The following is a 288358-nucleotide window of genomic DNA, read 5'->3' on the forward strand; positions in this document are numbered from 1 at the left end:
TTTTGACCCTTGCTTTTTATTTACATAATAATATCTCATGAATATCCATACCAACGAGTTCCCGTCTATAGCATCATTTTAGAGGCTGCACAGAAATCCATTTTACGAGTGGAACATCTCTTATTTATTTATTTGCCTATTTTCGCACCTTTACGGGTGAGGATTTTTTTGTTCTTTTTTGGGTTTTGTTTTAGCGCGGAATCCGGGGCGGGGGGGGGGGGGCTTAGGTTTTTTGTGTTTTGTGGGGTTTTTTGCTATTGTGAACAATACTTGGAAATCATCTTTGCAATTAACTCACTGGCACATCCTTGATTATTTCCTTTGAATAAATTGTAAGAAGTGACATTTCTGGGTCAATTTGTATGCAGGTTGTAAAGCTTTTCATAGGTATTTCCGAATTGTGGGACGTTTTTAAGGTCCAGCTTACATCTGGAAATCACGTCTGTAAAAAGATCACTGTTTACGTATATAGAGAGAAAAGTCAGAAAATAACATGAGCATGGGGCACCTGGGTGGCTCAGTCGGTTAAGCGGCCGACTTCGGCTCAGGTCATGAGCTCGCGGTCCGTGAGTTCGAGCCCCGCGTCGGGCTCTGGGCTGATGGCTCAGAGCCTGGAGTCTGTTTCGGATTCTGTGTCTCCCTCTCTCTCTGACCCTCCCCCGTTCATGCTCTGTCTCTCTCTGTCTCAACAATAAATTAAAAAAAAAAAAGTTAAAAAAAAAAGAAAATAACATGAGCAGAAATATGAATGTCAAAATCACGCGTGGTCTTACCACCCAGACGTAGCCTCTGTTACTGTTTCGGGACCCACCACCTCTCTGTCTCCCTCCCTCTGTCTTGCTCTCAGTCTCTGTCTCTCTGCCTCTCTGCCTCTGTCTCAGTCTCTCCTAGGTCTCTGTCAAGCCCTCTGTCCCTCCCTCTTTCTCTCCCAAATTTCTCCCTCCCTCTCTCTCTCTCCCCCTTCCTCGCCCCCCTTCTCTCTTTCTCTCTCTCTCTCTCCCTCCCTGTCCTCTGTCTCCCTTTCTTGCCCTCTGTCTCTCTCTGTCTCCTGGGTCTCTCTCCTGTCTCTGTTCTGTGTCTCTCTGTCTCTGTCTCTCTCTTTTTCTCTCTCTCAACGGACCTGGGAGTGTGCCTCACACAGTCTTGTAGCCTGGGAGGCTCTATTAATTCCTCGCGCTGGCGAAGCATTTTCACATGCTATTATCACCCTCTTCCAGGTGAGACCCGGAGGCTCAGAGCGCCCGTCTTCCTTGCCCAAGACCCGGGCTCTGGAGTGTCTGTGCGGCAGGCCTTCGAGGCTCTCTGCTGTCCCTGTGACTGTGCGGGACCACACATGTGCCACCAACACGCACACACCCGCCTGTGCTGTCCCCCTTGGCGATGTCTGGCCGCAGGGTCACGCAGCTACACTAACATGGGGGGGGGGGGGTGCTGGGCTGTCGCCAGGAGGTGCAGGGTCCCCCCGCCCCCCAAGAAAGAAGCTAGAAACCACACGGTCGCTCCTCCCTCCACCTGCAGGCCAGTCTGCCTCTTCCATCACCCTGCAGTCAGGCCCCCTCCCCTGTAAACCTCCCCCCCCCCCGCCATCCTTCTCCCCTGCTCTCCTCCCTTCCCCTCTTCCCTTCTCCCCTCCCTTTCCCCCTCCCCTCCCTTTCCCTCCTCTCCCTACTTCTCTTTTCCTCCCTCCCCCTTCCCTCCTCCCACACCCCTCCAGCTTCTCCCCTCCTGCCTCCCCTCTCCTCTCCCCCTGCCCATCTCTGTCTACCCCTTCTCCTTCTTTGGTCTCATGAGCCCCAAGGCTGTATACGTCCCGTCTACCCTCTCAGCTCCCACGCTTATGTCTGCATCCCAGACCCCTCCCCAGAACTCCACACCTCAGTATCTCACGCGTAACACATCCCATCGCGAGGTCTGGGCTTTCTCCCCCAAAAGCCAGCCGTTCGGCATGGCACCCCCCTCCCCCAGTCTCGCCCTGGGGTGCCACATCTCAGGGAGCGACGTCATCATCGTCCACGCGGTCACTGTGGGCAGGAATTAAGAGGCACCCTTCGTTCCTTCCTGTTCTGCATTTCCTATTTCCATCAACCCCTTCTGTCCATTTCCGTCCAAACTCTGTCAAACTCAGCAGCCCCTGCCTATCGACGGCCAGCGCCGCAGCCCAGGTGCCACCGTCTCTAACCTGGACACCTGCGCCGTCCTCCTGGCCTCCTCTCTTGCCCCCTCCTACCCACTCACCACACCGCAGCCACCAGGAGCGGCATGGCCTCGGTCAGGGTCCTGCACCTCCTTTACCTCAGTGTTTTAATTGGGAATAAGAATCCCGCCTCGGAGTTGTGAGGAGTAGATGAGATCGTGCAACTGCACTTCTCGGCACAACAAATGCATTAACACACAGTAAATAAATAAGTGCTTGATAGATGCAGGGGTTTTTAGCACATGTTTTGGATGAATAAGCCGCCTATTTAAGGGTGTATTCAGGGGCACCTGGGTGGCTCAGTCGGTTAAACTGAGCCCGACTTTGGCTCTGGGCAGGATCTCATGGTTTGTGAGTTCGAGCTCCGAGTTGGGCTCAGCACTGTCAGAACAGAGCCTGCTTCGGATTCTCTCTCTCTCTCTCTGTCCCTCTGCCATTCTCCCCACCCCACCCCTGACTCTCCCTCTCTCTCAAAATAAATAAGCTTAAAAAATTAAATAAAGCGTGTATTCAGAGACGTCGAATCCAAGACTCAGAGAGGGAGTGACTTCTTCAAGGTCACATGGCTAATAGGTGTGGAGTTTAGGGTCTCCTAACAGGTCTAGCCAAGCAAATGCATCAACAGTGTGTTGATTTTCCAAAATGAGGTACGTGGGGCGTGGTGGACAGAAGGTAGGTTACCTAGACCAGAACTCAGAGACCAGCAGGGCCAGGAGAGAAACATGACGAAGAGAGCTCAACCCTGGGAGTGAGACAGACCAGGATGCAGGGACAGAACGGGCAGGACATCAAGCAGTGGCCACATAAAGACTGGCCCCTAGTTTGTCTAAATATACAAATTATTTGGGAATAATTGCCCAGGGAATTTGGGTCTCCATGCCCTGAGTTTAATGTGGGATCCTGGAGCCACCCGACAGACCCTGCATGCTAGAATTACCACCTCTCTGACCTTGGGGACTCTCCCGCCTCTGCCAAGGTGGAAGGGGCAGCAGAGTGGCACCATGACCCCCTGGACATCTCCTCGGGATGCTGAGGCCGTGCATCAGCAGGTGGGCTGGGGTCCAGGTCCATCTTGGGCTGTGAGTTTCCATGGAGCCCGTCGCCATGGTAACCAAACCTCAGCGGCAGGACTCCAGCAGCGCGGGGGAAAGACAAGCTCCTTTCTTGTCCATATCCCAGGAGCCTAACAGGAGGGGGTGAAGGGAAGTGGGGACAATCAGGCTTTCTGAGCCAGGATGGGGGTGGGGGCAGGGAGAAGTGGAGGTTGTCTTCCTGCTCGGTGGGCCAGCCACAAACCACCAAAACGTGGCACCGTATTTCACGCCTCCATGCCTTTGCTGACACTCTTCCGTCCTGTGGAATGCCCCCACCTCCACCCCCTGGAGTGCTCCCAAATGACATCTGTGCCTCGCTTTCTACTTGCCGACCCTTCCCGTCTGGCTCAGCCCCTCCCTCCCCTGGCCACCCAAATTCCTCCTCTCTCACGTATCCCCAGGATGTCTTGGCTTACTCAAGAGCTTGGGAAGGGTAGTGGTGGTTGAGAGCACGGCCTCTGAAATCAGGGCGACCCCAGTTCAAATTGTCGCCCTGCCATTAACGTGTCGGGTGACTCACAGCAGCCACGCATCCTCTCTGAGCCTCAGCCTCCTCATCTGTCATCTTCTTGCTGTGTGATCCTGCATGCACACGTGTGCGGGCCTGTTGGGCGGGAAGGGGGAGGGGGAGGGGAGGGAGGGGGAGAGTGGCTGGCAGCAAATGTTTGAACACACACACCCTCACAAATTCTTTCGCGCGCACACACCCACCACACAAACCTGATGGCGGAAGGTGCAAGGACATCCCTGGTCACTCTGGTCAGTGTCCCAGAGAGCCCCTCCCCCCATGACCCTATTTCTCCCCAGACTGCTCCCTGTGGAGTCCAAGCCCAGGCTCTCCGCAGTTGAGAAGTGAAGCTGGGACCCTTCCTGGGCTCATCTACCGGTGACTCAGTCTGCGGAAGTCCAAAGGCCAGGTGACCAGCCACTGTCTACCTGAACGCAGGTCCCTCTACCTTTAGAAACACCTGCCACCAGGGATGGTGCAGCAGCAGCGGCCCTGCTGAAGTGGGCACAGCTGGGGACTATCTCCACTGTCCCCCTTCTTGTGGCCACTGCCCTGAGTGCCCTGGCCAAGCCTTGGGTCTCCAAGCACAGCCCCTCTGTTCCATCCTGGGCATCGGAGTTCACAAGACAAGGCCATATCCCCCGTCTCCCTGATGTCCTTCCATAACCATCCTGAGAAGCGGGCAGGGCGCACGGTCACCTCCCCGAGCCACAAAGCTGACAAATGTCAGCTAACGCTGATGGAGCAGTTATTTTCCACCAGGCACCTTACTCAGCACTTCACCTGTATAACCCCTTGATTATCGCGATATCCCTATAAGGGAGGCAATCGTATAATCCCCACCTTATAGATGGGGAGACTGAGGCGCAGACAGGTTAAGGAACTCAGCTAAGAGGGGCGCCCGGGTGGCTCAGTAGGCTGAGCATCCAACTCTTGATTTCGGCTCAGGTCATGATCTCACGGTTCGTGGGTTCAAGCCCCGCGTCGGGCTCTGGGCTGACAGCTCGGAGCCTGGAGCCTGCTTCAGATTCTGGGTCTCCCTCTCTCTCTGCCCCTCCTCTGCTCATGTTCTGTCTCTCTCTATCTCTCCCTCTCAAAAATAAATAAAAACATCAATCTTCAAAAAATAAAAAAATAAATTAAAAAAAACCCCAAGAGGGTGATACTTGAGTTAAGACCTGAAGAGAGTAAGTAAGGCCATGTACTCATGGGGAAAAAACATTTCAGGTTGAGAGAACAGCATGTGCAAAGGCCCTCTGGCAGGAGTGTGGCTGGGTAGTCTGGAATCAGCATGATCAGTGTAATCAGAGCGAAGTGACAGGAAGGAAAAAAGTTGGACAAGGCCACTGATAAATGGATAAAGAGGCACACAATGGAATACTACTCAGCCATAAAAAAGAATGAGATCTTGCCATTTGCCACATGAATGGGCCTGGAGGGCGTTATATTAAGTGAAATAAATCAAAGACAAATACCCTATGATTTCATTCATATGTAGAATCTAAAACACAAAACGGGGGCCTGGGTGGCTCAGTCGGTTAATTGTCCTACTCTTGACTTCAACTCAGGTCATGATCTCACGGTTTGTGAGACCGAGCCCCGCTGTCAGCACAGAGCCTGCTTAGGATTCTCTCTGTCTCTCTCTGCCCCTCCTCCGCTCATGTGTGTGTGCACTCTCTCTCTCCTCTCTCTCAAAAATAAGGATGAAAAAAATTTTTTTATTTTTATTTATTTTTTTATTTATTTTTTTTGGGACAGAGAGAGACAAAGCATGAACGGGGGAGGGGCAGAGAGAGAGGGAGACACAGAATCGGAAACAGGCTCCAGGCTCTAAGCCATCAGCCCAGAGCCCGACGTGGGGCTCGAACTCACAGACCGCGAGATCGTGACCTGGCTGAAGTCGGACGCTTAACCGCCACCCAGGCGCCCCGAAAAAAAATTTTTAATAAACAAAAAATAAAACACAAAACAAGCAAACAAACAAAAAGGAAACAGACTCATACATCCGAGAACAAACTGGTGGTTGCCCGGGGAGGGGGAGGTGGGAATGGGAAAAATATGTGAAGGGGATTAAGAGGTATGAACTTCCAGTTATAAAATAAATAAGCCACACAGATGAAAAGTACGGCACAGGGAATATAGTCAATAATATTGTGATAACGTTGCACAGTAACAGGAATACGCTTACCCTTGAATAGTTGCGTAATGTATAGAATTGTTGAATCACTATGTTAAACACCTGAAACACACTTCAATTTTAAAAAAAAGTTGTTTTTTAAATGTTTATTTATTTTTGAGAGACAGAGCGCAAGCAGGGGAGGGGCAGAGAGAGAGGGAGACGCAGAATTCAAAGCAGGCTCCAGGCTCCGAGGTCTCAGCCCAGAGCCCGACGCGGGGCTCGAACTCACGAACCGTGAGATCATGACCTGAGCCGAAGTCGGACGCTTAACCGACCGAGCCACACAGGTGCCACACAGGAACTTTGGGTGTGTCGTGTGTCCTGCCCGGGCAGGGCTTGCCCCGCCCTGGGTCCCAGCGCACAGGTCAGTGGCAGCCCAGAGGAGGTACTTGGCCATTCACTGAAGGCAAGCATGTGCCAGGCCCGTGCCAAGTGCTCTATAGGCAATATCTCCCTCACATTCCAGCCTTTGAACCGGCGACTCTCAAGATATTTCTGGGGATCATCTGAGGACCAATGATCTCACAACTCCTGGACGACAGAGGAACAGTTGGGCCCTCGGCTGATAAGAGCCAAGGCTCAAGGTCTGGAACGGAGCCTCAAACCCTTCTCATACAAGGCCAAAGCTCGGAGGGGCCTGGCCCTAGGTGTCCTTGGGAAGCCCCTTAACTAACTGTGAGGCTCTGGGTCAGGTCACAGGAAGGAGTCCCTGGAGCCTCAAGTTCCTCGCCTGGAAAACGGAGGTGAGGTTATGGGTAGCAGGTGCTCTGAGAACCCGCTGTTTCCTGCGTCCTGTGTCCATGGCAAACGGTATGGTGCTTCTTAGTGGGTGGGGACCGGTCCCTATTCCAGCCCAACTGGGAACAGGATGCCGCGTACTGCAGTGGCTTTCACAAACAATTGCTTGCACTTTTTCAGCCTCCAGATCAGTGGTTCTCAACCTTGAACTGCCCCGAATCTCCAGGAGGGCTTGTGAAAATATAGACTGCCCTGGCCCACCCCTAGAGGTTCTCGTTCCTCAGGAGAGCTGGGGTGGGGTGGGGGCTGAGAATCTGCATTCTAACAAGTTCCCAGGGACCAGGTGATGCTGACGCTGCTGATCCAGGGTCCAGGCCTTGAGGACCACTGCTGTCATTCTCCACCCCGGCTGCACATCAGCAATGATCTGAGAAGGCACCGGGGCCTGGGTGGCATCCCCAGACATCCCCATGTAATTGCTCGAAGGCATAGCCTGGCACTGGGAGTTTTAAAGCACCCCCCCCCACACCCACCGCCAAGGTGATTCTTTTTTAAAAAAATTTTTTTAATGTTTATTTATTACTGAGAGACAGAGAGAGACAGAGCATGAGCAGGGGAGGGGCAGAGAGAGAGGGAGACACAGAATCCGAAGCAGGCTCCAGGCTCCGAGCTCTCAGCACAGAGCCTGATGCGGGGCTCGAACTCACAAACCGCGAGATCATGACCTGAGCCGAAGTCGATTAACCGACTGAGCCACCCAGGCACCCCAATCCCCGCCCCCCCCCCCCAGGTGATTCTAAAGTGGAAACCAAAATTGAGAACCACTGCCCAAGAGCACAGGGAGGAGCCCTAAACTCCGGCACCCACCCCAACTGCTAAGAGAGGTCAGGTCAGCTGCGGGGGTGGGGGGGTGGGGGGTGGCCAAGAGCTCTATCTTTGCTAACAATGACAGCTAACGTTCCTGCGCAGGCGTGCACACGCACACACACACGCACACACACACACACACACACGCCAGGCACTGTCCTAAACAGTGTACATCTAGTGAGTCATTAAATCCTCATAACAACCCCATGAGGTGGGTAATTACGTGAAGTTTACACTGGAGTCTGATCCACAAAGCCACTCCTTGAGACTCAAACAGAAAACGGAGCCGGATTTGAACCAGGTTGCCCACCTCAACGTTCCTGCTCTTTGCCACTGGGCCAAGCAGAATGTATTCACGATTGATTCTTGTGAAACAAAGACTTTTCAGGATCCGGGGGGAAGGAATCCCATTTTTATGTCTTTTTTTTTTTTTTTTTTGCTCCGGATGCCTTTCTGGGGTGTGGGGCCAAAGGCCATACGATGCAGACTTGTAAATATTTGCTGATGTACCTTTTCCAAAGCACATTTGCAGGCACTGTCTTCTTTTGAAGGCCCCAGTGGCAGGCGCCCTCCCTACAACCCTTCCCCCAAGCCACACTCCGGCCAAATGAGCTACTTTGCAATTTAATTCAATTAAGCCAACATTTATTAAACGCATACCTTGGGCCAGTCGCCAGGCTACAGCCTGAGGACATTAGAGATGCTGAGACTCTGAGGTCTCAGAAAGGAGGCAACCTGCCCAAGGGCAAGTTAAAGGCAAAGCCAAGGCCCAACTCTGTCTTAGATGGGCAGGAGAACAGGTGTTGAGGCTGGAGCGGCCACTGCCACTGTGGAAACCCGCAGGCCAGGGACCCGCACGGACACTAGGCAGGAACTGGGGAGTGGCATGAACGCCCAGGCTTGGGGCAAGTAGGGGCTCAGACTAGGCCTTGGCTCAGCCCCTCCCCATCCCCAACCGGGCACCTTTAAAAGGGGCGATTACGCCAGGCCACCGGCAAGGCCATAAGTCCCTCCCAACACCACTCTGATCTGGGCTTTTATATCCAAATGAGATCAGACACGCCCTCCCTGTATCTTTGTTCATAACGTTAATTTGTAAATGTGAGCCAAGTAAACAGCCACCATGTTTGCTCCCCTGGTTTTGGCACATCTTAATTTTTGTCTTTAACCGTATCCAGAAGACTTAAAATATAGATATGAAATAAAATTTAAAAAAGAGGCCCAAGCCTCTCTGCACCTCTAAGAGGCTGTGGTGACAGATCAGAAGACAGCAGCCCGGAGAGGGAGAGTGACTTACTTGCTCAAGGCCACACAGCAAGCCAGTGTCAGAGTCCAGATCACAACCCAGGACCCCTGACCCCTAACCAGGTCCCAGTCCTTAAGTGGCCTCAGTAGCCACCTTTATGCTGGTCACCCCAGCCCAGACCTTCCCCCAGACCGCCCCACCTGGACACCCCACAAGCATCTGAGGCTCTGCAGGTCTGACTCTAAATGAGTCACCTTTCCCCTGAAATCTGCTCCCATCCGTCTTCCCTCTCCCCCTTCCCCTGTCCCATGCTCAGCTGCTCAAGCCAAAAACACAGCGTTCCCCAGGGCACCTCCCTCTCCCTCACCCCACACGGATGCCCGCCACACCATGTCGCCGCTCAATCTCTCAGACAACCTCTCCCCCCAGGGTCACGCTTGCCTTCAATGAATGCCCAAGTACCTCCTCTGGGCTGCCACTGACCCGTGCGCTGGGACCCAGGGCCGGGCAAGACACGCGAGCCCCGCTGCCAGTGAGACTGCACGAAACCCCCATCTGACCATATGCCTCCCCACTTCAGATCTCTCCCGCGGCTCCCCATCACCCTGGCATGGAGGGCAGACCCTCCATCCAGGGATTCACATTCCTGGATCCTCTACCTCCCCCCCTCCCCCCCACCATGCATCCCTCCAGACTGCCCTAACGTTCAGCCCCACCTAGGCTGAGCCAGACAAGCTATTGGCCTTCTCCCAAGCAAGGTCACCGCCTCCACGAAGCTGCCCTGGGAGCTGAGTTTTTCCCTCTCCCGGAATCCCAACCAAACCCAGGATCTGTGCGTCTGCCTCCCTGACTGGGCTGCGGCTCCTAGAGCCCAAGGGACGCAGAGCCTGGCCCTCAGAGGAACCGATACGCTGCCCTGATGATGGACCAAGAGACAGGAGAGTAGGGCAGAAATTCACGCACTCACTCCAATGGTGCCTACGCATTGGTCGTTTCCTGGAAGCTCCTCCAGTTGCCTAACCTAACCCCCTCTGCTGTAATTACTGAAGTTTACGCCTGTCCTCAATGCCCCTCCTTGCCCCAAAGCACAGACCGGCCGGCCTTGCCCTTAACCGGGTGACAAGTCAACGAAAACGAATGTCTGGCGAGACACGCCAGATAAAGGCCCAGCCGGCCTCACCAAGGCCTCCAGACCTGGGTCCGGGGTGCCGGAGGTTTCCGACAAGCTCGGGAAGAAGAAGGGCCTCGGAGCCTAGCGAGGCAGAGCTTGCAGTTTGCAACAGTGGAGTCACCTTCTGGCTGCCAGTCAAGGAGCCCTCACTGAGCCCTTGTTTGGAGAAGCGCCGGCCAGCGAGGCTGGAGCGAGAGATGGACGGGCGGCAGAGATGCAAGGAGACAGGGAGACGCACGCGGAGACATAGAGACACTCCGCCCCGGGGCGGAGACACAGGGTCGAGAAGGAGGAGTCACCAAGCCCCCAAGGGGGACAGACGCAGACAGAAGGACCGAGACAGACGGAGACAGGACGGACGCGCAAAGAGAGACGAGCAGGGGAGACGGCGCGCACAGGGAGAGCGAGCGAGGGCGGGCCGCGGCGCACGGCAGCGGGGAGCTCGGCGCACCCACCCCGCCGCCCGGGCCCCCGCGCCGCCTCTCCCACCAGCGGCGCGGCCGGCCAATGAGCTGCGAGATCTGGGCATTACCTCACCACGTCCGGCTGCCATTGGCTGGCCCAGCCGCCGGGGCGGGCTGTTGCTATGGCAGCGCAGGCCGGCTCCGGGCAGGAAGAAGAGGAGGCCCTGGGGGGGAGAGCCGTGTCGCACCTCCTTCCAGCCTGTAGCGGGGCCCGGGGACCCCCGCTCAGCCCCACGCACCCCACCTGCTCTAAAGGTTCCCATTCACCCCTCCGGCCGCAGCCCGGCCCCGCCCCGCCCCCAGCCCCAGAACGAACACCCATCCATCCCCTCCTCCTGCAAGCAGTGAGCGCCATCCACAAGACAGGGAGCTGAGAACACCTCCATCCCTCCCTCAAGGAGCCGCTAGTCTGAGCAGCACGCAGTCCCTCGGAAAATCACACGGCAGAGTGTTAAGGACTGAAAGACAGGCAGGCACAAGGCCTGTGGAAACACAGAGGAGGGGTCCCCAAAAGCTTCCAGGAGAAAGAGATGCCCAGCGGGGACCTGAAGGAGTTAGCAGATGAGGAAGGGTGGGGAAGAGAATTCGCGGCAGAAGGAACAGCCTTTGCAAAGAGAGGAGGCAAGAGAAAGCAAGGTGCACTTGCAGGCTTGGAGGGCTCTGGCAGGAAATTAGATGGGGGGAGGGGGTTGACAAGGAGAAGGAGCTCAGGGGAAAGCTGAAAAGGGAAGCGGGAATAAGATTCCACAGGGCTCGAAAGTCATGCCAAGGGATCTTGGACCATAGTCCAGGCAAGTGGAGGGATTTCAGGGGAGGGGCTAGGGTTAGGTTTGCATTTCTGGAAGGTCTTCACTCTTGCTGCTGCGTGGAGGATGGGCTGGAGCAGGGCTGGGAGACCAATGATGGCAGGGACTGCTGACAGGTGGGGGGAGGCAACTAAGGCCCCTCGAGTGGAGATGGGGAGAGCCGAAGTCAGGAGGGGGTATAAACATGCTGGAGGAGATGTCACCACCTCACCCGGGATGCTGTGAGGGCCTTCGTGGCCTCCAGATAGGATCATTGCTCCCCTATCTGTACAACATCCACATCTTGTGTAGGCAACTTCTGTGTTGAGAGGCATGCTGCACTGAGAAAATGTCTGTTTCCACATCTATACACACACACACACACACACACACACACACACACACACACACAGTTCATCTCCCAGCACAGGGCACAGCGCCTCTCCCAAGGACAGGGATGAACCCCCATTATCTCCCACCCCATGACCAGCCCCTGGCTCCCGCCCACATCCATCCTTCCTCTCCCTGAGCCCCTCTCCCCTCTCAGAGAGTCGCCCTCAGAGAGCCCCACCCAGAAGGCGGGGCTGGCCCCTGCCCCCATCAAGCCCCTTCCTCCTCTCACCCCCAGGCAGAGAGGGAAACTTGCCTATCTGTTGGGTCGGATGTCAGAAGACTCCATGGGGCCCGTTTTCCGGTTAGCAGAGCCATTATAATACAGTCATAGAGTTGTTACTGAGAATTAAAGTTTGTGGCCTGGCACACAGTAACTATCCAATCAATCAGTTCTAGTGGTGACATTACTCTTACGGAGTGTTAGAGGGGGAGGCAAGGCTGGCCAGGCCGCTAACATGACACAGCTCTGTGCCGAGATATAAGCCGTTCACTTAGCTGTCACAGAGTGGTGTTTTGACTTGCCATTCGTCACACGTGCTTATCACACACTCCCCGGGGGGAAAACAAAAGATGAAATATGATGGCGAGACAAGACTTGTAGATTTTGGTCATAATGCCATAGTAACACCATCAAACCCTCACCTAGATGGGGGCGCCGGGGTGGCTCAGTTCGTTAATCGTCCGACTTTGGCTCAGGTCATGATCTCGCGGTCCGTGAGTTCGAGCCCCGCATCGGGCTCTGTGCTGAGAGCTCGGAGCCTGGAGCCTGCTTCAGATTCTGTGTCTCCCTCTCTCTCTGCCCCTCCCCTGCTCATGCTCTGTCTCTCTCTGTCTCTCAGGAATAAATAAATGTTAAAAAAAAAATTTTTTTTTTTTTAAAAACCCTCACCTAGATCTCTGATACAATGCTTACAGATGTCCTCTCTCAAGGAACACGGTGAAACACCCTGGCAGCTTCTTAAATGTCAAGAGAATCGATCCAGATGTTATAATGAAGGGATCTTCAGGAATTGGGAGTTGAATCCTTTTATTCAACCATTGGTTTCACAGATGAGGAAACTAAGGGCCAGAGAAGGGAAATGACGTGCCAAGTCCCCCAGTTAGTTGCATGGCAGAACCAGGAGACTTTATCAGGTGCTCCCACCTCCAAATCCACCGTAATTTTCCAACTCCGGTCTGCCTTGCAATTGAACAGCGGCCGAGAACTCCTTCAGCCCAGGGCATACTTCTTCACACACGTGACAGCCCTGCAAGGTAGGCATCATTATTCCCAGTTGAAAGGCCCAGAGAGATCAAGTGACTCACCTAAGACTGCACAGCCTTCCTCGATCGAACACAGGTCTGTCAGCTTCCAAAACCCACGTCCTTGGCATGACAGCCAGTTGACCCTAGGACCACTCAGTGTGGTTTGTTTGGGGACTTGGGGGCTTCAGGGAGAGTTGCCAACGTAATCACTGAAGGAAGAGAGGTGGCCAAAGACAAAAGGGGCCCTAGAATCTCTTGCACGTTTGTGTTTCACACGCCTACCCTGTTCTGAAAACACTCCTCCAAATAATATGACTTGAAGAGTTACGGGTCTATTAGGGGACCACCCGGGAGGCTGATTCGGAGACTTGGGCACATTTTCAGAGTGAGATGCCACCCCCCACACTCTCTGGCCCACAGAGCAACACACAGGAGAGTTAACTTTTAAGGAGACCTTGGCATGAGTCTGTGGGTCTTGAAGTGATCATGCGTCCAGGGGATCCTGGGGGAAGGGCCAAGATGGCGTCTACGAGACAGTCCCAGGGACAAATGCGACTCTGTTAACTTTGTGTCTTTGGAGGCTCCCACGACACAGTAGCCCACAGCCTCTTCCGTGCCAGCCGTGCCCCTCAGTCCGCAAGGGATGTCATTCTTGACTCACAGGAACTAGAAGGTTCTCTGTCTTCAAGAGGTTCTATCTCTAGCTCTAGAAAACACCTTGACTGTGGATCAGGAAAAAGAAATGCCATGTCTGGCTCTGGAAATAATCTCTGTGCCTGTGGAAAATATTCATGGGCTATTTATAGCACCACAACATTGTTGACTGTAGGAAACACTCCATGGCTCCAGAAGATTTTCAGCTCCTGGTTCTGGAATTCTCCAGCCTGTCTTTGGTGGACCCTTCCTCCTTGATTTTGCCCTGCACCGCCTTCCTGGCTCCGTCAGATTATCCAATCCCAGCTCTGGAAAATGGTCCAACTGTGCAGCCAAAGGACTCTTCATCCCTGGCTTTAGAGGGCTGACCCTCCACGGATCTGGAGGCCACCACGACTGGCCTGGAACACTGTCCCTACTCTTCGTCTAGGATCTGGACTCAGCCCCCCTGGCTCAATGGGGTTGGCCGTCCAGGAATGTGGAGGGTCCAGCAATGCTAAATCTGAGTCTGTGCCCCTGGACTTGAGACGCTTCTTCATTTCTCGCCTCTGGAATAGGAGGAGGAGGGGTGTTGGATGGGTCAGGGGGGTGGGAAGATAGGAAAAATGGAGAGGTTGCTGTGGTCTCTGCTCAGCAACCTGGCCTAGGTTTGAGCTCCCGTGATCAAAGTGTAGAGGCCCAGAGTTGTTCAGATTTCATTTACATGGGCAGCATGGTGGGGTCTGAGCATGACAAGCAGAACTACTTTGGGAACCTGCAATGCATGTGGCCGGGAGACAGGGAGGAAGCTGTTCTCGCCGTGGCTCGTGACCCCAGCAGAGCCCAGGGAATCTGAAGGTGAGGTACGTGGGAACATCCACAAACGGCAGCTACGGGGAACACACGAGAGTTTCCAAGATCGGCAGAAGCAGCGATGGGCCCTGGCCAAGCCTCCCCGTGGACAGCAGGCCCAGATAAGCGGAACAGGGCAGAAAAGGAAGGACGTACCAGAAGTCCCGTGGAGCTTGTATTTGGCCATTCGAAGGTCTTTCTCACCGTGCCACACTGCCCTGACCCTCTCCTGCCTTCTGTATTCTTCCTGGAATAGCCAGGGCCAGAAGTTTCCAGCTTACATTTCCCAGACAGCCTCAGAGCTGGGTTCCCGTTGGGTTCTGACATTGGGGGGGGGGGTGGGAGGGGGGTATCCGGGTGAGATTAGGTGGCAGGAAGGAGATTAGGCTTCTGGAAGAAGCATCAGTGGGAGTGCAAAAGCTCCTATCTCCTGAGTGACGGCAGTGACAACAGTCCGGCTGCATCGGCGGTGACTGTACCCCCCTATTTCCTCCACTGACCCTTCTGATGTATTTGCAACCGATTCCCGAATTAAACCGCTGAATTGAACAGCGGTACCCACAGTGCTGTCTGTTTTCTTGACTGCAGCCTGAGGGATACACTCGCCAAGGACCGATGAGGGCCCACTACGTGCCAGGTGTCGTTCTGAGAACTAGGAATGCGACAGTGAGCGAGACCAGCATATTCCAGAGCAGGGGACACGATGACAGACACATCCACGCGTAGGACTATTTCAGGAACATGTGCATGCTTTGAAAATAAATGAGTATCGTGATGCGGCAGAGAGTGAGTAAATAAGGATCCTCAGTGCTGCAGAAGGTGTAGGATCAGGGGCCACAGCCTGAGCAAGGAAGGTCAGGGAGGCCCCCGCGGAGGACACCGGATGTGGGACCTGAATAAGAAGGAAGGAGTCGTGTGAAGGTCTGGAGAGAGTATTCCAAATCCCTCTGTATATATAAAGACTCTAGGGGCACCTGGGTGGCTCAGTCGGTTAAGCGTCCGACTTCGGCTCAGGCCATAATCTCACAGTTCGTAGGTTCGAGCCCCGCGTCAAGCTCTGCACTGACAGCTCAGAGCCTGGAGCCTGCTTCGGCTTCTTTGTCTCCCTCTCTCTCTGCCCCTCCCCTGCTCATGCTCTGTCTCTCAAAAATAAATACATGTTAAAAAGAAATTTAAATATAAAGGCTCTAAGGCAGGAGAGAGTGCACCCCACCAAGGAAGAGGGGGAGGCCAGTGTGGCCAAAGCACAATGCACGGGAAAGGGTGGAGGGGTCGCAGAGGTGGGCGCGGCCAAAGCCACACAGGGCGCGTGAAGCCATAGGAAAGAGTTTGGGTTGCAGTCTGATTTCAGTGCCAAGAGCATCATATGCAGGGGAAGGGAGGGATGGGATTTGTGGCTTGGAAAGATCGTCCTCACAGCTGGACTCTGGCGGGCCCAAAGAGGGACAGGGAGAGGGTTGGGCTATTGGAGAGACTCAGGCTACAGACCGCGGAGACTTAAAGTGAGCGAGGGGGCGGAGTAATTTCAACATTTGCTAGATCCTGATGAAGGCAAGACACTGCGTAATGACGCCCGGATAGGGGAGAGGCAGGACTGTCATTAGGCACAGCTCTGAAGGAGAAAAGGCTGCTACTCAGGGCCACACGGGGATGGGGGTGGGCACCGGGCAAAGGTAGCAGCAAGCCGGAAGTAGCAGCGTGAGGTTAGGAGGTTTCAGCCTCCTGTGGCTGGAGTATTATGAATGAGTCCAAGGGCCCAAGGAAGAAAGGGTGATCCCTAGATGTTTGGCTTCAGGGAGTTGCCACCCAGGGGAGTCAGAGTCAGATGAAGGGAAGAGGTTGGGATGTAGTTTTAGCAAAATGCCCGCAGAGAGGAATTACGCATGTTCAGCCAGGCTCCCCAAACTGGGTCAAGACAGCACTCAAGAAATGTCATATTAGGGGCGCCTGGGTGGCTCAGTCAGTTAAGTGTCTGACTCTTGATTTCGGCTCAGGTCATGATCTCACGGTTGGAGGGTTTGAGCCCCACGTTGGCTGCGGGCTCTCACTGAGAGTGCAGTTTGTTTGGGATTCTCTCTCTCCCTCTCTCTCCGCCCCTCCCTGGCTCACCCGCATGCACTCTCTCTCTCTCTCTCTCTGTCTCAAATAAGTAAACTTAAAAAAAAAAAAAGAAATATCATATCAGAGGTTGACATCCAGGGGTTGGGGTCCATTTTGGAAGCATAGCTGAGGGGCGTATGAATGGACGCACTTGAGGGAGAAGAAACTTGAAGGACCATGGACTTCCAGAAACCGATGCCTTGGTTTTCAAGACCAGCCGTCCCCTTAGAAACAAACAAAGATGCTAGATAAAATTTTAAAAGCTTCTTCTTCAGAACAAAGAGCTGACGGGATCCTAAGACATGACCAGGGCAGGTTGGGAGGAAATATAAGAACCCAAAGAGGAAAGTGATCATGGAAACCACTTTTGTCCTGAGGACGTGGAGAAAAATACAGCGCAGACACAAACAAACAATGTCAAAAATAAAAGGAAGGAGGGGTGTCACTGAAGATGCTACAGACATCCAGAAGAAGAAGAAAACACGACGAAAATTCCATGCCCAATAAATTTGGAAGTTTAGGCGAAGTGGACAAATCCCTAGAAAAATATGGCTTACCAAAACTGACTCGAGAAAAAAAAAATGTTACAACCACTTTGGAAAAAGAGCTTGGCTTTTTCTGGGAAAGTTGAAAATAGATATACCCTGTGACCAGCAATTATAGTTCTAGGAATACACTTTAAACAAATTCATGCATTTGTGTATCATAAGAATGCACAAGAATATTTTTAGAAGCATTGTTCACACCAGCTAAAAATTGGAAACAATGCAGATATCCATCAAGGGTTGACTATGGCTTGTACCTTATAGCGTATACATTATAGCAGAATAATAAACAACGATGAAAATGCACGGGCTACAGGTACAGGCAACAATAGTGTGAGTGTTACAGACACAATGTTACAAAGACATCAAAAGATGCATTTAGTGTGACTCCATTATATAAAGTCCAAACATAGGCAAAACTAAAAAATATATACTCTAATAAATAGATATTTAGATATAAATTATACTATACATTATAATATATAGTTTACTATAAATCTTATAGTATATATTATAATATGTATTTTTTAGAGATTTATAAGAAACTTTCGAACATTGGCAGTGTTATTTACTTCTTGGCTTGTAGGGTAGTTACACGGATGTTTGCTTTATTTGTTAAATATGCATTGAGTTTTTATGTACTTTCTGTATGTAATTTTTCTCTCACAATATAAAAAGGAGTTCAAAAGAATGGGGCCAGGCAACTGGATGAATAATGGTGCCAACTTCTGATTTGGAGAGGAGGTGAGAAGAGAGAAGATAGAGTCCAGAAATAAGAGATCCATTTTTGCCATATAAAGTTTGACACATCCATTGGACACTCAAGAGATCTTGAGGACGCAATCAAGTACCAAGAGACCCAGACTCTTGATCTCAGCTTAGCGGAAGAAGATATTTACAGCAGACACATCTGGTAAAGAACTCACATCCGGCATATCTAAAGGACTCTTACAAATGAATAAGAAAAAGACAACCTTGTAGAACAAATGGGCAAGAGACTTGAGCGTGCTAGGTTTTCATGTAGGCAATTACACAACTGGGTCAACTAAGGGGAATGAAGAAGAATCCAATGGCATGGATTCCCCTCCTTGATTTAAGAGACTGGTTGTTTCCAGGAAAAACCTAAGAGGCCAAAAATTGAAACATATACTCTACTGGTTAAGTTCTAGCCAAAGGACAAGAGTTTAGAAAGTGCTGATGACATGGCCAACAGAACCCTACCTCAAGAGGGAGGCCAACCCATCAGATGTCTGGAAAGTCCACTCGTGATTGGGCTTCGGGTGGTCTGGAGCATCTTTGGTGTCTCATGGCCTTGTCCAGGGTTCAGCCAAAGCCTCTCCTCCGATGTCATGGACCTGAGCCTTCTCCCAAGTAACCTGGATGGTTTGTGTTTATTTATTTTGAGAGAGACAGAGAGAGAGGGCATGAGCAGGGGAGGAGTAGAGAGAGAGAGGGAGAGAGAGAATCCCAAGCAGGCTTCGCACCTTCAGCACAGAGCCCGACCTGGGGCTCGATCCCACGAACCGTAAGATCATGACCTGAGCCAAAATCAAGAGTCAGGCAGCCCCCAAGTAACCCAATTTTTAATGCAAGACAGAAATGTAGTTCACCTTGACGAGGGTGAAAAATGCATAGGTTGACTCACACATATTTCTTTTAACATGAAAAGACAATAAAGAAATAAATCATAATACTGAACATTTTATATAAATTGTGTTTACATTTGTAGTAAGAAATTTTATAATCATTGTTTTGTTTTATGCATGTTCTCCTTGTTTTTTATGTTTGACACAAAATCTGAGCAACTAATTTTATGTCGGATTTGATTTACGAAAGTTATTTAAGTGCTTGGGAATAATTTCTTCATCAGATTTGTAAATCTCCCTTGTCAGGTGTTTGAAGGGTTTAAATCAGATAAATTGAATGTGTAATTGTAGTTTGAGATATCTAAAGGAATTTGCTTAATTCAACGTGTAAACGGTGCTAAAAGTTTGTGGGAATTTAATCTTTCAAATGTATGAGTTAATTGAATCTGGATCAATAAACAAGTAAATGTGATCTTACTTTTTACATGAAAATTACTAAATTCATAAAAAAAATATCAAGATCCATAAGCTGGAAGCAACAGCGAAAGTTAGCTTCTAAAATCTGTAACTTTAATAAATTAAATATTGACTGAAATTAAACAATTGTAACTTTATCCCTTACTAGCTGAATTCTCACATCTGCATGGCTTACTAAAAAAAAGAAAAGAAAAGAAAAGAAAAATTGAGGTCCGGAGCACAGGAAACAAACAAAGATGTGCGGTAATTAACACGTGCGGGATCTTCACTGCCGGAAGCACTCACGCTGCACGCAGGCACAGGCGGCAGAAGGTAGTAAGTGCAGCAGGTGATTCTCGGCGGTTCTCCCATAGGGATCCGGGGGTTTGGCTTGATTATTTTCCATACGTTTTCCTTGCTTCTGCCAGACACCTGAGGGCACTGCCAGCCCGGGTCCAGAGCAGCCGGGCTCTAGCGTCTTTAACCCGCCCATCTACTGGTTATTTACAATACAGCACGTGTCCATTGTGATGCAAAAAGAACACCCCGTTCACACCCTCCCCTCTATGTATCCCGGTACACCAACCTGCCCAAGGCTCATCCATACAGGGCTAAATAATCGGGTGATTTTAAAATCAGAATAATAATTTAAAAAAACAATAGTTTTTTTTTTTTTATTGATTTCAATTTAAAAGGCTTTATTTGGGGCAGACCTCCTTGAAAGGTTGTCGTATTCGTGTCCAACAGGGTTTCTGAGACATTTGTGTTCACTGACGGGGAGTGTGATGGGCCAGGAAGGCCGTATGGTCTCCAAAGTCTCGCTTTGCAATACATCTTCAGGAACAGATTCGGCTCACGTGATGAGAAATGCTGTCCTTCCCTTCTGGGCAGGGAGCCCTTCTTGGGGACAGAAGGCAGATTTCCCTTCGCTCTTGGCACGGGAATGCTTTGGTTTCCCATTTGCTGTTCATCTTTGCACGTATAGGTGGCCGAGAAGTCTTGAGAAGGAGGACTGATTAGCCACAAGGGGACCTCCACTCCTGGGTCCTTGGCCGAGTCACCACATTTGCACCTTCGGGACCTCACCCAACCCTCCAACAGGATGCTGACGGATGTCATTGCAGACACTGAGACATGACTCCGCTCTCCCTGCTCAAAGGACAGACTTTTGGGCAGCTTCTGAAGGCCAGGGTTCAGGTCCTAGAGAGCTAGTGCACGTCGGAGCTGGTGTGGATATTAGGTGGCGTCATCTCTCTTCATCCTTGATTTTGTGGTGTGGAAACGAGGGTCAGAAGAGGAAGGAGGTCTGCCAGGACACCCCATTAAGGACCGTCGGACCCCCGGACAGGCCAGTATACGTTTCTCCTCACTGCCTATATTGTATCTAGGCATCTATATTTACTAGATCTATATTTACTAGAATATCTATATTTACTAGAAGGCTGTATCTACATTTGCTAGAAGGCTGCTACCTCCGAGATACCGCGCAGGGGGCCTCACACCCAGGACAGGCTCTGAGGTCCTTTATATCAGCAGGGTTAACCCAGAGAACTTGCTTTTCGATTTCTCAAGAAAACTCTCAATCCCCAGCTCTGGAAAATTCCGTACTTAGGAGTGGGAAAACTTCTGTCCACGGCTCTGGGAAAAACTCCATCCCTGGATCTGGAAAACACTCCTTGAGCACAGGGGAACAGCTCACTGCACACCCTGGAAAACATTTGTTCTGCCCGTAGCGATCACTCTATGTTGTTAGCTCTGGAAAACACTCCATCCTAAGCTCCAGGAAATACCCCCCTTCGTGACTATGATCTGTACTGCACGGGGCTCCAGAAAATACGATATCCAAAAATCTAGAAAATAGTTTCATCACAAGACCCAGAAAGTCCGCCCCTAAACCTGGAGGACTTTCTGCTCTGAGTCTGGAGGTCTCTGAGTGGGGTGCTGGTGAATTTTAACAACAGGCCCTCAATGGGGGAGGGGCGCCGCTGACGGGTAGTGTTTGCCGATTTCCATGGTGGTTGGAACACCCCACCGTGGCTGAGTTCAAGTTATTAACGTGACGTCATTGAAAGCAGATCTGGGAGGAGATGTGTTGAGTCACCTCATACAATCGCCACTACGAGCTGGCTCCATCACCCTGCCATTTAAGCCCCCAAGAATGGAGACCTAATATCTTCGAAGGTCGTGGGCTCTGAGCCTCTGAGTGGGGAAGACTCTGGATCTGGCGTAATCATAGCTCCAGCGTCTGAAGGGCCCCTGGTCTCTGGGTATGGGGGATTCCAAGCCACACATGTCGCTAACCCCTGTCCTTGATGTCTGGCACCCACTCTAAACCAAGAGTGGACACGGTTGAGAGGACACGGAAGGCAAGAATGTTCTGAAAACCTGGCATTCCTAATGTCTTCATGTGTCCTGCCATTATCCTAATGACCTTAAGAATACATACATAATTCAAGGTATTTCTTCTCATCTGGAAGGCCTAGAATTTGATCACCTGGGAGGCGAGGCCCATTTTCTAGCTGACACATGAGTGGAAGTAATTGTTCTTACAGCGACACTGCCCTCCATCCCTGGGTCTGAGTAGAGAGGGACCCAGGAGGTAGAACGTGGGATGATGAGGGTCAGTGGGCCATCAGGTAGATTTGGAGATCCTGAGATGTTGCACAGACCGGTAACAGGCTCTGAGTGTCCTGGGAGGTGAAGGGTGAGGAGGCAAGTGAGCCTGACCAAAACGGAGGCATTCGTGTCAAAGGCCAAGTTACATTTACCAACCCCACCGCCCCTAGAGGGCTGGGGGACACTGCCTGGCTTCTCAGAGGGAAGATCTGCACCTCCCCTTGGGGCTAGGAGAGATGCCCACTTTGTAATGGAAAGTACGATTCCGTCATACCTGGCCCAGAAGACACCCTGGGACAGGGTGACACCCAGAAGACATAACCTGTGGACGCAGAAACCCCACCCTAGCCCTGAACAACGCTGACTTCCAGCCCTAAAAAATGCTGTCTGTTTAGTTCTAGAAAGGCCCTGACCTGTCTCTGGAAAACACTTTCTCCCTCACCCCAGGGGAAGCCCACCCCGTCAACAACCCTGACCCCAGGAGACTCCCCGCCCTTGGCTCTGAAGAAGGCCTGAGGGACGCTTCATTCTTGCCTCCAAAATACATTTGGTCTCTGACTTTGGAGCGCTCTCCCTGACAAATGCAGGAAAAAGCACTTTGTAAAACTAAAAAGCTGTGCCTGGCTGTGGCAGATGCTTAATAAACGTGTGTGGAATGAAGAAGTGGTCCTGGGAGGTCTTCGCAAACTGCAACGCACAGCACGATCTCCAGATATGATTCTTACTGGGACTTAAATAAAGCAGTTATCAGAGGTGTGATGGGAAACTCCATATTTCTCCCTAACGAGATCTTTTTCTTGTGAGTTCCCATCAGATGAGGAGCAGAGGGCCTGGCTCTCAGTGGGCATCAATAAACGTTTGATAGATGAATGGACGCATGGATGGATAAATGGGGGATATATGGATGAATCGCTGTGCAGATGATGAGCGAATGGGAAGATGGATGGAGTGGCTGACACATTTGCCTACTCATCAACTACCTCCCTCTTCCCTTCCTTCCTCTTTGCTAAATGAATCCCAATTCCCCTAGAGTCTCTGGAAGCCTATACAAGGAGATCTGAGCCCCTCCCCGCCCGCCAGTGACACATCTTGTTTAGTTTACGGCCATCGTGGGGATACCTTTCACCTTGCCAGAGAGCTGTTTTGGAAGAGCCATGTGATGCAATTGTGACCCAGGAGACATGAGAGGAAGTCTCCCGGGGATCCCTCAGGAAAGTTTTCCTCATTAAAGAAACACAGAGAGGGGATGTTCTCTCTTCTGGCTTCTGAACACTGATGTGTGAGGAGAGACGCTCAGAGATCCTGCGGTCATGAGGAGCAAAGATGGGGACAAATGCCTGATGTTCTGAGGACCACGGAGCAAAAATATAGAAAGACCCTGGGTTCTCACAGTTCCTCATTAAAACACTAAATTAACCAATGTGTGTGTGGTGGGGGGGGGTGGAAGGATGCATGGATGGATGGATGAGTAGATGGATGGGTGGGTGGATGGATGGGACAATGGGTAGATGGATGGATAAATGGCTGGATGGATGGGGGAATAGGTAGATGAATGGATGGGTAGATGGATGGATGGGTGTATGTATGTATGGGTGGATAGATGGATGGAAGAATGGGTAGATGGATGGATGGATGGATGGATTGATGGATAGATGGGAGAATGGGTGGATGGATGGATGGATGGATGGATGGATGGATGCATTCATGGATGGGTGAGTAGATGGATCGATGGGAGGATGGATGGATAAATGGCTGGATGGATGGGAGAATGGGTGGATGGATGGATGGATGGATGGATGAGTAGATGGATGGGTGGATGGATGGATGGATGGATGGATGGAAGGATGGGTAGATGGATGGATGGATGGATGGTTGGGAGAATGGGTAGATGGATGGATGGATGGGTAGATGGATGGATGGGTGGATGGATGGATGGATGGATGGATGGATGGATGGATGAGTAGATGGATGGGTGGATGGATGGATGGGAGGATGGATGGATGGATGGATGGATGAATGGATGGATGAGTGGATGGATGGATGGATGGATGGATGGATGGATGGATGAGTAGATGGATGGGTGGATGGATGGATGGATGGATGGGAGGATGGATGGGAGAATGGGTAAATGGATGGATGGGTGGATGGATGGATGGATGAGTGGATGGATGATGGATAGATGGGTGGGAGGTTGGATGGATGAATGGCTGGATGGATGGATTGGAGAATGGGTAGATGGATGGATGGATGGATGGATGGATGAATAGATGGATGGATGGGTGATTGGATGGATGGGAGGATGGATGGATAAGTGGCTGGATGGATGGGAGAATGGCTGGATGGATAGATGGGTGGATGGATGGATGAGTAGATGGATGGATGGGTGGATGATGAATGGATGGATGGATGAATGGCTGGATGGCTGGATGGGAGAATGGGTGGATGGATGGGTGGATGGATGGATGGATGGATGGATAGATGGATGGATGGATGGGAGGATGGGTGGATGGATGGATGGACATGGAGATGGAGAGTTGGATGAGTACATGTATGGATATACAGTGTATTAAAATATAAAGGACCATCAGCAGTGTTATTGTCTTCCTATGAAGGGCCACTCAAGGCACTCAAAGTCAGAATTAGCTGAGGAGAACTGAACTTTTCCAGCACTTTCCCCCAGGCCCTCATGCCCACTCCTTATTTCACACACCCTGGACCTACCGGTAGGACCAACATTTGCCTTTAGTTGCTTGGCTGGTCTTGACATAGTGGACCAAGACAATCTTGGTCCAAACGTTGGCCCCGCTTCCTAACCCCCCTGAGCATTTGCCTTCTCATCTACAAAATGGGGATAACAGCGCCACCTCTAGGCTGCAATGAGGAGTCGGTGAGAAGACCATGTGTGAAAGACCCCAGGACTGTGTGTAGCTCCTAGTCCGTCCTCTACAAATGCCAGCCCCCCTCGGTTCTTGCCCACTCGGCCACAGCTGGGCATGCACGGGCTGTGGCCAGGCAGCAGCCAACACACGGATACAAAAGGAGCCCCAGGTCGGAAAAGCCCGTCTGTGGCCCGCCATCCATCCTGCTGTGCAAAGCTATCTTGAGCCATTGCTCCTTGGAGCCAGCACAGGGATTACGGACGGACCACAGGAAACTGAGCAAACTAAGATTGCTTCCTCCTCCTCTCTCGTGCCACGGGAGCTGGCAGGGTGTGGCAGCAGCCGGGGGCCTCCGGAGTCTGCAAGTTCAGAGTGGATGGCTGGCCCAGCAGGCAGGGCCGGGGCCAGCCCAGGGTCACCACTTCCCATCCCACAGCTTCCGGTGCCCACCTGCACACAGACAGGTCAGCCCGGCAGGGTCAACCTTTTCACCCCCAGGGCCTTTGCACAGGCTTTTCTCCTTGGCTTATCTATCCCATCCCTCCCTCATCCTTTGAGACTGCTCCCAAATGTCAAACACTCCAGGAAATTCTTCCTGGCCCCCACCCTGGTCCAACCACCTGCGGGACCCGGACATTCTGCATTTACCGCACATGTCACACTGCCTTGCCAGCTCTGTCTCCCCACTAGACTGTTTCTTGAAATTAGAGATGGTGTTTCACGGACACCTGCAGCACTGGTGCATAAAACAGCGCCTGGCATATAATCAGTTCGTTCATTCTTTTCTTTCTGAACGTTTATTCTGATGCATCCAAGTGGTCCTCGGTCTATTGTGGGTGTGTGACCATGCAATGATAAACCAACGTCTTCGGCTTATCCTTGGTCCTGTGTTTCAAAGCACTTGAACTCCACTCGGTCAAACACACTGACTTGTGGCTCTGAGAATTATTGACTGTGTGTCCTCGGGTAAATTACTGAACCCTCATGAGCCTAAGTCGCCTTACCTGTCACCCACCGATTCAACAAACGTTTATGGAAAATCTGCTGGAGGTCTGTCCCAGATGCTGCGGGAAGGGACAAAGTCCCCTGCAATCCGGTGGCACAGCGGGAGCCAGAACTCACCTTGCTCATCTACCTGGCTTCCTCCATGGGGAGGCCGTCCGCAGGTGCCGCCGTGGCTGTCCTTCCTCCCCCGCAGCGGCTGGGACGCCAGGCAGGGCCTGGACCATCCCCAACTCTGCACTCTTCTCCTGAGACACTTCATAATCACACTTCATTCTGAGTTTGATAAATAAAGGTAATTGTGGGACAATTAGACTCTCTTCTCTTCCAACATCTTAATTGGAGCAAGACGCATGAGTCTTTCTTGTACATCATTTTGCCAGGCGCATCTGGGCCTCCTCATCCACCGTAGGAAGAGTGATGGCTCAGAACCCACTGCCGTGACACGCCTGGAAGCCAGCAAGCAGCTCCTGTGCGGCCCCCGACTAATCGCTGTGGATGTCTCCTGTCACATGCCAGGAGGGTCCCCCAAGTAGATCATGGCCTTGTAATCACCGTCATCAATCACGTGGCGGTGGTGATCTCCACAGCACCTGTGCGAGTGAGAAGCACGTGACTTCAGGAATCTGAAGATCCAAGTGCAAATCCCAGCTCCGTCGCCAATTTGCTTTGTGACCCCGGACAAACTGCTTAACCTCTCTGAGCTTCAGTTGCCCCCGAGAGGGACGATCATCCTTAAGACTATCAAGTAAGGCAACGATTCCTAAAAGACGGGGCAGGTAGCACCTGTGTAGCCATCTACCCACCCCCACCCCCACCCCTTCCCCTCCCCGCCAGCCTCCATCTGCAAAAACTGGCCAAGGAAAACCTGAGCAAAGAGAGGGAAGGACAAACATGAGGCCTTTCCCTCGGGACCGGCAGCTCAAAACCGCACGCTATTGTTCAGATGCACAAAGGAAAAGTAAATACAGCTTCCTTCTAGCTCTCACAAATGATCTCATCTCACGCTCATCTACTCATCCCACTGATGGTAGAGGCGGGGTGGAGGGCTCTTAATTGGCAAATTCATTACCGATGAGATCCGAGTCTGTCCCTCTTCAGTTGAACATGGTCTCTCTGGGGTTAACTCTGTTGCCTTGGGGTGAACGCTCAACGTTTCAAGGTTTCCCCCTTTCCCACTTCTCCTTCCAAATACGGCGACAGGGGCTAGAGGTGGGTGGGGAGAATCCGACCGAGCTTCCTGGAAGCAGTGGGGTGAGGTCTCCCGTCTGTGCGTGGCCCGCCCAGTCCACACACGGGCAATCCATTCAAAGCACCTCGTCCTACAAGAGAGCGTCCTACGCTCTCTTGATCCTCATGGGGCAGGCTGGAATTCTAGACCTCCTGGTGACGCAGGCAGGTGGCGGGCCCCAGCAAGGTCAGACACCCCTCCTGCCGGCATCCTGTTCCCACGCCCACACCCTACCTCCTTCCCCACGTTGCATAAGTGGCAGAGTTGGATCATCGGCACTGATGCCCTAGGACCCCGTGTAGGGTTTGGGGGATCTGTGGTCTCATCCCCACCAGAAGCTGATGCCCAGGAGGGAGGGCCCCTGGGTGTCTCCGTAGGCCCCAGGCCATGTCCTCCTCCTGGTTCCTGCTGGCCAGAATCCCTGCTTTGCCCCCCCCCCCCGCCCCCCCACCGAGGTGGCTGAGCCTCCCCGTCCTCTGCCTGTCTGGCCAGAATTTCCCTCTTCCTCTCCTTCCATCTCCCTGCGCTCCTCCTGTGATCACCCAGACAGCCAGGCTGGGCTCTTGATATGCAAAGAGGACTTTAGGGACTTACAAAGCCTTCCCCTCTCTCAACAAAGCCCGGCTTTCAAGACCATTATCTGGCTGAAGACTGCAGGATCCTATTCAGTCAAAAGCCGAACATCAATTCTCCTCTTTTGTGCTCCCGATCCTCAATCCCATTCCTAAAACCCTGGACGCCTCTGGCTGAAAAGGAAGAAAGTCACATGAAAGCAGTTAAGAAACACACCGGTACATTCAAAACCGGTATCATTCCTGTTACACCACATTTCCCGGGTGTCAGAGCAAAAAGAGCCCTGGGGAGAGCTTCCCCCACCCACAGAGAGACCCAGAGAGGGGCCAAGGCTTGCCTCAGGCCGCACAGCAGGGCCCCAGCAGGGCAGAGGCTCCGTTAGGCAAAGGGTGCTGGGACTTTCCTCTCTTGGGCACCCTGTGCCTCAGCCCTTTTCAGCCTGCCCCGCTCACCAAGACACCCCCACCCCCGGCCCAGGGTTCAGACGCACCGGCTGGGACCTGTCCTCCCACATCACACTGGAACCACCCTGGGTCACAGCGATGCTCGGCCTTCTGACCCTGTCCAGTCCCCGTGCGTCCCCCTACCTGGGCCCGGCTCCCCCTGCCCGCACCTGCGCTCTGGGTTGCTTGCTACCTGTGGCGGGGTCCCTCTGTGGCTGCCGGCCTCCTCCTCCGCGCAAGGCACTGTGGGGCCTCTTTATCCTCAACGTGAAGCCACCACCTTGTCGCTGAGCCTCAGTTTCCCCACCTTTACATAGAATGTGATGAAACAGTGGCTTTTACACCATTTTAGCAATGGACAAACATCTGTTCTCTTTTAAGCAGGGAGATGGGGTCCTCCTCCCACAGGGCCTGGAAATTTGAGGGTTATGTATGTATAAATATACATAAATACACACACACACACACACACACACACACACACACACTCAATTGATGCTAGCAGGCCAGGCCCAGAGACCCAGAGGGGGTCCCACAGGACCAGCCAAGAGGGCCGTCAGCTTCACACAGGATGGAGTGGCTCAAATGTGAGCCAGCAGGAGGTGAAAGCAGAGTTTACTGGAGAGAGAGAGAGAGAGAGAGAGAGAGAGAGAGAAGATACAGAGGGACTGAGTGTCCAGGAGACTCAGAAAGGAGAGAAGAGAGCTTCGTCTTTGCTTGGCATCTGGGGTTTTTATTGACGATTGTGGTCTGGTGCACGTGTCCTGTGGGGCATCCAGGAAGTGGGCCGATCAAGGGCCGGGGTCCGAGTGTCCTTCACTGAAGCCCTGAAGCCCAGGGTCTTGGCGTCAGGGTGTCTGGAGTCAGTGGTCTTGGAGAATGTTTAGGACGACCCTGCCCGGTCACCCCTTAGATTATCTGTGGTGCTGGAAGTGTCCAAAGGAATCATTAACTCCTTGACCTTTACGAGGAGGACAGGCATTAAGGTGTGTGTAAGGCAGGCGTGCAGGTCCCAGCAAGAACGGAAGTGGGAAAAGAAGCAAAGGCAAAAAACAAAACAAAACCAAACAAAACCACGGCTTTTCTCCACAGGGTCCCTCCAGTTTTCCTGCCTCCCACGGGTTTTGCAGGTGTCCCAGAGCCTAGATGCAACACAAAACTTGAACATCACTGAACTGGATATTTCTTCAGCGTCCTTTCACCTCTAGACACAAGTCAGGACTACGCTGAGCTGCGAGGAACAGAATCAAAAAGCAAAACAAGACAAAACACTGGGCTGGGGCTTCAATCACAGAGGGATTGTCCTCCTCCCCTACCAGGAAGACCGGACCCTCATGATCACAAAATGGCTGCTTCCACTCCGGCATCCTGTCTGTGCTCCGAGCAGGAAGAGAGGGACTGGCAAAGAGCTAGAAGCCCATACCAGTTGGGTGACCTGCCTTTAAAGACTCTGCTGGAAGCCTCACCCCGTGAATCTGCTTATATTTCATGGGCCAGAATGGGTCACGCAGCATCCCAACGCACCAGGGAGAATGGGAAAAATAGTTTTGGGTTTTTTAATCTGGGCCCGTCGCCACCGTGAAGAAAGCCTGGGTCCGATGAGTAAAGCTGATGAAGAGGGTGGTGGGCAACTATAAAGGTGTCAGCCAGTCCCAGCCTGCCATTAACATGCGTGCTCTGGGACACACTCCCTCTCGGCCCCAGGCCTCAGTGTCCCCACTTCAAAACTGGGAGAATTGGGCCCAGATGCTATCGGGCCGTCTCCAGCTCTGATTGCTTGGGTGTAAATCCTGCCTCCACTACCTCCTGGCTGTGTGACCTGGGGCAGGACATCTGACAGCTCTGTTTCTCGGGTGCGCTATAAAATACGAACAATCGTGGCATCTAGTTCATAGGGTTGTGAGGACCGAACGAGTTCTGTGGAGGTGGCAATCCGACAGGAAGCCAGAGAAAACACTCATTATATAACACTGACGCGGCTGCTGCTGAGCTCCCAGGAGTTCTACCCCTGCTTAGCCCTGGGTGCTGTGTGACCTAGAGCAGGCCCCTTTCCCTCTCTGAGCCTCAGCCGCTCATCTCATGAAAGGAGAGGCCAGATGCTGTTTGGGGCCCTAGCGGCTCTGAGAGTTGCTCTCAGAAGCCGGGCCGGGCTGTTGACAGGACAGCAGCTCTCTTCCTGGGCTTGAGGGCAGGCAAGGTGGGGGGCGGGGGTGTTGGAGAGGAAGGGGTCAGCTGGTTTCCTGTGGCCGGGGCGGTGACCTGGGCAGCACGGACTTCCTGTTTCCCAGGGGGAATCCGGGGCTGCTGTAGTCCAAAACCGTCGCTGGGGCAACCTTCCCTGCGTCATCTCCCCGGTCAGCGTGTGCTTGAGGGAGGCGCTCGCAACAATGGCCCTTTGTGTCCACAGCTCTGCTGGCCCCGGCCCGAGGAGTCTCGTGCCCGCCCATTTTCCAGATAAGAAAGCTGTGGCATAGGTAGGTAAAGTCACTTGCCCACAGTCACAAGGCTGGTGAGAATTAAGGCAGGAATTGGGACCTGAGTCTTCTGAAAACATCCACGACCCTTAGCACCAGACTGTCCTTTGGGGCCCCCCGGACCCCGAAAGAGCCTAGAGTTTGACCCTCCAGTGGCCCGAGGACCTAGGATGTGACCCTCAAGAGGAGCGGATAGGGGCGCCTGGGTGGCTCAGTCGGTTGAGCGTCTGACTTCAGCTCAGGCCGCGATCTCGCAGCGCATGAGTTCGAGCCCCGCATCGGGTTCGCTGCTGTCAGCCCGCTTTGGATCCTCTGTCCCCCTCTCTCTGCCCCTCCCCTGCTTGCGCTCTCCCCAAAATAAATAAATATTACCAAAAAAAAAAAAAAAAAAGAGAGAGAGAGAGAGAGAGAGAGGAGGGGTTAGGCGTGGAAGTGACCCGAGACAAAGCTGTTAAGACAAGGGAGTCCTGCCCCCACCCCTGGCCTGAACCAAGCTTCCAGAACAGGACAGGTAATAGTAACGGATAAAAGCGCGCCTACTGAGCAGTTCCAATGCGCCAGGTGCCTTCGGTGTGGATTAATCTGTTTGCTCTGACAAGCAACCCGAAGAGGCGAGTATGGTTATTATCCCCATTTCATAGATCAGAAAACTGAGGTTGCTGAGACTTATCTGCCAAGTGCGGGAGCTGGGCTGGGAACACACACCTAGGTCCAGAACAATCCCCGTGCACCCGGGAGGGGCTGAGGGAGCCCCAGCGCTGGACAGCTCGGGATCTGTGACATCCGAGGGCTGACCTCGAAGGCCACTCAGGCAGGAGGGCATCTCAACGGAGCCAGTGTGGGGTAGCCACAGCCCAGAGGGCAGGCCCTCAGCCCCAGTTCCTGGCACCAGGCCTGCCCTTTCTCCCCAACCTGGACACATTCCCAGTTAGGGGGTCCCCAAATGACTGAGGTTCCTGTCCTGCTACCCTCAGTGAAAAGAAGTCAGTGACAAAAAAGAAAGTTACACTTCTTATAAACTAGCTCTGTGACTCCATATCTGATACTCTCTCATCAAACCCATTACACAGATGCGCAAACTGAGACTTTAGATAAGTAATAAAGATGTGCATTCCAGCCAATGAGCTCACAGGCTCCTTGGGTCAGTTTGGGCAGACCTGGATGGACAGTGGGACAAGCTGGGGCTGGAGACTCTGACAGTTCCTAGGTTCAAATCCTATCTCTGCCACATGGTTGCTGTGCGACCTTAAGCAAACGGCCTCTCTGACATCAGTTTGATAATAGCCTCCTTCATTAATTTGTGCCACATACACTTATTGAGTACCTACTATGTGCCAGCCGCTGTGCTAAGAACCAGGGATTCAGAGCGAATGCACCTTTTAAGGGGACGTCAGGATCCACCTGACAAGTGGTGGACCGGTCCCCTTTCCTTCCCCACCCCTGAGTGTACCCCATAGCACCTGACTCAGGGCCCTGCCTCTGCATGTACAACGACATAAATATCTCTCACGGTGGTTCACAGATGCTCTCTCTCACTGGAGTCTGAGGTGGGTGGTGCCCGAGACAGCTGGGCGAGAATCCCTCTTCCGAGGCCCCATTATTACCTTTGTGTTTTCCAGAACTATTGACTTTGCACGGCCACCTGCTGTCCTGCCGGCAGAGGTGTGGCCACATGGCTGGGAATGGAAGTCGCTGGGTGGGGCTGGCTCTCAGCCACTGCTCGGGCATAAGAAAACACTCCCATCTGGGGAGGGGAAGCCCCTGGAATCCATTCCAGCCAGGCTGCCCCGGGGCCGCGGGCTCCCAGCCTTCCTTCCGGAGGGTAGCCCCACGCAGAGCCAGCCCTGGGCGGCAGGGTCACGGGAGGGCTCCAGATAGGTGTGTGTATGCATGTGTGTGTGTGTGTGTGTGTGTGTGTGTGTGTGTGTGTAACTGCGTGTCTATGTCTGTATGTATCTGAACCTCTGTGTGGGTCTGTGTGCATGTGTCTGTGTGTGTATATCTCAAGGTTACCAAGCCCCAGAGGGGAATAGTGCCCCGAGACCATCCCAAATGCACTGAGGCAGACACACAAAACCTCTACACAGACCCATTACACGCCCACAGTCTTATACACACATAGGTGTACATAAACACATGGGCACACACCCATAACCACAGACACACACAAACATTTCTTCACCCAGGGACAAATACAAAGACACATTCGGACACCCAAGGGCTGGCCGGACCAAAGCCTAGGGGAGAGTGCTAACGCAGAGAGGACAGAGACGGGCCTTCAAAAGGCTCACGGCTAAGGGGACCCTGTGGGTCCCTCCCCGGAGCACAGGGTAAGCCGGGGCGGGGAGAGCACGGGGCCCGGAGGAGAGAAGGCCCAGCTCTGTAGACTGGAGTGCAGTCAAGGAGGGCTTCTCGGAGGAAGTGACAGAGCGAGCTTTGGAAAGAGTAGCCTGGCATCCCTCGGTCCGTCCATTCTCAGAGGAATCGGTGTGGTGTGCTCTTTCCTAACAATTAAATAAGACACCGGGAGTCCAGAAGCTGGAAGGGGGGCTTGGCGGTGCATTTTGGGGTGTACTTATTGCTGGGTGAGAGGCGCAGGAAGATCTTACCTCAAACATCCATCAGCCTCTCCTCCGGCTAGGCCTCCCCCCTCCCCTGCCACCAGTCATTGTCCTACCTCCTCCCAGAGGTCTCCTTCCCCCCCCCCACCCCCCATGTCTGGGGCTATCACTGTCCACCCACAGATCGTGTCCCTGGCCTCCAGGTAACAGAAAAACGCTTTCCTCCTTAGGGGAGTTTCCTCTTCTTTACTCCATGTGGGGGGGCACAATCCCAAGGACCCATCCCCTTGGCTCCAGGCTACATGAAAGACCCAGACCTGGCCGTTAAGCACCACATCTCCTGGCCAGTGATTGGCCGCAGATGGTCAGGTGACCCTGGCCCAGCCAATCAGTCTCCTTCCCTGGGATTTTTGTGTGACCGCTGGAAAGGAGATGCTCTCAGTCTCCTTCCTGCCTCACAACCTAAAAGGCTGTGACTCCCAGCTACCTGTGGGAGTCACAGTGTGCTGTGTGGAGGAAAGCTATCTGGAATGGAAAAGAATGAGCCCAGCAGGACCAGGCAGAGTGGAGAGAAGGACGGCCCCCACCACTTTGTCAGAGTCTGATCCAGGAGCGTCCTGCTCAGCGATGACAGCCAACAAAGCCCCTTATTCTGGGTTCTGACTGGGTGTCTGCTCCCTGCAGGGAGAGGAGCCCAAGTAGCCCAGCTACCCTTCTCTTCCTTTCTGTCATCTGTCCTCACCCCCTGTTGCCATCTCCCACACATTCACATAGACATGGCCCCACCCACCTCCCCCTCCTCCCCAAATCCATCATCTCAAGCCCCCTGCCTCCCACCCTCAGCCTTGCATTGCTGACCCTCCCCAGAGGGGGCTGCCCTGGGGCTCCCACGGCCAGATCTTGCAGGATTGATGTTCCAAGCCCCGGGTGAGCAACCCGGCCCTCCCTGTTAGCAGGGCCCGTAGAGCAGACCTGCCCCTGGTCAGGCCTGGGTATCTCTGCCCTCTTCTAAGGCATCAACACCCTCTCTGATCTTCAGGCCTCCCATCTCTCTCTCTCCCCTCCAACCCACCATGCACTCTGCAGCCAGATTTCCCAAAAATGCAAATCTGACAATGTCACTCCCCATCCGACAGAACTCTGGCCACTGTCTGTGCCCTCAGGGGTGACAGCCGTTAGCCTGCCTATCAGCTAGGTTACGGGTTTAGCCTCTCGGACACCGAAGAACACTAAATAAGAAAGAAGTTTATCTGACCCTCATAGAAGAATTCACACATAAAAGCATCCAGTGGCTGGCGCCTCTCGGCATCAGGCACACACATTCCTTCTGTCTTGTTCCATCATTCCTGGGCTGTTTTCCATGATCACCTTCCGGCCAATGGAATAGGGGAGCAGGTAGAGGAGAGGGCACACCACCGCCCTTTACAGGAACCTCCCTGAACCCGCTATACTTTTGCTCGCACCCTATTGGCCACATTAGTCACATGACCCCCAGACAGAAGGGAGGCTGGGAAATGTAGTCTGTATTCCAAGCCGCCGTGTGGTTACTGTGGGAGGGAGAGTGGATATCGGGGGTCGGCCACCGCCGCAGCCTGGCATTCAGGGCCCTTCTTGGCCAGCCTCGTCCTGGGGATGCGCACTTTTGCGCATGCTCTGCCTTCGCCCGCCTCCTCTTTTCTGCCTCCAGCTCCGAAAAGCCTTCCCGGACCAGCGCTGCTACGGCCCCGGATGAAGCGTGTCCGTGCCCACTGTTGACACGGTGCTGTGTGGGGGCGTCCGTCTCCCGCCCCAGGCTGGGAGCAAGTCCAGGGCGGGGACCACAACTGACTCCATTCTGTATCCCCACACCAAACCTGCAACCGGCTGGGCAGAGGGGAACACGGAATGAGGGCCCGACTGAGCAAGGGAACTGTCGAAATCGGAAATTCTCAGCTGGGGCATGACCATTGACTGAACGATGGCGGGCCCTGAATGTGACTGAGCTGATCAGGCAGGCGAGACATCTCTGGGGACCCCGCCTCCGTCGGTGCCGTTCCCCGCCCCCCAGTAGCTGGCCTGTGCCATCAGATGCGTAAACCTGACCCCCGGGGACTGTGTCTAAAGGCGCTGACGTTTTGGTCCCAAGGAGGGTGGGGACAATGTTGGTGCATGGGGGGGGGGGGGGGGGGGTCGCGGCCTCCGCTCTGTATGATATGTGGCATGAAGAGCCTGTGCCCAGGGGTAAGCCTGACCGAGGGGCCTGTGGCGATGACGCGTCAGGAGAAAACTACCCACAAGCCCCCACTCACAGAGCCCTCGGCCGGGTGGGCTACAGAAAGAACAACAAAAGGTTTGGGAACTACACCTTCATCCTGACCCCTGGGACGAGAGGGGCCCACTGGAGGCAGAAGACATTGTGACATGGACGGCACGTTACTTCAAGTGCTCTGTGCCTCAGTTTCCCCCCTGCAGAGGGGATAACAGCAGTGCCTTCCTTATGGGGTCATAGTGAAGATTAAGGGGTTAATCCGCGCACGGCGCCACCCCAGGGCTCGTCCGTTCTAAGTGCCCACAGAGAGCGCAGAGGGGCGATGAAAATACACCGGCTCTGGGCTCAGACCGGCCTGAGAGGGCGTCCCAGTTCCCCTCGCTGAGCCTCAGTTTTCTCATCTGTGAAGTGGGGGTGCCGACACCGCCGGACCTCGGGGGGTCCGGAGAGCTTCACTGAGACAAGGGTGTGGCGGGCTTGGTACCGGGGAGCCCTCTCTTCATCCCCCAAGACCGGGGCGGGAGGGACGGGGCAGAGATGCCTCCCAGCTCCCCCTGCTGTAGACACAGCCTGGGGATGGGGAGGCCGCCTGGCGAATAATCTTGTTAATGGTAATCATCACCCTGATGCTCGTTAATGTGATAACACTGGGCTCCCAGCCGCTGCCTGGCTCAGTGCTGCTCCGCGCGCCTCCTCTCCGCCTGGCAGGGGCTCCGTAAACACTCATTACGCTCCGTCCCCGGGGGAGGCCGCCAGGAGAAGCCGCTATTCCGGGCACACAGACCAACTCCGGGCCTCCGGCTCTGCTGGTAACCGGCATCCCCACACTCGCTCCCGCACGTGCGCGTGCGCACACCCTCGCAGTCACGGACACACTCATCCACCCTGTCACGCACACCGAGGGCACACGCTCACACACTCAGACATGCACACGCATGGGGGCCGCACGCGTAGGCGCGCGCACACACACCGGGGACATACACATTCACATGCACGCAGGCGCGCGCACACTCACGCACTGGGGCCACACACACACACACACACGCAGTCACACACAGCTGTGCAGCACTTTCCAGTCTCCTCGCTGACCACGGCTAATTGCTCACGATGATGGAGGCTTACTGTCCTGCCCATCTTGCAGCTGAGGAAACGGAGGCACCCAGGGGGTTATAGTCACCAGCCCATCAAGCGGGGACCGCTGGGTCCTGAGTGCAGGGGAGCCTGCATGTGACCCTAACCCGCCTCAGAGGATATCAGCTCATTCAGTCCCCATGGCAGTTCTGGGTCTTGTTGTCCCCATCGCACTCATGAGGAAATGGGCTCAGAGAAGTTGTATCATCTGCCTAGGAACACACAGCCAGGATCCATGCGCTACCTGACTTCAGAGCCTTCCCCCTCCCCTTAAAGGGGAAGAAACTGGGGCCCCGGGAGATTAAACCACCCCGGGGATCGACACTGAGAGCCAGGGCCAACTCAAAGGCCTGCAGTCCAGGGCACCCGCCTCCCGCCCTCCCCCGAACAATGACCCTCTTAGAGACCTTCTTTCGGAGCCAGAACCAGCCGCTGGGCTGGGCCGCAGGGGGATTCAGCATCACCGTGTTTCAGCCTCCCCCTCCAGCCCCAGGGTTCCTCCAGGCCGCTGCAATTCTGTGTTGCCAGCCCTGGCTGCTTGTCCCTGGGCCAGTCGCATCCCATCACCTCTCCGGGCCTGAGCTTCCTCAAGACAAAGACCACAGCTGACACTCGGGGGCGTTCATGACATCCCAGGATTGTTCTATGAGCTTCCATGTAAGGGTTCACTTTACCCTCATTCTTGCCCTGAAAGGAAGGTAGGAAAAGAGTCTCTGGCTTTTAAGATTCTGTTATTCTGGGGCGCCTGGGTGGCGCAGTCGGTTAAGCGCCCGACTTCAGCCAGGTCACGATCTCGCGGTCCGTGGGTTCGAGCCCCGCGTCAGGCTCTGGGCTGATGGCTTGGAGCCTGGAGCCTGTTTCCGATTCTGTGTCTCCCTCTCTCTCTGCCCCTCCCCTGTTCATGCTCTGTCTCTCTCTGTCCCAAAAATAAATAAAAACGTTGAAAAAAAAAATTAAAAAAAAAAAAAAAAGATTCTGTTATTCTACGGGATTCTATGATTCCCACGGGGTCTGTTGTGAAAGATCCTAAAAAGACTCCATTATTCTGGGAGACTCAGGTGCTGGAAGGTTTCATCCACTGGCCTGAGGATCACAGAGTTAAAGGATGTCATGAATTGGTGATTCGTGGAGCCCCACGAGCCTCAAGGGCAAGAGGCAATTTGTTAGCCCTCAGCCAGCCTCGAAGGCCACCGTGTGTCCACCCCCTTACCCCGCCCCCTCCCTCAGCTATGACATCGGAGCCACAGCCAAGGCAGAACAGCCTGTCTCTATGACATGGCTCTGAGGCCAGGGCCAGCGAGGACTGTGGGGGCCGCCGGAGTGCGGGGCGGATCACTTGCACACAAAGGGCTCCATGGACCCGCCTCCGCTGCCCTGGCCGAGCCTCACACACAATGGAAGGACCTTTCGAGGCCGCACCGAGCCTGCCCCCTCTCTCAGCCAGAGACACCCAGAAATGCTGCTGAGTTCAGTCCCAGAGCAGGCCGCCTCCCTGCTCAGAAGGGCCCCTGCCAGGAAGCGGGGAGGACAGAGAAGAGAAAAGCAGGTGCCTCTTCCCTCTTCTTAGCCGTTCTGACCTCTCTACCTGTGCTCCTACAGTTCCCCTGCCTGGCACGCCCCTCTCCCCTCCCGCTCTCTCTGTAAATCCTTCCAGGCCCAGCTCAGGTCCCACCTCCTCCAGGAAAACCTGCCTGGTTACTCTAACCCTCACAAATTTCCTCCCTCACCTAAGTCGTGTGTGTTACATGACGTTGGGTGCTAACGTGTGGCCCCAACATTCCAGAGTTACCCTCCTTGCTATCACCAGAGCAATTTTTCTGGACCACAAAGGTGACCTTGTCCCTCTCTTTCTGTGGATCTTGACTCTCCAGCGTGGTATTCAAACCCATTCCCAACTCTAAACCCATCCTTTTTATCTGTCTTTATTTCCTGCCTTGGATCCATGCACTAAGCCTTGGCCAGATGAAGTAAGGATCCACCTCCCAGACTACGCAGTCACAGGGGAAGCCTTTCTAAGGCTGGGGCAGCTGGGACCCTGCCTCGATGCCAAGAAACAGATGTTGAGGGTCCCCTCCCCTCCCTCATCCTACACATACACATACGCACGCGCACACACACGCATGCATTCACGCACGCACGAACACATGCACACACCAAGCTGCCCCCAGGGACCCCCCTGGGATTTGCAGCCTTAGAGTGTGTGTTAGTACCACGGACAGCACCGGAAAGGGGTTCGGGGTGACGGGCACTGGGTGCTACTAAAATCCACCCATATACACACGTCCTGGGACGTTCATGGATTTCATACAGCAGGCATTTGTTGAACACCATCCTCGTGCCCCACCCCTGCGAGGTGTTATGGAAAATACCAGAAGGAAAGACATTGACTGTCACTGTCCCCAAGGGACTCACAATCTGGTTGGGGAATTGACTGTCTTGCCAGCAATTTCCCACCCACCTGCCCCTAAGCTACCAAAGCCATGTTTACAAAACTGTAAATCTGACCATATATCGCTCCCTAAAAAGTTGCACAGCAACCCCCCACATTGCTTATACGAGAAACCCTCACCACCCCCCATGAACCCAACACTCCAGACCCACTTGATTTCCACCAGTCCCCAAATAACCTGGGGTGCCTTTTGCACCCTTTCCTCCTCGTTTAAGGATTGTTTCCCCTCTTCTTTTCACAGGGAACTCCTACACAGCCTTCAAAACTCAAATATTTTCTTCTGGAAGCCCCAAAGTTAATTGTCCCCTCCTCTGTACTCCCAGAGGCTTGGTGCATATCCATATCAGCAGGCGGCATTGAACTCTGACTTGGCGTGTGCCCGTCTCACACAGAAGCTAGCTACCTTTGTCTGGGCCGGTGAGAACAGGCGCGGCGATTGCCAGAAGGGCGGGGGCTTTCTAAGAACCTCAGTTGATCAACCACGGCTCCAACAGTGCTCATATTTGACAACTTCAGATTTACTGGGAAGCCTAAAAATAATGCCAAAGCTGTGCCTTTTATATCCCTCTTTCACTGAAGAAACCTGCCTGCCTTGTCTTTGGGAAGAGGGAGCCTTAATTATTATATAGACCATATGCCCAATAACTGATAGAATATGGTTAAATAAAACATAGCCTCTAATGGATCGAATGCAGACGTGAGGCTCAGCCCCGTCCCTCCCACATCGTAGGGATTCTCAGGCATCTGATTCCAGGTCTAGCTTCTCTACCTCAGCCTGTGAGTCTCCCAAGGGCCAGGACTGTGGGTATTTTAATTCCGTATCCCTGGTACCCAGCACAGTGGCTGGGACACAGTAGGCATCTCCCAATATTGGGTGAATGACTAACAGACTGGAACAAGTCACGTGGGCTCCAGGTCAGATGTCCTAGGTTCAAATCAAATCTTCATTTCACCATGTATTAGCTGTGTAATTTCAGACACATTTTTTCAAAAAAAATTTTTTAATGTTTTTATTTATTTTTGAGACAGAGAGAGACAGAGCATGAGCAGGGGAGAGGCAGAGAGGGGGAGACACAGAATCTGAGGCAGGCTTCAGGCTCTGAGCTGTCAGCACAGAGCCTGATGCGGGGCTTGAACTCACGGAGTGTGAGATCATGACCTGAGCTGAAGTCAGACGCTTAACTGACTGAGCCACCCAGGTGCCCCACACATTTTTTTTTTTAAGTTTATTTATTTTGAGAAGAGAGGGTGGAGGAAGAGAGAGAGAGAGAGAGAGAATCCCAAGCAGGCTCTGCACTGTTAGCATGGAGCCCGACGCAGAACTCGATCTCACAAACCATGAGATCATGACCTGAGCTGAGATCAAGAGTCAGAAGCTCAACCACCTGAACCACCCAAGAGCCCCTGAGACACATGTTAAAGGGGTCTCGGTGTTCTCATCTGTAAAATGGGCATATTAACAGTATATACCTCATGGGGTTATTTCTGACATCTAAATGAAACACTATAGAAAGGAACAGGCTGGCTAATTGTAAGTGTCCAATAAAGGGTCATTGTTTTTATCACTACCGTTGTGTTAAATTGTGTGGTTTCTACATACGCCCATTGGAATTCCGAGAAAAGAGAGAGCACCGTGCCGTGGAGAAATTCAAGATGACTACTGGCTAATATCCATGAAGCATTCTCTACGTACCGTGCATCAACTTAACTAAACCTCAGGACCCTTCTATGAGGTGGGTACTGTGATTATCCCTATTTTATCCCCATAAGGAAACTGAGGCACAAGAGATTAAATAACTTGCCTGAGATTACTTAGCCAATAAGTTGAGGAGGCAGGACTCAAACCAGGGCAGTGAGGCCCCAGTCTGTTAACCTCAAGAAAGCTGGGGGCTGGGCTGGGCCTTGAAGGTCAAGCCGTGAGGCAGAGCCACCTATGGTGGGAAGAAGGACCGAGAACTTTTCTGTTCACACCCTTGCCAACAGCCAACCCACAGGCTCTCCCTCGAGCCTGGGTCCCTCCCCTTCGTTCACCGACGGCCTCCCTCAGGCCTTCCCTGCTCTCCATCCTCTTCTCTTCCAGGCCTATTTCCTCCTGGCCTCCTGGCCTCCTATTCTTACCAGTCCCAACGACTAATGCTGCCTGGGGGTTCCTGGGAAGGCGTCGTGGAGCAGGGCTTTGAAGGACCCATAGGAGTTTGCCGGGAGAGCGGGGGAGTCAAGGTCGCCTGTACAGTTTTATTACCTACGCCCTCAGTCTTCTTGGAGTCTATAGGCCTCAGTTTCCCCATCTGTAAGCATGAAAGTAACGAATACCTACCACGTCTCATGATTTTTGTAAAGATTAAATGTATCACTCCGCTGAGGCTGCCATAATGAAATCTGACAGACTGGGTTTACTGTCTTAGACAAGGGACGTTTGTTCCCTCGGAGTCCGGGGGGCTGGCAGTCTGAGAGGCGGGTGGCCACACGGCCGGCTTCTACTGAGAGCCCTCTTCCTGCCTTGCTGTGTCCTCACATGGCCTTCCTCTGTGCTCACACAGAGAGAGTGCTCAAACGCTCTCATGTCTCTTACAAGGTAAAGACACTAATCCTATTGGGTAAGTGTCCCAGGGCCCCAGACTTAGGACCTCACTTAACCTTTATTACTTCCTTAGTAGCACTGTCTCTAAGTACAGTCACATCGGGGGTTAAGGCTTCAAAATATGGATTGTGGGGGAGACGATTCAGTCCATAGCAGAAAATGGGCTCATATGTCAAAAACGATGCTATTTTAAATAAACACCTATATAGCACTGACCACGTGCCGGGCCCTGTTCTAAATGCACGCGTATTAAAAAGCACTTAGGGGGCGCCTGGGTGGCTCAGTCGGCTGTCTGGCTCTTGATTTCAACTCAGGTCGTGATCTCAGGGTCGTGGGATCGAGCCCTGCGTCAGGCTCTGCACAGATCATGGAACCTGCTTAAGATTCTCTCTCTCTCTCCCTCTGTCCTTCTCCCCCACTCACACTCTCTCTAAAAATAAAAATAAAAAAAAAATTTTTTTTTGCAATTTTAAAGCACTTAGGATGTTGTGAGTGCGGTCCATGCAGTCCGTAGTGAGTGCTGTTCCTGGGAAGACCACCCCTGTTGCTGTTGGGCACCTGCTGTGTGCTGGGCATCATGCTGGGCACATGGCTCTGCCTTGCCTCCGGATCCCCACAAACCCCTTTAGTGGTCCCCACTGTGCCCATTATACAGAGGAGGAAGCCAAAGTCAGGGGGCAAAGTGGCTTGCCCCAGGACGGCCCGGGAAGAACTGGCCGAGGCCGGGGGATGACCCCCAGCCGTTCATGCCAAAGCCTGTGCCTTGACCTTGCAGCCTACTCAGAGCCTACTTCAGTATTCCCAGCAAGACGTGACAAAGGTCTAGACTTGGCCAGAGCCTTGTAGATGGAGAGAAATGACCCAACCCAATGTCCTTCAAAGTGGGAGGGGTAACCCCCAGCCAGCCCACCTCACGGGACTGGCGTGAACAGCGAACAAGGCCAAAGATCCCCCGGAAAGCCGTGACCCGCCGCCCGCGTGGGAAGGGCGGTGTCTGTTCCTCCTTCTGGCAAGAGGCTGACACCTCTAGAGGAGGGTAGGCCACCGCCACGTCCGTCGTCACTATTCCATGGGAGTTCTTCCATCAGAGAAGTTCGCGGGAGTCAGCGTCCGTGGCAGGGGAGGGGACGAGGCCGGTGAAGGTGCTGGCCCCCTGGAAGTGGACCACACAAAGCAGGGGAGATGTGACATTGCAGAAGCCCCCGGTCGGGGCGGGGGACGCGGAGGGGGTGTAGGGCAGGCAGGGGCCCGGGGCACAGAGTCAGAAGACCTAGTTTTGCCTTTGCTGGCGTGAGACCCCGGCAAGACCTCATGCCCCCGGCGATCAATTTCTTTTTCTTTTCTTTCTTTTTTTTTTTTTTTAACATCTTTGAATGAAGAATTCAAAATTTAAACTTCAGGTCGATAGAATAATTTAATGAACCCCCATGTGCCCATCCTTCAGCCTCTCCAATTACCAGCCTAAATCTCACGTCGCCCCCTCTGCTTGCCCACCCGCGCACTCCTCCCTGGGCTTGCCGTGAGCCCGTCACAAGCATCCTATCGTTTTATCTGCAAATATTCCAGTCTACATAAGGATAAGGATGCTTTAAAGAAGAAACACACATATGGGGCGCCTGGGTGGCGCAGTCGGTTAAGCGTCCGACTTCAGCCAGGTCACGATCTCGCGGTCCGGGAGTTCGAGCCCCGCGTCGGGCTCTGGGCTGATGGCTCAGAGCCCGGAGCCTGTTTCCGATTCTGTGTCTCCCTCTCTCTCTGCTCCTCCCTCGTTCATGCTCTGTCTCTCTCTGTCCCAAAAATAAATAAACGTTGAAAAAAAAAAAAAAATTTTAAAAGTGACCTCACTGGGGCGCCTGGGTGGCGCAGTCGGTTAAGCGTCCGACTTCAGCCAGGTCACGATCTCGCGCTCCGTGAGTTCGAGCCCCGCGTCGGGCTCTGGGCTGATGGCTCGGAGCCCGGAGCCTGTTTCCGATTCTGTGTCTCCCTCTCTCTCTGCCCCTCCCCCGTTCATGCTCTGTCTCTCTCTGTCCCAAAAATAAATAAAAACGTTGGAAAAAAAAATTAAAAAAAAAAAAAAATTAAAAAAAAAAAAAAAAAGAAGAAACACACATAATTATAGGACCACTGTCACATCTAGGAACACGGACAATGATCCTTTTACAACTATTCATTCATAGGTCAGATTTCCACCTGCCTCATAATTAGCTTGGAGTTTTGGTGTTTTTTTTTTGTTTTGTTTTTGTTGTTTGTTTTTTTAGAATCTGAATCGGGATCTGAATCAAGTTCCCGCGTTGATTAGCTAACAAGCCTTTTAAGCTTACCTGTAAATTACCTCTTCATCTTGCAAGAATGTGTGAGAACTTAATTGAAGAAACTGGGTCATCTGTCCTTTAGAAGTGCCCCCGCAGTGTGGGGCTTTGCTCACAGGCTCGCTGTCTCTATCTGTGAGGGGTGGGGGGCAATCGGGGTCTCCCAGGATGAAAGCAGGGAGCGTCTGTGAATGGGCACTGACCACGAGAAAGCGCCCAGCAAATATGTCCTGCGTTAACATATCTTTTGAGTCTGTCCCTACGCCCGTGGCCTCTGTTTCTCTGACGGCCTCGCTGAGGTTCAGAGAAGCTTAGGAACCTGTCCGTGCTCGCACAGCGGCTATCAGTAGAGGAAGGAAATGAAAGGGTAAAACTGAATTTTGACACCAGGAGGAGACCCAGGTTTGGCTCCCACTCCACTCTTTCATAGCTCTCTGGCCTCAGGTTTCTCGAACTCTCTGAGCCTCAATTTCCACCGACCAGGAGGCCAGACCTGCCCGAGGCTGTAATGAGGTGATGGGAGAAGTGCCCACCGCCCTCCCCCCATCAGGGCACCCCGCACGGTGTCTCACCCCAGCGCTTTGGCAATCTGCTCCCTGGCCCTAATCCCCTCCCCCGCTCGCACGCCAGGTCCAGCCTCTGTCCTCCCCAAGTGCAGAGAAGGCTAGAAGGCTCGAAGCTCTGGGGGCCGTAAGCCTGGCCCCTCCGTCTGCCCCCCTGCGGGTCGGCAGAGACAGGGTGGGCGGCCTGGAAGCCGAGCTTCCTCCTCCTTCCCCCTCTGCCTGTCGCCCATCCCTGAGCCAAGGGGCCCGGAGAGAAACGCGACACCTCCCAGCAGCGCCTGTGTGCCCACGCGCCCATCTGCGAGGCCCCTGTGTATGACTTCCGGGCACCGACCCTGGGCGTCGCCGGCCCCAGCCCAAGCCATCGTTCACACCAGCGCTGACGCTGACGTTTGGATTTCTACCCAGGTTCTGGGTCATTTCCTCATTCAGTAGGCAGCATGCTGGGCCCTGCAAATCATAACAACGATAATATGACAGCAACAGGGCGAGAAAACAGCCCCCAGCTGTAGAGCCCCTGCCCTAAGCCAGGCACGGTTCAAAGCACCGGACGCATAGGGCAGGTACCACTATTGTCCCCATTTTATAGGCGAGGAAACTAAGCCCTGGGTTTGAATAAGCCGCCCGAGGTCGCACAGCTAGTCAGCGAGCAGAGCTGGGATTGGCATAAAGGTTTGCCTGTAAAAGACCGAAGCCACAGGGGCGTCTGGGTGACTCAGTCGTTTGAGCCTCTGACTCTTGATTTCGGCTCAGATCATGGTGTCACCCGTTGTGAGATCAAGCCCCGTGTCGGGCTCCAAGGATTCTCTCTCTTCCTCTCCCTCTGCCCCTCCCCTGCTTGTACTCTCTGTCTCTCTCTCTCTCAGAATAAAAATAAGTAAACATTTAAAGTAAGTGAAAGACCAAAGCCACAGAAGGGCTGGAACTCAGCTGTCATGCTAATTGTTTTCTTTTTTTAATTTTTTAAACGTTTCTATTTATTTTTGAGAGAGACAGAGCATGAGTGGGGGGGGGGAGAGAGAGAGAGAGAGAGAGAGAGAGAAAATCCCAAGCAGGCTCCAGGCTCCGAGCTGTCAGCATAGAACCCAACACGGGGCTTGAACTCATGGACCGTGAGATCGTGCCCTGAGCCAAAATCACTTAACCGACCGAGTCATCCAGGAGCCCCTCATTGTTTTCTATATATTACCTGTTAATCTCCACCATAGTCTCCAAATACCCGCCTTATCGCCCACACTTGCATGTGAATAAACAGGCTCTGAGAGGGAGAACATTGTGCCCAAGTGCGCAGCTGGGGCCACTTGACCCCAGAAGCATGTTGTCCCCACGCCTCCGGCTGAGGATACCAGAGGGATGTACGGCACGAGAATTCAGAGAAGGTGAAGGGGGCCCTGCAGGTGGGGAGACAGCTCTAGGCTGTAGGGATTCAGAAAGAGGATGCAAAGACCTTCCAGAAGCTTCCTGGAGGAGAGGCCGTGTCAAGAGCTGGGCCTTGAGTGGTGGCAGGCCAACCCCTTACGTCCCAGCAGGCTCTGAACTGGGGTCCGGTTCTGTCATAAACCTCGACGTAGCGCCGGACTGGTCCCTTCTCCCCTTTTATAGCTGTGTGGTCCAGGGCTGTCAGGGGACCAGTGGCCTGAGGTCCCACAGCGAGGACCCAGGCCCGGGAGCTCCGTCCCAGAACTGTCTGGCAGGGAGGTGGGTGGGGGTGGAGGGGGTGGCTGAGGAGGAAAGACACCCCCACCCCCAGGCTGGAGTCATTACACGGTCACGGGCCTCTGGTTATGGCCTGTCTCCCCAGGAGACTGTACGCGCCCCGTGGGGCAGGGGCTGGGTCTGTGCTGGTGACACCTCGTCCCCCAGTTTCAGAGCAGGCACTTAAGAAACTTCAGTGAAGACAGGGAAGAAGGAACGGATCCGCAGGCCTTAGACGGCAACCCACCCCGGAAACACGGAGACCCGGTGTGAGTATCACGTCTTAAGAGAAATAAATTCCTGCAGGAAATGCTTGCCGGACACGTGAAGAGGCTTCCCTTGGAGGAGGGAAGTTCACGACGGTGACACTCACGCCTAGGGGCCATCCCGGGGCAAGAGGGCAGAGCCTGGTGTGCCCGCAGAGAAGAGAAACACTGGAGAGGCCAATTTTGGCTAAAAACGAAAGGATTTCTCAACAGGTAGAGTGACCTACTGGTCCCCAGGATACACCAAAGCCCTGTCACAAGAGGTACGCCGGCAGGGGTAGGCACAAGGTCTTCTGCACCAAAGGGCCCGGGGCTGGGGGCTGGCCCGAGGCCCTCCCAGCTCTATGACCCTGTGACCCTAGGGGTCAGTCTGTGGTGCCAGGTCAGGGAAAACCGCTTCTCCTGAGGTTCTGCTCTGTTCTAGCACGGAGCACTATTCTTCCTCGTGGAATCCTTACCACATTCCATTTAGCGGGCGGTCACTGTCATCCCGTTTCGCAGGTGAGAAAATCGAGGCTCCGCGAGCTCAGAAGTGGCCTCTCCAGACTCACAGCTGGGAAATGTCACCTGGGCTTGAAATCAGGCCTCCCGACCCCAAAGCCGTCCGGCCTTAGTCAATCTGATTCTGATGTCCTGTGGTCCCAACATTCTCCCTTTGTGGCCTGAAACCAGTTCTTTCCCCCTGGGCGGGGGGGGGGGGACCACAGGGCCCCCAACGCCACCACAGACTGGCCCCGGCCCAACCGCAGCCCCCAGGCGGCCTTACCACAGTCAGCTTCGTGGTTTCCTGAACATTCTCAACCAACGGTCGCTTTTACCATAATGGTTCCCGCGAGAGGCTGCCGGTCAATTTTCCTTGCTTGGTTCTCAATTTCTTCTGAAGGGTAAAGTGGCTGACGGGGGGGGGGGGGGGGGACCACGAGCCGCCCCTCCCCCAAAGCCTCCTTGTTTATCTCACACTCAGGCCACACTGTATCATTTCAGCTTAATTTTATTTCCTCTTATAAATGGGCACAGCACGGGAAGTGTTAAAAAAAAAAAAAAAAGAAAGAACAACCAAACAGAAAACAAAAACAAAACAACCAAACAGCTCCTTCACAAGGCTGGGACAGGTGAGTACCCCCAGTGGCGGGAGGGGGGGGGGGGGCAGGCACCTGGGTCTCTTTTTCCAGTCTTTTCCCTCCGCTTTTCCTTATTTAGAGATTTGGCCGTGAACTCAGGACAGGTATGGTTAATAAACAGGTTATGGGGGGGGTGGGAGAGAAAGGGCAGGGAAGGCTTGGGGGAGGGAAGGACAAACTCCCACCCACCCCAGGCCGGGTACGCGAAGGGTTCTGTACAGGAGAAAGGACGCACGGGAGGGACACTGTCTTCAGGGGGCTCTCTGGAGCCACACTGCCTACGAAAAGTATTTACACGTATTTGCCACGCTGTGCACTAAGCTGCCGGGTGGGCACCGGGGGGGGGGGGGATGCTGGACCCATCAGCCCTTAGATGGCAACTCCAGGACCCAGTCTTGGCATCTCCGTAAATCTGTACAGTTCGTGGGCTTCTATTTACAGGCAGGAGGCCTGAGGAAGCAAGTCCAGGGTGGTGGCTGTCAGGAGAAATCCGGGAGAGCCCAGGAGGTGGTGGCCACTCCCGCCCCACCGGAGAGGCCAAGATAGGTTTGCTTCCTGCGCCCGGGGCCCCAGCCTGGAGGCCCGGACAGATGGCTTTGCCAGCCCCGGCGGGGATCTGGCCTGAGCACCCCAAGCCACGGACCACAGACCTGCCTCACCCAGCCCTGGTTGCCACCCAGCCCCCTCCAGGGCTGAAGGGGACGCACCTTTCAGGAGAGGTATGCCCCTGTGGCCCCTTAGGGAGACAGAACCTGGGTTCTAGAAGTCACAGCTGGAGCGAGGGCCCGAACCCCACCTCCCGAGGCCCCAGCCACCCTCCCTGGCAGCTGAGGCCCCAGGGAGGTTCTCGGGCCACACAAGCCCCCTCCCCTTTGGAATCGGCCCGGCTTCTAGGAAATGCCAGGGCCTTGCGGGACACCCTCCCTAAGCACACTGGTGTGTCTGGGGACCCATCTGCCCAGGCCCTGCTTGCATCACACCTCGTGCCCAGGCAGAGTGAGAGCCCCGCACCCACATTGCACCGAGGAGAGCCCCAGCTCATCCTTTTAACCGACCTCTCTCCTGGACTGCCCTGCCCCAGCCGGGCTGGCCGGAATGAACTTGGGCCAGTCAGACTGTGTTGTTCCACGAGGATAAAGCCCGGGCCTTGGGCTCAGGTCCAGGGCTCCATGAACGAGGCCCTTGGCCCCTTCTCTCAAACGCTAAGGACAGAGACAAGAGGCCCGTGTGCCAGGAGGCAAAGCCCCAAGTCCCAAGTTAGAAGCCAGCCCTATGTGGGGAGTCAGGCCTGCTGGGACCAGACTGGACCCCTGCAGGGGGCCACTCCAAGCCCACTCCAGCCAGACCAAGCCCAGCTCCTCCGTCCTTGCCAGGCCCCGCCCCACCATGGGCTACATGTGGCCCATGCAGGGGTCTCCTACCCCAGGCCCACCATCCCTGGGCTCACGTCCCCTCTCCTCCATGCTCTCTGGCTTCTCAGCCTTGGCCTGCCCAGACCTGGTCACCAGAGCTGCTGGCCCCCCACAGCAGCCTACCAGGGAGCTGCTGGGACATCAGTCCCTCCTCCCCTCGCCCTTCCACACTCCAGGGATGACTGAGGCCAGGTTGCCTCACCTTCAACAAATCATGGGCCCAGGGTGCCTCCCCTCACTCCTGCCCATCACAAAGTTTGGGACCGGCTGGGCTCCTCACAGGCCTCCAGGCCCTGCCCGGGGGGACACGGAGTCCGAAAGACAAAGCCCCAGCCCGGAAGCAGGATGGTGGAAAAGACAGGGTGTGGAAGTTCCCTGGACCCTTGCTCTCAATGCATCGGGCACCCCCCACCCCCCTCACCCTGCAGAAATCTGCTGCCAGGGAGTCTAGAAAAGGGAACAGAAATAAAAGCTGGGATCCTGACTTTAATCTGGGCTGAAGGTTGGGGGGGGGGGTGAGCACCAGCCAACCCCAACTCAGACCACATCCCGTGTCCTCAAGAGCCCCCACCAAGCACACCCTCCTCCCCCAAGGAGATTTGTGACCCCACATTTAAAATATCTACAGAAGCGGCCCCCTCGCAAGGGTAACACAGAAGGGGGAGGTGGGCCGGGGCCTGGGACGCCCCCCCCCCCCCCAGCCCCACCTGCTCTCAGCTCCCGGCCTGGGGCAGTGTGTCTGGCTGGGCTGCTTCAAGAACCATCAGCTTGTCTGGCCAGCGAGCGGGCAGGTGTCCACGGGGAGGGCCCCAGGGCGGGACCGAGGTGGGCCTGGTGAGGCCGCGGGGAGGGTGCAGGAGGCCCAGGCGACAGGGCCCACCCTCGCAGGCACTTTGGAGACTTGTGTCCTGGGAGGCAGAGTCAGCCCCTAGCTCAGAGCAGGAGAGGGTACAGGGAGGCCGGGAGCCAGGCCGCACACCCCTCCCCGCCCAGGCCTTGTGGTCCTGGGTGACCCAAACCCCCTCCACGTTTCCAGGAACCAGCCTGCCTTCCTCAGCAAGGCTCCTAGCTAGCCGGGGACTGGCCCCGAACTCACTCCTCGGCGAGCTACAGAGGGGAGGGGAGGGGAGCAGGCCCCACCGATGTGCAATGCCCTGGGGGGGGGGGTTGTGGCAGCATCCCCCCCCCCACTCTATTTCAGGAGAGGCAAGCAAGTGCCCGCCGGTTCCCCTGCAGCACAAGCGCGGGGCTGTGCAGGGGGGAGACTGTACCTCCACGTGGGATCGTATCTGACATGCTGGGGGCGGCGGCCGCGTGGTTGGTGCTGGCGTCGTGGTGAGGGGCTGAGTGTGGCAGGGCAACTCTGGGGACCCAATATGGGCTGACTGTTCCAGCCTGACTCCACCCTCTCCGGTGAGCCCGGGAGCTGGGGACAGCCTGCCTGGTGCCACAGTGTGCGTGGGGGGAGGGGGACAGAGGGAGGGGCAGGCCACACTGTCACCACCATCAGGGGACGACGACTAGTGCCTTGCATTGTTGTGAGCATTGGGGGGCGGGGGGGGGGGGGGCGCGGGGTGAGAAACACGTGAGAATAAGCATCTTTGGAAGCATGTCTGTGACAGGTCTGCACCGGCTGGGTGAGCGGGACCACGCAAGGTTTTGTCGTTGCGCATCGTCGCCTTCGTGTGTGACGTCATGCGTGACCGTGTGGGAGATGGTGTCTGTGCAGAGTCCGCCTGCGAGAGGGAGGGAGGCCCAGGCAGCCCAGCCCCTCCTCACCAGTGGCCGCCAGAGCACTCTTAGCAAGTCGATTCCTTAGGGGCACGCTGGGATGAGGTGAGGCCTGTGGTAGGTGGGCACTGGGCAGGGGCCAGGGGAGAATGGCCCCACCACCCCAGAGAGGCCAGGGCAAAACAGGCTGGTAACGAGAGGAACCGTCTCTCCCGGGCAGAGAGGGGCCCCGGGACGGTCGCGAGAGGCCGCAGTGTCTCGATGATGTCGAGGGCTGAGCTGGCCAAACGCTCGTCCTGGAAACCAGCCTGCGTGCCTCTCCGCCTCCGAAACGAGACTTCAGCTGGCCCTGGGGGGGGGGGGGGGGGGCCAGGTTGGGGCCTGGAGCCCATCTCAAGCCCCACCCTTTCTTCTCCCAGCCAATCCGGAGCTTCCTTCCTCCTGTCCGGCCGACACGAGGTCCTGAAGCCCCAGGCTGATTGTGGGGAGGGCGGGGGGACAAGAGATGAGCTGGTAAGGGCACAGTCTAGGGCAGATGGCAGTGCCCCCTGTCCCTCAGGTAAGATCTGCGTGAGGCTGGCTGTCTGGGCAGACCCTGGGAGGGCGGGCAGAGATGAACCGCGGCCAGACTCCCTCCCAGGCCCAGTCCCAGGCCAGGGCTGGTGGGGCCGGGCCGGGGGCTAGGCGGAGGGGTGACGCTGAGGCTACGGGAGGCACTGTGGCTCCACTAGGCTCCGCTAGGCGTAGAATTCCTCCTGCTTGTCAGGCTTCTGGTACGTGACGCTGGCCTGCTTGGGCTCCTCCAGTGTGTAGCTGCCCTCATCCTTCTTCTTCATGCGGTAGATGAGCAGCGTGACCAGGAAGGCCGCGAACAGGGCGCCCACCACCCCGCCTACGATCACAGCTGCGGAGAAAGAAGGCAGAGGTCAAGGGCTAAAGACAAGCTGGGGACAAGCTCAGAACCTGGGGAGAGGGCAGAGGGCCCCGGGCGGGGAGGGGGCTCAGAGCCTTGAATCTGAGGCGCGGGGTGGCCAATTCTCACACGGGCAGCGCTGGCTGGCCTTCACAGACCTCGCCGGAAGGAGGATATGGAGGCAGGGTCAGACCCTGGGACAGGGGAAGGTCAGAGGAGGAAACAAAAGGAGGGTCTGGGGGTTGAGTCCCCAGCTTTCCCTTCCTAGGAGACTAGGCTCCTAGAAACCCCACGCCCTGACCTCTTCTCGGGTCCCTAGACATCCAAACCGAGGCCCGACCAGCTGCCTCGCTCTGGGCTCCTCCCAGACCCCAAGCCTCACCTACGAGCACCTCCTTCCGCTCTAGGATGCTCTTCTGAGGCAGCTGAGCAGCTGAGCTGCCTGGGTCGATGGCATTGTCCAGGAGGCTGGGGCCTGGGCCAGCACCCTTGGGCAGCGTCCCAGGTGGAGGTGACGGCTTGGCTGCAGCCCCGCCCACAGCCACCACCTCATTGGCTGTGTCTGGCTGTGTGGTCTCTTCCTCCGGCAGCTCAAAGTCCCCGCTGGGCCCCCCGCTCACGGGCACCTCTGGCTCATCCCGGATCGTGGTCAGGACGGACTCCGGAGTTGGGGTCTGGAGGGAGGGAGGCATGAGCCTAGGAGCCAGGCCTCAGCCCCTCCTGCCATGGGGCACCCCCCCCCCCACCTCTGCCCAAACCACCCCGCATTCCCAGTGGGTCTGACACTTACTTAACTAAGCACTCACTATGTGCCAGGCACTGTGCTAAACACGTTATGGGCGTTTTGCCCTCACAACACCCCCATGAAGGAGGTACTGTTACCCCTGAAATAGGGCTGGAAATAGGTTCAGAGAAGTTAAGTGACTTGCCAAGGACATACAGCTAGTAAAGCAGTAGAAGCAGAACTAAAATCCAGATCCACCCAATTCCAACGTCTCGGGTTCGTAACCACCCCACACCGCCTCTGTTCTCACCTGGCCACATCCTATCCCCACCCCATCTGTCACCTCCCCCTCTAGCCGCCTCTTGGTAATAACGATCGTTGGGAGATCGCTGTGGAATTGCTGTTTGGGGACTGCTAGGTGCTGCCTGGTCCCCAGGCCACGTACCTGGGGCAGGGGTGCGGCCCTCAGCCCGGGGGTCAGTTCAAGTGTACAAATGCAGAGTGTGATGCCCCTTGGAGGCAAGCGTCCAGGAAACCAGCCCGGCGGCTCCCACCAGGGGGAAGCAGGACCAGGGCTGGGTTTGGGGCAAGGATGTAGGTGCCTGGGGGTGAGCAGGGCGAGGTGGGCCTGGTGCCCCGCCCTCCATCCCCTGTCACTGTTTCCCCTTCCTGCTTGGCCAGCGTCTGGGAAGTACCAGGCTGCCCCAGCTGCTCAGAGGAGCTGAGGGCGGGGTCTGCATCTGGCCGGGGCTGGGGAGTCAGAGGCGCTGAGGGGGACCTGAAGGCACCTCTCCCACCTGAGGGCCCTCCTCCCTCCGTGAGGCCGGCTGCAAAGGGCTTTTGTACCCCAATCAGTGCGACCTCCTCCCCCTCCTAGCCCAGCCCACCCAGCAGGGACCAGGCTACTGCTTCCGCTTCCTTGAGCCCATGCACCCCCACAGTCCTGACGTCCGCATCCTCCCCCCTTCAACCCTCCACCCCTCACCCCTAACACCCCCCCACACACACACACACACATGCCCTGGCCTCTCTCTAGAGCCAACTGCGGGGCTCAGCTGCTGACTCTGCCATCGCGGGTGAGGCCTGGTCTGCAGCAGGAGGAAGGCGCAGTGCCGCCCACAGCGTGGATGCCAGGGTGAGGGAGGGCACGGGGACGCTCAGCTCTGAGCCGGCCACCCGGGCAGCACACGGCACACGCGAGCTGAGGGCTCTCCTCTCCCTCGGCCTCCCCCCGCCCCCCCAGTCACCCTCAGACTAACGACGACGGCGATGACGGTGACCGTGACGATACCGAAGCCTCTGTCCGGTTTACCATTGCCAGGCCCCGTTTTAGGCGCTTTGGATGATTCCGCAGCACTAGGGTCCGCGTCCTATTATTTCCTCCTTCTCACAGGTGAGGAAGTGGACGTACAGAAAGAATCGACAACTTCCTGAGCTCACTCCAGGATGCCTGCCCCCTGGCCCTGCACAGGCCCCTTGCCCCGCCCCCCCCCCCCAAACCACGCTCTACCCGATTCTTTCCCCATCCCTATCTTGTCCCAACATCCTAAGCCCCAGGGCCAGTCTCCCTTCCATCCCCATCCACCTCGACCTCTGTCCCCATCCTGTGTTTCACGCCCCCAGCCTTGGCCCTCTGGCCTCACCCTCTCTAGCCATGTCTGGCCCATCTCCAGACCCTCCTGGTCCCCGCCCCACCCAGCTGCAACCTCCCCTGCCCAGGCCCGACCCACCCGCCTCTGCTCTCGCTCCCTGTCCTCCCCCAAACTGCTCACCTGAGCCACTTCCGTGGGTCCAGGGGCCGTGGTCCCCAGGGGCAGGGTGCTCTTCTCAGGGCTGTCAGGCTCCTGGGTGGTAGCTGGCCTGGGAAGGGCCCTTGGCCTGGAGGTAGCTGTGCTGACCAACCTGGGTGTCGGGGCCTCTGTGTCCAAGACAGCCACCGTGGTGGGAGGCGAGGGCGCCGCTGGGGTGGTGGCCCGGGCCGTGGCCGCCGTGGTCAGCGGAAGAGGCAGAAGCCTCTGTGCACCGGTGGTCCTTATGACAGAGGTGATGGCCGTGGAAGGGGGTGCCGCGGGGATGCTGGGGGCGGCGGTGGCCACCGTGGCGGGCACCGTGGCCACGGTCAGGGCCCCCGCGGTCGTGGCAGCAGTGGTAGCCGTGGGCATGGAGACGGTGGTGGCTCTCTGGCTGGGCTCTTCCGGGACCTCTGTCACCACCGGGGGGCTGGTGGCTGGCTCCGGGGTGGGGTGCTCGGAGGGGAGCTCTTCAAACGGGGTGCCCACGGGCTGGATGTCCATGGTGGGCGGCACCGCGGGTGTGGTGGACACTGCCGTGGCCACATCTGGGCTGAACCGCATGGCTGTCTCAATGCCCGACTCCTGCTCGAAGTCTGAGGGGGTGGGGAAGAGGAGAGAGCTAGGGAGCTGGCTGATCGTGAGGGCAGGAGGGTCCCAGGTAAGCAATGGCCACCAAGATGGGGCGGATCCCAGCCCTCACTCCACGCAAGTTCCCCGGGACAAGATGAGGGAAAGACGTAAGGCACAGCCTGCCCACAGGTCAACAGCTGGTCGGCGGCTGGTGCATGTTCCCTAAGCCTTCCCTGCCTAGCCAAAAATTCCTCGGGGGGTGGGGGCAGGGGAGGGAGGGCACCTCTTCCAGGAAGTCTTCTCTGATTTTTCCAGACCCCCCCGGCCTGGACCTAGTGGCAGTCTAAAAGCCCTACGGGCTGCAGATCTTGCTAAAAGCTGGGGGGAAGCAGGGGAGTGGCATTCTGGGAAAAGCCAGGCCTAGATAAACCCCCGCCATGAGCATGAGGCGCTTAAGGGCTTCTCCGGAGGCACAGGCCACAGGAAGACAGCAAGGAGGAGAAGGAGCCCTTCCTACAGGGAAATGCTTGAGCAGTCTGGCGGACTCTGAGCCAGGACAAGGGAAGGGGCCCGGGAGGAAATAGGGGACAGAGAGAGAGAGAGAGAGAAGGTGCAGCCCACTCCCTGGGCCCCTGATCAGGCAGAGGAGGGGTGGAGAGCAGCCAGAGAGGTTCAGGAGTAGAGACATGACCCAGCAGAGATGGATTTTATGAAGATTAAGTTGCAAGAGGCTTACATGGAGTAGGGCTAAAGCGGGGAGACTAGAGGTAGAGGACTGTGGGTGGCCAGGCCCATAGCACAGAGACCTCCTACCATCCCATCAGACCGCCTTGTCCTCTCACAGGGCCCAATCTCAGCACATACCCCTTTTTAAAAAAAAAAAAAAAAAAGAAAAGTCATCTTGGGGCACCTGGGTGGCTCAGTCGGTTAAATGTCCGACTTCGGCTCAGGTCATGATCTTGAAGTTCGTGAGTTCGGGCCCCGCCACGGGCTCTGCGCTGACAGTGTGGAGCCTGCTGGGGATTTTCTCTCACTCGCTCTCTCTCTGCCCCTACCCCCCCTGCGCTCTCTCGCTCTCTCAAAATAAATAAATGAATTAAAGAAAAAAAAAAGTAATCTCAACACCCAAAGCGGGGCTCCGACTCAAGACCCCGAGATCAAGAGTCACAGCTCTTCCGACTGAGCCAGCCAGGTGCCCCGAACACACACCCCTTTTTTCTACCATTTTTAGAACTCCTCCCCTGTTCCAGACCCTGACATCTTACGCCGAAGCCTTCCAGAGGCTCTGAGAAGAAGGCACAGCTCTTCTATCATTCCCAGGTGAGAACACAGGGACTCAGAGGGGGAGAGTGGCTGAAGGTAGCACAGGTTTTAAGCGCCGAAGCTGGGATTCAAACCATGGGTGCGGGGGCAACCTCCCTCACCTCACACTACTCTCCTGGCCTTTCCCAGGCCACAGAACTGGGCTGTCCCAGGCACCGGTGGAGGCGTCTGCCCCTTTCCACCGCTCCCTGAACTCTACCCTGGGCCACAGCTGACTGGACAGGAAGGGGGCCACCTGACCTAAGCGGAGTCAGTCAAATGGTTTCTGCTGAGGACGCGCCCCTGCAGATCCAAGAAGTGACTACTAAGTTCCTCCAAGAGGTCAGGGCAGTACTGAAAACTGGGTTACTGAGGGGCGTCCGTGCTCCCCAGCAGAGGCGGGAGGTCTTCAGGGAGACGCAAACAGTGCAGAGAGAACCGCGGGGAGCGGCGAGCCCCGAGCTCTGAGGTCTCAAAGCCCTGGCGACAGCCCCGGGAGGACGGGCTGCCCTTCCCCGTGCTTGCGGCCCAGAAGCTTCCCCTGCCTGACCACCCCACCCCCCACCCCGGCCCCTCACCCCCACCATGGAAACCAGCCTGCATGGGCCCCTGTTCCCAGTGATCCCAGAGCCTTGGGTGGGGCACCGGAGGCAGACGGCACTGCCCAGGCACAGGGCAAGGGGTTGGGCGGGGGAGGCGGGTACTTACAGCCCGAGCCGGACCCCGAGTAGAGGTCGTCCAGCTCGTCATCGGGGAAGGAGTCGTCATCCCCAGAGCCCTCCAGGTCCACGGGCCTCTCGAAGTTCTCACTGCGCCAGCGCTGAGCCTGAGGAAGGCAGAGGCGGGCACAGAGCTCAGCACCTGCAGCCCAGACGTGCCCAGAGGGACAGCAGACACATCTGTGGGCCAAGCGACTGAGGAACAGCGTCAGGCGTGGCCACCACACGGGCCAACGGGGCCAGGGCGGGCCTGAATACCACCTCCTGGTACCCCCCAGAGGCTAGGACAGCAGCCCCACCTTCCTGCCCCCACCGGGGACCCGGACCACTCCCAGACGCCCTGATCAGAACGCTGGATGAGTCCCGCCTTCATCACTTGCTACACGTGCGACCGCTCTGTACTCATTACCCACAGTGCCTGCCTCACTGGTGCCGCGAGCACACGGCGTGCGGATGTGTGTGTGGTGCCCGGGACGCCTGGCGGGACTCTTGGCGTGGCCACAGTCATCAGCCCCGTTCTGCAGAGGAGGCAGCTGAGGCCCACCCAGCTGCCCGAGGTCACCAGAGAGCACGTGACACGACGAGATTCAGACTCTGCTGGGGACCCAAGCGAAGTCTCAGAGGCAATGCGATTAGTCGGACACGGGGTTTAGGGAGACGAGGGGCTTTGGGAGGGGGGTACTTTGGGTAAGAGTGGGGAGGTGGAGGGAGAGAAGGGAGTGTAGGCTCCAGCCCTGCTCCTTGCAGGTTCCCCAGACTCCTCCCAGTGTCAGAAGCTGGGGAGGCCCGGGGCTGGGGCCGTCCCTCCCCACTGCAACCCTGGAGGACGGCCAGCACAAGGGGCAAGCAAGGCAGGAGTCCCTCCCCCTCCAAGGGGGCAGCCGGGGCCCCATCCCCTGCTACACTTCTGACCCTGGCTCCAAGCCAAGTCAAGCCACAGTCCCTGCCCCTGAGGGCTTTCCCCAGGAAAGTGAGACGGATCTGGAGGGATCAGCGCTTGGGGCTGAAACAACGGAACAAGAGAGAAAGGCATCTCCAGCAGAGGGAAGAGAAAGAAATACGCCAAGTCTCCAAGTCTCCGAGGTGGGGAAGTGCAGCCGGTGTTCCCCGGGCTGGCCACGCCCGCCCTCCAGCCTCATCCGGGGTCCCTCTGCACCCCTCCGACTGCTGGATTCCAGCCACGCTGGCAGCTCTCTATTCCCGGAATGTGCCTGGTCTCTCCTGTCCACTCATGCTGTTCCCTCCGCCCAGAACACTCTTCCTTCCCATCCCCTCATCGTCCAATGTCTGGCCAGCGAACCTCCACTCTACTTCCTTCGAGAAGCCCCACCCTATTCTGATCTTTCCGCGGATCCTATGGTCCTGAATTCACGCCTATCACCACTTGTGAGCTGGGTCTGCTTGGGTGACAGCCCGCCCTACAGAACTACATCTCGATGCATGGAGGCGGGAGGGACCTTGCTCGGCACATAGTAGGTATTCAGGAAATGCCTGTTAAGAAACGGGGTTGAGCTGGGAGATGGGACTAGTGCCCGGGGCAGGGGCGGGCTGGAGCTGCAGCTGGGGAAGCCCCATCACAGGGGGCTTTCAGCGACCAACTGACAACTCCATCCTGGAAACCGGTTCCTTTCCATCCTGACCGCACGTCAGAATATCGTGAACACTGAACTCGGTGGTTCAGCAGATCTGAGGGACAGTCTGAGCATTCGCACCGTCTGACCGACGTGGGAACCACGAAAGGAGTGTGGAGCAGGAAGGGGACCGGGCCAGCGCCGCGAGCCGGTCCTCAGCCCCCTGATGGGCCCCCTTCTGGGGTTTGCACACAGCTAGAGAGAGGACCCCAACCCTGGCTTCCTGCCCCAGCCTCGACCACCTGCTCCGCAGCCCTCCCCAGGCCAGCCGGGGCAAGAGGCCAGGGCAGCAAGCCAGGAGACGCCCTCCATCCTGCCACCCCACCCCTGTTACCACACACACACACACACACACACACACACACACACACACACACACGCAAAGTAATGAATTAATCAGTATTTACTTGCTACCAATGAGTCATGGAGTGGAACAATTAGTGTAATTGCTCCCGTGACTAATTGCTGGGTCTTTCTCGCTTTCAGACATTCCAGGAGCTCAGAGCAGCTATCATCCGACTTGCCCCAGCTCCCATCTCTGCCCCCGCTGCCCAAAAGAACGAACCCCCCAGGACCCCCGGTGAGGGAAACAGAAGGCTCCCTGCACCACCAGCCTCTTCAAGCTGGGCCAGCCAAGCTGGAGTCCCTTGGAGACGTTCTGCCTAATTCTTAGGCAAGCAGCCAGGAGCCAGAGATGTGCAATTCCTGTTCAGGGCCACACAGCAGGACAGCGCGCTTGGGAGTGGAGCTGTCTTCACTGTCTTTCCATCCTTCCAGGAAAGGCCAGGGAGGAGCCGGGAGGAAGGGTTCTAAGAAGGCTGAGGTCCCCGGGGGGGTGCCCAAACTGGAGTCAACATGGGAGCCAAAATAGGGAGTCCTCATGATTCTTGGGTGACCAATGCCATGCAATAGCCCCTAACAATCTGCTCCCGGAAGGGCCTGCCCAAATCCAAAGACTCGCCCCAAAGCCACACAGACTCTTGAAATGATACTCCCAGAGACAGAGAGAGAACATATACAGACACACCCTGATGCACACACCCTTAGGCAGCCTCAGAGAGGCACCTTGCATTGGCACGCCTTTGGGTACAAAGAGGGCCACGCATCGGGGGCAGGCACTGGGCGGGGGGCACACGGTGCAGCTCTGAGGCCCCGAGACAAGCATAGAGCCTCTTGTGAACCCATCAGCCTCCACTCAGGTAGCTCTCACCTAGATACTATTCATCCCTAGCTCAGTAGCCATCGACATGACAACCGTTACCATGGCGACCATCTCCTCCATGCTAAGGACCAGGAGCTCCAGCTTCCCACAGAGATGGAGGGGGGCAGGAGAGGGAAAGATAGTGGAAGAACAGAGAGGATGACGGGGAGGGGGGAGGGGGGAGGCGCAGGGCAGAGGGAAGCCAGGGGTCAGAGGGGCACAGGGGGGGAGGCGGAGGGGGCAGTGCAGGGAGGACGCGGTGAGCGGGCGAGTGAGAGAGAAAGCAGGAGGGCGAGAGTGGCAGGCGAGGGGAGCGAATTCTCTCACATCTTAATTTAGCCTCGCGCGCAATCAGACAGAGCTGGGGAAGGGGCCACTTCAGTGATTTTCCAAACCCGCATCCAAGAGAACATCCTTTCTGCATAGTAAGTGGCCCCCAGACGAGGTGGAAGGAGGGGTGGCCAACAGCCCGGTCACCCCTGAACTCGTCCTGGGAAGCTGAATGCAAGGGACACCTGTGGGGGTGGGGGTAGGGGGAATGCAGGAGGCCATCTTGCCCAGCCCCCTCCCCCCGCCCCAGCCAGCTGAATGCCAGCCTGACCCCTCCCTGGGCCAGCTGGAGGGGCCGGAACTCAGCGGGTGCCCCCCAGAAACACTGCAGGGGTGCTGGTGGCTGCAGCTCCCAGGGGACCAGGAGGAGGAGGGAGGAAAGGGATGGGGGCTGGGAGCTGAGCCTGGGAGGCAGCAGGGAAAGACTCAGAAGTCACAAAGTGCCAGGGGAGAATGGTGACAACAGCCTCCGACCCCCAAACGACCTCTCCATTTGCATAATTCCATGCATAATTAGCATACTTATCCATGCCATCCCCTGAAAGGAGAACTGAATCCGAAGGCCCCAGGACCCTGTGGCCTGCCCCTGCCCCCCACTGCGCCCCACCTCTGGGTAAACCCCCCCTCATGCTTGATAAACGCATCCACGCGCCTAACACACCCACACACTGCAGCCAGCAGGCAATCCCACACCCTCATGCACATGCGCGCGCGCACGCACACACACACACACACACACACACACACACACACACGCACACCATGCAGGCTTCCTTTCTGGGTACAAACAAGCATACACAACGCTGGGGTGAGCCCTTCCCAAGGGGCTGCCACCTGGGGGAGGGGGGGGACGGACCCAAATCAGGTGGACCTCAGGTATGTCTCCTCCCCTCTGAGTGCAGGGGTGCATTCAGGGAGAAAGCCAGGGAGCTTCCCTCTGCCCCCAGCCTCCTTCCCAGACTCGAAGTCTGGGGTCTCTCGGGCCCAGCCCCTATCACCTGCCCTCCCCCATCAAGAGCATTCCCTGAGAAACAGGAAAGCACAGAGGTGAAGCCGGAATGGACCGGCCGCTCCCCCACTACCCGTGGGACATCAGGCAAGCCTCTGAGTCTCTCAGCACCTCAGCCTTCTCATCTGTAAAATGGGGATGCCGCTAATAGTGCGTTGCTCCTCTAGCTGCTCTGGGAATCAAATACTATCACGCAGGTAACGGGTTGAGCACAGGACCCAACATCCAGAGTTGGATAAATGGCCGTAGTTGCAGCTAGTGTCCCTTATGCGCTCAGCGTTCCGTGATCCTTTCCGAAGATTTTCCTTCATTCAAGCCTCGCCATCCTCGTGGTGGGAAATAGAATCGGGACGGTCACACCCAGGCTGTGGATGCCCAGAGAGGTCAAGAGGCCCTGCCAAGGCCACACAGCAGGGGAGGGTGCAGAGAGAAGAAAAAGAGAGGCTGGATGAGCGGGGAGAAAGGGTAAGGTACAGAAACAGACGCAGACACACAAATTAGGTCAGCTGGCAGGGGGCCAGGAGCCCAGCACCCCTGAGCACTGCTAATCGTGCCGCAAAAGCTAAGAATAAAATCAAGTATAATTAATTCTGCCCAAGCTTCCTGCCCTGCATGAGCCAGACTCAGGCGCCCCGCTCTCGGTGACTAGAGGCGTGTGAGCAGGAGTTGGGAGCCCAGCTCTAGATTCAGACAGCCCTGGGTTCAAGTCCAGCCCGGCTTACTTGCTGGCTGACTCTGGGCAAGTTACTTAACCTCTCTGAGCCTCTCTTCGGTCACACAGGGACACTAGTAACACAGGTGGCACAGAATAATTGGTGGTCAGCCTTACCACAGCACGTTTCCCACCTCGGTCCACACCTCAAGGCCAAACTAGGCCTCAGTGATCACGGGGTTCTACCCTTTCTTCTTAAAGATGTGAACACTGAGGCTCAGAGAGGGGAAGGGCTTGCATCACCCCAGTCCCTGCTAAGAGGGGTGGGGGTGGGGACCGAGCCTGCCAAGCGGCACTCAGGAAAGTCAAGGGATCCGTCCAGGGACACGCAGTGACGTAACCACTAGCTGGTGGGAGCAGGGTGGTCTCGGCAGAGCCCCCTGGATCCCCACAGGCTCTGTCCCCACCAGTCCCTGTCCCCAGAAGGCCCTCCGTCCTGTGAGAACTCAGTGCCCCTCACGCTCACCAGCTCCAACCCGGAGACCCAGAGCGTCACGGCAGGAATGTGGGCCGGGGCCAGGCTCTGGGCAGCAGGACAGCTGAGGGGGGCTCACAATGGAGAGCCGGGACCAGGAAGGGGGACGCCTCGGTCCCCACCCCCTTGCCAGTCCACAGCTGCCCTGGCTGGGAACCCAGCACCCGCCACCTTCGCTTGCTGCTGGAGGGGTGAGGGGCATGAAGGTGGCACCTGCTGGGGAAGGGGCCACAGAGCCCAAGGGCCAGAGAGAAGGGCGTGGGGGAGGGGCAGGGGGGAGGGGCAGAGAAGGCCCAGGCTAAACTTGACAGACCCCCCCACCCCCACCCCGCCACACACACACACACACACACACACACACACACACACACCCCAAACAGTCAGCAAAGCACAGAGGCGTACCCTGTCCCACCGCCCTTATTCCAGAAGCCTACTTCCAATCTCCCACCAGGGCAGCTCAGGGAGTGGGAAAACACCCCTGTGCCCCCCCCCCCCACCTCCCCGGAATCCCCCTTCCCCTGGGCAGCACTACCTCTGCCCACACCCCCCCAGGGCGCCCCGGAGAGCAAGCAACTCCCAGCGCCGGAGGCCACAGCCTCTGAGCCCCAGACCAGCCCCCTTCTCCGTACTTCCCGATGCCTCACTCACTCGGTGCTCTAAGGGCCTTTCTGACTCTGACACTCTGGGCAGTCGGGAACCCAGTCCTCCAGTTCAAGAGACCCGGGGAAATGTTACCGATGACAAGTGGAAACAACCGACCTTCCCAACAGAGGACTAGTTAAATAAATGAAGGCATAACCATAACATGGAATATTATGTAGCTATCAATAATTGAGTTTTCATAAGCCCGCGCTGTCTTTTCTCAGGCCATTAAAAAGGCATGAATGGGGAACAGAAGGTTTTTGTTTTTTACTTGCTTCAAAGAATATTTAAGGACAGGGGAAAATGCACGCGTTGGTTGTCAGGAGGCAATGCGGCTCGGCTATTGATGGGATCGTACAGATGGTTCTGTCTCTCAATACCTGGGTGACCTTGGGCAGGCATTTAACTCTCTCGGCCCGGTTTTCCTGGTAAACAAAGATAATAACCCACTCCGGGTGCACAGGAGACTCTGACACATTAACGAATCGCTCAGTGAACGCTGCCTATGAATACTATTATCATCGTTAAGTTTAGGAAACAAGTTAGAAAAAACTAGACAACACGATCCTGCTTTAAAGAACGCCCTACCAAAGTGGATTTCTAAACACCGAATCGTACTAAGGCTTTCCAGAAACTCTCTGGGTGCTGGGATGACAGGCAGTGTTTCATTTTTTCCCCTCAGGACCTGTCTGTATTTTCCAAATGTTCTATGATAAACTCAGAGTCCTTTGATTATTAGAAACAGCATGTTCTTGGGGCGCCTGGGCGGCTCAGTCGGTTTAAGCATCTGACTCTTGATTTCGACTCAGGCCAAGATCTCACGGTCTGTGGGATCGAGCCCCGCATCGGGCTCTGTGCTGACAGCATGGGGCCTGCTTGGGATTCTCTCTCTCCCTCTCGTCTCTCTCTGCCCCTCCCCTGCTTACACGTGTGTGTGCTCTCCCTCTCTCTCAAAATAAATAAATAAAGAGCACATTCTTTCTGTGTCCCCATCCCTGCTGCTCTCCAGTCTGGCAATTCCTGGGCCCCTTCATCCTGCAGAGACCCCACCAGTAAGCTCGTCCCAGAGGACGCTCATGGGCAGACAGAAGGACACGCGGGACAGAAGGGAAGGACACAAGAGCCCGGTGGAGCCGGCACAGCCTGGGCAGCACGTCTCAGCACCGACGGGATGGCTTGGCGGGGCCCGCTCCCTCCCCAGGCCTGGAAACGTCTGGGGGCAGGCTGGCCCGGACACCCACTCACCCTCCGTCTCCCGCCAGCCCAGCTCCTGGCCCTGTCATCCCCGTCGGTCCCGGCTGGGGGTGCAGGCTGGCCACCGTTCAGCTGCCCACCATGCAGCCTCCGTCCAGACCCTGGACAAAGCGGCCCCCCTCCCCAACCCCGGGCTGGGACGCCCCGTCATCGCTCCGCCAGCCCCAGCCACCTGCCTTGTCCAGTGCCACCCTCTTGGCCATCCTGACTCACACTGCTCGCTTGTTCCTGTCCCCAAGCTGGTGCCTGAAAGCAGGGCCACCCGCTGAGGCCTCCTCCCCCAGCTGCCTACCCCTCTTGTTCCCCCCACCTAAACCCTTCAAGGTGCCGGGGATGGCGGGACACTCTCAGGCTAGCAGGGGCACAGCAGGACTTGAACCCCAGCCTCACTGACACCAGATCCTGGGCTCAGGGAATTCCTGACCCCCGGAGCAGGCGCGCAGATTATCCCAGTTTGTCACGTGATACACATTTCCCCGGGCATTTTTCCAGACGAGGCCTGGGCCTTTCCGTTCCCTTACCATGGACAAGAGTTGGCGGCCACGGAGGGAGCACTCAGTACGTGCCAGACTCTCTCTATGCACCTCACCTCGGCTCTCTTCCCAGACAGCTTCCCGGCGAAGGGTTATTATCCCCAGTTCACGGGTGCGCATCCCAAAGCTCAGAGAGGTAAAGCAACTGACTTGAGGTCACACGGCAGCGGCGGGGGCCAGATTTGAACCCAGGATTAGCCGAACCGCGAAGACCACATTCTTTGTACTACAGCATAGACCTACTCCCTGCCCCACCAGGAAGTTCCTCAGGGGTGGGACCACACCACCACCAGTCCCCCCACCTCCGCACAGCACCCTGTACAGGCACCGACAGACAGACTGGACGTCTGGGGATGAACAGACATGAAGGGTAAGTCCTCCCCGGACAGACGGCGCGGCTCAGGTGAGCAGCCCCACCCGTCACCCATGACTCACCAGCAGTTGCCTCTCGGACGGAGTCCCCAGCCTCTGCAAAAATCCCCGCCAACAATCAAGGGGACTGGGCCTGCCTGCCCACTCCTGAGGCCCACACGCCTCCAAGGAACAAGCCAGCATGGGGGTCAGATGTTCCAGTCCGGGCTCCCAGAGAGCCCCGGTCAAGCGCTCTCACCTCACTGGGCCTCAGTTTGCCCTCGACCAGGTCTGGCAAGGCCACTCCCGTGTTCCCAGGGCCCGGGGTATTTCTGGAACACAGCCAGCTTCCATCAATACTTGTTCAATGGATCCCGTAAACGGGATCACCCTCAACAGACCCACGCCACCCACGTCCCGCCCCCAATCACTATGTGATCCTGCGTGGGGCCCTGTCCTCTGGCCTCAGTCTCCCCACACCTAAAACCAGGGGGCGGGACAAAGGTTCTCCCTGGTCCCTGCAAAAGCCAACCGGGAGGACTCCAACTGAGCTGGGAGGAGGGACGAGAAACAGACTCATCCCGGCATTTTTTCTTTGCATAAAATCACTATGCAAATTATATGCAAAACCCTGCAGATTAGCAGGCTCCCAGTGGAACCTGCGATTTCAGCTGCTTTACAACCGGGCCCCGGGCTTGGGGGGGGAAGCAGCATTTACTGAGCATCTGCTAAATGCCAGGCTCCTTACACGGAGTCAGGCGCAAAGGTCCTCCTTACTTCCTAGACAGGTCAGACAGGTTACTTGCTGGAGGTCACAGAGAACTCAGGCGATGAGTCAGAATGGTGGGGGGTGGGGGGGGCGGCCAAGGCAGGTGGAAGTGAGGCCTGGGGGTGGGGAAGGCGCCGGGCGAGCACATAGAGGTCCCAGGGCCACGTGTCTGGTTCTCATGCCCACAGAACCTGAAAGAAGTCCAGCCCAACGGGCAGGATCCTCAGCCCCATCTTGGGGGCCACCTGAAGCCAGGTGACCCCCAGCCCTCCCCCGAGAAACTGAACAGACCCTGGAGGCAGCCCAAGGCAGGCCCAGCCCTTCCAGCTGTCCTGGGAAACCTCATACCTCTGCCATCCTCCCCGGAACCTCTCAGGCACGTGCCAGCATGCACCCTGAGGACACACGGTGCACACACACACCCGCAAAGTGTCCCCATCTGTGTGTGTCCAAGCCCAGCCTCCTCGCGGACCCGGGCTATGGACCCCCTCACCATCCCATCTGCTGTGTTATTTATAACTCACACATGGTGGAGACGCCACGCCCCCCGCCCCCCAGCCCTGAGCTGTCCCACTGGCTTCTGAGCTGTTCCGCTCCAAGGGATGGAATGAGCCAGACTCAGGTAGTGAGCCATACGGGTCCACCATGGCCACTGCCCAGATGGGAGAGTGGGGTGCAAAGAATCAAGACCAAAAGAACGGGGCGGGCAGGGGGGCATGGCAGGGCCCCAGCCCGAGATGACCCTCTGTGCGGCACTATGGGTTTGACCGGGAAAGGGGAGGAGCAGACAGGTGCCCAGGCTCTCCGCCCCCCCCCCCATCTCCTGAGTCCCAGGACACCAGGCAGGGCCTTGCAATGAGCAGGAGTCCTGAAGCTAGATTGCTCGGATCCAAATCCCAGCACCGGCCCCTGGGGAGCTGTGTGATCCTGCGCAAATAAGCCCACCTCTCTGAGCCCCGTTGCTTCTCCTACTAAATGGGCATAAGAATAGAACCAACCTCAAAGCATTGGGAGGATTAAGTGAGATTATCCAAACAGGTTCTTGGCCCAAAGCCCTGCTACTTCTCAGCTCGGTGACCTTGGGGCAAGCTGCCTGGCCCTGAAGCTCAGTTTTCCCGTCTGCAAATGAGACCATACAGCGCAGAGGGTCGTGAGGACTGAAGCAATGGCAGTGACACACGGGAGGTCATCAGCACACACAGATTCTCTTTTCCTCTACTCTCAGGGGCCCCCGTGATTCCTGACCACCCCCAGGTTCCACCCCGGATCGTCTTTATCGCCCGCCCCCAGGCACACAGAGGTTTTTGGAGATACTGTGCCACTGAATCCAAACAGCTCCTCAAGGGGCAAGTCCTCCCCCTAACTCTGCAGCGAGCACCCCGCCTCGTCAAATATAGATGCTCCATAAATACCCGAGGGACGGACGGATGCGAGAGTGAAGGTGACCAGAAAGCCGGGAAATAACAAGGGCTGGCGAGGCGACTGGAGCCTCACGCACCGGCGGGGATCAACACCAGAGTGGCCGCTTTGCAAAAATGGTCTGGCAGCTTCTCAACACGTGAAACGGAGAGTTACAGATGAGCCAGTAATTCGACGCCTGGGGTGTGTATCCAAGGGAAGCGAAAGCATATGTCCACATACATTAAGATATATATATATGTATATATATGTATATATGGGGCGCCTGGGTGGCTCAGTTGGTTGGGCGTCTGACTATGGCTCGGGTCATGATCTCGTGCGGTCTGTGAGTTCGAGCCCCGCGTCAGGCTCTGTGCAGCTCGGAGCCTGGCGCCCACTTCCAGTTCTGTGTCTCCCTCTCTGCCCCTCCCCCGCTCGCGCTCTGTCTCTCTCTCTCTCTCTCTCTCTCTCTCGATGATAAATAAACATTAAAAAAAAAATAGCAGCATTATTCATAATAGGCAGACAGCGGCCAAACCCAGGTGCCCATTAACTGATAGATAAATAAAACATGGCACGTCCACACGGCGGGACATTGCTCCACAGAGAAGGGAGCGAGGTTCTGGTGCACGCTCCCGCGCGGGCGGACCTGAACTACGTGACGACAAGTCAAGGAAGCCAGTCACAAAAGACCACATGTTGTGCGATTGCACTCGTACGAAACGTCCAAGGAAGGCAAATCCGTAGAAGCGAAAGCAGAAGTGACTGCTTAGGGCCGGTGGACTGGGGACAAATGGGGAGTGACTGCTAAACGGTACAGGCTTTCTTTGGGGGCTGCTAAAAATATATAAAGTCGGTGACGGCTGTGTAACCCTGTACTCAAAACCACTGAACTGGATGCTTTGGATGGGTGAATTGTATGGCAGGGGAGTTCAATCTCAATAAAGCTGTTGTTTGTCGGGGCTGGGGGGGGGGGGGGAGAATGAATGGGAGATTGAGGCTCAGGGAGGGTAAGAAACTTGCCCAGGGTCACACAGCAGAGCCTAAACTCAAATACTCAGAAGGGAAAGGAGGTGAGCAGGGGCAAAGCTCACCTCCTCTGCCACCTGAGTATCCCCCAACTAAGCCCCGGGTGAAGCCTCCCGAGCCCTCACCCCCAGGAGGGCACACACTGACTCTGCCGACTGCAGTGGGACAGGCCCAGCGTGGCAGCTACCTCCTCTGCTCTTGTCAAAGGCCGCTTTGCAGGTGGGACCACAGGGAGGGGGCAGGCCTGGCCCAGAGTGACCCAGGAGAAGGGAGGCAGCTCCAAAGTCAGGCTGGCTGCCCCCCTCCCCCCCCGCCCAGACCCCAGTGCCCCACCTCCAGCCCTCCGCGGTTCTGGGGTGCCGTATGTCCGTGCCCAGACCCCTGGTTGCCCTCAGGGAGGGGCATAAGGATGCGGCCCTGCCAGGAAAGGGGGCAGGGCCCCAGAGGTAAAGCACACCCGGATGTGAAGACGAGCCCATCGGTCCCCTGCCCCCTGTGGCCGTCTAAGCAATGTTGAGGGCAGACACGTCTCCAGGACCCATCCCTCACCCCGTGTCCCGCTCCACGTGGCTCCCCGGTACCAGTCCCCGCCCATCTCAGCTGGCGGCCACCATCACCCACCCACCCACCCCCCAGGCTGGTGTCCACTCTCTGTTCTCCACACAGCCGCCCATCTGTCCCGAGGGCCGGGCCTGTGTCTGGCAGGTGCCCCGTGTCCCCCAGACACCCCTACCAGGGTGAACTCAGGCACGACGCTTGCACCCGCATAGTCCACTGCTTCCGGTCCACTGCCGCACCAAGCTTCCCTGTCCCTGGCTCCGGACCCCCCATCTGGTCCCTAAGAGGGGAAGGGGTGACCTACCTCACAGAGCCTTGCGGAGCAGGGGCCACCAAGGATCCCGAGGAGGGGAAGCCAAAACCTCCGCCAGGACGCCCTGGCCCTCCGTCCCAACCGTGGCGCAGAGGGTTCCAGAGACAACCCCAGGGCTCCACGTGCCCTGCCCTGACATCATCCGCTGGCCTCCCGTGGGTCCGGCACATCCCTGTGTCCAGCCAGCCCGTCTTCAGTCCACCGCCAAAAGGCAGAACCCTCTACCCCCCCGCGCTCAGAGGGAGTCCAGATGCCCACTAGGGATTTAGGGACCCTGAGCACCCTGGCCCCCGCATGCCCTGCAGCCCAAGGATGAGACGGGCCCTCCGCTCCTCACGTGTCACTTGAACACGGCTTCCCTGACCAAAAGCGCCTTCGGGTCTCACCTGGCCCATCACCTGACCCCCCCGCCCCCCGCAGGCAGGTCAGAGGCTCCAGCCCCAGTCCCACCGGCCTGGCCCCGCTCCCCGCAGGGCGCTCCGCCGGGGCCAGCCCAACCCCAGGCCAGGGCAGCACCCCTCCAGAAGGCTGGACGGATGCGTCCCAGGGGCCCGGCCCAGGGACTGGAGCGGTCAGCGCCTACAGGAGAAGGGCCCGGACTGGGAAAGCGGGGCTCCAAGTTAGATGGCACGCGAGGACTGTTCCTGGGACCCAGTCTTGTTCCCCCGTGGGCTGTCCTCCCACCCCCCCCAGTGGGCCAGGGACAGTGTCACTCGAGCGTGGTCCACACCGACCCCCCACCAGAAGCATCCTCACCACATCTCATGACCTAACGGCATCTCTCAGCAGGAACATTACTGCCACCTGGGCAGGACGGTCCTTTGGACGGGACACGGCCACCACTTAGCAGCCCCGACCACTCCCCTCCCCTCCGGAAATGCCAGCAGCATCCCGTTACTGTGACAACCAAAAGTGTCCCCGTGCACTTCCAAAAGCCCAGGCGCTGGCACCTTCAATGCCCGGCTCGGGCCTCGCTTCCTCCTGGAAGCTTCCCTACCCCCATCCCGGCTCAGGGCCCCAAGTTCGGCATCTCGCGGCTGGGCCTCATCTTTGCACTTGGGTCCGGAAATGCTCTGGCCAGAAACAGGGTTCCCAGAGACGCTGAAGATTTTGACTCAGGGTCCACGTCGGGTAAGCGGTTAAATGAAGGGACCACCTCGCCTGGCCTCCCTGACCCCAGGTGTCCCTTTCCTCAGGGACACACAACCACACCCATCTCCCTCCGCCCCAGGATGTCCGTTTCCGGGGCCCCGTGAAGGACATATAACCGAATCTCTGAAGGAACCCGAGTTTTGAGCGTGTGGTGTCCTGGAGGTCAGGCAGAAGACGGATCTCTGCGTCCCTGTGCACCCTGCCCCCGCCCTTGCCTTAATCACCGCTAAGGAGGCCAGATGACCAGCTGCCCCTCCGGCCTGGGCTCCCTAGACTCTGGGATTAAGAGTTGGGATTAAGGGCGGACACATTCCCGGTATCTCAAGAGCCCCAGCAACGTGCGTGCGTGCGTGCGCGTGTGCACACGCGGGCACGTTCAGGGCTGTTTCCGGGCGTGCTGCGGGCACATTTGTGTGTGCACACCTGTGCTGGTCTCAGATGGGCTCAGATGCCCCCCCGTGGGTCTGGCTGTGCTCGCGTGAGTGGGACGCGTGCACGGAGGTGGCAGGGAGAGCGTGTGTGTCCCTGTCTGTGTGTGCCCGGGCGGGTTTGGGTCCGCACGCTCCGTCACATACGCAAATGCGTCCGCGCGTGTTCACGTTTCTAGGTGTGCATCGACCTTCCCACGCCGGGGAGAGCGTCTCCCAATTCTCCCAGCATTCTCCCGGCAGCTGCTAATATCCACGGCCAGCCAAGGTGTTGGGGGGCAGGCTCCCCACAGCCAAGAGGCGGAGAGACAGCAGTCTGGGTTCTCCCGATTCTCCGGGCCTGGCCACACCTGAGCCGCTGGAACAGGGGCGTGGGCCACAATGTCCTTCCCCGCACGGACGCGAGAGCCCCACGCGTCGGCACAGACACGCGGCAACACGCGTGGACACAAACCCAGCCCCTCGTCCAAACCTGAACTGAACCGTGGTCTCAGCTCCACGGGGGGAAAAGGATCACCCCGGGCTCAACCACCATCTCGCAGACCGTCCCTTGAACACAGAGCCGGAACGGAACCCCTCCTTCTGGATCGGAGACCGGCCTCCAGCAAGCCTCGCAGCTCCCCGGCCTCGCGCAAGAACAGGACCCAGCCGAGCCAGGGCTCGGCTCCGTAGAGGTCCCCAAGGAGCCACTGCCCTGGGGGAGCTGTCCTAGCTTCACCGGGCCAGGGGTCCTCATGTGTACAGCAAGGTGGGAGGCTGATTTCCTGTAGCCCTCTGCCCTTGAAACTACCTTTCTGGAGGGATCAATGGAGATGCGGGGGTGGGAGGGGGACATCTGGGCCCAGGAGGGTGAAGAGTAGAGTCTGACCCTAACCACCCCCTCGGCCCTCAAGACTCCTGTCCCCCAGGGGACTCCAGAAGTCCTAGCCCCACTGAGTGGCAGCCAGGCAGAAGAGAGGTTCCAACCGGCAAGAGAGGGAGTGACGCAGGGGCATCTGAGAGGAGGGTGGGTGGCAGAGAGGAAAGGGGGGGAGCAGTGGGCAGAGGAGGAGGAGGAGGTGGGCAGGGGGGTTGCTGGGGGAGGCCGGGGTGACGGGGAAGATCTCTGGTAACCAAGCCTGAGCCTCTGGAAGCCCACCGTGTGTCCACCTTCCAGAAAGCTGGAGGCCGAAAGGACCCAGTCCGCCCCCCTCCCCCAGCTGAAGGAGGCAGGAAGGCTACATCGCTCGTACCCGCTGCTCCCTGGGGTCACGTCTCCAATTCTGGGGATCAGAGGACAAGGTGTGACCATGGGGGGCGGGGGGGGGGGGACTCCAAGTAAAACAGACTGAGGATGTGTGAAGGTGGAAAAAAGGAAACAGTGTAGCCATGCCAGGACTTGGGGAGATGAAACCGAGTAGCCCTTGGGAGGGCCCGACAGGGAGATGATGTAATGACAGAGTTGCTGCGACAACGTATCCAAGTGAGAGCTCCAGGGAGGTAAGGATGCAACCCTGTGGGGAAATCAGAAGCTATGAAAAAACTGTGGGGCCCAGCAAAGAATCCTAACGTGTAGAGGAGGGGCACGGTCTAGAAATCTAGAAGAAGGGAGGAGAGAAGGGGCTGAAGAAAGGCGCTCTGTGCTTGAGAGCTGGGAGGAGAGGTCGGTAAAGGACTCCCAGAGGAGGGCACACCTGTGCGGGGTTTTGCAGGATGAGGAGGAGTTCACCGGAGAAGGGGCCAAGTCCACGGAGAGTGCACAGCACGCAGGCAGACGTGAAGGCGAGAGAAATGAGGTTGTACTCTGCGCCCAGGGAACAGAGTGGTAGCAGTGAGGGGTGAACAGGGCCAAGGGATGAAACTGGGGAGAAATACACCGAATGCACTGATAGGAATCAATCTGGCATAGAGTCTTGGGGCTGAGGGCAGCGGGGCTTGGGTTAGGGGTGGCTTCCTGGGGGAGAAGGGTGGGGGGAGCTGGCCTTGCAGTTGTGGCACAACAGAGACAGGTACAGAGGAGAAACGGTACAGGAGCTGGTGTCGGGGAGTCGGGAGACCTTTGTCCTTTGTCCCAGCTCAGCGGCCAACGTGCTGTGTTACTTTGGGCCAGCCACTATTCCTCTTTCTGCCTCAGCTTCCCCATATGTAAAATAAGAAGGCTAAACCACCAGACCTCAGAAGATCCCTGCTGTGACTAGAGATCACTCCTCTGGCCTCCATCCCCCCTTCAGGACAATGAACAAGTTGCACAAGAGTTGCGTCCAAGGGCCCTTCCGGCTGAAAGACTCTTTGGCCCTCTGATCTTCCCCCAGCCTAGGATGGCCTCAGCCCCTGGCCCACCCTAGACAGAAACCAGGCAGCAGAGAAAAGAGCCGTGTGGAAGCCAGGAGCCCCCAGGGCCGGGTCGGGGCCTCTCCCCCAGCAGCCACACGGATTCAGGTGCCTTAGCGACACGTGACTGGCCCCAGATTCATCCTCTCAGGGCATCACACTTTACAGTTTGCAAAGCGCGAGGTATAGCAGGAGGCAGCACTTGTACACCAGGGAGCATTCTAGATGGCCTGGGTTCAAATCCTAGCAGGCACGCCACTCTGTTGACCTTGGACAAGTTACTTAACCTCTCTGTGCTTCAACTTCCTCTTTTGTAAAAGCAAGATAATAACGGTCCCCCCCTTCCCAGGGTTGTTGTAAGGACTCAGCGGGTTTCCGTAGAGAAGACGTTTGGCCGACTGGCTTGCACGGGGCAGGCCCTCAACAGGCAGGATTCAATACGAATAGGTCACATCTGTGGTCTTGTTGGCATCTCATGCCAGCCCCTCAGGGCAGCGTGGCTGCGCCCACTTCAAGACCCACACCCCCCACCTGCAGAATGGAACCCAGATGCCTTGGTTGGGAGTCAAAGCCCACCTCGTGAGCCACTGGCGTCTCGCAAGCCGAGGCCCTGTGACGTTCACCCATCCGGGCCCAGATCACCGCATGGCACAGGGCCAGGTACCCAGGAGGTGCCCAGTGAACGTATTAAGTGCAAGAAACAACACACTCTCATTAGAAACAGCGACGCCCCACAGGTAGCTCTGTCCCCACCTCCCCCAGCTGGGAATTGCCGCTTTTAACCACACCCCAATCGACTGTGACCTTTCCCACCTCTGAGCCTCCATCCACCCTGGCCTATCCATGTGCTGCCATCCTTCAAGGCCTGGTACAAATCACACCTCCTCCACGGAGCCCGCCCTGATTCTCCAGAGCCAGAACCAACCTCTCCTCCCCCCTGACTCACTACCTTTGGCCTCTCACGTGCGCTGGCTCCATCCTCTAACTGGGAGCTTCCTGAGACCAGGGACCAGGTTGAGCTTCCTCGGGTTCCAAGTGCTCGGCACAGGCCAGACACAGAGGGGGCAGCAGCAAATAGTGGCTGAAGCGACTGGCAGGTCAGCAGCAGAGTAGGGACAAGGACCCGGTTACTGGGCTCACAGCCCAGCCCCCAGGCCGCCTGGATTTGACCGATCATGTCCCCAGGAAGCGGTGCTCAGCGCGATGGGTGAGGCAAGGGGTCCGGCCCACCCGGGCCAAAGAGGAACCACACGCAGTCCACGTGTGGGAACCAGGCCTCCCCGCCCCCCAGCCAGCTCCCTCTTCCCAAAGGGGTCCCCCCACCCCCACCCCGGGCCAGGCCCTGGCCTCACATCTCTCGGACAGCTCCTCAAATGTGAAGACCTGAAGGGGTCCCTGGGTCACCCCGTCCCATTCCCCCACTTCACAGATGTGGAAGTGGAGGCTGAGAGCGGGAAGGGGCTGTGCCCGTGGTCACGTGACCAGCCCGGTAGCAGCCTCCCTTCTGAAACGGGACGGAGGATCTCGAGGAAAGCATCACCGCAGCCTGGAGGGCGAGGCGTCACCGGCCCACGGATCAGCGGAGATGATGCGGGCTGAACCAAGGAGCCGCTGGTCCGCCGCAGAGCCCCGGACGCCCGGTGCGGGCACAACCCAGCGCCTGCCGCCAACACACAGCCCGCCCGAGAGCCCCGCACACCCCCAGCCCCTGGCACAGGGCCCAGCACACGGCAGGTGCTCAACGACGTCTGCGGAACGAGCCAGTCGGGCAAGCAAAAGACGCCCCCGCGCATGCGCACAGCAGCCCACGCGGCCGGCCCCTGGCATCACGGCCTCTCGGAAGCACAGACTCCAGCTGCTCGCGGACCGCCTCACCTTGGGCCTCTGGGTCCCCATCTGCACAGTGGGATAGCAACCCCGGCTCGCAGGGTCATGGTAAGAACGGAGACGAAGCGTGGTGAGCACGCACTGGCCGTTACCACTGCCCTGCTGTCACCGTCCGTGTCCGTCTTCCCAGCAGACGCCCTCACCTTGAGGGCAGGCGCCAGAATTCAGCCGCAGACACCCCCACCCCGGCCCCCAGGGCAGCCTGGCCCTAAGAGGGTGGCAGTCAACAGGCGGCGGGTCAGCGAAGGGCAGACAGGAAACAAGGTCACCCACCCCCCAGCTGGGGGCCCCGCGGAGGATGCCAGCCCATGGGTTGTGCCTGGCACGCTGACAGAGACCCCCCTGCTCCCAGTGTAACAACCCCCAGCTCTCTAGGAACCTTGTCGGCTCAGCCCTCCTAAGCCCACACGTGGCTCCCCCACACCCCAGCCCAAGGAGGGACCCAGGGAGCCGCCCACAGGCCCCTGGTGCCTGCCATGGCATTGGCAATCAGCTTGCTGCAGTTAGATTTCCCAGATCCCACTGCTGACGGATTCCAAACTACCCTTAGTAAAGTCTGGGCTGGCGAGCAGAGCTGGTGGAGGGGGGGGGCAGGATGGGGGGTGCCGGCCGGCTGTATAGGGGGCACAGTGAGCTCTAAGAGAGTTTGGGCTGAAGCAAGCCCCCTACCCATCGCGGAAGCAGGATGAAGCATTACCCCCCCACCCCATCCCGCCCCGTCTCAGAAAACCCCGGCCCCCTCTGGAGGGGGTGTGATGACAGGTCAGCAAAGGGACAGAGAACTCCAGAGTAGGTGAAAGGGCAACTGGACAGCTGGTTCCACCAGGACCCGGCTGTGTGAGCTTTGGCAAGTGGCTTGACACCTCTGAGCCTTCTAGAGGACGGCAATGCCACCGCCTCTGAGAGTGTGGAAGGCTCAGTGAGCCCACCTCAGGCTGGATACCAAGGCCCAACCCTTGGCCAAGGCCCCGGGCCGTCTCTGGGTCTCTGGACTCCCACTAGGAGATGGCAGACCATGGGGCTGGTCATCCCCTTCGGGCTCTCCCACCTCTGACGTCCTGTACAAACGACGGTCACCCAGTCTGGGCCAGGGGCCACAGCCAAGGTGTCCCTCAGCTGGGAGGAAAGGGGGAAGAACCCAGCGTCACCACGTCCTGAGCTAAAGCTGCAAACAGCAAGGTCTCCCGGGAGTTCTAGGACCAGAAGGGCCCGAAGAGCCATTGAGGCCAATCCTCCGCTTCCAGACCGGACTGCAAACTCCCAGTAGCCTCAGAGAACCAAACTGCCCTTGAACTCGGCACCACGAGGCACTGGGAAGTCCCTCTTCTAATCCGGCTCAAGTTCTCCCTTCCAGGGTAGACCCCACCCTTCAGGGTTCTACTTTGGGTCATCCATGATCATTCAAACTCGGTTCCTGCTCTCCAAGGGAAAGCCTTGTTCCCACCCCCCCACCCCCCCCCCCCAAACCAACTCCTCAGATGAGGCCAAGAGTGGGACAGGAAAAGAGCAAAGCCGAAGCAGGTAAATGGAAGAAATCAGTATTTACGGGAGACCCACCCCTTACCCGGCACTTTATTACTTCGTGTTGTTCATTCTCCAGCAACTCTGGAGACAGAGGTACTCTGAGCTCCACCGAGACAAGAGAACAAGGCTCAGAGAGGTTAAGCAAACTTGCCAAGCTCACACAGCCAAGAAACTGGCGGAACCAGGATTTCAACCCGGTTGGCTGTTCCACTACCTCCAGCTGCCCCCCCCCCGGTTTGGAGACCCCAAAACAGATGGCACCAAGGCCCAGGTTGGGGCCCAGGGGTGGAAAGAAGGCAGCAGACCTTGGCCAGCTGGGTCACAGAGGTTGTGGAACCCTGTCCATCTGGTATAAAAGGCCAGCACAGACATTCCCTGCCCTCCACCCTCAGCAGCCAGGTAGGGAAGAGGCCAGATCATTTGTCAGGGGCCACCCCCACCCCCATCCTGCAGCTGGGCCCTCAGCCACTGCTGCCCAGACTCCCCCCTGTAATCACGGCTTCCTGTTTGGCGTGGAGACTAGGCCTGGTCAGTGGGGGGAGGGGAGCAGCCACCCCTCTGGCCGGGGCCTACTCTGAAGGGAGGGGGGCCGGAAGTAAAGGCTACCCAGCCTCCTGGAATCTTGGAAGGCTGGGAGCCAAAGCAGGGGGGCGGCCCCCAAGGAGGCCAGTCAACAAATATTTACCCAGTCCTGGCCTGATGTTCCCAGGATGTGGCGGACCGTTAGTGGGGACAGCAAGACGAGCCAGGTGGTCCGAGACCAGCCCAGACCCCACCCCCTGCTGGGATGGGGACGGGGGGGGGGGGGGGGGGGGGGGGGGAGGGGGGGCAGGAGCAAGGGGCTGGGCCCTAGGACGGCTCCTGGCACCCTGCCTCCCTGCCCCAGACACCAAATCACAGCCTTCCGAGCAGCTGAGCTGGAGCCCAGAGCCACAGTGCCCCTGTCCCACCCAGATGCGGTGGCCGCACCCTGGCACTCAGACCTCAGGCCCGCTCCATGCGGCCCCCAGGCACCTCCTAGCCCACGGGCACACGCTTGGGCCCAGCAGGATTCCGCCAGTCTCGCTGTCCCTCACTGTCCCCTCAACCCACCTCCGAAGGAGAGAACACAAAGCCCCCCCCTGGGCTCCAAAGCTCAGAGTCCTGGTTTCCTTCCTTCCTTCCTTCACTCATTCCCTCATTCAGACTGTTCAATTCTGGGCAAGGAGCAAAGCTGGCCTTGGGGTACCGCAGGGATATAGACTTGGGCTCCACACGTGACAGCTTTCTGAGGGGCAGAAGGGATTCCACGCAGGCCTCATCACCGATGCAGCGTGAGCCCCAACACTGAGGGCAACCAGCGTGAGCCAGGGGGCGTGGGGCTGGGTGGGGGGCAGGTTAGACCCCTCACGTCCTGAAGTTCTAAGTATTTCCCCTCTCCTGGGCCCTGACCAGAGACGAGCCCCACCCCTCATCCTGCACAGTTTACAAAGCTCTCCCTCAATCCAAACCCATGACCCTCAAAGAAGCCCATTTTACAGATGACAAAGCCTTGTGAGGTGGCCGAGGAGCAAGGGCTCCAGGCTCAAGCACTGGGTAAGCGCCGCCCGTCTCCCCTCCGCCACCCGCAACACGTAATTAGTGCCACCCACCTCCAAGGCCCGGGGGAGCATTAGATGAAAAGAGATGGGGGACGTGCCTGGCCCAGAGCCTGGCAGAGAGCAAGCCCTTAGGGGACAGTAGGTAATGTGGGATTCGTCTGGGGGGGGGGGGGGGGTGGTAAGGAAGCCCCAGGGAGAAGTAGCTTGCCCAAGATCACAGAGCAAGAGGAGATAAAATTCGGACTGCGGCCCAGTCCTCTTGGCCTGCCAGGCCCTGGCTCCATCCGGCTCTGCTACTTTCTAGCTGTGGGACCGTGGGCAAGTCATTTAACCTCCCGGTGCCTCCGTAAAATGGAGGTTCTAACAATTCCCACCTCCAAAGACGATCAAGTGCCTGGTGGGCGGGGCTCCAGTGAGCCTTAGTTTGCTGTTTCTGTCATTAAGCCCGGGGGTGTGCGCCCCGCCTCCCAGATCCTGCCCACAGTCCCCGTGGGGGGAGGTGGGGAGGGATGACAAAGACAGATGGAGACTTGACGGCCTCCCATCCCCATCCCCACCCCCAGCTGCCTCAGTCTGCTCCAGCCCTCCGCAATCCTACTGCAGCCCCTTCTAGAATGACCCATCCCTCTCCTCCAAGCAGCCAGGCTGGGGGCGGGGGGGGGGGGGGGGGGGGCTTCCAGCTCCAATGGGAGTGTCTGGAGGCAGGCCTGGCTTCTCGGGGAAGGGGGGGGACTCTGTCTCCACCTCTTTCTTCCCTTCAGGAGGACCCCTCTCCCCCACCCCACTGATGCCCCAGCACTTTCCAGAGCCCAAGCCCAGAACTGCCCTGCCCCAGTGCTGCCCCGGGGCCCCCCAGAGACCCCTTGTCCCGTTCCATGAGGTGGGAGGAGTCATCTGTTTTCAAAAGGCCAAAGGGCTTTTTTTCTACAGTAGAACCCCCAACACGAGGGAACAAGTAACACACTGAACTGGCAGCTGAAGGCACTGGGTTGCTCCCTAGGGTGTAGAAGGCGCCAGGTCCCCATCCCAACTCTGCCACGAGGATGTTGCAACCCCCAGAAGCAGTCCTAGAAGTCAAGTATCTGTCTCCAGTTGACAAGTAAGAAAGCCTGGGGTTATGGCAGGCTACAGCTTGCTCCATGCCACGTGGTGACCGCTTTTATTGCAGAATTCAAAACCTCCTCCTCCAGGAAGCCCTCCCTGACCTCTCCGGGCTCCCTCCTGCAAAGACCCTTTCTGCTGAGAGCTCCCGACATGGCAGGCTGTGCTCAAGTCTACCCCAGGGGTTCATTTTCTCATCGCCACATCCCTGGGAGGTTGGCATGGTTATAGTCCCCATTTTACAGATGAGGAAGTTGAAACAGAGAAATCCCTCACTCAAAGTCACACAGCAGGTGTCTGTCTTTGGAGCCCCTGCCACCTTGGGAGCTAACAGAGAGCAGACCCCTGTGGTGTCCCTGGGTCGGGGCCTGACCTCCAACAGCCCCAGGGTCCCCAGCTTTTAATTTTTATAGTGAGGACAATCTTGCTCTGACAACTCATCATTCAGTCACAGGGTGGCTGGAGGAGTACAGAGCTCCAGGACTGGAAATGGGGGGGGGGGGAGGGGGCAGGAAACACCAGGCCTGGGGGTGGGGCTTCAAAAGAATTCCTTGTGACTCAATTGGTTAAGCTTCTGACTTCAGCTCAGGTCATGATCTTATGGTTCATGAGTTTGAGCCCCCGCCGGTCGGGTTCTGTGCTGACAGCTCAGAGCCTGGAGCTTGCTTCAGATTCTGTGTCTCCCTCTGTCTCTCTGCCCCTCCCCAATTCGTGCTCGCGCGCACGCTCTCTCTCTCTCTCTCTCTCTCTCTCTCTCTCAAAAATAAGTAAATGTTTCAAAAAACAAAAACAAAACAGAATTCCTTGATTGATTTCACCTCCCAGTGGTCCCCAGCCACAGAGTAACAACCTTACAAAAGAACATGAAATCAACATTTGTTGGGTGTTTACTATGTGCCAGGCACTGTACTAGAAGCTTTCCAAGGTAACCTCTTTGGTTTTTGTTAGTCTACCAGTTCTACAGAGGTGGAAACGCGGCACAGAGAGGTTAGCTAACTTTCACAAGGTCACACAGCCCCAAAGGAGTGATCTCCCATCACGGGGAATATTCCAACACGACGAGGTGACACCCAAAATCCCTTCCAGCCCTGAGCTTCTAAGAAAACATGTTTCGAAGCTAAAACTTCCAGAAGCTCCACACTCCGAGCTTTTCTGGGTAGGGACTGAGGTGGCCCTGAAGGCAGCTGTCCTTCAGAATCCCAGACACCTGGTGTCTCAGGAGAGAGGACTCCCCAAAGCAGATGCCCGAAGACACACACACACCCACCCACGCACCATCTGCGGCATGACTGGGACCTGCTATCCCCACAGGCCACCCTGGAAGCCCCACCCCCCACCCCGACCACACACACTCCCTTTCAAGCTGGTGGGCAAACCCAGGGGTCATCTTGTCCCTCCCCTGCCCTAAGCCAGCCACTGCCCATCCGAGCGATGTCCTCAGAGGACCCTGCCACGGAGGCCACTCCTGAAGCCAACCTGGGTGGGGCTCTTCTGGTCCAACCTCGGTCCCTCCTGCCACAGGCATCACCCTCTCCCTCTGTTAGGGCACCTGGGCAGCCGGGCACCATTCATTTACCCTTCGCCTCCGGGGCCAGATGAGACGATGCTCCTCCTGGACAGCCTCCCCCCTGGGAAGATGTGAGGCGTGGAGAGGGGCTCCCCCTCTCCCCTCACCATCTGGAGCCCCTCCCAGTCAAGCCCACCATCTTGCCTTTATCTGCCACTCAGCTTTGGGTCTGAACCACACCCAATCTACCTCACCCTCAGGTTCAGGGAGACCCTACTCACCTCGGACGCCTTCCTTCCCTCCACCCCCTTATGGGGCATGAATTAGATTAGCCTTGTTCCGATCCTGAGGAACAGTGGTTCAGCAGAGGATGGGACTTGCCCAGGGGCATACAGCGAATTCCCCCCCGCCCCTTCCCCTCTGGGCTTCCAAATGCAAAGCATTCTGTCCCACGCCCCTTTTCATTCATCTGTACATCACGCATTTACTCCTGGCTAGGACTCCAGATACCATCTCATTCCTGAGAAAGGCGGTACACCAGCCCCATTTCACAGAGGGGGAAACAGAGGCTCAGGGAGAGGAGCCAGCATGCCCAAGGTCATACCACGAGTCAGTGGGGGTAGCAGGGGTCGAGCCCAAGGCTGTGTTATTTCCACGCCTTTGATTTCAAAATTGGTCTTCCTAAACGGAGCTGAGAAAGTGACCCAGCTGCTAGGATGGGCTGGGTCCCAGTCCCTCCCAGGGACTTCTGCTCACCCCTCCTGGGGGTGGGGGTGGGGGACACATAGGGAGGAGGCATCCAGCCTACCAGACACTATACTCGCCTTGGCATTCAACACTCTCTCTCCCCTCAGTTCAGCCCCCAGATGGGGAAAGCTGATGAGTAGCCTGTCTGTCCAAGAAGCAACCTCTGAGCCTGTCCTTCCCCCCCCTTTTACAGACTGGCCAACTGAGGCCCAAACAGACACACAGGGGCAGAGTCGGCACCTGGCGGTTGCCTGAGAGACCTGGGGAATGAGGGCCAGGCATAGCTCCTAGAGCCAACCAAGGAAACGGGGTCTAGAACCCAGACCAGGCTCCAGACACGTGCCCATGGGGGAACTCACTTGGGACCCAGGTCCCTCAAAGTGGGGAGGAGTCGCCCTTCTTCCCTATACCTCCTTCTGCTCCCCCTAATGGAATTGGGACGGAGCTCAACCCCACAGCTGTGTGGTCACTCAAACGGACACTCAAGGGGTCACTGCCTACATATATACTCGCCTCAACCTGCACCCACTCTGCCCCCCCCTCAAGGGTACATGCCCCCCTGCACAGGGTCATCCACGCCGCCCGGAGCACACACATGCACACACACATTCCGGTGGGGCCAAGCACACACCCACCGCACACGTCCCTCCCAGACACACACTCACCCCCCCAGGCACACACAGCCTCGGCCAACAGTTGCCCAGCCCCGTCCCTGGTACACACCTCCAGCACAATAGGTCACCCCCACAGGATCACCGCACGTTCAGGTAAGGCACGGTGGCACCCCGCCATGTGGCGGACTGCTTCTCATCCTTCACCCGCACACAGCCCACGGGTCCCAACAGCCTTCACAGAGGTGGTCATACACACAGGGTCACCCTCACTCAGCCCCTCAGGTCACCTTCACACAAGTCACCCTCCTCCCCCTCTCCGCCCACCCCCCCCCCCGCCCTCCCCACAGCGACCCTCGGAGGAACCAAACGCACCCCCCCACCGCCGTGCCCCAGGGGGAATCGACCCAATTCCCTAAAAGTGGCCGCGGTCTGGGCACACCCACGAAGCAAAAGCCACGTTCGCTCAAGACCCGCGACACACCCAGCCTGGGCCCCGCGCCCGGAGACCCCTCGCCCGCAGTCGGGCCCGCCCCGCGCCTCTCCACCGGGGCAGGGGACCCCGCACCGCCCGCGGGGCCACTGGGGAGGGGCGCGGGGTCCACGACCCGCGCTCCGGTTCCCGCAGGGCCGCCTGCCGGGGAGGGGTCCCGAGAGCAAGGAGGAGCGAGCCCCCAAAGGCGGGCGGCGGCGGGGACGGCCCCCCCCCTCCAGGCCAGCCTGGAGCTGGGGGGCGGGGGTCGCCCGGGGGAAAAGGGGGGTTGGGGGCATGCGGAGGTCGAGGGGTGCGGGGGCGGGGTGCCGAGTGCAGGGTGGGGGGAACCCGGGACCGGGGGGCGCGAGGTGCCGAGTGCGGGGACCGGGGGCGCGGAGACAGGGGCGCGCGGGGGCTCGGGGGCTCGGGGACCGGGGAGCGCGGGGGACCGGAGGGCGCGGGGACCGGGGCGCGCGGGGGATCGGAGACCGGGGAGCGCGGGGGCCGGGGGCGCGGGGACAGGGGCGCGCGGGGCATCGGGGACCGGGGACCCGGCAGCGCGGGGCCCGGCGCGCGTCACTCACCCCCGCGGCGCGCCCGGCCAGCAGCAGCAGCAGCAGCGGCGGCAGGAGCAGCCCGCGGGCCCCGGGCCCTGCCGCGGCCCCGCTCCCGGCGCCTGCCCCGTGGGCGGCCCCGGCGCGGTGCGGCGGCCCCGGCTTCATGGCGGCGGCGGCGGCGGCGGGCGCCTTTGTTCCCGAGGCGCGGCGCGCGGGGCGGCTGCTCGGCGGCGGCGCGGCCCGCAGGCTGGACCGACGCGCTCCCGGCTCGCGGCTCCCGGCTCGGCGGCCCGGCTCCGCCTCGCAGCTCCGCGCCCACAGCAGCCGCGCCCGCAGGAAGCGTGCGCCGCCGCCGCCGCCGCCGCCGCTGCCGCCGCCGCCGCCGCCGGGCCGCCCCCAGCGCGGGCGGAGCGGGAGGAGGGGCGGGGGGCGGGGCGGGCCGGAGCGCGCCCCCACCCCCCCCCACCCGGACCCCCGCCGCCCTTGCCCCGGACCCCGGCACTCCGTCGGCCCCCGTCACCATCACCCCGCCCCGCCGCCCCCTGCCCGGGCCCTGCGCCCCCCTGCCCGCCCCTTCCCCTTCCCCCCCCCGCCCCCCCCCCCCCGCGCCCCGGCCTTCGCCAGCCCCGCCGCTGTGGCTGCTGCGCGACCTGGGACTAGTGGGCCGCCTTGCTGAGCCGCGGTCGGGAGGAGCACGGGGATCCCGCAGAACGCGCCTCCGAGGGCGGTGGTGAGCGCCGGAAGGAAAGGATCCGCGTGGGAATGCAGGAGGACGGGCCTGGCTCGTTTGAGGGTCTGAGTAGATGGGTGGCATTTGTGTGCTCATTAGCGGCTTCCCCCTAAGGGGGCCGTTCACGTGGCTCTTCCGGGACCCATCACCACCACCGGCCCCAAGCCGGTGGACACAGAGGGCCAGAGGTCACCCAAGTCCAGGGGCTTTGATATCCTCAGGACACCTGCTACCAGGCCTGGACCTCTCTGGGCCTCAGTGCCCCCTCTGCACCCACGAGAGTTGTGGACTTCCGCCCCTGTCACTGGATCCGCCTAGGAAAAGCGGGACAGGCCCGCGGCGGCGCTGCTCCCCCCCCCCCCCCCCCCCCCCCCCCCCCCCCCCGGCAGCTGTGAGGCCCCGGCTCTCTGACCCTCATTTATTTCATGCCTGAGAACCGAGGACCCCCTCCTCCAGTGCGGGTGGTGTAGACGTATGTCCCTGAGTGACAGTGCCTTGCCTGGCCTGTCTCTACTGCCCTCACCTCCTCGGACATTCTATGCACTTTACTTCTTCTTCAAGTCCCCACCACCCAGCACAGGAGCTCCAGGAGGGCAGGGTCTGGGTCATCCAGTTCACTGCTGTATCCCCAGCACTAGCCCAGGACCTGGCACATAGTGGGAGCTCAATGCAAATGTGTTGATTCAATGAATGTGTTTCCCATCCACCTGAGCTCATCCGGCCCCAGGTGTTGGGGGGGGGGGGGGGCACATATTTGTGAAGCCCTGGTCACATGCCAGCATGGCCCCAAGTATTGTACATGGTTGTCTCGTTTCACCCTCTCTCAGCAGCCCCATAAAGCAGGTGTCGTCTGTATCTCCAGTACCTCGATGGGAAGCTGAGGCCCAGAGAGGTGAGGTTATTTGCTAACGATGGCAATCTGCCCCTGTGTCCGGTACCCTGTCCAGGGCGCCTGCTATCAGGAAATGGGAACCAAACTGAGCTGAAACTGGGACAGTTCCCCCAAGAAAAAAAGGAACTAAAACCAGGACAAATGGAGCCAGTAGGGGAGAGGATGAGGATGGGGAGTTGAGCCCAGAGGAAAAGAGTCTGGGGTGCCGGCCATAATCTGGGGTGTTGCGGGGGGAGATGGGACTTGTCCTTCAGGGCCCTGGGGAGCAGGTCCAGAGGACAAACATCAGCTCGGCGTTAGGTTGAGCTGAATTAGAAGTGTGCCCTCAGAGGGAGCGGGAGCCCAGTCCCCAAGGGGTATGTAAGGCCAGGCTAGCTGCCCTTTGGCAGAGATCCTGGACAGGAAGGGAGGGAAGCTTTCCAACTCGGAGATGCGAACATCCCTAGGAATTCTCGAGTCCCAGCCTCTGGAAATCATATCCCCAATTCTGACCCATGGGCACCTTGGGGAGGTGGGTAGAGAGGGGCCGGCGGGGCCCGGGAGGGCAAGAAGGGGTTCCGGTTGAGACGGCACAGCTTGGATTTGAAGACCACTGGCTCTTGGGCGGATCCCAGCCCTGCCGGTTACAAGAAGTGTGACCCTGGAGGACTAGCTTTACCTTTCTGAGCGTTAGCTTCCCAACTATAATATGGAAATAATGACCAGACAGCGTTCGTTCGTTCATTCGTTCGTTCGTTCGTTCTCCAGATATAAATCGAGTGCCCTCGCGTGTCAGGCTCAGGGGCAGGTGTCAGTTCGTGATTACACGTGCTCGGGGTCCGGTAGAGGTGGCCGGGTTGTCAGGGACCTGGTTCCCGGGCTAGTCACCTCCCAGAAGGGCTGCAGACCAGGCCAGGGAACAGACTGGCTCTGAGGAGCTTCCAAAGGGGCAGAGCCAGCAAGGCTGGGGGCGGGGGGAGGACAGTATGAGAAGCCACTGGTCAGGTCAGCTCGGTGTGAGGTGGGACGTGTGAAAATTGCGGCCGGCCACAGATGGCTACTCTTGAGAGGTAGTGAACGCTCTGTCTTGGGAGGTATGCAAGGCTCCGAAAACTAGCTATCGGGGAGGCCATTAGGACAATCTTCCTGCACGGCGTGGGCAGTGGGCATGGCTCATCTTCAGAGGTTCCTGCCGGTTCTGAGACTTCTGGAAGCAGCAGCCCCTCGCCCGTGACTTCCCGAAGAGGTGGGGAGAGGGAGGATCTGGGGGCTGGGCAGGCTAGGAGCGCCACCTGCTGCTGCCAGAGATACGGGTCGCGGGTCGCGGCCGGAAGGGAGTGGGTCTGGGCCCCTGAGGGGCTCACCCTGCTCCTGCTCCCCCCAGGGCTCCCAGATGCTCCCATCCGTCCGCCCTTGGGCACACAGGCCACCCTGCAACCACCTGCCCCACCCCCACCTGTGCCTTCGAGCTGCGTCCCAGAACCTCGGGGTCGCCCTTCACCCACCACCGTCACGATCCACACGGGGAGCCGGCCCACTCGGGCCCCCTGGGCGGCCTCGCTGACCCCCCTCGGGGCGGAGACGGGCAAGCCCCATCTTTGCGCTCCCCAACTTGCCTCGCCGTCTCCCCCGGAAGCGGGAGCACCCCGGAACCCCCGGTGGACGATAGTCACAGAGCTCCGGCAGAGCTGACGACATGCCCGGCGCCGCTCTGAGAAGGGCACCCTGACGACATCCCCACAGAGAGGGCAGGACAGCCGCCCGAGGTCACACAGCTGGGGAATCCTGACCCAGGCTCTGAACAGCCACACAGTAGTGCTGAGTTTGGAGGTATGTCAGGAAGCGTATGGGGAGTGACGGAGTCCCTGAGGGGATTCATACTGTCACATGGACGGACATGACCAAGTCGGAGACGTACGCAGGTGAGCCTGGAGCACCGGGGCCCTGACAGGCGCGCCTAACAGCCATGCGTCACCGCCCCGTCCGCTCAGACCTTTCTCTGCTCTTGGCCTCGACTCTGGGCTCCCGACGGGACAGCCGAGACAGCCGAGGGGACGTGGCAGGCCTCAGCGACGTCCATGACCTCGGCGCCTGAGCCACCTCGTTGACAGCCGCGTCCCCGAGCCCTGGCATATGGTTAGGTGCTCGGTCACGGTCGCCTGACTCTACCGGCCACCCCCCCCCCCCCCCGAGGTCTGGTGACACAGACTGGCTCCTTGTCACCCAACCTTGCTGTGGAGCTGTGATCCACTGAGGACTCACTGCTCGCCAGGCACTGTTCTGAGCCCTTGCCGGCAAAGCTCTCATTGACTTGTCCCCACAGCCCCTGTGACTTGGGGACAACAAACACACTTGCCTCCCAGGGCGCTCACCACGAGGACAGGAGGAGCTGACATTTGGGAGCCCCTTCCATCAACGCCTGCCCCCCACCCCCCGCCGTGAGCGAGCACGACCAATACATTGGCTGTTCACGTTGTCCCCCTTTGACAGTTGGGGAAACGCGGGGGACAGTTGAGAAGCGGGGGACAGGCCCCACAGGACAGAAGAGGGCACGCCGTGCCGTCCCCTGTGGGCCCAGGGCATCTCGTGATGGCTGTCCGCTCCAAGCAGTCCTAGGCCCTGGGGGAGACGTCCCTGTGTCCCCTGGGCCGCCCCTCCTCCCCTGCTGCCTCCCCACCCGCCTTCCTCGCCACCACGTCCAGTCTTGGCGGGATTCAAGATGGAGGCAGGGGCCCAGGCTGGCTTCCGAGAAAGTCCAAGTGGCGGCAGTGCTAAAGTGAGTGACCCCCAAATCAGGAACTGAAACAGGAATCTGGCACAGAGAGAGCTTGGGAGGCTCGCAGTCGGCTGTGTCAGCAAGTAAGAGCCCCACGGGGTGAGCCTCAGCTTCTGGGGGAGTCCTCGGGGCCTGTGGAGGGGCCAGAGCAAGCAGGCAGAGAGGCCTGTGTCCATGAGGGCCTTCATCTGGGTGGGGGGAGCCCCTGCCCCTCTGAGGGCCCTGGCTGCGTGAGGGACGGGCCCGTGCCGTGAGCTTGCCCTGAGTCCTGTGTGTGCTAGGCAAGTCCTTTCAAGATGAGGGGTGGGCGATGCCCCCTGGGCACACAGCTGCCCAGAAGGGGGCAGGATTTGAACTCAGGCCTCTTCTACATCTGTGAGCCGGGAGTTCACAAACTGTGGAGTCCAGAAGGCTCCCCGGAGGCCCGTCAGGGCAGGTGTGGGGGTAAGGGGAGGACTGAGGCAGACGTTGTTTGAGCGGGGCTGACCTTGAAGGTGGGGTGAGTAAAGACGCAGAGACCCTGAGCAGAAACCCTTGTCTGTCCAGGCCTGGCCCAGGTGGCAGGGGTCGGGGGTGGGGGGTGGGGGGTGGGGGGGGTGCTGCTTGAGGGAAGAGAAGGGCTCTGGGGCCTCAAGCTGAGTAGGGAGAAAAATACAGGGTGAGTCCCAGCTCTGTGGGCCTGAAGCCCACACAGTGTGAGGGGATCACAAATACAAAATTTGGAACAAGACTTTGGAGGGGGATATGCAGGCCGGGGGCCCTGATGCTTAAGCTTCATTAAGTTTACAACAAATTTGCCTCTAAATTTGCATGAGTGAGCGGGATCCTGGTCAGGGAGGGGTTAACACCACGCTGAGGGTTTAGGTGTCATGGAGGGAATCTGGGAAGGCCTCATAGTGGTGGTGATGGCAGCAGAGGCTGAGCCCTGCCCAAGAGAATGGCCTCTGAGGGCTTGAGCTCCAGCTCCAGGTGTGCGTGGATGAGGAAGAACATTCTAGAAGCTTGTTCACTGTAACCCAGAAAGAACCGAGCATGCGGGGCCTTGTGTTGTTCTCCCCTACTGCACCTCCCTTCACCTGCCTCTTGTATAAGTGAGAAAACTGAGGCCCAAAGAGGAAGTGACTGGCCCAGGGTCACAGGTTCAGTCTGTGGCAGAACCCCAGGCTGCTTCACTCCCTGCCCTGGGGACTTTCTCTCCCCTACTCCATTGCCCTTGACCAGATGTCCTATTTGCAAAACCTCTCAGCGTGAGACCTATCACCCCACAACCAAGGCCCTCATTCGAGCCCTTCCTTCCATGGGGTGGCCCAGTCCTGGGAGGTCAAGGTCACAGGACTAGGAAATGGCTGGGGATGGCGGGGAGGGGGCTGGCCCAGGGGTGGGTGTTCACACACCGGCCCTCTTCCCAAGGAGGGGAGGGAGAAGACAGGACTGCAGGGATGTGGAGAAAGAGGAGAGAGCAGGAGGGTGGGGGCAGGGAGGAGGGCACTGCCTTTCCAGAAGCCATCCCACGAACACACCCCCGTTCCTGGGAATAAATTGCACATTTGGAGGCATTTTCCTGGAAGAAGAAGAAGGAAAAAAAAAAAAAAAAGCCTCTCTAAAAATATTTTTTCTTTCTCACCTCCTCCTGGGGCTACAGCAGCCCGGCTGGGTGACAGCCAAAGACTGGGGTGCAGGAGACCAACCTGGAGCAGGGCCTCGGGAAGAACTGAAGGGGGGCCAGGAGGCCCCCCTCCCCCTGAGGCCGTGGAATCTGAGCGAGCACGACTGTCACTGAGATATTTGATGTGTCTTGTGTTTCTTGGAGGTTTCGAGGCTCACGGAGACTAGGACCCACACCTCAGCCTCTAGTTCTGGAGTCCCTGAGCAGCCAGGCAGGCTTGGATTGGGAGCTGAAGTTGCCGCCATCCCAGGGCCCGCATTAAGTGTGACACGGGTCCCTGCTCTGTCCCTCACCGTCTGTGTGGCCCTGAGCAGGTCACTTCCGGTCCCCCCCCCCCCCCCCCCCCGGTCCTGGGCCCCAGTCTCCTCCCGCATAGATGGAGCAGGTCTGGGAGGCCAACCTTCATTCCCAGCACCCTGCAGGTGGCCCTGGGGGTGGCCCTGGGATGGGGCCTGGCAGAGGGCAGGTGTGGGGAGGGGCTGAGCACCACCAGCCCGGAGGGGAGGCCTGGGGACTTTGGGGTCAGATCCTGGGTCTGCCACTCCCTGGCCGGTGACCTGGGGCTTCTCTCCTACCCTGGAAGGTACAGTGAGTGACTGTCCCTCTCCAGGGTTTGGGGGAGATGAACAGGGCAGTGCAAGGCAGCACCCGGCTCAGGGCCACACCCACAGCCCCAGCTCAACTGGCCACGGTCTTCCAGTCCTTCCCCACATGGGGCACTCGTGAGGTCAGCGGGCCAGGGGGACCCTCCACTGGGACTGAGAGACAGAGGCTGAGCCCCCTCGGGAACAGGATAGCGGTGGCCTCCCGTGAATCTGTGGTCCCGCCCCCTCCAGAGACACGCATCTCCAGCCTGGGTTCCGAGGAGCCCCGAGAAGTTTCCTGGAGTCCTGGGGAGGGTGGTTCTGTTTCGGGGTCTCTCTCTGCGGTCTTGGAAGTCTCAATGGGGGCTGGGGGCGCTGCTCACAAGGCGGCGAGCGACGGCTAACAGCAGGAGACGCCGGTCCCTCCACCACGGAGACCTCGGCCCGTAGAGCGACTTACGCAGCATGCAGTCCTCGAGAGAGAGCCAGCTGGGGCTGCAAGTGTCCCTGGTGGCCTGGCCTGGAAGTCACCCCCCCCACCCCCACCCTTCCACGGTTTCCTCTCGCGTCCATGCAGCCCTGTCCCACCGGGCAGAGAAGGCGGGAGGGTGAGAACACCAGGAGGCGGGGCCACCTTGCACGCTAACTACCGAGCGCTTCTGCCTTCGCGCTTGAAAGCATCTCAGTTTGGAGGCTAAATTAAATAGCCGCCCTCGCGAAAACCGGAGGCAATAAGAATAATTAATAACAACTCCTATTTATGGCTTACTCTGAGCCCAGCCCTGTACTGCCAACGTAGCCTGTGAAGTAGGCATCGTCCCCATTTTCCAGATGAGAAAAGGGAGGGAGAAGATTCGCAGAGGTCGCACGGGGCCAGAGGACCTGGGGTTCGAAGCAGCGATGAAAAGGTCATGAAAAGGTCATGAAAAGTCTTTAGGGGTTTCAGTTGTCTGAAGGCTTGGTGCATAAGCCAGGGATGTGGTCCCACAGGGAGGCACCAGGGCCTTGGGTCACCTTAACAGAGGCATGCGCTGCCCTCCTCAGGCCCAGCCATCTGACCGCATACCATCCCCGTGAGGGTGGCAGGGCTGGGTTGCCACTCCAGTGACGGTTGGCTCAGAGAAAGTCAGGGACTTGGCAGATATATCCCAGTGAGTCGGAGGCAGAGCTGGGGCCTGTGAGCCAGATTCGCCTGACCATCCCCTGCCATCCCAAGCCAGAGTGAGGGACTAGCTCAAAGCCAGGAGGAGCTGCGGATGGAGGGAAGAAGAGGGGATGCCAGGCCTCTGGTCCCTGGGAGATACTCCACTCCTGAGGCCCTCAAGCCAGGGGAAACCCATCCCAGCCCTGACCTTGGGAGCCTGGAGCCCTTTGGCCTCTCTACTGCTTTCTTTGGGCAGCAGCGCCCTCGTGTGGCTGCAGCTGGTAACTACATGAAGTTCCAGGTTTCCTCGCCCACAACGCTTCCCCTCTCCGGGGCCTCACCTTTCTGCAACCCACCCCCTCGACAGAAGACAGCTATTCCTGGGGCTAACCAAAGGTGGCGTGAACAAGAAGCCATGGATAGAGCCCTGGGCTTGAGGTCAGGAAGCTTCAGATAAAATCCTTATTTGGTTATTGACCGATTCGTCGTAGGGCTGGCGTCTCAAACTCCTCATCCGTTTAATGGGCTGATAATGTCTCCCCAAACTTACCCTCCAAGGCTTTCATGAGGATTGAGGAATCACAAATCTGAATAGACTCTGTGAACCGTAAAGCGTAAAGCGCTGCGACCAGGTGAAAAGATCACTATCTACACTGTGTTGGGAGAGACCAAGGTCGCTGATGGCTGGCTGGTGGCAGCCTGGGGACGTCACATCCTTGCGCAGAAATTGGGAGGCGGCCAATGAGGAGGTGAATGTTGAGCCCAGGATTGAAACTCGGGCCTGCAGAGGAAGGGGTCTGCCCCGGGCCCACCCCCTTCACGATGCACCAAAGGAAGTACCCTCGGGCCCTGCATCAGATCCCAGACCTGTCCAAACCCATTCCTTGCAGGACCCGTGTGAGGAACGTAAGAACCATCTCTGGTGCAGACAGAGCTGGTTCACAGCCAATGGCTTTATCATGTAAACTTCTTCACGGGGCGGACAAGGGCGGTTGGCGTCACCCGAACCTGTGCGCAGACGCCGGAGGAGTGGGGTCAAAGGCAAAAAGGTGACAGATACCGTTCGTTACACCAACGTGCTGGGCATGATGCCAAACGACATCGTTTCACTCCGTCCTCCCAATCAACCTTTGACGTCGCTTCTGCTTGTTCCCTCCTTTCGCGCGGAAGGACCCGGGGCCTCAAGAGAGGACACCGGTGACCCACACGCAGTTGGGATGAACCCCCCGTGTTTGTCTGACTTTCTGGAAGCCCCCTCCCCCCGCCCCCCAGGCCTCAGAGACACAGGCTTGGACAAGAGGTGCTGGGGAGGAGAGCCAGTCATGCTTCCAACCGAGTCCTTGGCTTTGCCACCACGAAGAAACACCGAGGCAAGACGTCTCGCTAAATGCTAAGAGGAAAAGCGGGAGGAAAACCCTGGCCGAGTACAAAGGATACACGATCCAGGTGGAAAGGACGACAACCAGCATTAGGCGAGCGAATGCCCAGACGTGCCAGGCACCAGACGCAGGGTCATCGGCGGTTCCAGGTCACACACCTCCAGGTGTTCCTCCAATCTGTTTTTTATAATAAGAGCTTTTTTACTATTTTTTAATTTTTTCAAGTTATTTGAGACAGCGACAAACAGCAGGAGAGCGCGCACAAACGGGGGAGGGGCAGAAAAGAGAGAGAGAGAGGATCCCAGGCAGGCTCGGCACCGTCAGCACAGAGCCCGGTGCGGGGTTCAAACTCACCTGAGAGGAGAGAAGAGTAGGATGCTCAACAGACTGAGCCACCCAGGCGCCCCTCCTCCCATCTTCTAGAAGAGGAAACGGGGCCGGGGCGCAGACAGATGATGTTACTCGCCTCAGGTCACAAAGATGGCGGCCAAATGGGAGAAATCCACACCTCCCACCTGGCCGGCTTTGCACACTGCCTCCGCGAGGGTCTAGTGAAACCCGAACCACTGAACAGCCCTGACTTTCCAAGCCGTGAAGGGAGAACCACAAATTCTTCTCACCACCTTCGATGGCCAGGGAGGAATTCGGTGAGAAGCGAAGCGACACCCACAGGCACAGCGGAGGGGACCCAGACTTGAGCCTGGTCTGTCCGACTCCGGAACCGGGACATTCAGAGTCACACACGCAGTGACGGCTGGCAATGCCTCTAGAGCGTGGTCTCTGGTGGGCCGCTGAGGACCATCAGTGGGAGAAGCCCCGGGAAGGACCCGATTTCAGCCGCTGATACACCACCAGGTCCTGGACTAAACCCGCCTTAGCTCAGCTTCCTTTCCCTCCCTTTATTCCCAGGACCGCAGAGCCTGCTAGTGACAGTCCCTTACCTTTGGGAAGGGATCGTGCAGTTTCTTCTGCAACCAGCCCGGGGCTCCACTTGCAGACATGAGGTAGGACAGGCTCCCACCTGGCCCCTGGCTGAGCTACCCTGTAATTGCCAGCACTGGCCAGTCTAAGTGGCAGCAAAGTTGGTGAGAGGAGGGGCATCCTCAGACGCAGGTGGTGGGCACCTCTGTGAGCTACAGCCTCCTGTACTGAAAGCCGGGAGGGGTCCCCGATCTGAGGGGGACAAGCAAGATGAGCAAGCTAGGCCCCTGGGCCAGCCTGGGCCGGCCTCCGAGTGTGAACACAGGCGGGCGGGATGCGGGCAGGAGCCGCCCAGAGAAAAGGGAAGGGGACCTCAGGAGGGGAGGCCAGACAGACTGGACATCGGTCTGAGATGCCTTAGCTGTCGCCCACGTCACAGGATTCGATGCCCCGTCACAGGATTCGTAGCTGGGAGACCTTTGTGATGGACTGGATTCAAATGCAGACCCTAGGTGCACAATGCTGCAAAGGCCAGAGAGAGCAAACAAAGAACACAGTAACTGGGTCAAACCGCAGGGCACAGGCTTCTTGAGGATGTTCCCTGTGACCAACGGCAGACCCCGGGCCCAGGAAACCAGGCACCTGATTTTTCAAGAGAAGCTGTGAATCCGGACTAATGTGTAAAGTCTTAATTTTGAAAGCACTAGGCAGGCTAAACCCAGCATCTTTGGGTCAAGATGGGCTCAAGGGCTATCGGCCCTATCCCAACGCAAACCCCACCCTCCCCTCCGACAAACAGAAACAAAACAAGCAGAACAAAGGACACAAAGAAGGAAAGGGCTGTCCTGGGGCACTAATACTAAGGGGGGAAGGGAGGGTTGTAAAACAGAAACACAGACTCAGATTCCAAAGTTCTGTATTTTTCAAAATAAAGATCACACATTGTTTAGAGACAATCTACACAAGAGTTACAAAAAATAGTTGCCCAGGCATAAGCATACACAGGTTTGTTAATTATACACATATGGTTACAAGTGTGCTTGCAAAAAAGTTCATTGGAAATATACACAAGGCTCTGGAAATGTACACCGTGTAGTGTTACAATTCTATATTCAAACAAGGAAAATTGACAGTATGTTACATTCACTTACAAGTAGACAAAATGCAAAATACAGTTCATCTTCTGTACAAAAAGGAAGGGCAATTCACACTTTACAAGGCGAGAGGGGCTCTGATTGTGAGGAAAGCTAGGGCAGGGCTGAACTTTGCACGTCCTTACGACTGTCACAAAATAAGCAAAACATTACTTTTTTAGGGTTAAAAAAAACACTAGTGTGAACTGAATCATCTTGAGTAACATTTAGAAAGGATCTTGCTACTGTGGGACTAGGTGGCAAATAAAACCAAGCTATTTTTTTCCTTTTTAAACATTTAACTAGGCTGTATAAAGAACATTTATTCCTTCAAAAGAAAAAAAATTTACTTCTGGTTGAAATTACAATTTACAATATACAACACTATATGCTACGACCATAAAAGGTGTGAATATACACTGAATGCACAGGGCTGGCTAATTCTCTTTTCTTCCCAAAAAACGTGTTTATGTTGATTCAAACTTCTCCACATTTACATTACAGGTATACAAATGTACAATTGTACAATCAAAAGTATGTTCGACTACTAGGGTACATTATAGATACAGATTAGACATCAAAACAAGAAAATACTACAAATTTGTATATATGCAAAGTCTACACCAAGTATACACTATATATTTATAGAAGCAAGACCAAAAGCAGAGTTGGATTTTTTTTTTTTTTTCTCATGCTAAATAATCAGATTTTGCCTTTCAATGTTAACAGAAAAAAAAATCCAGTAGGCAGTAAACAAGTTACACCCGCCCGGCCTTGAAAGACATCCTAGGAGCTCACATCTCCTCCTCACAAAACACACTACACATCTTCTTCAGCATAATAGTCTCCAAAAAAGGCAATTTTTTGAAGTTTCATAAACTTAATGTCATTAACTGAAGCTTTAGCAACTCTAAAACAATTTTCATTATATATATATATGTATATATATATATATATATGTTTTATAAACAGTGTTAAATGCCAGTTTGGGGTCATTTAACAAAATTCAAATTTCTCAGGTTTTTTTGTTTGTTTTTGTTTTTTACTAAAATGAGGAGGTGGGGAAGAGCTATTTGCAAAACTTGCCAGCAAGGCAAAATGGATTAAAAACATTTTTTTCTTTTTTTTTTTTTAACTTTTTTTTGTTAAACCAACCACCCTGAAAGTTTCCACACGTGTAATATAGATACAACATTGAACAAAATATGTGGCCTCCCATGTACATTGGTTACCTATGTACAAGTATCCTATACACCAGTAAAACAACAGGGCAATTAGTCAATTAAAAAAAATAATTAGTACATGTTATGCGTAATAAAATTAAACAAATTTACAAAGGCTTTTCCACTTGTGGATTTGATTCCTTTTTTTTTGGAGGAGCGGGTAATCCTGGAGCAACCATTTACCCATGTCGGCTTCCATACTAGAACATTTCTGGTTGCTGGCTGGATTCGCCTGTGGGCCAGTGAGGTCAGTGAACGAGGGGACAGGGTGACACTGCCTCAGATGATACCATTCGGGGGGCCACAGATGGGCCCTAAGTCAACGCCATTCTTCATGTAGTACTTCTCCAGCTTGGCCAAGATGTGCTTGCCGTAGGTGTACTTGCGGAGAGTGGCGATGTGGGGCCGGATCTGGGGAGGAAGCACAGGCTGTGTTACTCTGGCCTGCACATGGACCTGGGCGGGCTCCCGCTGTGCTCCCAGGGGGCTCCCGCTGTGCTCTGGGCACCGAAGTGCTCACTCTAAGAGCCCACGAGGCAACACCTTCCCCTGGTTCAGTCAAAGCGCCGTGATTCTAGAGCTATGGTGGGTGACCCATCCGAGCAGGCGACCGGAGGAGCCCCTATCCTGAGCACTGGCATAGGACACGAGGGTTCTGGGGGCGGCTGGTTGCGGACCACTTCCGGGTCAGTGCACGGAACACGTGCATCCTGACCAACAGCCACAGTGCCGCTGCACAGCACCTTCCGAGGCTGCTTTCAGCCTCTGCCCCCACTCAAGGCGCCTCCTCGGCTCCCCTCAGCTGTGAGAGTTTCTTTCTGGGCACCACGAACCCTGAGCTGAGCTTATCACCTGATCCTGCCTCTAGTTCACAGAGGATCACAGAAAACTTCTAACGACAACAATAAAAATGACTAGTGTTGGCCGGGCATTGTTCATTTCCGCCTCACGAGGCAGCTGTGATTATCCCCGTTCACGGTGCCTGAGTCACACACCCAAGGTCAAATGGCTCCCAAGGCACAGGTGTTTGGTCTCGCAGCAGTGGGAGGGGGACGGGGTCCCTCCCGGCTCTGCACCCACAGCACCACCCACCGCGCTGGGCTCTTGCAGCACCCAGGTCCGGCTCATTGTCCTCTGTTCTCCATCCCAGACACAAGAGGTGCTTCCTTGCCGGGAGCTCCTGGAGCTTTCTACACGGCCTGGCTACGGCACAGAGCACAGTGCGTTCACAATCGCCGGTTTAGCCACTGCTGGTGCCACAGGGACAGTGAATGACCGCGTTTACCGGGCTGCTTCCCCATCCTGAGGCGCACCCGCACACTCACACCGGACGCCCACACCAGGGTGGATGGACACGCTCTACTTCGAGAGCTCCACGTAGGCCACGTGGCGACTCCGTCTGCTCAGCCACGTCCTGGAGTGTCGAGGACACCGGAAACCGCTTCTGCACCACAGGGTGCGGACCCAGCAGCTACGACACCCTCATCTACAAGCCCGCGTGGGGAACCATTAATAGCCCCGGGCCCAATCCTGAGCTGTGTGACCCACACCATTCGCCTCAACTCCTCTGGAGAGAGGACGTGAGACAATGCTACGCTTGCACTTGGGATGTAGCGAGGCCCCAGACACGTCTTGGTCATCAGAACGTGAGGTTCAAGACCCCCTTGCTTTTTGGCGGCTCTCCTTTCAGAAACATTAGTGACATTCAATTCTTTCACCCGCCCTGTCCCTAGGACCGGCGACTGAGCAGTCCAGCCACCGGCGAACCTTTACCCTTCGCCCTTTCCATCGTGCACGCGCACATACACCGTTGTCGAGCTCCGCTGTTCACCTGATCCGGGGGGAGGTGGGAAGTAATGACCTGCTCTACCGTCTCCTCTTGCTCAAGAGGACTCTGTCTCGGAGAAGGCTGCAGAGCTCTTCGTGCTGGGATTCGTGGGACTCTTCTTCATCTTTCGGCTCCCTCAATCAGCCAACTGCCGCACCCCGTCTGTCCCCTGTCTTCAATCCCAAAGCCACCGCCGTCTCTTGGCTCTGCCGCCTCCTCACTGCCCCTTCTCCTACCGCCTCCCCACCTCTACGTCACTCGTCAGCTGGGACAATCACGTGAAACGCAAACGTGACCCGGCAACCACGGGCCTGCCCTACCAAACTCGCTTTGCTTCTTCAAATACCCAGTCTGTCCCCTGCTCTTCCAGGAGAGGTTCAGGGCTTTATCAAATGTCACTCTCTGGGGGAGCATTCTCTGTACCTCCACATTACAACAGACCCTGCCACATGCTCGCACAGCCCTCCCAACACTTCCCAGGCACCACCGCGGCTATCTGTGCACAGTACCGCTGTATTCAGATCCAGGAGCCCCGCCGAAAGGGGGGCTTGCTGTAAGTACACACACGAGTATTTGTCATGGACGTGCTTCTAACTCCCGTGTGTCCCCAACATCCCCTCTGCCTTCACCAGCGTCTCAACACACCTCTCCCTGAGCCTCCCAACTTGAAGGACTCCGGACGCCCCCAGCCTTCGACCGCCATCGCCAACACCACCGCGATGCCCCGTCGCGTTGCGTCCTGTTGCGAACTGGAGGCGGTGGGCGCCTCGCCTGGCTCAGAACGTGAGTCCTTAACAAAGATTCTCATTACCGAACTTTGTCCTCAGCGAGGGCAAGTGGCTCATCACTGCCAGACCGAGGCCAACACCTTCCCCTCAGATAGGGCAGAGGGAGTTCAGAGCCCAAAGGCTGAGGGTTCGCATCAGACGCACCCCGGGGCTCGCGGCACCGCCCAGCACAGACACAGCTGCGGCTCACCTGCTGGCTGGGCCTGCCCTGCGACTGTTCCTCCAGCCACGCACGGGCTGCTTCTGGGGCTTTCGGCGTCGCTCCCCCCCACACAGCACCTTGACATTTCAGATTTCCGTCCCTTTTCTCCTCGCTCCTCCCTAGCCTGGACTTGCCCTGCCGCCGAGCCTCGGGCACGTGCTCTTGCATGCCCCCCTGTCCCCCCACCCCCGGCCCAGCTTTCCACGGCTCTTCCCCACGCTGCGCTCTGTGGGCAGGGACCAGTCTTCGTCCTCCCCGCGCTGGCGCCTGGCACAGAGCGGGCACCAGGTCAGTGTGCCAGGCCAGGCACTTGCTCAGTAAAAGGTGGTGGGATGAACAAAAGGGAAGAAGGAGAAAAGGCAATAAGACAATCAGGTTGATCTGTGGGACTGAGAAGCTTGGGGACGGGGGGGTGGGGGGGCAGTGGGAGCAGAGGACGAGACACACGGCCTGAGGATCAGGGAGGGAAAACCCTCACAAAGATGGAGTTTAAGACTCTTTCACACCAGTGAACTATGAACCACGGAGACAATGGCCACTCTAGATAAAAGGAAAACAAACATATTGAGACACGGTCCAGTGACAAACTGCACTAAAAGAAGCCAGATGCCCACCTTCATCCGCATTTCAGAAACGTGAATTAGTGCGGGCCTTGCATGCTTTCTCTGAGTGTGACCTGTCCAGCCTGGCCTACCTTATGCATGACGATCTTCCGCTGTGCTGGCTCTGCCACATCGATCATCTTCTGGACCACGTAGTTGGCATACTGGTCCTTCATCATGGTGTATAAGGCACTGTGGGGACCGTCATTCATGGTGCATACCTCATCGATAAGCACAGCACGCTCCGTACGGGACGCATGAGTGACGCACTTCTCCACGACATTGCTATAATAAGACAAATCCAGGGACAACCCTTAGAACAAACCTTGTGAGGCTGTGCTTGTCCGGCCTCTGCCCCGACCTCACTGTCAGCAGCAGAAGAGAGCCTGACATTTTTGGAAGATGAATTCATCAACTGTCTGACTCTATGAGCCTCCACCTTGGAGTCATCTGTGGCTTCCAATGTGACCCATGGCTGGGACCAGGTGTCGGGCGAATACGAGCCCTAACCCGCTAACTGGGTGAGGGTAATGAGCCCAGGTGAGTGAGGGGACTTACATAAAGGCTCACATGACTGGCTAAAAGCTGAACTTGTTGATGATTATAATTTCAACACATAACCAAAATCAATGAATTCCCTCCTCTTCTGAGTGTACTAAGGGTCAGGAACAAGCCTTACTTACTGCCTGTATTTCTAGTGCCTACCACAGAGCACGGCACTTGAGAGAGAGGCCTTGCAGACTTGAGTCAGGAGTGTACGAGGAGGAACCACAGCACTCACTCAATGACCTCAGGTTGCCTCTTAAGAGTCTAGGGACAAGAACCACCTTACAGGTCTGTCAGCATTTCTAAACACTTCAGAAATACATCATCTTGGGAAAGGAAAACAGGAATGTGGCTACACTAAATCCAGAGGGGCCAGAGAGGGTGATTAAATTACATACAGCTGTGCCAATGCGTATTTCTCATCAAGGAGGGACTGATTCACTCATTAATGTTTGTTTCTAAAAATCAGCACTACTCTGCATCTTGTGGGTCTGTGGGTCTGAGGAAGTTGGGTGATGTCAAAGAATACACACCACCTGAATGTGGATTGCTGGAGCCAATACCTGGGAAAGAGGACGTCTGGTGGGCCGATGGGCAGTTGAAGGCTTTGTAAAGGGTCCATGACTGGGGGAAGGGCTGCTCTGGGTCACAGAACACTCAGAGAGAGTAGGGACTTAAATGACCAGACCTAGCTAATGTAGAAAGCCCCTGGGCACCTTGGTGGCTCAGCTGTTAAGCATCTGACTTCAGCTCAGATCACTCTCTCATGGTTCACAAGTTTAAAGCCCCACTTTGGGTGAACATGAGCCTTGCTCTGGGTGAGCCCCGCTTCTCTCTCTTTCTGTGCCTCTCTCTGCCCCTTGCTCACTTGTGCCCCCCCTCAAAAAATACATACATACACACAAAGTATATTTAAAAAAAAATAAAGCTCTTCTGTGACAATCCTGAAAGATGGCCATTTAGCCTCTGCTTGGGAATTTCTAATAATTTGGAAGCATTACTTTCTAGGGCAACCTACCATGGGGGTGAATGGCTCTGTTAAACATTCTTCATTTGTCTTACTTTTGCCTTCAGGGACTGAAAAAGGACAAATATACCGACTTCACGAGGCACCTTAGAGCAGGTACTCTGTGTCTTACTCCTTCCAGAGGCCAGACCTGTGGATATCTCAGTAGTTAAGTAACTATCACCAGGATAATCCCCTACTCCACAAGTTTTTACACCATAAGAGGGTGCTGCTCCAAGGAGCTCCCAGTGTTCTATCATTTTGAACACAGAGCTTATATATATTGCTTTCATTTAGAAAAGCAAATTCCCAAGCTAAACTGTCAAGAACTACCAACCTACTGGGCATTTCTTAAGATATGCAGTGTAGATCAAGTCTGGTGAGCTAATCGGTCAAGTCTAATTAAGACAAGAGCCTCTCCTTCTGACACCACACCATAGAAAACCTTCTCTTCCCACTTTCCTCCCATAGCACTAAACATACAACTAACATACAGTTCTATTCTAGTGTGAGCTTAAGGTGTGGCACCGTGGAAGTGAATCTCCTAATAACCACTGGCTTCTCCTCAGCAGAAAAGGGAGTTAAGATATTACTGAGCTGGTTCAGAGAGCACAAAGCCAGTCATGATCTCCAAATGTTCAGGCAAAGAATTCATCACCTGTCAGGACCGCTCGGCTAGACTGTATGTACCTTTGTCCACTCCAGGCCTCATTCCATAACAAATCAGTCCGCGTCAGAACAGAACTTCCTAACTGGATTGGGGACAGGACACTCACTCATCTGGATACAGGACTCAAGCCTCAACAGTGACCTGTCTTCCAAGGAAGCAAGCAGGTCAATCAGCTACCACCATGGGATCCCACTTGGCCAAAGGCTTCTACCCTCATGCATGACCGATGGTGCTGCAGTCTTTTAAGCTTATTGTAGTGTTTCTAAAACCGGAGCTCCCAGCCCATTTGTGGGCAGGGAGATCATCTTAGTGATTTGGGACCAGCTGCTGCTGCTTTTTAATGCAACAATTAATCATGGACAACACAGTTGTTCAGTTACACGTGTATGCATGTGCCTGTGCATGCAAAGTCAATGAAAATGTTACTTTTTATTCTGGGTCACTGCCAAAAACGTCAGAAAGTCACTCATCTATTTTATTGTTTTGTTTCTATTGATCTATTTCCAAGTATATCAGCTCTTTCTTCTGTTCTCTCTAATCTGCTGATACTAAAGCCACACAGTGAATTCTATTTCAGATGATTTATTTTCCTATTCTAGAATTTCCACTTTGTTCTTTTCACAGTAAAGCTTCTAATTCTCTACTAGCATATCTTTTCGTTCATTACAACCGTATCTTCCTTTACATCTTTGACTATAACTGAAATAGCTGCTTTATAATCATTCTCTGCTAACTCTAATGTCAGGGTGGTGTGGAACTAGCTGCAGTTTTCCATTCTCCTATTTTTTCTTTTTTCTTGATTATGGCCAACAGCACATTTTCCTGTTTTCTAGACATAATGAATGATACACCGTAGAAACAGTTCTGTTATGTTCTTCCAAGAAGGTGACATCTGTTCCTTTTTTCAGTGTAGTTAACTTCGCTGAGCTCAAACTGCAAGCCTGTCCCAGGCCGCAGGGATCCCAGTGCAGCACTTCCATCCTTAGCTAGGCTGCCTCAGGTTCAGCCCATGCAAACCAACGTGATTCAGGAGTCAACCACGTATTTGGGAAGTTTAAATGCGAGCCTCCCCGTCCCTGGTTCTCTTCCTTTCCAGGATTTCTCCCCTGTCACTTTGTCACTCTCATTGCCACGGTTGTCCCAAACTCTGCCTTATGGGACACTGGAGATTTCTGATCCCAACTTTAGAAGCCCAGCATGGAGCAGAATGAGAAGCACCTATAGGCTACAAGCCATTAAAGCTGGGAAATTCCCTTGGGGTGCCTGGGTGGCTCAGTTGGTTAGGCGTCAGACTTCGGCTCAGGTCATGATCTCAAGGTCTGTGAGTTCCAGCCCCCGCGTCAGGCTCTGTGCTGACAGCTCAGAGCCTGAAGCCTGCTTCGGATTCTGTGTCTCCTTCTCTCTCTCTGCCCCTCCCCCACGTGTGCTCTGTCTCTCAAAAATAAATGTAAAAAATTTTTTTTAAAAACTGGGAAATTTCCTGATTATAGTCAACAACACTGCACTATAAAAATGCTAAGTTGCTAAGAGACTAGATCTGAATGGTGTTCTTAACACAAAAAAAGAAATGGTAATTGGGGCACCTGGGTGGCTCAGTTAAGCGTCTGACTGAATTTGGGCTCACGTTATGATCTCACAGTTTGGGAGTATGAGCCCTAAGCTGGGTTCTGTGCTACACGGAACCTACTTAGGATTCTCTCTCTGTCCCTCCCCAGGGCCTGTGTGTGCACGCATCTGCTCTCTCTCAAATAAACTTTTAAAAAAATGAAAGAAAGAAAGAAAGAAAGAAAGAAAGAAAGAAAGAAAGAAAGAAAGAAAGAAAGGAAAGAAGGAAGGAAGGAAGGAAGGAAGGAAGGAAGGAAGGAAGGAAGAAATAATTGTATGTATGACATGATAAAGGTGTTAGCTGATGTTGCTGTGGTAATCATACTGTAATACAGAAATACATCAAACCAACATGCTGCATACCTCAAACTTACACAGTGCTGTCAATTATATCTCGATACAACTCGATACAAAAAGAAAACTCTGGAGTGCCTGGGTGGTTCCCTTGGTTAAGCATCCGACTCTTGATTTTAGCTCGGGCTACGATCTCATGGTCCGATCTCATGATTCGTGGGTTTTCCCCCCACATCTGGCTCCACACTGACAGTGTGGAGCCTGCTTGGAATTCTCTCTCTCTTGCACATGCTCTCTCTCTCTCCCCCTCCCTCCCTCAAAATAAAAAAAGAAAAAAAGAAAAATCTAAAGGGGCAGGCGGGAATTTCCCCAGTGCAATTACCTCCTTCCCAGTATCAATAAGCCTCCCTTTCCCCAACCCCTTCTGGTAACCACCTGCTCTTGGCCACACTGTAACGCCTAATGCCTTCAGCAAAATTTTTGGCATTTTGTCCACAATTTACAGTTGTCTGTTATCTGTGGGAGGATTGGGCCCAAAGTAGCTTTTCAGTCATTACCAGACCACAAGTCTATTGTAGCATTAATACTTACACTTAAGAGTGAGATATTAAATGCACTGAAAAACAAGAGGAGACAGTGACCCAAGGAAGAGTTCTAAGAGATTCTGCCCCTGCTTCCCTGGTCCTGGCAAATGTCCAAAAAATAAAAAATAAAATAAAATAAAATAAAAAAATAAAAAAAATAAAAAGGCAATACAAGGTCTAAGAGACCCTGATATGGTTAGGCTGCTAAGACACTGGATCTAGGAGCGCGTTTATTCCTTTTCTCTATTTTCCATGCTGCCATCTCATAAAATTTAAAAACTTAGAGATGAACAATTTAAAAACAAGGTTGTAGAATCACAACTGCTTTGGAATTTATCCTAAGAGTCAGAGAAAAATATTCCCAAAGTACAAATGACTATATTTGTACACCCATTCCACTCAGAAGACCATACCACTAATCCCTTGGAAGGGCCATCAATTTCTTCTCCAACCACTGCTGATTGTAAGTCACCTAAAACATCTTTCACAACCTGAGAATAACTAGTGCGTTTTATTCTTGATCTGCCACAACATGAAGACTGGAAAAGAGACTCAAAGAGTACTAATGCCTATACATCAACATGATACACTACGTCTGAATTCTGGCACCAGAGAGGAAACTGAGTGAAGAACAAGAACAAGTAAGCTAACAAAATGCCCAGTTCACCAAAGTACAAGATTTAAGCTCTTCAGAAACATAATCCCTGTATTTCAAAGTGGGTGACTGGGGGCGGGAAGAGCCACTAAGGGACCTGCTTTGTTTTATACTCTATGATAGTAGAACCATTTGACGTTTTAAGCTGTATATACCTTGAGAAAAACATTTTTGAAAGAAGAGAATGAAAATTCATTCTTTCTCCCTCGACTTGAAATACAATGTAATAATTCCTTCTGGAAAACAGAGTCTGTATGAATGCAAAGCTCGTACCTTGCGAATTTGTGCTGACTCAATACAAGTACATTGCCTCGGATTTCTGCTACAATTTTACTTTTATCCTCAGGACGACCATGCTCCAATACGTGCTGGATTACATAGTTTCCATACTGATCCTGTTGGAGAAACAACAGAAATAGAATTGATGTAAAAATTAGTTCTGTGGGTTACCTAAATCCTTACATCTAATCAACACCTGCCTACCTTCCTGTAGCACCATGACGGCCGGCCTGAATACCAACAAACACTTAAGAATTTTTAAAATGGATAGGGAGTGACGATTTTTCTCTATCATTACAAAACAGAAACGTATTACCAGACAATGGAATATTCCTCTATATTTATGCCCAAGGATCCTAGTTTGGTTCTTCAAAAGTACTAGACGCCAAAAAGTAGGCCTCTTCTTGTTTAAAAAAGGAAGGGGGGGGGGAGGGAGGGAGGCTGTGTAGGTAGGAATAAAGAGCTATTTTTCTCTCAAACAGAAATTTATCTCGTAAGAAAAATGGGAAACAATGCTTATGTCCAACAAAACAGACAATACCTAATTAAACAACATCACAAGCATACAATGGATGTACTCACTCATCTACAGGTAAAGATACTTTTAAGAGAATAAATGTGTGTAAGTAAGGAATTTCAGTGGCAAAAAGATTTGCAAGAGGCAAAAATTTAAGTGTACAAATAATACTTCTAAAAAAAAGTGCCAAGACCAAATGTGCTTGCTTCCGTGTGGCAGGATTATGGATGCTTTCTTTAGTTTTACTGCTACTTCCTGCACCTCCAATGTTTCCTCTTTTCGTTTTTTAAGTAGGTTTCGCGCCCAGCATGGAGCCCAGTGCAGGGCTTGAACTCTCGACCTTCAGATCCAGAACTGAGCTAAGATCAAGAGATGCTTAACCACAGGCGCCCCTACCATTTTTTTCTACAGTGAGTATTTAATACCTGACACCAAAACAAGCCACAAACACCAACAAAAATGCTGCTTCAGCACAATAATCCGACTTGTAGAAAGTGTTCTACTGGTTACTGCGATGTGGGAGAAATGTTTAGTGGCAGAAGCAAAAGAAAGTATCAAAGCAAAAAAGAAGTCCCCTGATCCACTCAGTTCATTTGAAATGATGAAGTTAAGACCCACAGAGATTAAACGACCCGCCTAAGGTGGCACCGCAAGCCGGTCCACGACAGGCGGCCGGCAGGCAGCGCCCTTCATGCCTAAGCCGGGGCTCTCTTCATCACCCATATTCACAAAACAAAAACCAGGATGGTATAAATGAAAACCTGCCCCAAAGCTTCAATGGGCATTTTAAACACGTGAACACGAACTCTTCTGGAACGGATACCTGTGCTGAGAAAACACACAAGCTGTGGGCCTGCACGAGCCCACAGGTGTTTGCAGTTACTCTACCGGCAACTCCACTACCTGTACAAGCTGCTCTGTGTGCTGGTGAAGCTCCTCTAAAATGGGGAGAGTCTGGTCAGGGAGACAGTGCTCCAGGATCCTCTGAATCACTCGGCAGCCGTAAGGATGCGTGGACAAAGCAAATACCTAGGGCAGATGAGCAAATAAAGCCAAAAAAGACAGTTGCCACTTTCAACGCTTCAGTGTTGTTCACATACACATTATTCTGTTAATCTTTGCAAAGACTCTGACAGAGAGAGCGAGAATTATTCTTACCTTACAAATGAGATAACTGAAGCTTCTAGAAGTTTACATAATGTGCTTGCAGCCATACAGATAGTAACTGACAGAGCCGGGGTACTACGTCCTAGTCTTGACTCAAAAGCCCCAATTATACATAGGACACATTTGAGTTCTCTCTACAAATAGTAGGGTGTATATGTGTGCGTGTGTGTGTGCGCGCGTGTGTGTGTGTGTAAACCCATTTACCTATTCTAGGGATTCACAAATGTACATAAATTCAGAGCTGAAAAGGACTTCTCTAAGAAGCCTAGAAAGGAACAGAGAATTAGTCGAGGTCATAAAAAACAATTAAGAGTCCATAGTGTCAAAAGACAGGGTTAAAAACAGAAAAAGAAAGGGCTAGGATCATAAATGCTTTCACCTAACCAACGCTGCAATCTTCTACATTTAATTAGGGTGTTTTTCCAGCAATGAGCAAGAAAAGCTTCCTCCTTTGTTGCGTCTGGAAGAAGACAGGCACCTGGGCTTCGGCTCCAGATCACTCAGTCTCGATTCTGTCCTTCCTAGTGTGAATAGTGTGAATGACCTGGAGCAACCCGCATCCCCTCTCTGCCCCCCGCTCTGTTACCAGGAATAATCACAGGAATAATAAGCACAGAAACAACAGCTCACACTTCGTAGATGTTGACCAAGTGTCAATGCACTAAGGGCTTTTTATGTGGGTTTTTTAGACGTAGCTGTATATGCACAACTGTGTACCTCAACAGTATAAAGCACAGTTCTGCTTGAGTCTATAAAAAAGGTTAAAAACTCACAGTCTGTAACAAATGAACTTATTTCACTCAACATTATGTTTCAGGTATTTACTTATTATACTGTGAAGTTTCTGCTGGGCAAGTATTTGAGTTTGTTATTTTAATTTCTGTCCAACCCTCTGCTGATTGATAGACATCTAGATTCTTTAGTCTTTTCTAGAAGAACAATGCTGCTTTCAACATGTCTAAATATGTCTCGTAGTATCCACATGTAGACATTCCCCCAGCTACACACCTAGGCTACGAATGCCAGCATAGGAAATACAAATGTTGAACCTTGACGGTGATACAAAAGTATTTTCCTAATGGCTGTGCTAATATCTATTCCCACCACCAGTGATCAGGTCCCACATTCCTGCCAGGACACCGCGACTGATGGGCAAACAATGCCTATCCTCTGTGTCCTTATTTTGCGTTTTCCTGACTAACAGAATTATGTTTTCATAGATGGACTGGCAATTTGTGTTTCTTTTGTCTGTTAATGCCTTTGGCCCGTTTTCACACTAATTTGTACTGTACTCTTTTGATTACAGGAGTTCTTTATATATATTCCAGTTATTAATTCTTTGACAGTTTCATCTTGAAAATATTCTCTCCCATTTGGTAGCTTAATCTACTTTTACTTTCTTTGCTGTCAATTTCAATAAATTGTAAAATGTTAAACAGATCTTTTTTCATTAACTCAGAAAATCCAAACAACCCCGAGTTAAAGCCTGCAATCTCCTTACCGGTGCTATAATTGAGCAAACCGCAAAACCTAACAACTCTAAAATCCCACTTCAATCTAGGCTCAGCAGTACACATGACTGCACCTGAAAATCTACTTGGTATTTACCATTTTTTTCCCTTTAAAGACAAAAACAAAAAACCAATTTCACAGACCCAAGGAGGAGATGCGTTTTACTCTCTTTGTTCCGCGTAGCTTAGGAGAGTGTGAGGATGATGCTTCAGGAAAAAGAAATGAATGACAACAGCCAATCAAGGGGCAATTCTGGAAAAATCACAGTATAAAAAAAAGAAAACAAAAAACCATCTGCCTGGAAGCTGGTGCTAAGATCATAGGGGCTCTTATGACACACAGGTAAATAGGAGAAACTAGAAGCTATCTCTGGTGGGGTGGCCACTTAGGGACACCCCACAAATGCTACCCTGTTCTCTGCTCACAATGGAAACACCCATCAACTTGTTTCCTTCATTTCTTTCCTAAGTCACTTACCTGCCCCTTAAACGCATCGATGATGAACTGCAAAGACTGGGGCTGTACGCATTCAATGCATTTCTGAACCACGTGATTACCATTCTGGTCTTTCACACACTTCAGGACGTGGCCGTCTAGCTCCCGAACCATCTCATTCTATTAGAGGAGACAAGGAAAGAAAGCACCACCAGAATCACAGCAAGCAAACTCCTGGACAATCAACAGTCTCCCTGCGAAACACAAAGCACCAGGCACAGTCTGTGACGAAGCAGCGGGACAGCACAGCTGTGGCACTGTGACAGCACACCGGCACCAAGTGAAGGCCGCAGTTTTTGCATGTTAGCAAACTTCCTGTAATAGGAGCCTGTCTTCAAAAAAGTTCTCTAACTCGCAAAAGGCCTCAGAGACTTTATAAAAACGTAGACATCTCTAGAAAAGAACGTGTACAAAGCACACTGTCGTCGAGAACTTCACATCTAATTTATCACATTCTTAACATGACAACCCTGTAAGGTACATATTATTAATAATGAGAAGAGCAGGGGCCCTGGGTGGCTCGGTCCGTTAAGCGTATGACTCCAGCTCAGGTCATGACCTCGTGGTTCCTGGGTTCAAATCCTGCGTCAGGCTCTGTGCTGACAGCTCAGAGCCTAGAGCCTGCTTTGGATTCTGTGTCTCCCTTGCTCTCTGTCCCTTTCCCCGCTCTCCCTCAAAAACAAATAAACATTAAAAAAATTAATAATAAGAAGAAGAATCAATCTATAGCTTACAGTATGCTAGACATATCTCTTAAGTGCTTAACACTCTTTGACCCAATGAATCCTCCTAATAATCCTGTGTACTGGACACTATTACAGATGAGGAAACCAGAGCACAAATTATTTGACTTGTTAAAATCACAGACCTAGGGGCGCCTGGGTGGCGCAGTCGGTTAAGCGTCCGACTTCAGCCAGATCACGATCTCGCGGTCCGTGAGTTCGAGCCCCGCGTCAGGCTCTGGGCTGATGGCTCAGAGCCTGGAGCCTGTTTCCGATTCTGTGTCTCCCTCTCTCTCTGCCCCTCCCCCGTTCGTGCTCTGTCTCTCTCTGTCCCAAAAATAAATAAACGTTGGGAAAAAAATTAAAAAAAAAAAAAAAAATCACAGACCTACACTGCCAAGATTCAAACCCAAGCAATCTGGCGCCTATGTGGTAAAACAATGTGGGTCAGTAATTACCTGTTGTCAGTTACATATGATACTGCACACACCCTCTGCCCACACCTAAGAAGGAGGGGACTCTGAGAGGGTTAAGTACCAGAATTCTGGTTACAGGTCTGTAACTCCCAACATGATCTTTCCACAGGGCCAAGGACTGAAGGACAGCAGGGAGAGCACTCTCAGAGAATACAGAAGACCAGATATTGAGTTATGTGAGTGCGTGACGTGTGTGTTTGTGTGTGTGTGTGTGTGTGTGTGTGTGTGTGTGTGTGTGTGTGTGTGTATGAGAAACTCCGGAAGTACAGGAGAAGACAAGACACCGGAGTTGTAAGCGTGGGAGCAAGCATGCGTGCACATGTGTAGGGAATGAGTGGAAGCGACAAGAAAAAGGTGTTGAGATTCTCACTGGATCCCTTTCTTGATGCTGAATACCTGCACCATGGCTGGGCCCTAGTATGTGCTGCCCAATCTCCTTGCTCGATCCAATCTCTGTCTACTCACTCCCCTGTGCTGAACATGTATTTATAGTGGGAACTACAAACCAGTCAAAATGGTGATGTTTGTGAATACAAGGTCTCAGATCTCTGAGTTGCTCAATATGTCAAAGCAGCTAAGAGTTATCCCATTTATACTGGGGAGGGGGGGAGAAATCCAAGATTGCAATGCCAGGGACCAAACCAGCCAAAGGCAATAGACTGAGGAAAGTTTCCTAAAGCAATTAATCAAATGCCAGGGAAAACAAATTTCTTCTGGAAATATAATTATGGGAATGGTAAATGGAGAATGATAGCTATATACAAAGACAAGGAACACTTTTAATCAAAATAAAGGGGAGATGGCTTCCTTGTATATTTTCTGGAGCCCATAAAAACTCCACTGGAGAGAAGTTAATTTCATGTAAAATAATAAACTTGCATCCAAATAACAGTAAACTATCCATACCAGGAAGAGTCCTACCAGGTCCACAACAAGGTACACAAAGAAACCAGACCAGAAAAAAAAAAAAAACACAGAAATATAGAGTAGAAAGAACAACTCAAGGGGAGAGTGAAAAGCAACTACAGTGTAGCCATCCAATCAGAAAAAAAAACAAACAGTAAACTCTGAAAAGATGGAGACAAAATCAACAATTTAGGGGCACTTGGGTGGCTCAGTTGGTTGAGCATCCGACTCTTGATTTCCGCTGTCGTGATCTTATGGTCGTGAGATGGAGCCCCGTGTTGGGGCTCTGTGCTGAGCGTGAAATCTGCTTAAGAGTCTTTTTCTCTCTCCCTGTCCCTCTCCCCAACCCACTCATGCTCTCTCTCAAAAAATTAAATAAATAGATAGATATCAACAGTTTATCACAATCCTGAGAGAGGGCAAAGATGGGGGACATTCCTGGGAAACTATAATACTCCTCCTTTCTCTGAGCTCGTGAGAATTATAGTCAAAGAGTAAGAAACTTCCATGTTCCAAAGAAACGAGAAAATTTAAGAAGAAAGATTCACTCATGAAGTTTTCATCCATGAAAATCCCAGGGAAAACTGAAACTGATAATGATTCTGATCATTAGAAGAAAAAAAGTAGTAGCTGAGTCCCTGCTTCTAATTCCCGACATACACACCACTTTACCACCGCTACGTCTCCGGACAGAGCGCTGAGCGAACCCCAACCCTGCCCGTGTGTCCCCAACATCCCCTCTGCCTTCACCAGCGTCTCAACACACCTCTCCCTGAGCCTCCCAACTTGAAGGACTCCGGACGCCCCCAGCCTTCGACCGCCATCGCCAACACCACCGCGATGCCCCGTCGCGTCGCGTCCTGTTGCGAACTGGAGGCGGTGGGCGCCTCGCCTGGCTCAGAACGTGAGTCCTTAACAAAGATTCTCATTACCGAACTTTGTTCTCAGCGAGGGCAAGTGGCTCATCACTGCCAGACCGAGGCCAACACCTTCCCCTCAGGGCAGAGGGAGTTCAGAGCCCAAAGGCTGAGGGTTCGCATCAACGCACCCCGGGGCTCGCGGCACCGCCCAGCACAGACACAGCTGCGGCTCACCTGCTGGCTGGGCCTGCCCTGCAACTGTTCCTCCAGCCACGCACGGGCTGCTTCTGGGGCTTTCGGCGTCGCTCCCCCCCCACACAGCACCTTGACATTTCAGATTTCCGTCCCTTTTCTCCTCGCTCCTCCCTAGCCTGGACTTGCCCTCCCGCCAAGCCTCGGGCACGTGCTCTCGCATGCCCCCCCCCGGCCCCCCCCCCCCCCCCCCGGCCCAGCTTTCCACGGCTCTTCCCCATGCTGCGCTCTGTGGGCAGGGACCAGTCTTCGTCCTCCCCGTGCTGGCGCCTGGCACAGAGCGGGCACCAGGTCAGTGTGCCAGGCCAGGCACTCGCTCAGTAAAAGGTGGTGGAATGAATGAATAAGAAGTGAAGGAAAATGGAAGGTGGGCTGGATAATCCAAGTTTGATTGGCCGGAGTGGTTAGTTCAAGTTGAACACAACAACAACTTACTAGTATTTTACTGGCTTTCTTATCAAACAAAACTGTCTCTTGTAAAATTACACCTACTGAAGCCTGGTTGATGAAAAGAGTGTTTGAAACCAACAGCCTTATTAACAAAACACACTTGATCTACTATAAATTTACAAAATTAATCACACAGCTCATGCTTGCCATGCACAGAAAGGCAGCCACAAGCACCAAAGGAAACCGTAAAAGAAAACTAAAGACTGACAAATGTACAGGATTCACTACCACACGTGCCACGGAGAAACATCGAACACCAAGAGAAAAGTTAAAGGGGAAACTTACAATTACCTGCTGGTCTGAGGGAATAAATTCAAGAGCTTTCTGGATAACACGGCAGCCATACATCTGCAGTGCCAATGACAGGACGTGGCCTCGAATGCGTTCTGCCAACGCCAGCTTCTGTTCAAGGCTGCCAAACTAGACATAATGTGTGGGTGAACACCATTACTTAGGTAGAAGGAAAGAAACCAGAGAAGGCAAAGCATCCATTATTCTGTATCAACCACTGGCATAACCTCTTTTAGCTCTGTCACTAGGATTAATGAACTAAACCTTTTTGTTCAAAAAAAAAAAATCTTTGTTTCTTCAAGGCAAGAGTTCTCAGCCTCTGACTGCAAGGAACCCTCTTCAATGTTGAAAAGCTTCTCACATACCCAACAACAGCAGTTTCACTACTAATACCTGCTAAACAAATATGGAATTCCTCAAAGCTGCCATTAATCCACTATTAAGTGAATTTATACTCCTATTAATTATAAGAGCATTTATACCTATTTACTCTAAAAATAGTAATACACGTGGGAAACACTGTTTATTGGAACTTTCGACAGTGTATGGGAAAGACTCAAGCACTTCTTGGAGCAAAGCTATGGCACTCAGGTGTCCAAGGCCCATGGATTAGAAAGTTCCTCTTTCATCTACTGGAAACTTAACATAGGGACATCCTGTTTTGAAGTAGGGTTCTACATCACTCTAAGAACTGAAATGTTCTATTTACACAAGGCAACGGAGTCTGGGGGCACATTAGTTGAAGCAAGAGGTCAGGCTGCACAAGTGCCAAAACTCTTCCTAGAATGATCTCCCATTGCTGGCCTTTTATTTTCATCTGAACGGCATAATCATGTGAGTGAAGGAGACTTTATATATAATCAGCTTCCCAAACCCACTCATTCCCCACACAAGGGAACTACGGACCAGGGACGTTGTCTGAGCCAGGACGTTCTCTAGCTCGTCCCAAGTCATACAGCTATAATCCACTGTTCATTCGGCCACCTCTACCTGCATATTAACCTCTAGAGGTGGAGAGCTCTACATTTTTAGATCTGTGACAAAAGGGTCACAGAGTGAAAGCTATTCTAAAATCAATAATGTAAGTCATTTTAAGTGGATTCCTTAGTGTATTGCTAACGAATCACTAACAAAAAAACTTAAGTCTTTATGAGAAAAGTTGGGAAGACAAAGGCCATGAGCCATTTTTTTTTTAATCTTCATACAAACTGCATAAAACAAGATGCATAAAATTTACAAATTTCTTTTGATTGGGGAAGGTAATGTCCACTTCCGGCATTTTTCTCTGTACCAGACTCTTCTCAATGTTTCATTCCCTTCTGGATTTAGGACTTGGAATTGTTGATATCAGTGTACCTGCCTTTCTGACACCAGTTTAGTGGTGGAAACAGACTTTAATCCAAAACTCTATTAATCCTTTCCAAAAACAACGGTAACAAGAGTGGATGTTATTCACAACAATAGAAGTAAATAAGAAACCAAAGCTGAAGGATCAGCTAAAAAGAAGCGTTTAATAATCTTTAGAACTATAGTTTAAAATAAAAAAACACTACAGTTGACATTCAAAGATAACTCTCTAGGAATTCTAAAAACAAAAATTCATTTTTGGAGCACGTGAATGGCTCAGTCAGTTAAGTGTCCAACTCCTGATTTCGGCTCAGGTCATGGATCTCACGATTCGTGGGTTCGAGCCCCACATCGGGTTCCGTGCCAACAACATGGAGCCTGCTTGGGATTCTCTCTCTCCCTCTCTCTCTGCCCCTCCCCTGCTCATGTTCTTGTTCTCTGTCTTTCAAAATTAAATAATTTTTTTCATCTTTTAGAACACTTTATCATGATCCTACTAAAATATCTTACAAAGATTATTTCCTCTAAAAATGACACGTTTAGCGAAATGATTATAACAATCAGAAGTAACGTGCTAGTTTCTAAATGGGGACAGCAGTTCTCCAAACACATTTTTAAAACAGACTGGCACATCTGTTTGGGTATTTAAATGATATACTGCTGCCGTATCGTTTAAATGGAGAAACATTTAAAAGCTCTTCAAAAAGATCACACACGCTTCATTCTGAGGACTGGAATGGGATTGCCATTCTAAAAAGAGCTAATGAAAATCAAAATGCTCTGGAGATTCTCTAACGTCAAAGGATAGAAGGAACAAAGGCTTACTTCAAAGAACTTCTGAATGACGTAATTTCCGAACACATCCACCATTAGCTGGTAAGCGGCCTGGAGGATTTCATTGAAGACAAGCTGGCGTTCAGCTGGTGTGGCTCGCTCTAGTTTTAGCTGAATGAATCTGAAGTACAAAAGAAATGGCAATCCTAGCATCTCAGGAAGACTTGGGGAAATAAGGATTAGCTCAATTTATATAATGTATCGGTTCTGAAACTGTGTGTGTGTGCATACATGGGCACACACACACAAGTGTCATTTAAATGAATTACTTGAAGGGCGCCTGGGTGGCTCAGTTGGTTAAGTGTCTGACTCTTGATTTCGGCTCAGGTCATGATCTCACGGTTCTTGGGTTCGAGGCCCAACAGCGTGCTCCTTGCTGACAGTAGGGGGAGCCTGCTTGGGATTCTCTCTCTCCCCACCCCCCTTCCTCTGCCCCTCGCTCTCTCCCTCTCAAAATAAACTGAAACAAGGAGGGGGTCAGGAAAAGAGAGGGGGTTGAAGGTGGACAGAACACAGGGAGAACCCTACCTGACTTTTTCCTTTAGAAACGAGTCCCACATCAATAAACTGAGAGCTTACAGCCCTTACTGTCTTCTTTAAACTCATGCTAACACAAAGCAGTAGTCAGTCATGACGCGGAAGAGTTGTTATTTATGCCTGCAAATGTCTTCTGAAGTAGTAACTACTCAGTTTTCATTTTTCAGGTTCAGGTGACTATGTAAGAAAAACCATGTTGTCTCTCAACCTGGTCTATAGGATCCAAATACAAGAAATCGCCCAGTCGCAAGATGGCAGAACTCAAAAAGGAGGTGGATTCTTTAGAAGCTGTTTCAGTGGGCACAGAGAGCAAGAAAGAGACATGGAGACAAACGGGAAGGAAGGACGGATGATGTCACCATAATTAGGCTTTTTCCCCAGGACCAGGGTGGTCCCTTTCTGTGAAGCCCACTGGAACAGCCAAACAGGGAGAAGCAAACTCTGTGTTTTACACGGCAGCTTCCTTCTTCCCTCTCACCTCTATGCAGACTCTCTCACATCTACAGAGCGGAACAACAAAGAAAAATGGTGGAGCTATCTTACTCCTGAGCAGGAGAAATCCAAACTTCTATGTGAATAATGTCTCTTTAAGAACTAGACTCTTGGGGCGCCTGGGTGGCGCAGTCAGTTAAGCGTCCGACTTCAGCCAGGTCACGATCTCGCGGTCTGTGAGTTCGAGCCCCGCGTCAGGCTCGCATCAGGCTCTGGGCTGATGGCTCAGAGTCTGGAGCCTGTTTCTGATTCTGTGTCTCCTTCTCTCTCTGCCCCTCCCCCGTTCATGCTCTGTCTCTCTCTGTCCCAAAAATAAATAAACGTTGAAAAAAAAAAAATTTTAAGAACTAGACTCTTAATAGTGATTAAAATCACAAAAGTGTGGGGACGCCAAGTGTCCAGCTCTTGATTTCAATTCAGGTCACGATCTCATGGTTCATGAGTTCAAGCCCTGCATCGGGCTCCACCCTCACAGCTCAGAGCCTGCTTAGGATTCTTTCTCTCCCTCTCGCTCTGCCCCTCCCCCATGCACTTCCTCTCAAAATATATAAACTTAAAAAAACAAACAGTAGCAAAAGCATGCATATATCTTTGTGTTAGTGTTTCTGTTCCCTAAATTACAGATCATCTGTGAGGTTCCCATGAATTCGGAACACCACAATAAGGTAAAAAGGTTTGTATTCAGCATGTGATCCAGATTACTAAACGGCTCTTTTCAATCACCCGGATATCTAGTGATTCTCACATCTACCTCCCTCTGAAATACATAATGGGAAGCACGCAAAAAGGCAAACTTTCGATTGCTTTATGGCAATTTACTAGTGTCTACCTTATCTGAGGCACGGAATTTAAGGCATTAAAATTTCAGTTACCTTAAGTGCCAAAGCCAAGTCCTCACCTGGACCCATGCTGGTCTTGGGAAAACTCCATTATATGCCCAGCAATCTCCCGCAGTTGTAAATTGGGGTACCGGTTATTTCGAAAATCTTCCAGAAGCCTGCTCCTGCCAGAGGGCATGACATCAGACATTCCATATCGCAACCGGGAGGAAGAAAACAGGGTGCTGCTGGGGCTGAAGAGACTGGAGGCACTGCTCGCGCTGCGGTACTTGGCTTCAGCGCCTGGAGCAGCAGAGATGTATCTTCCACTGCCATTTGTGAGTCCTCCTGTTGGTTACAGAACAGGAGAACTCAAGACTCGCTCTTAAGGAATTTTGTTTATGAGAGGAAAAAGCATCCCACACATGAAAGCCTGCATCATTTCTGATTTTGCTTCAATTCTGTTGCTTTCATGTTAAGATTCAATTCCATTCATGCCACAGTTTTTATAAGGCCAACTCACCAAAGTAGAAAGAAATTTCTACTCAGTACAAAGACTGAGAGGGGGACGCTTTTGTCCACCGACAGGGCACTCCTAACGATAGACAGTGCAGCCCCTCGTAAGTAAAACGACCGGGGAAGTGCCTGCCCTGTGAACCAGCACCTGAGCACCAGAAATCCGAAAACACAACGCACAGAGACCTCAGTGGTTTTCTGCTCTGAGTTCTGGGGAGACTCCTGCCATCAGTGGAATGATCCCACTCCCACCGGAAACCCTTCCTCTAAAAAGGAAAAGGAAAAAAGAAAACAAACCAGAGTACCCAGACTGGTCTGTTTTATATAAGGAGCCTCCCGAAAAGCTTTCAAAGAATGGTTTTGCCACTAAACAGAAATCTGAAAATCACTAAGGCACCCCAGGCCAAGGAGGAGACACAAGGAGTCGGAAAAAAGGACATATGCTTCGCAATGGAAGGTTTTCAAGTTCTGCATCCGGAATGGGCAGCTCTTAGCACCTTCCAGTGGGGCACAGGCTGAAATGACTGTGACAGCGACAACTCTCCTGCCGCTGATACTGTGGTTTGAACTGGCAACACGGGAATAATAACTGTGAAGCCCTAGAGATAAAATAAAGACCAAAGGCTTATCAAAATGTAAAGCAAACTAATAAATTATTATGAGTAAAATAATAGAAAATAAATAAATAAATAAATAAATAATTATGAGTACATTTTTTTCAATATTCTTACTGGTTGTTTCTTAACTTTAGACTACACTATAAAAAAAGATGGGTTAAAAAAAAAAAAAGCCCTTTTTGTGTGTCATTTTACCTCACTCCTTTCAAACCAAAAGGCAAAGTAGGTAAGAAACACCATAAAAGTCACAAAGAACACAGAGGAAAAACAACTCAGGATCCGTGAGAAAAGTCATGCAGCGTGAACTGTCCATTAACATCTTCATGAGATGTTAAGGAACGTCTGCTCTGGAGTTTAATGGCAGCTACAAAAAGATAACCAGCTTGGATTTCCCCACAGAATTCCAGGGCTCGGCTTCAAAGGCCTGGATCCCACAGAAAGTAACAGGACCAAAAGGAAAAGGCTTGATGTTACAATCTGTGAAACATTTACTGAGTATCTGTCCGATGCTAGGCACTACGCTAGAAGTGTTTCATACACACTTTCCACTGAATTCTCACTGTTATTTTCGACAAGGAGTTTTAAACTACCATGTATGTACCAGATGACTAAGGTGAAATGCTCACCCAAAGATACAAAACCCAAGATGATCATGGCTAGAATGTTACAGAACTCGACTCTAGAATAAGTGCCCTTGCAGCCATGTGACACTCATTTTCAGACTCAGTTATATCAAGTTTTCTTGTTCTAAAGGACTCTTTAAGGAAAGAAAAGAGAGAAGGTTTATAAGAATAGAGAAGGGTAAGGAGCCACACATGGCTGTTCTTTATTCCATTTCGGAAACAATTCTTTCTTCCCTGTCCTGAGACTGGGGAGAAATGGGCAAAGAGGTGAAAATCAAGTTAAGTCAGTGGCAGTCCTACAGAGTGTGGGAACAGCAAGGAACATGCTTCAGAAGAAAGAATGGCATACACAGAATTCTGAAAATAATTTAAAGATATTTTAGGAACCTGGTCACTAACAAAGGTACTTAGGGGAAAATAGTAAGTCAACAGAGAAACAGAACCAATCTCCTAAAAAAGCCATCCAGATATGGACGACAAGTATAAGGAAACCTGAACAGTAACTGGCAAATTGCAATTAACGCAGAGTGGATAGCCTCCAGAGTTAAAACTGGAAGAGGACCCAGTCAGAGGGGAACCCCACAGATCTTCGATCTCTGAGAGGCCAACCAGGTTCCACAATAAATATGAGGGAAAAATGTTCTCAGGCTTAATTAAGTAAAGGGAAAAGAAACAATTTTGAAATAGGCCAGAGCACTCTGTTCTTAAGCAGGCCTGACCTCTGGGGAAACTGGCTAACCAGAGCATAATATGCTGGGTTATCAGAGAACGACTGACCTAAGAAAGAGAAATATACAACTCCAGCTTATTCAAACCATCCTGTCCTACCAAAAAGGGGAGAAAAAAACTGAGAAGCCCTTGTGAAGTTGGAGATCATTAAAAGAGCCCCAACCACAGGACTACAGAACACTCCCCTCCCCCAACAGCTCACAACATTACCAAAAGCCTATTTATAGCAGTCCTGTTTACCTAGCACATCACACCCAGCTCTCAAGAAAAAATTACAAGACATACAAAAAGTCAAACAACACAATGTAAAGAGAAAGAGTAGGCATCAGAGACATACAAGGCAGGGATACTAAAGTTACCAGACTGGGAATTTTTTTTTCCCCCAGAATGGGAATTTAAAACAACCACAATGAATCTGCCATGGGCTCTAACAGATAAAGTAGGCAGCATCCACGAACAGATGGGCAACGCAAGCAGAGATGGAAATCCTAAGAACCAAAAAGAGATGTTAGCAATAAAAAATGCTGTGACCAAAATGAAGAATTCTTTGATGGGCTTGTTAGTAGACGAGGCACAGATGAGGGAAGAATCTCTGGGCTAGAGGAAGTATCAACAGAATCCCCAAAAACCTAAAAGTAAAGAGAATAAAGACTCAGAAAACCAGAATCAAATTATCTGAGGACAATTACGAAAGGTGTAACATACACATAATGGGAAGATCAGAAGGAGAAGAAAAAGAAACAGAAAAAATATCAGGAACAACAACCACCAAGAATTTCTCCAAATTAACGTCAGACACCAAGCCACGGATCCAGGAACTTGGCAAACACTAAACAGGATAAATGCCCCCAAAACTACACCTCCACACATCATCTTCAAGTTATAGAAAATCAAAGATAAAGGGGGGGAAACACTGAAAGAAGCCAGAGTGGGGGGAAACACCTTACCTAAAAAGGAACAGAGATAATTACATCTCACTCCGCCTCAAAAAGCACACATGCAAGAACAGAGTGGAGTAAAATATGTAAAGTTCTGAGAGAAGAAAAGCCACAAATCTAGAAGTCCATATCCTGCAAAATTGTGCTTCACAAGAGCAAAGGAGAAATAGACTTTCTCGGGCAAACAAACACTGAGGGAATTGGCTGCCAGTAAATCTACCTTGCAAGAAATCTTTAAAAAAAAAAAAAAAAAAGGTTCTTTGGAGAAGAGTAAAAATAAGTTCTTTGGAGAGAAGTAAAAAATAATATAGGTCAGAAACTGATCTATATAAAGAAAGGAAGAGCATCAAAAAAGGAATAGGTGAAGGTAACAAAAACTTTCATTTCTATTCTTAGTTGATAACAGCCTGTTCAAAATAATAACAGGGACAATGCATTCCGTGAACGCTTATGCTTAGATACGGGAAATGCTGGGTATGCTCATATGTAAGTGAAATGAGTAACAGCACTGAAACAAGGGACAGAAGAAAGGAACTGGGATTGTATTATTGTAAGGTATTCACAGTACAAGTCAAGTGGTATACCCTTATTTGAAAGTGAGCCTGCATCAGTTATAAATGACAGAAAAAGAGTGGAAGACAACACAGGAACAAAGAACAAAGGCAACAAATAGAAAACAGAAACAAATATCGGAGATATTGATCCAACTGTATCAATAATCCCTTTGAATGTCAAAGGTCTAATTGCAGCAATTAAGATTGTCAGAGTAGGTCAAAAAAGCATGACCCAACTAGATGTCGTCTACAAGAAATCGACTTTAAAAATGAAGACGCATACAGATAAAAAGTAAAGGGATGGAAAAACTAGATTGCGCTAAACTAAATTAGTACGTACTTCCGTTGTTTTCTACAAGTATATGAAAAGGTTTTCTGCCAGCAGCCATCTAGTTTTCCACCCTCTTGCTATCTGGAATGTTCTCTTTCATTTGCTTTTTGTACTCACACATCTAATACTGTGATCTAATCTACTGTGATCTAATTCTACTGGGTAAAACCCCGCCTTCTTCACGTTTAAAGAAAAATTCCCAAGGCCCCCAACATCTAGCTCTGGGTTTAATACAGGCAAGGCAACACCACTCACCAAAATGTTTATAAGTTCTCCCCAACCAAACCACTCCCTAATACTAACACCACAGCCAGCTAGCCCTAAATTAAAATAAGCCTAAAATGAATTATCTTCAGTGCATATGACTGAGTCCAAAATAAGTTAATTTTCACATGGTTAATTTTACAGAAAACAAGTCACTTTCAAAGAACTAAGTGAGCAATCACAAAACACTCCATTACCTTTTAGAATGGAGAAGCATGAAAAGGCACACCCATGACTAGTAAACAATCTGAAATTAGTACGAGTGACTGAACAATAAATTAGAAACGTCTCTTGCAGTTCAGGCCGGGACAGAGAAAACCATCTTGTGTTTGAACTTTGCTTTTCGTAAAGGACTAAGTACCTACAACCCTGAATTTAAAGAATAGCAAGAATTCATTTTAAGAAGATAGGAATTCTATCATGACATAATACTAAACGCTTGTATTTTTTTGCCCTGGACAGATAGATCATGAACTTTTGAGCTCACTTTTGCTGCATCTCAACACTGTGGGAATCAACAAGCACAGTACTCCTCTTCCAGGGCACCTGAAAAGGCTGGGAGTTGTCAACCGTGTACATTATAATAAATTACATCTGCTACTTCTCGATGCCTAGAGTTTAAAAGTGGCACAATCTGGGATTATGGAGAAAACCGTAAGCATGAAGAAGCAGCTTAGGAAATGCAGAGACGGGTGTAGAATGGAGAGGTCTACGGGTAGGCAGGACATGAAACTATTTAGGTAAGAATCAGACCTTTGCGGCACTCATCTCCACATGCCTTACTTTTTCTCGCTGAGGTAGAGATGAAATTTATCAGAGATGAATGCTTTAGGTACCAGCGAGAGCCTAAAGGCTTCATCTTACCCACATGGAAGCCACAAATGAGGATTGTAAGTCTAACTGTTAAAATATTATCAAAAGCAATATTAATAATTACAAAAGCAGTATTTTAAAATTGAGAAATATAACACATGCTAAGACAAACTAAATATTTTCAACATCTGACTTGCTCGGGGTCATAAAAAACTTATTTGCATTACTAAACACACATATACACCTATGCACATTTATGGATGGGAGAGATGGGAGGGAGAGACAGAGAGAAACGGGTGGGAGATTTTACTTAAGACATTTCCACCCTATGCCAACAAATTTGACAACTCAGGTGGAACAAATTCCTAGAAAGTCACAAATTACCAAAACTGACTCAAGAAGAAATGGAAAGTCTGACCCTGTAAGACCTAAATAGAAACTGAGCTAGTAAGCTAGTAATAGAGCTCCTTCCCACAAGTACAAGTAAACACCCAGGCCAGGATGGTTTCAGTGTTGACTTTTATCAAAAGTTTAAAGAAATAATATCAGTACTCCACAAATTCTTCCAGACCTTCTTCCAGAGGGGGGTGGTACATTTTCTTACCTATGTTATAAGGTCAATACCACCATGATAACAAGTCAAACAAAGAAAGGAAAATGACAGATATCCTTCATGAATATAGATGCAAAACTCCTCAACAAAAATATTAACCAACTCCAACATGACCAAGTGGAGTTTATCCCTGCAATGCCAGCGTGGATTAACATCCAAAAATTATTAATGTGGCATACAGTATTCACAGAATAAAAGATAAAAACCACATAATCATCAATAAACATAGAAAAAGCATTTAACAAAACTCAAAACCCATTCATAGCAGAACTCTTAAACTCAGAACAGAAGTTAACCTGATAAGGGGCATCTATGGAAAACATACAATGATCATACTTAAGAGGAAAAGAGTAACACTTCATCCTCACGATCAGGAACAAGGCAAGGATGTGTGCTCTCATCTACTGTATTTAACACAGCGCTGGAGGTTCTAGACGATCACACAAGAAAAGGAAATAAAAGGCATCCAGACTGGAAAACTCTTGTTTGTTTGTCTGTTTATTGGGAAACTCTTTATTCACAAGTGACATGACCCTATATATAGAGTATTGTAAGGAATCCATCCAAATCTATTATGGCTAATTAATAAATATAGCAAGTGCGCAGAATACAAGATCAATATACAAAAATCAACTGCATTTCTATAAACAAGCGGCAAACAATCCAAAACCAAACCTAGAATACAATTCCATTCACAATACCGTAAGAAAAATAGAATCTGTAGAAACAAATTTAACAAAAGACACGTAAGACCTGTTCACTGAAAACTTCAAAACTTTACTGGGGAAACTGGTGCACGCAAAAAGATGAACTTCCACCTCGGGCAATATCACAAAATTAACTCAAAATGGATGACAGACTTAACTGTAAGAGCTGAAACAATAACATTTTTAGAACAAAAAAGGAGAAAATCTTTAAGACCCTGAGCTGGGCAAAGATTTCTTCTGAACCAGAAAGCATGAAAAACTGGACCTCATCGAAATTAAATACTGCACTTCAAAAGAGACTATTTAAAAAATGAAAAGACAAGGGGACCTGATTGGCTCAGTCGTTTAAGCCTCCGACTTCGGCTCAGGTCATGATCTCACGGTTCCTGAGTTCGAGCCCTGCATCGGGCTCTGTGCTGACAGCTAGGAGCCTGGGGCCTGCTTCGGATTCTGTGTCTCCCTCTCTCTATTCCCCTCCCCTGCTCGCAACCTGTCTCTCTCTTCTCTCTCAAAAATAAATAAACATTAAAGAAACAATTTTTTTTTTAATGAAAAGACAAGCAAGAAACCAGAGGAAACTACATGCAAGGCAGGTATCTAATGAGGGACTTCTATCCAGGAATATAAAAAGGAATTTCTACAGGAATTCCAGGAATTCCTACAACTCAATAAGAAGACAAACAATCCAAATTTTTTTTTTTTTAATTTTTTTTTTCAACGTTTATTTATTTTGGGGACAGAGAGAGACAGAGCATGAACGGGGGAGGGGCAGAGAGAGAAAGGGAGACACAGAATCGGAAACAGGCTCCAGGCTCTGAGCCATCAGCCCAGAGCCCGACGCGGGGCTCGAACTCACGGACCGCGAGATCGTGACCTGGCTGAAGTCGGACGCTTAACCGACTGCGCCACCCAGGCGCCCCCAAATTTTTAAAAATATGAGCAGACATTACACCAAAGATATAGGCATAGTTAATAAACACATGAAATGACGCTCAACATGACTGGTCATAAGGGAAACGGAAATTAAAACCACAATGGCATACTGTTTCAAGTCCACCAGAAGAGCTTTTTAAATAAGAAAAGCACAACATTGGTGAGGATATAGAGAAACTGGAGCCCTCACACGCTGCTGATGGGAATGTAAAATGTGTACCAACTTGGAAAACAATCTGGCACTTTCTCAAAAGGTTTAACATAAAACTGAAGCACAATTCAGCAATTCTACTAGGAGAGAAATAAAAACATGTGACCAAAGAGAGACCTGCATGCAAACATTCACAGCAGAATAATCTCCAGAAGCCAAAACCTGTAACCAACAAAATCCTTCAACTGTGAATGGTTAGACAAAATGTGGCATATCCATAAAAAAGAAGACAATTTGGCAGTAAAATGAAACAAACGACTGACACACACAAGATCATGGATTAAATCTCAAAAACATGAGAAGGAGTAGGAGGGACGACCCACCGTGAGAAGGGAAGAAGCCAAACAAAAGAGATCACATACTGTACAGTTCCATTTATACAAAATGTTCAGAAAAGGCAAATTTAAAAACAGAAAGTAGACCAGTGGTTGACAGGGGCTAAGGGTGTGAATGCTAACAGATTGACTGTAATTGGTCTTGAGAAATCTTACCGAGGGGATGACAATGTTCTAAAATCGATTTATGGTGATGGTTGCACAATTCAGAAACTTACTAAAAATCAATGAATTATACACCTGAAATGGGTGAATTCTATGATATGTAAAATATAACTCAATAAAGTTGTGTCCTTAAGAAAAGAATATTGGTCTTTAAACAATGGGTAATGGAAAAAAGCATTTAAGAGTCTCATGTAGGGGAACCTGGGTGGCTCAATAGGTTGAGAGTCCAACTTCAGCTCGGGTCATGATCTCATGGTGCTTGAGTTCGAGCCCCACGTTGGGCTATGCTGCTGTCAGGTGGGAGCCTGCCTTGGTTCCTCTGTCCCTGCCCTCTCTCTGCCCCTCCCCCACTCATGCTCTCAGGCGTGCGTGCGCTCGCTCTCTCAAAAATAAACATTAAAAAAAAAAAAAAAGAGTCTTGGTGGAGCCTGGGTGCCTCAGTTGGTTAAGCAGCTGACTTCAGCTCAGGTCATGATCTCACAGCTTGTGAGTTCGAGCCTTGCATCAGGGCTCTGAGCTGTCACCACAGAGCCTGAAGCCTCCTTTGGATCCTGTGTCTCCCCCTCTCTCTTCCCCTCCTCCACTTGCTCTCTCTCTCTCTCTCAAAAATAAATAAACATTAAAAAAAATTTTTTAGGAGTCTTACGTTAGTTAGTCTTACTAACAAATGATTATTGCATAAATAATGAGGAAAAAAAACTAAGTAAACTAAGCAGGTCATTGATCATTTTGATAGTATCCTAACACACGTGGCTTCAGGGAAGAAGTATGAAAATATCATGGAGAAAAGACCCACAGTGGGAAAACAAGAGATATACAGGCTGGCATGCACATTCAAACACTTGCTAGCTGTGTGTTATTATGAAAGTCACCAGACAGTGCTGAGTTTAATTTTCCCTGTGTGTAACAGAGTTACGTGAGCATTTAACACAATGGATGCAAATGCACAGCACGGCAGTTAGTGACCCAAGAACTAATGGCCGGTGTCAGCAGGGCAGCGGTGTCAGTAGAAACTCTACTAGGTGTGGTCCAACATGTATTTGGTAAAGAAATGTCAAGTTTCCGGCACCAAAATGTCTTTAAGGACCTCTGTATGGACACTGTTAGAACCCAGTGCCTAACACTGTTAGGGCACCTGGATGGCTCAGTCAGTTAAGTGAACGTCTGACTTTGGCTCAGGTCAGGATCTCGCAGTTTTGGAGTTGGATCCCCACATCAGGCTCTGCACTGACCATGCAGAGCCTGCTTGGGATATATTCTCTCTTTCTGCCCTTCCCCCACTTGGGCACTCTTTCTCTCTCAAAATGAACAAATAAACAGGAAAGGAAAGGAGAGGAGAGGAGGGGAGGGGAGGGGAGGGGAGGGGAGGGGAGGGGAGGGGAGGGGAGGGGAGGGCAGGGGGGAAGGGGGGAAGGGGGGAAGGGGGGAAGGGAAGGGAAGGGAAGGGAAGGGAAGGGAAGGGAAGGGAAGGGAAGGGAAGGGAAGGGAAGGGAAGGAAAAAAGAAAAGAGAAAAGAAAAGAAAAGAAAAGAAAAGAAAAGAAAAGAAAAGAAAAGAAAAGAAAAGAAAAGAAAAGAAAAGAAAAGAAAAAGCAATTCCCACACCCCTGTTTTGTCTAGGTTAGGACTAAAGCATAGGACAACCCTTCTGTCAAGCAAACAGACCGAGCAGAGGCAAAGCTCTACCGATCAAGACACAAAGTTCCTCAGGAATGACATGTATGGTTTACACAGCACGCATAGCAATGGAAGTCCAATGCGAACACATACAACTAAGTTGCTTAAATGAGGTAAACTGTTTCAAAAGGGAAGATACGTTTAAAAATAAAGCCAGGTGGGCAGCAGGAGTCCTTAAAATGAGAAATGACTCACACCAACAGTTATTGCCTACCTCACAGGGGGAACATAATTAAGAAGGATTTAATTGCAGATGTACTGGAAAGAGGAAAGGCACCATGCACCCAAGTATTGTTTCCAGCCCCATTTTCAAACACCAAGAACCACAGCACCTAGTTCAGAGGCTGACAGAGCCAACCTGTAGCTAAAGCCCACAGGACAAATCTGGCCTGCCACCTATTTTTATAAATAAAGTTTGACTGCGTGAGAGCTACACATTCATTTACATTTTGTTTGTGGCCAATTTTGTACCTCACAACAGAGTTGAATACTTACTACAGAGGCCACCTGACCTGCAAGCCTACAATATTTACCATCTGTCTCTTAACCAAAAAAACTGTTAAATTAAAAAAAAAAAAAAAAAAATTGGGGCATCTGGGTGGCTCCATCGGTGAAGCGTCCAACTTCGACTCGGGTCATGATCTCACAGTTCATGGGTTCAAGCCCCACATCAGGCTCTCCACCGTCAGCCCGGAGCCTGCTGTGGATCCTCTGTCTCCCTCTCTCCCTGCCCCTCCCCCACTCCCTCACTCTCTCTCAAAAATAAACAAACGTTGAAAACAATTTTTTTTTTTAGTAAAGTAAAAATGTTTGTAGATTTAGTTTCTTTACTACAAATGTCAGATTATTAGCTGACACGGTTCAAATGTTTAACTCGAGGAATTAAAAAGAGAGACTTTCTGGACGTGATGAAAACACTGGTTTAAAAGATACCCTGGGTATGTCATGGGCCAGGACATGCACACTGACAGTGCAGGCTTCAGGGCCGAAGAGGTTTGACACTAAATCTCTTCAGAGAATGCGAAGACCTAGGCAAGATATTTAAGGCAGTTTCCTCACTTTGTATCATGGGCAAAATACCTAATCCCTGCCTGAGTCATATGTACAGCACCCAAAACCATTAATAGCAGCCAATAATAACCACTAAGCGTTAGCTCCTTCCATGTATATACTAAACTGGGACTTTCGTTTACCCCTAATGATCTGCATTAACCCTCAGTCTTTAAAGGGAAGCATTCTGTCACTAGGAAACCCTGTCGTGCGACGGACCCCACTGCCTTCTCTGTCCAACACGTATTTACCCATCTGGAATGTCCCCACCACTTTTCTAAAGTAACGTCCATATGGAACCTGAGCCCATGAGTTCTACAAGAACAGCTCTGACCTCGGAGATCGCAGGACACAAACACACTCACACAAATGCATATGTGCGTACACAGCTTTGCCTGAAAACCCACCACTCCAACCCAGCGACCGCACTTTCCAGTCCCAGAATAAGAACTCTATTATCCTATCCCCTTCGAGACTTTTTTGATTTCTAAAGATCACTTTGCGGTCTTTGTCTTCCCAAATGAAAGCATACTATTTGTTTGTAGTCAGTTCTCATTTCAGAGCCCGTAAAGCCACTTCTAACCTTGCTGGTGAAAACTGAACACAGTCCACGTAAACTACAAGCTCTGGATGACAACGATGTTAATGAGGTCACTGTTGCAAAGGTCCCAGTCTGCCGGGGGACACCGATAATGGAGGAGTGTGCACGAGCACAAGGCAGAGGGTGTGGGGGCAATCCCTGTACTTTCCCCTCCATCTTGCTACGGATCTAAAACTGCTCCTGAAAAAATGTCTTTTTTTAAAAAATAATAACAATAATAAATAGAGGATTAAAAAACAAAAAAACAAAAACCAGAACACGATGATTTTTCCCAGGACACTGCCAGTTTAGGTCTATCATCAGAGTAATTATTAACAGCACTCCCATCCACTCTCAAACATGCCCTGGGCTGCACGATAAATTATATGGTCACTCTACTCCAAAGCCTCAACTTCCCCCACCTAAAGAATAAATCAGTGCTTCAGAATCCACACCCAATAAATAACCAAGGGAAGGAAGTATGCACCGTCTTCCACCTCTTCCAAGATTTAGGCATTTGCCACCCAAAGTGTTAATATAAAGTTTCTTTTCATTCTTACAGTCTGCTGTTTACAATCCTCTTTTCTTTCCTCATTTTAGGATCTAGATGGTAACATTTTTTAAATCCCCATACACAGTAACAACCTGAACATATAGTTGAGAAATACACTTCTATACTCATTAGCATACTAGGTAGTTTATATAAAAAATTTGTAAGAATCTGGCAAATTTTGTACATAGTGTTTTCTGTGGAAAAGATATTAAGCGTAAACATGGGGGGGGAGGGAGTCTGAAAAATAAGGCAAAATATTAATTGTGATATTTCGGTGGTGACACTAGGTGAACACATTCTTTGTCTGTGTCTCTGTGTTTTCCAGCTTTACTGAAAATGAATCTGTACTGGGTTTCTCATGAAAGACTCACGTGTAGACCAAGAACAAGATGTTCAGACGGAAGCTGAAGTGAATATACAGGGGACGCACCCAAACTTGAATAAACCCGAAACTGCTATGCTATCTAGGTACAGCCTGTATAACATGAGGCACTTAAGGAAGGCACAGAACACCCAGGGCGCTCCTGGGATAAAGGGACTGTCCTTTGCGTACGCAAAGTACTTGTAATGTCATCAGTGGCAAGAGGTTTCTAGAGTTCAAGGTGGTGTTAGAGTAATGGTTCTTACCCAGGTTTAAGCTTGAAGAGGATCCATGTGAAGAGAGGGAAGGAGGTGGTGTCTGTGAATGTCCTGGTCCCTGACTAGGGAGAGGCATGCCCACGGGTCCAGGAGAGGAGGAAAAGCTAAGGCCGTTATAAAAACTGTGTCCAATGGGGGTCAAGCTGCTCGATGTCCTCTTATAAAGGTCACTGCTGCCAGTCAGGGAGTCACGGCGGGAGCCACTGCCAGTGTTGGAGTTTGCAACTAAAATGGAATTAAAACAATGCAGATAAGAAAAGGCCTGTTCTTTGAAGAACAAGCCCAGTGACCTGTTCCTAACACTTTGATCCAGACTCCTTACCACCGCAAATCTGTCAGCAGAGACAGCCTAACTGTTCATGTGGCAGTTCTAGGGGCAGGTAAAGTAATAAAGAGGACATGGCTCGGTTTAACATGAAACTTTTGTTCAAACCATCACACGAATGCTAAATTTACCTTCCTTTGGTGTCACATATTATGGGGTGGGGATGGGTTAAAAAGCTCTGACGGCCACATAAGCTATGGAAAAGGTGAAAGAAAATGGGCTAGAAAGAATGCCTTTCATCAACCCAAAGGTTCTAGTAGAAAAATGGAGTACAGAAAAAAAAAGATTTGTAAATGGGGTATCGTCCCCCTACACAAGACTTACATATGAAAGCCTGTTTTCTCAATGGGTTCGATCAAGAGTTACTGCTAGCCCCCAATTCCAATTGAAGATTCTCACTCTCAAACATGCCCTGCTCTTCGGAGATCACATGGTTTTACAAACACTGCAATTATCCCACTGTTTCCCTTACTCCTTCCCTGCTTTTCTCTCCCATCAAAACATTAAAAATATCTTGGTCTAATTTCCGCCTTCCCACTTTGCCATAATATCCACCTTAATTCTTCTCAGAAGACTGGAGAAAATTCCTGACTCTTCAAGGCCTGCAGACTGTGGGGTACGCTACCCTGTGGTCTTTGGTAAGTCCTCCTCCCTCAGTTTTTAGTGTCCACATTTCTACGCTTCCCTCCACGTTCTTCCCAATGCCTGAAAAAAATCGCCCCTGGTTTTCCGATCCCTGAAACAAATCGACTCTGAGAGTATAAATAAGTAGCAACATAAGCATAAAACTGAAATCGGCCCCAACCCTAAAAACTTGATTTTAACAGTCCATCATCTCAGATATGTGGGACGGCCGGCTTCCCACAGGGGTCGGTCCAGATCTGCCTGGGGCATCTGTCCAGGATTCCATGCACTGTCAGTGTTCCATAAAGATTGTAAAAATAATTACAATTCAGTTTTAACAGCACATAAAGTCTGATTTCTACCTGCGGTTCCAAACCCTCCAAGGGCTGATCCCAGGGTGGCGCCGAGAGAACTGCTACTTCCAAATCCCAAGGACGTGTTGGCAGGCTGGGCTGAGCCCTGGGAGAAGAGGGAGCTGCTCTGTGAGTTGCTGCTCAGAGAGTTGTTGCCATAGAAAGAGCTGGACGCCAGGCTGTTACTGGGCTGCTGCTGGGGCTGGGGCTGGGGCTGCTGGGTTCCTAAAGGGCGAAACGGTCCATTTGTTGTTCCAGCAAGACCACCGGCTGCTCCATTTGCTGAAGCTGCGGCCGCTGCAACAGCTACGAAGAAGAAAGCAAACCATTGGGCTATGAAAGGGACTGGCCGCATTCCCCCAGCCACGGTGTCATCCTTCCGAAAACCCCGTAACGCCGTCCTATCTCTTCGAAGTGGACGTGAGCCTCGTACACAACTACGCAAATCTGCCTTCGATCCCTTCATCTGAAGCTTCTATTTTCTATTTCTGCTTCCAATGTGAAGTCAAAATACCACCGAAGCCAAATTCACTATGGTGGCAGCTTTAAGGAGTCTGCAGTTTAAAACAGGTACAGATGTCAAACGTAGCTGTTTTAACTACAACTACTTCCTCAAATCTCAAGTTCCACAAATATCATCGTTGAGGACTTTTCCAGAACCACTGTCATCAATATACTCAAGTCCCTCGAATTCCTAAACATGTTGCTCTCTTCTAGATGTTTCCGCCGTTGCTCCTAATTTACATTCCTAATATATATACACACACACACACAAAGCCTAAAACAAAAACCTATGTATCGTTTATCCCCCATCAAAATGTATTGCTCTGCCACTTCTCACTACTCCCTCCGTCCCGCCTCCACCCCGAAAAACAAAAACAACATATTTAAAAAAAAAACATTATCTGAAAATAATGAAAATAAGGACATGGATTTCTGTGAAATCAGCCTTGGACTGCTGCCAACGGTGCCGTTGTGCGTGAGTAATCCAACTTCCTATGTTCACGGTGGAGCAGGTCCTTGCTGCTAACCAGCTGGCACATGGCTGTCAACAGAATCTATCGAGGTCACTTGCTGCTTCTGCTTTTTCTCTTTGAAATATTACAGGGCAGAATTGCTATATCGAGAACTGTCAAATGAAGTACATTTCAACAGACTGTAAGAACATCGTCCGTCGCCCATTTTGGATCTCTGACAGGAGTTCACGGAGCGGGAAGCTCACCTGCTTGAGCGGCTGAGGAACTGATGATGACTGGGGCGGGAGCGACCAGCCGCACAGGAGCCCCGAGACCGTTTCTCGCCCCTGCGTTCACCACGAGGGCACCCGTTTGGTCATAGTAAGCAGCAGGAGCCAAGACCGGATAACCTGGGAATGTCAAGCCACATGTGAGTAGACAGGAAGCTACCAGGGCCTCCTGGGCGCTAGCAGACTGTAAACAGTCACAGATTTGACCGTGGGGACCGACAGACGCAGATTTCTATCCTGGCTTCACTACCTGGACAGCGGTATGACCCTGAATCTCTGCACATCCCATTTCCCCAGTGACGATGATAAGACTACCTGCCTCATAAAAGTCTTGAGACGATCAGAGGAGGAATGCGAAAGATCTCGCATGGTGTCTGGCACAGAATGGTACAGTATTATTCATCATCCGCTAAGTGTCAGAAAGGGAATTCGGCGGGCCAGGGAAACCTGCGCTCTTCCAAGTGCCAACCAAGGTTACCACCAGAAATCATACCCTGACAATTTTTTTTACAGTTTCCTCGACTACGAAAATAACAGAGAGTATCAACGATTACAACGTAGTACTTCCATACCTTGTAACAGTCTAAGCACAAATACCCTGCACGTTACCAGGTAAAACCTAGACACACTTCAAATAATAGGATCTTTCAGCACCTCATGGAATCTCCAAATGCTATTGAGCCACAGGAGAAATTACAGGTGACCTCCCAATAAAAGCTGAATGCTTAGTAACTCGTACAACAAATGATGCAGGTTAAAGTTACTCGGTGAATTCCTAAGTAGTTCAGTTAATGTGGCTACGCTCCATGATCAGTAAGAATCCATAAATTTATGCTGAGGTCTCACAAGGACCTGTTTCAAAGGAAGAAGCACAAATTACTTCCAACCTGTGCAAAGAACAGGACCAGGTGACAGTGAGCCAAGAATAACCTCTGCTCGAGGTGAAGATCAACCACAGGTAGGGAACCACAAAGCACCTCTGCTGTCGGCTCAGGAGAAATCCCAGAAACGTAAGGGATGGCCCCATCGAGGAACACTAGGAACTTCTTCCGTGATACTGTTCAAAGACATCAGCACAAAGACTAAAACCTGGGAGTGATGCTAAAGTAGCCTGCCCACTCCTTCCATCATCCCCAGTCCCAAGGGACAGAACAGATCACCACCAAAGGACAACGGCATACTCCAAGCAGTGTGTGGAGAGACACATGTAAGATTAAGACTGGCTCAGAACAATCAGGTGCTCTCGTCAACGACGATGGTCTCAGTGAGGGCAAGTGTATGTCATCCCCGCCAGTCCCCAAATCGTGACAAGTCTGCTACGCAAGCTGAAAGCACCGCCTGTTTTCCTCTCAGTCTCCCCCAACAAGCAGACTGTTTTTTCCCTCAAAGCATGAGGAACAACAATGCAGCCTCACCTGGCATGCCTGCAGCCAGTCCTTGTCCAAAAGCAAGGGCAGAATTCACTGCTGCAGCTGCCACCAGTGGATCTGTTTGCTGTCCCTGCTGGTTCTGATTTGGGGTCAAAGGACGCTGGCTGGCTCCTCCACGGAGAACCTGGGAGACAGAAATAAATCAACCACTTTCTTCTCATTGGAAATACCTAAGACCCACCGTGTGCTTAAGTTGGGTCAACTTTTTTAAATTGGTAGTTGTAAACCATTTCTCCTATAATGTTTTATATGGCATGGCTGTTAGGATAAAAGTTCAATTAACAACATTTCATTGAATGAAATCTCATTCTACCACTCTTAAACATTATTACCTTTACAAGCAGCCAAAAGCCTATAAAAGTGAGGATTCATTAATCAAATACTTCATGCCGTCCATCTGGCAGGTACTAGAGACAAGGCAACGAACAAGACAAACAAAGCCCCTGCCCTCTTAAAGCTTTCATTCCAGTGAACGAAGACAGATAACTAAGTCTAAACACGGTGTCAGTGCTCTGACAAAAAGTACGTCAAGGAGGAGGAGGAGGATGGAGTGGGAAGGGGAGTTTAGATAGGTAAACAGAGGTAATGTACCCACATAATTAGACTAAAATAGCTGTGTCTAAAGGGGAACACACACACACACACACACACACACACACACCCCAAAAAGTCTGTATTTCCTTTATAGAATATAAGAACATCTTCTCTACCCTATAACACTATTGGTATTCAACAAGGCCCAAATGGTCCCGAATGAGCTCACCAGGACTGGATTTAGGAGGCCTCTGAGCTGTTTCTATTTCTCCTCTCATAAATTTCACAACAGACGGCAATCTAAATGGAGAGGTGTCAAGAGCACTGTCATTTCAGTACAGAACACCAGTTCTGCCACTGTGATGAAGGATCTACTTTTTATTAATGAAACATGGGCACCAAAATGCTGGTAATCATTCTTTTTCTGAATGCTCTGAAGAATCTACTCCACGTGATCTATATGCTCCAGTAAGTAAAAATGCAAAACACACAGACCGAGGCTAAAATTATAAAATGCGTTTTGCAATGTTTTCCAAAGGCAAAGTTCTTCTCGGATCACTTTCACTATCACTTTGCTATTTATAAAAGTTAGACATATGGTCAGGAACCTGGGTACAGATTATTCTTGGTACCACTGGGTAAACAATATAAAAGAGAAACACCACTAGCTATTTATTAAATGAGCATAAGAGAAACAACACCATCCACACTGGCAAGAAGAGATGTGTAGACAATTTACTCCCAGTCTCTTATTTCCTTCTCTGTAAAATTAGTTAAGGGTAACAGCTGATCCTGCAAATATGTTGGGAGCATTCGAATTAATTTCTGCAAGGCACAATACCTGGTACCCAGGAGATAATCAATAACCAATAGCTAATTACTATCAAAATATTTATTTGTGACCTAAGGAATCTAACAGACTTTCCAAGAGAAAGAGTGCTTTAATCCACACAGAAGAGTCAAAGGAGGTTGCCCAGGGGAGTGTTTGCACCAAGATCCAAAAGAGCTCTCACTCTAGGAAAAGTAAACAGCATGTACACATATATGGCAAATACTAATAGTTCAAGAACTAATACAACATCAATGAAACCATCATTATCATTGGGCATTATGAACTAGGCTTATGTGTGGTTAGGAGTTGTAGGAAAGGCCAGGGGACAGGGGAATGGACGATGTGCCTGAAAAAAGAGGGAGTCCAGACTACTGAGCCCCGTTTTAATGAGAGAAACGTTGTTTCCTTTATGTCCAGTCTCTAGAAAACTGTGTGGGACCCTGATGACTAATCAAAGTTCTTAGGTCCACTGCCAATATGTATATATTTTAATTTCATCAGTAGCTATCAAGTCTGGATTTTATGGAAACACATGTATAAAATTTGTAAGTAACATTTTAACATCTAACAAAATCACAAAAATTACTTTGTAAAACACTATCCTTGGAGTTAGCTTACTATCTCTCTTTATGATGTAAAAGCTGTTAAATTCAAATTTCTTTTAAAAGGTACCAATTTAAATACAGCATTTGAGATCTACCAATACCTAATACTCAAGGAGATGCTCAATGGAGATATCTTTATTAATAATCATTCATCCTTCTATAGTTCACCGTGCTCGGTAAAATTATCGTCTACAGAGTCTCCTCCATTCTAGAAAGTTCAGAAGCCATTCTAAATGCTTCTCTCTAGTGGCGCCTGGGTGGCTCAGTTGGTTAAGCATCTGACTTCGGCTCAGGTCATGATCTCACGGTCCGTGAGTTCAAGCCCTGCGTCGCCCTCTGTGCTGACAGCTCAGAGCCTGGAGCCTGCTTCGGATTCTGAGTCTCCCTCTCTCTCTGCCCCTCCCCTACTCACACTCTGTCTCCCTCTCCCTCAAAATAAATAAACATTAAAAAAATTTTTTTTTTAAATCTCAACGCTTCTCTCTCAAAATGCAGTATCTAACACCAAATCACTGCCAGGTTTGCCAACACGTCCTTGGCTTCAACCCAACACACAAGGAGTTTTTCTTTAGCAAACGCTTAAAATAGAAAAGAACAAAAATTTTATCAGGTGTCAAAGGAACCTTCAAAAAGGATGAAAAAGGAATCAGAAGTATGATGGAGTAGCTGGAATGTCACTGCCTGTGCAGAAAGTTCCAGCAATTAGGTGTGGAACAGTTACCACGCCTAGAACACAACAAATGCTTTCTGATTAAAACATAAAGGCCAAAAAGGTCAAAAGCAAAGTTTAAAAAGGGCCTCTCATTTCAAGGACTACGACAAAGGACTTCACCAATAAAACTGTTTTTTCCTAAAATGACTGAAACAGAAACTGACAAAAATAACTTTGGAACTGAACTATGGCTGCTTATTAAAAAGTAAAAAGCAATGTGAATAATCTTTCCTCGGTAGGGTCTGCAACTGTGGGTGACAGAAATCCCTGAAATGCAAATGACTGCCATGCCCATTTGACAGCTCAGGAGACAGACTCTCTGCATACAGAACAGCTGTGCTCCTTGACCTCTAGGTGCAACCAGGCCACAGGACAACAAAGGCCAGGCCTCAGGTTTTCCGGAACTCTGAATATCACAACACAGTCAGAAAATAACACAAGTTGTGAATTATAGATTTGTGTTCAAATCTCAACAATATATGTGTGACCCTGGCCACACAAGTTCCATTTCCTCAATCTTATGTAGGGAAATCATATAATCTATCAGAATTAGAATAAGCAAAAGAAATCCTATGTGGAACACTCAGCTTTATTCTTTTAAGCACTTAACTTTAAGCAAAAAGCTTTCAACAAGTAGTTCCTACTATTTTTCTTGCACACTCTGCTAGAACTACTTTGAAAACGTAGCAGCAATTACTTCTGTCTTCCAAATCCACGATTATTTGGCAGCCATTTAAACATAAAGATCATCATACAAATAAGTACTGACTATCCACAAAGAGTAAGCTATGAGGCTTATTAATAGGGATTACCCATTATGTCAACAAATTATCTGTTAAATTCCCTTACATATCCTGGTACAAGAATTGTACCTTTGCAAAGAAAATCGTGCGTCAGCTTCCAAAAATTTATCTTACGGTAAAATGACTGATCTTACTGGAAAATGATGAATTGGCTAGAATTTTAAGATCTGAGTTTTTCTGTAACTTTACGGAATCTAAAATATTAAATACATACTCTCTTAGTGAGACTAGTAAAAACCATTCTTGTTTGCATCGTATCACATATGGTGTTTTGCCTCAAAAGACGGCTTTGACAATGTGTATCAAAGCCTAACTGTTCATTTTATTTGCACAGGAAAAAAAAAAAAAAAACTCCATTTCTAGGAATTTACTCCATGGAAATAATCAGACACTTATACAAAGGATATCAGTCCATCTTTTTTATAACATCAAAGTACTGCTAAGCTAAATATCAAATAATAGTAATAAACTGGCGAAAACATGGGACGCCTGGGTGGCTCAGTTGGTTAAGCGTCCGACTTTGGCTCAGGTCATGATCTCACAATCTGTGAGTTCGAGCCCCGCGTTGGGCTCTGTGCTGACAGCTCAGAGCCTGGAGCCTGTTTCAGATTCTGTGTCTCCCTCTCTCTCTGGCCCTCCCCTGTTCATGCTCTGTGTCCCTCTGTCTCAAAAATAAATAAAAACGTTAAACTGGTGAGAACAAAAGACTGGAATACTCTGAGACATTTAAATATAGCTAGCAAATATTTCTAAAAAGCATTAAATAATATGGAAAAGTGTAAAAACTCAAAACTGTGTGGAGAGCATAACCCTGACTTTATCAGAAGTTAAATAATAAAACTAGAATGACAAATACCAAACATTAATATTGTTTTTTTCCTCACAAGAAGCATTTTTTTCTTCGAGTTTTCTAATTTACCACAATTTTCAGCAATAAACAGGTGTTTTTCTAGTAAGCAGGAGAAAATGGCCTATTCAAAACGAAAGGGCATACTCAGTTTCTTTCCCAACTCATTAAAAAGCTCTTCTTACTCTGAGTTAAAAGGTACAATAGGGTCACAGATTTCTATCCAATTCAGCTGGTGTTCTCAACAGGCAGTCCGGAGAACGAGCACGTCCCCTTTGGTGGCAAGCTGCCCGCGGGCAGGCAGAAGAACTCTGAGAATGGCGTCTAGAAGCAGACTCCGTGTGGCGGAAAGCAGTACTCGCTTTGCCACTTGCTAAGCGCGGACCCTCAACCGCACGATTCTCTACAGTCTGTTCGTGCCCAATCTCATGATCTTACCTAGTCACACAGGCCAAGAACCTGCGAATACAAGGCATTCGGTGAGCCCTGCTGAGTCTGAGCCTGAACCCAGGTAACATGCACAGGAGGGCACTCACCCATTCACAGCATTTCTCTAGCAGGAGTATCATTACATGTTAATGATAGCCAAGGACTCAAATGCACACTTAGATGGGTAAATTCTCTCTACGCTTACCTGCTGCTGTCCTTGCTGAGCCTGTGGGGTAGTCTGCTGATTTGCAGAATTAGTTGCAGCCGCGGCAGCAGCCGCTTGCTGCTGGAAAAGACTGGCAGGGTAGACTCCCCAGGGAGTGACTCCATAATACTGGTGAGGGACCACAGCCGGGCCTAAAAATATCAAGAGAAAGGTAAGGAAGTTCAGACCAGTCAGAATCCACTCAGGGTTTCCAAACGCCAAGTCAGACTCAACAGATCCTACCGTAAAATATTAAGAATATATGGATTCAGGGGCACCTGGGTGGCTCAGCCGGTTAAGCATCCAACTTCGGCTCAGGTCATGATCTCATGGTTCATGAGTTCGAGCCCCACAATGGGTTCTGTGCTCAGAGCCTGAAGCCTGCTTCGGATTCCGTCTCTTTCCCTCTCTCTCTCTCTCTCTCTCTCTCTCTCTGCCCCTCCCCCACTCACGCTCTGTCTCCCTCTCTCAAAAAATAAACGTTAAAAAAAATTAAAAGAAAAAAAACATACAGATTCATTCTAGCTGATCGTGGATTGTTTTTTAAAAAACAGAAAATGTTTTTATATTTTTATAAAAGTCTTCTAAAGCCTGTAATATACTCCAGGCCAAGAGGAAGAAGCTAATGAAGGACAAAACATTTTAAAAAGGGAGAATAACTGATCAAAGTCAGAAAGGTTGGGTTTAAGAACAGAGGAACTGGTGCTGGGTCAGGAAGAAGACAAAAAGGCCTATGCTTCCCTGAGAAAGAAAGGACACGGGATAGACAGAGACAAAGTTTGTTATTTGAAGGGAAATAAATGGAGAGTCTGTGTGCATCAAGTGAAGGAAGAGAACAAAAAATTAAGGGTACCCTGCTCTCAATGGTAAGGATGGCACCCAAGGTGACAGCCAGGGACAGGGGCCACGCTGCTCCATTAACTCCCGAGGCAGGAAAATCCACCAGTCTCTGACAACGTGACCCAGACACGCCACTGAACCTCCACCGCTCAATTTCTAAGAGGCTTGGTTCTCCCATTCCTGTTTTGGAAGTCAGTCAACACAACTACATTCAGACACTGACATATGAAATTTTGAACCTAAGTCACCGTTGAAAAGAAACAGAAACAAAACCTTGAGTTCTTACAGACCTGCTGAGTATCCTAAACAAAACTAAGCATTCTGCTTCAATCTAAATGATCTGTTCACCTTCTCTGGGGGAGGCAACAGAGGTAACAGAGCTAGCAGACAGCAGCCTGGGTGGGGCAGGTGTCTAAACCACAGACTCCCCGAAGATGGCAGCAAGAAACACCAAAGCTGCATTGTGCCAACAAGACAAGGGCTCGGAGCCAGCTTCTCACATCTGCTGAAACACATCTCCAGTGAGAAGTTTCTTAAAGCACAGAACTTAAAATACTTGCAACCTGACTGAATAACAACAGTGCCTTTAGACAGAGTTCCAAAGAGCTATTTCAAATGTATCCATTCTGACACAGTAGCTAATCCTGTAGAAACATATATTTCATTAAATCAAAATAAATTGGAACGTGTGTTTTGTTTCCCAGTTTTAAGCTTCTAAAATACAAATAAGTCAAATTACATCCCTGCCCAACACTGCTTTGACATTTCTAATTTGGCATTTTCTGTACCTGTGGGCTTAGCCAAAAAGCAGCTCTGTTTATAAGGCTGCCCACTGTGAAATATGACATCTGGGCGCAAAATAAAGATGCTGCTGCTTAGAAAAGCTAGGTTACAGTATGAGCAACTTTTTTATAATAAGCAAAAGGGTAATAAAAACCTTTTAACGCCTCAGAACCTGCATAGTCTGAAACACCATACCCAAACTCATCTGACTAGCGTTTACAAAATGGGGTGGTCTTGCACATTTACCGAAAAGAACGAAAGAGAAAACAACAGCGAGACCTTACCTATGCCTTAGTTTCCTCACCTACGAATGGCTATCATAAGGGTGAGGGTGTTGCCACATCCATGGCGAAAGGCTGGACTGCAACCTGCGATGACAGTCTCCACCAAAAGTCAACAAAACCACCTTCAGCTGTGCGCAAACTGCTGCTACCATCAACTTTCATATGATCCTCTAAGTTCTCTCAACTAGCATTTCTACTGCTGCCCCTGGTCACATGGCCTCTGACTGCATTTAGGAAAATACCCCCAGGGTGCATCATCAATTGAGCTGGGCTCATCAGGATGCCTGCTCCAATTCCCGTGTGACGAACACCACCCCACACGCGGATGCAGTTTCATAGTTTAGGTGGTTAACATTTCTGGTTCTGTGTGAAAGAGCTCAAGTATTTTTCAGTCTGGCTTAGGGATGACTACAACGATCAAGACCCTCATCACAAAACTATGATCTCAGTGAGGCCAAGCATGTCTTCCCTAAAACTAGTTCTTAGTTTCAAATAACATATAGTAAATTAGCAAAGGAAAGAAAGTACAGAGAAAGCAATTCAAGATAGCATGGGCACTGGACACGACAGTAAAGTGCATGCATGGATTCTGAGTTAGGCCTGCTTCAAACCCCAACTGTGTGATATTTAAATAGTGTGACCTTTGAAAAAGGGAGCTCTCTGAGCCCTAAATTCCTAATCTGTAAAATCATCCTCCAACAACTCGTATGAAACAAAAGCGCTCAGCACAATGTCTGGCGAACGGTTAATAAGGGCTGAATAAAAATTAATGATGGTTACGTAGATCGTTCTGCTAGAAAGACACTTGTACTGCCCCAAAGGTGAGGGGGACAGAGGAACTATACTACATACATATCCATCAAAACACATGCTATTTGCAACAACATGGATGGCACTGGAGGGTATTACGCTAAGTGAAGTAAGTTGGTCACAGAAAGACAGATATCACACATTTTCACTCATGTGTGGAATTTGAGAAACTTAACAGAAGACCATAGGGGAAGGGAAGGAAAAGTAAGTTACACACAGAGAGGGAGGCAAACCATGAGAGACTCCTAAGTACAGAGAACAAACTGAGGGGGGACGGTGGTGGGAGCTTGGGGGGGTGAGGAAAAGGGGCGATGGCATCGCAGAGGGCACTTGTTGAGATGAACAGTGGGTGTTGTGTGGAGATGATGAATCACGGGACTCTACTCCCGAAGCCGAGACTACACTGTGTGTTAGCTAACTTGACAATAAATGATAAAAATAAAAAAGAAAATAAAATCAAGATTTGCTCCTGTCTTTCAAACACAACAAAACCACGCTAAAATGTGAATACTAAAAAAAATAAATAAATTCTATACTGTCCATTTGAGTTCATAATGGCAAACTGCATGCTAGATAAAAAGTAGAATCTTACAATAATATTTAGTCACAATTAACATGACTTGGAGGGATTTGGAAGACGTTTACTTCGTCCTGACACTGAATCCAATCTACCATACACGTGTGACCCCATTATGGTGCCAGCAACTGTGCTACAGAGATAAGTAACAGAAAGGCCTGCTTTTGAAAGAGTTCAATCTTAAGGGGGTTTTAAAACCACTCACTCAAACATCCACCAGCAATGAACACAAAGTAATAAGAAGTAACAGAGAAAAAAATGGGGGAGGGGGTGGTAGCAAAGGAAGGCTTTCTAGGGGGTAACAATGCCAGCCAATGAGATTCCCAAAGAATGGGAGGAGTTTACTATAGAGGACTAAGGAAACCACAGTAGGCAAAGACACAGAGACCTAAACCAGCGTGGTGTCTGCAGCAAGCTAAAATTCATTTAGTACAGCGAGAATGTGTGGTATGAGCCAGTAAGAGCTGATCCGGAGAGGGGAAGAAAGTGGTATGCGTGTAGAGATATCTACACACAAGTCATGGCGAGAGAGATCAGATCCCTATACACAGTGGGCTCCAGTCTTCACTAATCCTCAGAATGCCGTGGCAGCTCCTTAAAAATGGTGATTCCAAGGAATAGCACACCACCACCACCACCACCCAGTTAGGCTGGAATAATCAGCCATGTTTAACAGCTGAGGTGTGCTGTTAGGCTGGATAAGACGGAAATCGGTGACGGGTTGCTTAAAGATAATACAGCACGAGAAAAAGAAAAATCAAATCAGTGATGGGTTAAAACTGAAAGGTGAGAAGTTAAAATCGATGTTTAAGATAGTTTTCTAGAACAATCAGGGGGGTGGGGGTGGGAGAGGACATTAGCAATATGTAAGAACAGCTGCTAAAGTCTAGATAAAGAGTATAAGGACCTGGACTATGGCAGACTACAGGTAGTAGGAAGACCTAGGAAAGGGGAGAAATTCCCAAAATACCTACAAGCAAGTGGTGTCTCCATGGATCACAAATGCCTATACAGGAGGCAGCTCATTAACTTGCCTTTGGATTATGCTCGAGTCTGAGGTTACAGCTAAGGAGAGCTATCCAGCTGGCAGGGAAAGAACACCGGAAACCAGGAGAGAAATCTCCACCGGAGACTTGGATTTGGGACCCAGTACAAAGAATGCATGCGGGCCAACACGACTTTTCAGCAGGGGATAAAATCCCACATGCAGCAGAACACCTCACCTAGTGTCGCCGCTGCAGCCAGTCCAGCCGTGTAGGGGTCCGTCCCCGGGGGAGCAGCGCTGATGATGTAGGGATTGGGGACAAACGCAGCGGGCGCTAAACCTGCTGAAAACACACCTGTCAGTAAAAACAAACCCGACTAAAACCGCAACCCTAGCAAATACCCACACAGTTTGGCTACTCAACTCCAGGCTGCAGGTGAGAAAAAGAAAAAAGGACAGATTGAAAGGAAAGAGGGCTCTGAAAAGATGAAATAATCCCTACCCTAAAGATTAGGGTGATGTTTATCTACCGTCTTTTTTTATTTTTATTTTTTACTTTTGCTAACAATTTAAACTGTTACGCAGTTGTAAATCCAGCACAATTTCTCAGACTATTAAAATTATAACAGGCTAAAATAAAGCAATTTAAAAGACTTTGTCATGAGATAGAAGGAATCATTTATTTCCATTTAAAACAATTTTCCAGGGGCCCCTGGGTGGCTCAGTTGGTTGAGTGTCTGACTTCAGCTCAGGTCATGATCTTCCAGTCGGGCTCACTGCTGTCGGCATAGAGCCTGCCCCTCCCCCACTCACGCTCTCGCTTGCTTGCTCTCTCTCAAAAATAAAGAAACGCTTATAAATAGATAGATAGATAGATAGATAGATAGATAGATAGATAGATAGAGGCATCTGGGTGGCTCAGTCAGTTAAGCGTCTGACTCTTGGATTTTGGTTCTGGTCATGATCTCAAGGTTTGTGACTTTGAGACCCACATCAGGCTCTGTGCTAATAGTATGGATGGAGCCTGCTTGGGGAACCTCTCTCTCCTTCTTTCTCTGCCCTTCCCCTGCTTGTGAGTTCTCTCTCTCTCTCTCTCTCTAGCAAAATAAATAAATTTATTTATTTATTTTAAATATTTTTATTTATTTTTGAGACAGAGCATGAGCAGGGGGAGGGGCAGAGAGAGAGGGAGACACAGAATCTGAGGCAGGCTCCAGGCTCTGAGCTGTCAGCACAGAGCCCGATGCGGGGCTTGAACTCACAGACCGGGAGATCATGACCTGAGCCGAAGTCGGACGCTCAACCGACTGAGCCACCCAGGCGCCCCATAAATTTTTTTTTAAAGTATTTACAAAAAGAAATAAACAAAAATAAAACAATTTCCCAGGGATGCTTAGAGCATTCCACTCTTGATTTTGGCTCAGGTCATGACCCCAGGGTCATGGGATCGAGCCCCACATTGGGCTCCACACTGAGTATGGAGCGTGCTTAAGCTAAGATTGTCTCTTTCCCTCTGTCCGTCTCCCCTACTCGTACTCTCTCTCTAAATTAAAAAAAAAAAAATTCTGGACAGCTTTTCTCAGAGAAAAATGTATGGGTATTTATTAAGACTAGCATCTACAACTGTAAGTTAAACCAGACCCAGACAAAGGCCGTTACGCCTAGCCTTAAGACATTTAGGCTGGAAGCAAGTCTTTCCTTCCACAGCATACCTCAACCCATGATTTCCTTCTATTCTACCATGTCCTTTTGACGCATTAAAAAAAAAAAATTGTACATGTACTTGTTTACACATATAGCACTTTGTTTCAAAGAGACCTTAAGAAGGTCTGGGTGGGGGGGAGTCTAGGCAATAAAAATATGTACATCAGAACATTAACCAGTGTTACTGGAAAAGGGAAAACCTACTTTAAAAACCAGTCATTAAATGAAAATACTTTTCACGACCATCAATACACGCTGCTTGGAAAATGGCCTTATGCGTACTCCCTGCTACTTAAGAAGATGAGAAGTCGATATTTTCACAGTCTAGACGACCCTAACAAGAACAGAACTGTTGTTACGTCACGGATTTCATCCAGTCTTAACCAACAGAGTCCATGCTGGTCACAACTGTCGTTTAGGACTGACCCTGAGTCCTCCGACAGCACAGCGGAGGCAGACCACTCCCTGGACACCAGGCAAGCTTACAAGCTGAAGTCTAGAAGGCTGCCAAAAATCAAGCAGGTGGCTCAAAGACAGGCGGACAAGAGGACGAACGAGGCCATCTACTCCGAGAGCCCTGTCTGTGCTTTGTCCTACCCGGCCTACGCCGCCGGGGCTCCTGGAGCGGGGGCCACGCGTAGGCACGGGAGCCGCACCCAGGGACCTACCGATGTGAGGCTGGTGAGCCGCCGCCAGTGCGTACTGCTGCTGCTGCGCGGCCGTCAACTGCTGGACGGCGAGCGCGTTAGGTCTTTGGAACAGCTGAAGAAAGAAAAGGATGCGGTGAGGTTAGAGAAACGGTCTCGCGAGACAACTTTAAACCTTCTCTGAATAAAAACTTCGACAAGCCCTTGTTCAGGAACGGCATTTGAAACAAAAACGTTCTTGTGTTCGATTCCATTCCCACTCCGATGGTATCGTGATGCTTCAGAGTTCTACTTCCCGGGTCTTTCTTTACCTCCATTCGGTGCACCCAGTTCCCACTTCCCGGGCGAGGTGTCCCCAGAGCACAAACATACGTACAAACGACCTAATGGCCGCCAACAGGCCAAGGGTCCTGCCTGATCCCAGACACACTCACACATTAAAGCTACCACAAAACGACCCACCACACTGCCCCTCGTGCTGTTACCTCTCCTCAGGTCTTCTGAGAACCCCACAGACACTCTGAATTACTCCTCACCTACTCACATTTTGGAAAGGAAAATGAGAAGTGTTCATTTCATCCCTGGCTGCCTCTTCCCAGGGAAATGATATTTACTGGATACCTTTCTCAACTAGTGGCTTATCATAATGATGAAATCGGACAGCTGCCAACTTCTGGGAGCCCTCCAGTTTCCTATTCTTTATGTGTAGGAAATCAAACAACAGAAATACAGCTGCTACTAACAAAGCTTGGATTATGAGCTCAGACCTAGCACACTTCTTAAATTTTTTTTTTATGTTTGTTTATTTTTGAGAGAGAGAGAGGGAAAGAGAGCATGTGTGTGTGCATGAACAGGGGAGGGGCACAGAGACAGGTAGACACAGAATCCGAAGCAGGCTCCAAGCTCCGAGCTCTGAGCGGTCAGCACAGAGCCCAGCGCGGGGCTCGAACTCACAGACCGCGAGATCGTGACCTGAGCCAAAGTCAGACACTTAACCGACCGAGCCACCCAGGCGTCCCAGACCTAGCACACTTCTTCATTCCCAAGAAAAGGAAAGGAGTACAAAGACCCTGACACCAAGAATATCCCAAAGTTCAACCTTAATACAAGGCCAATCATTCACTCATTCATTCCACAAACATCAGGAGACAAATAATACCTGCTAGGCACTGTGCGAGGAACTAAGGATACAACACTGACTAAAATGGTCATACGTTTCAGTATGAATAGCACTGGTACAAAGAAAGAATTCTGGATTGCCTCGATGTGCCTCCTTCCAAGGAGTCACACTGAAAACCTTTATTCACTGAAATCAGAGTGCTTATTGAAAGTACCTCCCTACAAAGGAACTTCCCCCTAGCTACCTGCTCTTTCTATAGGAGTTTTCAACAACTCAGGTGATATCACTGGATGATATAGAACTGACACCATGGATCCTGAATAACAGATTTCCTCATAAAGAGACCTGTTTCAGACATTAAAAGATAATGTCATCCCACCAACTCAGCTTAATTATCGTCAGAATTGGACTTGTAATGTTATCTTAGGTGGTGAAGAGACTTCTATGAGTAGACAATTTTAAATAAAAAGAAAACAAAAGGGGTCCTCTGGGTGGCTCAGTTGGTTAAAGGTCTGACTTTGGTGCTCTCTCTCTCTCAAAATAAATAAACTTAAAAAAAAAGGGGGGGTGAATATTTTGAACATACTGACCAACTTCACCTGTTACCTCTCTTTGTAAAATATTCATCTTTCTAAAGACCAGAGTAAAATTAGCCTTTGTCTTTATAGTATGAAAGTAAATCAAAAGTAACTATGTACAGATTTCAAAAGTAATTGTTTTATTTTCAAAAGTTCAAGAAAAAAGAAATTTCATTATGATGCTGGTAAAAAGACAAGCACGACTTTAACAGGCACTGATTAAATCTCAAGTCTTCAAAAGAAATACTGGAATTTATAGACCAACCTATCAAAAGACCTGATCCCTCCAGGAAGGCAGCCAATCAGTACTATCTGGTAACTGGGATCTTGTGATTTTTGCCAGGTTGTTTTTCACATGACTGTCTACCTAAGGATAGTGCCCCAGAGTATTCCTACCAACAGGAGGCAGTTCACCTCAGAGGGGAAGCCAGGAGGGAGAAAACATAATAGCAAAATAGTGCAAAGTTGTTTTTCAATTTTTTACAAGGCTGTAAAAATACCTTATAGCTTCACTTAAAGATCTGTGTCTTCAGTGGGTCTCTGGAATCTTCCTAGCCTCAAACCTTTTGAAATATTTAACATCTCAGGCACTGTTCATGCTAGTCTCTTCTGTCTACACTTCTCTGCCCTGCTGCAAACAAAATCATTCATTCAAGAAACATTTTTTGAGCACCCGTTATTAGCGAGGCACCATAACATGGGGAGCTAGGGAGATAAAGACAGTGTGCTCAGAACAGAACTCTTGAAGTTCTCTTATTAACCAAAAACAGTACTCACTGACATTCCATCTGACTTCTCCTCGCTTCATGTTTTTAACATGACATGTAACTCATTCAATGCTCATGTACCGTATCCATAAATATCCAGCATGTGTAAATACCAACCATTCTGCATGACATTAGTTTGTGATTCTCACCACCATGCAGCCATACTTTGAGGAGGAGAAACTACCACTTGTAACTAAAAACATCCAGACCCTTCAAGAGCTCCCACATACCCTGTGTTTGAGAGTTGATTGATATCTCAGTGATTATGGTGAATAGAGAAGGAATTGTTTTCTTGAGTGCATTTTGCAGTAAACAATTAACAGAAATTATCATCTACAGCAAGCAGATTTTATTATAGCATAGATTACAGCAATTCTGGCACATTCTCTTTATGTAAATGCCCCAATATTAACTGGAAATACAGGGTATTCAAAACAAAATTGGGTAATTGGCAAGTAATGGATTCCAAAGGAACCTGAAAAACTCATACAAATGCCATCTGCTGGGCAAACCACTGAGCTCTGTTAACATTTTCATCATTTTCAGAAAGGAAGCCAATGGTAACTGAGAAACACAATACTGTGAGATTTGGAGAGAATGCTTGTTTTAAGGTTGGTATAATGATAAATGTGCCACTACCGATTACAATTTACTTGGGTAGAATTCTTAAGTTGTTCAAGAGACTAAATGCAAGGGAAAATACATCAAGTATTTCAAGCTCATCAAGGTTCCTAGTAAGAAATATTGAAGGCATAATTTGGGAACCACACGAGCAAGCTGATTTGACTCCCGTCTCTGTCACTACATGACCTTACAAAAGATACCCTGCAGAGTTTTTATTCCAGAAAGGGGCAGTCAGAAACACCCAGCATAGTGTTAAGTGATCAAAGATAGCTATTACTGTCATTATGTTGTTATCAATAACACTTGTTGGCATGAAAACACTGTTACTAGGCTTTCAGAATGCGGAGGAGTAATACCTCAATATCGAGTTGGTGTCTGCAAGATTATCCCTCTGCCCCTCGCAACTAAAAAGCCCTGGCTTTTGGCCAGTTTAAGGCCAAAGCCACAGTGGACAGGGGATAAGAGCGGAGACTCTGGGGCCAGAAAGCCTGGATTTATAGCTCGGCGTCAACACAGACTACGCGACACAGGGCAAGAGAACCTCTCTCTGACTCACTCTCCTCTCAAACAGGGACAACGAAGACACATCGAAATCATAAGGTTGCTGCAAGTATTAAAATTAACACGTGTAACGCACTTGGAACAGTCCTTGATGTATGTTCTCTCTGACGAATGGCAAGAGCACCCCCACACAGACACCCCTTCTGTGAGGCACCTCGTACAGCTCCTCCTCCCGACAGGGCAGCCCAGGACGAGGAAAGCAGAGGTCAAGACTCTTCAGAGTGAATGCAAAAGTCAAAATCCCACTGAGCTCATGAGCACCAACTGCTGTCAACAGCTCACAAAGGTGACGGGGATGGAAGAAAAACCTTTTTTGCCTTGTTGTCGAAGAATACGTTAGCATAGACTCCATGCAGAGAAAACCACGAATGCACAGAATGGGAAGGTGAGGCAAGCCCACGGGTCAAAAGGCTTTGCGTTTCCAGTACTGGATCCAGGAACGACACAGCCCAGAGCTACACACCAGGACAGAGATGTTCGCATGGCTTGTGGTCTCATGACCTTCAGCAACTCAGCCTCGTGAGGTCTTAATTTTCTTCCCTGTAAAAACCTAATGCTTGCTCTACCCCATGGGGCGGTTGTAAGCGTTCACAGAGAAAGGAGATTCCAAACACTGAAGCTGTTACATCAACGGTGGGACTATTTCTCTTTTAAGAAAAGAGGTTTATCACGGGAGCCAGGCTGTAGTACATAAAACATGTGAAAGTCTGCTACCGTCCGAAGCTTGCAGATCAGAGCCCATTTTCAACCAGGTTATCTGAACAACAACGATGATCGACAATGACTTCTGGTTAAACAACTACATATGCTGCTGAATTTTTTAAGAAAACCTTCTTCACATTTCCTTAGCAGATGAAAAATCCGAGTCCAAAATAATCTCTAAACAAGGTGGAAAAAACAAAACGTCCTTCCACCAAGTCAGTAAGTATCTTTCGAGAAAACTCATATAAAATTTCAGCAAAGAATAAAGGCAAGCTTCAACTGGTCAGCCTGCCAGCGAAAGGCAGTGTTTACCAGGGACTACACACAACAATGAAAAATAGTCTTCCTCACTTGTGAACTGAAAGGGAAGCTGAGAATATTAAAGACCTGTATGAAAACTATGCACAAACTTGGCTTCAGAAGATGACATCTAATCACTATGGCACTTTTAAAAGCAATGCGTGCCAGCTTCCTCCCCCTTGCGCCTAGGGCCGTGAAGGAACAAATCTGTACTTCAATTATGATTTTCAGAGTATGGTTTCTTTGCTGAAATTCATGCTTACCAGGAAGCAAACCACAAGAGACTCTTCATGATAGAAAACAAACTGGAGGTTGCTGGAGGGAAGGGGGTGGGGGGTGGGCTAAATGGGTGATGAGTATTAAGGAGGGCGACGTATGGAGCACTGGGTGTTCTAAGGAAGTGATGACTCACCAAATTTTACTCCTGAACCCAATACTGCACTGTATGTCAACTCACTAGAAATTTAAATACACATTTGGACAGAAATTAAACACTTTTAAAGTAAAATTCATGCTTAACAGGTTAAGGGTTTTAGCACATCAGTATACAATTTTGTAAAACATACTGCATTAGGCTATTTTTAGATTAACTGAATTCTAAATAAAGAACATCAGCAATTAATCTGGTTGATCTATAATGATGTGATCCTGGCTTTGGTTTCTGCTACACAGCATTAAAATATAATGAAACCTAGCAGTAAGTTTCTAAAATATACTTAGGGAAATATAAATACTTGTATGGCTCTTCGTTAAAATAAACAAGTTCGCTCAAGTATCATAACACAAAATGGTACGAACACATTATAATTAACTGGTCACTGGTTATAATGTTGATTGTTCACATAGGATTAAAGAGAAGACAATGAGGGAAAAGTGAGGGGAAAAAGGGAGAATATTCCAGAGATATCAATGAACATTTCAAACCACCCTACATTAGGGGTACTTAAATCCCAGATCTCTGTACTTGGGATAGGTAAAATTATCCTCATGTTCATGAAATTTACCATGTCCTTCAATTATGACCACAGGCAACAAACCATATTAACATGAGCAATACACTTGTGTGACTTCATCATCAACAGAAGTCAAATACGTTTCATGCTCCTTTACAACCACTAGATATCTCACAGCTGCGTTCACGCTCATCATGAAAACTAGTACATATTTCTGCCGCATGCACCGTATGATAAAGCAGATACATCTTGAATTTGTTAAATATTTCTGTAACTATTTCTGTATCACTGGTTCCTTTGTAAACCTATCTATACTACATATCACTCACACAATTCAGCCCACAGATCTCATCTAACCGCTAAGGGGTTCATGGCACAAAAAAAGGAATACTTGCTCTGAATAAACCTCAGGTTAAGTTTATGATTTACAATGACTAGACAAGTAACTTAACTATCCAAAACCCAAAGTACCCCTAAGTACCATTAAGTGTGTAATGAACTGAACGAAAATTACCTTTCCTATATCTTCAGGCTGTTCTCTACTATGTATCTCCATAGAAGCTGATACTAACAGTTTTATGAAACCAATTTACACACCAAATCCAAGTCGGGAATAAAAGAAAATAGGACACAAGAAGGAATTGTTTATTTTGTCAATTTCCAAGCCAGATCCCATCACAAAATCACAAATAAAGGAACTCAAAACTAAAGACAGCCTGTGATCCGCATTTAAGGAAGCCAACATAAAAGAGCAGAATGTGTGGAAAAACATGTATTACAGCAGATCTCTGGTTCAACCCTCACAATCATCAATACTGTCTGGGACTCAGGCCTGGTCCTCAAGGCCTCTGAGACCTGGACTCGCCAAACGAACCACCCATCTGCTGTTCCCCGTAAGTATACCTTCTCCCATCAGCAGCCTATGACCACACCACACCCATCTCGTCCCCATACCTCTGCTCTTTTAATTACGGCAATACACACCGCACCTTTCAAGTTAGGGGTACACAACCTTGATCTCCATGGAGCCCCCCCCCCCCCCGGTCTGACAGCATTCCTGACCAACCAATTTAGCATGTACACTTCCTCAACTGCCGCACATGGTTCCACGTATCATGGTCTTACTATGAGCACCAGCTCTGTTCACTACAAGCAGAACCCAGCTTCCTAGAAGGACACAATCGTCAATAATTAAGGTTAATACGGGTAAAAGAAGGTCTAAAACTGCTACTGAACCAACACTCAACACAAAAAACTAAACTGTGATAATTAAGTCATTCCTTCTTAGAAATGTCTTGTCGTCAATAAGGCAGCACAGCAAAGCAGGTAAGAGGACACAACACTATGCAATCTCACAAGTCACTTTTTTTCAACTTCACCCACCTCCTTGGATGACTACATTATCTACTAAACATGTACCTGTTAATTTCTAGTATTAAGCCTTTATGTTTTACTATTTCCTCCCATGGAATTTTCATTCTTTTCCTGATATAAACAAGTCTTGCAAGGTACAGCTCAAGATCTACCTCTTCCATAAGTCCTTCCCTCCCCAGAATAGAGTATGCTCTCCCTTGTCTAAGCTTCTAGGACATGGGCATGACCTACACTTGTCATCGAGTACTTCCCTGCACTATTTAAACGACCGAATGAGTCACAACAACTAAATGGAGAGCTGTGGGTGGGGGGAGCCCATCTCATTCATGAAAGATACGCTCCACTACAAGCGAGAACAAAAAAACGAGAAAAGAAAGTCATAATCCACAATCCACAAATCTGTGATCTCCCTGAAGTTATCCACAAAACTAGACTGCAGAAGAATTACGTACGTTTTCTGATCAGATGGCAACAGAGGGCTGTGACCCTAAAAAGGAGGTAATTTCCTAGGTATGATACAGGTCTAGTTACATACATGAGGCACAAGCTTAGTGGGCTAGATCTAAAGGACTCGCTTATTAGAATACAAGCAGGGCCTCAAAGAGGGGCCTCCAGATCTCTGAGAAGGCTAGTTCCAGATTTTAGTTTGGGGAAGTATATTTAATATGGGGGATATTCTGAGACACTATAATCGGGATATGAGAGAAGTTTCCTGAAAACCTGGTCTGCTAAAGCCAATCAGAAGACACAGAAGAACAAGACCCAGGGCTTATCTTCAAGGAGTTTACAACCTAGCAAGGACTATGAAACAAGAAATCATAACACAAGGCAGAACATCGTGATTCTTTTTCTTCAGAGAAGCACAGAGCACCACGGAGTTCAAAGGAGACAGACAATACAACTTACTGATCTGGAAACCAAGAAAGTTAGCAGCACTGGACCTTCAAAAATGACAACAATTTAAATTAGTGGAGGGGCGCCTGGGAGGCTCAGTCAGTTGAGCCTCCAACTTTGGTTCAGGTCATGATCTTACAGTTTGTGGGTTCAAGCCCCACAGTGGGCTTTGCACTCACAGCTCAGAGCCACCTTCAGATTCTGTGTCTCCCTCTCTCCCTCTCTCTCTCTGCCCCTCCTCTGCTTGTTCTCTAACAAAAATAAATAAACATTAACAATTTTTAAGAATAAATAAAAATAAATTAGCAGAAAGGGAAACAGGAATGAAATGTAATGGAAAGTAAGAGTAAGAAATATTCGGGGTGCCTGGGTGGCTCAGTCGGTTAAGCATCTGACTTCAGCTCAGGTCATGATCTCACGGTTCGTGGGTTCGAGCCCCGCATCGGGCTCTGTGCTGACAGCTCGGAGCCTGGAGCCTGCTTCAGATTCAGTGTCTCTCTCTCTCTCTCTCTCTCTGCCCCTCCCCTGCTCACTCTGTCTCTCAAAAATAAATAAATGTTAAAAAATTAAAAAAAGAAATATTGGAGGGATAAAACAGAAGATCAAACACCAATTTCTAGCAGAAAAGAGATCCTATCTTCTTAACAGCTCCTCCTGCCTCTATGCAGGAGACATTTGGAGGAGGGTAAGGGTCTTGAAAATAGAGGAGTCCTGGCCCAACAGTTCCAGGGCATGCTATTAGGGCGCCCGCTACAAGGCTGTGTAAAAGAATCTATGCAGAAAAGTAGGAACTGTGGGCCCGTGGGATAAAACAACCATGACCACATCACATGATGGTGGTTCACCTATGGAACAATGCCTCTATGTTGCCTCAACCAAGACGTGCACGGGAAGCCAAAAGCCAACAACAGTTTCCTTTTCAAAACAGTAATGTTCACTTTCAAAATTACTGAAATGGGAAGTGTAAAGGCATCCCAGGTTTCATAAATCTGAGTGGGTGCTATCTTTAATGGAATCATGTTAACTGCTTAGAAGTTTGCAAACGGACATCATCTATTCAAGTTCTAATAATTATCCAGCCTCTTAAAACGTCAGTCAAATTAGTTCGAAACCAGAGATCAATACATTGAAAGAGAATCCCAACTCTGATTATGACGCAAAAAACAATTAAATCAAAGAGCATCAGATTTTCCTTCACAAGCAGAGGGTCAGACTGAATTAGATGGGGAATGGGAAGCTAAGCACCAAAACTGGCCAGAGTTGTAACGGTTGCTGGGGAAGTTCAGACCAAAGAAGACAAGAGTAAAAGGAAGATTCAGATAAAACTTCTTAACATAACAAGTTAAAGAACTCTGATTAGAAGCAGCTTACACTCACAAACCTCAATTTAGACACGGAACTACCACACTCCTCTCCTAAGCTGAGCCAGCTGAGGTCTATGTGGTAGCAGTGTCCCCCTACATTTGCTGATGTGGCACAGATTTTAAGTCTAATCTGCCTTCAGCACCTGAATTTAGCAATTTCTGGCTTCACTCAAAACGGCTGTTTTGAGGAGCCACTGTGAAAGGGTCAAAGAGTGAAAGAAGAGAAAAAGCACAAAAAGTCATTCTTACGAAGAGGTGGCGTATTTATTGGGAACCACAGGGAGAGTGGTGGACACTTAACAGCTCACTCTGTCCGGAAAAAAGTGTGTGTTAATTAAACCCAATAGTTCCATCTGATACGAGCAGAGCGCATGTATCACATCATCCCTTAAAGGGATTTCCTTTTGTAAACTTCATATGGTTAACTTTATTATCCAGTTGTCTATCAATCAAAATTCATTTAAAATCAACTATTTGTGACAATAACAAAGGGACAGTATGATACACTGATCTCCAAAGACCACATACATAAGCCAATTTCCCCTACAGATGTAGAATTACTAAACTTGGAAATGAAAATTTAACCTTTCAAGCCTAGAGGTTTGTATTTATGCTCCAGTCCAAAACTAATGAATATCAGAAATTCATGGCCCGTCAAAGTGCTTCCAGCCACAAGAGAGAACTTGTGGTACCTGACAAGATGGGGAAGCCACGCACCCCCTTTTATAATTTAGACAGTTAGTGGCTTTTTGTTTTTGAATTGAACAGAAGAATCAGTAAACCCCAGAGTTAGTCACACCGTGCGTTCAAACCCACAAGGCACACATACAGTATTTTCTAAGGAATTATGAAGAAAAGAAAGAGCCAAGTCATTTCACTGTAGATTTTACATTGAGTGATTTGTGTTTTCCCCCAATCCTATTTTAAACTCTGGTGAACGGCAGCAGGTATGTCTGTCATCTATAGTTGCTCACTTAATTAAAAGACATGACTAATAAGATGACCTGGCACTGGACTCCTGCCAGCAGCAGGTAACAGAGTTTACTATTTTAAAAACAAAACAAACCAACGGCATCACAGTTACATTAATCTTCAGAGAGACTAGTTTCAGCATCCGAGAGGGTTGTGTCACGAGAGGCGCCACTACCTCACCCACTCGCCGGGCCTTGGTGGGACAGAGGAGCCAAAGGAAGGACATTTGGAGCAGAATGATCTCTCGCCAATAATCTCAGCATGGGAATTGGCTTCTTGCGGGGAAGATACAGAGGCTTTTGTGCGCCCACGTCACCGTCGGGGTAAGGAGTGCTGCCTATCGGTAGCCTGAAATAATGCCACCCTCCTCCCACCACCCCCCCCCCCCCGCCCCATTCTTAAGTCACGTGAATCACGCGCTGGCTGGAGGGGAGTAGAGAGAGTGACAGAGACACACACAGTACCTGTTGTTGAGAATTGTAGTCAAAAAGTCCCACAGTTGCTGCTGCTGAGTCCACAGGTACCTGCGTGCCTGAATAATCAAACTGCAGAGGCTCCATGCCCACATGTTCCATGGGGTCCAAAGGGACACTCTGGGACTCCATGTTGGAGAAATCCTCCACAGGCTTGGCACCATTGGTGCTGGTCAGCTGGGCTAAGCCCTCAGAACCATTCTGGTTTGGACCCAGAAGATCCACTTCATTAGCAGAGTTCTGGCAATTACCAGGGGTACGGCTAAACAGAGAAAGTAAAGGGCATTAAACCTTATTTTGAGCGGGGAGGGACACTACAGCAACCCAAGTTTAAGGACAAGGTCCTTGAGCAGTTTACTGTCAATAGCACTTAACACTATTTCTACAAAACAACCAGAGACACTTTATGGTATTTACGTGTCATATCCCATAAAACGACCCTTCTATTCCTTGTCTCTTCCCACCACAACCCACCCCGTAAATCCACATTAACCACTAAGAATTTACAATCCCTTTAACCAAAGGGCCCAGATTTGAGGAATAATGAATGAACTGGAAAAAAACGCTACCTGTGGCATCCATGAAAACAAGATCCAAAATGTGGGTAGTAAACCATGCCCCCCCAAAACAACACCTACTCTTTCTTTAAACAGAGACCCAACGGAAAAAGTAGCTTCTAGGGGGAAATTCCATAAATGAGAACGATTCTATTAAAAAAAACTTTTTTATAGGTGAAAAAAAATTTTAAGCATTATCTGGGTACTACTCATCAGTGCTAAGACTGTCTCCCATTTTCCCCTTCTAAGCAACCAGAAGAAGCAAACCATTACAAAACAGTACACGATAAATTCATTATCTAGGATATGCCCCTGCTGAGGAGACAATTCTAAGAATTATAAGTAATATGAGGGTATAATTTATCATCCAAACCAGGATACTCCTAAGAGCAAGAAAAGGGTACTATTAGTAAATATTCCAGACATGGTATAAACGAGTCGTGTCTTGGGTGGCCCAGGATACATGATCTCCCTATAGAAGAGGAGTGAGGACTGTGTTATTCCGAATCAGACTAATATAAAACAATATTACATTCTAGGTAAGGGGAGCATAGCCAGTGAGTACATTCTGTGCCCTTCATCCCTAAAAGAAACCCTATAGCTAGTACGAATTAAAGCTACTGTGTATTCCCTCTCACGCACATGCCCTACCACCACCCGGCCAGAAGTCAACTATACCAAACCTTGCTACAGGCTGCCTGAGAATCAGGAGAGAAAGGCTATCCACTTCACCCGAAAGACCTTAGGTAAGTGGTTATTACTCTGTGCCTCAAATTTCCTCCAAAGACTGTAATTCTTTACACTCGCAAGATTAAAAAATTAGATTAGGAATACTAAACAACTGAATTGTGTTCTACAAACGATGGTCCAAAATGAATTTTAATTCTGGCTGTGGTAGAAATTACGATCACAGATAGATGTGTGTGTATTTAGACACACATACATTGGCTTTAGACTAACATTAAAATTATTCAAAATTAAATTCTCTACCTGTACATCAATCACTAAGGATTTTGAAAATGATACACCACCACTAAAGGTTACCTATGTAAGTGAAGAATACTGCCAAATGTACAAGACAGATACACAATATTATCTGAATAGCGTGTACATTAAATTACAGGGCAAAACCTACAAATCAGTCATGACCAGAGATGGAATGAGAGGCATCCATGGAAGGGATACAATTAAGAACAAGTCATATAAGCTACATCTCTGGGTCTTCAAAATGAGGGAGATGATACTGACCCACCTACCTCAAAGGGAGCTTATGAGTCCCAAATGATCTAATGCCTAAGTTCTCAACTGCTTCCCTCCACACTAACAAGCCAGAGAGCTAGGACACACTTCCATCAGTGACCACGGTTACTCCCAAGATAGTGATTTGGGAGAAACTTGGGGAAAGTCCCAAGGAACCCGCCACCAACCCCCCCCCCCCCCCCCGCCCAGGTGATTTTGTTATTTGTGAACCACTGCAATGATAAGTATAGAATCATTCTGCAAATAATAGAGTCCTATGCGAATGCAAAACATCTGTTCTGGCAAAGCACCAGGCATTGACAGCTCTTAAAATTTCCACTTTACCAGTAAATTTAGAATCTTTGTGGTATGGCCTACACTAGACCCAATTCTCAAAAAGGACAGTTAAGGAAGGAAAAAGAAAACTAAAATCAAAATAAAGCTAATCAAAACAAAAGCCCACAGCCCCCATTCAAAAATCAGAAGTGTAAAACATACAAACCTAAAATCTTTGACGTCTGCGTCAATCCCATTCTGCACTGGTAAACCATTGGTCTTGTCCATCACATCACCCTCCTCCTTCAAATCTCCTAGCTTATCTCCATCAAAGGTACCCTTGTTCTTCTTTTCACCTTTGTCGTTTTCATCACTGTCTGCATCCCTTGGGCCCTGTTTAAAAAATAGCTTCAGCTTCACTAATCATCATCAACTAATAATAGCGGGCAACCACTGTGGACACCAGACTACACTAGATGCTAATTACAACAGGATAGTGTCCGGGCCCTTTCAAGACAGTACAATCTAATTAACAGACAACATAGAGGCAGGAACACTGCAGAAAGTCTTGCCAAATGGGGGAGACAGACATACAATTATGTTACAGAGTTTAGAACGGTCTTACCATGCCCAGTGCCCCACCATCCCGTTTTCTCTTTTCTACCCAAAGCCCAGCCACAATTTTACATCTCTTGGTCCCACTTCTCAACTTCCAATTCTAATTCCATATAACAGGATGACTCCTAACAAGCCCCAGGTGTGGCAGCTCACAGTCTAGTTAGAAGGTGTTGAGCCTACGAAAAGAATTTCCTGCTATGCCATTGCCTGTGTAAACTCCCTCGCTTCTGAATACTGTGCTAAGTGTGGTCTGACATCAGTCCAATTCAATCACCTTACCCTTTAACTCGAGACATGTGCCCTGCCAATCAATGTGCACCACTACCCCCTCCACTCCACAATAGTTCTCAGGGCTTACTGCATCGATAACTCACCAATCATCCTTCACTTCATTTTTTTGTTTTAATCCTTCAAAACATGTTCAATCTAAGTGTGAAAGTCTTTCACCAAAATAAAGTACTCTGAGAAGTGCTCATCTGTTGTCTCACCCTCTGCCTGTCCCATAGCAGATTATGAGACTATGAGGGAGCACCTTCAGCTGGATCGCTGGTGCAGCACACTTGACCTCTGAAGTGTTTCAAGCTACAAAGACTGAAAGACTGGACCTAAAAGAACTGTCTTGGTGCCACGCACACCGATGCCCCCTTCTTCTAAGGGAATTAAGTCTGTCTCCTCTTATCAACAATCCTAAATTAAGACCAGGACATAGAAAGCAAATGCGCCTTGATTTCCAAAAGGAAATGAAGATTTGGTAGAGTGACTTGACATGGTTCACAGAGCTTTGCAGAATCTTACCGAATGGTAAGTAACCTTTACTTTTATAAAACTGGAGAGGCAACCTTGCTTGTTGTCCTCACCACCGACTTCTAGTCAAAGGAAGAAACAAATACACCTGGCCCAAATTAAAGCTCCTGGCAAAAGGCAAGAGCCAATGAGAAAAAGAGGAGCTGCTTTACAGCATTTCCAGTCATCACAACCACATTTTGGGGGTGGGGGTGTGTCAATAATGGAGGCCGGAGCAGCAGACGCTCCGTTGTGAACAGGCAAGACCCACGAATGCAAAATACACACACGCTCTCAGGCGAGTTCCTGGAGAACTCTGGCCCAGAGAGGATAACGCACGAATCCCGACATTCTTAGAGCTTTCACCTGCCAGTCAGAGCCCATTTTACTTTCAAATTCATTCTCGGTTCAAGACACAGAAAAACAGTTCACGGCTAATATGAACCAAGGAACACAAGAAGGAACATAGAAAGGATATACAACTTCATACTCATGTGGCATCAAGACGGTAAACTACAGTTTTGGCAGCCACCGAGATGGGACTTTCACAGGAGAATCTTCGAAGTGCAAGACTGTTACAGGTTCAAAAGGAGCGAACGAACAACAGCCAATTAAGTGCCACAGGGAGATCCCAAAGCAGGGATGGGAATACGATAGGATTCTAAAGACACATCTTCCAAAATGTCCAGAAACAACACCTCCCTCCTACTGCAAAGGTCAAACCGACAGAAACCATGTATTCATTTTCCTATCCCCAGTACTGAATACAGTGCCTGGCAGAAGTTAAAAAAAGTATGACGAAGGAAACTGAAATGACCAAAAAGTCCTGCAAAACTGAACTACTACTACCGTAAGAAGGACCTTCCCACTGTCTTTATCATAAGAGTCCAGGAGACAGTGACACGGTCTGGATAACAAACTCTACCTGTATGTGACACCATTAATGTCCAATAACAAGAGTATTAGAAGGATGATCCCACTAACACAACTAAGTAATCTTCCAGAAATCTACAAATCAAGTTCCTGGCTCAGAAGGAACAGTTCGGCTCCAATGTCTCACAAGCAGCTCAAAGGTCTGGTGGCCAAATAGGAAGAAAATGGGATAAAGAAGTAGTGGCAAGTTTCACCAACAAGCAAGAAACCTGGTGACGAGAGATTCGCCCTCACCAAATCAACTCTGCATTTTCTTTCCTCGGTGACACTTCAGAAGGGCCTGCTGAGAAGCTGTTGGGCCTGTCTCTAAGCCAACTGCCAGGGCCTGAAAACAGTCACTGATACTAAACTTACTCAATTATATTGCCAAGGGCTAGATTTTCAAAGGAATCCCTAGAATGGGCCATTTCTCAACAATATTGTACAGTCTATTCATATAAATTATAGATACCTGGTTTTCTGCTCTGATTAGGCTATTAATTCCTCAGAATAGTAGGTTCCTTCAATTTGAAGGTGGGGGACCCAAGAGAGGCTTCTATTCCTTGATCTGGATGGTCACTGGGTGTATTCGTTTTATAGAAACACATAAAGATGAACATATATGACTTATATGCTTTTTAGCACTTGGGTCACATTTCAGTAAAAAGTTTACTCAAGGAACACCTGGGTGGCTCAGTCAGTTAAGCGTCCAACTCTTGGTTTCGGCTCAGCTCATGATCTTGGGTTCAAGCCCCACATCAGGCTCCACGTTGACAGCGAGGGGGCTGCTTGGGATTCTTTCTCTCTCCCTCTCCCTCTGCCCCTCCCCTGCTCGTGTTCTCTCTCAAAACATATAAATGAACTTAAAAAAAAAAAAAAGTTTACTCAAGAGAAAAAGTTCAGTAAATCAACAATAGCCCTAAATAAAAATGGCTCACAAGTCTGATTTCTGAATGATACCAAGAGCACAAGTGGGAAGACTTTTTGTCAAAAGTCTGCTATTAAAAGAGAATACAGGGTTCAGGATCATAAAAATGTTCTCTTAGGAATATAAACACTCTAGAGAGAGAAAAACAGGGGTAGAAATGGGATGGTACATTTTATGAGATTTTTAATTAATATTTAAGATAAGGGTACATTCATAGCTATATGGTCTTTAAGAAAGACCTAATCCAGGAGCACCTGGAAGGCTCAGTAGGTTGAATGTCCTCAGTAGGTTGATTTCGGCTCAGGTCATGGTCCAGGGTCGTGGGATCAAGTCCCACAATGGGCTCTGTGCTGAGTGTGGAGCCTACTTAAGATTCTTTCTCTCTCTGCCCCTCTCCTCAGCTTGCAAGGCCCTCTCTCAGGAAAGGATGGGGAAGGGGATGGGGAAGGGGAAGAGAAGGAAGAAGTAATGCAGAGGAAGGAAGGAAAGAAGGAAGGAAGGAAGGACGGAAGGAAGGAAGGAAGCAAGGAAGGACTAATCCAGATTGCACAAAACCTACATTCTATCTCGACTGCTAACACTTAACTGGTCACAGGACTTTGGACAGGTCATGAAAACCGAGTCTTCATTTTCTCATCTACAGAACAGGGATAATTTTATTATAACAGAGCAGTTATAAAATGATGCATATGCAAAAGGTCTGTGAAGTATAAATCATTTTACACTACAGTACTATGATAATTAGTAAAAGCTATTCACTGGGATGGTATTTCTTAAGTAACATTATTCATGATATCAAGATTAAAACTCTTAAATGCCCCAATTAAGCGGTTTAACTCTAATATAAGTATATAGCCAATCTAGCCCTCTCAGGGACACTCATTTTCACAGTGCAGTGGCTGTATGCTTAGTGTTGAACATCACAATCTTTTTAAAATTTACAAGTGTCTGGGCTCTCACCCAGAGACTCTGATTTAATTGGTCTGCAGAAGCTCCCACAAGTATTATAAAAAGCTTCTCCTCCAGCAACTCTAATAAGCACTCACAAATGAGAACCACTGTAATTAAGTCCAACATAAGCATCATAAAGGCAGGGTTTTTGTTTGGCTTTTTTGGTCACATAATAGTACCGAAAAAGTCTATTATCTAAATAAACGAAAAAACAAAGAAGGATTAATAGCATCCTTTTATTGTGGGCTTCCTTTAAATGAATGTTAACTTAAACCTGTAGTATTCAAATATAGGATTCAATGAGTGCTCAAAATGCACGTAGTCAAGCCCAATCAAAATCTCAAGAGTGCGGCCAAGAAGGGTTCTGAGAGATCCCCCGCCCACACAGAGGCGGAAGACTGTGTTCCACTCGTAGATAAAGAATTGACAGAAGAGCAGGCAAAAAGAAGAACTTTATATCGTGCAGATCAGAATCCATCCATTTATGGCTCAGCTTTGTCAAAAGACTCACATAACAGGAGGAATATTTCAGGAGAATACCTATTAATTCTGAATGAGTCAGAGAAATGAGAATTTAATTTCTTCTCTTACTGCAGTGATCGTACCACAACGCTCCATGGGGCAAGTCACATTCAATGAGATTAGTAATGTTCCGCCCTTCTTTCCAAAAAAGAGCATTCTGCATATCCGAAATTAGAACAAAGTTTGAATCCAGGCCCTACTACTTTCCTTCTAAGCCTCATTTTTTGCATCTATAAACTCACAGGGACAACAGTATCTACCTCAAATGGTTGTTTCAATGATTAAATAAGGCAATACATAAAAGTGCAACTCTTTCAAAAAAAAATTCTTCAAAGTACTTTATTCCATTTTCACATCTTTTTCCCAATGCCTTTTTCAGACACATCCACCCCCACCTCCCAAAGCTTCAAAAGTCCTAGATATCTTATGTCTCCCCATCCCCTGGGAAAAAACTTATGGCTCTAATCATTAGACCCTTTGTACCACGGATTTTCTTGAGATATGTATGCAGAATTGAGCCACCACCAACTACTACGTTTCATCAAATCAATTATAAAACATACCATCATTTTATGTGCTAACAAGGAAATACGGGCAATTAAACTGTGATATACTATCATTTTCAGGTTGCATTCCAATTTCAAAATGAATAACGTGGGGAGGTGTACACTTTAGAAACAGTGGAACACAGAATATACACTGCGCATGTGATCACCTAATTCCTGGTGTGCCAAAAGGTAAGAAGAGTGTTCTCTGCGTAGTAGCCACCAGATCCAGGAGGGGGGAAAAAACATATATCTTGACCATGCAGAATGGTATTTGTTGTTATTACAGAGATGAAACACAACAAAACCATTTTCTAAAAGGTGGTTGTTGGTTTTTTAACTTTTTATCTAGTCCGTATTTAAAAGCTTGACATTGATAGTAGAGCATGCAGATTTCCTGTTCAAGAGAAGTTCAAATCTAAAGGGGCTCCACCAGGGGCGCCTGGGTGGCTCAGTCGGTTAAGCATCCGACTTCGGCTCAGGTCATGATCTCGCTGTTCATGGGTTTGAGCCCCGCGTTGGGCTCTGTGCTGACAGCTTAGAGCCCAGAGCCTGCTTCAGATTCTGTGTCTGCCTTTCTGGATTTGATCCATGGCCTCCTGGTAATTTAATCCTCCAAGAAAATTACGCATTTGTCAAACTTTAGTGTGCATGCAAACCACCTGAGGATCCTGTCAATTAGTAAGCAGGTTTTGATTCAATAGGTCTGGGGTAGGTCTGGGGTAAGTTCCCAGGTCGTGAGAATGCTACTGGCCCGTGGACTTGGTGGAGCAAGATTCTGTAAGGTTTACAAAGCATCTTCATATACATTACACATCCATACAAATGAGACTTTGTGGGTTTTTAATTACTCCATTTTGCAGATGAGAAAATTAAGGTTCAGCTGAAATTCAAATCCCTGACTTCTAACTGCATTTACACTACACACAATTTTTAAACAAAATCAATTAAGTAGCACTGGTTACCTAAAACAAATGCAGCAAAGACTAGAAAAGCCAGTTATAAGTTTTGTGACCCAAAGGAACTGCCATGAGTGTGCACACGTCCTCCTGGTCAGAAAGCCGCCAGTCTCTACACACAAGTAGAAAGGCCGGCCCAAGGTATTTTTTCCTAAAGATCTTTCTTCTGCAAGGTTGAGGTGGTCTTCACCTCAACTGAAGTTTAAGTAGTCTTCTCATTTCCCTAGGCACCATAAACCAGAAATGTAGAAATTATAACCCACTCTGCTGACTAGCTAGGCTTCAATCTATTTGAAGATCAGCTGGTATTTCAAAGGCCAACAGCGAGGTCCTTTGATGGGATATTTCACACAGTAGCCTCACAATACGGTAGTCACGTATGATTTTGTAACCACTCTGAACCATGCTTTTGGGGGGACGCAGGGGAGGAAGGCCGTCTCATTCCAGGGGTAAATAAAATAAAGGATACGAAAAGACTCATCTCTGACTTAACTGGTATTCTGAGTTTCCCTATTATCCTGAAACCTGCTACCCTGGTTTTTGATTCATATGTGGAATACTACCAAAATTTTACAGTGGGTGCTAAGAATAAAATACTGCTGTGGGATTCTTACCGTCACCCTGAAAGTACAGAAGCCAAAACTACTCAACTGAGTCCATCTGTACAATCAAGATGAACTTCAGAAAGCTCAGGCAAGTTAGACAAAGAGTTAAATACCTTCATTCAAGCTGTAACCAAGAAACAAACTTACTGAAAGTGGAAAACCACTGTAGAATGAGTAGATTACTTTAGTTCTAAACTACCCTTAGCAAAAAGTTAGTCAGAGTCTGGGTTATCTGTTGTCAGTATCCAGAAATAGCCCCTTGGTACCTGCTTTGAGGTCTACATTTATTATGCCATCGAAGATGAGGTTTTCAGCTCTTAGAATTAAAATGGAGTCTCCCCACGGCCTACTGGAGGTCCGGTCACCCAAAAAGTAAAAATATCTGAGCGCTCTGACCCATAAGCCACCAACTACCACTCAGAATAATTGTCTACAAAGCAGCTCTTCTCTGAACTCAACACTTTCAATGACAGACTAAATTAAAAAAAAAGAAGAAGAAGAAGAAGAAGAAGAAGAAGAAGAAAAGAAAAAAGAAAAAAGGTTCACCTTTTTGCATGCATTCTATGACAACCAAAAAGTGACTCAGGTTTCCATTACCAAGAGCTTTGGTTAAATGTCATCTAACAAACAGGCAGAGCAAAGCCAGGTCATGAAGTTGATAAAAGTAGTTCACTGCTTCTCAGGCCTCCATTCACCAAGAGATTGGATATACAATGTGGTAGCCTGATGTCACTGATCAGTCCTCTGTATCACCCTTGACTCAAGTCAAATATGGGATAGTATTTCATTACCCACAATAAGTTTTTTCTGAGAAGAAGTTGAAACACATCTGGAGAAGTTTTATTTATCTTTATGCAAATCTCAGAGGCTCAGTAAATTATCTGAGAGTTCAATTTTCTGACCTCTATATCCTGAGGTCTTAAACTCCTCTGGTGACAATACTGTACAATGGTTGAAAATTACCAATCTCTCAAGACAACTCAGACGGAAGCCACCTTCACAAAATCCAACACAAGACAATGATGCAGAAGATACTGCTTTGTCATAAGATTAGTGGAGGGAATAAATGCTTAAAAGAGAGAAGCAGGCAAAAATCGCAGTAATTCAGTCCCAGTGTTTTATCTGTCTCCTGATTCCAATTATTTTTCTACCTGCTTCCAAACTTTACAGTAACCCAGGCATGTGCCTCCTGGCTAATACCCAAGAATCAGAAACTGGGCACACACATGATAGAGAATTTATGGCAGGAGGCATACAGGATCCAGTTCACCACACTAACAATTTATCTATGCACAATACCAACCTTTCTCCTACGATAAATAACTAAATAAAAGTTATACACAGAAATTAGCAGGCAACACTTCCTGGGAAATCTGTGCTCGTGAGACAGGGAAAGTGTGAGGGCAGAAGAAGAGGTGAACCGGGGATAGGTGAAAGAAGAGAAGAAGTAACACCATCCTTCCCACGGGACAAGAAGGAAACAATCATTTTGCCCAAACCCATTCCTCACATCCAAGGGTAGATCTTATTTTTCCCAAGTAGTCTCTTGGGAAGGTTCAAATAAAGAAGGCTTTTCCTACCTGATCCACAAGCCACTAAACCTGACCTATGTCTTTGCAAGGTCAAAAGACCCAAAAGCGATCAGGTCAGCTTTGGAATGACCAGGAGTCAAGACTCAAGACAAAAGCCGCAGTTTAGTCCCTTCATCATCCTAAGGGTTTTTATAAAAATAAAAGATCCTCTTCTGGCTAAATTCCTCACATCAAATTTCTAGGTGTGAAGCTGGGAGAAATCCAGAACATCCTCTTACAGGAGTTCATTTTTTCTGGGTTTTCTGTAGAATTAAGAGCTCCAGCCACATGGCAAGTGTCAATGTTAGCTGAAGCATCGTCTTTGACATGCCTAGAATAAAGCTAACTCCACGTGGATTCTGGGTACTTTAAATGTCACCTGTTCTCTTCACACCAACCACGTCAACAATCATTCATTTCATGTCCACTAACATACTGAAGAATTGCACTTGACACATAAGGAAGCTTCACCAAAAATGATACCCTACTACTCTAAAGAAGTTTCAAGTGGAATGAGGAAAAGAGGACCAAGCCTCTGATACCCAGCAACAGATATATGGCAAGAAAAATACTGATCATAAATGCTGTAAGGTAAAGTGAGATCGTTATGGAGGCAAAATTATTAACAGGATTTGGGGAAAAGAAGGTCTTTTATAAGACTGCCAAAAACAATATTAGCCAAAAAAGACTTCACAGAGAAAGGATTCTGAAAACATACAAAGCAAGTCGAGTCAGAAGGAAAGGAGGGAAGACAGATTCAGGCTGCCTTTCATGACCTTCCTGGCTGTGACACGGAATATAAAACCAGTCACAGAACACATTTGAGGACGACTCAAATGGAAATTCAAGGTAAGACTTCTTAGATCTAGAAAGTTGATGACAAGAAAGAACCAGTTTTGAGAAAGAAAGGCTACCAAAGATGCTTGAGAAAGACTGCCTAAGACGTAAAGGGGAAGAGGCTATAGACAGAGGAACTGCTTTGGCAACAACTGAGCATCACAGAGGTCAAACGATGATCAATCCCCTCCCCCCACCCCTGCCCCCACAAAAGTGTGCAGATCTGGAACTAACAGACATTCTAATTTCCTGACAGGCAAGGTACAAGAGGCAAAGCTGTTCAAAGAGGGCCAAAGACCATACCATAATTAAAGCCTAGCTAGCAAAATAAGAATGGTCCTACATATCTGGTCCACTTTAAAGATTTCTGGGTTTTGGCAAATCGCTGCTCTCGGATCTATTCCCAGCTTCAGCTTTCTTATTTTAATTCCTTCTGTTTTTACTTTGTTTGTTTGTTTGTTTGTCTGTCTGTCTGTCTGTTTGTTTTAAACCAAAAATGTCTTCTGATAGACCAAGGAACTGAGAACTAGATTTCGGTTCTACCTCACATTATCATCAACGTATCCCCCAAAAAAACATCATGTCTCTGTTTTTAAAAAGTTCAGTATACATCTCCTACTGTGTTTGCAGACATCGAATTGCAATAAAAGTGTTTTAAAATACACTGTAATTAGTGCTGTGAATATCTAAGGAAACTAAACAGGCATGTTTTGCTTTAGGGGGGGGGAAAAAGAGAGATATAGGAACAAGTTCCTCAAGCCAACTTACAAATCCTCCTTTTCTTAGACAGGAATCGCCCGGGGATGAGCTCAACACATACTCCACCATGCTAACGCCTAGTCCCCCACTCTCCGACCGTGGGGACAGTACAGAATTGACCTCACTGTTCACATGGAAACTCTGACCAGGTCTTCTCTGCACCATGATTGGCTGGGAAACTGAATGATCTACAAAAAAGATACACAAGCATGATACAGTGCAGCCAGAGGCTCAAACAAATTATGAGTGATGTCTCATGGATAAACCAATGACTGGGAATCAGGAAGCCTGCCATGGTCAGGTGAGCCAAAACCTCCTATTGTGTTTTTCCCTAAGTATAAATTCTACATAAACTAAGGAAAACGGAACACACTCCTCATATATCCAGGACAGCAGAACAATACAGCAGTTCACATAACTGGTTTACCTAGGTATAGTGGATAAATTGTTTACCCCTTTCAAGTAGCAGAATTTCTTTTTAATATATTTTATTAGTAATATTACTGAAACAAAATGTGATTTTACTGCCCTTTTTAAAACCAACAACATAATTTGATATTTTCTGATGACTCACTGTCATCCGAGGTTCCATTTTTACATTGCGCTGTAACACAGCACGTTGGCTTTTTGGGATTTTCATCTCCTTCCTCCCTATCCTCTGTTATTTCTTTCTGCTGTCAGTGTGTGCCTCTACAGGTCCTCCCCATCCCTCTTCAGGGGTAGTCTGTCAGAAGAGCATCCGTGCCCAGTAACTTGATTTGGCCCCAACCACATTTACAAATAGATCATCCCATACACAGTACACAGGGGGGCAAGGGGAGGAAAAAGAAACATGAACTTCAAATGGCAGGCATGGATTTTCTAATTCCGAGTATGTTGACAGCAGTACAGAACAAGAAGTTATAGCTGAAATTACGGTCATTTCAAACAGACCACTCCCCTGTGGCTAGCACTTCAATAAAATATTGAAGATTTGATTTTGCGTTAATTATGTTTTAATAAATTACATCATATAAGCTCCTTCATGGCAATTATACTAAAGGACAGCACATTGCTTGACATGCTTATGTCACTGATGTGAAATTCATGACTTGCCAATTGCTGAGGAAAGGAGCTCTAAGACAGGCATAAATCACAGTACAGATGCTAGATCTAGATTACCTGATGTTCCCCAGGCACTGTCTCGCCATTGATCACCCAGGAATATTCCTTTTGGTCCATCTTTGCTGGATTCATCTGTTTCCCAAAACTTTTTACCTGGCAAGAGCTGCTGCAAATTAAAAATAATAGATGCTTTTAAAGAATTCATAAAGGATGAAAGTACAGCAGTCAACACTTTCTTTCAGACAAGGTACTGCAGATGCTCATGTGCTCTGGAGGGCTTTAATCGCAGTGTTCTGACTACACAGACTGTGGTCAGAGCACTACTGCATATTCGGTACAAGTCACAGAGAGGCCTAAGGCAAGGAGGGGCCACAGATCAACCCACCACAATAGAGGCTCAGCTTAAATATCTAGAATTATCCATTTAACCTATGCCAAGATTTTACGGGGGGCAGGGGAAAGGGGAGTAATATTAGACCTATTAGTTAAATACTTGCTGAGAAGACTCCCTTTTAAAAAGAATGTACCTACAACTACTAACACACTACTTCTGCCTACATGTGTACTAACTGGCCATACAAAGTTACTCAAGCTGGGGCATGAACTCAGACCCCAGCCATGGAATGCCAGAGGCAAAACTCACCTCCTTCGCACAGAAGACTGTGTTAACCAAAACATTTTCATCACCAGAAAGAAAAAACAAGCAAAATCTTCCCAACCACAACATTAACCTATTCCAAGATCTTGGGAAGACAGAACAGCCAATTTCCCCATTACCGGAAGGGAAATAAAACCTCCTATCCTCAGTTGATTTTAACAAAACTTAATAATACCATTAAAGTGACTTCACAAAACACTCCATGCTTCACAGAAATGTATACATCACTGGCCCTAAACCAATATGAGAACTTTAAACTGGCTGTGACCAAAGAAATGCAAAGTACCATTTAAGCAAAACCAGTACAGTTTTGCCCAAGATCAAAGCATTAGCGACCAGGGTCAGTTACAAAGTGAAATTCCACTGGAATTCCATCATTCTTCATTTTGGTCATCAGCTTTACTCACTAAAACGTCCCCCTTATTTCCTCTAAGTATGTTTTCATTTCAGCTACTACTAGTCAGACAAGAAAGACAGAAGTTTGAGACAGTAATCGCTGCTTTTGAGCATAAAAGAAGCACCTGGAGAGTTGAAGTTCTCAGAGGAACAGAATCAAAAATCAGAAAGCAAAATATTTGCTCTCCTCCTTGATAATAAAGGTTTGCCTTTCCAATTTATAACCCATACGGCAGCGATAATGGGGAGAATAACTCAACTTTGCCGTCACTGAAATCAATCTCGGCTTTCCAAATCTGGATTCTGGGTTTCTCAGCGTAATTTCAGTTCTGTCTCTATACATCTGCCTGGCAGACCTGGGTTACAACCTGGTCAAAGCAGTTTCCCACACACTTTTCTCTTCAGGCCCCAATCTGTTATTTTCTAATCTAGCAAAAGACACATTTTGGTCTGGCATTCAGTAAGCTTACGTTTACTTGAAGATGAACAGTTATAAGCAGTCGGTGCCTAGAATGCCTCGTGGCTTCATTCTCTGAGGGAAACAAGGACAGACAGAGCTCGTCTGTTAATCTGAGATGGGGGCAGGGGTGGGGGGAACGGCGGGTGGGCAGAAGGGAGAGCTAAGCAGTGGGGTCAGAAGCAGTGGCGTCAGGAAGTCACGGACTAGACAACTTTGATGTGTCCTGGGACAAACTGAACTGCCCTAGGCCTCATTCTTTCTGTACTGATGATGGAAATAATTTTCAGGTTGTGATGATTAGAGATGTTGTTGAGGAGTGCCTAGCACAATGCCCACCACACAGCAGGTTTTCAATAAATGTATTCAGTGTTAGCATGCCAGGGCAAAATAGCTGTAAATCACAGAAAGGACACTGAAAATTAACGTGAACTACTCAAGCACAATTCAAGAATTCTTGTTTTTAAACTTATTTTTCTTCTTTTAGTCTCAAAAATGGCCTCTCACAAGATTACAAATATTTCCCTATTGGTTGTATCTTTTCCAACTAAAATTGTGATTTTTCTCCTGCATTTTGTAGGTGGTGTGAAAAAACAGGAGTCTACGTCAACGTCAACTTCTCTTTTGCGTACAAGAATGAAAGCAGAAGGGACACCTCACTTACTGGTTAATTTCCATATAATAGTGGATGTTTTCCACATAATGATGGAAAGAGAGCAAAGGTCATCAAAAAAAAAAAAAAAAAAAGGCCAAGGGGCACCTGAGTGGCTCAGTTGGTTAAGCATCTGACTTCTGCTCATGTCACGATCTTGTGGTTCATGAGTTCAAGCCCCACATCTGGCTCTGGGCTGACAGCTCAGAGCCTGGAGCCTGTTTTGGATTCTGTGTCTCCCTCGCTCTCTGCCCCTCCCCCCCTCGTGCGCACGCGCACATGCGCGCGCGCGCTCTCTCTCTCTCTCTCTCCCTCTCTCTCTCTCTCCCTCTCTCAAAAATAAACATAATTTGTTTTTTAAAGAGTCAAAATGGCGCTCATCACTCTCCACACAAATATGGAAATCTTTACTGAGAACTCAAGGAAAAGCTTCTTTGAATATCAGCCTCCGTATGCAAATACAGTCCGTCGGTAATTTGTCAAACTGCTGACAAAGCAGCAGCCCTTGAACTCAAGGCTTCAAAAATGACTTCTGGAATCCTGTCATCTTTCACTGTAGCTTGCCAGGCTGTCATAACATAACATACAAAGCCAGCAAAAGCAGGTGAACATGTAAGCAAGGCTGGTTCCAGGCCAAGTTCTCTCAAAAGGAAACAACACAACAGACACGGAGAAAGGTGCTAAAAAGTGGAGATTTTACTTCAAAGTAGTAACAGATGCAACAAGTCTCAAAGGAACGAATACACACCAAAACCCCCAAGACCCTTGTCAGGTACTAAGAGGCAACCATTTCTCCATTAGCAATCGGTGTAAATGTAAATCCTACATAGAGACTAGGAACAGCGCAAGAAGTACTAGAACTCCACGTGCTCTGGCAAAGTAGTAGCGAGGAGGTCAACGAACCATTATCAATGCAAACAGCTTGGACTGAAAGGGCAAGTCTGTAAGAGATCATGAAAAAAGGGGTGGGAGAAGAAGGTGCTAGCACACCGATTCTGGGAGGGAAAGAGATGGAGCCAAGTTGTCAGAGTGCTCTCCAAATGGGAAGAAAGTTAAAATACCACACCAAGCACAACGTGGGCAAAGACAGAAGCAAACTCAGCAAAGCTCTTCAGAGTCTCGGGTCTGGCACGGAACCTAGCCTTTCTCACTTTCCTCCGCAACATACCCATCCCCACCCCTCACTTGTGTGCTCATCAGCATCAGACTGGGACCTCTGCCCCCCCTGGTACTCATGGCGCTGTGTGATCCCCTCCCCTTGACTGTGGGCCGGACCTAGTGACTTGCTCCTGAGGAACAACACACGGTAAGAGCAATGGCGTGTCAGCTTCAAAATTACCTTACAAACACGGACGACCCCTCCTGCTTGCTCTCCCGCTTGCTCACTTTGAGGAAGCTAGCTGCTACGCCGTGACCTGCCCTGCAGAGAGGCCCCACGTGGCAAAACCCAAGAGAGGCCAGGGGCCATCAATTCATTAGGAACTCAGGCCCTCCGAACGACAACCTGTTAGGAACTTAATCCCGACATCAATCTCCCGAGTGAGCTTAAAAGCAGACCCGTCCCCCGTTGAACTCTGAGATGGCCGCAGCCCCCACTGCAATCCTGAGTGCAGCTTGGGAGGGGCCCCGAAAGAGAGGGCTTTCAAAGCCATGAGTGGGTTCCCGCTCACAGAAACTGTGAGGTGTAAACAACTCTGTTGTTTTAGGCCTTGAGATTTTGAGGTAACGTGTCAGGTGGCAAGAGGAACTCGTACAGTTGTGAATGTATTTGAATACAGCTGTTCTGAGATTCAAAACCTTTCTTAAGTCTGATTTCAATAGGGGCGCCCGCCTGCGTGGCTCAGTCGGTTGAGCCGACTCTTGATCTGGGCTCAGGTCACGATCCCAGGGTCGTGGGATGGAGCCCCAGACGGGGCTCTGAGCTGAGTGGGGAGCCTGCTTAACATACTCTCTCGCTTGCTGGCTTGCTCTCTCTCTCCCTGCCCTCCCCCAATCGCGCTTTCTAAATAAAGTAAGTAAGTAAGGCGCCTGGGTGGCTTGGTCAGCTAAGTGTCCGACTCTTAATTTTGGCTCCGTTCATGATCTCACGGTTCATGGGTTAGAGCCCACGCTGCATCAGGCTCTGTACTGACAGTGCGGAGCCTACTTGGGATTCTCTCTCTCCCTCTCTCTCTCTCTCTCTCAAAAATAAATAAATTTTAAAAATAAATAAATAATTCAAAATCTGCTTAAAAATAAATAAAAGTTTGTTTTCAAGAAGCACTTCTCATTCCTTTTCTAGTATCTACAGTCCAAGGACTTTTGACTTTGGAAAAAATAACATGCTTTTCATTTCCCATTTTCCCCTACTTTGTCTCATAGCCCTTCTGCATTAAAAAAAAAAAAAAAAAAAGTACTAACTTCTGCAAAATTAGATGGGCTTAAATATATAAAGCTTACCGAAAACTAGTAGCAGTCAGATATTCGAGTCAACTAAAATAACGACATTCACCATTCAAATCTGATCAGAGTTAAAGAAACTATAATCTATTGAATTATAAAATAAAACAAAGTGACGATGAGTATCTGTTATTTCAAATGCAACAGCAACCCCTCTGGAGGTATCATCTACAGTATTGGCTAAAACAGACTGACTGGCTCACCAACCCCCTGGCATAAACACCAGGAGTTGCCAAACCTTCATTTAAGCCACACCTAAATCCAACACCAAAAATTTAAAACCAACCATTGTATGAAAAGTGAATTACTGCTTACCCCATAAAAAACTTGGAAATAAAATTGTTCTTTGACAGGAAAAAAAAAAAAAAGGAACAGATCACAGCAGAGGTTTACAAAATTTACTTTAAAGAAAGATTAGGCAATAAGAGGATTAAAAGATTTGACAATTCTAAAGGAAGATAACTGGAATTAGGAATTGGTCTAACAAAAGCAAAAGAGACCCAGGGAGTCAGATGTAGGCAGTATTACCCAGGTGGCAAATTTAGGGAGAGGGCATATGATGCACAGTCTATCCTCATAAAAGCAATGAGTGCATCAAGCTAGATAGCAGCCTGATTACAGTAGCCACTAAAAACATCTAAGTAACCTCCCTGGCTCAGACTCTTGCTGAGCAAGCAAACTTCATATGAGAACTTGGCTCCCTCCTGTAGCCAGGCATGCTGATCACTGAACACAATTATCCTGCCCACTTGAGAGTTATTATTTCTCCTTATAAATCAGTAAACTGTATTTTGGTTTTCATATAGAAGTCTCTTGTGGTTCTGGTTAGTATATGTCAATCCCATAATCCAATCACCTCTGAATTAGTGATCAAAATCCCTTTCAAGATCTACTAACTGAGAACCAGGACTTGGGAGGTCCCAGCATCCTCCCCAGCCAACAACAGACTTTGTACTCTTCCCTGTATCGTCCCATTAAATGGGATTCCTAGTTGCCCCAAACCCCCCAATATGTGAGTTCTCAAATCTTTGAGGGAAAAAAAAAAAAAAAACACTGTTTATCCCAGTTTGAACCACAGGTTTATAAAAGAAAAGACACAGAAAGTAAAGAAATCAGTAAGCATACTCATGAGGCTTCTGGAGAACAAAAGAGAAACCAAGCACTGGTTTACAAGCAATGTTAGCCATTCGGAAAATCTCTGAATTTTGTTTGGAAACACCTTTTTTCTTTTACCATCTAGCAAAAGAGACAATACACAAAGCCACACTTGCACAATCAATCACAACATTAGCCCCCACTAAGAGCCCTGTAAACAGAGGTGGAGACAATAAAGTGCTGATAATATCAAGCACCTCCAGCCTTCTTATTTTAAGCAATAATACAATAGTAAAGCCTGCATGGGTGCTCTGAAGTCACTTTTAAAAACCGACCTGCTTGGGGCGCCTGGGTGGCGCAGTCGGTTCAGCGTCCGACTTCAGCCAGGTCACGATCTCGCGGTCCGTGAGTTCGAGCCCCGCGTCAGGCTCTGGGCTGATGGCTCGGAGCCTGGAGCCTGTTTCCGATTCTGTGTCTCCCTCTCTCTCTGCCCCTCCCCCGTTCATGCTCTGTCTCTCTCTGTCCCAAAAATAAATAAACGTTGAAAAAAATAAAAAAAAAAATAAAAACCGACCTGCTTCTGAATCCCAACTCTGTGAATTTAACCCCTCTCGGCCTCAGGTTTCTCACCTATAAAATGAACTATCGCGAACATCAAATGAGATCTGTGCAAAAAAGTAGTACAATGCTGAACTCTGAGCAAGCACTCAAAAAATCGGCTGCCACTGTGACTGAAGAACAAAGTGGTAACCAACAGACCTCACACTACGAATGGCTAGCCAAATGAAATGCTCCTGGGGTACTCAACTAGCAGGTGTGAGCCCAGCATCAACCAGCCCGTGTGTGTGTAAATTCCATAAAATTAAGAGCCCTAACAAACCACCACAAGAAGAGCCATCATTACATCTCTGCAGAAACTAAGAGGCATGATCACTGTTAAGGACTGGGTATGTCTGACCACACCACCACGAACATTTGCACAGGGAAGTATCAGTGAGGTTTTCTGATGGTCTCAATACTCAATGCACACTCCGACAGGCACTCTGTTCTCAAAAGGAATAAAATATCAGGTAACTGCTTACAGGACTCAACACTGTCTGCCTCTCAGAGCAGAAATTAGGCTTCTTAAGGAGGAGCATTCACAGGGCGCACGCTACAGCCCTACAGGCATGCTCAGGTTTGATCATGTTATCTGGCAACGCAAACTTCCAACACAAGCTGAGTTTCATCACTGGAATGTAACCAGTGCAGGAGTCAAATACCTGATGTTTTAAACAGGTGGTAAGGTACAGGACGCCGCCCCCAATTTTTTAATCTCTTAGTACATATTCCCATTACATTCTCATGGCGTTAAAAGAATTCGACATCAACTCAGAGAAAGGACCGCTCAGAACTGACTAAAATAAAGAAGTATAATTGGTAACCACTGACAGTCACAGGCTCTAGGCAGAGTTCTGATGTGTGAACATCATATAATTTTCAGAAAGCCCTTCTCAAAATCTTAATGCCCTACCTTACCCATGCCCTTCGGACCATACAGGGTTGTAGCCACATCAAGGAAGACAGGACATCAAGTGCTTTCATAGTAAATACTATGAACTACACCCAGAAGTCATTTAAAAAGCTTTAACAAGAAACAGTTTAAATATAAAATTACATGTCAATATACTTTATTTTATTTTTTTTTTTAAGGGTATATCCATTCATTCACTGTTAGGATCATTCTTTCGGAAAGGGTAAAGAAAATATATATACATCAAGAGTCATGTTCATTCCTGAGAATATATCTCAACAACAACAAAAGACTGGAATTCAAAAGAAAAGGAAAACAAAAAACAAAAAAAACACCTCTACATTCAAAATACAAGACCAAAACAATCAGGAGCAAGGTAGCTGTGCTACCACAATGGAAGCTCACCCAAAACAGCCATAAAGACTCTAGGTAATGTTTACAAAATTAAAAGTAAAAGACAAAACTGCACAGGTAAAGACCCCTTCTCCTGGCGCACCCTTCCCTTCTGGATCAAGACTTGGAAAGAAAAATAAAAACTGAAATCGGTGCTTGCTGGGGTGGTGACATTATGAATGACTTACTACAAAATCAACGTTTATGATGCTTTAGAACTGATTTTCTAACAAATAGAAATTGAGATTACAGGGGTATGGAATTCACTACAAACAAGGCATTTTCTTTTAAGCATACACACTTCACTTCAACATAATCTCACAGTAACAAAAGTTAGTGGCAACTTTAAGGAGTGTCCACACTGTATGTTTCAAGTATTTTTAAGCAAGCACATAACATCTAATCCACTTTGAAACCTGTACCCTAAATAAGGAATGTCGAACGAGTTCAATGGTGTTATCACAGCCAGTTACTCTTTTCAATAGACAATAAGTATAACGAAGGTGGTGTTTTCCTCTTCATTTTCCCTTCTAGTTTAAGGAGTAGGACCTTCTCAATTCACGCCTCCTGTTGGTCTAGCTACTAATTAAGGAAGTGTCCTCCATTCTCTTTAACCTGTTGTTCAATACTTACACGTAAAGATCACTTTTCAGTGCTAAAACGTTTCTGACTGCTTCATTTCATTCAGATCACAAAAAAACTAAGCATCAACATCTGCTATAATTTTTTCACATCTCTCTACCAGGCAGATTCGAAACCTGGCACCTAGTAATTACTGCCTAAAACTGTCCATCTATGCGTCGAGATGCTTACCACTGAAAACTGATTTCCACATGAACGGTCTCTTAAGTAAGTATCTCTTTTGGTTGAAATCTAGTGTACTCCTTTTAAAAAAGAGGAATTTTTTGCATAATTATAATCCTGCAGTATATAAAATTAACAGGTTTTTTGAAAAATATTTTCCAGCTATTAAGCACTTTTCATAAGTAATGTCAATAGTTACGCTGAATGTCCTTTAGAAACTCTTCTGCCCCTAGAGAAATGACACAAGCCACTGAGGCCTGGCCAATGAGAGAAAATTTGCTCTCTCCCACATCTGGAAAACCGCTACTGCTCTTCTGGCTACTGAAAAATTTCAAAGCTTTCAGCATCTGAAGTACTGATGTCAAAAAGTAAAGTATTACTTGACTAGGCCCTGAAACGCACAGCCTGTAGAAGCCACTACTGGAAACAGAAGTAATGAAAGACACTCTTCACCCTAAAGAAGAAAAACCTATCAGGAATCAAAGTGATACAGCTACCAGGCCTTCATTTTAAGATAAGCACACTTACGGTGTACTTCAGACTGTTGAACTTCACAACCTCCTACAGATGAAGAAAGGAGCACTACCCTGTGACAGGACTGGTCAGGACTCCCGTACGGGAGAGCGAGAAGACAGTGGGAAGGACTCTCGAACAAGAGCAAAGACAGAAAGGAAAGCACACGGGCAGGTGCCCACCAAGAAGAAAGGCATCTGGCCAGCGACAGAGGGAAGCAGTAAGGACTAGGCCAACTAGCCCAACTAGTCCAGCGACCAGTGACGCTCTAAGCCAACAGGCAGTACAGGAAGGAACGTCATAAAAATTAAGTTCAGAAAATTAATCTGACATTCCTCCATAAAATGGGGGAAGGGGAAGGGGAAGTTAAATGGACGTCAGGAGGCAATAATTAGGCACGAAAGGGTAAGAGAGGGGACCTGTGGAAATCGGGCAAGGAAGATACGAACTGCCATGCAGATGCTTCTCTCGGCTTTCAAAGCATTAAAAAAATAATAATAACAACCAACAAACAAAAAAACCTATGTAATTTCAAAAGTGAGGATCCATAGCCCATTATGACAAGCAAGAATGAAGTCACTAAGTACACATAAGCCAGTCTATCACTGAAATTCTTTTAAGGAGAAGTCTATTCTGTAGAGTTGTGCAACAGAACCCAAGTATGTACCAATACGGTGTTCCAAGTTTAAGTTCACAAGTCCAATGGGTAAAGTTTTCAGGTTGTCCTGAAGATCCATGGTTGGTTGCTTCCTAGGGAACAGTACGAACAAAAAGACGAATCAAGCAGACAGAAGAATTTGGTAGCTCTTAAATTTTAGGACAACCACGAGTTAGTCAGAAGTGCATTCAGTTCTTCAGCTGATGGCTGCCAAACTCCACAGTGTGCACTCTAAAGGAGCACAGCGGTTCCTTACCACACAAAGAGCACAATCACTGTTAACTTCATTCGTGAAATGAAAGAATACTTTCATAAAAAAATTCAGAGATACTGTTAGCACATCAATCTCCATGTGCTTTTGTGATAAATTACCCTGGGGCAAGCTCCACACTAATCCTTTCTCCACTGCACCCTCCCCACCTCCCAAATCCATTGAAAGTAAAATTCTTTACACCTTCCCCCTTCAAATTATTGGAACAGAACCAAATGAAACTTCTTTTCCCTGCTATCTTCATAAAACTTGATAGACTGACAGTAAACTGTGTTCAGAAAATGAAGAAATGTCCAAGGTGAACTAGGCTTTTCTGCAGGATAAAGGAACGGCATGTAAGGAAACAGGATTATATTATCTAGGTCAAACAAGGTCATTTGTTTTTGCACATGTATAAGCTACATGGTTTGTCCTATAACATAATCATATACATGTTACACTAGGTCTAGACTTAATAATTATCTAGGTGATTTCCTGCAGTAATACCCAAGAGCCCAATGTGCAAAAGATAAGCCTCCAGATCACATAGGAAACCTGTTAAGTTCATGAATAAAACCATGAAAACATCTAGTTTGCTTCATGACCTACCCACCTCATATCCCCAAAGCAGGAAACAGCTCAACTAAGAGAAGAGAAAGAGTCCTTTGCCTCAAGATGGGAGCAAGTACTTAAAGCCACCCACATGCCCAGTCAGCCTCAGGGCATTTTTAATTATTAAATTGACAAGACAAAGACCTCAGTGTGCCAGGTATGGACAAGTTCCCTTTTTCATGCACTCCAGGAGATGAAAATTTCATAGATATGGCTATTATGTATACCAGGAAGACCAATACGGAAAATAAATTCTTTCCTCTACATGCTTTGCTATAATGAGAATCACAGAATGCATTGATTAATCAAGAAACAATGGATTAACTCTGGTTAATTCTGGTTCCTCGTCAGTAAAGTAACAGTAAAGAAGAGAGAATTACACACAATATTGTTTAATACACACTCGAACAAGAAATATAACAAAAGTAATTCCTGTTTTCTAAATACAATTATGTCTGGTTGTGTATATGTAATGAGGGTATTTCCACGCCCCCGCAGATAACCCAGAGAAAGTGTCCCATTGATCGAGTTACAACTATATTAAACAAAAGACCCTTTATAATAAACCCCTTATATCGGATTCAACTTGGATGATAATAGCGTTGCTGATTTACTATTCATCTTATGTACTACTCTTTGCAAAATAATCAAATAGTTTGAAAATGTAAAAATATGCAGAGAAGGATGAATGAATAGAGGCTTTTTTAGTTCTGGCAGTTCCTCATCCTCCCCCCTTCACAACCCCACATCCCTTAGGATAGAAAAGTAATCTGAATAAAGAATACAGGCAATAAATATTTACGGAATTGAACTAAGGTCCCGTGCGGGAGGACAGTATCAACTTCTGGATAAAAGAGAAAATAAAGAGGAAGCCATGCTTAGGAAAAAAATATTTATTTTGTAAGATTCATTCAACACAGCATATGGGCAGATGCTATTTACAAAGTATGTTATTAAGCTGAAGCCCCTGCCCTGAACAAACTTATGTGCGGGGAAACAGAAAACATTTACACAAATCACTACATATGAAATAAATCAGAGCCATAAGAATGACACAAATAACTTGCTACTTGAATTCCTCTCCATAGATTCTGGTTGGTAAGAGCAAGAAAAGTTTTATAAAGGGGAGCTGATAAGTGAAGTTAAATAACAGACTCTGGACATGAAGAAACGAACAGGAGAAAAACCCAGTAAGATCTGGATTGACAGAGATGTGTATTCAAATAGCTGGTTCATGATCATGTTAACCTCTCAAGTCTCTTTTTGCCTGGTCTATAAAAGGGCATCACAATATTGTAGGACCACTGTGAAGACTGTAACGTACACAAAGTAGTTGGCATAGTACCTGGAAAATTATATACGGTAATGTGCTGCAGCTATTATTATTATTCCTGAGCCTACTGAAATAGAACTTATTTGGCATTCAAATCCACATCTTAATACTCATCACCTTAGCTGGAATCACTTGGCCTTAGGACTCATTTTCCTCATGTAAAAAAAAAATGGTATTAATATCTCCCAAAAATCTATTCAGAGATTCACATAAGCAATGAAATCAATGCCAAAGTATCTTGAAAAGTGTTAATGCATTACTGTAGCGATTTAGTTGGCCTGCCCTCAAATAAAGCACAGTGATGTGGATGAAAAGAATGAAAACATTTCAACCAATGGAGGATAAAGGGGGAGAAATTTAACAAACACAGACTAAGCAGTATGTGGATAAGCTACATCCTGCTGCAAAGGATATACAGTGGTAGGTCTATCTATTCTTCCCAATACAGGAGAGAAGGCAGATATTGGAACGAGTGAGGTTCCCAACAGGTCTCAAAGTGGTGGGACAGAATTGAGAACCAGGTTCCAAATGTCAGATGCACCCACATTCTCAAGGTTAGAAGACCCCTCTTTCTTTTTCTTTTTTTTAATATAAAATTTATTGTCAAATTGGTTTCCATACAACACCCAGTGCTCATCCCAACAGGTGCCCTCCTCAATACAGAAGACCCCTTTTTCTACCTTTTTCTTCAAAATGCCCAGTCCCAAAACTATTACGAGATCTCAGGAACTTCCCCAAACAATACCTTAAAGAGGTCACTTACTTCATCTCTAACCCATAGTCACTAACCTAATACAGGAAAGTCATGAACTAAGATCTCATACCTCCAGGTCACTTGGTCTGGCTAACTATGGATGTTTTCTCTTAAGGAAACATTCTAATAGCAAGATGCCAAAAATGCCCAACAACCAAATGGTATTAAGACAAGGCTAAAGGAACTAGGCAGTTTTACCATTCCTGTCTGTACTCAAAAGCTATATTTTGGGGGAAAAGGGATTCACTGCATTATTTGGTCAGATGTTTTTATATTAATACACCAAAGACTTTATTAATTCATCTTCCTTCTGCAAGAAAGGGTGCATGATTTTGCTGGCACACAATATATCTCCTGTCTAAATTCTGTCAATATTGGAGTCAACCGAGTTACTCTTATGGGACTCGAATTGCAAGAAACTGCCAGTGTTAGGTAGCCATTCTTGGGCTGTGAATCCTAAAAGTACTTTTAGCTACTCAAAAAAAAGCCTCCAGTTCTATGAGCCATTCTGTTTGCCATGATGGAAAGATGTAGAAAAGAATTTAACAGACTTGGTATCCACATCAGGCTTCCACTTGCCTTGATTTCAGAATTGCCACCCATGAGCCCTTAGGAACAGATACGTCAACGCCTTAGACAACTGCAGACTGGTGGATGAGTCACTTAGAAAACCCAATGAAAAGTTACAGAACCTCTACATCACAAGGGGGAAGTCACTCTAAAAAGACATCTTTTAGATGCCCTCTGGCATATCCTAGAAAAAGGAGAACTATCCCTCTTTTCTATCTTTTTAAAGATATAGAAATAAGGGCAAACTCCAAAATCTTAGACTTGAAAGGGTCCTGGGAAACCAGTCCAACATCTTTGTCTTACAGATGAAAAAAAGCCAAAGTCCAAAGAAGATGAACGTCTGAGCCAAGGCTGGACTGTGGCTTCAGGGTTCTGGTCTAGAGCGTGCTCTCTCCCACCAAGTTACACCTTTCTTTGGGTGAACTGTTCTTTAGCTCTCTAAATCACTACCAAATTCCTCCCTTTACTAGCCATTTTGCTATTTTACACTTACAGATAGAATTCCTACATAATGTCCAATAAGAATCTGCAGCTATATTTTAGGGGTGCCTGGGTGGCTCAGTCACTTAAGCGACTTCGGATCAGGTCATGATCTCACGGCTCATGAGTTCAAGTCCCATATCGGGCTCTGTGCTAACAGTGCAGACCTGCTTTGGATCCTGTCTCCCTCTCTCTGCCCCTCCCCAGCTTGTGTGCTCGCTCGCTCTCGCTCTCTCTCTCTCTCTCTCTCCTTCAAAATTAAACATTTAAAAACATTTTTAAGAAAAAAAAAAAAGATTGGGGCGCCTGGGTAGCTCAGTCGGTTGGGCGTCTGACTTCGGCCCAGGTCATGATCTCACGGTTCATGGGTTCGAGGCCTGTGTCGGGCTCTGTGCTGACAGCTCAGAGCCTGGAGCCTGCTTTGAATTCTGTGTCTCCCTCTGGCTCTGCCCCTTCCCTACTCACACTCTGTCACTCTCTGTCTCTCAAAAATAAACATTGAAAAAAAAAAAGAATCTACAGCTGTATTTTAACCCTATCTCACCTTATTCTACTTCCAAGGAACATGACAGGATTCTCATTAGGACTCCACACACACGAGCACCTCCCAGATCTGCTTCCTCAGGTTTACAAACTTGTCTATGCTTCAGCTTTCTAAAACAAAGATGAAGGGCCACGTATCTAAATACATCCCATTTATTCCAGAAATAATCACTACTATCTCAACGTCCCTGAAAATGATCAAGTTTTCTGCACATAAAACAGTAAGGAATCTTAAACAGAAAAAAAGTCCTCAGTTTTTAGAAAACCAATTATGCAAAAAAAACAAGGTGCCTTTTCTATCAACAGCTCTCCCCTTGGCAAATCCATCCTTTTTTAAGACACAAAAAGTAGGAACACTGCTGTCCTCTTACAGGTGAAGCAAGTAAATTATACAAAATCAGAAACCAAACCAATGTAGAAACCAAGCCCAGTTACCCAAGGTTAGTGAGCCTTTCCTCAGTACTACAAAGATCTACTCCTGATTACTCAACCGCTTAATCTTCTCATGTGTAAATTTAAGAAGCTGCTCCAATATGCGCCTTTCAACTTTTCAGGACTATACCTTTAAGTTGAATGGAAATGACCGGCAAGGAGAGTAGATGACATATTTGAAAATAATTTGTGGCCTAACCCTAAGACATTTATTTTACTATCGTCCTTTTTATGTTGATTTTCTAGAATAAGAGGTAGGTAAAGCACTTGTATTGTGATCCTTCAGCTAAGAACAACGGTACCTCGGACAGCCAACAAGGTCTGAGGTGATGGTTCAAGTAGCCACTTCTTAGCAAGAGTTCTAAGAAATGCTCTACATTTTGCAGAGCCTAGTGTTGGCTTTGACGGAAAAAATGTTAACAAGAGCCAAGAAGCATTAACTTTACTAGAGCTCAATTACTCTTAATGGAACCAATTCTCTTCCAATTCTAACGATTCATAACGTTCTTAACAGAAGGAACTAGGACTCATTTTCGTTTACCAAAACGAGGTATCTATCGTTTACTGTAATGAGGACTCACACAAGTGCAAGCGCGTGCGCACACACACACACAAATACACACAAAATAAGTGAAACAAAAATACACTGTGCCTGGCTGAAAAATCAAAGCAATTTACTTGAAATTTTAGCGTATATAGGGGTAAAGACTACATTTATACACAGCCCCTCTCTTTCATTGCTTAAAGGGAAGGAAATTTAATGAGGTTAAACTAATTAGAAGCCGTAGCTTTATTTTATAATAAAAGCTTATTAATTCTTCGTTTCTCTTTTGCCAACTTCCCTTGTAACACTGCAGAAAACATTCTCCCATCTTGCACCTATCCAGACCCCAACTAAATAAACCAGAAAACAATTCCCAAGTCTTCCACTCTTCCATTACAGTAATCACAAACTGTCCGAGCGATACCGACCACTCCCTTCTCTCTAAACCCGAAACATATATAGGCAACACTGGGCCTTCTTTCTGTTGTCAAGTGTACTCTCTGCTTCCTCAAGTAGCTAAAGAGCTCCTTGGGTACAGAAACCTCATTCTCTATACTTAGTCTGTCCACACCGTGCCTAGCCAGTGGGTTATGCTTTCAAAAACCAGGGGCACCTGGCTGGTAGAGCTTACAACTCTCGATCTTGGGGTCATGAGTTTGAGCTCCACGTTGAGGGCAGACTCTACTTTTAAAAAACTACCTCAGTATCTGTATTTTGGGAGGAACATATATTAAGCATTTGTTTTAATCCTCCCCCAAAATATCAATTTTTATACAGCTTACTAAAATGAGATTTTCATTTACTCTAAGGGAACATGCTTTGAAGAGGAAGCCAGGTCAGAATCCCAGTTTCATCACTTACTAGATATGTGGCCCTGGGCAAATTAATTCATCTCTCTCAGCCTCTTTCTTTATCTGGATAAGAGATCCGTCCTGATAGAGTTACTGATGAGACAAACTCCTTAGCACCTGTGTAATACATTGTCAGCAAATGGTAGTTATTATTACTCTCTGAATACGTAATGAGGAAAGAAGAAGAGTGACAGCCCATAACTGCTGGAGTACATTTTGGTTATCTACATATGCCCACAACTAGGTGTGAGTATACAGATACCAAAAAAATACTATTTCCTAACACAAATAAGAAAGGTGAGGTTTGGAAGCCTTGGGTAGGGGGAAAGGTATTTTTGGAAGGAAAAAACTATTCAAAAAATATTTTTGTCAGGGTGTCTGAGTGGCTGCCAGTTGAGCATCTGACTCTTGATTGTGGCTCAGGTCATGAACTCATGGGGTTCATGAGTACAAGCCCCACATCAGGTTCTGCACTGACAGTGTGGAGCCTGCTTGAAATTCTCTCTCTCTCTCCTCTCTCTCTCTCTCTCAAAATAAAAAAGTGTGTGCATTTGTGTGTGTGTCTGTGTGTGTGTGTGTGTGTGTGTGTGTGTGTGTAGTTTTGTCATCATTTAAATAAAATTCACTTTCTATTCGATTCTGTTCACTATTTCTTCAGTTAAACAGACTTTAAGCCTTTAGAGATTATATAGTGTACACAACAGCAAAAGGCATTATTTTATTTTGAATAATTAACTTTAAGAACTGGCACTGATGTCTGGTAGAGTGGACCAGGCTAAAATCACAGGAGTGGGGAACAAGAGAAACACGGTTTTCCCATCTACACTTAATATCTGATTCATCTGTTTAACTTTCTGTTCAAATTTTGCTCCAAAAGCTGAGAAAAATCTCTTCCCCATTAACCATAGAGGATTTATTAATGTGCACTGTTTTAATATTAGGCAGGCACGGGAGACATAATGCCACCTATCTAACTTCTCTTAAAGCTCTAGGAGAAAAACCCATGAACAGGCCCAAAACCCATGAACCCAAGATGATAGGACACTGGAACTCTGATCACAGGATGACAAGGAAAAGTTGGAAACGAAATCTCAAAACACAGGAAGCAAGACCCTCAGAACCAAAACACCAGAAGAGTTTAACTAATGCCTAACCACAACGGCAGTCAATGAATATTTGCTATACATCAGGAGAAGAATTACCTTAATCCTGAACCCTCAGAACCCAGCACAGTGCCTGGATCAAAGGATTATTTGCTAAATCAAAGAACAAGTGTGTTTAATGAATGATATAAAAGAGAATCCAGAATACAGCTATTTTCCCTCCTTTAAAACATTAAAACAGATGTGGGAGCTTTTAAATATTAGATATGCAAAAAATAAAACAGAAGGAAAAAACCTAAGGTTAAGCTCCAGAACAAGAGAACCACAAGCAAATGCCCCCAGCTTGAGAACCTGTTACACCTTTGGCTCTTAATCCAAACTATATGTTCTACCTTATCACCAATACATTCTAACTGTCAACCACAAGAATGGCCAGAAGTCAGCTGTGCTTTATACTCCCATTTCTTCTAGAATTACGGCAACCCTCCCTATCAATGTGCAGATGACAGGAATTTGTTTTTGCAAATTTTAAACATTATAAACAAACCAAACTTCTTGTTCCTGAATTCTGTATATTCTGACTGACACCTCTACCCTCTGGAATCATTTCACCAGAAATCTAACAACTTCCTCTCCACAATGGAGCTCCAAACAACCTCCTCAACCTACTCTAAAAACAGGTTATCAACATGTTCTGATCAGCAGCCAGTCTAAGACCCCCTTCCGCTGCAAAAAGAACCTAGCAAGTGGAAAATGAGGCAAAAGTAAGGATATGTGATGATATAAAATTATCTTGTGAAACTTTAAAGCCTCGACTTACAACTGACTGGCTAATATAACCATCAATAATTTGTGCTCATGTTTTGGCTGCTTTGTTTTATTTTTAAGACATTAGGCTAAGGCTAACGTTCTTCTTATAATGAAATCATTTTGGCAAAATTCAGCAATATCCCATTCCTATCATGAGGATGGCAACAAGGAAAAGCAAGCACATACTTCTGGAGACTAGATTCGGACACATTTGATGAAAGACAGCTCCAAACTTCCCTTAAAAACAGGCCCACTTTTCTGACACACCAGTTCACTTACCTCTCCCATCGCTCTTCCCTCCAGAGCAAGTGCTTGAAAATCATGATTCAGTTCATCCATAGAACGCACCTATCGTTCAAAATAGAGAAGGAAAAAGTTTCGAGTTAGCATCTTGAATTGTACGCTCACATTAAACACAACGGTTTACCTTCAGATACTGACAAAGACATAACAAGAAGCAAGTGACTGAAATTAAACATTCACTTACCTTCAATCAGCAGGGTTCAGAGCCAATGACCCCTGTTTTCTCCCCTCCCATTCCTTTTTTTTCCACAACATGAAAAATACATAATCCAGAAAAAGCATATTCCATCAAATGAGCATTATGTTAGCTATTTTTCATATATTTTAAATGTATAAGACCAACATGCTGAAGGGCAATGACCTATGATTATGTGACCTGAACATGGCTCTGGACTCAAAAGCCACAGTGCTTGCCCCCAACTGTGACAAGCAAGTAGAAACAAGGGGACTCATTTGACCCAACCCAGTTATTTCTTGGATAAACCTCAGGGAAAGGCACTGCAAACTGTATAGTGGGGTGTCCGAACATTTCTCCATGTTGGAAGATCTCTGCAGAGGGGCTCTTGGGATCTCAACTCCAGGAGGAAAAACCAGCACTCATCACAAGAATCCCTTCAAACCTCACCTATCATTAAACTACTGCCCACATCGGAACAATCTTTTCAGGCTTCAATGAACTCCTATCTAAGGTCATCTCTACAAGATAAGGTTAAGATCAAGGAAGAAGGGTGCGATCGTTTATTCGAAACAGTAACCCAAAAAACCTTGTGTTGTCTAATATCCTGTAGGTCCTCTCAGTTATGAGCAGCAAGCCATCTCTGCTGCCTGAGGCGAGAGGACCGTCCCTTGTTTATTCACAAGGAAGGCTCTTCGACCGCTGGAGAAAGACAGCAGAGGGCCTGAAGCAGGACTCTCACAAACCCCTCATCTGACCATCACTACCTCCCAATGTAGGTGTACAATCGCCAGCAGTGGGTACACACAAAGGTCAGGCTGAGGTCAGGCAGGCAGAGGGAAGAGTACGGAGAACACGGGCCAGAATACAGCTAGGAGAACCAACCCAAGGATTTTATTAACAGGGCTGCCTGTTTATCACCCAGCAATCTTAACTTGACTGAACCGACACCACATAAAAATATAGCTACACCGCCGTTCGGAGTCACATACCTTCAAAACCCAGAGCTGATATACGCTACAAAATGACAACGTGTCACTAAGACAAAGCAGCTTTGGGATGCCTGCTAAAAATGGAAATTTATAAAATTCAAAATGAAGCTAAAATTCAGCCCAATGAGAACAAAGAGACACAGACAGAGACCAAGCTTTTGACTGTGGTTAAAATACTTTCAAAGGGCCTGGAAACAAGCTGTGAACACATTACAAAGTGTTTCCATTATTTAGGTAAACACACTGAGTAAGCTTCTAAGCTATAGGGAGTAAAGATAAAGGCCGGACCGTGGGGGGAGGAGAGAATGAGGACAAGATGCTAACTGGAAAACTACAAATGTCAGATGAAATCATTTTGAACCTTCAGGCCAGAGTGAACATTTACAAAGCATGTAAATCAAATGCATAAAGCTCTATATCTAGCTCTTTCTGTGGAATCCAATCATACATTTGACTAGAGCTAGGCATTTCTTGAAAATCCAATCTACAAATAGTTTTAACCAAGAATGTTGGAAATCCTATTTATATTTCCCAAGGAGGGAAATATAAAGAGAGTAGTAAGGCAAGGTACAGAACATGCAGTACACATATTTATGCCATCGTCACAACAAAGTCACAGCGATTGTTTCCATTTAAAAGATGAGAACACCGAACCTCTGAGAAATGCCCTTCCCAACTGTTGTTAAGAGGGCAGAGCCCTTAAATGGCACTGCCAGGATTTGAATCCGGGGCTTCCAACTCAAAATGCAACGTCCTTCCTATGTGACCACGCTGCCTCCAAGGCAGCCACAGGAAGTTTCGCCCCCTCAGATAACAGTGCCTTCTGTTTCTGCCTGGGCTTTGAGGAGTGTGCTTTCTTGGCGTGTTTGCCTTTGCTTTCCACTGTCTCCTCCCCCGCACCTTCAAAGCCAGCCCACCCTGCCCTTGGAGCCATTTCCATTCCCTTCTATACGATCTATCTTCCCATCCATCCCTCACTCACTCACTCACTCATTCATTCATTCTCTCTCTCTCTCTCTCTCTCTCTCCCCTCCCCCCCCCCTTCCCTCTTTCCCTCTCTCTCTGTTCTTATTTGCTAGCTCTCTCAGGTCTTCTCTCTCCCTCTCTTCAGTTCCCTCTTCACCTCCTCCAGCCCTCCCTCTTTCCGGGTGTCTCCCTCTGTTCCCCTCCCCCCCGACCCAGAGGATGAACCACTCTTCCTCCTACCTCTGCGCACTACCCTCCTAATTCTTGTTGGTCGTTCTCCTCACACAGGTGAGAAGGAGCCTCACTTTCCAAAGTTTGCCATGCTAGTCCAGAAACTCCATTATAAACCATTTGCCCACAGGTGACTAGACCAGACAAATCAAATCATTCTCACAAAAAAACGTTTTTAACTAGTCAGGAACGTACTGTTTATAGTAGAAGCTATACCTGGTATGGTCATGGACACCAGGCAGACTCTCCACACAAATTCTTCCTAGGAAACAAAACTAATGATCAGAAGAAGATGCTCGGGAATCAAGAGAAATCAAAGAATGAAGAAATATTTTAGGCAGGTAACAAAGAAGCTCCTTCTATCATAAAAGAGAAGAGCTGGCTGCAAATTATAATCAGAGTAAATTCTCCCATCAGGACAGAACAGTCTTGTCCAGTCCTGGTGCTCTACTGCTTTCTCTAGGTTTGAGTGCCGGGTGAGTGTTAATTTCTAGCACGACTTACTAATTTCTTCTCCATTTTTGCTAAACGTCTAGAAGACGTCCTTCCTTTCACTAACTGCTCTTACCTATCTGCTTTGGTTTCACAAATCTATTTCCTGTTTTCCGTCTTTGGGCTACTTGCCAGTAACACGGAACTTTCTCATAACCATCCAGGACTTGCTCTACCACTGCCCCTCCCCATGAAGGCATCTGCCAGTCCCTTTACTGAAGACGCGAGCAAGAGAAGTGCTTTAGTGCCTGACCTACGTCTATGTTCCTCTCTTCATCCCACCACAAATACCATCCATACACAGGTCCTATGCTTCTGAGTTTCCCTTCCATTTCCCAGTTCCCAGAACTTTCTTCCGTAAACTCAACAGCTATCTCTCCTTCTAGCAGGGATCCTGTCCTCACTAGATCCTGTTGCCTAATTTGGCAAACTAAGTTGCATGTTTTACCACACGGAAGTTATAAAATAAAAACAAATAGACCCAGAATTACAGATCACACTTGGAAAATTAAAAATTAAGCAAAAGTATCACTTTACAAATCTTTTAACATAATCAAATTCTCTTTAAGATAATCACATGGAAAGGGTGCCTGCCCTTTCCATCACCCCTTGAGAAACCCTACTTACCATACCCAACGGTCCATACACTTATCAGAATCATCAATGAATGATACACGTCACTACTGCCTCATCTGTAAAACTGAGGTAACACCAACTCTTTTACAAGTTTGTTGTAATAGTTAAATGAGACAAAATGGCCAATACTTAGGAGGCACTTATTCAACTGTACCCACCTCACAGGTTATTCTGTTTCAAGTACCTGAAATGTCTCCTTCACCCATTCATCCCTTCTTTCCCCACCGCCCCCCCCACCCCCAGGGTTAAGATTTTGGCCATTCCTTGTTGGGAGGGTGGGGTGGGTGTCTCTCCAGTTCAGCATTTCCATAATCAACGTATTAAAAGTACCTAGATCATGCAAACATCTAAATTACTTTCTAAAACTTAGCATCTCAAAGTACATCCATCTCTCTGTCTCAATTCCCAGCTAAATCATCAATTCAAAGAAACTTCAACACTCACTCTCCATCCTCATCCATTCAGAAACTTCCAAAAGGGAAACAAAAAAACAAAAAAAACAACATCATCGCTGGCTCAACCTCATGTTCTTTCAGTTCTCATTTCTTAAAACACTCAGTAAAACCACTTTATAAAATTCCTTCATTCCTGAACTTCCCATGCCACTATGGTCTCCTGATTCTCCTCCTACCTCACTATTCAGATGTTTGCCAACCAACATTGCCAACCAACATTGTAGTCAAAGGGGGGAAAAAAGAACAAACTCAGGCACAGACATCCAAATGTAAACAGTTCGTGATCCAAATATTTAATCAATTACAATTAATCCATTTTTCAAGCAGGTGTTATTGAACATTATACCTCAAAGAATGGAATGAAGCAAATAATCACGGGAGACCACACAGTCTGGAATAAAAGCCCTAAGAAAGAAACAAGTTTTGACAGCGCTGTGGTCAGGTTCTTGGCCCTACTCTGCTAGCATTCCTCTTAACTGCCCAGTGTGTCTTTACAAAGAATGTCCCTCTACTTGAGCCAGCTTGACCAGCTCTCCATGGCTTGTACAGAAGAACCAAACTCGGACACAAAGATATCACTGACTTGGTATTTTTTTTTTATTTTTTTTTTAACGTTTTATTTATTTTTGAGACAGAGAGAGACAGAGCATGAACGGGGCAGGGGCAGAGAGAGAGGGAGACACAGAGTCAGAAGCAGGCTCCAGGCTCTGAGCCATCAGGCCAGAGCCCGACGCGGGGCTCGAACTCACAGACCGCGAGATCGTGACCTGAGCTGAAGTCGGACGCCCAACCGACTGAGCCACCCAGGCGCCCCGACTTGGTATTTATTAAATCACACTGAAAGTCTTTATTTTTTTTTTAACGTTTATTTATTTTGAGAGAGACAGACACAGCACGAGCTGGGGGGGGGGGATGGGGGGCAGAGGGAGAGAGGGAGAGAGAGAATCCCAAGCAGGCTCCACACTGTCAATACAGAGCCCAATGGGGGGCTCAGTCTCTTGAACCGTAAGATCATGACTTCAGCCAAAATCAAGAGTCGGATGCTTAACCAACTGAGCCACCCAGGCACCCTAATATAGTATTTTAAAAAAGAGTAACTCAGAGCTATATAGTGTGCTTAGAAAAATAAAATTCAACAAATCAATACTTTCTGAATATTCTCTGTAATGGACATGTTTCAAGACACCTGCTTAGAAAGGACAAGTTCATGATTCCTATCATCTCTGGCCACAAGCACCTACTGCAAAAGTATTCCCCTAAATGGCCAAATCCCTGGTACCTGGTAAGAAATGATAAACTGACCTAATCAGGTTCTTCTCTTACCATGTGAGCCTGACGGGTATGGAGAGATAAAATGAAGGTTCCTAAAGATCTGGCAGTTGGGGCTATCATTTTTGATTCAAGTATCAGCTGGTGAATAAGCAGAAGACAAGCAACGTAGAGAAAGAAACGTGCTGGAAACAGAAAGCCACCTAGTGCCAAGGGGGCCCACGTTTACATTTCTACTCAGGGGTGGTCAGAGAGAATCCCTGGCATTCTTTCATTAAAGCCCTGAATTTTTGCTAGTTAAAACATATTTCTACCCCTTGAGACTAAAATTGCCTTTACTAGAATAGGTGCTTCCTCAACCACTGAATCTAAGTTGTCAGAGGAGCTTTTCTCCTCCACAACTACCTTTGTTCTCCTGGAGGATTTTCTGCACAGGCAAGCCTAGATCACGTTAGCTCTGTTTCACTAGCACAGATCCAGAACAATATAAGCAGGGGAGCTGGTGCCAAGAACCATTACAGGAAGGAGACACCAGTGAGAAAAAGCCAAGCAAAAGCCAGAGAAACTTGAGCAGTGCCTGGCTGGCTCAGATGGCAGAGCATGAGACTCTGGATCTCGGGGCTGGTCTGTTTGAGCCCCATGTTGGGCGTAGAGATTAGTTAAAAAAATAAGACCCTAAAAAAAAAAGGCAGTAGAAACTGGAGCGATAAAATATGGAAAGGGAACAAGAGAATTAACTACTAAGTCTGTTCTACAGCAGCTCTTGTACCACTACGTATCAGTATCATAAACAATAACTGATACTTACTAAGTCTTACTTTGTGCCAGACCCTATCCTATAAATACTTTGTATGTTTTAACAATCATAAATACTTGTATGTTTTAACAATCATAATTTGAAAATGCAGGTACTCTTACAAAAGCACCCACTTTGTAAGAAAAGCAAAAACTGATTACGGTCCTCAAATAAAATTTAAATAAATCAGCATCCTTCTTGGCGGGGAGGGGATGGGTGGCATTGACAAAAAAACCCACTCTTTCGGCCTAAGTGGCTGCAAACCCTACTACTTGATCTTACTCATGAAGGTTTCCATTCTTTTTCACTGTCAGTGACAACACTAAACACCAGCATTTGCTGAGTTTCAAGACACTGTACTACAAAAATAGATATTATTCCACTTTATACACAAGGAAACCAAGGTTTAGTGAAGTAATTTGTGCAAAGTCATATAGCAGATAGAGTGGAATTCAAATTTAAGTCTCTACCCTTTACTACCTTCTCTGTTCTCGTCAAAGTCACACAAAAGCACACCTGGGTTCAACAGCTGTTCCAGCAACAAATTACTACACTATTTTGATACTGTCTTCTATGATACACAATGAGGAAAATGAAGTCACCACAGCCAGGATTAGAGAGAACGTCCACTTCATGTTTTTTTATTTTTTTAATGTTTATTTATTTTTGAGAGAGAGAGAGAGCGAGAGAGAGCGAGAGCGTGAGTGGGGAAGGGGGCAGAAAGAGAGGGAGACACAGAATCCGAAGCAGGCTCCAGGCTCTGAGCTGTCAGCACAGAGCCTGACGTGGGGCTCAAATTCACAGAACCTGAGCTGAAGTCAGATGCTTAACCGACTGAGCCACCCAGGCGCCCCCATCCACTTCTTTATTATCTATCATTAAACACTGCTACTACTTTTACTAATTAAGGTAAATATATTAGAATTACAGATTTCCTAATATGCTGGTGGCATTCTGCTAGGGTGATTAACAGACCCACATAATAAACTACTAGAACTAAGTTACCAAAACTGTTTTGCTACCAGACTACCAGAATATATACATCTCACGTAAATGTCAGCACTTCCTAAACATAAAAGAAAACAATTTTGAAAGTAAAAGGAATTAATACACATTTTCAAAATCATTTAATGATACTAGTGACCTTTAAACACAAAAAAACCTCACAACTGCTGGTTCTGCCAGTCTTTTTCTTAATTTCACCAATCATGTTCAAACTGAAATCAATAATGAAGGCAAGGCCATTTTAACTGCAAAAAGAAACGGTTTAATTGTTATGGAAGAACCTAATAAAAAGTGTAAAACTTAAGACAATGATCGGGGCGCCTGGGTGACTCAGTTGGTAGAGCAGCAACTCTTGGTCTGAGTTCAAGCCCCTCACTGGATGCAGAGATTACTTAAAAATAAAACACCTTAAAAACTTCAGATAATGATCAATCGTCTCTCTTCTTGTCTGGAAACTACTATCTGTAGCCAGAGAGCTGACTGGCATATTGCTAACCACCAAAAAAACCCAAAATTCAGAAACATAAAAGAGACTCCTATACCACTATAGAGATTACATTTACATAAAAAAAATGTTTATTTACAAATGGGGAACACACCAGAAAGCGTTCATTAGCAGTAAAAAACTTCATTCTGAAATACCAATCTCAAGAGAGAACATATGGAAAAAATAAAAAAAGATAAATGAAGAATACTCATCCAAAAGTTCCTAAATCAGGTTGTGGCAAATCTGTATCAGGCTCTTTTCAAAAAATGAAACAAAATTTAAAGGCACCACTGACCTCACTGGAATCAGGAACAATCTTACTGGCAGAGTATTAGAGTCTATGTGAAAGTAGCAAATATTTACCCACCAAAAAGGCATAGAAGTGGATTTTCCAAAGTCTTGCTAACATCAAATTTTCTGAGATTCACTTTGTCATCCCTGGGGCTCACTAACAGACATGTAAGAATTCCTACCATAAGAAGGGTTTGTCAGAGAAAACAACTTAAGGGCCTACACAGTCACTGATAAGAATTTTCCACAAATTACAAGACAGTGACTATTTTTAACAAATGTACAATTAAGACCACCAGTGGAAACTACCAATTTTGGAAAATAAGCTAGGAGGAGAAACTATCAGCCGCAAGGTACGCCTACAGTGTCAGTCTCCAGGTGGGAGAGGTCCTTACGCAAAGACTACTTCTCTAGTTATTTGCTCTCCCTTGTTGGCAAACCAGAAGTTGGATGCAAACAAAAGTTCAAAGACCATGGCACACAGGTCCTACTGCTCTCTTAACTGCTGTCATAACCACTAAGTAGCAAAACTGCACTTTATCAATAGTGCCATGGCAGTTCGTCTTCTCTCTCTAAAAGTCACCCCCACAGTATTAAAAACATGACGGGCAGTACACACGAATATCTGTAATGTGAGAAATTACCCTTGGTCTCAGGAGTGATAAAAATAGCAGAAATAGGACTTCCAGTGCCAGCTTCTTTAAAATGGTTCTTATCCATGGGGCGCCTGGGTGGCGCAGTCGGTTAAGCGTCCGACTTCAGCCAGGTCACGATCTCGCGGTCCGTGAGTTCGAGCCCCGCGTCAGGCTCTGGGCTGATGGCTCGGAGCCTGGAGCCTGTTTCCGATTCTGTGTCTCCCTCTCTCTCTGCCCCTCCCCCGTTCATGCTCTGTCTCTCTCTGTCCCAAAAATAAATAAAAACATTGGAAAAAAAAAAAAAATTAATAAAAAAAAAAAAAATAAATAAAATGGTTCTTATCCTGTTTAAAAGAATACTTTGTCATGTTTTTCTACAGCTTTTCAAGAAAGAAATCTGATGGGGCACCTGTGTGGCTCAGTCGGTTAAGCATCCAATTTCGGCTCAGGTTATGATCTCAGGTCATGAGTTTGAGCCCTGCATTGGGCTGTCTGCTCTCAGCACAGAGCCTGCTTTGGACCCTCTGTCGTCCTCTCTCTCTGCCCCTCCCTTTCTCCTTCTCTCTCTCTCTCCCTCTCTCTCTAAACTAAACAATTAAAAAAAAATTTTTTTAAGAAATTTGACAATATGCATCAAGTTTTACAAATGTTCATTGCCTCTGTTCTAGTAACTCCACTTCTAGGATTTTAGCCAAAGCAAATAATCAGAAATACGATCAAAGAGTGTTAACAAAGATCTTCAACCTGGCAATGTGATGGCAAAAGTGGTAAAAAGTTAAACTACAGCAGGAATCATTAAGTGTAGTATATATTCACTTACAGAATTTTATGCAGCTATTTAAAACATCTTTAAAATTGTTCGAGAAAAATGTGTATGTGTAAGGATTCTAAAGACAACAAATCTGCATATATAAAAAGATACAAATACATTTCCATACAGAGACATAAACAAAGTAAGACTAGAAGGTTAAAAAAAAGACTAAGGTAATATACTCAAATGTTAAAATTTCTTCAGTAGTTTCTGTATTTTGTGTAATGCCTATGAAAAAAATCAGAATCTTCTAAAAACAAATTTGACAATATTTATGTCTTTAAAATATTAGTAACTTTCAAACCAATAATCCTCTTTCTAAAAACATCTTAAATAACCACAATGAGGAATAAGTTCTATAAGCCAAGGTGCTCACTGTGTAGTTACTTTTAACAATAAGAAAAAAACAGTTAAGAAATACTTTCAACAGGGGCACCTGCATGGCTCAGTCGATTAAGCGTTCAACTGCTGATTTCAGCTCAGGTCATGATCTCACTCACAGTTTGAGAGTTTGAGCCCCCATCAGGCTCCGAGCTGGCAGGGCAGAGCCTATTTGAGATTCTCTCTCCCTCTCTCTCTGCCCCTCCCTGCTTGCTTGCTCGTTCTCTCTCTCAAAATAAACAAGCTTAAAAAATTTAAAGAAAGAAAGAAAAAATTTTTCAACAAAAAGTTGGGGGTAGGATAGCCAACAGTAAATAAAAATTAGGTTAGTTATGGTACATTCAGAAGCAGTTTCTACAGGGAAACACTGTGAAAAAGAACAGAAATAGGATGGGCCTTTTATGACTGTCAGAATAGTTCGTACTTACTGACTATGTTCTAGGTAGCAGTATGTATTATTTAATTCTCAAATTATGAAATAATTCCTAATTATCCTCCATTTCCCATTTTTTTAATGGAGGAGGAAACTGAGGTAGAGAAAGGTTAAAAACTCGCCCAAAGTTACCCAGGCAGGCTGACTCCCGTGTCTCTTTCCGGTGTCCTATATTGGGGGATCAAAATGTGTCTGGGGTACTCCAACTGTTTAAATGGGCAATAAAGACAAAAGGGCCCATCCAGATCCAACAAAGCTGCACCAGACAAAAGCCTGCTAGAAACCCAAAAGTGGAGAAGGAGCTGTGCACACTACTCTGCCGCCCAACTGTGTATCTGAAGATGTAACAGCCACCCACACAGCCCATCTGTGGCCAGAACTCTCTCCGTTAATTCAAGGATGATCAAAAGGAAGCAAGTCATCATGAGGCCACAGGGAGTAAACTACTTAATGAGGAAAAAGAAGTCACATCCTGAAGATATAAAAGAGAAGATTTCTGAAAATGATTTACCTATTGGAAGAAAGAATATAGATCTACAGACAAAAATTCATAGCAAAATTCAAATCCACAAGGCAGTAAGTCAACTGCTGAATGTGTAAAATTTATATAGTATATCATACAAAGGAGTATTATTTGGCCACAAAAAGGAATGAAGCACTGATACATAAACATGCATGAACCCTAAAAACATTAGGTAAGTGAAAGAAGCCAGACACAAAAAGCCATATATTTATATGATCCCATTTATATAACATATCCACAATAAACAAATCTACAGAAACAAGAATAGACTTGGGTTTGCCAGGGACTTGGAAAAGGAGAAAATAGGCAATGACTACTAATGAGTACAAAGTTTCTTCTGGAAGTGCTAAAAATGTCTACAGTTACATAGCTGATAAGTTGCATAATACTGTGGATGTACTAAAAACCACTGAATTACAAATTTAAGGACAAATTTTAAGGTATGTGAAAAATAGCTCAATAAAGCTGTTATTTAAAAAACAGAACTTGGCACACTTTTTCTGTAACAGGCCAAAGAATATAGGCTTTGTGGGCTACACAGGGTCTTTATCATATCTTTCTTTGGTTTGGTTTGTTTTGATTTGGTTCAACTATTTAAAAAGGTAAAAAACCATTCTTAGCTCAAGGGCCATACATAAACAGGCGGCAAGCCAGATTTGGCACAGAGGCCACAGTTTGCCAAATCTAGTTTAAAAATAAATCATTCTTAAATTTTTCCAAGTGAATACATGCTAAGTTAATGCTGATCTATAAATTAAGTAAAAGATCTTTTATCAAACTTATAAATAGAGTTCCACAAATGTTATTGGATAAAGGGACCAGGGAAAATGTATCAAACAGAATTTAACATTTTTATCAATAATTAAGATCATATAAATAATAAGAATAAAACCCACATTAAAAAATAAAGATAACTGCTCACGTGAAAAGATGCTGAACATCATTAGCCATCACGGGAATATAGATTCAAACCACAATGAGATACCATCACGTACCTATCAGAATGGCTAAGATAAAAAAACGTAACACCACCACATGCTGGTAAGGGTTCAGAAAAATTAGACCAAACATGGCTGGTAAGAATGCAAAATGGCACAGCCAACTCTGGAAAACGATTTGGCAGTTTCTTCAAAAACTGAACATGCAACTATCCTATGATCGACCCAGCACCTGCACTCCTAAAGCAGTTATCCCAGAGAAATGACAACTTATGGTTACAGAAACACCTGAATATGAATGCTCACGGCAGCTTTATTTCCAGCAACTAAAAACCAGAATCTGCCCAGGTGCCCTTCCACAGGTGAAACAAACTGTGGTACATCTACAAAATAGCACAGTGTGCAGCAACAAGATGGAATGAACTACTATATGCAACAACTTGCTAAAAGTCTCCAGGACCTTCTGCAGAGCAAGAAAAGGCCAATCCCCAAAGGTAATACGATGATTCCATTCAGAATAGTTTGGAAAAGACAAAATTGCAAAACTGGAGAATAAGAAATTAGAGTTTGGGGGGAGCTCCCCTATCCCCTACCCCTCAAGGGGAAGGTGGATGTGGTTATAAAAAGAGCTACTCAGAGGCACCTGGGTGGCTTAGTTGGGCAAGCTTCCGACTTCAGCTCAGGTCATGATTCCACAGTTCGTGGGTTCAAGCCCTGCATCGGGCTCCACACTGAGCATGGAACCTGCTTAAGATTTTCTTTTTTTCTCTGCCCCGCACTCCACCCCACCCCTCTGCCCCCTGCCCCATTCGCTCTCTCTAAAATAACAAAGAAAGAAAGAAAGAGGAGAGGCCCTTTATCTTAATAAAACTCCCATACCACATTTAAAATACACACACACACACACAAATGAGATCAAAACCGGAGAAATCAGAGGTGCCTGGGTGGCTCAGTCGGTTAAGCATCTGACTTCGGCTTGGGTCATGATCTCACCATTCATGGGTTCGAGCCCCCATAGGGCTCTGTGCTGACAGCTCTGAGCCTGGAGCCTGCTTTGGATTCTGTGTCTCCCTCTCTCTGCTCCTCCCCTGCTTACACTCTCTCTCTCTGTCTCTCAAAAATAAATAAATAAATGTTAAAAAAAATTTTAATTAAAAACAAAACTGGAAAAACTCAGTAAGATTGGATGGATTTTTATCAATGTCAGCATCTTAGTTGTAATGTCATATTACACAACATTACCTACAAAATGTTATCTACAAATGTTATACTGTAAAATGTTACCCCTGGGGAGAAATTTGGCAAAGTGTATAAAGGATTGTACACTGTATTATTATACTCTGTATTATTTCTTAAAATAGTATGTGAGTTGACAATAACTAAATCAAAATTTTAAATTAAAAAAAGACAAGTGTGGGGTGCTTGTGGCTCAATTGGTTAAGTGCCCAACTTCAGCTCAGATCCTGATCTCACAGTTGTTAAGTTCGAACCCCACATTGGGCTCTCCACTGTCACCATGGAGCCTGCTTAGGATTCTCTGTCCCCCTCTCTCTTTGCCCCTCTCCCACTCGCTCACTCTCTTTAAAAAATAAAATAGGAAAGAAGAAAGCAAGGAAGGAAGGAAGGGAGGGAGGGAGGGGGACAGGCAGATGGGCGGCTGAGTCGGATAAATGTCTGACTCTTGATTTTGGCTCAGGTCATGATCCCAGGGTTATGGACTTGAACCGTGCACATCAGGCTCCATGTGTGGAACCTGCTGGGATTCTCTTTTTCTCCCAATCTCTCTGTCCCTTACCTGCTTATTCTCTCTCTCTCTCTCTCTCTCCCTCAAAATAAATAAACATTAAAAAAGAAAAGGCCACTATAAAGAAATAATGAAGATATGGCTTAAAAATATGGAGAATAAACAGAGGGTTGCTGGAGAGGTGGGGGGGGGGGGGAGATGAGCTAAATGGGTAAGGGGCATTAAGGAATCTACTCCAAAAATCATTGTTTCACTATATGCTAACTTGAATGTAAATTAAAAAAATAAAGAAAAAAAATAAATTTCTTTAAAAATGAGAGTTCCATAAAAAAGATAGTCCTGAGCAAAAAAAAAAAACCCTAAAATAAGCAAATATATAACCAAAAGAACCTTTTTCTCAAGCTACAAAAAAAAAACCAATGCAGATCAAAAGGTTTCACTCAAATAGCACATAAAAATCACATCCTGAACAAACTATCCTAAAGTTGGAGTATTCCTTAAGTATTCCGGGGGGGGGGGGGGGGGGGACGGTTTACTCTTGGTTCTCTAAAATACTACATGCCAGGGCGCCTGGGTGGCTCAGTCGGTTAAGCGGCCGACTTCGGCTCAGGTCATGATCTCCCAGTCCGTGAGTTCGAGCCCCGTGTCGGGCTCTGTGCTGACAGCTCAGAGCCTGGAGCCTGTTTCAGATTCTGTGTCTCCCTCTCTCTGACCCTCCCCTATTCATGCTCTGTCTCTCCCTGTCTCAAAAATAAATAAAACGTTAAAAAAAATTTTTTTAAATAAAGAAAGAAAATAAAATACTACATGCCAAAGACAATAAAACATACAAACTATGGCCAAAGATTTGGTCTTGATACAACTGTCTTTCACATATAAAGGCTACAGAAACACAATATAGAAAAATAACAAAAATATGCCACCCACATTCCATCTTTCAAGTAATGAGTGTACCAAGCATTCCAGCTGAGAGAATTAAAATTAAGCACACAAAATGGATAACAGTCACAAAACCATTTAATGGAACACTACTGAGCAATAAAAAGGACAATAAACAATAAACAACAACAATAAGCAATAAACAACAACATAGATTCTCAAATGCATTACGCTAAGTGGAAAAAAAACAGATTCAAAACTACATACATTTACAGTATATGACATTTTGGAAAAGGCAAAACTAAAGGGGCAAAAAACAGATTCATGGTTACCAGCGGCTGGGAACAGAGTTAAGAAGTGACTATGAAGGGGCTCCATGGAATGTGGGGATGGGTCAAACTGATCTTGATCATGGTAGTTACAAGAATATCTGCATTTGTCAAAACCTATAAAAGTGCATACTAAAATAACATATTTTACTATACACAAATTGTATCTTAAAAAGGGGGAAAAATAATTACACAAGAGGTAGAATAGCTTTATGAACATCTAGCAGTATTTTTCCCATTCTAAGACCTAAGAAAATAATTCAAACTGCAAATATTGATGAACAAAATATTCATTACAGAACCACCTACAATGGTAAAAATTTAGAAGCCTAAATGACTAATATCAGGAAATAATACAGAAAAGAATGAGACCATTAAATATAATGAAATATTATAAAACCTTAAAATTATCTACGGAAATATTCTGTCATAGGGTATTTTGATATGTTAGACCAAAAAAAAAAAAAAAAAAAGACAGAAAACTATAATCACAGAAATGTTTTTATTTTACCTGAACTTGTTCCAAAAAGGATTCAGAGTGACTTACAAAATCTAGTAAATTCAACTAATGAGAAAATTAAGGCAAAGGGAAAATGAGAAGAGCCTTGTTTATAAAATGTATGTAATTGGGTCCAATATACTTGCTAGAAATGAACCATAAATTTATCTCTAACTTCTCCAGTGGTTAACCAAAACAGAAAAATAATTAGTAAAAATTCATACTGCCCATAAGATAAAAAAAAAAAAAAAAAGGCAAAACTCAAGAAGCAATCGTTCTTGTTATTAGCACCAAAGAGATTTTCCTGTCTATAAATATATAATTATTTACATTTTTAAAATTTTTTAATAAAAAACCAGATAGACCTATCATAAAAGGTTATAGAAGACCGAATTACAGTTAGTTGGTTGGTTTCCTGCATGTTTTTATAATTTTGTAATTGGATGTACTTTCCAAAATATTTACAATGAGCATTTATTGATTTTAGAAATCAAAAGTACCTACAAGTTATTTTTAATGGGAGGGAAAAACATTTTATTTGATTTTTAAATCCCTGTTTATGAGGATACACAGAATGGCATTGAACCATGGAAAGAGTCCTTAGTTGGCCCATAATGAAAACAAAATTACATTCACTGTCAATAAAAATGACCCTTGTTTTAACATATCTGCATATATACGTATTTTTTTAAGTAATCTCTACACCCAATGTGGGGCTCAAACTCACATCCCCAGTATCAAGAGTTGCACGTTCAACCGACCGACCGAGCCATCCAGGCCAGGCAGCATAAAGGGAATAAACACTGGTGCGATAAGGTTTATTGAGTTAAACACTTCATTATTATTGTTACAGTTACAAACCACTGGCACAAGAAACAGATTGTCTATCAAGTCTTCAACCAGGAGGCCTACAAAATGTCTTCCTCCATTTAGTGGCCTTGTCACAAACCCTTCCTACTCCCTTGTTTCAACATTCTATTGTAGTATGTAAGGGAATAAGGAATTCTCACTGAGTAAATCTATCCAGATAAATCACAGCAACATAATTAAGAAGGCAGCTACCAAGCACATCAAATAGCTCATTCTGGACTTTATGATCCTAAAAGAGTACATAATACATAAATCCAAAACTGTATCTGTGGGAGAATATATTTCAGAGTTTTATCTCCTCTGAATTTAAAAAAGTGGTGGTGGGGGGTGCACCTGGGTGGCTCAGTCAATTAGGTGCTCAGACTCTCGGTCATGATCTCACAGTTTGTGGGTTCAAACCCTGCATCAGACTCAGTGCTGGCAGCGCGGGGTCTGCTTAGGATTCTCTCTCTCTGCCCCTCCCCTGCTTGTGCTCTCTCTCTCATAATAAATAAACTTAAAAAAAAAAAAAAAAAGAAGTCCTAATCAAAATAATCTCTTAAGCACTGGCAGGTATTAATTTATGTGGCTTAATTCTTTATAGAATTCCACCTGATGTTATGCAAACAGTAAACCTTCATTTGCTCCTTTTTTGAGCACAGTTACTACCTTTAGTTCCTTACCCTTAATACAGTTTGTATTACTGTGAGGTCATGAAGCATGCAAGTTTCCCTCTTGTGGTTGAGAAGAACTTCAGCTATAGCAAATTTATCAGGTTTTAAACTTGTTTATTTATGGGTGTCGTGAGTGCCATGGAATAATGTTTGAAACTGGATTTAAAAACCAAAACACATAGGAGTTTTTTCCTCCCATTAAAAATAATGTGTTTAAGGTAATTTTGAATTCTAAAAACAATAAACCCTCACTGCAAACATTTTGGAAAGTACAGAAAACTACAAAATGGTATAAAGACCACTGAGAAAAAGCAGGGAAGGGGGACAGAACTATAATTTAAACAGTATTCATGGAAGGCCTCAATGAAAAAGTAACATTTAAACAAAGGACTTGGAAGGAGGTGAGGGAGCAACTTTTACAGCCATCTATGGAGGAGCATTCATCCCTTAGGGCATGGGGTATACCTGTGATTCTAGAAATAACAAGAGTTGTTTTAATGTCATTCCAAATGCCATTAAAATACAGTAATTAAAGTCTAGGCCTAGGCAGAAAGCAAATCAGCAGTTGCTGCTGGGGAATTAAAAGTGGCCCATGAAACTTTTGGAGAGATGGGAACTGTCATTATGATTAGAGTGATCCTGTCATGGGTGAATACTCTGTGTCAAAACTATCATATTATACATCTAAAATGTGTGCATTTTATTATGTACTTATACTTCAATAAAGGTAATTTTAAAAAGAAAAATTCTAGCCTTAGAGCCCTAGCCCTCACGGTTGGTGAGTTCGAGACCCACATTGGGTGAGCACCAGCCCCACTTCAGGTGAGCCCTGCTTCTCTCTGTCTCTCTGTCTCTCCTGGGATTTTCTGTCTCTGCCTGTCACTCACTTGTGCCCTCTTTCTCTCTCTCAAAAAAAAAAAAAAAAAAAAAAATATATATATATATATATGAAAATAATATATATACCAACAGAGAAAATAAATACTCGTATAATGTTGGTAAAACTTTAAATTCGTAGAACAACGTGGAAATCTGGAGAAAAATATGGAAATATGTATCAAAATCTTAAATACATTCTTTTCCTTGATCTGTCAATTTCACCTCTGTAAATACAGTCTAAAGAAATGATAGCAGAGGGGCGTCTGGGTGGCTCAGCTGGTTAAGTGCCCAACTTTGGCTCAGGTCATGATCACTCAGTTCGTGAGTTGGAGCTCTGCACCAGGCTCACAGAGCCCACTTCAGATCTTCTACCCTCCTCTCTCTGTCCCTCCCCCACTCATTCATTTCTCTCTCTCTCTCTCTCTCTCTCTCCCCCTCCCTCCCTCAAAATATATAAAAACTTAAAAAAAAAAGAAAAGAAATGACCGCAGAATACAAAAATAAAACTACCTATTGTTACTATAGCATTGTTTAGAAGGTCAAAAGCTGAAAATACTCTGAAAGTTCACTAATGTGAGATAAGTCAGTCAAAATAAATCACTGTAGCTCCATGCACTAAAGCCCTTAAAGAAGAATCAAACGTTATTGACCTGAAAGGATGGCCACAATGTATTAAGGGCAAAAAGGCACCTGTGTACATGTGTAATATACTCAGAACGTTCCCACTTGGCTTAAAACTAAAACACATGAATCTGTGTTTGTACATATACACACAGAAAACATCTAGAAAGAAAATGACCTGTGCTGTTAGAAGTATTTTACTTTGAAAAAGTTAATGAAAATTTTTAGATCATAAAAAAATTCCATTTTAGACAGAAAGTAGATTAGTGGTTGCTAAAGGAATGAGGGAAGTGGACAGTGACTGGTAATGGGTACACGGTTTCTTTTGGGCATAATAAAAATGTTCTAAAATTTTATTGTAGTGATGGTTGCACAACTCTGTGAATACTAACAACCACTGAACAGTGCATTTTATTTTTTGAGAGAGAAAAAGAGAAAGCGAGCAAGAGCAGGGTAGAGGGGCAGAAGGAAAGAAAGAGAAAGAATCTTAAGTAGGCTCCTCACTCAGTGTGCAGCCCAACAGGGCTCAATCCCACAACCCTGGGATCATGACCTGAGCTAGAATTAAAAATCAGACACTCAGCTGATTGAACCACCCAGGCACCCCTGAATAGTACACTTTAAATGGGTGAATTGTGGGGCACCTGAGTGGCTCAATCGGTTAAGCATCTGACTTCAGCTCAGGTCATGATATTGCAATTCTTGAGTTTGAGCCCCATACTGGGCTCTGTGCTGACAGCTCAGAGGCTTGAACCTGTTTCAGATTCTGTGTCTCCCTCTCTCTCTGCCCCTCCTCCACTCATGCTCTGTGTTTCTCTCTCAAAAATAAATAAATATTAAAAAAAATTTTTAAGTAAACAAATGGGTGAATTGTATGGTATGTGAACTACATCACAAAACCTTTTAAAAATCACAGTTTGGGGGCACCTGGCTGGCTCAGTCAACAGAGTATACAACTCTTGATCTCGGGGTCATGAGTTCAAGCCCCATGCTAGGTGTAGAGATCACTTAACAAATAAATAAATAAATAAATAAATAAATAAATAAATAAATAAATAAATGAATGAATGAATGAATGAATAAATAAATATTTAAATAATAAACACATAAAATAAAAAATAAAATTCACAGTTTGTACCTTATACTATACCCCAATAAAAAGCTTGAACCCAAACAGTACCTCTTAAAAAGCTTCAAATAGGAAAAATGAGTCACTAATCTTAAAAGCAATTAACCACTGACAATACAGGGTTAAACTACAACTTTGATCCTATGTTCATAAGTATGTGATCTTCAACTATGCTAGTACAGAGTATTCACTTCAGAGAACAGGAATGAACCTTGTAAATGTATTAGGTTGAAAAAGTACAGCGCTGTTTTCCAGTAAGCGATGTAACTGTGAACAGAAACAAAGTTTTAATGTTTTACAAATTAAAGAAAGTAAACCTTGCTCCTCCAGCCCCTTCTGTTTGCCTATCTTTTAGGGTTTCAAGAAATGTCAAATAGGGGAGGGGGGTGGGGGGGGAGGAGGGGCAAAGCGAAAAGAAAAAGCATAAAACCAGAGCTGATAAGAATTTAAAAGTTCTTTAACACAACCTTTCAAGAAATGCTAACTGGCTCCTTATCTTCAAGCCCAAAAGCCTCTCAGTATTCCAAGACCATACATTCTGTTACACCTCAGACCTTATCAATTCAAAATAACATCTTAATACCCTTGAAAATAAAACACTCCACTCAATGAGTCTCTTCAATATGCTCTGAAAACATATTGTATTCACTCATCATTTATGAGGTAAACACTACTTGCCAGGTGCCGGAGATACAAGGCTAAAAGATTCTTCAAGAGGAACCATCACAGTAGTTCTTAACCAAAGGGCACATGAGGATCACCAGGGAGTGCTTTTTAAAAAAAACACATGAACTGTGTCTCATCACTGGAGATTTGGATTCGGTAGGTCTGGACTTAAGCCCAAGAATGTGTTTACTGAACCAGCTTCCTAGCACCCAATGGTGACAGAAAAAGTAAATATTTAACTCTAATACAGGGAGCTGAATGTTTCAATGAGTATGAAGTATGACAGCAACACCAACAAGACACCCAACCTTCAATAAAAGAGTGGAATAATGAGGAGAGTTTATCAGAGATGAAGATACTTTAGTTGGAACTTGAAAGATGAGAAAGTGGCTAAGTGGATGAAAACAGAAAAGAGTTCCAAACAGAGAAAACTGCATAAATAAAACAGCACAACTATGTTGAGGAATCACACACACTACAAAATTAGCATGTATGTTCAGAAAATTACAAATAGTTCAATATAGCTGAACTAGGGTAACAGTAAAGACTGGTAAACTGGCTCAAAACATGAAGGACCTAAATTATGCTATGCTGAAGAGTTTGGAAGTTATTCTAAAAGCAACTGGAAAACAAAATACCAAAATTTAGGCAAGGTTGAGACAAGAGATTTGCGTCTTCAGAAATATCAATTCGGCAGCAACACGGAAAATTTGGGGGGGGGGGAGGGAGGGGCTGGGGGAGCACAGAAAACCAACCAGAAGACTACGGTAAATGTCCTGGCAAGAAATATGAGCCTATCAAATAAGGCAGTATAAATATAACCTTGGAATTGTTGGGAGGCTGGAGGGAGGAATCTAAGATTCTTAAGTTGCCTGTAATGGGGATGGCACCACAGAAACAGGCTGTAGGGAATGACAGACACTAAACAAGCTCAGTTTTGAACAGCATCCTATCACTCACTGAAGACCTATTATGCATCCAGGACATACATATAATTAGACATACAAACTAAACTCTTACTGGTGTCCCTAAACTTTTAATATATGCACAGCAGATAGGGCTTAAAATGTGTGATGTGTAAAAAGAGGACTGTGTGTGCGTTTTAGGGAAAAGTTGAATACGCCATGAAGAAGAATGGTAGGTCTCCAAACAGACTGGTCTGGTAGAAAGAGCACACGGTAATCACCTTCAACATACATCATCTGAGACCATAAAGCATGATAGCTCATTTTTCTGACCCTGCATTTCCTCATTTGTAAAATGGAAATGATGAAAACCAAAAGAGTTACTGGAGATTCAAATCATATGTAAAAAAGACTAAAACAGTTCCAGCACACAGCTTATGAATTACATGTCATTATTACTTCTAGATACAGAAAGGCAGTACTCAATACTAAAATTACTTCTAGATCTCACTGGATACACTCAACCTATCCTAGCAACCTCTGCTCAAAACACTAACATTTTTTTATTAAAACAGAGATAATTAACGTAAAGGAGATCACTGCATCAGAAAAAAAGTCAAATGATTTCCAAGATCTTTTTCAATACCAAAATTCCACTGCAAATGTATCGGCCAATTCACTTTCCCTTAATTCAGTACAATAAATTAAACTCTTTTTTTACATATGTATTTTTCTTTGAATTTTTTTTAACAATTTTATTTATTTATTTGTAAGTAAGTAAGCTCTACGTTCAATGTGGGGCTTGAATCCATGACCCCAAGATCAAGAGTCACATGCTCCATAGACTAAGCCAGCCAGGTGGTTTAAACCTATAAAAATTTCAGGGTTTGAAATTTGGAAACTACAAAACACAAGATGAAATCGAATTACCCATAATCTCCCCACCCACCCAAATAAAAGCAATAATTTGCTGTATTTCCTCCCAGTCCTTTTCCATGTGCACCACTCTTCAGGGATACAAAGAGGTTTAAGTCCATTTTCTGGATAATAAATTAACAACTGAAGGAACTGTATTCAATATAAAATTAGTCTGGGGTGCCTGGCTGGCTCCATCAGTAGAACATGCAACTCTTGATCTTGGGGTCGTGAGTTCAAGTTGCATTTAGAGATTACTCAAAAAAATAAAATGGGGCGCCTCGGTGGCTCAGTTGGTTGACCGTCCAACTTCGGCTCAGATCATGACATCAGAGCTTGTGCGTCAGGCTCTGTGCTGACAGCTCGGAGCCTGGAGCCTGCTTCAGATTCTGTGTCTCCCTCTCTCTCTGCCCTTCCCTGCTTGAGCTCTATCTCTCTGTGTCTCTCAAAAACAAACATTTTTTTAAATTTTTTTAATAAAATGAAATACACACACACACACACACACACACACACACACACACAATGAGTCTCATCTGATTTGTGTTACCCAAACACGCCACAGCCCCAGCTTTAGCACTCATTTGAGTAGACACTCACTGAAATTCTCATCTGGAAAAAAATTTGTTTATAGTTTCTTCCTCAGTTCATGAAACTAAGTTTATTCATAGAAAGAACAATATATTAATTTCATTGGTTTGCATTTTACTGGGCTTCTGACACATACAAGTAGGATCTCCTTAATTTGGCCAACTGGAGAAAAAAGAACAATTTGAATCAATAAATTCTTAGCAAATTAAAGAACATTTTTTAATTAACAGCAGGTATGGTGCTTTTAAATACATACAATACCTAGAATTAGGTTAATGAACTGTTCCCTTGTTAAAGTCCTTAGGGAACTTCAACAGAGAAAAATGATATTTCATTAGTGGATCAACTGATTGTATATTCGTGACATCTAAATAATACAGTTACCCGAAAACACCTGTTCTCTATAATTTAAGTATACCTCTTCCCAGGGTTGTAAACAAATTTATTTATGCTGTTAACCTGAAAACACTTCATAGAGAAGAAAGGTACTATCAGTTTCAGTAAAACTTATTGCTTAGAAAAATTCCAAATCCAGCTAAACGAAATTAGTCAGAGAAAGACAAAATATCATATGACTTCACTCATATGAGGACTTTAAGAGACAAAACAGATGAACATACGGAAGGGAAACAAAAATAATATAAAAACAGGAAGGGGGACAAAACATAAGAGACTCTTAAATATGGAGAACAAACAGAGAACCGGTTACTGGAGGGGTTGTGGGAGGGGGGATGGGCTAAATGGGTAAGGGGCGTTAAGGAATCTACTCCTGAAATCACTGTTGCACTATATGCTAACTAATTTGGATGTAAATTTAAAAAAATAAAATTAAAAAAAAAAAAGAAAAATTCCAAATCCATGGTGTAAAGTTGTAAATAAACTAACCCTCCCAAGCTTATTTCTAAAAAGCACTGGCACACGTATGACAAAAAGTCTCAACAAAACGGGTACAGAGGAAACATACTTCAATGTGATAAAGGTCATTTATGACAAACCCACAGCTAACATCATATCATACTTGAGGGTGAAAAGCTGAAAGCTTTTCCGCTGTGATCAGGAACAAGACAAAGATACCCATTCTCGCCACTTTTATTCAACACAGAACTGGAAGCCCTAGCCACAGGAGGTAAGAAAAAGAAATAAAAGACATCCAAATTGCTAAGAAAGAAAGAAACGGTCACTACTTGCAGATGACATGATACTATTACAGAAAAGACCCTAAAGAATCCACCAAAAAACTATTAAAATAAATGAATTCAGTAAAGTTGCAGGATACAAAATTAACACACAGAAATCTGTTGCATTTCTATTCACTAACAAGGAACTATGACAAAGAGAAATTAAGAAAACAAGCTCAGGAAGCCTGGGCGGCTCAGTCAGGCATCTGACTCTTGATTTTGGCTCAGTTCATGATCTGAGCCTGCTTGGCATTCTCTCTCTCCCTTTCTCTCTGCCCCTTTCCCACTCATGCTCACACTCCCTCTCAAATATTTTTTTTTTAATTTCATTTACAATTGCATCAAAAATCATAAAACACCTAGAAATAAACTTAACCAAGGAGGTAAAAGAGCTGTACTCTGAACACTGTAAGACCTGATAAAAAAAAATTGAAGATGACACAAATAAATACAAAAGTATACCATGCTCACAGAATGGAAGAATATTGTTTAAAATGTCTACATACCCAAAACAACCTACAGATTCAATGCAATCCCTATCAAAATATCAAGAACATTTTTCACAAAACTAAATTAATCCTAAAATGTGTACAGAACCAACCAACAAACAAACAAAAAAACCACCATCACCAAATAGCCAAAGCAATCTTGAGAAAGCACAAAGCAGCTGGAGGTATGCTCCCAGATTTCAAACTATACTGCAAAGCTATAGTAATCAAAACAGTATGACACTGGTACAAAAAGACACAGATCAATGGAGACTAGAGAGCCCAGAAATGAATCCACATATACATGGTCGATTACTCTATAACAAAGGAAGCAAGAATATACAATGGGGAAAAGATAGTCTCTTTGATAAATCATGTTGAAAAAACTGGACAACTATAGGCGAAAATATGAAACTGGACCACTTTCTTATACCATACAGAACAAAAAACTCAAATGGATTAAAGACCTAAATGTAAAAGCTGAAACCATAAAACTCCTAAAAGAAAACAAAGGCACAGTAAACTCTCAGACATGAGTCTCAGCATGTATTTTTGGATCTATCTCCTCAGGCAAAGGCAAAAAGAAAAAAAAAAAAAAACACAAAAATAAACAATCAGGACTACATTCAACTAACACAACGTTTTCATAGTAAAGGAAACCATCAACAAAATGAAAAGGCAACCTACTGAATGGGAGGTAATATTTGCAAATGATATAACTAATAAGTTAACATCCAAAAATATATGAAGACCTCGTACAACTCACCACCAAAAAGACAAATGATCTGATTTAAAAATGCAGAGGACCTGGATAGACATTTTTCCAAAAGACAAACAGATGGCCAACTAACACATGAGAAGATGCTCAACATTATTAATCATCACAGAAATGTAAATCAAAACCACAGTGAGATACTCCCTCGCACCTGTCAGAATGGCCAGTATCAAAAAGACAAGAAGTGGGGTGCATAAGTGGCACAGTCAGTTAAGCATCTGACTCTTGATTTCAGCTCAGGCCATGATCTCACAGTTCATAAAATCGAGCCCCGCATCAGGCTCTGCACCAACAGCAGAAGCCTGCTTAGAATTCTCTCTGCCCCTCCCTTCCTCTCCCTCTCTCTCTCTCAAGTGCATCAACTTTAAATAAATAAATACTTTAAAAATTAAAAAAAAAAAAAAAAGACAAGTAACAAGTGTTGCTGAGGTTGTGGAGAAAAGGGAATCCTTGTGCATAGTTGGTGGGAATGTAAAGTGGTACAGACACTATGGAAAACAGTATGGAGGTTCCTAAAAAAAATTAAAACTAGGAATTCCATACAATCCAACAATTCCACTTGTGGGTATCTATCCAAAGAAAATAAAACACTATTTCGAAAAGATATATGCACCCATATGTTCACTACAGCATTATTTACAATAGCCAAGATACGGAAGCAACCTAAGTGTTCACTGATAGATGCAGGTATTAATAAAGATGTTGTGCATATATTTACAACGGAATATTACTTAGCCACAAATGAAAAAGTGAAACCTTTCCATCTGTGACAACATGGGTGGTCCCAGAGAGTATTCTGCTAAATAAAATAAATGGTACAGGAAAAGACAAATACAGTACAATTTCACTTATAGGTGGAATCTAAAGAACAAAACAAATGAACCAACAAAACAAAGCAGAAACAGACTCAAATACAGAGAACAAGGTGGTGGGGGGATGGGGTAGAGGATAGGCAAAGAAGTGAAGGGGATTAAGAGGTATAAATTTCCAGTTATGAGACAAGCAAGTCATGGCACAGTAAAGGGTCATATACAGAACAGTCAATAATAGTGTAATAAGTTTGTATGACAAATGGTAACTAGACTTATCATGGTGATCACTTCATGTTTATGTCAACTCACTATGTTATATACCTGAAACTAATATGTCAACTATACTTCCATAAAAAATTAAAATTTAAAAGTTATAAAAAAAAAAAAATACAGGGGTGTCTGGCTGGCTCAATTGGTAAAGCATGCGATTCTTGACTCTTACTGGGCCTAGAGCTTACATTAAAAAAAACAAAAAACAAAAAAACAGGCCTACAGAAAAGTGCCACCAGACATCTGGAATTTGTGATTCAGATCCTGGGTCTGAATCAGTCATTAAAAAGGTAAAACCACGGGTGCGCCTGGGTGGCTCAGTTGGTTAAGCATCTGACTTCGGCTCAGGTTGTGGTCTTATGGTTCATGGCTTCAAGCCCCGCATCAGACTATGGCGGTGACAGCACAGAGCCTGCTTGGAATCCTCTGTCTCCCTCTCTCTCTGCCCCTGCCCAGCTGTGCGTGCACATGCTCTAAATAAATAAATAAATAAAAATTTTTTAAGAGGTAAAACTACCTTGGGGCACCTGGCTAGCTCAGTCGGTTAAACGTCCAACTCTTGATTTTAGCTCAGGTCATAATTTCATGGATTGTGGGATTGAGCCTCCCATGGGGCTCTATGCTGACAGCTTGGAGCCTGCTTGGGATTCTCTCTCTCTCTCTCTCTCTCTCTCTCTCTCTCTCTCTGCCTCTCCCCTGCACCTACACTCTCTCTCTCTCACACACACAAAATAAATAAACTTAAAAAAAAATTTTTTTTAAAAAGGTAAAACCACCTTAAAAATAAATAAATGAAAATTTTTTAATTAAATTAAATAAATAAAAGTACTGGCATCAGTGAAAAAAATTCCCATTATTTCTGTATCTGTACATATGAAACTTATGCCCTTTTAAAAGTCTTTAGGTACCCAGGGGCGCCTGGGTGGCTCAGTCGGTTGAGCCTCCAACTTGGGCTCAAGTCATGATCTCACAGTTTGTGAGTTCGAGCCCCATGTCAGGCTCCATGATGACAGCTCAGACCCTGGAGCCAGCTTCAGATTCTGTGTCTCCCTCTCTCTCTGCCCCTCCCCGGCTCACACGCGTGGGCGCACGCTCTCTCTCTCTCAAAATTAAACATTAAAAGAAATGTTTAATAAATCTTTAGGTACCCAAAAGGAATGAAAGCATACATCCAGACAAAAACTTGTATACAAAAACTTGTCCATCAATCGACCAATGGATAAATAAAATGTGGTGTGTATCCCTATGTAATGCATTATTATTAAGCAATAAAAAGAAATGAGGTCCTAATACATGCTGTAACATGGAAGGACCTTTAAAACATGACGCTAGGGGGGCGCCTGGGTGATTCAGTCGGTTAAGCGTCTGACTTCAGCTCAGGTCACGATCTCGCAGTCCGTGAGTTCGAGCCCTGCATCGGGCCCTGGGCTGATGGCTCGGAGCCTGGAGCCTGCTTCCGATTCTGTGTCTCCCTCTCTCTGCCCCTCCCCCGTTCATGCTCTGTCTCTCTCTGTCTCAAAAATAAGTAAACGTTAAAAAAAAATTTTTTTTAAAAACATGACGCTAGTGGGGCGCCTGGGTGGCGCAGTCGGTTAAGCGTCCGACTTCAGCCAGGTCACAATCTCGCGGTCCGTGAGTTCGAGCCCCGCGTCAGGCTCTGGGCTGATGGCTCAGAGCCTGGAGCCTGTTTCCCATTCTGTGTCTCCCTCTCTCTCTGCCCCTCCCCCGTTCATGCTCTGTCTCTCTCTATCCCCAAAATAAATAAAGGTTGAAAAAAAAAAAAATTTAAAAACATGACGCTAGAGGCACCTGGGTGGCTCAGTTGATTAAGCGGCTGACTTCAGCTCAAGGTACGATCTCACAGTTTGTGAGAACCCATACTGGGCTCTGTGCCGACAGCTTGGAGCATGGAGCCTGCTTTGGATTCTGTGTCTCCCTCTCCCTCTGCCCCTCCCCCACTTGCGCTCTGTCGCTCTCACTCTCAAAAATAAACATTAGAAAAAAATGTTAATAATAAATAATAAATCAATCATGATGGTAAGTGAAAGAAGCCAGTCACAAAGGACTACATATTGTAGGACTCCATTTATATGAACTGTTCAGAACCAACAAATCCACAGACACAGAAAGTAGACTGGCGGCTGCCAAGGACTGGAAGTGAAAGTTACTGGATATAGTTTTTTGGGGTGCTGAAAATGTTCTAAAACTGTGATAATGGCTGGACAACTCTGTGAATACATTAAAAACCAATGAATTGTACACTGTAAATGGATGAATTATGTATCAATAAAGCAGTTATAAAAAAAAAATCTTTAGGGCCCTCAATTTCCACAAACCTAAGAATTTTCCCGATGAGATTCATAAAAACACTAAGAAGGGTACTTTAACCATAAAAGAGCACTTACTGAGGGCACTAAATAGACCAAGTCTTCTGAAACCATTACTAAGGCACTTTAAAATCCACAGTTCTCCAAAAATATGACATGGAAAAAACATGGAAGAGCGTTCCTCTGCAATAGGTCCAGTAACTCTTCAACTGCAGACTTTATCACCAATGCCAGGTACACCCTTCAGGCCCAAGGTCTTCAGTCCAATTTCCAAACAGTAAACTCACCCCATCTAATGCCAATCACTGACCATCACTTCTCAAAACAGTAACAGGCAGGGCGCAAACTGCCAGAGCAGTCCACTGAGCCAAAGCCACACTCTCACCATGGCCCCTTACCATATTCCAAAGACGAAGAAACTGAACGTAAAAGACAAAGCAAAGAGGGCCAGAAATTCCTCAACCAAAAAACAAAAATGTTACTTACCCTATCCTCAGCACTAACTACGCTCTTGGAAGTGTATTAATTGGCGGGCCTATGTTCCTCTATGAACGTTAAGCCACTCCCTAGAACGGAGAGATTCTAAGCAAGTGCTAGAACTTTTTTTTAAGTATTTTTTCCACAGTACCCAAAAGCATAACTCTGTAATCAGGCTCAACCTACAGAAAGTATTCAGTAAATGCCGTTGCCTCAGAGAAAATGGACACACACACAAAAGATGTGTCCCTCTTGTGCAGCAACAGAAAAGTGCACTGAAAACCAGTATCACCACATTACTTTACAAAACACTTCAAACACATCTGAAACTGAAATCTCTTCCTGAATAACTGCTGTGGTTTTCTCTTACGAAGAGTCTCATAATTTGCCACATTTCCCTCTTTTCTTTGGCCACAAGGACACCCAGAGCAAATTCTGTAACTCACCAGTCTGATACATATTTATAAATTCTAAAATTACCCCCTTCATTTTGCTGACATACCCTTAGTTTCCCCACGGTTACATCTCATTACCACCTATCTTATGTATTTTTTTTCCCCTAATTCCACTCCAAACATCTTCTGAAACAAAACAAAGTAAAGATGTGTCACAAACTTCTGCAAGTTGCCATCTAGGGGGCACATACAATCAAGTACCACACACAGTATTAGTAAAGAGCAACTGACTGAATGCTGTTTTGTTTTGTTTCACACTGGAACCCAATTCTTAAAAATGGAAAATAGTTCTAGTCAAAGAAAGGGATCCTTTGACTGTGTACATAACACGTTGAGTCTTTGTGAACTCCAAATATAATGAAAAAGGCTTCAAGATATGAAAGCAGACTACTCAGCTTTAGGGGATGTTGTTCAATGGCAATGGCCCAAATGCTGAAACATCTAAGCAATCTACCCAAAAAGACAAGAGGCTCATAATCTAGCACAATCATTTGGCAGGGACACTAGAAATAGATCTCCAGGGAACGAGGAGATTCTCAGTATGAGGAATACTTGACATCCCTCCTAGTTTAACACAATATTGTTAATTACAAATATAAGGATTAACTAACAGACACTGGAGACTATGGACAGACATATCAAGGGTAAGTGTCAAGATACCAACAGAAGATGACAACACCAAGTGAAAGAAAACAGAGATACGGAGTCAAAGAGAAGGTTCACCCATTGAATTCTGCCAGGCTATCTAGAATTATCTCCCACCGACTGTCAACCTATGGTGGATACTGATATAGCCTAGTGCCAAAAGACGACTAGCAAAAGTGAAAAGGATCTGTTGAGTTGTCCTCTAAATTTTTTAAAATCTTTTAAGTTTATTTATTTTTGAGAGAGAGAGACAGAGAGAGAGAATGGACAGGGGAGGGGCACAGAGAGACAGAGACACAGAATCTGAAGCAGGCCTCAGGCTCTGAGCTGTCAGCACAGAGCCCGACACAGGGCTTGAACTCACGAACTATGAGATCATGACCTGAGCCAAAGTAGGAGACTTAACTGACTCAGCCACCCAGGTGCCCCATCCTCTCAATTTCTTTTCACCCAAAGTAGAACTCCCCACCTCTGTTCCTTAAAATCCAGTTCAGAGGCCACACAGTTCAATTGGTCAACCCTAAAATTTTTTTGCTATTTCATCACCCACTTTATCTCACAGCAGTTTACAGAGAAAACAGATTTCACAATAAGAGAATAAAACAATCACAAGTCAAAGACTTGACCTTGGGTTTTACATGATGAAACTTTTAATACTATTCAAAATAAAAGTTCTTTGGTTATAAAAATCACTGTTAAAAAACACAAATTTTTTGTAGGCAACGTTTTTTATTTTTTTTTTTTTTTTTTTTTTTTTAATTTTTTTTTTCAACGTTTTTATTTATTTTTGGGACAGAGAGAGACAGAGCATGAACGGGGGAGGGGCAGAGAGAGAGGGAGACACAGAATCGGAAACAGGCTCCAGGATCTGAGCCATCAGCCCAGAGCCTGACGCGGGGCTCGAACTCACGGACCACGAGATCGTGACCTGGCTGAAGTCGGATGCTTAACCGACTGCGCCACCCAGGCGCCCCTGTAGGCAACGTTTTTTAAAAATATTATTTACTCACATAGAAAAATGTGCTTTCTAGTATTTTATAATACCTTGATCCACATCCATTGTCTTGTTTGCTGTGGTTAAGTTTAACAGGCCAAAAAACAAAATTCATGAGATTTCTTAACCTCACTCTCCTCCAACGACCTCAATTTGACCCATAAATGGGGGAGAAGGGGGTCCGAAGTTTCTAACTATGCCAAATATAGTAATTTTAAGTATTAAAATAAGTAACAATATGTTTGTATTCTTAAGGTAGAAAGAAAGACAAATACAAAAAGACCAACCATAAAGAGTTTGCACACTACAACTTTTTAAAATAAACACACAAATCTAAACACATTCCTCACCTCAAAATTATTTTTATGGTGTCTAAGTTTCACCTAATTTTAAATATTTATTCAAAGATTTAATTTAAACATTTTAATTTTTAAATTTAAATTATCTTATTTTAAGCAAATTTTAAAATATTTAAAATTCAATTACTTTACATTTTAAATAAAGTTTTCAAGATTTTTAAAGTAGTGCATAGGGGCACCTGGATGGCTCAGTCAGTTAAGCGTCCGACTTCAGCTCAGGTCATGATCTCGCAGTTGGTGAATTCGAGCCCCACATCAGGCTCTGTGCTGACAGCTCAGTGCCTGGAGCCTCTTCACATTCTGTGTCTGTCTCTCTCTCTCTCTCTCTCTCTCTCTCTCTGCCTCTCCCCCACTCACACTGTCTCTCTCTCTCAAAAATAAATAAACATTAAAAAAAATTTTTTTAAGTAGTGCATATTACCTCAACACATGTTCTCAAGCTGTTGTTTAAGCCTTTAAAGAACCTCATGCTGATTATGTTAAGGTTTATACTTAGAAAATAAAACTTGCATATTAAAAAAAAAGTCACATACATATTTAGGCACAGCTTACAGAGCTCATCATTAAAAGAAAGGAAAACTCAGGGGCGCCTGGGTGGCTCAGTCGGTTGAGCGTCCGACTTCAGCTCAGGTCACGATCTCACGGACCGTGAGTTCGAGCCCCGCGTCGGGCTCTGGGCTGATGGCTCAGAGCCTGGAGCCTGCTTCCAGTTCTGTGTCTCCCTCTCTCTCTGATCCTCCCCTGTTCATGCTCTGTCTGTCTCAAAAATAAATAAACGTTAAAAAAAAAAAAAAAATTAAAAAAAAAAAAGAAGGGAAAACTCAGACACTATGAGAATTTCTACATCAGGCAAGAAAATCCTAACTTCAAAAGGAAAGAGAAAAGTTTTTTTTAAGTGAAAAAACCTGATTGTTCATAAATGCAAGTAATAATGAGAGAAATGGCCGTAAAGTACCTGGCACAATAGTTTCCTTCCCTCCAACACTATTGACTGGCATCATAGCCTGTGATATTCTTTTACTTCACCAACTCACTTTGATAAAAGCATTCTGCCAATCTGATCTTAAATGTTGTTCCATTTTGCCAAAAGGCCTTTAAAAAAAAAGGCTAATGAAACAGGCCCACCAAACGGTAATAATAGCCCAGGGTTATGGCAGAATGTGCTGGCAAGTCATTCTGTCTCAATATAGGTAAGTTTCCCACAATTACTACTTAGAATACACATGTAATAAAAACAAATCTGAGGGGCGCCTGGGTGGCGCAGTCGGTTAAGCGTCCGACTTCAGCCGGGTCAGGATCTCATGGTCCGTGAGTTCGAGCCCCGCGTCAGGCTCTGGGCTGATGGCTCGGAGCCTGGAGCCTGTTTCCGATTCTGTGTCTCCCTCTCTCTCTGCCCCTCCCCCGTTCATGCTCTGTCTCTCTCTGTCCCAAAAATAAATAAACGTTTAAAAAAAAAACCAAAAACAAATCTGAAAAAAAAATAGACTTTAGCATTACCGTTCCTGTGGAAAAAAAGGACTCTTGCAATTCTAGGAGAAATGTCAACATTATTTGTACTCCTCTCCTTATTATCAAGTTTATCATCTCTAAAATTCAAGCAAAATCATGGCTTTTAATTCTCTGACCTCAGAATGTGCTACTTTGTTGCAATCACTTTGTTTGGTTTGGTCTAGTTTTTAAGGCTGGAACTCTTCCCGGGGAGAGGTAGAAATATAGACTGAGCATGGGAACTGGAATAACAAAGACCTGATTTCAAAATCGGAGTTTACCTGGTAACTAAGTTTCAGTTTCTCATCTCTCAGAAAGAATACTACCTCCCCCATGGGACTGTCCTGAGGAGTAACTACAGGAAATAATATATGGTCCAGGGCCTATAATGTAAATGCTCAGTAAATGTTTCTATCACCATCAGTGGTTCCCACCTGACAGATCAAACACCTTTTTATTCCTCCAATCAGTAACACTGGCTGATGACGGCAGTGATTCTCCACCTAAAGATAAGCCCCTCCGCTCTTCAATTACCCTGCACTCTGCCTCACCTGTTACCCGGTGTTTCCCAGCAGGATAGAAGCGCTCTAAGATCTACTGTTTTACCCGAGTACAAATCTGAAGAACTTCTCGTCCTCATAACCATCAACACAAAAATTACAGACACCGCCAGGCAAAGCAGCATGAAAAACACAACAGTCTTTGCCCTGGCATAGTTCAGACCAACAGATGAGATCAACACGAAAACTAGTAAATTACAATACACTATGATGACTGCAGAAGAGGTAATCTGTGTGCGGCCCACAGCCACAACACAGCAACTACCCTGAGTTTCTCCGACGCTGTTCACTGTATCATGTGTCTGGCCCAACAGAATTGTGTTGTGACGAGTGCCAATTCCAAGCTGGTTCACTGGTTTAGGTCCCCAGGGTATGGAACAGGTTTTGCAGTTCAATGTTAACTCTAGTTTGCTAAAGGACCTGGATAAAACTGCTCAATCAGATATGATTCCTTATGATAAGGCCTAGCATAAGACACAGCCCAGACTAAGCCTTCAATAAACACTTGCTGACTTGCACAGCACAGCCAGATTTTTAGATCTTAGAGTTTTGCCAAAAACTAACCCAGAGTTTGATTTTCCCAACTACACAAGACAGGCAAGCACCTTGATTCTCCTTTAAGCTTTTACCCAATGGACTATCATTAGGAAAGCCAACATAAGATCTATAATAGAGATTTTTTTTTTTTTTTATTTAAATTTTTTTTTTTTCAACGTTTATTTATTTTTGGGACAGAGAGAGACAGAGCATGAACGGGGGAGGGGCAGAGAGAGAGAGGGAGACACAGAATCGGAAACAGGCTCCAGGCTCTGAGCCATCAGCCCAGAGCCCGACACGGGGCTCGAACTCACGGACCGCGAGATCATGACCTGGCTGAAGTCGGACGCTTAACCGACTGCGCCACCCAGGCGCCCCATATAATAGAGATTTTTAAAACCAACGTTTATGATTTCTAAACAGTGTTTAGCCAAATAAAGCAAAGATTACAGTCCTTTCACTTTTGCCCCCTACACAGATACCATCCAAACCAAACACCCCCTACTTTGGTCTCCCCACATGTACAGCTGCCTACATCTCAAACTCAACAGGTGTATTACCAAATTTAATTATCTTGTCCCCAAACCAGATACTGTCTCTATTCCTTTTCCTCTATTACTTCATTTTCCCACAGACCTAAGATTTCTAATTCAGTCACCAAACTCTGTATCTCTCAGTCCCATACGTTCTTGACCATTGCTCACATCAGGGCTGTGAGAGTAGCTGTCCAGTTAGTCTCAACCCTTACCCACTCCCATCTCTTACTGCCAACTCAATCTTCCCAAACACCACTCCATACATACACACTCAAAAACCCTGCAGCCTACTGAACTAAATCTTAGCATTGGCATTCAAAGCCCTTCTCTTTGTGACAATGTCTTTTTTCTCCAATTTTATTTCAAAATTTATTTATTTATTTATTCATTTATTTATTTATTTGAGAGAAAGAACGAGCACGGGAGGAGTAGAAAGAGAGGAGGGCAGAGGATCCGAGGCAGGCTCTACGCCGACAGCAGAGAGCCCGATACGGGGCTCGAACCCATGAACCACGAGATCATGACCTGAGCCAAAGTCAGACGCTCAACCAACTGAGCCACCCAGGCTCCCCACTCCTATTTTATTTTAAAACCAAAGAATTAAGGACTCACGCAATCAGTAAATTTCCTCTGAAGCTTTATTATACGCCGATTTCTAGGGAATAGGATAGTGAGATGAGTAAAATCTGATTCCCACCCACAAGACTCCAAGCAAATAGCAAATACACTGTCTTCAAGACAAAAAATGCGCCAAGTGCACAAGAAGCTCGCACGTGTCTGACTTCTTAGTGTCCCTCACTTACACGTAGTATGTGCTTTTGAAGCAGCACTGATATATACGACAGTTCCAATAAACCAGAGACGTATCATCAACATGCTCGATAAATCTCGTGAAGAAGAAGATAAATCCCACCTCTTCATTTCTAGTATGATAAAGAACCATGGCACATGGCTGCCTTTTTTGAAGGGTCAGGCAAAGCACAATGAGAATTCAGATTTGCAAGTGTGCTTGTGCCTGATTTACTTCTAAGGCAGAACAGAAGCAGCAGGGACCTAGCGAAAGGCTGAGAGTTCCTTCTGCTAGTCAGTACTCAAGACACTGGCAATATAAAATGAACCTCTGCAAATTCAACCTATATCCTATTTCAAAGAATAGCCTGATTAAAACATTCTAAGCCTTTCGTCACTATCAGGAAGTTAGGAAACCTAGATCAAGCTGAACTCTCTTCTCAGCAAAATAACGCTGTGATTCCAGCTGTGGTTTTGGATTACTAAAAGTAAGCATGTTAAAATTCACCAAATGAAGCCAAGCACTTACAACAAGAGGACAAAGATGGCTGAAACCTAAAAGCCACAACCACTCCCCTGCCACAAAACATTAAATATACCAGTTCTATTTCAAATAAATTTCACTTGAGCAGCTAATTTGTTATCAACTTCCTACTTTCAACTGTAACATCTTAAAAACAAAAGTCACCCACGCCCAACAGAAAAGGCTTTGAAAATATGGACACATCCTTTAACAGGCCAAATATGCCTGGGTCATTCAGTCGGTTAAACGCCTGTCTCCTGATTTCTGCTCAGGTCATAATCTCACAGTTCGTGGGTTCGAGACCCAGCTCTGAGCTGACAGTGCGAAGGCTACTTGGGATTCTCTCTCCCCCCTTCTCTCTCTCTCCCTGGCTTGTGCGCTCTCTCTGTCTCTCTCAAAAGAAATAAATGAACTTAAAAAGAAAAAAGAATATATGTCAAAGGAGAAAAAATATTATTTGTTTAAAAAGTGTACCTGAGGGGCACCTAGGTGGCTCAGTCATTGTTAAGCGTCTGACTTAGGCTCAGGCTCACGGTCCGTGCGTTCAAGCCCCGTACAAGACTCTGTGCTGCCAGCTTAGAGCCTGGAGCCCGCTTCGGGTTCTGTGTCTCCCTCTCTCTCTGCCCCTCCCCCACTCGTGCACGCGTGCGCGCGCTCTCTCTCTCAAAAATAAACATGAAAAAAAGAACTGAAAAAAAAGCGTACTCGCAAATGTAACGTGTACATCAAAACAATCTGAGGTCTTTTCTTAAATGAACTGGTTGTTACCTCTTCGGCACCAGAATGATAAATGATCCAGTGACAACATCACAACATTCATCCCTTAAAACAAGTGACTGTTAAGTTGGGACCCAATGAAATTAGCAGTTAGGCTTTTAAAGACATTCACTGAAAGCAGATATCCTGAGTGGACAGAGATTATAAAAGAGTTTCAAAGCTGAAATAGTGAACTTTTTTTTACCTGATGTTCTGCATGAATGTTATCCCCAGTAGGCCATCGATGTTTGCTATTATTATAGCCGCCTCCACCACTTCCTCCTCCCCCAAGCTGCTCACCATGCTGCCTCTGAAAGAAGTAGTCCACCATAGCGTCGTCTTGGGAACGGCCTGCAACTCCTATGGATCCTGGGACAGGGCTGGAGTGTGTCCCAGCTGCAAGAGCCTGATTTGCAGCTGGTTGTGGCTGCGCCTGCGACCCTGTTCCAGATGTCAAAACAACAGGCATGTTGGGATTAGCTGGTTCTTGAGGGTGATGTTTCAGGTGGGGGCTGAAAGAGTCCTGCCAAAGCACTGCTTTTCTCTTCAAGACACATGCAACGCTCATTCCACCAACACCTAAGGACAAAGAGGTTACAAGCGTTTAAAATTTGCATTTTTAAAACATAATTTAATATATTTGCTTTGATAAAACAAAAATGGGAGCCCCATGTCTTTTGTGAAACCACATCTACAACCAATTTCTACCAAGCAGCTAAATGTTTTAGAACATACACACACAATTTTGCCAAACTGAAACCTCTGTTTATAAGTTGCTGGATATGTGCACATGTGGAAATAAATGTAAGTTGGTTGGTGGCAGGCAATCTGACAAGGTATTGAGATCAGAGTTCAATACGGCAACTTCAGGGAAGCCCTACGTTGCTACCAAACATAACGATAAATAGAATTGGACTCCAATCAATGGCTCCTCTACCCACCTTATTTACACCGTAAGCCAACTGGGACAGATACTTCTTCAATGAACAAAAGCTCTACAAAATATCATTTTACAAATGGAGCAGACAAAAGCCAATAAACCAAACAAAAATCCAAACCTAGTATACAATTAGCAATGACTCAGACTGCCTAAAATTTGAAAAGACCCTTGGGGCGCCTGGGTGGCGCAGTCGGTTAAGCGTCCGACTTCAGCCAGGTCACGATCTCGCGGTCTGTGAGTTCGAGCCCCGCGTCGGGCTCTGGGCTGATGGCTCAGAGCCTGGAGCCTGTTTCTGATTCTGTGTCTCCCTCTCTCTCTGCCCCTCCCCCGTTCATGCTCTGTCTCTCTCTGTCCCAAAAATAAATAAACGTTGAAAAAAAAAAAAAAATTTAAAATTTGAAAAGACCCTTTAAAATGTTTAATGTATTCATAGGATGCTCCTTGAAGAAACAGTAAGAACCCCCTGACCAAGCACAGCAACAGGATGTTCTTAGCCTGAACCATTTTAGCTGCTGTTGAATGGTGCGGGGGGGGGGATCAAAATTTTTTACCAATAATTTACAGTTGTAATCACATCATTATTCCCTTAAAAACAGGATGAGACCAAACCAAATTCAAACACTTTACTAGTATAGAACATCTCACTGTAAAAAAACAGATACCTCAATAATAACTGAATGGAAAACACAATGCAGAGAGTATCATATCAGCCCTATTTTATAAACGAAAACACTAAGGGACAGAAAAGTTATGGGATGTGCCCAAGGCCACTCAGCTAGTGAGTTGCAGAGGAGGGATTCAAACCTAAATCTGTTTTGGGGGCACCTGGCTGGCTCAGTCTTGATCTCGGGGTTGTGGGTTCGAGCAGTGGATGTGGAGATAATTTAAAAAATAAAATCTATAGGGGCTCCTGGGTGGCTCAGTCGGTTGAGCATCCAACTTCAGCCCAGGTCATGATCTCGCACTTAGTGGGTTTGAGCCCCACATCCGGCTCTGAGCGGAGAGCTTCGGAGCCTGGACCCTGCTTCAGATTCTGTGTCTCCCTCTCTCTCTGTCCTTCCCCCACCCTGTCTCTCTGTCTCCCAAAAATAAACATTAAAAAAATTTTTTTAATAAAATAAAATCTATAAATAAATAAATAAATAATTGTTTTGTGCTCAAGCTTACTTTTGTCAGCCCCTTACAGAAACTATATCTCTCACTTGCAACAACTCCTCCCTGGAAGAAACAAAGAATCTCCGAAATGTTACTATGAAACATTACTATTTAGGTTCTTAAAACCAAAAGCTACATCTGTACACAAGAGAGAACATCTGTCAAACTGTGGGTGCTTAAAAAATTGCCACAAAGTAATCAGTAACCTATTAGACTACCCCTGCCTATAGTCACTGGAGTCTAATTTCAAGACTATCAACTTAATAGTCCCACTGCTGCACATGCCTTCTCTCTACCAAGCTCAACTATAACGTCTCAAAAACAGGTATACAAGATTTATGAAAAATCTATTAAGTTATTTCCTTATGGAATTAAACCTCCTGATAAAGCATGTGCTTCTCACAATTCATGTTTCGAAGCCAGAGACATAACGGAATTTGTAATTTGTTCAAAGCTTAACTTGGAAATGCCTAGTTTCAGTTAACAATTCTAATCCATCAGAACTTTACCAGGGTAGTGGGGAGCCTAGCTTTCTAGACTACAGTTTGTGCTTTCTTGAATAGAATCGTGTTCATGCTTAAGTACCAAAACCAGAAAATCATAGCTGTGTTTACCATAGGCTATTGCAAAGTGACAACCAGGCTAATACCTTCCCATTTGATTTTCAAATGAATTAACTGCACTTTTTTTATAGACGTATTACTGACACAGAGCCCTGTATTAGTTTCCAGGTGTACAACATAATAATTGGATATTTACATATATTTCAAAATGATCACCACAATAGTTTCTGGTTACCATTCATCAACCAAGTCACTGCCCTGTTAGTTTTCTTCTACAAGGGACTATCAATCTAATAGTCTATTCTAGGGTAAGCCAGGAGTCCCAAAACTCAAGTTTTACCACTAAATTAGCAACCTCTCGGAGCCTGTTTCCTCACCTAGAAATTGGAAGAAATCCTTTCTCTAAGACTCACAAATGTGCTTTGTTTGCTTGTTTGTTGTTTTTTTAATCAGAATAAAATTATAGAAACGTTTTTGGTAAATTTAAAGTCACCATGCTGAGACCCCAGGAATTCGTTACCACCAGTGAAGGCAATGAAGCTCCAGTCTCTAAGAGGATTCCTAAAATAGCAAACGCAATCTTTAACTGAAATAAAAGATTTGCCACAATACATCTCTAACAAGGAATTTCCATATGAAAAAGGGTTACCTCTGAAACACAACTAAGTTCTAACAAGGGGTTGGGGAGGGGGAGGAGTTCCTCCAAAACAGTTCAAACAAAACAATTGGCTTTTGTAAAGCTATCTGTATGCCCTAAGACTTCCTGCTTTACCTAATGAGGCAAGGCAGTTTCTCAAACAAGAGAAAACCTGGCAGAAGGGACAGTTTGAAAGTGAGCAAATACCTAAGCAATTAACATGTGTCTTGGGTAGTTGTGTAATATCTTGGCAACTACAGCACAAAAATTAAGAAATCAGTCACTTAAATATTATAAAACATTTAAACTGCTGATGCCTTTTAGAGTTATAGCACATTATAAAAATACTGTAAGCAACTAGAAGTGCTGATTCTATACTCTTCCAAAGTTTTCAAACTGTTCACACCGAAGTGTCTTTTTTTAATATCCCTAATAGATTTTATTTCAAGCAAAGGAATACGGTTTGATCTCTCAAAAGCTCACCTTTTCTTAAAAAAAAAAAAAAAACTAAAATACTTAGTAGTATAAAAGGTGGTTTTTGTTGATTTTTTTTTTTTTGCCACACTGAAAACAAAAAATTCTGTGATCATAAATGTACTTTAAAGCAGTTCATTTCAAACCCAAACTAAACTTCAAACCCAACTTCAAAAAGATGTGGCCTTGGACAAAATGCATTCAATTGTGGCTAAGGCAAAATACTAATTCAAAGTTCAAAATCCAGTGAGTATTTCCCCAAGGTCCAAATAAACAATCAACAGCCCCAGCGAGTGTTTTATGAAGTTAAAATTAGCAACGAGTCAAAATGTTTATTTTGTTTACTAAACGTGCACCGGGAGCCACATATCTCGGGAGTAGGCTTGTTTTGGTGGGTTTTTGTGTTTTCATAAAACACACAAAACGCGAAAGCTACATGTCTATTGTTTCAGAAGCGGCTGACTTTAAAAACACAACCCCGAAAAACCCTCTCTCCACTCTCATCCTTAATCCCACGAAGAGCAGGAAGTGAACGGATTGGATTATCGACAACTAAAAACAGTGTTCTCTCAATTAGACAATGACTAACAATTCTTCAAGCTATGGGGAGGCTAAAACCTTCCCTAACACCGGGTCTCTCTCTCTCTCTCTCTCTCTCTCTCTCTCTCTCGCGTGTGTGTGTGTGTGTGTGTGTGTGTGTGTGTGTGTGTACGCGCGCGGGGAGGGGGGGTTGGAGGGGGTGCTACAGTGGGGGGAAAAAGTTCCAGGAGCTTATTCCTCACTTGACGTGGGAGTGGTACAAGGATAACAAACGATGTCTGTTTACCAAGAACGTTTGTGAGCACTAAAACTATCTGGTAGTGCGTATCTGTTTTCCTACTACCGAGGGGTGAGCCCGTCTTCGAGTTAAGACAGACACTCGCCAACCCTGGGAGGCTCAAAGAGGAAGAACCCACCAAAACCCAAGCTCTCACGGAGACAAAAGGCCACAAGCACCCAGGAGACTAAAAAGCGATCTGAAACTTCCTGATCGCCACTTCTCCACATTTAAGGCTCGCAAAGTTCCCCCATGGTGGGTCTCGCCTGTAGACAAGGGGCCAAGGCTGCTTCTAAAGCGATTTATTGTTCCTCCTGCTTCGACGCGGCCACGGAAGCTCAAGAAGTCGAAGAAATCCAGGGTGGCCCAGAATTACACTTCATGGCCACACAGAAGACTCGCGGCTTCGCAAACCCATCAAAAAAAAGCAACCCGAATGGCAACATCAATCTTCGGAGGCTCCAACAGGGCCCAGCAGAAAGGTACAGGCACGTCTATGCCCACGGCCCGGGCCTCAACCCCCGGCATTTTCCTCGCTTCGACCCCGCTCCCCACCCCCTCCCTCCTTTGATAACAATAGGGGCCTTGCTGCTGACTCCAAAACATGTACGAGGAACAGCGAGTGAGAAGCCTCAGCCAGGGCCCCGGGCGGCTTTTCCAAAGCCCTTCTCACCCCTACAGCCGCTCTCAAACACCAATACAAAGGGACAACCCGCTCGCTGGGGGTCCGGAGCAGCGTTTGGGGCCGGCGGGGTGCGGATACTCACGGGCGGAGCGGTAGGATGAAGATGGATTTCAGCCCCCCGATCTTCTCTCTCCGGCGCTCTCGCTCCCCCTTACCTTTCACTCCGACAACATGGCGGCCCACTGGGGACGGGGCTGGCGCGGTGCATCCTGGGATAGGCTCTGGCCCCGGCTCCGGCGGTGGCAGCGGCATGTGCGGAGAAGGCAGGCGGCTCTGGAACAGGTTGCCTGGTTGCCATGCCAACCCAGGGCCTGTGTGAACTTGGGAAACTCGCAGGCAACACAACCGCTGCGCGCGCGAGTGCCCGCCCGCCAGACGAGCGCGCGCCGGGCACGCGCGCGCGCCGTGGCGGGAAGAAGGCGGGGTCCCGCGCCGGCCTAGGAGCGGCCGCGGTGCTCGCGACGCCCGGCCCCGCGCGCTCCCAGCTTCACCGCCAGGTTGCACCGGCCTGCGGGGGTGAAGGGACGCCGACCCGGCTCTGGCTTAGACCGGTGCCGGCCTCGAACCCCTTTGCTGTAGCTTCCTGGCTCTGTGGCCTTATTTAATCTCCCTGCCTCCATCGCCCCATTTGGAGAAGAGAGAGGAAAGCGAGAACAGCTACTCAACAGAAACAATGTGGCTTCTTATTCCTTTTAAAGATAGCCAGCGCTTCTTAGGACAGGGCCCGGGACTTGTAAACTGGACCCATGCATAGTTTGCGGCGTCCAGGGCAAGGTGAAAGCGCCGGGCCCCTTGTTCAAAATTGTTAAGGAATTGCAAGACCACGGCAGCAAACAGGAAACCAAAACCGAAGACACAAAGTCAACCCTGGTTGTAAGCACTCGCACTATCTTTTGATCAAAGTGACTTTTCCGATCAGTAGCGTTTGGTAAGATATTGTTATTCTATCTCCAACTAAGCCCAAGATAGATTGAAACCTTAGGCAAACCACACAATACTACAAAAGACCAGAAGGGGATACCGGGGAAAGCTTTATAATTGGACGAGGGAAAACGTTTCTAATGAGTCAAAATCAATAAATTACTTTAAAAAGTGAAAGATGTTTAAACATCTGTCAGGAAGAGATGCCACCAACAAAGTAGAACAAGTTGAGAAAATAGCTTTAAAATATTGCAATATGCATGGTAAACAGATGGTTAATCTTCATGATAAATACAGACCGTCTCTAATCAATTAAAAAACCCGTAATCCAAAGTAAACAGACATCAAGTCATTAGTGGCCAATAAACACATAAAGATAACTAACTAGCCCGGGGGCCCTGGGTGGCTCAGTTGGTTAGGCTACTGATCCTTGATCTCAGCTCAGCTGATCCTTGATCTCACAGTTCCTGAGTCCCAGCCGCACAGTGGGCTCTTGCTGATGGCCCCGAGCCTATCTGGGATTCTGTCTCTCCTTCTCTCTGCCCCTCACCTGCTTGTGCTCTCTCTTTCTCTCCCTCAAAATAAATAAATAAACTTAAGGGAAGAAAAATACCTAGCCGGGGGCAGAGGGGTAGCGGAGTAGGGGAAGGGAGATGCACAGCCAGTGGGTATGGGTTTCTTTCCGGGTGTTGAAAAAGTTTAAGTTAGATTGTAATGATGGCTGCACAACTCTGAAATACTGTGTACCAAAACCCACTGAACTATATACTTTAAATGGGTGAAGTTGATGGTACGTGAAATATATCTCAACACAGCTGTAAACAAAATGGGAAAAATAATAAAAGAAACAACTTCGAAATGTAATATTTTCTTTTTTTTTTTTTTCAACGTTTATTTATTTTTGGGACAGAGAGAGACAGAGCATGAATGGGGGAGGGGCAGAGAGAGAGGGAGACACAGAATCGGAAACAGGCTCCAGGCTCTGAGCCATCAGCCCAGAGCCTGACACGGGGCTCGAACTCACGGACCGCGAGATCGTGACCTGGCTGAAGTCGGACGCTTAACCGACTGCGCCACCCAGGCGCCCCCGAAATGTAATATTTTCATCTATTAAATACACTGGCAAAAAAAAATGATCAGTGATTATAAACACTCTGTTTTGTCGAGTTTTGTGAGAAAGTCAGCACTCGTGTTGTTTAACTTGTTTGAGTATAGATTCCTTTTACTTCACAGGGGCACCTGGCTGGCTCGGTCTGTGGGGCATGCGACTCTTGATCTTGGCGTTGTGGGTTCGAGCCCCATGTTGGATGTAGTGATTGCTTACAAGATGAAATCTTTTTAAAAAAGTTATTTTTTTTTCAACGTTTATTCATTTTGGGGACAGAGAGAGACAGAGCATGAACGGGGGAGGGGCAGAGAGAGAGGGAGACACAGAATCGGAAACAGGCTCCAGGCTCTGAGCCATCAGCCCAGAGCCCGACGCGGGGCTCGAACTCACGGACCGCGAGATCGTGACCTGGCTGAAGTCGGACGCTTAACCGACTGCGCCACCCAGGCGCCCCTAAAAAAGTTATTTTTATTTTAAAAGTAAAAAAGTGAGATTTTCATTTCCGAAAAAGAAGACAAACTTGAAAGTTAGAGGTCCTGAGCTCTGCCACTTACTGGCTGTGTGGCCTCGGGCAAGTCCCTGAGTCTCAGCCCCCTCATCTACAAATTAAGGATGTCAATACTCTTCTCACAGGAGGGTTACAACAGTTTAATGAACTAACATATGCAAAGCGCCAGAGACGGAATTAACACTCAATAAACGTGGCCGTTTCATTGTAGCTGTAGTCTCGTACTCAGTTTTGAATCCCCTGTGCTCATTGCTCACTAAATATTTGTTAAATGAATGAATCCAACAGCCATTTGGAGTATCAACTCTCAAATTCAACAACCCTAAAAGTAATATGCTGTGTTCAGAGAGCCAGCCCTTAAGCCAGACAAGAAATTACTTACTTAACCTCTCTGAGCCTCCACTTTCTCCCGCGAAACATGAGGTTAATATAAGAGCACTAAATGAAATAAAGCAGATAAAACGTTTAGGCCCATGGGGCGGAGACACGGAGTGCTGAGGAGCCAATAATTGAAAAGCATGGATGAGGAGGAAACATAGCAGACATGAGAAAATTACAGTTTCCAGAAACTTATCAGGCTCTGCGCGCCGTGATTTCATCCTAAGACCCACAACTAACTCCTTAGTTTTAAGCTTTAGCTTGTGTTACTCAGTCATAAAGATTCTAATATCCGTGTAGGCACCATGTGGGACTATGCCACACCCAGGCCCCTACCCAGTCGAACGTTGCAATCTCAACAGAATACTTAGTTACCTGGTTTCCCTTCATTGCTCTTAAAGGATCTGCGGCCCCTGTCCAGCCCCAAAACAACCCTGTCAGAGCATCGTCTTCCAAAAAAACTCATGAGGGGCGCCTGGGTGGCGCAGTCGGTTAAGCGTCCGACTTCAGCCAGGTCACGATCTCGCGGTCCGTGAGTTCGAGCCCCGCGTCAGGCTCTGGGCTGATGGCTCAGAGCCTGGAGCCTGTTTCCGATTCTGTGTCTCCCTCTCTCTGCCCCTCCCCCATTCATGCTCTGTCTCTCTCTGTCCCAAAAATAAATAAACATTGAAAAAAAAAAAACAAACTCATGAGACAATGCTTACCTGTGTGCCATGTACTGGGTTAAGACTTTTATATTCACGATTTCATTTCAAACTCCCGAATACCAAAAATAAAAAAAAAAAAAAAACCAAATACCTATGACATGGACAACATAATTATTCCCATTTTAAAAATGAGGAAACTGAGGCTCCGGGTGGTTAAGGAACCAGATTAGCGTTTCTCCAAACGTGTTATTATCTAGGGCTATTTCCTGAGAGTTGTCTGGTCGGCACTAATCCATTCCATTGTAACCCAATCAGAGAAAGACAGAGATCTCAAGATAGAAACTTTAGTGAAGGCCATTCAAGTAAGACTTGGGTCAAGAATTTCGATGTTTATTTTTGAGAGAGAGAGAGAAAGTGGAGGAGGGGCAGAGAGAGAGGGAGACACAGAGTCTGAACCAGGCTCCATGCTGTCAGCGCAAGGCCAGACGTGGGGCTCAAGCCCATGAACCCGTGAGATCATGACCTGAACAAAAGATGGACGCTCAACTTTCTGAGCCAGCCAGGCGCCCCCGTTGGTTCAAGGATTTCAAACAGTTGCCTCTTCCTTCGTAAGGTAGTGGTTCTCAAAGTATGGTCTGAGGCTAACTGGTGAGTCAGCCAACCTGGCCGTGCTGACAGCTAACAAATTCCAGAATGGACAAATGCTATTCAATTCCACAGGCCTTTATTCTCACTTACAGCCAACTGCTTTTGGCTAGCAAAGGTTGCTATAATACGGAATTTGCACATTGAATATAAAGTATTCTTTTTTTTTATTTTTTTTTAATTTTTTTTTTCAACGTTTATTTATTTTTGGGACAGAGAGAGACAGAGCATGAACGGGCGAGGGGCAGAGAGAGAGGGAGACACAGAATCGGAAACAGGCTCCAGGCTCTGAGCCATCAGCCCAGAGCCCGACGCGGGGCTCGAACTCACGGACCGCGAGATCGTGACCTGGCTGAAGTCGGATGCTTAACCGACTGCGCCACCCAGGCGCCCCAAGAATATAAAGTATTCTTGAGCAAAGTTGGAACACTCCCAGTTTTCTGGAAACATAATTTGTCATCAGTGTTGGTTTGAGTTGCTTTTTAAACTGTGTTACACTTGTGTTTTTGTATATTTGTGGAATCTCCCTTCGAGGCACTTCCCCTCATTGTTTGGGCGCTTGGGTAATCGTTACACTGTTAACATTTCCATTGTCATTTTGTTTCTTAGCAAATCTCGGTTATGGCAGTACTTTTTCCATGAGAAGGTAAGAGGGAGGGTTGGTTTGGGCTTCCAGTATTGGTGACTAGGTAATTCTGACCAACTCTGCCACTGAGGAAATCTAGGAAAACTAGCAAAACTAGAAAAATCTAAAAATCTTCAAATCATTGGAAAGTTAACATTAGTGAAGAACTACTGAGCCAGGATCTGGGAAGAGAGAAATTAAGGAATGTAAGGCCCACATTTAGGACTACTTTTCCAGGTGGGGCATTTCCTGAGAGGCAGCTAAGAGACTGAGTGGTGCTTTTAGCGGCCTTGGGGAGCAGAGACTGGAGCCCAGAAACCCCCCCAGAGAGAGAGAGAGAGAGAGAACCCAATAAACAACTCTCACTTTGGATTGGGATCCCAAAGGACTCCAATTTAAAAGCAAAAGTGAATAGGGGTGCCTGGGTGGCTCAGTGAGTTGAGCGTCCAACTTCAGCTCAGGTCGTGATCTCACAGTTCATGAGTTTGAGCCCCGCATCAGGCTCTGTGCTGACAGCTTGGAGCCTGGAGCCTGCTTTGGATTCTGTGTCTCCCTCTCTCTCTGCCCCTAACCCACTTGCATTCTGTCTCTGTCTCTCTCAAAAATAAAAATAAGCATTAAAAATTTTTTAAATAAAACATTAAAAAAGTTTTTAATGAAATAAACACTTACAAATAATAAAATAAAATAAAAGCAAACGTGAATATAATAGACAAGCTCTCACAGAGATCAAAACTCCGTTTCAAACCGTCTCAAATCCTGTAATTATGTTAAGGTGATCCCAGAGTGCCAAGGCCTCCAGGTATCTAGAAGAAAACGAAGTGAATCGTCTCTGGTTAAAAGAGATCACCATTGGGGCACCTGGGTGGCTCAGTCGGTTGTGTCCGACTTCGGCTCAGGTTGTGATCTTGAGGTTCATGAGTTCGAGTGCTGTGTCAGGCTCTGTGATGACAGCTTGGAGCCTGGAGCCTGCCTCGGATTCTGTCTCCCTCTCTCTCTGCCCTTCTATAGAGAGCTTATGCTCTGTCTCTGTCTCTATCTCCAATATAAATGAACATTAAAACATGTTTTAAAAATTAAAAAAAGAGATCACCATCCTAGGCCTCAGATGTCAGATGGTTTCTATGAACAATTATATATGTATATATATGTGATACAAAAATAATCACACATACTGGAAGACAATATAGCATGAACAAAAAACCAGCAGCAACAAAGGACAATCGAGAAGGACCCAAAAGAACCCCAGATATTGTAGCCAGCTCATCAAATTATGTAATATGTTCAAGAAGATAAATAGATTGATCACCTTAGTAGAAAAGTAGGAAATATACAAACATCCAAGTGGAAATTCTGTAACTAAAAAATATAATATAGAATTTAATAACCCAATGAACTGGATTCAACAGCAATTTACACACTGCTGAAAAGAATTAGCAAATTTAGAGGTCTCAGAAGCAAATATCCAGAATGAAACATAAAGGGGTAAAAGGATAGAAAAGAGAGAAAGGATAAAAGTCACAGAGGCAAGAATAAGACACTTTCATGTACAAGTAATTGGAAAAGCAGGACGAGAAGCGAAGAGTAGGGAAAAGAAATATCTGACATGAAGAGATTAATTTACCAAAACTTATGAAAAAATAAAGGCATAGATTCAAGAAGCATTAGGAATTGCAAACAAGAAACCTCAGGAAAATCAAGGCTGGTGTGGAGGTGAGAGTTGAAGGTTGGTGACTGTCCTTTCACCCATCTTTAAGAGACATGGGGTCAAGGGGTGCCTGGATGGTTCAGTCGGTTAAGCGAGGGACTTCGGCACAAGTCTTGATCTCACGTGAGTTTGAGCCCTGCATCAGGCTCCGGGCTATCAGCACAGAGCCCGCTTTGGCTCTTCTGTTCCCACCGCCCCTCCCCAGCTCTCTCTCTTTCCCTCTCTCTCTCTTTCTCTCTCTCTCTCAAAATAAGGTAAACTTAAAAAAAGAAAAGTAAAGGGGTGCCTGGGTGGCTCAGCTGGTTAAGCTCAGTTGGCTCAGGTCATGATCTTGGGGTTCATGGGTTCGAGCCCACATTGGGCTCTCTGCTGTCAGCACAGAGGCCACTTCAGATCCTCTGTCCTCCTCTCTCTCTGCCCCTCCCCTGCTTGCATTCTCTCTGTCTCTCTCAAAATAAATAAATAAACTTCAAAAAACAAAAATAAGGGGCGCCTGGGTGGCTCAGGCTCAGGTCATGATCTCGCAATTCATGAGTTAGAGCCCCACGTCAGGCTCTGTGCCAACAGCTCAGAGCCTGGAGCCTGCTTCGGATTTTGTGTCTCCCTCTCTCTGCCCCTTCCCTGCTCATGCTCTGTCTCTCTCTGTCTCTCAAAGATACATAAATGTTAAAAAAAAAATGTATAAACAAAAACAAAAAGAAAATACATACAGATCAAGTAAACAAAAAAATAAGTAAAAATATCAAAAATCTGAACACAATAAGCTCAGCCTACTGGTTATATGTAAAATTCTATTCCCAGCCAACAGAAGTCATAGATTTTTAAGCATTTATAGTACATGTTCACAAATAGAATGTGCATAATACTGTAAAGGGAGCCTCAATAAATTCCAAAAAATCAATATCACATAGCCCACGTTCTCCAGCTATAAGATGCAAAACTAAAAACTTTGTTTTTTATTGTTACAAATGACACATCCTGTATACTTGGAAACTAAATTACATTATTAAGCAACAATCGCGCTCCCAATGTGTAAAGGAAATCACTTAGAAATGAATCATAAGAAAAAAAAATGAAATGAATCATAAGAAAAACACTACAGTTCAAAATTTATGGAATAGAGAAAAAAAACCCACAGTATTTGGAGGAAAATATATCATTTTAAATGCTTTATTTATCATATATTTTTTTGGAGATAGAACTGTTCCAAATGAACAGTCCAACCGATCCAATTCTAGAAGTTAGTAAAAGTTACAGGACAAGCCCGAAGGAAAAAGAAAAGAGAACCACGTGTGGATCCTATGAGAGAAAGCTGAGGCTATACTAACACAAAAATCAAACCGCAAAAGAAATGTTGGTTTTTACATTCCGTGGAGGTGCCCATGGTCAATTACACGATCTTGCGGGGCATTTTTGTTAATGATGGAAAATCACCAGAGAAAACTATCTATTTGTGGGCAAGTGTGTGGATAAATATAATTAGTCAATAGACACAAGCAGTAACTATTGTCCAGAATGTATTACAATATTGTGAGATCATGAAACCTGAAAAATTGCCCCAGTACTTGACTTCTTAAATGAATGTAATAACATATGGGAATACCACTGTTTAGAAATGCTTTAAGCATGGGGCCCCTAGCTGGCTGAGTTGGTAGAGCATGTAACTTTTTCATTTGGAGTTGTGAGTTCGAGCCCCTCGTTGGGTGTAGAAAGTACTTAAAAAATAAATTAATTAAATTGGAGCACCTGGGTGGCTTAGTGGGTCAAGCTTCCGACTTCGACTCCAGTCTTGGTCTCAGAGCTCTGGAGTTCAAGCCCTGCATCGGGCTCTCTGCTGTCAGCACAGACCCCGCTTCAGATCCTCTGTCTCCTTCTCTCTCTGTTCCTTCCCCTGCCACCCCCCTCTCAAAAATAAATAAGCATTTAAAAATAAAATAAGTTAAACTGGGATACCTGGGTGGCTCAGTCGGTGAAGCATCTGACTTCAGCTCAGGTCATGATCTCACGGTCCGTGAGTTCAAGCCCCGCGTCGGGCTCTGTGCTGACAGCTCGGAGCCTGGAGCCTGCTTCCGATTCTGTGTCTCCCTCTCTCTCTGCCCCTCCTTGCTTGTGCTCTGTCTCTCACAAATAAATAAACATTGAAAAAAAATTTTCTTTTTAATCTGAAATGTGATACTGTCTTGTACATTAATCTCCCACTTTTTTTCCCCACATAATATTATATCATTGGAATCCATACAGTTCAAAATATGTAAATCTGGTTTACTCTTTTTAATTTTCGTATAACAGTTTGTAGTAAAGATTATTATAATCAATCCAACTATTCTCCTATTAATGTTCATTCAAGTTGTTTCCAGCTTGGGGTTTTTTTTTGCCAGTACAAACAACACTAAATAAATATCCTTATTCATATATCCTTTAAAAAAATTTAAATATAAAAAAAGAAAAAGAAAAAATTAAATTAAATTAAATTAAATTAAATTAAATTAAATTAAAAAAAGAAATAAGTGCTTTGGCAATCTATTTGCTAATGTGTAGGCTTTTGTGTCGGTTCAGATGATAAAAAATAAAGTGGACTATTTCTCCATATGTAATCACACTTTTTTTTTTTTTTTTAAGTAATCTCTACACCCAGCGTGGGGCTAGAACCCACAGGCGTGAGATCAAGAATTGCATGCTCTACTGACTGAGCCAGCCAGGCACTCTGACCATGCACTTGATGAGATATTTCTGAAACATTTAACCTTGACAACAGTCTCACCCTTCTTTCCTGCGGTCATCAATTTGGAAGGATACAACTGGTGTTCACCATCAAAATGTGGCTACCATTCTCAGAATATCTGAGTCATGGCAGGAATAAAGTTGCTACCATGAAAGTAAATGAAACTTTCAAATCTTTAATTCGACCCAGCACCCAGCATCATTTTACCTGGCACACCCCCAACAATTTCCTATGGTAGCTCCTGGGAAAACCTCACTTTGTATAAACAATTATATCCGGACTGTGCATGTACGTGTCACTTTTTAAAGGAATAATCATCGACATGTATTGTGACAAGATCGAACATGTCTGGGAGTTAAAATTCATCACGGACCAAAACTTTCCATAATTACCATAAGTGTTTCGCCAAATTTGAGGCCAAAATTCAATATATCATGTCTGAGATAAATCAATTCCACAGCCTGATGTATTTCAGTTAACCCTTTTCTCCTGGACTGTTTGAAAAGAAAGGGTAACTAACTCCATAATTTTTTTTTTTTTTTTGCATTTATCTGTAAACTTTAGTTGGCTTGTTAAACTGGCAAGATTAAAGAGAAGTTCGAAAGTACATTTAAGTGAAACACAATTGAACTTCCGCTGCTATTTTATTTTGTTGGAATGTCTGAGTAACTTAAGTGGAGAACAAAAATATTCCTCTTGCAGCTATGTTGTCAAAACATTTAAAGAAGAGTTCCCTATTTAGGGTGAAATGATGTAATGTCTGGGACCTGATTCAAAATAATCTGGAGTGGGGGAAGTTAGAAGAGAGTATAAATGAAACAAGATAGTACAAGAATCGATCATTGTTGAAATTGAATGACAAGTATATGAGAGTTTTAGTATACTATAGGAAGAATAAAAGACCAAGAACAGACAAGATTTTTTAAAATCGTTATTGTAGAAAATGTTAAATATATATAGTAAGTTTAAAAATAAAATTTAGGGGGTACCTGGATGGCTCAATCCGTTCAGCATCCTACTGTTGATTTCAGCTCAGGTCATGATCTCATGGTTCATGAATTCGAGCCCCACATCAAGCTCCGTGCTGACAATGTGAAGCCTGCTTGGGACTCTCTCTCTCTTCCACTGCCAAGTGCTCTCTCTCTCTCAAAATAAATACATAAACTCTAACCCTCCCCCCAAAAAAAACAATAACAGATAAAATTTAGAAGGCACCTGGGTGGCTCAGCCAGTACAGCGTGCAACTCTTGATCTCAGGGTTGTGAGCCCCACATTGGGTATAGAGATTACTTAAAAACAAAATCTTTTTTTTTTTTTTTAATTTTTTTTTCAACATTTTTATTTATTTTTGGGACAGAGAGAGACAGAGAATGAACGGGGGAGGGGCAGAGAGAGAGGGAGACACAGAATCGGAAACAGGCCCCAGGCTCTGAGCCATCAGCCCAGAGCCTGACGCGGGGCTCGAACTCCCGGACCGCGAGATCGTGACCTGGCTGAAGTCGGACGCTCAACCGACTGCGCCACCCAGGCGCCCCTGAAAACAAAATCTTTTAAAAAATTAAAATTAAAATTGAAAAATAAAATTTAGTCTTCACCATTCTTGGTCTATTCTTACATATACATTTTAGAATTAGCTTGTCAATCCAATACTGGTTTTGAAAAAAAAAAATGGTTGAATCTGTAGATCAACCGGTAGAAAATTGTCTTTTTCTGAATTCAAGTCTTCCTACTGTTAATATGGCATAGCTCTTACTTCTTTAGGTTTTCATTAATGTCTTTTAGTACAGTTTTATAATTTTCTATGTGCAGATCTTACACCTCCTTTGTTAGGTTTATTTCTGAGCATGTCATAGTTTTGTGCTATTTGAATGGTTTCTTTGTATAATTACATGATATGATTGTGTAGAATTGCAATCGACTTTGGTACTTGGACCTTATAATCAGCTACCTTACTATATACTCTTAATACTTTAATAACTTGTCTATAGATTATTTTGTGTTTTTTAATGAAAATAGTATCATCTGGGTGTAATGATAATTTCATTTCTTACTTTTCAATAGTTGTGCCATGAGTTTCTTCTTAATGTTTTATTGTCCTGGCTAGGACCTCCCTCACATTATTGAACAGAAATAATGAGAGTTGGCATGCATATCAGATTTATGATTTTAAAAGGAATGCTTTTAAAGTTTCCACGCTTATGATACCATTTGTTGTAAGCTTTTCATAGATCTCTCTTCGGGTCACCATTTTATTTTTAAGTTATGTTGAATTTTGTCAGATAACTTTCTTGTATTTATTGAAATGTTTATATTACTTTTTTCTCCTTAATCTCTTATAATCTCTTAAGTGACATCTAGAGATATTCCAACTTGGAGATATATTATTCCTGGGACAAGCCCAAGCTGGCCATAGCATACTGTTTCTTTTATTGATAATTGACTATGATTCACTAATGTTTTGTTTAGGATCTTTGCACCTATATTCACAGGTGAAATGAGTCTATAATATCATTTTCCTGTTCTTCCTTTAGTTGGAGCTGGCATTGAAGTTATATGGGCCTCATAGAATTGGCAGGAGGGGAGTGTTCCCTCTTTCTCCACACTCTGGAAGAGTTTGTATAAAATTAGAATGATCTCTGGGGCACTGGGGTGTCTCAGTCAGTTAAGCATCTGACTCTTGATTTTGGCTGGGCTCAGGTCACGATCCCACGATTCGTGAAATCGAGCCCTGGGTCTGGCATTGGGCTCTGCACTGACAGCAGTGAAACCTACTTGGGATTCTCTTTCTCTCCTTCTCTCTCTGCCCCTCCCCCTGCTCGTGGGAGCTCCCCCTCTCTCTAAGTAAATAAATAAATAAATAAACTTAAAAAAAAGAATGTTATATAAATGGAATCATATAGGATGTAACCTTTCAAGATTGGCTTTTTTCACTCAGCATCCCTTCAGTTTTATTCAAGTTGCTGCCTGTAACAATAGTTTGGTCCTTTTCCTCCTGAGTAAGTAGTATTCAGGGCTAGGGATGCAGGCATGAACCACAGATGTAAGCATTGTAGGACATTTGGTTCTTTCCAGTTTTAGGTTATTACAAGTAAAGCTGAGGGGCACCTGGGTGGCTCAGTCAAGCCTCAAATTCTTGATTTCAGCTCAGGCATTGATTTCAGGGTTTGTGACTTTAAGCTCCAGGAGCCTGCTTGGGATTCTCTCTCTCCCTCACTCTGCCCTCTCCCCCACCACACACACACACACACACACACACACACCCTCTCTCTCTCTCTCAAAATAAATAAATAAACTTAAAAAAAAAAGTGTAATGCACAAGTTACCAAAAACAAAAACAAAAACAAACAAAAAAAACAAGCTGCTATGACCAACTGTGTACAGGTGTTTTGTTTTGTGAACATCATTTTTGTTTCTCTGTGATGAATGCTAAGACTACAATTTTAATAATTATAAGATGACTTGCCTTTTTGCTTTTCTCTTGAGTCAATTTTAGTTGTTATATTTTCGAGGAAGTTGTCCATTTCATACAAATTTGGAAAATTATTGGCATAAAAATTATGAGAGCTTTCTCTTACTACTTTCTTTTTTTTTTTTTTTTAAGTAAGCTCTACGCCCAACATTGGGCTTGAATTCACAACTCCGAGATCGGGAGTCACTTACTCTACAGACTGAGCCAGCCAGGTGGCCTTCTCTTATTATCTTGTATTACTTTTTGAGAGAGAGAGAAAGTAAGTGGGGGAGGGGCAGAGAAAGAGGGAGACACAGAAACTTTCTTCCTCTTTTCTAGCTGGAACCATGGAGGGTACAGCAGAGAAGAAAAAGAAGGTTCTTAATGTGCCAGAATCTCTTAAGAAAGAGGGAAAGGATGCTGAAAATCAAGCATCTGAGAAAGAAGTTTACCCAAAAGATGCTTTAAAAGACAAGGAGGAAGTTTGTATCTCTCTACCTGCTACAACCTACTGGAAAATATAATTTAAAAAATTAAGAAACATGTCACCACATGTACGTAGTTTAAGAACTAAGGGGCACTTGGATGCTTCAGTCAGTTAAGCATCCAACTCTTGGTTTCAGCTCAGGTCATGATCCCGTGGTTTGAGAGTTCAAGCCCCCGCATCGGGCTCCACTCTGTGCAGAGCCTGCTTGGGATGTTCTCTCTCTCCCTCTCTCTCTGCCTTTCCCCTGCTTGCCCTCTCCCTCTCAAAATAAATAAATAAACTTAAAAAAAAAGAAGAACTAAGCAAAAATATGGAGATATCTATAGAGAGAATTTAAGACCATAGTAATGAATATAGATGGATATAGATGACAACCCAAATAAATGAAGAGACATGTCATAGGAGAAATAACTCAGAATTACAGTAGATGTCAATCTCCCCAACGTTCTAACTCCAGACTTGAGTAAAGTGCTGAGTAAAGAAGGGAGACCGATTGTGCTGATAGTAAGACGCTACCAACCCATCAGGCTACACGATATATTGTAGCATTGTTCAAGAACAAATAGACAAATGAAATAAAATAGGAAGCTTGGAGACAAACCCAGGCAGAAATGAGAACTTAACATACCAGAAAGGTAACACTACAGCCAACGTGGAAGGAACTCGTTGGTTTAGTAGGTACATTTGGGAAAATCAACGCATAATAAAAATGATGACTGCTTACCACTGTATACAAAGATAGACTCCAAATGAAATAGAGACCTAACCATGAAAAAAAAAAGCAAAAGTCTTGAGTTAATGAGAGAGCACATTTGTGACCTAGAAGCAGGTAAGTATTCTTTCAATAAAACTTAAAATCTGGGGTCTCTGGCTGCCTCAGTTGGTGGAGCATGTGAGCATGAGACTCTTGATTTTGGGGTTTTGAGTTCAAGTCCCACATTTGGTGTAGATCTTACTTTATTTTTTTTTTTATTTTTTTTTTCAACGTTTATTTATTTTTGGGACAGAGAGAGACAGAGCATGAACGGGGGAGGGGCAGAGAGAGAGGGAGACACAGAATCGGAAACAGGCTCCAGGCTCCGAGCCATCCGCCCAGAGCCCGACGCGGGGCTCGAACTCACGGACCGCGAGATTGTGACCTGGCTGAAGTCGGACGCCCAACTGACTGCGCCACCCAGGCGCCCCTAGATCTTACTTTAAAATAAAAACTAAGGGGAAAAACTATTTAAATCTGAAGCACAAACCATTTTGACAATATTAACATTAAGGATTTTTTAAAATATTTATTTCTTGAAAGAGAGAGTGCAAGCGGGGGGGGGGGGCGGGGTGGGTAGTGGCAGAGACAGGGGAGGACAGGGGATCTGAAGTGGGTTCTGAGCTGACAGCAGAAAGCCGGATGTGGGGCTCAAACTCACAAGCCACGAGAGCATGACCTGAGCCAAAATCAAGAGTTGGATGCTCAACTGACTGAGCTACCCTGGTGCCCCCAAAATTAAGTATTTCTTTTTTTTTTTAATTTTTTTAATGTTTATTTATTTTTGAGAGACAGAGACAGAGACAGAGCACAAGTAGGGAAGGAGCAGAGAGAGAGGGAGATGCAGAATCCAAAGCAGGCTCCAGGCTCCGAGCTGTCCTCACAGAGCCCAACACGGGGCTCGAACCGTGAGCTCAGGACCTGAATTGAAGTCAGATGCTCAACCAGCTGAGTCCCCCGGGAGCCCCAAAATTAAGTATTTCTATTCAAAGCATGATACAATGGGCAAAGTTACAAGACAGAAGACAGAGTGGAAGAAGATATTTGCAACGATTAAACCCAACAATGACTAAAAACCAAGGAACTCTTGCAAATCAATACTGGCAAAGGGTATATGAGCAGATAACTTGCAGAAAAGGAAAAGCAAAAGACGAAGGATCTTATGAAGAGATGCTCAGACTTATTAGTCATCAGAAAAATGCAAATTAAACCATGGTGAGATACCACTTTACACTATTAGAGTAGCAAAAAGTAAAAAGCCAGATAATCTGAATGTTGTCAAGGAGAGAGAAGTATAAATTCCCTCAGGCCCTGCAGCCATTTATGGATCAATAGATCTGAACTTAATCAGATTAAGGATGAACACCTCCCAGGACCCAATCATCCGTCTCCTCATTTCCATTCCAAAGAAATGTTTGCAAGCGTCCTAACAACAGCTTATGCAAGGATATCTATCAAGGTCTTGTTTGTGGCAACAGAGACCAGGAGGCACCTGCTGTTCGTCATCCAGGCCTGGGAAGAAGGAAATGGGGTGGATACGCTCAATGGAGTGTCATGCTTCCATCCACGTAACACCATGAATAGCTCTCTCAAACATACTGTTACAGGGGCACCTGGCTGGCTCAGTCGGTAGAGCATGCAACTCCTGACCCTTGACCTTGGGGTCATGAGTGGGAGCTCCACGTTGGGGGTACAGTTTGTAGACCCTCTGAGCAGTTGGGGTACAGTTGTAGACCCTCTGAGCTGACCCTCTTAGGCCAACAGCCTTGAGCAGTGGAAGGAAGAAGGGCCCACAGTGACCCCCAACTCCTTGGCTGCATATAGACTGGCCTATCAGGCAACAGGCCCTAACTGACCAATGAACTACTCACAATGAGGCACAGTTACCAAAAAAGGGAGAATTCCATATGTCCCCATACCTCCTCACTTTTCCACTTTAAATATGGCCCCCCGCCCAATGCCTTGTTGTAGACGGCCTCTCCTCCGCTGTCCTGCCCACCACTCCCCTGTCATGTATTCAATAAACTTCTACCTCCTTTGCTCTGCTTCAGGTGAATTCTTGTCACTGCCTGCACCACCAGTTTCTACCTGATTAGTTGCCCCACCTTTGGGGGCACCCCCATAGGATCCAGAGAAGCACCACACAGTTTACTTAAAAAGGAAACAAACAGGGGCGCCTGGGTGGCTCCGTCGGTTAAGCGTCCGACTTCGGCTCGGGTCATGATCTCACGGTCCGTGAGTTTGAGCCCCACGTCGGGCTCTGTGCTGACTGCTCAGAGCCTGGAGCCTGTTTCGGATTCTGTGTCTCCCTCTCTCTCTGCCCCTCCCCTGTTCATGCTCTGTCTCTCTCTGTCTCAAAAATTAAAAAAAAAAAAAAAAAAAAAAGTTTTAAAAAAAAGGAAACAAACAAACATACTATTACAGGAAAGAAAAAAATTTTAAGGAAGAAACACAGTCCCGTTCTCATAAATTAAACTCAAACCCACACAAATACTAGTACTAACATGTAATTTACAATTTTACCTAATTATAATTCTAAGGATATACATTAAATGATTGTCTTTAAGGGGAGAGGAGGGTTGGGGAGGATGGAAATGGGGAAGGAGATGTCTTCTAGCAGCAGTAGGGAGACTGTATCATAAAGGGTTCAGAATGAAAACAAAGAGGTAAGAAGTATGATGGAAAATTCTGGATGGGGACAGCTGTGCTGTCAACTATATATTTGGATCCCTTTGATGCAGAGAAGCTGAAGGGACTCCATTATATACATTTTAAAAAATTTTTAATGTTTTTTAAAATTTATTTTTGAAGCAGAGAGAGAGACAGAGCATGAGCAGGGGAGGGGCAGAGAGAGAGGGAGATACAGAATTCGAAGCAGGCTCCAGGCTCCATGCTGTCGGCAAAAAACCCCACACGGGGCTCGAACTCACAAACCGTGAGATCATGACCTAAGCCGAAGTCGGATGCTCAGCCGACTGAGCCACCCAGGCTCCGTTATTTATTTTTTTTTAATATTTACTTATTTAGTTTTTGAGAGACAGCGAGAGTGCGCGTGCATAAGCGGGGAAGGGACAGAGACAGAGGGAGACACAGAATCCGAAGTAGGTTCCAGGCTCCAGCTGTCAGCACAGAGCCCGACCTGGGGCTCGAACTCATGAACCGTGACATGAGATCATGACCGGAGTCAAAGCTGGATGCTTAACTAACTGAGCCAACCAGGCGCCCCTTTATTTTTTTATCTATTTATTTATTTTTAAGTAACCTCTACACCCAGCATGGGACTGGAACCCACAACCTGAGACCAAGAGTCACCTGCTCCACTGGCCGAGCCCCCCAGGAGCCCCGGGACTCCATTTTAGAAAGACTCCATCTGCGAGGCCCCCCTTACTCATGTTCCATAATTTGCCTCTGAATAAGCCAAAGAAACTATGTTGCCACTCCAAGCAGGAGACAAGAAAGTTAATCATTCTCTGAGTTTTGTCCTGGGCTCCAAACACCCGATAACATCTAAGAAGAGTTGGAACCAAACAGGTTCCAAGACATTAGCTTCAAACAAACCTCAGCCAACGCTGACATCCATATCCCCCACCTTCCGTGATTTATAAAATAACACCCATTATGCACCTGGCACCCCCCCCTTTGATTGGACCCCGCCCTGGATTCCTCAAGGAACACATATCCTCGACCCCTTTCCAGTATAAACCCCGAACCCAAAGCGACAAGGACACTCATTCTTTCTTTTGAGTCTCCCAGACACTCTGCCATCCTCTTCCTGTCCCTTACCCTATCCAACACACTCTGCCTTCACTTTCTCCTGCTCCCATTTGATTTCTATCCTGCAGGGAGGCCAGGACCCTCTGAGCTGGTCCTACAGGACCCTCCTCTGGGTCCCTGGACCCAGCGTGCTTGCACCAACTTCAAAGTTTTCCAGATGAGCAAGTGAAGACATTGGACCCTGTCTGCGTTTGTTGGCTGGGGAACAGTTGTGGGGGACACCCAAGAAGCCACAGAAAACAGCACCTTCTTTCACCACTGGTTGGGATGATAGGTGTCATTTTCACCAAAGCTTTGGGATCCATCAGTAAATAAATAAACAAAGAGCTTCCGCCCTCAGGGAGCTTACGGTCCAGTCCCGGAGAGAAAGATAAGAAACAATACACATCATAAGTAGATTAGGTAATACCTTGGGGAGGGAAAGTGCTAAGAAAAAGGAAAAACAGATCAGAGATTAAGGCAAGAGGACTCACACGGCCCCTCTCCCCTCCAGAAAGGTAGTCTCAACCAGTCAGCCAGGATTTTTCCACTGAGCGCCAGTCTGTCACGCAGGCCTCTCCATTCCCCAAAGGAAGAGGTAATCTGCGAGATAAGGCCCCTCCCCCCAAGGGAAAGTGACCTGGTCTGGAATAATCCTTTTTTTCTTTTCTTTTCTTAAAGTAAACTCTAGGCCCAACACGGGGCTTGAACTTATGACCCCGAGATCAAGAGTCCAGTATCCTACGGACTGAGCCAGCCAGGTGCTCTAATCCTTGCTTTTCCTTATAGCTTTCTCGCGCCACCCTCCTTCCTATAAAAACCTTCCATTTTGGGGCGCCTGGGTGGCGCAGTCGGTTAAGCGTCCGACTTCAGCCAGGTCACGATCTCGCGGTCCGGGAGTTCGAGCCCCGCGTCAGGCTCTGGGCTGATGGCTCAGAGCCTGGAGCCTGTTTCCAATTCTGTGTCTCCCTCTCTCTCTGCCCCTCCCCCGTTCATGCTCTGTCTCTCTGTCCCAAAAATAAATAAACGTTGAAAAAAAAAATTTTTTTAAAACCTTCCATTTTGAAGGCCCCTGACTGGCTCCGTCCCGCAGAGCCTGCGACTCTTGACCTCAGGGTCTTGAGTTAAAGCCCCACGTTGGGTGTGGAGCCTGCTTAAAAACAAACAAACACCTGCCATTGTGTATACCTCCTCAGAGCTCCCCTCTGCTTGCCAGATAGGATGCGGCCTGATTCGTGAATCATTTAGTAAAGCCAATTATACCTTCAAAACAGAAGATGAGGGGCGCCTGGGTGGCTCAGTCGGTTAAGTGTCCGACTTCAGCTCAGGTCACGATCTCGCGGTCCGTGAGTTCGAGCCCCGCGTCGGGCTCTGGGCTGACGGCTCAGAGCCTGGAGGCTGCTTCGGATTCTGTGTCTCCCTCTCTCTCTGCCCCTCCCCCGTTCATGCTCTGTCTCTCTCTGTCGCAAAAATAAATAAACGTTGAAAATAAAAATAAAAAAATTTTTTTTTTAAAAAAGAAAAAAACAGAAGATGAGAGGACGCATGTGTCTGGGGGGGGGGGGACAGCATGGATCGCAGCACGGCCAGAGGGTGGTCCACGCAGGTGGGCCTCAGAGAAGGTGACGTCTGAACAAACGCTTGACGGAAGTAAGGGAGCGGGCCAAGCTGACCTCTAAGGGGACAGCAGTCCGGGCAATGGGGATGGCTCTTGCAAAGGCACTGGGGTGGAAGCAGCAAGAGCCAGGGAGGGAGAGGCAAGAGTCCAAGTCTGTGAGACCTACTACAGACTACGGGGCCGGGCTGACTGGGGACTCAGAGGCCATTGTGAAGACGGAGGTGAGGAACCATTCCAGGGTACTGAGCAGGGCCTCCACACGATGTGACTCAAGGCTCTAGAAAAATCACTCCAGGGGCACCCGGGTGGCTCAGTCAGTTGAGCGTCCCACTCTCGGTTTCGGCTCAGGTCACGATCTCACAGTTCGTGAGTTCGAGCCCCACGATGGGCTCTGTGCTGACAGCACAGAACCTGCTTGGGATGCTCTCTCTCCCCGTCTCTCTCTCTGCCCCTGCCCTGCTGGCACCCTGTCTCCCTCAAAATAAACAAACTTAAAAAAGAAGTCACTCTGGCTGCGGCGTCAGGAGTGACCGAGGGGCAAGGGTAGAGGCACAGAGACCCAGCTAGCGGCTACTTACAATCGATGCGAAGAAGGGACGGTGGTGGCTCAAAGTGACATCAGTGGAGGCGGCAGAAGAAGCTGGATTCTGGATTTTTTTTTAAGTTTACTCTTTTTATTTTGAGAAAGAGAGAGTGGGGGAGGGGAGCGGAGGGAGAATCCACACTTGCCAGCCCAGAGCCTTACTCGGGGCTTAGATCCCACAAACGCTGAGATGATGACCTGAGCCGAAACCAAGAGTTAGACGCTCAACCAACTGAGCCACCCAGGCGCCCAGGGATATTTTCGAAGGTCGAGTTACTAGAACTTCTTACGTGAAAGAACGAAGAAGGTGAAAGAAAAGAGGGGACACAGACGGTAGCCTTCCCAAGGGAGGGATGGGAAGCATGGTAACCAGATGGTTCTCCCTGGATTTAGGCAATAAGAATGAAGGGGTATCTTGTCTGTAGAGAATTTTAAAATCATAATAAAATGGAGATGTTAATCTGCTGTGTAGTATCATCATGCATCGCCAATTCTAAACATTGTCTAAAAAGTCATAAAGTACTCCCTCCCCACTGTGGCAGGCCACTGCCCGTGGCCATCTCACCCCCCTACGGCCAACCTTGGCACGTCACTTAGATAACTTGAGGATTTGGAAGCCCGAGTAATAGACAGTTGTCCTCTATTTGGTTGGGGAAGGCTACGGAATGAGGAAGTGGGGAGGGGAGAGATTTGGGGTTCACTTTTGAACACTTGATTTTATTATTTTTTAACGTTTCTTGATTTTGGAGAGGGGGGAGGGGCGGAGAGAGAGGGAGACAGGGGATCCCAAGCGGGTTCCCAAGTGGGCTCTGTGCTGACAGCAGAGTCCGATGCGGGGCCAGAAGTCACGAACCATGAGATCGTGACCTGAGATGAAGTTGGACGCTTAACCGACTGAGCCACCCAGGCGCTCCAAGTTTTAAACATTTAAAATTGTTCTTAGTGCTTATTCATTTTTGAGAGAGAGACAGAGACAGAGACGGAGCACAAGCGGGGGAGGGGCAGAGCAAGAGGGAGACACAGAAAACAAAGCAGGCTCCAGGCTCTGAGCTGTCAGCACAGAGCCCGAGGCGGGGCTCGAACCCATGGACCGTGAGATCGTGATGTGAGTGGAAGTCGGACGCTTAACCGACTGAGCCACCCAGGTGCCCCCAAGTTTTAAACATTTTAAATCTAGGCGCCTAGGTGGCTCAGTTGGTTAAGCATCTGACCGGCTCAGGTCATGATCTCGCGGTCCATGAGTTCGAGCCCCACGTCGGGCTCTGTGCTGACAGCTCAGAGCCTGGAGCCTGCTTCGGATTCTGTGTCTCCCTGTCTCTCTGACCCTCCCCTGTTCATGCTCTGTCTCTCTATCTCAAAAATAAATAAACCTTAAAAAAATTTTTTTTTTTGAGAGACAGCAGGGGAGGCACAGAGAGAGAGGGAGAAAGAGAAAGAATCCCAAGCAGGCTCTGCCCTGACAGTGGAGAGCCTGATGCGGGGCTTGAACCCACGAACTGAACCGTGAGATCATGACCTGAGCCAAAATCAAGAGTCAGGTGATGAACCGACCGAGCCACCCAGGTGCCCCTCAAAGAAGCTGTGACCGGTGGGGGTGGGGGGGTGGGGAAGGGTAGAATGAGGAGGAGTTTCTTTTTAAGATGGGAGAAATAATAGAATGTCTGTAAACTGGTGGCAATGAGCCAGCAGAGAGCAAAAGTTGATGACATTGGGGAGAGGGGAAGATCGCTGTCGTTGAGTCTCGTGGCTCAGAGGAGAGACTGGCTTTAGAGAGGAGTGAAGACCGTTCATCTACAATGGCTAGAGGGAAGACATGTTCGTGGGTGCAGACTCTGAAATTCCCATTGTTTGCTAGACCATTTCTTTAACCAATTCTCCCCTCGGAAGTCAAAACACATGGGCCAGGGGCGCCTCGGTGGCCCAGTTGGTTAAGCGTCTGGCTTCGGCTCTGGTCATGATCTCACGGTCCGTGGGTTCGAGCCCCGCGTCGGGCTCTGGGCTGACAGCTCGGAGCCTGGAGCCTGCTTCCGGTTCTGTGTCTCCCTCGCTCTCTGCCCCTCCCCCGCTCATAAGGGGCCTACCCGAGAAGAAAGCTTAGCCCAGAGGAAAACAAAGCCAAGAGACGCTGACCTGATGACACTGAGGCCACGGGTCCAGCCACGTCCAAAAGCCAGTCCTCTCTCCTGAGTGGAAAAAGCTCTCTTTTTTGCTTTGCTTTTGCTGAAGTCAGTTACGTTTGGGTTTCTATTATTTACAACTGATAAAATCTTGGAAGACAGGGCCTGTACGTTTTATGCTGCTGCGATCCACGTTCTTAGCCCTGGATTCTCTTTTCTGTATCAGTCTTTCCTTCACTGATTCCATCCACGCAGTGCAGCTACGATGATTATGTCCAGTAGGCTCAACGTGAGAGTTTAGCACAGGCTTTTCTGATAGCCACCCCGTGTCTATTAGACTCTTCTGCACAGATAGCCCACAAACACCGAAAACCCAACTTGTCGGGCCTTTCGCCCATCATCTAACTCCCCCTCTCCAACCTGCTGTTCACCCCCATGTCTGTAAGTGACATCACTCCTCACCCAGGTGGCCCCCCAAATGATACTCGAGTTCTTTGTTTCATCAGAGCAGCCGCGACACCTCAGGTCGATGCGCCTCCATTTCCCACACGGTTTCCTCCAACCCGCCGCTGAGTGTGTGACAAGCATTAAATCCCGAGCAGGCTCTGCGATGCCTTCATGTGAGATAATTCACGTAAAGGATTTAGAACAGGGCCTGACACATGGTAAGTCTACCTGTCTGGGTCCTCCATTAGGTGCGGAGGCCAGGGACTATGACTGGTCCGTCTTCAAACCTCCAGAGACTAGCATGAAGCTTGATATGCTTAGTGAATGAATGAATGAATGAATGAAGTGAGCGTTGCATCTCAGCTAGTCAAGGCACGAGAAAGCCTGAGTAAGGACCAGGTTGCTGATAAGGCTCAGTTCTTCAGGTCAGAAAAAAAGAGGAGCGAGCCCACTCAGTAGGAAAACTGGGGTAACCGTCACGAGGAGTCATTTCAGGCTATCTCTGTAGCCCTCCTCTTATCTCCTCTTCCATCCTGTCCTGGCAGTGACTGTCATGGGGTTAGGATCAAATAATGCCCCTCATCTGAGATGCATTAATCACCATTCTCATTGATCACTCACATAGCAGAGCCTCTGGGTATTGTTGTTAAGGTTGTACACTGCACAACACCACCATATCTAAGGGAGTGCCGTTAAAGTGGTAGAAAGTTTTGCTATTTAGAATTTTAAAAAACATTCCATCATAGGGGCGCCTGGCTGGCTTAGTTGGTAGAGCATGTGACTCCTGATCTCAGGGCCATAAGTTTGAGCCCTGTGTTGAGTATAGAGATTACTTAATCTTTTTTTTTTTTTTAAATGATTATTTATTTGAGAGAGACAGACAGAGCTTGAGCGGGGAAGGGGCAGAGAGAGACGGAGAGAGAGAATCCCAAGCAGGCTCTGCAATGCCAGCACAGAGCCCATCGTGGGGCTCGAACCCATGAACCATGAGATCATGATCTGAGCGGAAATCAAAAGGCAGACGCTCAACTGACTGAGCCACCCAGGCGCCCCTTAAAATAATTTTATTTCATTATAATTTTTTTGACTCCAAAGATGAGTGATCTGTATACGTAATGCAACAATATTCAAGCATACACTGAGGTGTCTTGTTGTAAACCACGTCATCAGATATCATTCCGTTTTGACAATAATCAAAAAACTTTGTGGCTCAGAAAAGAAAAACAAAACGAAAACCTTGTGGCTCTGATGTCATCTAATAAAAACAAGAGGCGCTCCACCCCTCCGCTCATTGGAAAATCCACATGTAACTAACTGTTGATTCTCCAAAAACTTAAGCCTTACCGATGGCACAAACTGTTAATGATGTGCATTACATATTGTATGTTAATAACCTGCTAATTGTATTCCATTCCTGCCCATCCACCACCTGTCAATCCTGCCTGTCCTCCGGGCCCCTTTCCAACCCCCCCAGCAGCTCCCCAGAGAGATTCAGCTCTCCCCCACCTCATCCTGTGCACGACCGGGGTATCTAGGACCCCAACCCCTAGGCCCCTATCCCCCTCCCTATCCACCACCTGCTCCTGGCATGCCTCCTGTGAATCCCTTGGCACCCTGCATGGTAGGAGCAGGAATGACGATGGACAAGAAGATGCGGAAGAAAATGAGGAAAGCTCAGAAAAAGATGCACCAACACCACAAGGTAGGAAAACATTTCTTCTCCTCCTTTTCCAGCAGTGACTCTGAATACAGGGCCTGGATGCTTCCCTCAAGCCTCTCCAGCTCCACTCTCCCATCAAGCTCCAGAAGCCATCTTGTACGGGGGAAAATTAGCCCTTGAGCCCCTCCTCCCTCACCCCCCAATCTGAGCCTGACTCTGCCGTTCAGCCCTGAATGGCTAGGGAAAACGGGAAAAGAATTACCGTGGGCCAGCAAAGACCGACTTCTCACTACTTGGATACAACTTTTAGCTGATGAGTTGGTGGGAGAATCATTTTGGGGGGATGGTGAGACCTTTGAGCTAAATGCCGAAGATAAGCTCAAGATCTGTCAAAGGTGATGTTTTTAAACTTTCTTTTGCAATACTGTGGCTGGGAGGTGTTGTGGAAACTTAAAAAGAAACTGTACCTTTGTTTTTTTTTGTAACAGGGGCTGGCACACTTTGGTGATTTAATGGCAAATACATTTCCCAGCAAGCCTTTATTGATTGCACTAACTGAAGGTTGCTAGGAAGTGGAGTTCATTTGGTTGATGAGCTCTGTCTGCCGTTTTGTTACCTAATCTTACTCCTTAGCTCAGCAGGCTGCTCAGTTCTTTCTCATTCTCCAACTCTCAGTCCAAATAACACTGTTTTTCCTGGGACAGGGGGACATGTGGCTCGAACTCATGACCCTGAGATCAAGAGTTGCAAGCTCTACCAACGGAACCAGGCAGGTGCACCATAAAAGTTCTTTTTAATTAAAAAAAATATATACATCTAGTTGCTTACAATGATCTAAGCACCCTCTTACACATTTAGGTTCCAGTGGCCAAACTTAATGACTCCTCTAGATGACTGGATTTCTGGAAAAATAAGAAGGATTGCCAGAACACAAGGAGGTACCAGTTTTAGCAAAATGTAGCTCTCACACAACTCACAGGTTGTGAGTTTACCTTGGACTTCAACACCCCATCACGGATGGAATTTGAGAAAAACTGGAAGAGAGAGCAAAACAAAAGCAAACAAAACCCTCAAAGAATCCATTAACCCAGGGGTGCCTGGGGTGGCTCAGTTGGTTAAGCGTCCAACTTCGGCTCCAGTCACGATCTCACAGTTTGTGAGTTCGAGCCCTGCGTCGGGCTCTGTGCTGACAGCCTGGAGCCTGCTTAGGATTCTGTGTCTCCCTCTCGCTCTGACCCTCCCCCACTCATACTCTGCCTCTCTCTCTCTCTCTCTCTGTCTCTCTCAAAAATAAACATTAAAAAATTAAAAAAAAAAAAAAGAATGCATTAAACCAAATGCACTTTCTGCCTGTCAGGTACTGACCACATAACTCTGCATATTAAACGGGCAACTCTGGGGGTGACTGGGTGGCTCAGTCGGTTAAGCCTCCCACTTCAGCTCAGGTCATGATCTTGAGGTCCATGAGTTCGAGCCCCATGTCCGGTTCTGTGCTGACAGCTCAGAGCCTGGAGCCTGATTCACATTCTGTGTCTCCCTCTCTCTTTGCCCCTCCCCCACTCACGCTCTGTCTCTCTCTCTCAAAAAGAAATAAACATTAAAAAATTTAAACAGGGAACTCTAGTTGTAATGATATATCTCAGGTGAGAAATGTTAAGTTTCCAGATAACATCATAGGTAGAAAGTTTTAGAAACTTAATACACACAGTTCTAGGGCACCTGGCTGGCTCAGTCAGGAGAGCACGTGACTCTTGTTCTTGGGGTTGTGAGTTTGAGCCCCAACTTGGATGTAGAGATTACTTAAAAATACTTTAAAAAAAAAAAAAAAAAGAGGGGCGCCTGGGTGGCTCGGTCGGTTAAGCGTCCGACTTCAGCTCAGGTCACGATCTCGCGGTCCGTGAGTTCGAGCCCCGCGTCGGGCTCTGCGCCGACGGCTCAGAGCCTGGAGCCTGTTTCAGATTCTGTGTCTCCCTCTCTCTCTGCCCCTCCCCCGTTCATGCTCTGTCTCTCCCTGTCTCAAAAATAAATAAACGTTTAAAAAAAAAAAAGAAAGAAAATACAGTTCTTCTAGGAAAAAAAAAATCACTAAATCCTCCTTACTTTATTTCTCCTCCAGGAATTCTATATTTTGTCTACATTGTGAAGTCTTTGGAGATGGAAAAAATCAAATCAACACCAGAATGGGAGCACAGAGATTGGCAGCGTCTCCTGCATATTCCTAATAAACATGAAGGGAGTGAAATGCACACCAACCAAATTGAAATCTGATTCCCAAAATATATGATATCCATGTGAAAATGAGAAAGCAAAATTGGGTGCTGTTTTTGAGCATATGATACTTATGATTCACTTTTTGGTTGAGGGACTATCTAAGCTCATCCAAAAAAAGTTAATGAGTGTGATAATGAGAAACGTTCTTGACTTGGCAGGAATCTTTGCCAAGTTTGAAACAATCATGTCAGAACATTTTATGCGAAATGTAAACATTGACACAAAATAATATTACACATTGTTTAGGGAATGAAAGGCAAAACGAAATAATTAAAAGGAGAGATGCAACGAATAAGACCATGTTGAATAAAGAGATGTTAGACATTACTCCATTATTTTAAGTACGACTCCAGAAACAAGCTATGCAGAATACATAACAATTATTTTAGATTTGCTGATTTCCAAAATGCAAATATATCTATGTGTGAACATCTTGGGGGATTTTGTTTAGCAGATGACTCAACTAGGGAAAGATTTTACATTCTCAGGAGACTACTTACAAAAACTGAATCAAGGGGAAGACAGAAATAACCCCAGGGGCCGGGAATATGACTATGTAGCAGAAATGCATGGAAAACTATGATGGATTAGAAGAGCCTTGAGAAATAGTTCCAGGGAAATCCATTTTATTTTATCTTGTGTATCTTTTTTTTTTTTTGTCTTGTGTATCCTTTAAACTTGATAGCGAATGATGTGGTAAAAGGTTCCTTTGACATCACTGAATTTTTAAATAGCGTCTAGGAACGACACAGCAAGAGTTTTTCAGTTTTGATGAAACGTTGGAGGGTTTTGAATAAGTATTTTCAAACAGAAATGTTCCAAAGTTGAATGTCAATGTTGAACCTACAATGAGAAAGTCAAGTGCATGCCACTGTGTCACTAAAAACTTAAAAGTCAAGATACCTTTGGGGCACTTGGGTGGCTCAGTCGGTTGAGTGTCCGCCTTCAGCAATGTCATGATCAACTTGGCCAGACCACGACCTCGCGGTTCATGGGTTTGAGCCCCACATCGGACTCTGTGCTGACAGTTCAGAGCCTGGAACCTGCCCCTCCCCTGCTGACGCTCTGTCTCGCTCTCTCAAAAATAAATAAACCTCAAAAAAAAATTTTAATATATTTTTTATATATTTTAAATAAATTTTATATAAATATTAAAATATTTTATATTTTAATATATTCAATATATTTTAATATTTTTTATTAAATTTTTTTTCAACGTTTTTTATTTATTTTTGGGACAGAGAGAGACAGAGCATGAACGGGGGAGGGGCAGAGAGAGAGGGAGACACAGAATCGGAAACAGGCTCCAGGCTCCGAGCCATCAGCCCAGAGCCTGACGCGGGGCTCGAACCCACGGACCGCGAGATCGTGACCTGGCTGAAGTCGGACGCTTTAACCGACTGTGCCACCCAGGCGCCCCTTGATATATTTTTTTTAAAAGCAAGTCACATAACTGTCCTTACCTGTGCAGTGAGGATCCGGGCAACAGGTCATACTTGCCGAGGCCTCATCCCTTGAGGATTAAATAGGTTCATGCACGCGAAGGGCTGAGCAAGGTTTGGCATGCAGTGGGAACCTGGTAAAAGTTGTTCTTACCACCCAGAGCCAGCACACAAACTGCTGCAGCTGGGACACCCCTTTCCTCTTTCCTGGGCCTGGTTGGTAACTCTCTTTAAGAGATCCCTTTGGGGGCGCCTGGGTGGCTCCGTTGATGGAGCATTGAGCCTACAACCTCAGCTCAGGTTTGTGAGTTTGTGAGTTTGAGCCCTGCATCGGGCTCACTGCTGTCAGCCCAGAGCCCTTTTGGGGTGTCTGTCCCCCTCTCTCTCTGCCCCTCCCCTGCTCTCGCTCTCTCTCAAAATTGAATAAGCAGTGCAAAAAAAAAAAAAAAAAAAAAAAAAAGAGAGAGAGAGAGAGATCGCGTTGTCTTTCCTAACAGAGTTTCTTAACGTAGTTCCAGTGCAATTCTGTCCCTTTTAACCGAAGAACTCTAACTTAAACACCCGCTGTGGCTTCCCATTGCCCTGGGGACACTGGGCAGAAACTTTGTTCTAAGGGTCAGCTCCTGCCAAGGCCCCTCAGAGCACCTCCCCCCCTCCAGCTCCCTCCAGGTCCTGGAATTTGCCGAGCTCTCCCTTTGACCCCAGGGCCCAGATCTCTGCTTTCTAATCAGTACAGTCCACTCCGCTCCAGGCCCTCCCCCATCAGCCTGGAATCCACCTTTTTAAGTCTGGTAAATAAAACCAGCTCACGCCCACCCATTCCTGATACGCCTCTGGAAAGGGGCAGGGCCCTGCCCCTCCTCCATTCCCCCAGGTTTGGGATCGCCGATAACAAGAGGCTTGCGATAACCCCAAGATCAGGCGTTTGTGGGTTTTTTTTAGTTTATTTATTCGTTTCAGGGAGTGCAGGCAAGGGCGGGGGCAGAGAAAAAAAAATCCCAAGCAGGCTTTGCACCATCAGCTCCAGATGCACAGCCTGAACTCACGAGACGAACCCGTGAGATCATGACAGGAGCCGAAATCGAGTCAAGACACGACCAACTGAGCCACCCAGACGCCCCCCAAGATCAGATTTCTTGACCAGATTTCCTCTCAGCTGACTTTCCATAGTCGGCATTAAGAAAAAAGTTTTGTTTTGCATTTTCCAATTGAAAAGGCTGTTGTAATAATTAGTATGGTTATTTTTTAAAGTTTATTTTGAGAGAGAGAGAGCATGTGCACGCTAGCCAGGAGGGGGCAGAAAGGGAGGGAGAGAGAATCCCAAGCAGGCTCCACGCTGTCTGCAGAGTCGATCCCATGATCCCGGGAACCGTGAGATCATGACCTGAGCCCAAATCAAGAGTCAGATGCCGGGACCCCTGGGTGGCTTAGTTGGTCGGGCGTCCGACTCGGCGCTCGGGTCAGGATCTCACGGTTCGTGGGTTCGAGCCCCATGTCCGGCTCTGTGCTGGCAGCTCGGGGGCTGGAGCCTGCTTCGGATTCTGTGTCTCCCCGTCTCTCTACCCCTCCCCCACTCATGCTCGCTCTCTCTGAAAAAAATAAACATTAAAAAAAAAAGAGATGCTTAACCCACTGAGCCACCCAGATGGCTTTATTCGTTATTTTTATTTATTTATTTATTTATTTATTTATTTATTTATTTATTTTTATTTTTAATTGTTTACAAACGTGTATGGGACAGAGGATGCACAGCGGGCTCTGCGCTGACAGCTGCAACCCCGATGCAGGGCCGAGCTGAGCCATCGACTCTGCCCTCTTCATGTTGGGGGGGCGGGGGGGGGGGCGGGGAGGGAGGGCGCACAGGGACAGGTGGCTGTCTCTTCCGCCACCCGCGGGCTAAATTAACACCACAGGTGTCCTGTAACCCAAAGAGCAGAAACAAACTGTTAACAAAAAGGTTGGCTGGCTCTCGGTGCCGGGAGTAGCTGTGTTTTCATTTTGAGTTTTCCATCCTGGGCAAGGAGCAAAAACCGGAATAAACAATGCTTTCCACGTTGACTTCTTGCGTATGTGTTTTGATTTTGTGGCTTATTATTCTTTATTTTCAGTTGACTAGAAACCAGCCTCCTTGCCACAAGGCACGCGCAGGCTCCGCACACAGGCCACCCCCCAGGAATTAAATCATTACACGGAATTATAAGTAGGAAGAAGGGGTGGGGGAGGAGCCCAGGTCTGCGGAGGGGGCCGGGTGCGGAAAGACCTTTGGGTGCGACGAGACCCGGTCACCGAGTGCCAGAGGGATACCCCACTGCAGATTGTACCCCCCTCGTCGCACACACCTAGTGAGGGAGGGAGTGTGGGGCAGAGGGGATGGGGTGTGGGGCCAGCAGGTGCAGGGGCAGCCCGGAGGAAGCCTCGGATTTTGCCACATTCCCTCTGTGACCTCACTTTTCTTAAAAAGAAATGATTTCACATCTGCTGTTTCTTTCTTTTTTTTTCCTTTCCTTTCTCCTTTCCTTTCTTTTTTCTTTTCTTTCTTTCTTTCTTTCTTTCTTTCTTTCTTTCTTTCTTTCTTCTTTCTTTCTTTCTTTCTTTCTTTCTTTCTTTCTTTCTTTCTTTCTTCTTCTCTTTTGCTTTTATTTTTAATTAACATCTACACCCAGTGTGGGGCTCCAACTTACGACCTCAAGATTGAGTCTGCTCACATGCTCCACTGTTTGAGCCCATTGGGCGCCCTGACATCTGCTTTTTTTCCGCAAACATCTTTAAAAAAAAATTTTTTTTTTTAAAGTATGTTATTTCATTTCAGATGGAGAGAGGCCGCACCTGACTGGGGGGAGAAGGGCAGAGTGAGAGAGACTGAGAATGTTCAGCGGGCTCCACGCCCAACCCTGAGCCTGACACAGGGCTCAATCCCTGACCCTGGGATCATGACCTGAGTGAAGTGAAGAGTCAGACGCTCAACCGAGTCACCGAGGCACCCCACTCCTAAACATTTCTGAAGCAAAATGGTTAAAATATGTATTATTATTAATTTTTAATAGTTTTGTTTATTTGTTTAAATTTTTTTGCAGTGTTTATTTATTTTTGAGAGACGGGGTGGGGCGGGGGAGGGGCAGAGAGAGGGAGACACAGAATGGGAAGCAGGCCCCAGGCTCTGAGCTGTCAGCACGGAGCCTGACGCAGGGCTCAAACTCATGAACTGCGAAATCATAACCTGAGCTGAAGTCAGATGCTTAACCGACTGAGCCACCCAGGCGCCCTTATTTTTATTTATTTTTGAGAGAGAGACAGAGAGAGACGGAGAACAACTGGGGGAGGGGCAGAGAGAGAGGGAGACACAGAATCCAAAGCAGGCCCCAGGCTCTGAGTTGTCATCACAGAGCCTAACGCGGGGCCCAAACCCACGAGCCATGCGATCATGACCTGAGCAAAGTTGGACACTTAACCAACTGAGCCACCCAGGAAGTCCCAATTATTTTCATTATTTTTAAAGTTTTGTTTTGGTTTGTTTTTGTTTTTATTTGTGAGAGAGAGAAAATGTGAGCAGGGGAGGGGCATGGACAGAGGGAGAGAGAGAGAATGCCAACCAGACAGGTACTGACAGTGCTGAGCCTGTCTCTGGGCTCAGTCTCACCAACCGTGAGGTCATGACCAGAACCGAAATCAAGAGTCAGATGCTCAACCGACCGAGCCACCCAGGTGCCTCTCAAAGAATCCTCTGAATGGAGCTCTCTCTCACTTATATCTCTGTGTGGCCATCACACGGGGTCACTGGGGTGAGGTAGGGGGCAGGCCAGGGCCTGAACTGTGAGGGTCCCGCCAGACCTGCCTCCGCAGGCTGCCATCTTGGCGGGGAAGAGAAGCAGTCCCCTCAGGCCAACAAGGAACCGATCCCCCCACAAAAACGCGCGACCCTCCCAGGGACTTGCACAAATTGACTTTACAACCAGCATAAAAATTCTGAGGATTGTGGAGAGCAGAGGAACTTGCTTCTGGTTTCCCTCAGGCTGCCTCCTGCTTAATTAAGGAAACCACTGCTGTGCTCAACAGCTGAAGAAACACAGGAAGGACCAAGAAGGGAACTTCTCCCAACTCCACCTCCCCATTCTGCCTCAGAGTCCAAGTGAAAGGTTGGCTCCCAAAATAGGGCTGACTGGAAGGACCCAGCAGGTGCTGAGTGCTCAGTGTCTGGATCCAGGCCAAGGGATGTGGGCACGAATCCCTGCTGACTTGCCTCAATTTCTTTATCTGTAAAACGGTGTCAGGCACCGTTCTAGGAGTCTGACGCACATCAATTCACTCCATCTTGACCATGACCCTAAGTGGGAAGTGTCATTATCATCTTCATTTTTTTTTTAATTTTGTTTTTCATGGTTTTTTTTATTTTTGAGAGAAAAAAGATACTGAATCTAAAAGAAGGAAGGGGCCCCTGGCTGGCTCAGTAGGAAGGGCATGTGACTCTTGATCTCAGGGTCATGAGTTTGAGCCCCACATTGGGTGTAGGGATTCCTTAAAAATAAATATCTTAAAAAATAATAATAATAACAGAGGAGTAAGAGAGAAGGAGAACTGGTAAAGGAGGGAAGGGAGAAGAGAAAAAAAAAAAACCAAAACCCTGAATCCAGACCCCAGTGATTTAGGCAGACAGCTGAATTTTTCTCTTTAGTGCTTTTGTGCTAAAATACCATTTATGTTTCATTGACTTTTCTTGTTTTCTTTTGAAGGTTATAATTCTAATATGTGCTCGTGAGTAACATTTCAACTAAACCAAAAGAGTTACAGCCATTATGGAAAACAGTATGGAGATTCCTCAAAAAATTAAAATAGAAGTACCATATGATCTAGCAACCCCGCTTCTGGGTATAGATCCAAAGGAAACGAAATCGGGATTTCGAAGAGACATTCCACACTCACTGCATAGTATTCCATGGTGAAAACTTTTTTTCATGCACCCTGCTTATTGGGGAACATTTATTTTGTTTGTAATTTTCTTTTCATCATGTCCTATAATGCTTCAACGGATATTTTTATTTTCTAAAGATTTTATTTTTTAAGGAATCTCTACACCCAATGTGGGGATTGAACTCACAACCCCAAGATCGAGTCATCACACGCTCTACTGACTGAGCCCCTTCAATAAATATTTTTAGAGGAATATCTTTGTCCCCTCATGAAAGAAGTTTTCAACAGATTCTCTGGACTAGAGTTTCCACGCTTAGAGAGGGACGCCTATGTGGCTCAGTCGGTTAATCGTTTGACTCTTGATTCCGTTTCAGGTCATGATCTCACAGTTCGTGGGTTCAAGTCCCACGCTGTCAGCGCGGAGCCTGCTTGGGATCTTCTCTCTCCCTCTCTCTCTGCTCCTCCTCTGCTCACACTCTCTGTCTCTTTCTCAAAATAACTAAATAAGTAAACTTAAAAAAAAAATTTTCACACTTAGAGAAACGTGAGTGTAAAATTCATGCCTCCATTAAGTTAAGTATTTTCTCAAGGCCTATTATGCCATACCTATATTCTTCCAGGTTCTGGGAATACAACAGCAGGGATGGCCACTGAGGTCCTTGGATCCCTCTTGGATCTTACGTTCCTGGGGAGTGAGGGGAGGGAGAGAGAGCAAATCATTCAAATATTAATACATACGGTCAAATTATTCTCCAAAGTAGTTGCCCAATTTCAAACCCACTTAAAAAGGGTACACAGGGCGCGCCTGGGCGGCTCAGTCGGTTAAGCGTTCAACTTCAGCTCAGGTCATGATCTCGCGGTTAATGGGTTCGAGCCCCGCGTCGGGCTCTGTGCTGACAGCTCGGAGCCTGGAGCCTGCTTTGGGTTCTGTGTCTACCTCTCTCTCTTGCACTTTACCCCTCCCCTGCTTCCACTTTCTCTCTCTCTGTCTCTCAAAAATAAAAAACATTTCAAAAATTAAAAAAATAAAATAAAAAGGGTACACGGGAGCCCTGGCTAGCTCAGTCAGTGGAGCACATGACTCTTGACCTCACGGTGGTGAGTTCGAGCCCCACATTGGGGGTAGTTTACCAAAAAAAAAAAGTACACAAATACAGACACACAGATGCACCATTACCAACACAGGCTATCATTAACCTTCATGAAGTTTGTCAATCTGATAGATAAAAAAGATCGTATTTTTTTGTTGGATTGTTTGCAGCTTCGCATAGTAAGAATGATAAACATCTTCTTGCGTTCCCCAGCCATTTCTTCTGTGAGTTGCCTATTTGCCCTGTCTTTCTGTTGCTATTTGCAGGTGCTCTGTGCTTACACTACACACATGTTACATTTATTATAAATATTTACCCCCAATCTGTCATTTGCTTTTTGTTTTGGACTCTTGTGCAGTACCTGTGTTTAGACTCCACCCCCCCCCCATCAAATTAATCAATCTTTTACAACATGGCTTCTGGCTTGGTGTTTAGAAGGAACCCCTTCTTCAACTCTACACTGTAAACTTATTCACATATTTCTTCCTGAGCTTTTTAAAAAAAATTTTTTTAATGTTTATTTATTTTTGAGAGAGAGAGAGAATGTGATCAGGGGAGGGGCAGAGAGAGACACACACACAGAATCCCAAGCAGGCTGTCAGCACAGAGCCCAACGGGGGTTCGAAGCCACGGACAGCGAGATCATGATCTGAGCTGAAGTCCTCTGCTCAACCGACTGAGCCACTCAGGCACCCCTCTTCCTGAGCTTTGATGGTTGTAGGTATAACATTTAAATCTGTAAGGGAGCTGGGGTCCATCCGGATGACAATCCAGCCTCTCTCAGAGAATTGTCCCTCCCCCACCATGAGTGACCTGGTGAGTCCTAAAATCTTACGGCCGTGCCTTCCCCGCTACAGAGGTTGACACATACTGAGCCATCCTCAAACAAAGAACTCTTTTCCTTATAATCCTGCGAAAAATCGTCGCTGGCTGTGGGAAAGTACCTTCCCAGTCTGCCCTCCGGCAAGCTCTACTAATCCAGAAAACCTACCCTTTGTTCTGGGTGCCCGCCTCTCCCAGTGTCTCCATCACCCCTAACTGGCAATTAGAGGCCCCCGCTCCCGCCTGGCCTTGTCACCTACACACAGCGCTCTGTTCACACCACAGCAGATGCCTCCCACCCTCACCCAGTGTGAATCATACTGGGAACTTCTTCAGGGCTCAAATCCCACAGACACGTTGTTGTAGCCAACAGTAGACAGCAGATGCTCCCTCTTTGTTGAACAAATACATATACAGGCAAGTGAACTGAGTGCTTACTGTATGCACTTAGCTTGCGTGTATGTGTGTGTGTGTATATATATATGTTCATCTATACGTATTTTTCTACTGACAAAATAATACACTATTTTTGAAGATACTTGCCTCAGAAGTAACTTTTTTTAGTTTATATTTATGTATTTTGAGAGAGAGAGAGAGAGAGAGAGAGAGCGCTGAAAGTGGGGGAGGAGCAGAGAGGGAGGGACAGAAATAGAGGGAGAGAGAGAATCCCAAGCAGGCTCAGCAGTCAGCAGCACGGGGCCCCACACGGGGCTCAGGCTCACAAACCGGGAGATCATGACCTGAGCCGAAAACAAGAGTCGGACGCTTAACCGACAGAGCCACCCAGGTGGTCCCAAATAATACACAATTATTGTAAAATATTTACAGTTACAAAAGTTTGTGAAATATGTCTCCCCTAATCCTGCCCCTTAGTGATCACCACTGAGAAGAATCTGACATACAAATATTAATCTGAATTCTTACAACAGCTGTGAGAGATAAGTTCTATTGTCCCCATTTTCCCGCCGAGGAAACTGAGGCCCAGAGAGGTAAAGCAACCTAACTGGGGTTGCAGACCTGGTGAGTGGTTGAGCCAGGATTGCCACGGGCAGCGGTCTGACCCCAGGGCCTTGACTCCCTTCGCTGAGACCTGCTGTTGGGGCCACAGATTCGCAAATGAAAGATTCTGGAGACTTCTGCGGGATTGAATGGAATAACGAGTGCCAAGCAGCCAGCAAGGCCTGGCACACAGACACGACAGAAGTAGGAGGGTCCCCTGATGGTCTTTCACGGACTTGCCACTTCTGAGCTTCCAAGGGTTCTAACGTTGTGGGATTTGGTGCACAACCGAAGATCATACGCGGTGTTCTCGGGAAAAACCAGGTCTTGGGTAACCCATCCAACAGAGGAGGCTGCAGGCCTGGACAGAGTCTGAGAGACAGTGTGCTCGTAGGATGCACCCAGACAAGCTCCCGGAGTCCGGAGCCCCGATCCTGACTCTGCCACACCCTCGCCGTGTGACCTTGGGCAAGTCACTTTACCTCTCTGAGTATCTGCTTTGTGTTCGTAAAATGAAGATAATCACATCTGCCCTCACTGAGTCCCAGGGTTATCGGGAGCATGTCTGGAAGTGTTGGGAGATCTTTTGTTCCTAAAGGCTTCTGCATTTCTTTCTTTCTTTGTGCTTCTCATTCTCCATTGGAGATACCTTTCTCCAATCTGGCACCCGTGAGATGAAAAAGGGAAGCAATCATATATAAATAAATACGTAAGTGACAAGTCCTGCGTGTTCCTTAACTCCCCAACAAGGTAGTTAAGCTGACAAACCCTGGAAGTGGACTGCCTCGGTTCAAATTCCAGCTCCGGTAAAGAATTTTGTGAATTTGGGAGAGGGGCTTGCAAAAAGAGAGAGAGAGAGAGAGAGAGAGGGAGAGAGAGATTGAGAACTATGTGAATTTGGGGGATGCTTGGCTGGCTCAGTCAACGGAGCACGTGGCTCTTGATCTGACAGTTGTGAGTTCGAGACCCATGTTGGGTATAGAGATTACCTAAAAAAAAAAATCTTTTAAAAGATTTGTTTAGGGGAGCCTGGGTGGCTCAGTCGGTTGAGCTTCCGACTTCAGCTCAGGTCATGATCTCACGGTTCGTGGGTTCAAGCCCCGCGTCAGGCTCTGGGCTGACAGCTCAGAGCCTGGAGCTTGTTTCAGATTCTGTGTCTCCCTCTCTCTCTGACCCTCCCCCACTCATGCTCTGTCTCTCTCAAAAATAAATAAATAAACCTAAAAAAAAAAAAAAAGTCTGTGCCCCTAAAACTCTGCTCCACTGACCAGGCTCATTCTCAAGGATAGCCTTACTTCCATTTCTCTACATTTTTTTTTTTTAAGATTTTATTTTCTTATTTAAAAATTTTTTTTTAAATGTTTATTTTTATGATAATTTTTTTTTCAACGTTTATTTATTTTTGGGACAGAGAGAGACAGAGCATGAACGGGGGAGGGGCAGAGAGAGAGGGAGACACAGAATCGGAAACAGGCTCCAGGCTCTGAGCCATCAGCCCAGAGCCTGACGCGGGGCTCGAACTCACGGACTGAGAGATCATGACCTGGCTGAAGTCGGACGCTTAACCGACTGCGCCACCCAGGCGCCCCTTAAATGTTTATTTTTGAGAGAGAGACACAGAGACAGAGCATGAGTGGGGGAGGGGCAGAGAGAGGAGGAGACACAGAATCCGAAGCAGGTTCCATCCAGGCTCTGAACTGTCAGCACAGAGCCCGACGCGGGGCTCAAACTTGTGAACTGTGAGATCATGACTTAGCTGAAGTCAGATGCTTAACACACTGAGCCACCCAGGTGCCCCTAAGATTTTAAGTAATCTCTACACCCAGCGTGGGTCTCAAAGTCACAACCCCACGGTCAAGAGTCACATGCTCTACCGACTGAGCCAGCCAGATGCCCCAATTTCTCTCCTTTTTTAAAGGATTGACGGTATTGAAAGGCTTACGGTTTCCCAGACGTATCTTGCTGTTTCACATCTTTGGATGTTTGCCAAGTTGTTCCTTCTGCCTAGAATGCCTCGCTCACCCCTTCCCACCTTGCCTTGTCAGCCTGGTGAACACCAACCTATCTCTCAATACCCAGCTCATGTATCACCAAGTACCTCCCTGGAGGGAGTGACCTTTCCTCCCTCTTCGCTCCGGCTGTAGTCTGAACAGATTTCTGTCAACCTACTGATAACCTTTCACGGTGTGATAAATTGCAACAAGTTCACACCGTTTTGCCCCATATTCTCTCTCTCAAGCCTTCCTCTTTTTTTTCTTTCTTTCTTAACAGCTTTATTGAGGTATAATTCACATACTGTACAATTCATCCACCTGACATATACAATTCCTTGGTTATCATTATACTCAGAATTGTGTGACCACCACCACGATCAATTTTTTTTTTTTACGATCAGTTTTTTAAGTTTATTTATTTACTTATTTATTTTAAGAGAGAGAGAGAGAGGGCGCAGGAGGGGCAGAAAGAGAGGGGGGGAGAGAGAGAGAGTCCCAAGCAGGCTTCGTGCTGTCAGCACAGAGCCTGATGCGGGGCTCAAACTCATGATCTGTGAGATCGTGACCCGAAATCAAGAGTCAGAAGCTTAACCAACTGAGTCACCCAGGAGCCCCAACTTCATTCCTTTTTATTGCAGAACACTATTCCGTTGTACAGTAAAACTTTATTTACTTGAATAAGTGTTAAAAAAAAAAAAAAAACAACTTTATTTACGAAAACAGTCCAGAGGATTTGGCCCAGAGGCCCCAGTTTGCTGATCCCTGCTGCAGACTATTGTCACACGTCAAACTGGACACAAATTGAATATCTGAAAGTGAGTGAGAACTTATGGAATCTGACCTAGATGTCCCATCATTAAGGGCTCTCTTACTCAAGGGGGATAAAGAGGGAAGAAATTTTTTTTTTTTAACGTTTATTTATTTTTGAGACAGAGAGAGACAGAGCATGAACGGGGGAGGGGCAGAGAGAGAGGGGGACACAGAATCGGAAACAAGCTCCAGGCTCTGAGCCATCAGCCCAGAGCCCGACGCGGGGCTCGAACTCACGGACCGTGAGATCGTGACCCGGGCTGAAATCGGACGCTTAACCGACTGAGCCACCCAGGCGCCCCGAGGGAAGAAGTATTTAATTAACACGTTTGTTACACCAGCAACGGCAATGAAATGGCATGAGTGCTGTGGAAACTCACGGTGTAAGTACCTAACTTAATTCAGGATGAGGAGGGAGCATGGGGGGTGGGGGAGAAGGGAAGCGGGGTGGAGGCTGAAGAGTGAATGAAGTGTAGGAAGAGTGTCCAGGTAGAGAAAACCCAGTAGCAAAGGCAGAATTACTATGTTTGAAGGGACTGAGAAAACTTCAGTGCTGCTGAAGCTGAGTGTGCAAGGCAGGGTGAGAGATACGTAGGGGCTGGGCGTTAAGTGCCTTGTAACCCAAGCTGAGGGATCTTTTCTCTTTTTAAAAAATATTTTATTCTTAAGTCATCTCCATACCCAGCATGGTGCTTGAACTCACAACCCTGAGATGAAGAGTCGCATGCCCCACCAACTGAACGAGTCAGGCGCCCCACGCTAAGGGATCTTGAGTTTCGGGCCACCTGGGTGGCTCAGCTGGTTAAGTGTCTCTTAATTTCGGCTCAGGTCATGATCTCACGGTTGGTGGGATTGAGCCCCTCGTCAGACACTGTGCTGGTAGAACGGAGCCTGCTTGGGAGTCTCTCTCTCCCTCTCTCTCTGCCTCTCCCCTGCTCGCTCTCGCTCTCTCTCTCTCTCAAAATAGATGAACAGACTTTATTTTTTTTAATGTTTTTTATTTATTTTTGAGACAGAGAGAGACAGAGCATGAGCAGGGGAGGGGCAGAGAGAGAGGGAGACACAGAATCGGAAGCAGGCTCCAGGCTCTGAGCTGTCAGCACAGAGCCCGACGCGGGGCTTGAACCCACAAACTGTGAGATCATGACCTGAGCCAAAGTCGGACGCTTAACCAACTGAGCCACCCAGGCACCCCAGATGAACAGACTTTAAAAAGAGAAAAATAGGATCTTGAGTTTGACTTTTATTCTAAGGGTAACAGGAAGCCTCGAACAGATTTAAGGATTTAAGAGCTGTATTTCAAAAGGATCACTCTTACTACCCAGACACCCTCATCTATAAAACGGAAAAGTAATATCAATGAAATACAATTATGTTCATAAATTACTTAGCACAATGCCTAATAGTAAATATACAGTAAAATTGTCACCAGCAGTAGCAGTGATAAAAGTGTCCCATAAATCAGTTGTGATTAAACACCTATGGGATTAAATTAGAAGTAACAAATGTGGCCTTAAAGCACATTTTCTTCAGTCAGAACAGGGTTTTAAATTAAAAAAAAAAAATCCGTTGCCAACATTTAAAAATCTGGAATTTTTACATCAATTTTAGATTCCCAGTTTCTCTTAAAACTCAAAAGATCTGCCCCCCCCACCCTCCAAAATCAGAAGACCTGGCAACTTTGGTCACATGTCCACATGGCAGAGATCTTGTGTTGTCTGGTGTCAGCTGTTCCTCTACGATGCATAAACCCTCTGTTTGCCCCTTTGCCCCCGTCCCCACTTAGCCCGCTTCATTCGTTGGTGACATATGCCTGGCTCCCCCAGGTATTTGGATTTGAGAATCAGAAAGGAATCTTTTTTTAATTTTTTTAATGTTTATTTTTGAGACAGAGAGCATGAGTGGGGGAGGGTCAGAGAGAGAGTCTGGAGACCCAGAATCCAAAGCAGGCTCCAGGCTCTGAGCCATCATCAGCACAGAGCCCGAAGCGGGGCTTGAACTCATCAACCGCGAGATCATGACCTGAACCCAAGTCGGACGCTCAACCGACTGAGCCACCCAGGCGCCCCGAGAATCAGAAAGGAAATTAACTGTGATGGAGGATTTCAGGAGCAACCAAAACTCTGATGCAAGGTGACCGGGCAGTGATCTCACGCAACAAGCCAGGACGCTAGTCAATTGCATTGTAGTGCATTTGCAGAAAGGCGGAGGGAATGAGAAGGGACCCTATGCCTACAGCAGAGAGCTACAAATTGACCATGCCTTTCTATCTTCAACATATTTTGGTTACAAGTAACAGATGCAAATTTTGGTTAGTTTAGTACAGGACATTTTTATTAAAATGTAACTGGCAAGGCGGTGGCCCAAGATGACAGCCTGGCCCTTGTATTATGTCCTGTCTGGGATGCCACTGAAAGGATAGCAACATTTTTTTACATTGTATATATCTGCACCTAAAAAAGGAGACTGATCCCTGGGGGAACTAGAAGTTTCAATAAATTTCAGGGTGGTGGAAATGGGCGGAAAAGCAGATTGGTGAAAGCAGCGAGTGAGAAAATGCCGAGAAGGGGCTGCAGGAAGACAGGGAATCTATTTTTTCGGCAGAATTCTAGAGAGGTTCCTGACTGGCAAATGAGAACTGGGATAACGTGGTAGAGTCAGAGATGGGCTGTAAACGGAGGCACTCACGGCACGTCTCACCCAGACGCCCTTCTGCCACACGAAATGGCAGGCTGTAACGTGGGGGCTCTTGTCTGCACAATTAAGCAATTGAACTCTGGTGATGGTGAAGACAGATGGGGAAGACGGCGGCTACTGTCTGAATAAATCTCCCCTTGAGATCCTCCAGCACCGTGAGGGCCCCTCCCACGGCTCCAAAAATGAAGCTTTCAGCCAGAAAGCCTCTAGCAAGTTCGTGCAAGGCCCCTGAGAGCTTTTACACCGAGTCCTTCTTAGAACTGCACACACCAAACAAGACTTGCCAGGCATTTGAAGAAAGCTTCCATGGGAAAGAGGGAAAGAGGAAGACCAAGATAAATGAGGAGGAGGGGTGCCTGGGAGGCTCACTTGTTAAGCAACTGACTCTTGATTTCGGTTCAGGTCATAATCTCACATGAGTTCGAGCCCCGCGTCAGGCTCTGTGCTGAGAGCTCACAGCCTGGAGCTTGCTTCGGATTCTGTGTCTCCCTCTCTCTCTGCCCCTCCCCCGCTCATGCCCTGTCTCTCTCTGTCTCTCAAAAATAAATAAACATTAAAAAAATTTTTTTTAATAAATAAAAAAATATATATATAAACAAGGAGGGAAAAGATCTTGGAGGCAGCAAGAATACTTAAGGGGACCCTCGATTATTGTCATCTCTTCAACAGTGACAGCACATTTTAAAAAATGAACAGAGGACAAGAAAGTCTTCTTGGAATTAATTACACGATTGCTTGAGTTGTTTGTTGTTGTTTTTTTTTTTAACGCAGATAAAAGATTTTTAATGAAAAGTGACAAAATTCCACAAAATGGAGAGCTAAGAAGACAGGCAGAACATTTTAAGAGCTGACTCAAGGACAGAAAAGTTGGAACACCGATCATCGAGAAGGGGCTGGAAGGTAATGAAAGTTCTATTATTTTTCTAAAAGGGGTGAGGCCAGATGTTCGAGGAGGAACAGGGCAGTTAAGTGGACTCAAAGTAATGTCCCATAAATATTTATTAATTATAAGGAGGAAAAACAGTGACCCTGCAGTGAAGAAACAGAGGACACCAACTTAAGCAAATGATCAGAGTTAACACCCCACGACTGGGACAAGCAGTTTCCTGTCCAGCACCCCAAGGACACAGCTCGCTTGCGTGATGCTCTAGCCAAATGCATAACTTGGATCTAATCACAAGGAAACATCAGACAAACCCACGCGAAGATAATTGGCCCGGGCACTTCCCAAATGCCAAGTCAGAAAAACAGAGAAAGTCTGAGGAACTGTTCCCCAGATTATAGGAGACTGAAGACAGGACAGCCAAAGGCAGTGTGTGACCTTGGACTAGAGCCTGGACCTGGAAAAAAACAGCCCCAAGGAGCATTACTGCAACAAGCCATAAAATGTGAGTATGGACTGTATATTAAGTAATAGTAATACACTAATATTAAATTTTCTGATTTTTGCTAATTGTACTGTGGTTATATAAGAGAATGGTCTTGTTTCACATACATAGAAAGAGGGAGAGAGAGAGAGAAAAGGAGAGGGAGAGAGGGAGAGAAGAATGAGAGAATTATGTAGGGCAGAATGTAAATGTTTATTGAATCTGAAATCCTTGTACAGTTTTTATGACTTTTCTGTAAGCCTAAGGTTATATCAAAATGATTAAAAAATAATTTAAAAAAGGATATCAGATCAGATGCTTTCATAGCTGAATTTTCTCTAACCATTAAAACTCAAGTATATCTGGGGCGCCTGGGTGGCGCAGTCGGTTGAGCGGCCGACTTCAGCCAGGTCACGATCTCGCGGTCCGTGAGTTCGAGCCCCGCGTCGGGCTCTGGGCTGATGGCTCAGAGCCTGGAGCCTGTTTCCGATTCTGTGTCTCCCTCTCTCTCTGCCCCTCCCCCGTTCATGCTCTGTCTCTCTCTGTCCCAAAAATAAATAAACGTTGAAAAAAAAAAAAACTCAAGTATATCTAACGCTATTTTTTGTATTTTTTTGATGTTTATTTATTTTGGAGCGAGAGAGAGACAGAGCACAAGCAGGGGAGGGGCAGGGAGAGAGGGAGACACAGAATCTGAAGCAGGCTCCAGGCTCCGAGCTGTCAGCACAGAGACCGATGCAGGGCTCAAACCTATGAACCTTAAGATCATGACCTGAGCCAAAGCGGGAGGCTTAACTGACTGAGCCACCCAGGCGCCCCTAATGCTATTTTGGATCACAAAATTGAAAGCCTCACAATTTATTTGTATGAAACCGGCATAACCTTAATATGTAAATTAATAAACTTGATACATGCCGAATTCACATTACATAGTTGTAAAAGTTCTTAATAAAACCTTGACAATTCAAATCTAGCAATATAATGAGAACATGATACACTACGGCCTCCTTCACAGGGTACGTGACTATAATACAAACAGGCTTCATTGTGAGTATGTGAATGCATTTGCTGTGAAAGAATACACTGATATTAATTAAGGAAGAAAACCCGTAAGATTACATGAATTGAGCCTGAAAAGCATGATCAGTTGTTCCTAATAAAAACTCTTAAGTAAAATATGACATATTTGTAGCTGTTTTATGATAACAGCTCCAAAATAGAAACTATCCAAATATCCATCAACAGGAAAACTCGAAAATAAATGTTTTATATGTATTTATTTTCAAAGATTTCATTTAAAAAAGTGTTTATTCTGAGACCGAAAAAAAAAAAAGAGAGAGAGTGCACTCGTGGGGGAGCAGCAGTGAGAGACAGAGAGAGAATCCCAAGCAGGCTCCCTGCGGTCAGCACAGAGCCCCATTTGGGCCTTGATCTTATGAACCGGGAGATCATGACCTGAGCTGAAACCAAGAGCCGGCCCCTAACTGACTGAGCCACCCAGGCGACCCAAGATTTCTTTTTTATTTAAGTGTATTTTTATTTATTTTTCAGAGAGAGAGAGAGAGAGCACAAGCAGGGGAGGGGCAGAGAGGGAGGAAGAGAGCGAATCCCAAGCAGGCTCCCCCACTCTGGCAGTGCGGAGCCCAACATGGGACTCGAACTCACAAACCTTGAGATCATGATCTGGTCCGAAATCAAGAGTCAGCGCTTAACTGACCGAGCTACCCAGGTGCGCCAGATTTTACTTTTAAGTAACCTCTACACTCGACCCGGGGCTCAAACTCACAACCCTGAGATCAAGACCGGCATGCTCTACTGACTGAGCCAGCCAGGCGCCCCAGCATGTTTTATATTTATGTGGTAGAATGTCACAGAGCAATGTAAAAAGAATCTACTCTGGCCTACACAGTAACACAGGGGAATCTCGTGGATACAATACAGAGTAAAAAAAAAAAAAAAAAAAAAAAAACGGATGTCAAAGGGTACATCCTGCATGGTTACATTTGTACGAAATTTTACAACAGACAAGACTACTCTATCACAATACAAAGTGGTTGCTTTTGGAGAGGTCTTACTGCAAGGGGCAAGAGGGAGAAATCCGGGGTGCTGGAAACGTTCCCCCTTTTGATCTGAGAGATGATTCCATGGGTATGTTCATTTTTGTTTTAAATAAAGTTTATTTAAGTAATCTCTCCACCCAACATGGGGCTCAGACTCAGAATTGTGACATCAAGAGTCACACGCTCCGCCTGAGCCAGCCAGGCGTGTCAGGTATGTTTATTTCTAAAATTTAACGAGTATATGTTTCAGATTTATGCACTATAGAGGTGTTATAAGTTCAAGCCCCCAGTTGGGTGTAAAGATTACTTAAAAATTTTTGTGTTTATTTATTTCTGAGAGAGAGAGAGAGATTGAGAATGAGCAGGGAGGGGCAGAGAGAGAAGAAGACAGAATCTGAAGCAGGCTCCAGGCTCCGAGCTGTCAGCCCAAAGCCCGACACGGGCTCGAACTCACAAACTGCGAGATCATGACCGGAGCTGAGGTCGGACCCTCAACCGACTGAGCCACCCAGGCGCCCCTCCAATTTTCCTAAATTGACTTCACACTTGGGAAAAGAGAGAGAGAAGTGAGTTCAGAAGGAAGAACATCTAACTACGAGGAGTTCCAGAAAGAGAATAGAAAGAGAGAAGACACGTTAGTCCTCCAGAAATGGTCAAAGATCACTGACGCTCATGGGGAAGGGGGCAGGTCTCAATCTGGTCATTCCTAGAATGCAGATTTCCTTACTTCTGTCTCCTTCAGGACTCTAGTTGGAGAGGAAGCCCCTGTCAGGTTACAAAGGGTACCTACACACACACACACACACACACACACACACACACACACACACAGATAAGGAGCAAACCAGTCTTACATTTACATACGTAACAGGGGTCACTCCAGGAATCCTTGCCTAGACTGCTCCGCACCTAGGTGACTTTCTATGTCCTTCTAGGGTGGGAAGCAGGCAGTAATTTTAAAATAGCAGCTTCTCTTGCCAAACTAAAAATTAAGGCCTGTCTCACTAGGCAGCCTTCTACATTATTAATGGCTAAGAGACCATTAAAATCTGTCTGGTCCAGCCCTTCTCTGCCTGGGTCCTTCGGTCTGGAAGAATCAGAAAGCCCCAGGTAGATGTGCTATCTGGACCCTAACTCCATGTGCCTGCTCCTCCCTTCATTTTTCAGAGGACCAACCTGAGACTCAAGTGTGAACGATGAGCTCAAGGTCACTCACCTAGCGAGCTGCCAAAGTCAGATCGGACGCTGGTCTCCTGTGCCTATTCCGTTGGGCTATTCAGGAGGGCTGATCTGGCAGCGGATGATTCTGCAAGGAAAGGGCAGTCGGCATGACGGGTGTCACCAGCAGCGTGCCATTAAGTGTTCACCAAGCGGCTGTCAGGAGTGAAGAGACAGCTCCGGTCTGTAGCGTTGGCTGATTTCCTCGCTGTGAACGCTCTCACTGTGGCGGATTTCAAGCTGATTTTCTGCCCTGCATCAGCCTGAAGATGGAACGGTCGGCTCCCAGGTGAGCAGACTCCAGCATACCTTCCCGAAAGCCTGCAGACCCAGGGTTCTGGCACCTTCTAGGTCAACTCTTGCCTCTGCCCCACCCCAGCAGGGCCCTGTTACTTCGAAAAACACGTTGCTCGTAAGGCTTTATGTTGAGGCAGTGTGAGAAGAATGGGACAGGAACTTGGGGGTCTCGTAGCCTGGGTCCCTCCAACAGCGGCCACGCCCCTTACAATCTGTGCTACTAATTATGCTTCACCAACCTGGGCCTCAGTTGCCTCACCTGGAAAATTGGGATATTGATACCTGATGAGGTTGTTGTGAGAAATAAATGAGGTAATACTTGTGAAGCACTTGATATTGGGGCGATATGTATGTTCATACGTTACCACGAACGGCTGCTGCTCTTCTAATACTATTTGCAAATATCAGAACGCCAAACTCCTCCTATGTGTTATTATCAGGGACGTCCAGGTCGCCTGGGACGGAGGTGGGGGAGATTAATAGGAAAGCGCTGAGGCACCTTTCTAGGGTGATGAAAATATTCTTTTTTTCTTTTTAAGTTTTATTTATTTTCAGTGATCTCTATACCCAACGTGGGGCTCGAACTCGCAACCCTGGGATCAAGAGTGTCATCTTCCAACTGAGCCAGCCAGGCGCCCCGAAAGTATTCTTTATCTGGAGAAGGGTGTGGGTTACAGGGCTGTATGCCTTTGTCGGACACATCCGACGGCATACTTACAATCTGAGGACATCATTCTGCAGACATTTAAGTCTGTTAAGAAATGAGGGGCGCCTGGGTGGCTCAGTGGGTTTAGCGTCCGACTCTTGATTTCGGCTCAGGCCACGGTCTCTCGGTTCATGAGATTGAGCCTCGTGTCGGGCTCTGCATTGACAGGGTGGAGCCTGCTTGGGTTTCTCTCCTTCTCTCTCTGCTCCTCCTCCTCTCCTGCTCATGCTGTCTCTCTCTCTCTCTCTCAAGATAAATAAATACACTGAGAAAAAATGAAAAAAAAAAGTGGGGAGAGGGGTGTGGTGATTTATTACAACGGACTTCAGAAAGCATGCAAATTAACACGTGGACGGGAGGCAGAGCTGGGTGAACAGCCTCACTGGGCCAGGCCACCTCTCATCCCTGCCCGGAGTTTGCCCTCATCTCTCTCTCCAGCATGAAGGTATCCAGGCAGCTGCTGATCACAGAGACCAGGAAGGTCCTGGGTTTAGGCAAGGGTGCTGTGCCCAAGCAAGATATACCACCTCACATCTATCAGGTTACTGTTCCAAGACCACACGTCTTCATTCAAGACTTCCATGGTGCGTGGGATGTACTCAATCCAGGCAGTGTGACTCCGCTGAGACACCCTGTAGAGCTGGCTGTTGGATCCAGTTCGTCTGACAGACATGGTGATTGACCTGACCATGCCTTTGAAGACTGTTAAGTGATGCCTTCCTGCTTCCTAGGTTCCTACAGCCAGTGCCTTGGATACTGTGCTGATCCAACCCTCCCCAACCCATGGGCGTCTGTGAGCTGACCGAACGCTGTTGCCAAGAGACCAAAGGCTTAGGAAGCCCAAAGGAAACCTATCCTGCAATATTAACAGGAAAAAAAAAAAAAAAAAGGATGTAAGAGACATAGAGACATCGTCCTGATAAGAAACCAATATGATCTGGCCTCATTCATATCCTTTCCTACAAAAAAGCAAACAAAGAAAAGTACCACGAATAAGGTAGAAAGCAGCCGTTACTTCAAGATGAAAATTGGGGGCTGGGGGCGCCTGGGTGGCTTGGTCTGTCAAGCGTCCAACTTCGGCGGCTCAGGTCATGATCTCACAGTTTGTGAGTTTGAGCCCCGCCGTCGGGCTCTCTGCTCTCAGCACAGAGCCTGCTTTGGATCCTCCGTCCTCCTTTCACTGCCCCTCCCCAACTTGCTTTCTCTCTGTCTCTCAAAAATAAATAGGGGCGCGTGGGTGGCTCAGTCGGTTAAGCGTCCGACTTCAGCTCAGGTCATGATCTCGCACTCCATGAGTTCAAGCCCCCGAGTCAGGCTCTGTGCTGACAGCTCGCAGCCTGGGGCCTGCTTCGGATTCTGTGTCTCCCTCTCTCTCTGCCCCTTCCCTGCTCATGCTCTGTCTCTCTCACTCTCAAAAATGAATAAATGTTAAAAATTTTTAAAAAATTTTTAAAATAATAAATAAATAAATAAACATTAAAAAAAAGAAAAATGAGGAATTAGTAAAATGAGAACTTCCTTTTCCTGTCATTCAGAAGACACTTTACCTAAGACCCTAGCAGATATAAATTCATTCTAATAGTGTTCCCATTTCATTTCCACTGATTTTTTTTTAAATTTTTTTTTTAACTTTTATTTATTTTTGAGACACAGAGAGACAGAGCATGAACTGGGGAGGAGCAGACAGAGAGGGAGACACAGAATCTGAAACAGGCTCCAGGCTCTGAGCTGGCAGCACAGAGCCCGACGCAGGGCTTGAACTCACGGACCGCGAGATCGTGACCTGAGCCGAAGTCGGACGCCCAACCGACCAAGCCACCCAGGCGCCCCTCATTTCCACTGATTTTAATCTGGATACCAAAAGATGGGCACAAGAGCTCAATATTTAGTTTTTGTGTGTGTGTGTTTTTAATTTATCGGGAGAGAAAGCGTGAGAGGGGCAGAGGGAGAGAGAGAATCTGAAGCAGGTTCCACGCCAAGCATGGAGCCCAACTCGGGGTTCGATCTCACGACCCTGGGATCGTGACCTGAGCCAAAATCAAAAAAAAGAGTCTGACACTCAACCAACTGAGCCACCCAGGTGCCCCTAAGATTTAGGTTTTGGGGATTTTTTTAGTTTATTTTTTGTTTCTTTTAAGAATGTGGATTTTTTTTAAGTTTATTTCTTTTGAGAGAGAGAGAGCGCGCGAGGGAGGGGAAGAGAGAGAGTGGGAGACAGAGAGCCAAGCGGGCTCTGTGCTGACAGCTCAGAGCCTGGAGCCTGCTTCAGATTCTGTGTCTCCCTCCCTCCCTCTCTCTCTCTCTCTCTCTCTCTCTGCCCCTCCCCTGCTCATGCTCTGTCTCTCTCTCTCAAACATAAATAAACATTAAAAAAAATTTTTTTAATGTTTCCAATCAAAAGTAATAGAGCGACCCATTGTTACCTCTTTTTTATCTTTCAGAGTAATGTGTTTATAGCATTTCCATGTTTTTCTGGGAAAGTAATAAAAGATTACATAATACTAATTTGGGAAAGTATCTCAACAGGACTTTTTATGCGGACTGATGTCAAAACACCACATTTCTTACTCTAGAATGCAGTTTGTGATGCTCTGTTATCTACAAAATGCAATTCTTTTTTTTTCAACGTTTATTTATTTTTGGGACAGAGAGAGACAGAGCATGAACAGGGGAGGGGCAGAGAGAGAGGGAGACACAGAATCGGAAACAGGCTCCAGGCTCTGAGCCATCAGCCCAGAGCCCGACGCGGGGCTCGAACTCACCGACCGCGAGATCGTGACCTGGCTGAAGTCGGACGCCTAACCGACTGCGCCACCCAGGCGGCCCCAAAATGCAATTCTTAATAAAAACAACCTGACTTGTGGATCGAATGTTGCAGAATATAAATTCACTAGTGCCTTTATACATAAAAACCTTGTAAACAAGTTGGCTACATGTGCTGAATTTATTTTGTTGGTGAACACATTTCAGTTTGTCTGTTTCAAAAAATACTCAGGCTTGAGTTTTGGATACTCAACCTGCTATAAAAATCCATCAAATGACATTTTAGAAAACATTATTTTTAAACGGCTCGCTTTTATTTTTCTGTTGAAAGTACATACGTCTGGAGGGCTGTGATTTATGCTCGAAATTGACACCACGATCTGCATGCTTGAATAAACACCAAAGTTGCTTGAATTTTCTCCAGGGGCAAGCTAAATGAGGTCTTGTGTTATCGGAGGTGACTCAGCTTAAGAAATGTGTGCGTCCTGATGGACTTCCCAGCTTTCCTTTCTGCCCCCCAAATACCTTTGATGGGTAACAAACCAAAGTACAATAAAAGGGACAGAAGGCAGCCCGTGGCCCTGTGTACAGCCAGTGTTCTCTGTCATTAGGAAGCAGAAATACAGCAAGCCTGTCTGGAAAAAAACAATCTCTTGAGACACATTGCGGTCATAATTAGTAAACAGGAAAAGCAATAAAAAGACTTCACATGGTTGGGGTCCTAGGTTAAGGAGGTCTTGGAAAGTAACTTAGTTTGCTGCAGAGAGATCTTTGTTCCTGGTGAAAGCAGATGGTACTGGCTAGCTTTCCGGGCCCTCCAGTCTCAGGGGCCCTGGAGTGTAATCGGAGTGGCCATTCTGTAATCATGGTGCCGGATTCCCAAGTGAGGCCAAGGGGTTGCATGCGTCAGGCATGGGGCCCGGTGCGGGGCAGGATATCAGAGACAGAGGGGTGACGTGGCTATTTCTAAATGGCCCGTTTCACCTTTACTTCGCTTTGGGCTAAATCCAGATAGCATTCACAAGCTGAATGTCATTACTTGCCTTGGAAAGATCCTTCCAGCTCCTAAGAGTTCACTCAAGGCACTTAGAATTCGATGTTCGCCCATGGCTCTTGAAACGTTTTGGCGAGAGAGATTTTTTCCCCCACCTAAAATTGTTAAATTCGATATCCACCTTTTCAAAATGGATGAGACTTTTTTAAAAAAACGTTTTTAACGTTTATTCATTTTTGAGAGATAAAGAGAGAGCGTGAGCCAGGGAGGGGCAGAGAGAGAGAGGGAGACACAGAATCCGAAACAGGGATTCAAACTCATGGACCGAGGTCATGACCCGAGCCGAAGTCGGATGCTTAACCGACTGAGCCACCCAGGCGCCCCATAATGGACAAGACTTTTTTTTTAATTTTTTTATTTTTATTTTTTTTATTTTTGGGACAGAGAGAGACAGAGCATGAACGGGGGAGGGTCAGAGAGAGAGGAAGACACAGAATCGGAAACAGGCTCCAGGCTCTGAGCCATCAGCCCAGAGCCTGACGCGGGGCTCGAACTCACGGACCGCGAGATCGTGACCTGAGCTGAAGTCGGACGCTTAACCGACTGCGCCACCCAGGCGCCCCTGGACAAGACTTTTAAAAGAAGTACAGTTACCTTTTACATTGAATGTTTTTTTAAGTTTTTATATTGTTACATTTTAATATTCATGTCTCATGCTTTTCATAATTGTTGTGACGTGTTAGACTTATTCTTCATCACCTATGAGAACACAGTCAAATTTCAGGGAAATAAAAAATGAAGATAGTACTAAGGAAGATAGTACTAAGTACTAAGTACTAAAAAATGAAGATAGTACTAAGTCTTCCCAAAAGGAAAACAGAGGAGGGAAAAGAGAGAGAAATGAAGACATTTGGAGGCCAGACTGAGGCCATGTTACAGGCACTCCAGAAGTGGAGAATGGGGCAAATGGCAGAGAGGCAGTACCTGAAGAAGTCAGGGGCGAGGACTTTTCCAGAACACAAGAAAGATGTCAGATCTCAGACTGAAAGTACCCAGCTACTAAGCAACTTCAATGAAAATAAGCCATCAGACCGGTAATAGTGGGAATCTCTGAAAGGGTTGGAATTGTCATGACGCTCCAAGCGGATTTCAGTCTTGGCGATAATCCACACATTTTTAATAAGGAGATGGGATTTGTCCCCAGGGACGCCTGGGCAGCTCAGTCGGTCAAGCGTCCGACTCTGGCTCAGGTCACGATCTCACGGTTCGGGTGGTGTGTTCGAGCCCCACAGTGTAGAGCCTGCTTGGGATTCTCTCTCTTTCCCCCTCTCTCTGCCCCTTTCCGCATGCACGCTTTCTCTCTTTCAAAATTAAATAAATAAGAGAACCCGACCAGACTTACACGTTGGGTTTCTAACTGGGAAACCAATCAGTTGGAAAGGCAGGGAGAGGTCTTTCGGGGAACAGCCGCTTGGATCGCCGCCTCCGCCCGGGAGATGCCAGTGCTGGGGGCGGAGACAGAGCCGCACGGAAAGGTGCGTCGTGGAAAGTCTTGAAATAGATGGAGACGTCAGTCTCTGGCAGCGGCCGCGGGTGTTCTGACCACGGCGCCAGGTGCTTCACCAGCAGTGGCTGATCTAAATCCCACGCCAGTCCGAGAGCTGGGCCGTCGTGACGTCCCGCTTATGGATAAGGAATCGAAGGCGTAGAAAGAGTAAGGCAGTTGCTTGAGGATGAAGTCATGGGCTGGTAATCACGTTAGCTGACGTTCAACCAATGCTCTTTACGACGCGGGCACTAAGAACTTGTCGTGGGCATGTGTTCAAATCACTTAATCCCCACGAAAACCCCATCAGGCCGCCCTAGTTTATCCCCTTCTGCAGAGGAGGAAAACTAAAAAAGCCCAGGTATGTTCAGCAGGCCAGTGCTAGAGCTGGGATTTAAACTCCACCGGAACAGAGTTTATGCCCTTACATTTCATACTCTCGTGCCTACGGGGCGAGGAGAGGGAAGAGGTTAGGGAGTGATCTTCTGCGTTTGAAGACGAGTTCAGGATGGCCCAGGGCAGGACACTTCTAAGCAGGCTCCGTGCCGACGCGGGGCTCGAACTCACGGCCCTGAGATCAAGAGTCACATGCTCCTCCTCCCCCCGCCAGGGACCCCAAGGCAGGACACGTTTGCGTGGGTCCTGGAGGACGCATGGGATCTCTCCGGAAGAAAGGGCATCCTGGCAAAAGACAAAACAGGAGCAGGGCTTGGTGGGGGGGATGGAAGTGTGGGCAGGAGGGAGGTGTCCCTTTGAGGGGAGGGTCTCTGAGGGCCTCTTACGTGCCTTTGATCTCAGGGTGTGGAAACAAGAAGTAAGCCGCCCGCTCTGTCCTCAGTTGCTTTCTCTGTTTCACTGAAAACACGCTCACGGTGCCTGGCACCTCGTCAGCCCCGATACACGTCAGTTATAATTATTTGTTGCACAGGTAAGTCTGGTTGCCCTTTACATTTCTGTATTAGGCACAAGACTTTGCTCCAGTGATGGAAACCCAGGTCCGAGAAACGTTTGGTTCTGCTGTTTTGTTTTGGAAGACCTCACATCACCCGGAAAGTTGTAAGGGTCTAGCTTCGACTACTTTCGGGGACGGCCGGATCTCAGGTGCTCGGAAACTGCCAAATCTCATCTCTGCTTCTCTCTGCCGGGACTCTAGGCTTTCAAACATCTACTAGGCTCGTGGTGGCCAGCCGCCAAAGAAACTCCCATCTTTCCCACCCAGCCGGAAATCAGTAATGACTTTCCAGCCCCGGGTTTTCACAATTTTGGAGGTGGCTCTGATATAACGTGGCCAGGGAGGAAGGAGCCTAGCAGACCGGGGAGTAGCCACTCGACACGCAGGGTGTACGTGGAGGAGAGAGGGACAGAACCTCTTCCCAGAAGAGTGATGTGTCCTTCCGGGCACACAAAGCGACAGTTCACCCCCACTGCCCTCCCTCCCACAAAAAGTACGTCCCCGCACCCACACGGCGTTTTGCAGAGTGAACAGAATCAGTGTCCTTTGTTCAGCACGTCTGAATACCGTCACCGGACTCCCTGTGCGTGCGTGCCTGTGGAAAACTTGTTTTTCTCTCTGGAATCTTTTAACATCTTCTCTCTGTCCCTATTGTTCTGAAATTTCCTGCCGATGTAACTTGGCACAGGCCAATTTTCACCTACTTTTCTGGGAACTTTGTGGGCCGCGCTATGGCAACCAATGTTCTTTAGAGTTCTTGAATGTGCTCTTGGAGGATTTCCTCCACTCTGTTTCCTCTGTTCTCTTTGGAACTCCTGGGACTGAGATACTGCACCTCCAAGGCTGGCCCTCTGGTGTTCTGGTGATTTCTCTGTTCTTTTCCATCTCTGTCATTGGGTTCTACCACACCTGTATTCCTAACTCTTTGGCTGTAATTTTCGTTCTGTTCCTAAATTTTTTTTTTAACATTTATTTATTTTTGAGAGACAGAGCAGGAGCGGGGGAGGGGCAGAGAGAGAGGGAGACACAGACTCCGAAGCAGGCTCCGGGCTCCGAGCTGTCAGCACAGAGCCCGACGCGGGGCTCGAACCCACGAACCGCGAGATGGTGACCTGAGCCAAAGCCGGACGCTTAACCGACTGAGCCCCCCAGGCGCCCCAACTGTTTCTAATTTCATTGGTGTTTTCATAATTCGAGTTCCAAGGGCTGTTTCATAGGTCTGTGCATCACTTGACACAGAAAAGAAGGTTGGAACTTGTCAAAGCATCTCCATGTGCAGAACGAGGAAGAAGATTCCTTTCAGATGGTGCGTTTTCATTCACAGTATCAGGTCCAGCTCAAGAGGGTAGTTTCAACCTCACACAGTGAGTAGCTTAAACCAAGATGCAGTCGTGTAATTGCCAAAGTGTTGATTTTACTGGCTTGCGTGCAGTCAACACTGCATTTTGGACCAAAGGAAACATCACCTTTGGAAGTAATGGAAATGAGAAAGGTGGGTTTGTGAGTTCGAGCCCAGCATCGGACTCTGTGCTGACAGCACGGAGCCTGCTTGGGATTCTCTCTCTCTCTCTCTCTCTCTCTCTCTCTCTGTCCCTTCCTCACCCTCACCCACCCCCCCCCCAAAAAAAAAGAATTCCTTCTGGGAAACCTGACTCAGGTGATACTTGTCTTATTCTGGGAAAAGCTCTTCCATGTGAGCTTGTAGACGTTTGCCGATAGATCTGAATGCCTGGCACGTGAGGTTATTGAAAGGATGAATTTAAGGAATAATCCAAGCTGTTACAATCCCTTCTCCTTAGGATCAGACTATCACTTCTGATAGTTCACATCAAAGTACATGGACTTCCACGAGATACATTTTATGGCTCAAACAAATACTTCTTGTGAATAATGCTTACTGTTCAGCTCTGTTGAAGGTGGCGACCGTCTTTACAAAAGGTTTTATTCATTCGACCTTTTTCTTAACCCCAAATTTCAAAGAGGACAGGAACACAGTTCAGCGGTACTGTAAGTGTTCATAACCTTAAGGCAGAATTCAACTTTGGGAAGGAGGGATTGAAAGGGAGTGTGAAAGGAAGGAGAGATTGGAAGTTGGTGGTGTGTAAAATGGTGAGGCAGGGGGGACCTCAGGCCTCCTCGCCTCCAACCGAGTTTCAGCAACTCTCGCCCCTCTCGTGTAGACCAGAGCTACCCGGTCCTTCCATGCCCTGAACTTTGGGGTCCGCTGCGGCGAAGTCGGGCTGCATCTCCGCTCTGCCCTCGCCGGTGTAGATTCGGCTCAATGGGCTTTCCTCTCGTTTTAGTTCGAAGGAACACAGAGTAAGTGTGCGTTCAGTCTGCCCCACTCACCTGGAAGCGGGCAGGTTGTCGTCCACCTTTTTTGAACCAGGGATATTTCTGAGCCAGGCCCTGTGCTAGCTCCGGGGGATGCAGACGTGGGCAGCAAAGCCCCTGCCCTCAGGGAGCCCGTGGTCCAGCGGTAGACGGACATGCATATAAAGTATTATGAGGCTTGGGGCGCCTGGGTGGCTCAGTCGGTTAGGCGGCCGACTTCGGCTCAGGTCATGATCTCCTGGTCCGTGAGTTCTAGCCCCGCGTCGGGCTCTGTGCTGACAGCTCAGAGCCTGGAGGCTGCTTCATATTCTGTGTCTCCCTCTCTCTGACCCTCCCCTGTTCATGCTCTGTCTCTCCCTGTCTCAAAAATAAATAAACGTTAAAAAAAAAAAAAAAGTATTACGAGGCTTCAGGCCCCTGAAATGACACATGAACAGGTGTATCAGGAGGGGCTTGTCTTTCAGCTGGTCCTGAATGGAAACCCCTTTCAACCAGCTTACACGGATGGAGCGGGAGTGGGGTTTTTATTTATTTATTTTTTAACGTTTATTTATTTTTGAGACAGAGAGAGACAGAGCATGAACAGGGGAGGGGCAGAGAGAGAGGGAGACACAGAATCTGAAACAGGCTCCAGGCTCTGAGCGGTCAGCAGAGAGCCCGACGCGGGGCTCGAACCCACGGAGGGAGTGGGGTTTTTAAAGAATGATATGAGGCAGGGGTGCCTGGGTGGCTCAGCTCAGGTCATGATCTCACGGTTTGTGGGTTCAAGCCCCGTATCTGGCTCACTGCTGTCAGCGCGGAGCCCGCTTCAGATCCTCTGTCCCCCTCTCTCTTTGCGCCCTCCCCTACTTGTGCTCTCTCTCTCTCTCAAAAATAAACATTAAAAAAAAAATCCCCAGGGGCGCCTGGGTGGCTCAGTTGGATAAGCGTCTGACTTGGGCTCAGTCGACCCCAATGATCTCACAGTTGGTGAGTTCGAGTCCCGCGTCAGGCTCTGTGCTGACAGCTCGGAGCCTGGAGCCTGCTTGGGATTCTGTGTCTCCCTCTCTCTCTGTTCCTCCCCCACTTGCTCTCTCTCTCTCTCTCTCAAAAATAAATAAAGAAATTCATTAAAAAAATTTTTTTTAAGTAAAATATATGTTAAAAAAAAAAATCCCCGTCTTTGTAAAACCCTCGCTGGACAGCTTAATTAACATTTCAGGACTTGCCCTCTCTTGCCCCTACACTTCCTGCCGTACTTCTTAGCCTGCTTTCTTTTCCCTCCTCAGCTCCTATCACCATTTATTATTTTCCTTGTTGATATGACGTACTGGTCTGTTCCCTATTAAAATGTACCCTCAAGAGAGCAGGGATTTTTCCTTTGGTGTTTCACGGCGTGTCCTGAGCACACGGAATAGTGCCTGACTTAGTGAATATTTATTCACTTATTTTCAAAAATCAATTTCTTTTTAAGTCATCTCTACGCCCAGTGTGGGACTTGAACTCACGACCCCGAGATCCAGAGTCGTGTGCTCTTCTGACCAAGCCGGCCGGGCGCCCTGGCCAGTGAATATTTACTGAATGAATGAGAGTCTGGTCTAGCTTCCCTCTGTAGTCTGCCTTCTCCTCCTCCTCCTTCTTGCTTTCCTCAGCATCTGGTGGTAAATTGCCGGGTCAGTTCTGGAGCTCTGCAATAAATTCCAAATTCTCGGCCCAAGGACTCTGAGTGACCCAGTTTGAGACAAGTTTCGAGCTCAAGACTCATCAGCTATGGCCTCTGGGGAGGAACCATATGTATAACATGCTTCTCTGTGGTAGGGGTCAGTTCTCAGAGGATCAGAGCTGGACAGATGGCCCCAAATGGCTCTGGATGTGAAGAAGCAAGCTAAAATTTATCTAGAAAGTGGTAGCTGCCATCTCAATTTTCTTAAACCCAAAACAAAACAAAAAAGCCCTTTGTATTTTTTTTTTTTTATATATATATATAACAAAAAAAGACAAGAGACAAGAGTCAGGGCTGCCTCACGGAGACGGAAACAGAGAGAAGCCGTCTGGCGGCTTTTCCCTTCTTCCTTCCACTCACTCAACAACCACTGAGCTTCCTTGCTTGGAACTGTGCCGGTCCCTCGCGAGGTGAGCGAACAAGACAGAAGGGAGGCCTCCCTCCTGGAGCTTGCACTCTAGTCAGGGAGAAAAAAAATGAATAATTAACTCATTAATTAGCAGCACGATTACCAATGCGAATTAATGACAAGACGACTTAATTATTTACAAGGACTCCAAAGGCAAAATACAGGGTATTATAAAGACGAAGGGCATGAGATGTCACCCAGCCTGGGGCCTCAGGGAAGGCTTTTCTGCTGGGACCTCAAAGGTAAGTAGGAATTAGCTAGGCAAAGGGGAGAATATTCTAGAAAGAAGAAATGGGCCGTGCAAAGGCCCTGAGGCACATTCAAGTAAACAAGGGGAGTCCAGTGAGGCTGGAGGGGTGTGAAGAGGGTGAGAGGAGGCGGAAGTGGTGGGCGGGGCCTCCAGGAGCAGTGGGGAGCATTACTTCGAAGGTCCCTAAACTGGGGAGCTGCTTTAAGTCACAGGCAGTATAGGAAGGTCACCCTGGAGCCTGGGCTAAATGTGCTGACGCGGAAAAATATTCAAGACAGATTCTTAAAGAAGAAAGGCAGTTGGCCAAGTGAAACACACAAAGCTATCCCAGCAGACAAAACACGCGTCTGAGTGAAAACATACAGTCGAAGGTCTGAAAGGCCACACCCCTCATCAAGAGCAGAATTTGCCTCCTCAGGGTGCCACCGACTTGGGACTTGGGACATTTAACATTGCTTTGGGCTCAGTTTCACTTGAATTTTTACAGCAAGAGTAAATGTCTGTATGATGTATTTACTTAAACAAAAAGATAGATGTCGTTTTCATGAAAGCAAATAAACAAATATGTTGGGTTTGTTTTTTGTTTTTTTCCTTCCAGAAGCAGACCCCAAGATGAAGCTTCTTGTGCAGGTGATTTATTAAGAAAGGACCCCCAAGAGAAAGAAACCGGTAAGGGAAACAGGACAGGGCCAGGGAAGAGGGCAAACAGGGATGTGATTTCAGACAAAATCCTGAAGGGGGCGGGGGTAACATCTGCTTGATCCCCCTGGGCATTGGGGGTTCTAGAGGGGAGGTCACGGTCTCTGCCGTTGTCCTGTCCTGAAGCATTGGAGTGGGGCTTTCCTTTCGGCTCTGATCCCTCACGGGCTAAAGCACACGGGGGTAGGGAATGGGGCCAGGCCAGGAACTTAAACTCTCCAGTTTTTCCAGCTCCTCCCAGGACAAAGTGGCTGCAGAAGCAGAGTCCAGGCTTCTGTAGACGGCTCCCCCCACCCCCGGGGTGGGGGTGGGGGGGTGAGCACTGGAAACTGAATCACCCGCATGCAAACAGGGGAGGTGCACATAGAAATGGTAAAAGGGATCCAAGGGAATCTGGGCTAAGCATAAGTGTCCACTAGGATATTAATTAAAAAAAATAAATTAATGGTGGGGGCGCCTGGGTGGCTCGGTAGGTTAAGCCTCCAACTTCGCCTCAGGTCACGATCTCATGGTTTGTGAGTTTGAGCCCCGCATTGGGCTCTCTGCTGTCAGCGCAGAACCCGCTTCAGGTTCCATGTCCCCCTCTCGCTCTGCCCCTCCCCCGCACACGCACCAGTTGGTACAAAAGAATGTACCCTGTCCCTAGCCATTTTTGCTTTGCCTCAGGAGAACTAGGTTACCAGAGATACTCTGTGCCTATACAAGCATACATTTATATTTATATTTATATTTATACTTATATTTATATATTTTCTACTCTTTTTTTTTTTTTTTAGTTATATTGGGAGAGAGAGTGGGGGAGGGGCAGAGAGAGAGGGAGAGAGAGAATCTCAAGCAGGCTCTGCATTGTCAGCACGGAGCCCAACATGGGGCTCGGACTCAAACCGGGAGATCATGACCTGAGCTGAAATCAAGAGTCGGGCGCTTAACTGACTGAGCCACCTAGGCGCCCCTCTATTTCCTACCCAGTTTAAAAAACAAAACAAACTAATAGAACAATGTATGTTGACTAACTGGAATTAAAATAAAAACTTAAAAACAGGATTCTCTGTCTCCTCTCTCTGTCGCTTCCTTGCTGGTGCTTTCTCTTTCAAAATAAATAAACAGACATTTAAAACAAAATAAAAATGTAAGGGCATTTGGGTGGCTCAGTTGGTTAAGCATCTGACTCTGCTTGGGTCATGATCCCATGGTTCATGGGTTTGAGCCCCACATCGGGCTCTGTGCTGATAGCTCAGAGCCTGGAGTCTGCTTTGGATTCTGTGTCTCCCTCTCTCCCTGCCCCTTCCCCCACTCATTCCCTCTCTCTCTCTCTCTCTCTCTCAAAAATGATATTTATTCCAAAGCAGGCTCCAGGCTCTGAGCTGTAACACAGAGCTGGACGCAGGGCTCGAACTCACCAACCACAAGATCATGACCTGAGCCGAAGTCAGATGCTTAACTGACTGAGCCACCCAGGTGTCCCTTAAGACTTTAATGTAAGTAATCTCTACACCCAACATGGGCTTAAACCTACAACCCCAAGGTCAAGAGTCCCCTGCCAGCCAGCTGGCTGAGCCTGCCCGCTGCCCCTATGCAGTTAAAATTTTTAAATAGATATTAGCCAATAGCCTTCTACAGGCCTGGTCCTAAGTTACGCACCCACCAAAAATTATGAAAATCCTGACAATTTATTTAACCCAGATAAGGGCATCTTCTGTAGAAGTCTCTTACCTCTCTCTGGTGCTTCTGTCTTCCTGGGCATTGAAACAAAAAGCAGATTAGAATTTATGAAAAGGAAAAGAAAGAATTTTAGGTATAAGACGATTCACTGGAAGTAACACGTGTGTTTTTATTCTTTTTTTTTTTTTTAATTTTAGGGAGAAGGAGAGCATGAGTGGGGGAGAGGGGCAGAGGGAGACAGATTGAGAGAGAGAGAGAGAATGAATCCCAAGCAGGCTCCACGCTCAGTGCAGAGACTGACACGGGGTTCGATCCCAGGACCCGGGGATCATGACCTAAACCAAAATCAAGATTTGGAACGTTCAACCAACGGAGCCACCCAGGCGCCCCAGCATGTTTGTTTTAAAAAAGCAGCCCACTGCAGTATGGTGAGCAGGTAGAGAGAGGCACCGGAGCTGGGGTGACGCTGGGAAGTGTCTTACAGTTCTCCCCGATCATTTCACAACCCCTTTTTATTTGATCGAGCTTGAACGGAGCTCAGTTTCAGTTTCTTGCAAACAAATAGCCTTCACCAGGTCCCTGCCAAAGACCTTGTGATCCCTGGATGGGACAGCTCTCTGACATTGGCCTTCTTTGGACACGCCATCTAATCACAGTATCAATTCCAAGACAGAAAGAGAAGGGAGCTATTTGTAGCTCAGCACCCACCAGGCCCTCGACATCTCTTATGTAAATTGGTCCCTGGTGGCGGCCTTAGTCCCCA

The 288358-nt window shown here is 47.7% G+C and overlaps 2 protein-coding genes, 3 long non-coding RNA genes and 3 other non-coding genes across 26 annotated transcripts in view; 2 read left to right on the plus strand and 6 right to left on the minus strand.

The window, feature by feature from the left end:
* Positions 1 to 37511: 37511 nt before the first annotated feature.
* On the plus strand, positions 37512 to 39348 carry LOC147577883 (uncharacterized). Its single transcript, XR_015254577.1, has 2 exons — positions 37512 to 37760; positions 38905 to 39348. It is a non-coding gene; the product is annotated as an uncharacterized LOC147577883 (long non-coding RNA).
* Positions 39349 to 47052: 7704 nt separating this feature from the next.
* Positions 47053 to 85745, minus strand: SDC3 (syndecan 3). The gene is made up of 6 exons (XM_086715164.1): positions 85664 to 85745; positions 82474 to 82928; positions 56352 to 56469; positions 53751 to 54364; positions 51637 to 51928; positions 47053 to 51245 (listed from the first exon to the last, which is right to left on the minus strand). Exons 1-6 carry the CDS (start codon positions 85743 to 85745, stop codon positions 51079 to 51081), a joined length of 1728 nt encoding a protein of 575 aa, XP_086571290.1. The 3' UTR covers positions 47053 to 51078.
* A 7671-nt stretch (positions 85746 to 93416) lies between these two features.
* Positions 93417 to 227819, minus strand: PUM1 (pumilio RNA binding family member 1). Of its 18 annotated transcripts, none has more exons than XM_086716261.1 (22): positions 227632 to 227817; positions 222411 to 222784; positions 186017 to 186085; positions 167935 to 168040; positions 166783 to 166961; positions 157010 to 157176; positions 154703 to 154973; positions 144051 to 144144; positions 141917 to 142033; positions 137400 to 137551; positions 132418 to 132556; positions 130979 to 131122; positions 129766 to 130062; positions 128443 to 128679; positions 115689 to 115956; positions 113753 to 113882; positions 111575 to 111709; positions 107606 to 107743; positions 105353 to 105478; positions 103927 to 104048; positions 98386 to 98578; positions 93417 to 95284 (listed from the first exon to the last, which is right to left on the minus strand). In XM_086716261.1, the coding sequence occupies exons 1-22, from the start codon at positions 227726 to 227728 to the stop codon at positions 95153 to 95155; spliced, it is 3687 nt and encodes a 1228-aa protein (XP_086572387.1). In that variant the 5' UTR covers positions 227729 to 227817; the 3' UTR covers positions 93417 to 95152. The 18 variants fall into 18 exon arrangements, with proteins under 18 accessions (XP_086572387.1, XP_086572390.1, XP_086572388.1 ...); XM_086716264.1 differs by having other exon boundaries at positions 129766 to 129981; positions 167935 to 168043; positions 227632 to 227816; XM_086716262.1 differs by having other exon boundaries at positions 111581 to 111709; positions 167935 to 168043; positions 227632 to 227816.
* LOC147577885 (small nucleolar RNA SNORD103/SNORD85) lies at positions 97472 to 97556 on the minus strand. Its single transcript, XR_015255717.1, has one exon. It is a non-coding gene; the product is annotated as a small nucleolar RNA SNORD103/SNORD85 (small nucleolar RNA).
* On the minus strand, positions 110619 to 110703 carry LOC147577886 (small nucleolar RNA SNORD103/SNORD85). The gene has a single exon (XR_015255716.1). It is a non-coding gene; the product is annotated as a small nucleolar RNA SNORD103/SNORD85 (small nucleolar RNA).
* LOC112849138 (small nucleolar RNA SNORD103/SNORD85) lies at positions 132221 to 132297 on the minus strand. The gene has a single exon (XR_003222567.1). It is a non-coding gene; the product is annotated as a small nucleolar RNA SNORD103/SNORD85 (small nucleolar RNA).
* On the minus strand, positions 172216 to 186010 carry LOC147577887 (uncharacterized). Its single transcript, XR_015254578.1, has 2 exons — positions 174149 to 186010; positions 172216 to 173909 (listed from the first exon to the last, which is right to left on the minus strand). It is a non-coding gene; the product is annotated as an uncharacterized LOC147577887 (long non-coding RNA).
* Positions 227820 to 285145: 57326 nt separating the features above from the next.
* Positions 285146 to 288358, plus strand: part of LOC147577888 (uncharacterized) — a 3430-nt gene continuing 217 nt past the window's right edge. Inside the window, exons 1-3 of one of the 2 annotated variants that reach the window (XR_015254580.1) lie at positions 285146 to 285226; positions 285833 to 285903; positions 287280 to 287411. This is a non-coding gene — a long non-coding RNA (uncharacterized LOC147577888). The remainder of the gene's footprint in view (positions 285227 to 285832; positions 285904 to 287279; positions 287412 to 288358) is intronic. The other variant, XR_015254579.1, reaches the window with a different exon arrangement.

The sequence above is a fragment of the Puma concolor genome, chromosome C1 (assembly GCF_028749965.1).
Source record: "Puma concolor isolate L17-30 chromosome C1, mPumCon1.1.hap2, whole genome shotgun sequence".
Lineage (NCBI taxonomy): Eukaryota > Metazoa > Chordata > Mammalia > Carnivora > Felidae > Puma > Puma concolor.

What these genes read in the sequence shown, in the direction of transcription:
- SDC3 (XM_086715164.1), bottom strand. Translation starts at nt 85,745, where the DNA reads ATGTCGTCAGCTCTGCCGGAGCTCTGTGACTATCGTCCACCGGGGGTT. An exon ending in GACCCACGGAAGTGGCTCAG is followed by an intron (nt 51,929 to 53,750) that starts GTGAGCAGTTTG and finishes CCCTCCCTCCAG; the next exon opens with ACCCCAACTCCGGAGTCCGT. An exon ending in GCGGAAGGAGGTGCTCGTAG is followed by an intron (nt 51,246 to 51,636) that starts GTGAGGCTTGGG and finishes CTTTCTCCGCAG; the next exon opens with CTGTGATCGTAGGCGGGGTG.
- PUM1 (XM_086716260.1), bottom strand. Translation starts at nt 227,728, where the DNA reads ATGCCGCTGCCACCGCCGGAGCCGGGGCCAGAGCCTATCCCAGGATGC. An exon ending in TGGAGGGTTTGGAACCGCAG is followed by an intron (nt 128,680 to 129,765) that starts GTAGAAATCAGA and finishes ATTCCATTTTAG; the next exon opens with TTGCAAACTCCAACACTGGC. An exon ending in TCATTCAGAAGTTCTTTGAA is followed by an intron (nt 111,710 to 113,752) that starts GTAAGCCTTTGT and finishes CATTATGTCTAG; the next exon opens with TTTGGCAGCCTTGAACAGAA.